The sequence below is a fragment of the Callospermophilus lateralis genome, chromosome 6, assembly GCF_048772815.1.
Source record: "Callospermophilus lateralis isolate mCalLat2 chromosome 6, mCalLat2.hap1, whole genome shotgun sequence".
NCBI lineage: Eukaryota > Metazoa > Chordata > Mammalia > Rodentia > Sciuridae > Callospermophilus > Callospermophilus lateralis.
Window position 1 is genome coordinate 70,105,028 of NC_135310.1, and position 288,358 is coordinate 70,393,385.

The following is a 288,358-nucleotide window of genomic DNA, read 5'->3' on the forward strand; positions in this document are numbered from 1 at the left end:
CATCCAACAAAACTTAAGCTCAGAATTTTCTTTCCCCGAGAATGAGCACTTCTTTGAGTGTTCATCATTCTCAGCCCACCCTAATTTTAGAGAACCACCCCAGTCTTCTGGAGGTTACAATATTGTTGAAACTCAAGTGGGATTGGATAAGGGTTCTCTATTCCTAGGGAGGTCCTTGTCTCCTAAACAAATTTGTCTACTTTCTTCAGAAAGAACAACTACATGTCAAGTCAAAAGGTGTTATGAGGCACCATCTTTGGCACTATATAACATTATTCCCCGGAGATGATGCAGTAGCTTTAAAATTTCGCAAGCAGGGGAGACCATTCATGCATTTATTTCTCCATAACATAAATACTTCTACATTAGTATGATATATAGAAACCCTTATTGTTTGGACTTGTGAAATGCTTTAAGATTATTCAGACGATTTTGACATAATTTAAGTTTTAGTATTAATTAGAGCAGAAGACTAGGATGAGAAGTGGTCTCTAAAATATTCCTCAAGATAGAGAGTTATGGGAAATTCAGAGAATGTGTAAAAACTCTGGATTCTCTGAATGGACCAGTCCCAGAGCTAGCTACATCCCTGTATGACCCTGTTTCCAGGGTAAAATACTTTGGGATAAGTAGGTAGAGAGGAAGATAATAGCTGAGATCTAGCTGGAAACTCAGAATTTTTCGTATATTTACTTGAGAAATTCAAAAGAACTTTTCTGAAATATATTTTACCTTCGTAGGTGCCTTTGAGCTCATTCGGATTTTGGCCTCTAGAATAAAGTAGTTATATCATAATTTTCATGCAGTTTTTAATAGGTGGGCATAAATACAGAGAGGATAAGAAACTCAAAAGTGCCAATGAGATTAAATATTATATATTCACAATATGTACATACATATACATGTATGCACAGATACACAATTCCATAATTAGCTCACCCTTATTTAGTATGCTCTTGATTGGCTGGGCCACCCAGAAGTCTGGTGCCCCCTGGTGGTCACTGAATCATCACAGATCTCTTGACACCTAAAATACCACTGGATTAAGAATTGAAAAATTGAAAGACTAGAAACATTGAAAGCATGTAGAAGTAATTTGCATAATTTAAGCCAGGTCTTCTTATAAACACTGACAATTTATGGAAAAATTAGTACAGGTACTGGAAACAAAGAACCTTCTCAGCCAAATCAAATTTGAAAAAAGAAATTATTAAGAATAGTAAATTTAAGTTAAGTGATTTTGAGTATTTTGTGCCACATTTCCCCTGTCACTTTCATGTCTTTTAATATCAATCCAATAATAAAATTCATTTGAGTCAACACTTGATATTTTAAGTGATCAGAAAATTTGAAAGGAAATTTGAAGAGAATTCGTACAATTTTTATCAAAATAATACTTTTAATTGTTTAAGCTGTCTTAAATCAACCCAAACAATTGCAGTTGAACAGTTATGATAATAATATTCTGATCTTTTCCCACATATCTGACCTCACAAAAGTAAGTGGAATTTCATAAGGACACAAAATACGGTCATGATTTTTTAAATTTGATTCCTGATTTCTGATTTCCTGTACTATTAGCTAAATCTGAAGCTGAGAAAAACAAGTGAAATTATTACTATATCTTTGAGTTTAGCTTTTATACAATTCTTACATTAGACTGCAAATAAATATTTTATATACAGTACATAAATCATGCTAATGTAAATATGTAAATGATTTTTCTGCACAGTGGAAAGATTGCTTACATATTGACTGAATTCACAAGTAGAGAACCCAATTTTATATAATATCTATTAACTGAGACATAATGTTTCTTTTCTGTTTATAATTAGTTTATTCTACATAGTAATTTTCGTAATTCAGTTTAAATTACCCCTTTTTCTGTGATGAACTTGCATTTTTACATTGTAAATACATTTATAAATGTATTTAGACATAAAATACCAAAGTAGTAGGTTGAGAAACAGCCCTTTGGTTTCATTGTTGTTGTTGTTAACTGTTCACTTTAAGAGCCTTGGATTTGTAACTTGCTGAAATCTCCAGTTGTTTCTTTACCCTGTAAAAGCACATTACTACACACACACACACACACACACACACACACACACACAGAGCCTATTCTTTTATTTGAAAATTCATAGAACTTACTCCCTGAAGTTATTATAATTTACTTCTAAGTAACTATTTCTGTGATAAAATCAGAGGATATTTCCTAGAGGTACTAATATGCTGAATATTAGTGTTATTATAATAAGTTAAAAGAAAATAGCAGCTGAACCCTCATTTGGGAGGGATATCTTGAATTTACGAATTTATTTTCACAAATGTAGATTTATGTGTAATTAGTAGTAATTGAATAACACAAAGGATATACAAATTGGAAGTATACTCCTTGCATCAGAAGACAGGTATTTTTTATCATTCCAATGCATTTTATGATAGATGTTACAAAGGAGGAGATATACATACAAATATTTTAGTTTTAGACTCTTTTTTCATTCATTTAAAATTTGCTAAGTGCATGTTGACTTTTTGAATTGCATTGTACAATGAATACATAAAGACTGAAACCTGTTTTTAGAATTTATGGTTTAGCTCACTTGTGTTGGTTATTTACATCCTTTGGTATCACTCAAGAAAACTGATTATTTTTTAATTCAACTTAAATCTATACATATTTTACTTTTCTCAAATTTGTTCTAGAAATATTATGTATAAAATAGATATCAAGCTAAATAAAGTGTTTTTTCCCAATTGATTTGAGAAATTCACCATTGTTACTTTAAAATATGAAACTTTTGCTATTTTTTTTACTTCATTGGCTTTATGTAGAAATATATTTATATGCTTTACTGCTATTCAAATACAGTATATGTTTGTACATTAAAACATATGTTGTATAATATTGTATAATACACAATCTCTTCTTGACTGTCATTTTTTAATCAAATGCTGTGACTTCCTTATCAATATGCTGTTACACTACAAAAGAAAGGAGTTTAGTAAATGTAAAACTGCATATTATTGTACAGTTCTGCAGGGAGAACAGTCAGCAGCCTGGCACATGTATAGTTAATGAGAAGCTTCTTATCTCTAAAAATAAAATTGGGTCTACACATGCCCCTGTGTCTGACAGAGAGGGGAAGCAATAAGGGGACTCCCTATACCACTCATAATCATCAGAGAAGAAAAAAATATTACTTGTTTTCTGATTTTAATGGAAGAGTATTTGTATTCACATCACTGAGTATTAGTCATTCAATAGATAAAAGGAATATTTTAAACTTTAAAGGCTACCTTAGTATCACTTTAAGAAGTGGGGAGGAGACCCCAGGGGAAGTGCTCAAGTCCTGGAGAATTTATTTTGACGATTAGAAGTGGTTTAATATTTGGGAGTGCGTGATTCTGTGCATTTTAAAATCTATGCATGGAAATCTACGTTTTTAACTCTAATGTTTTACCTTATAATTTTGACACTATTTGGGTATATTTGTGCTTCATCTTCTAACAAATGTGCTATACCTATATTGTTTTGTCTGTTTTCAAGATTAATCTATTAAGCGGTTTACATTTTCTATGCATCTTTCAAAAGGCACTTGAGATGCTTTTAGTATATTTTCTAAAGTATTTACTAGGTGTAATGGCTAGGAACATGTAACATTCAAAAAATAAAGTACAGACTCAAAGAGGTTAGAGAGGAAATTTCATTTCTCTCCTCTGTGTAATTTAGTAGGCAACTAACAACTACAGAGACAATTTACCATTAAAAAAAAATGTCAGGGTACTGTAATTTCTGAGAAATCTTAAGTATACATACCAAAAATAACCCAATTTAGTTTATGTTTGTAAATAAGTCAGATAGGAAGAGTTTGGAGTCTTAGACAGGATCAAACTTTGTGTCTTCAGAAATAAAGGTAAATAATGAATGAAATAATTTTTTTAAAGGAAGAAGTATAGAATAAGAAAAAAAAAGATGCTCAACTTAAACATATGATCAAATTACTCTATGACTTTTAAAACTGATGATTTGGCAATTAAAGTTTTAAAGTTCTTTCTCTTATTATATTACCCACCTCTTGAATGCAAAGTGTCCAAAACTGTATAATGGAAAACAGATTTCTCTAGGCAGTTATCCTTTCTGTTCGGGTTGGATGAATTCAACTGGAAATGGTTACATTTTTATTCTCAGTTTTCTTTTGAAACATACTCATAGAATAATTATAGCATAATTACGGAAAACAGTAAATATTTGAGAAAAATCAAGGTCTGGCTTTATGGATTTGATACATGGCAGCTTTCTTTAAAATTAAGAATAATTTATGCAGCGAAATGGAAAATGATCAAAGTGGAAGAATCCAAGAAAAACCTCAGAAAATGATAAAGATGTAAGAAAAATGATACAGAATTCTGTGAAGGTTCCTTCTTAATGTCCCACTTCAGTCAACCAACTACTGTGAAATGATAGGGCGGAGATGAAGGGAAGCTTAAAACAAAAGACTTCCTTTCTCTATGCCTGTTTCTTTTGCCAAGGGTTGTTGCAAACTCTTGAAAACACTATTTAAACATAATACATTTGGGTACTTTTAGTCTTCCAGGGATTGTGTGTATGTATGTGTGTGTGTGTGTGTGTGTGTGTGTTGGGGGGGGATCGTGCCCCAAGCTGACTGCCCTTGAAGTAACAGAAAAAGAGAAGTCTGAACTTTTCAAAAACGGCAAAAACCAAAGTTACCCGACTCGCGGAGGTTGGAACAAAAAAGTAAGACACTTTATTTAAAGGCACAGCTCTTTTCACTGTCCGGGCTCCACGCTTGGTAGCTGAGAGATGGCTGGCTTTTCGTCTGGTTTATAAAGAACCACGAGGAGCAGAGCTATGAACAGGATTGTAAATTGGGAGCGTTATTCTCGACTTATTCGGCTTCACAAAAAGCTGCTGTTGCTAAAAGCATAGCGCCCACAGCCGCACACCAGTCCGCTGCCATCCTCATCCTCCCTTTCCTAGCATCCAGCGCGAGCAGAGCCAGAACCTGGAGGGAATCCTGGACCCGCAACCTGATTCCGCTCTGCCCCGATTGGCTCGTATTTCGGACTCCGCCCCCGAGGTTGAGGCTGCCGTTACGCTGGGACCCGCCCCTCGGCCCTGGGAATCGCCTCCTGGCAGGCCGGCTGTGCCTGCCACTCAGTCAGAGTGGCGGAGGCTCTCGGATCGGAGCCCCGCCCCCTCCCCCCTAATTGATATTATTGGAGTGTGGAGCAAGCGGCCGGTCTGCAGTCGGAGACTTGCAGGCAGCAAACACGGTGCGAACGAACAGGAGGGGGGAAAATAAAAAAATCTAAACGTGGAGCAGCCGGCCTGGGACCGAGAAGGGGAATCGATGCAAGGAGCGCAGTAATAATAATAGAAACCCACTTCGGAGCAAACAGCATTTTAAAAAGCTGCGACTCAAGATAACTGAAACCTAAAATAAAACCTGCTCATGCACCATGGTTTTTCAAACTCGGTACCCTTCATGGATTATTTTATGCTACATCTGGCTGCTCCGCTTTGCACACACGGGGGAGGCGCAGGCTGCGAAGGAAGGTAAGGCGATGGGAAAGCAAAGTTTGTTCTGACTTATTTATTTAGCTGTCTACCTGCACGAGCCGGCTTGTCCGCGGCGCTGCCGGCCGCGCCTCCGGCGCCGGTCGACCCTCCCCCGCCGGCTCTCCGCCCCCTCACCGATCAGGCAGCTCCTGGAGGACTGGCAGGCAGCTAGCCAGGATTGCTCGAACCTCCTGCAGCCCGGTGCCCGGGGCCGTCTATCCGGTGGGAGCGAGATTTCCAGCACTGGCAGTCCGGAGGGCAGAAGCGGCTTTGGAGGGTGCAGGGGTGGGGTGAAAGGGACAGCCGGTGAGCTCATTCCCTAGGACCTCGGGCAGGTCACATCTCTCCTTTCACTCCTTTCCTCCTCTCCCTTCTCACTGTGTTCACCTCCTGTGGGAGCTGCGGCCAGAGTTGGGTTGCAGACTGAGGAGCGCAGCTCCTAGCGTTCCCACCAGCCCTCCAGCGAGCGGCGGGAGCTTGGAGCCTTCCCAGAGTGCCTGAGACTTTTGTGAGCTCCGAACATTCGGGTTACTAATGAAGTGCTCACTGCGTCGGTGGAGGCGGCGCGGGCCTGCGGTTGGCGCTCGGCCGCCGGCGCGGAACAATAACGCCTAGAAGGTGAAGCGGGGCGCGTGCGCCCAGCGCCCCGCGCCCGGCGCCCCGCGCCCCGAGCCCCGCGGGCGGGGATGTCTCCATTCAGGGCGCTAAGCGCGGGGGGCCCAGCGACCATAGGGCAGTGGCAGCCCAGCGGGCACGGTAGGGATGGGGAAGCAGGGGTTGGGCTGGAGCTGTGCAATTTGTAATGAGATGCCGCTGAGTGATTAGAAGTCTCCAATCATTTGACCCAGAGTCCTGCAGTACAAGTGGCCAAACCTTGAGGAAGATCTAGGGTTAGTTCTTGTGGGAAGATCAGGTTTCATTTGGCCAGCTAGACACGCCTGTGTATAGTTATTATTATTATTTTTCCTTCGTCTTTGAACCATTGACAAAAGGTAAAATACCTTTCGGTGCCTGTAGTTGGAGCTGAGGAAAAATAAATCCTGTCAATGGAAGTGTCTTGCTTCTGATCAGTGTCACAACCCCCAACCCCATCTTTAAGGCCATATCCATGTGTACATATGTATATGTGTGTGTGTGTGTGTGTGTGTGTGCGTATTTTAAGCAAAATACGAATAACAAGGCTAGCGAACTAGCCTTGTTTCTGAAGTGTGAAGTGCAAGAATATGTTGGATTTAGGTCATGGTGGTAATAAAGAAGGGGAGTAGTATCGGTCCTCGCTATTTCTATTCCTGAAAACTGAGTGATTTGGTGCTGCTTTTTTATTTGCTTCATGCACTCCTCTTAGTTCATTGAACACCCCCCAACCCAGTGCCATATTCTACTCTTTCAAATAGCCCGACCTTGTGACCCCAGTCTGCACATCTGCATTCTCTGTTGGCGCTGAACCCATTGAGAGAAAACCTTGCCTCTGAGCTAATGGTTATGTGTTTGCAAAGGGACCGACCTCTAATACAAATAATAATACGACCATACACACTAAAATCCACATTTGGATTCTTTTAACATCAGTGATCAGAAACATGAAGCCCTGTCTCCTTGTCGTGATTCCTTCTGAGTAGCGGGACCGGAGGAAAAGTTTACACCGCCGCGGCAAAGACCAGCGTGCAAGCACACGCAGACTCCAGCAGGAGTTTGAGCTATAAATAACTGCATCACTAGGGGGAGAGGTTCCTGCAGCCAGAATGTCTCGCTCGCTTGGCTCTTCTGGGTGCAAATTACGTGGAGTGGATTTTGATTCTAGGAGCCTGCATTTTCTAAATGCAGGAGTGAGATGTTTAAGACAAGTGGAGGGGATTGCTCTATGGTGGGTGGTCGGCAAGTGCGCCCGACTTCTCTGTCTAAGCTCCCCGTGCTCAGTGGTGATCAAGAGCTGGCGTTCTGGGAGCGAACTAGCTTCAAGGTGGCCCGCGGCGTCGTGGCACACAGGGGTAAGCGCCGTGAGCGCCTCGAGCAAATATTCAGACTCTAGGATGGTTCGAAGTGGCTGGAAGAATAAAAGGGACCCCCTGCCTCTACTCTCCCCACGCACTTTCTCTCCCGGAGATCAGTTTCCCTTCCCGCTATTGGAAGGGCGGGTATAAGTCAGTCTGACGCCTGGAAGCTAAGTGCAGCTGCTGCTTTTCTTTTCTGTAAATGTAGCTGCCACTGTTCCCTCAGAGGAGACGCTTCCCGAAAGCTTCTCTCCTGCTCCCCGCTCTTTCTGGAGCAAGGGCGCCACCGGCTCCCAGGAGTGCCCAGGTCTGGCGAAAGCCTAATGGATGCTTGGCGCGGCTGGCGCGACGGTCTCCAGCGCCGGTCTCGAGCCCCCGCCCCGCCCCGCCAACGGCCCCGCCCCGCCCCCGGCAAGCCACCGCTGCCCGCTCGCAGCCCTGGACTGGCTGGGTCCAGGCGCGCTTGCTTCTAGCTTCCGTGCACCCACCCACGCCGGCCCGCGGGGCAGATTGGGGAGCTAGTCAGCCCTGAACCTGTGTCCCGCGTCCGGATCGGCTGCGGGGATGCGCCTCGGTGGAGATAAGGGAGGATAGCTCTTGGTACTCCCAACAGAAAGGATAAAGCACGCACTTGGGGTTTATCCTGAAGTGGACTAGGGGAAGTGATATACCGATCACTTGAGAGTTGCTCTGTGGTCGTTTTTTTTTGTTTGTTTGTTTTGATATGTTGGTTGCTCTCTTGTTTGTCATCACCACCCTACTGTGGTCCTTTGCTCCCACCAGTGGGCTTATCTGAGGGGTGATGAAATGGCTATGGCAGTAAAGGATAATCGCAATGTTAATTTCATTTCCCCAAACCACCCGAGAAGGTCACCTGGATTTTGAATCCAGTTGTCTATTGTTAGTGCGGAAACAAACAGTTTCAAAAGAAGAGACCAGGAACCCACAGTTTCCTTGTGCTTCATTTCTCTTGCTGAGTGTACAAATAAACTTTAAAATTTGCTTTTCACTTAAATTCACTAGTCCAACGATTTGTTAATGGTGACAAATGAAAATACAGATTGATATGTTCTAAGTGTGTGAGTGTTTCCTAATTGAAAGGAAGTCAAATGTTTGTGGTTAAGGTTTTTTTTTTTTTTTTTTTTTTTTTTTTTTTTTTTTTTAAGACATAGACTCCCTGACAGTCTTAAGTGTAAAACACTGAAACAAAAACTGATGTCTCTATGTCTTATCTTCAGTTACTTACGGGAAATAACTTTGACGTGTGTGAAGCAGTTGAACACATAATCAAGGGCTCCTTTGTTTTCTCAACACGTTTTCATTACCTTTCAAGTAGTACACATTTTCCCTCTAGTGATTGAGAATTGTTCAGTATTTAAAAAGCTCATTCAACTACATATTTTTAAGTCAAAATTTTAACATTTTGCTAGGGTTACGTTAAGTATATTTACATAACCAAAAACATATGTTCATATGATTTCTTACCAAATTAATGAATTTGCCAAAATACAGTAGTCAGATAAATATTTTTAAATCCATTAACTTATGTAACTCTGAATCCAGTTTGATCCAAAGAGTTGTCTTTATAAGAGTAATTGACCAAAATGCAATAAAATTATCAAATTGGAAATTTGATGTGTATCAATGTATAATATTCTAATGCATTATACTATGAATTCTACTCACAATATTTATTATGGTTTTACAAATATTAAATTAATTGCACTATGCCTTTTGACAGGAAAAAGTGGAATACATATGGTTTTAGAAGTCAGTTCAGAGTTTAGATATACCATTTTGAGAATTTGCTAATTGAAATATTCAGAAATCTAAAAAAATACTCCAAGCTGATGTTTGATTAACTAAAAAATATGCCTTGTAGATATTAGTCAATTTTTTTTCTTGTAATATTGCTTAACAGTTTTGGTATGTATAAGTTATTTTGGGAAGAGAGAAAACACTGAAAAGTTTCTTTTTTTTAATAAACTCCAATTCTCAGGAGAGAGTAGGCAGTACAGTTTGCAGAATATTATAAATTAGTGACTGACTGAAGGGTAATATGGGAATTACACCTTGTTGTATTCATGCTGTTGTATTTGAGAAAGTCTTGAAGAGTTCAATGGTTTATAAAACTATAACATTCAGTTGCTGTACAGTAAGTGTATCACATTTCAATTTTTTTACTGTTAATTTTTATGTCTTAAAATTTATTTTAATATTTTTAATTAAAGAATACCAAATAATATACTAGTATTTACTATCCTTTTTCCTTCAGAAAGTAGAGTATACTTTTATAAAGTAGCTGTTCTTTCCATCATTCATTTATAGAAATAATTATCTGAATATCATAAATCATATAGTGGTAATTATATTAAAAATTTCATATTAAAATGCTTACAGATATGTTTAAATTTTTCATGTAACATTTGGAATTAAAACTTTCTTTTTCAGTACTACTGCTGGATTCTAAAGCACAACAAACAGAGTTGGAATGGATTTCCTCTCCACCCAATGGGGTACGTACTTTTACTCATAAAATACCATCATTTATTCTTTAAAGTAAGAAACAAAATCTCCCTCTGTTCCCCAGGGGAATTATTCACGTTCTTATATTTAAAGTGTTTTAAATCGAAACATGTTGTTCAGTGTTTTGTTGTGTTATGAGACTTGATTTCTCTCAATAGATAAAACATATTTAGAACTTGGGTATATGGGGAAAACTATCCCTATAACCATAGCTTTTGAGTTCTTATTGTGAGTGGAATCATACCTCAGGGTCTAGGCTATAAATACTAGCTAATTACAGGGGACATTCCCTTGACAAACTCACTTAAACCTTTCTTTTTTTGTTGTTGTTGTTGCTTTTTACTTCTATAATATAATCACCAGATAGGTTGTAATTCTTTAAAATAGTAAGTAATCTTTTATCCTTTTTAAACATTAGTTTCACCATCTTTCATAACATACTCTAAAATGTAACTAAAAATGTAATATGTTGAACATTGAGGCATAAGATTTGCTGTAAAAATTATACATATTTATATCATATGATATCTGCTGTTATTAATCTGTAGTGATGGCAGAATGACATATTACTGTAAAAAGTCTGCTACAGTAAATGTAACAATAAAAATCCATCAGAACAGGAATAAACCTTAAAAACGTTGACATTTTAAATATTTTTAATATATTTAGAAAAACATTTTTTACATTTTGTTTACTAGCCATGGTTTACTGTCTTAATTCTAATTGTGGGATAGGGCACATTCTTCATCCCTTATTAAGGCAAAGTGCTCTGAGAAAGGAGAACATACAGTGTTACTTAAGTTTGCTTCACCACATGAGGAAATCTGGAATCAAAAGAGCTTGAATTCTAAGGATATAAATACTGCAAATAGATACTGCAAATAGAAGAATGAAAGTCTGAAAGGGATTTTTTAGTAGAAGAACAATATCATAAAATCAATAAGTCTTGAACTGAAATTTAGTTTTAAGAATGCACAATGTGGACAATTTTAATCTGCCTAAAACATTCAGAGTTTTCATTACATTAATTTTTGAGAGATTGCTTTAGATCATATTTCAGTTATCTCTACTAGTCACAATAAATTATGAAAAAGTGACAAATATTTCATGATTAATATAAAAGTACACTGAGTTTGAGGTATGAATGTAATACTTTCCTGAAAGTGGTTTCCCTGAGTAAAATAATTTTCATAATAAAAAAGAAAGATATTAATGATTAAAAATGAAACACATTTCTTGCCAGTAACAGATTTAGTATACTTTCTACCATTCATCAATTAAAACAAATAAAGATAGAACATAGTTTTCTCCCTGAGGAGAAGTAAACTGTTATATGATTGTAGTATTTCACTCATGTAATGCACAAAATCATAATATGACTTTCAATGTTATCTTGGGCTCAAATGGGCATTTTATCAGTCCAGAGAATCTTGGGCTAATAGTTAAACATATATGGCAGTATCAACAAATATTATTAGAACATGAGATTGACAATATTTTCCATGTATGACACAGATTGATTCAAATGATTAAATAGAAAAATGGAAAAATATTGTTATTAACACATAAGTTTTGAAAAAATATTTTGCAAGTATGCTATAAAAATGCAGTGCCTAAAGTAAGACACCTTTCCCAATAGTGTCATTTGTGAAATGACTGCAGTTTTAGATTATAAAGCAAGAGTTGCTTTAAATGTATTTATGTAGTCTCTCTATTTGTTACTTACATCACAATTTTCTTGAAAATTTCTCCTCAGAAATAAAGGAATTTAAATACAAATTTTAATTCATTGAGCCTCATATGAAATAAAATTAATTTTTCATGCATAGATTAAAAATATTCTTGAGGTAGATATAGGAGTTTTTGAAATATATTGCTTCTTAAGTTAGCCTTAGTTTCTGCAAACTGTGGAATTGTCAAAAAGAGTAAATTTATCTTTGAGGATTTTGCTTTTTTTTGATATATTAACATTGCTAATCTTACTTCATTTTATAAATTTAATCTAATCAAGAGACCAAACTCTACTCATCCAAATCTATAAATTTTGTATATTTGGCTGAGTGCCGAACAGAGTATAGGCAACTAACTGAAACAAAGAAAACAATGTCAGTACTGTTAACTACTCAAACAAGATTTGTGCTAAAGAAGGTGCAGTATGAAAATTGGTTCTTTACTATATATGAAGACCTTTGGCGATACTAGCCTGCCACAATAAAATTGTAGCTAATATTATAGAACTATTACAAGAAATTTATAAATTGTAATGTATTGCTATTTTATCAGTTCTGTTAATTTCCTAAGAACAGTTTTAAAAGTAAATAATAATATTATATAGAGCAATTAAATTGATACACTAAACATGTTTAACAAATAAAACTCATTATGAAATACTTGTTATATTATTTTCCCATCTTTTCTTGAAACAATAGTTTAAATATTACATCCTAAGTGATTTTGGACTTGTGTAATATTATAATTTTATACTTGACATGTGTGATTGCAGAAATTAATACAAGTAGATGCATTTCAGTATTAAGGTATCATAAATGTAAAATAGAAAATTTCCCAATAAGAGTAATAAATAACAGAAACTATTCTTATTCTAGGCTTTTAAGACTATTAGATAAAATGAATTCTTTACTGTTGAGCACTAGGTAATACTATATATGGTTCAACAATCTTTGAAATTGTTACTAAACTGCCTGTTCTTTTTGTTCTTTGGTGAAAACATAATTTTGGTTGGTTTGTAGTATATATTGTATCAGAATATGAATAGACATCTTTAAACTTCTGATGTTTCCTGACAGAAAGCATATTACAAAATGAGGTACAACTTGCTGATTTGTCATGTCTATTGATTGTTTATTGAAAACAATTTTTATAAAGACAAATCACTTTTGGAACTATTTATTTTTGGTTATGTGGCTTTATGTACAATATTAAAACAGTACTTCAATATATAAACAACTCTGTAAAATGCTACTCCCTTATATGTCATTTTGAAAAGATTGTAATATATCTCACCTTGTAAATAACATGTCATTGAATACGTTTATATTTCACTTCTCTTGGCATTTTTCTCCCCCATGTTTTTAGGTAATTTGTAAGTTGTAATATAATATGGCTACTTAAAATGTCAACTGAGTTTTCAGAAATTCTGCCATGCATCCAGTGTATATACTTTAAATGGTAATTTAAATAATTGTGAGTCTTAGTCTATAAAAATTGTAATCTCAGTGGAGAATACAGACATAAGCAAACATGCAAAAAGAAATGCTAATATACTAGCAAACAGATATTAAACAAAATGAAATATTTATTGTATGTTCAAACAAAGCAAGCAACATAAGTGATGTTCCAAGCTGAAGTGGAAATCCTTCTTTTCTCTGGTTCGCAGTGTTTGTTGAGATAGGAATCAACATAACACTTTCAATGATCCACATTTGGGATATAGTTTTTCTATGCATTTTGAAAAGCAGCATGTTATCTTTTTGTTGTTGATGTTCTGAATAACTGATGACCTTTTCTTAAAATTTTTACAGTGGGAAGAAATTAGTGGTTTGGATGAGAATTATACTCCAATAAGAACATACCAGGTGTGCCAGGTCATGGAGCCCAACCAAAACAACTGGCTGCGGACTAACTGGATTTCGAAAGGCAATGCACAAAGGATTTTTGTAGAATTGAAATTCACTCTGAGGGATTGTAACAGTCTTCCTGGAGTACTGGGAACTTGCAAGGAAACCTTTAATTTGTACTATTATGAAACAGACTACGATACTGGCAGGATTATAAGAGAAAACCTCTATGTAAAAATAGACACCATTGCTGCAGATGAAAGTTTTACCCAAGGTGACCTTGGTGAAAGAAAGATGAAACTTAATACTGAGGTGAGAGAGATTGGACCTTTGTCCAAAAAGGGATTCTATCTTGCCTTTCAGGATGTAGGTGCTTGTATAGCTTTGGTTTCGGTCAAAGTATACTACAAGAAGTGCTGGTCCATTATTGAGAACTTAGCTATCTTTCCAGATACAGTGACTGGTTCAGAATTTTCCTCTTTAGTTGAGGTTCGAGGGACATGTGTCAGCAGTGCAGAGGAAGAGGCGGAAAACTCCCCCAGGATGCACTGCAGTGCAGAAGGAGAATGGTTAGTGCCCATTGGAAAATGTATCTGCAAAGCGGGCTACCAGCAAAAAGGGGACATGTGTGAACGTAAGTAATATGTGCTCCTATGATTCTTTGAATTTTTTACTACTTCAGATGTCAAACATTTTAAGTAATAATAATAATCGTTCAAATAAATAAATCTGCTCTATATAATCTGTTCAATTCAGTAGATCTGACACAAAGTCACTTAGCAAATGCTTGGTGTGGTATCTGCACTAATGATGTGTTGTAAATATTGGTGACCATGATATTTGTTAAAAAAATTAATTTGTCCTGATATGAAACTCAATAGTTTCACTTTGGGCTATGGGGCTTAAGATAGGAGATCAGTTAGGTGGACTAGAATTAGGAGGATTAATGTGACATTAATCAGGATTTAATGAAATGTGATTTCTCCTGTTTTTAAGGAGTGAAAAATTGAAGTTCAACTGGACTGCTAACAAGAGCTCCACAGATAGGCATGGAATAAAATAATATATTTTCAAACTTTAGAAATGTTTATTATAAATAATATAACTTTGATAAAAACTCACTATATTTCACTTTATAAGGCTGCATTTACTTCTATCAAAGATGTATTTCTTTACTGGACTAGAAGTTAAAATGAGTGCTCTTCTGAAAGTCATGTTACAATGGGCCACATTTTTGTGACAATGGACCAAAGTGAAGTTTTAGTTATCTCTGTTTATCAGCTGAATGTTCTTTATTTATTTTCAGACAATACTAGCATATAAATTACTAAATCTTTTTCTTTCCTTTGTAAAACATGCTTTTCTCTTATATAGAATTATGTGGTCAACTGGTCATTATTTTTCATTTTAAAGCAATGCCACATAAACCTTCCATATTGATATTATTCTACATGTAGGTCCTGAAAAAATCTTATTATAAAATTATATTACTTATATCACATATGACTTATAATATATAATACATCACCAAAATAACTTTTGTATATTCTTTATAATCCTATAACAGCAGCCTATGAGGTAGGTTAGAGGGGACTAGAGCTAATCATACCTATTATAACTGAATTTTCTTGATAACATTTTCAGACAGTGTATTCTGTGCTTTGCATATTAGCTTACTTAATGAGGTAGGTATGATTATCATGTCTATTGTAGAATGTAGAAAGTTGACTCTAAGAAGGGTTAACTAGCTTGCTTGGCATTATATTAGTAATATTTGCCTTTCCTTACATTCAAAGTTAAGGCATTCTGACTCTAGGGCCTGGGCTTTTAGCAGCAAAATCACTATTGTTTCTAAGAAAATTCCTAGTGAATATTCTTTTTCATTGCTGAAGTTAAATGTCTCACATGTAGCAATGTTGTGCCCCATATATCATATAAAAATCATGTTGTTTCCCTATAAATTTTTTATTTTACTGAAATAACTGAAGAAATAACAATTTTAAAATGTATTTAAATCTGTGATATCCCAAACAGTCACATATAGCTCTTGGCACTTTGGAAAGTAGCTCCTCTGAATTCTGATGTGTTATAAATATGAATTACAAACTGGATTTCAAAGGCATACTACAAAACAGGAATATAAGATATGTCATTAGTAATTTTTTAAAAATGTTTACTGCAAGCTTAAGTCATATTTTAGATACATTGAGTTAAATTTAACATAATATCAAAATTAATTTCAACTGTTTCTTTTTATTATTTTCTTAATTTAGCTACCTGAAATTCAGAAAGGACACACATTGCTCACATTATATTTCTCTAGGAAATATAAAACATTTTTAGATAGAGTAACTGCAAATATATTTTCCATACTGTTTGAAGCGTTAAATCCTTTATTAGGATGGTTGCTAAACATACAAAGTACCGTGGCTGAGAACTCAGTTATTTTTTGTACTTTATGTGACAATGTAAACTGAACTCTAAGCAAAGCAAATAGAGATGCTGTAGGTTCAGGTCTCATAGAACAGCTTAGCAGAATCTCTTTGTACGCCTTGAGGGAGTCAAATCTAACTCTCACTGTCTTATTTCTTGGCCCCTCACTGATAATATTTTTAATCTAGTAGAAAAATCCTTCAGGTCCTATAGCATATGTAGAAATCAGTACTAGGAGGTAGAATGCTATTGCACAGGGTATGGATAAAAGTATTTCCACTGAACAAATTCTTGCTAGTGTACTAATCATTCAGTGAAAGGTTTATTGATCCATTCGAAGTTACTTGGAAGTGAAGGTGGTTTCAATGGTAATAATTATTTCAAAATTTTAAGAACACTACTACATTTTTGTTGTAAAAGCAGACAGTTTTAATATTTTGCAGATCTTACTTGATATGGAAATAGAATTTAAAAGTTTTGCACATTTAAAAAATGGAAAAACAAGAAAAGAACAGATATAAACATAGAAGTACAAAATTAAATTTGCTTAAGAACAGAATAGGAAATAACATGAAAGGTCTTGCTGGTTTAAAATTTAAATGTGATAAAGAAAATCATAGTAATTTTTTGTTTCATTTTGTGCAATTTAATTCCAATGAGTTCTACATTTATTTTCCAAGAAAAAGCAATCAGGAAGTGTGTGAGTTCTCTATATATAAGTAGAAAATTTAATAAGAAAAAGACTTTAACCACAATAAACAGATATATTTACTATTAAAACAAAAATTCCCAATTTCTTCCAAATGAGCAAAACCATTTCTTTAAAAGTGGTAGTGTTAAAATTAATTGTTTTAGTTTTAAGAATTGAAAACACATTTGAATACCAAGATTATTGCAAGTTATATGATGTACCTAAACAAATAAACTAAAATTATTCCACTGCCATCTTCATGAACCCTGCCTTGGGATAGATGGAATTAGGTATTAATAGTAAGTGTCTATTTAAAAAATGATTAAAGAAGGCAAGATGCCTCCTTACGGTCTCTTATGTATACATTGCTGTAAGTCAGGTAAATTGTTTATGACATAACTTTCTTAATTTTTTAGACGTGGTGATGTTGACAAAGGAATTAAATACCTTAAACTTAACTATGAAACCATGTTCATTTGCAAAAGCACTTCTCTCCCTGGCATAATTCCAGTGCATTGCTGTAAGAGTGCTTGTCTCTGGATTCAATCCAGGCTTGCCTTTATAATATTCCTCCTGTTTCATTTCAATGATTCTGTTAAGAGTTTGAAAACAAATCCAGTACCATATTGAGGAAAACTAATGTTTTGAGAGAGGATGCTGGTGAGTCCCTAGCCAAACAAGGGTGGTTAGTCATTTAAAGGCAAGTTTATCTGGGCACTTCCTGATGTGGTAGCCCATTGTATGTTTGATAAGAGGATAATATGAAATATGAGTAACGATGAAAACTGATAACAATTTTGATCGGTTGATATGATTTTTATTTCATGAGCTTGAAAAAAGAACTCAGTTTTGAAAGCAAATTATTTCTCAGGTCTTGTAATTCTTAAATATAATGCTTTCATGAGAATACATATTCACAGTAATTTTTAAAATATATAATTCCAGTTAGTAGGCTTTTATTGTTACAATTTATTTTGAAAAATTTACTTTTAAGTTGCAATGTCTATTTAAACTAGCCAATATATTTTCCTAGATTAAAAATGTGATTCTTTAAAAATATAGAGCACATTATTATGTTTTACATATACAAAAAAGTCTTGAGAATACTAATAAAATTGTATAATGAAATATATTTTAAAATTTTATAATTTCTGTATTACTTTATTCAACTTAAAAATTAGAAAGGTGTTTTGAGATGTGTGGAGCTCAGGATTATGACTTGGATTTGTGTAAGAAATACAGTGTATGCTGAACAAACATGTTCATTTTCTCATTTAATCCTTATCACATCATTAAGAGATGGAAAGTTTTATGTTTTTCTCTTTCTTTCAATATATGAAGAAATCAAAGCCCAGAGACATTAATAAGTAATATAATTAGATGAAAATTCAGAATCCTGATTGTCAATTTGTCTTTTTTCCCTACTGTACTATACTGCTACCCTAAAATTTTCTCTGGAGTTTTCTAGTTATATCTTAGTTACTGAACAACTGATGAAACATTATTTTAAGTAGGGTAACTAAATGCCCAGTTTGCCTGGAATAATTATTTTACTTGTTATAATTGCTTTTTTCAATTTTAAATGTGCTTTTTCTGATGAAATGATAAAATATATCATTTAACTATAAAAAGTTAAGGATGTAATGTAGTTTCATGCACATATTCCAGAACATAGAAATGTGATTCACTTACTGTATTTATTGCTCAATTTTAAATTTTCTGAAAAGTAAAGTGCAGAAATTTCCTTTTTAGTGATTTTATGTATATAGATGAATAATTTTCAGTTGAAGGATTTTACTTGATAGTCACTAATTATTTTCCATTAATAAGTTAGCAGTTCTACAAATATTTTAATGTATAATTATGCACACATTGCATTTATAATTCTATAAATTAAAACCTGCATTCAACCTAATAGCCGTAACAATATTTAAAATCTGTTTCTTGATTAGATATTTGGAAAATCATTCTTATTTTTTATGGACAAGCAACATGTAAATTATAACACCAGTTTTTATGATAACAAACAAATCTTTAATTAAATAACATATACTGAAATGGAAGATAACCACAAGGTAAATGTGAGTTTTTTAAATAGAGTTTTAAAATTCGGTCTCCACAACTTACCAGGTACATAAAGTAGGACAAATTCTCTAAACTTTAATTTCTTTAAGTATAAAATGGGGCTAATAAAAATAGTACCTCCCTCACAGCATTCATGTCAGAATTTAATGAAATAATACATGTTAAAACTCTAAGAATAGTATCTGGGACATAGCAAATAATCAATGAATACTTGCTGTTATCTTATTATTAATAATGCAACAAGGAGTTTGCTAAGTAAAGAAATCTCATAGTAATGAGTGAATGAGTATGTATCTTATAGACCAGAAATAGTTAAATATCCTTTGAACCAATAATCTGTCTCAGTTATTTTACTTAGGAGGACATTTAAATAAAAGAACTTTTGACCTAGGCTTTTTTTCTCTCCAGCAATGTGCATATTTTCAAGTATTGGAAACAATTGAAATGTTAGAAATTAAGGTATATCACATTAATTTAGTTTAGTTCTTAAAATATCAATACTGCCTATCAATGATAGGAATTTTGAATTGTCTTATTTAATAATATCAACAAAAAAGAAAATAAACTTCTGCATTTATTGATGTTTAGAGTCATGCATAATATACCCAGAGGAAAAAAAATGGGTCATAAATATAACAATAAATATGTTAGAGAGGGTGGGATTGTGAGTGAACTTTTGTTCTTTCAAAGATTTTAAAATATGGAGAAAATTAATTCTTATCTTTTACAATTTAATTTTTAGTTATAAATAACCTGATAGTTCATACAAATACAAGATGAATTATACCTTCAAAGTATGGGTTTTCAAAATTATATTAGCTTCTGTATAAAACAGATAATGGAGCATAGTAAATGTCAAGCATAATTTAAACAATATAAAAGGCTAGCATTTCAAAGCATTTGATAGAATTTTATTCATTTGGTAGATTTTATTCATTTGATCATTAGTTATTAATAGATAGCAGGTCCTGTTTGAACTCCTCCACGTGTATTAATAAATTTAACTTGGAGGCAGGTGTCACTAAGTCATTTTGTAGGCATTATCATTATCCAAGTATAAAGCACTACTTTAATTGAAGTATTAATAAAATACCTCAATAGTATATAATAGGTTACATACATCACCTGTATGATGTATGTAAAATTTTATTTTTTTTGTACTGGGGATGAAATTCAGGGGCATTGGGCCACTGAGCCACATCCCCAGACCTATTATGTATTTTGTTTAGAGACAGGTTCTAACTGATTTGCTTAGCACTTTGCTTTTCTTAAGACTGGCTTTGAATTCTTGCTCCTCCTGTCTCGGGCTCCCAAGCCACTCTGATTATAGGCGTGCATCATCACATCCGGCTAATTTTTTTTTTTTTTTTTTTTTTTTTAATGAAAAGAAACCAAAGCATATAGAAGATGGGTTAAGTACTGACTCTCACAGAGTGGCAGCCTGCTATTAAATCAAGGTGTTCTGGCTTCATAATCCTTAACCTGTACCCTGTTTTTTTTGTAGAGGAGTGTTTTATCTATTGCAGATACATATAAAAATATAATTTCAGAATATCTAGAAAATAAGTGATACTAACCTGAACATTTTCTTTCATTATTATTTCAAGATTTTTGTCTCTGTCTTAACTAATATTCTAACTATTTTATCTGCTTTGTCATTTTCTTTCCTATTCCAGTTCTTTAAATGGCAGTCAAAATATACTTTGTAAATCACAATATAAGTGAGGTCCTTCTATTATTGAGAAAATGCCAGCCACTTAATTGCCCACTGAACTCACTATTTTTTAGGTTGGCTTTCAGATCCTTTCATGTTGACCCCAGCTGCATATTTTCCTTCAAGTCCTTGCTCCTCTACCTGTCAATGGCCTTGTTCTACCTTAAGCCCACTTGTAGATATTTCTGGGATGCCACATTAATTAATATTTGGCCTCTAAAAATCAGGAAAACAAATTAACTCCTATGCTTCTTATGATCACTTACTGTACTGAAATCCTGCTTCCTGGAAGAAGCTTTCCTGCCTTCTGCAGTTACTTCTTGTCTGTATTTTGGTGCTTATGGTTAGTACTGATCTTCTGGGTCTTAACATGCCTTTATCATTTTCTACACCCATACCTTATGTTGTGGTTTCCGGACAAAACCCACCAGGGTAGCTTAGGTTAAAAATTTAGACCTTTCAAATCCAGTGCTATTTATACCCGGTTTGATAATATTTCCTTTTGAATAGTTATTCTCCACCCTCTCCCCATGGCAATAATGACATGGTATTACATTTTATTCATATGTACTTCCCTGTTACACTATATAAGCTTTGTAACACCCCAAACTTAAGTGTTCTACTGACACAACACAGTAGTGCAGTCCCTTGAATGACCTTAATCTTCTACTAAGTGTTCATCAAATTTCTTAATGTTTAGTCATATACTACCCACTGAAAAGGCAAATATTTTCTTACTCCCGGTTCCTGTCATTAATTTACTTCTGTTCATGGCTGTTCTCTAGGAGTTGTCTTGAACTTTGGGAGCACAAGAACTCTCCATTGTGTTTCATTTTCATTGTCACATAAAGCAGGATGATGTGCTCAGAGTTACAAACATGGACAGCACACTGATCCAGATTTGAGAAACTATTTCTATGAAAATAACTGTTTTTCTTCATTGTTTTGTACCATTTCCTGTCTCTGCCTTTTTGTCTTTCTTTTCAATTTCTCCACCGCCTTTCTGGAATGAAATGAGAAGTATTTCACCCATTTTGTATGTCTTGAGAAACAAAGAACCAAGAGTTTGAGAACATTTTCTAAATTAAGGAAGTCTGGAGAGCTGTCTATATTTCTTACCTGGAAAAATAATTTTTTATCTAAAATTATATTCTTTTGGTTCTGCATTGTGTATCACAAATATTTGAATTGAAAAACAAACAAAAATAGAAACAAAATTTAGAAATCATTCCCTAAGCTAATACAATATTCTTTTCTGTAAATTGAAAACCATGTATGTTTCATTATACGTCAAAATGCATCTCTAGTTTGAATTATAACTCTATTACCTTTATAATTTTCCCCACTCTTCTTTAAATTATTCACATTCAGAAGCTCCTAGTTGTCTTAAGGCATTTTTGAATCTGTAATGGATCTGTAGCAATGTTACCTCCATAGTCCAGGCCCACAGACATCTATTCCAGAAGCAACTGCTCTTATCAGTTTCTTTTGTACTTTCCAGAGATAGCTGCTCATATATTTTTATAAATGTAGGGAAATATAATTGTGATATTTACAAGTAGAATCATTTGACAGTTTTCTTTTGGACATTGTATGAGTCTTAACATTATCCTATTTTTTTTTTACTTATCTTCAGTTATTTTTTTATGTACCCACAATACGTTAAATATGGTAATCAATCAGTAAATAAAGAAGAACAGAAAGAGGCATGAACCAATAAAAGACAGGAGAAAATAAGGAAGGAAATGTGAAATTATGTGTCTGATTTAGTTTTCTTTAATTTATGATTATTATATGACTTTGAGCATTTCTAATTGAGGTGTTTTTAGCAAGTATATGGTCATGTTTTATATTTCTAGTGGAAATTTAAATTATCTTTAATTCCTGCCAGGTGGTATCATAGTATAAATCAGATATTTTGGATTTAATTTGATTTATATATATAATTTACAGAAATTTCCTCTAAGACAATTATTACTAATCTATAAAACATTTTATTCACAATGATTTTGTCTATATAGAGCTATAAAATATAGTTATATTGTGTGAAAATAATATTTTCATGAAGAAATGTAATTTGGCTATATCTGTAATATTTTTCTCTATGTGTATAAAATATGATATATGAATCATAGAAGAAGATTTCAGAAAATCATTTTATTTCAGTTTCTCTCACATAAACTATTTTAAATTAATGCATCACCTGCAAAATAACTCACACATTTAATTTTATGAACTGGATTCATATCCTCATTAGTTGTTGATGTAAAGACAATATGTAAAAAGTAAAACGTTATATACACATATAATTTAAGGTTTTATTTAAAACATTTCAATTTGGAGTTTAGGTAAAATTAATGGTTTATAGACACTTTTATTTTCCTTTTGTACCAATGGTATAAAGTTTGTTAAAAGTTATTGAATCTGTATGTCACAATGCAATAGTAGTCCCAAATGACAGCCTTTCCTAGGAACCAAACTTTGGTACATTCACTTAAATTACTTACTTTTGGCTATGAATGTTATTTCTTGTCTCAAATGTATTAGCAAATCAGGTAGCTTTGAAAGGTCATATACTATGCTTGCTCTATATCTTGCAACATATGTCACCTAGTTAAGCCCCTCACCTCTGGTCATGTTAGCCTTTGACCTGCAATAAAGTCATTACCACTGAATTATAACTTTTTGTAGAAAACCCAAATCTGTGGAAGGAAGTACCATGGTGCTTTTCAGTAAAGTATAAGGTTGATTACATATAATTTTAACTGCATATCTTGCATTTATTATTATTAAAGTTGAATGATCAATGATCTTTTACATTGGTATAAGCTCCTTTACTTTTTAAGAACATTTACAAAAAAATACAGGGCATGAGAATTAGAATAGAAGTGGATAGAGTAGAGTGTATCTAAAAAATGTTCTTAAGTTAGCAGTTAATAGATGTAATAAAAGTTTATTTTGAGAAAATAAGTGAAAGATTAGTAAGTTCACTATATGACTTTATATGACCAGTGATTTATATGTACCGTGTCTATTTTAATAGTAGTTTACTACTGTTATCCAAACTACTTCCTATGTAGGTAATTATACCTAATGACATTAATTACATTAATTTAAAATAATAGGTTAAACTAATAAACCTAGTGGATTTTTAGAAATCTTTTTTATATCCAATTTTAACAAAGTGGAATAAATTATGTTGCATAGTGTTCCTAATTAAGTTGATATTTTCATGTAACATAGTTTTATACTTCAAAAGATGTAGGAGGTAGGATACGCTACTTACCCACTGAAATATCATGCATTCTTTATAACAAAGATGCTTTATGGACATACATGTGCTATTTAAGGATATATTTTCTTACAAGAAAATTAGAATTATAAATTCTTGGAATGTGAGTGTATATCATAAAAGATAAATTAGAGAGTTTTATTTTTTATGGTCTTTTGTTTTAAATCAATGGGACAACTAAAATCCTCAAATATAGTTCTAATAATTCATCCATGAGAGTTGCAAAATTAAAATCACAGATTTCTATTTCTGTTTTTTTGTACTTCACCATCTCAGTTATATACAATAAAAATATATATACACACATATGCACATAAGCACACATATAAATATAAACATGTATACATGCATACATAACATATAAACCTTCATATACACACAAATACACACATTCAGATATGCCCATCAAGAGGAAATCTTACCTGAAAATGATGGAACAAGAAAACAAAGTTTATTTTTCTCCTTGACCCATTTTTAAGTTTCTAAATTGCTAAGCACTAATCCCTTAATTTATAAATGCTTAAACAGTTAAGATTTTCTTCTCTGTGAATGTCATAATTCAACAATTATAAAGAGGCTAAAAATTCCTGTGTAATGTTCTTGAATTATTATACATTTAAAGAAAAAAGAAAATAAAGTCACCACTATAATGTCTTTAAATCAGGCTTCAAAAAGCCCAAAATTTACAAACACCTTTTTATTGTGGTAGCTGCTTACAGGATATCTTTACAATATGTAATACTTGAAGACTGTGTCTTAGAATAGAAGATAAAGTAAATTCACTCTTTTACTTATGCTATATTTTCTGTAATATTTTAGATATGAGGAAAATGGATTTTAGCAATAAATACATGATTTGAATACTGTGGAAATTGTGAGTAAATATATTTTAAAATGAGAACATTGGACACCTCTTACCTTTCAGTAACCTAGGATTTGAGCAGGAACAGTCTGCTGCTTAACCAGGCAAGTTTTGAATTGAATCCCTCTGAGAATCCTTCAGACTTTAGCCCCTTAGCCCTTAAAAGGGCAAATGGACAATTCTGCTAAATCTGTTTTACCAAACTGACCCTGAAAATTAGCACCTAGTAAGCTTAGACATTTATGTGGGAGCTGGAAAGCATGGGGCTCCAAGTTTATCTTGAGGTGGTTATTCTCATTTTCTGAAGGAAAACTGGCAGGAACTTTTAAAGTTTATGATAGGCCACGATTCATACTGTGCCTGAAGTCCCCCCCCCATGTTAATTATACAAATCAAATTAAGATTTATAATTGTATTCCAATAAAGTATAAAATTAAAAATTAAAAAAAATTATAAATAGAAGAACTGTGTTTTTCAGGGATGAGCATAATGATTTGGTAATTTTTCCACTTTGAAAACTTCTTCGGTATGATAGTTTTGCCACACTAAATTCAAACAGCTGTTTTGTGGACTTTCAAGATTATTTGTGGACTGCTTATGTACCTAGGCTTCTTTTTAATATAGCTTACCTGTCATTAAGGTAAAATGGAATTTATTTTCCATTCCTGCTCCCTCTAGTTCCTTCCTTCCTTTCTTCCTTCCTTCCTTCCTTCCTTCCTTCCTTCCTTCCTTCCTTCCTTCCTCCCTTCCTTCCTTCTTTCCCCTCCTTTTTTCCCCCCTTATTCTTTCTCTGCATATTCTCTAACAGTGTTTTAGACTTTGGCAATAGCTTTTTATTTACTCACACTATTCCTTGTTTAAAACTTTTTACGATATACCTTCCCATCTATTAAATGGATTGAAATAGTAAAAGTACATCTACCTTTTCCATTATTTATGTTTATTTATTGAAACATAAGTTTGTAGCTGGTAGCATTTTACCCTTTTGCTCACCCTTACATGACAGCCATCCTACATATTCAGTGTGATGCATATTAATAGTTAAGAGAAGTAATTGAACATTACTAATAACTCTTATTCTTTATCATTGCAAAGTTTTGATCTAATGATGACATATTTCACAGTTTGCTTTATGTTTTCTAATAATTTTTTTTTAGAAGTACAAGAGATTAAACCCAGGGGTGCTTTGTCACTGAGCTACATTCCTGAACTTCTTTTTATTTTTTATATTGAGACAAGGTCTTACTAAGTTGCGTAGAGTCTTGCTAAATTGCTGAGTCTGGCCTAGAACTTGCAGTCCTCCTGCCTCAGGCTCCCAAGTCACTGGGATTAGAGGAATATGCCACTGATCCCAGCTCCAATAGAATTCTTAATTAGGTATAATAAGAAGTGCAGTTTTTACCTCTTTAAATCAACGGCACTGTTCATGATTTATAAAACATTCTGAATTTAAAAATAAAAGAGTTTAACAAAGGAAAAATGAAATGATAAATTAAAAAAAAATCACAAATCAGAGTTGAATTCTGACCTGTTTTGTAGAGTTAGTAACTAAACCACACTTGATCAGTGGTGAAGTTTAAAATCCCTTTTGTAACATTACGACTGTGACTGTATAATTTCAGAATGACCATCCTTAGTTCCTTAAAGGAATGCAGTCAGTTGTACCTATGAGTGCTCAGAATTCTTAATCCTTATTTATTAAAAAACGTGTAGAAGTTACATTATGGAATGTTTAAGTTGGAGAAAGAAAAGCAGAAACTTATGATAAGAAAGAATGTAGTAATAATTTAAAGGTTTTTGCTGCTGGAAAGTCATATTAGGGGTGAATGTGTAAGGAACAAGGTTAGAATACTAACACAACTTGTTCTGATCTTTAGTTTTTAAGGATTTTCTGTCGTAGTGTACTCTGTTTCAAAGAAAGCAAACTACATGTTACATTTGTAACAGAGCATAAATATTCAGGAGCCTATAAGTAGAGCTTATATGTGATATAAACAGAAACTAAGTTTAGGCTGACTTTAAAATTTTTTTAGTTATAGGTAGACACAATATCTTTATTTTGTTTGTTTATTTTTTTGTGATGCTGAAGATTGAACCCAGTGACTCACATGGGCAAGGCAAGCGCTCTGCCACTGAGCCACAACCACAGCCCTAACTTTTTGAAAAATGAAACACTGATGTAAACCAGAATCCACGTTAAACAAAAATATTTTATTGTAGCCATTTTGTTTCCTCCTCCTCCTTCCCTCTTCTTTTTGCCATTTTCTAATTTATAAGATGAGAATAAAAAAGAAAAAAAAGAAGGAAACAAATAACATGTCAATTCTTACATGTGGATAATCTGTACCAACTATAATGTACATTTTATTCATATAATCCTAAAGGGCATGGCTATTTATTATTCATTAATGTCAGTGGATAACTGATTGTCACTTGTCAGAGTAGACTCTGATGGAATGTTGGCATTGATTGATGGATACATTCATGGAAATACTCATTGGCAGACTGCTTAGGTTAGTTGAACACATACCATCCTGAACTCAAATTTGGGGGATGAGGAATTTTATTGGTATTCTTAACTAAAAAATTGTATATAATGAATAACTCCACTGATTCTTAAGAAAGTTTAATTTTTAGTGCCATAGTTATCGCTTAGAGTTGGATTTTTAAAAAATAAAATTTCCTGGTGCCTGAGTACACATCTTAGAAGAAGACTTTTGATTGTGTTCAGATTTATAGAAAGAAAATTCTAAATAAAGATAAATTGTGTTGCAGATACAAACTTGAAATTACTAAAAGTTTTCTTGAGGAATAGCTATTACTTCAGACAATAAAAAATGCTTTGTTGATGTATAATCTAAAAGATGTTAAAAATGAAAGTAGCTATGCTCTTTTATTGCTCCTTGAATGATTGTCAGTATTGTATGTTTTCAATAACCTTACCCATCTCAGTAAATGTACTTGTTTTAGTTATAGTTGGTATATTTAGAACAAGGTGTTGGCTATAGAAATTTTAATTGATAGTTGTTTTCAATCATAATTTGTTAATTTCCTCAAGCTAAATAAAATATGTAGAACTATATAATCTTTTAATCGAGGCTTAGTCACTTTTATTCCATAGTAAAGGAAAGTGATCATATTAAACTCTGCCTGCATTTTAATAAAAGGTTTAACATAAGTTCAAATTAGAATATTCTTATCTTTGTTATAAAGTCTATTTTTACTTTTGCATTTCTCTTTTATAATGATGACTAGTTTATTTATATATGTGTTACTGGCTAACTCAGCAAATATTTTAGATCATACTTTGTATGGAATAAACAGTGTTGACAATTATGTATTGTAATGTTTTAGAACTTCTGAATTATAAATCTACATATAATTCAAAATAGTCATTTTCTCTAAAATGTATTACATGTAGAGCTACTTATAAGAACTTTTAATCATTTAAGCATATGTATTTTTAAACACTGTATCAGTAGCAAATATCCAACATATTAAATTAGCTCATGGCTAGCATTTGAAAGTAACGGGATTTTTCTAGCATCTTTATTCTAGAACTTTGTTAGATATTCAAGATTCTGTGTGCTTTTTATCAAATGTTCAGCAACTACACAATAGAAAAACATGGTTCTGGATATTAATAAACTATTTTTAGTTACATACATTTAAAATATGGTATCAAGAACTTAATTTAGATGAATGGGGAAGCATTTTTTTCCTACCTTCTGAAGAGTTCTGTATAATAGCTGTAAACATTAGTTAGTCATCAAAAAGAGCATGGGAGTTCGAATTTTCCATTTAGAAATATACTCTGAGATTATTTCAGGGTTAATTTCAACAGATAAATGACAAATCACTATTATTAAAATGACATTGGGAAACTGAGATGAATAATTCAGCATTTTCTGAGCTGACATGATGTTTGCTGTCTAACTGCATCCTTTCCAATAGGTAGCAGAGAAGCAATTACAAAAAAAAAAAAAAAAAGACATCTGTGCCAAGGTTTAGCCAGCCCAAAAGGGCAAGATCTTGTGTTTAAAAGGTAGAGAATCCAATCGATGAAAATGTCTGGATCTGTTAGCACCAATAAAGCTGAAGGCCACTGGGAAGCTCAGAGAGGGTCTTTTGTTGTAGAGATAGAAAGAGACCCAAACTATGACACTTTGTGGGGAGCAGGGTCAGCAAGGAAGATCATCCATCTTCTTCAGTGGCAGCTTTCTGTCAGATTCTAACTCCGTTTAGTGGAGGAACTAAGCCTCTACTGTTGACACCGACTGATTCTCAGCCAAGTGTAAATGAAGCTAATATTCACTGACCTTATGCATAGCAAATGAAGCCCTCCCTGTCATTTGAGAAATAATGTTATCTGACACTTCAAAAAGTGAGTGATGGACAGAGAGAGGAAAAGAGAAAGAGAGGGAGAATGGGTACCAGCGTGTTTCTCTGCGTGCTGGTCAAATAAGTGAGGATACGTCCTTCAGCTACTCTGTATTTTCACTTACTAATCACTGTAGCTACAGATTTACCATTTTGACATAAATTTAACTTTGTAGTGTTTTCATATACATGGAATGACATATTACATGACAAGCTTGGCCTTGCTGTAGAATAAGCTCTTGTTTAGCTTCCTCCAGTCTTTACATGCAGTGTCTGGTCACAGAAAGAAAAGGTTTAGTTTCTTTTAATAATAGCTATAACTTTACAGTTTCAAGTTCCTTGTTTACATTCAAAACATAATAAATCAGAATATAATAATTAAAAAAATGGATCAATCTCATTAGAGAACAAGACAAAGTCTGTATTTTGTTTTCTGATTTTTTTAAAGCATCGCCTAAAGGGTTCTTTTCTTTCTCTAGCTGTGTCTGATGCAATCTAACAGTTGTTCTTCATCTCTAAATCAAGATATTCATAGTTTGCTCATGGAGGATACTAATTTTATACTATATATTTTCTTCTTATGAAGGAATTTTCATTATTACTCTTTTAAAATGTTTCAAGAAAATGAGAACTAAATTCAGCAGAGTCCATAAATATCCATTACATTAATGATATAAAATAGTTGCAGTGTAGTATAGCATTACCATCGACAAAAAGGAAAAAGAGTTGTGGCAAATATGAAACAATGATTTCAAAGAATGTATGGAATGTAAGGATTTGTGGAAAAGATAAGTTAAAGCATAGCCTTAGGTTTTCAAAGAGTTTCATGGAAGGTGATTATCTGCCATGGTGGATTTCATGAGAATCGCCAGAACAGATCTGCATCTAATTGACATCAATCATGTTTGGACTGAAAATAAACAGTTGTAAATTTTTTGGAATCTGTCTATTGATTTTTTTCACCTCATCACTCTTGTTTATTTGTACTTATTAAAGGAGCTAACATGTTTCTTGTTCTATTGAACTTAAAAAGACAGCATCTGATCGGTAAGAGATTTTCTTCTCAGTTCTTTTTTACAAGTAACAAAAATCAGATGAGATCATGCACAAAGTTACCTCCTGGCAGTATTCCTAAATCTAATCATACAAAGACACTAAACATGTGTTTAGTCAATTATTCTTATTTTTTTCCACATTTTTCTGGACCTAAGCACCCTGCTGAGGAAAATGATGCTCAAAGACCAAAGAGAAATTATCAGTGACTTCAGTGAATTCTTTCATATCTTTCTCTCATCAGTTATTTATCCTTTGCAGAACTTAACCATTATCTATATAGCAAGCTTTAGCATTGTGCCTTTGTTTATAAATTACATGCACTATTTGTAGAAATAGATACTAAATTTTGTCAATGGAGCAATTATTTTTGAAGCAGTATTCTGACAAAGAATAACTTAAGTATTATCACTAGTAGAGATGTTCATGGCAATGGAATAAATACAGCTGCTTTTCAGATCTTTTGAATTATAATAGTCAGTTTCTATAAAAAGTCTTTGAGGTAAATCTAATGGACACAAATACAAATATGTATACTCCAGAAACCACAAGTATCTCCTATTCTGGAGATAAAACATGGACAAGTGACTTATACAGCTTAAGTCTCCTCATAAAAACTTTGTGTAAAAGCTGTCTGATGCAAAAATATATACTTTTTGTGAATTTTTATATTACTTTGTCTGCAGAAATTTAAGTGTTTCCATGATGCACAGAACAAAGGAAAAATTGGTTTAAAAGTCATGGATTTTGCTTCATGGAATCATGAGTTAATGGATTTAGCCAGGTGTTTGAATCTACATTGAAAGACCAATTCTACTTTCTGATCTGAAAAAGTCATATTAGATTAGTAACACTAAGGTTTAGAAACCAAAATATCATTTCACGCTGCTGTTAAGTAAATTTCAGCCTTTTTGCCCATAGAATTTACATAGTTCAGTCCAGTTCAGTCCTGCTAACCTAGTATGCTAACCCAGTAGGGTATTTTTATGAAAATTAATGTATTATAATGTCATAAAAGCTTCCTGAAACTTTCTAAAATTATTCCATGTGGAATCATTTCAAGCAATGGTGTTATCTCACAGGACATCTTGATTTATTCCTAGATGTATTGTTTTAAGGATCTTTAAATTTAATCAGACTATACAATCAAAGCAATTTATTCAGAGTTTATTGCAATTATTATCATAAATGATACATTGACGTATTTTGTTTTAACTAGCTTTAATTTCTTCTTTAATTTCTAGTGCCATATTAAGAGATTGCTATTATTTAGTAAATAAATGTATGTAAATATGAAATAATTATTCCCAACAAAGAATTTGATTCCATTTAGTTTTTAAGAAATTACTTAAGTAAATTTTTATTTTAACTTTTATGTTTTTGTATTTAAGCTGTCACCTGGAAGTTATATGATATCAAAATAGACATCATGTTTATTGTTTTTACAATAATAAATGGTGCTTTATTGTTTGATAGATATGGCATGATTTTATATTTAAATGTTAAAGTAATAATTTCACATTTAAGCCAAAATGAAAAGAAGCCAGTCTATTCCTTGGCAGGCAATTTCTATGTTTTATTTTTCCTGTTGAAAAAGTAAAGAAAAAATGTGAGACAGATTCTTTGTAGTATATTCAATTGGAGACTCATAGAGTGAATAGTGACATCCCTAACTGAGATCCATAGAAGTTGTTGTCTTTTTCTTTGTCAGTTTGGAGGGGAAATAAACTAGAGTTCCAGTATCTGTTCTGACTCCCCCATTTCTTCCTATTGAGGCAGTCATGAAAAAAGTACAGGCGACAACTGCAAAGGTAACCATTCCTTGGAGGGCAGGGTTGATTTTACTTCTGGTTCTTACTGTGCTATGGGGGTCAAAGATTTCTGGAGAAGATTAACCTATGTTTGCTATCAGGAAAAGTAGGAGATTTTCCCTTTCTATACCTGCAGATCTCTGAAGTCGTGTAGATTGGAGTTTACTCTGCATTGCTTTGTCAGCATAGCTGTGGCTTTCTTTGACAGATGTAAAAAAAAAAAAAAATACTGAGATGGAAGGAATTGAGCATAAAAAAAATTGCCTTCTGTAGAGAACTGGACTATGGCATATAATTTTAAAAGTTTGTGTTGTATCATATATACATGCACACCCCCCACACACACGTGTGTGTGTGTGTGTGTGTGTAAGGGCTGTGTGTGTGTGTCTGTGTGTGTGTAAGGGGTGTGTGCATGTATGTAAGATTATGCCATTTTTCTATTTAAGGAATTCAAGTCAAAATCTGTCTAAATATGTTCCAAAATAGCAATATTACGATTAGTTAAAAGTCAGCTGCAACTAAGTTTAGATATTATATTTTTAGTTTTAGGATTTCTGTTTCCAAAATCATAAAGAGTTGATTTTTTATTCTATCTTTAAGTAGCTGGAAGGTATATTAGGAAGTAATAGGTCAGAAAAGTAAATTATTTTATTCTGTTGCCCTTATCTTTTTTGCCAGTTAACTAAGGAACTAGCCAGCTTCCTGTTTTCTTATTTGTTTCCCTCATTGTCCTCCTTTCTTTCTCTCACTTATTTATATTCATAAATATAAATAAGCATTTCAGAAACCATAAAAGTATAGCCATAAATATGTAAAAAGTTTGTTCAGGTCAATAGGCTCTGCAGTGAAGACTTCTTATATGAAATTTTTTCCTTTGTGACTTGCAATTGTCCCTTGAATTTGCCTGTTCAGGCTGCTTCCCTTAGGCCCTCCTGTGTCCTCCCTATGGAGGCCTAATAATGATATGAAAAGAGATCAATAAGCTAATTTTTTTTGTTAGTAAAACCATGTAACTATTTTGCCATTTGAATATGGAAAAGCATTTTGCAGTTTTGTTTTCCTCTGTTGCTAGTTGCCTGCTATGTTTACTTCTTATAAATTGGTACCACACTAGAAGTTTTCCAAGTGAAGATGACAGTGAAGTTTCCATGCACACTTTTATACTTATAATGACCTTTTCAGCTCCCAAGTGAGATGCATGTTTAGGAATTTGTATGAATCTTTGGAGAGATGGACTGTGGTGGAGAATTCTGTAGGGATTGCTCTTATTAAAGTATACTCAATAAGACTATAAGAACCATTCAGCTAGATTTAAATATCTGTTGACAATTTAAATCATCACCAAAATTTAATGCATTTTACTGAGGAAAAATGATGAAAGTGACAGGAATATAATATATGGGAAATTAGGCATTCTTCAGTGGTGCATGGAGCGTAGAAGAACAAACACAACAAAAATATTAGCATTATCAGTACTAAAAAGACTGTTGAGGGAGAATGTTTAGAATATAAAACCAATTCAAAATGAAAATATTCAGCAAACATTTCTTAAGTGCTTACTGTTTATAGATACTCATAATATGTTTTGGGGGGCTTAGATAAACTTACATGAATTTACAGTTTGGCAAAAACTCTTAAAATTAATTTTGTTTACTATACAATTAGCAATATGTTTTTTTTAATTATTTTTATTTTTTTCATCTTTCATACATTTGATTCAAGTGAGTTATGCATTTCCATTTAGCAATATGTTTTTAACTCCATTTGAAAAATTAAATTCTTTTACAGTCTTCCCCTATGAAATGTCAAACCAACAGAAAACTAGAAAGATTACTATAGTGAACACCCTAACATCTTAAGACTCTGTAATTGTTAAAAGCTTGCCACATATATATAAATCACTCACCCCTCTGTGTGTGTGTGTATGTGTATTAGTGCATGCGTGCACATATGTGTCTAACCTTTTTTTCTTTTCTTTTTTTCCCATGGCTTAATCGGTGGATATATAACTTTCAGATATCCTGAGAGTTAACTTCTAATGATTCTAATATATTTCTCCAAAATAAAAGCATTTTCTAATATAAACACTTTCAAACTCAAGAAACTTACCGGTCATTTGAATTTTATCTTAAAACAGCCCTTATGCAAACTTCCCAGTTGTGTCAAACTCCTTTTATTGCTGTTTTTTTTTTACAATCTTTGATCCAGTTAAAGTCTCATATTTGTTTTGTTGCCACATTTATTTTCTTTCTTTTAATTTATAATTTTCCTTCACACTTTTTTTTTTTTTTTTTTTTTTTTTTAAGAATCCAGATCAGTTACCTCTTAGAATATGCCACATTCTAGATTTACCTGGTTACTTTTCTTCATTACCTCATTAGATTCAAGTTAAAACTTTTGGTGGACATAAACACAGTCGATGTGGTTTACTTCCTATGTCATCATAGCACTTTGACTCCATATTTTCAATATGAAGTTGAATGATTTGGTTAAAGGTTAGTATGCCACATTTCTCTATCATAAATTTAACATTGTTGCTGATATTTGGAGACACTATGATTGATTTTCCAGTTTCACAGCAATCTTTTACCCAGTTTTTATCATCCAGTGATATCAATTGGAATCACTTATTACATTGATAGGTACAAAATGTTCATTTTCTCTTTTCATATTTCTTTTACATGTAGTATTTTTTATTGTACAAAATAGTTTTTTTTCCTTTCTTTAGTCCCAATTGTTTGTTCTTGAATAGAACTATGGACTCATAGATACTGAATGAAAGTGTAACTTAAAAAAAAAAAAAAAAACTAATTTGCTTTCCACTTGATCAAGAATGAAATTAAATGTTAATTATATTCACTTTTAGGATTGAAATTCCAGTTTATTTATTCCAATTTTGGTTTTATTATCATTTTTTCCACTGATGGGAAGTTTAATGAAACTTATATTTATAATAATTGAATATTATATAATTTTTGAATCATTTTCTTGGACTGACACCATTATCTATCAAATTAAGTAAATAAAGACTCAGCCTATTTCTTCTAGACTGGAGATAGATTTGCCAGACTGGAACCCACCACCTGTTTGGCTGTGTGAATGGGCAATCTGCATAATATCTCAGGGCCTTTATCTCCTACTTTTAAGGAGGTAGATATTAGCAGTATCCTTCTCCAAAAGTTGTCTGTGGACCAAATGATCCAATATAGATACAGCTGTAGCTCATAGAAATTGGACAATGAATATGTATAAAAATGAGATGATGGTTGTAAAGCATTTAACACTGTTGAACAATGGTAAACAATCAATAAGTGTTAGCTACAATTGTTGCTACTCTAAAAATTGCTTTCTATGTTTGTACTTTAGTAAATGTGGCTGGCAATGATCCAGAAATCTTATTGATTTTCCCTCCACAAAAATCTCTCCAATCTATCCTATCTATTTCTCTTCATTCTGCTGCCAATATTTTAGTTTAAGTCTTTGTTCTATCTTAGAGAATATCAATAGTCCTTTAATTTATTGTTTTGCATTTTCTCTTCTTTCCCACCAGTATTTTATTTTCTTTGTAGTGCTGGGGATCGAACCCAGAGCCTTATGCCTCCAAAGCAAACACTCTACCAACTGAGCCATATCCCCAGCCCCCACAAGTATTTTTTAATCACTCATGATTCACTTGTTTTAAAAATGTAAATCCAAAGATTCCTTTTTTCTTTTTTTTTTTTTTGTGGTGCTGGGGATTGAACCCAGGACCTTGTGTATGCAAGGCAAGCTCTCTACCAACATCCCCAGCCCCGCTTTCTTTAAAATGGTGTGAAGATCTTCCTTAAGGTCTGATTGAAAATCCCTTGTCACCTAACTCTGCTTATACTTTCACCTACCATCCAATGACCATGAATAATTTGAGGTGTATTAAATGTCTTATTTGCATTTGTGATTTTTATACAGTATAACTTTCTGCCTCAATTGTCATCTCTTTCTGAAAAAAATTCTTAAGCACATCAATTACTCTCTCTGTTCCCTTTCCAATGAGTCCATAGTCATGCTTGTCAGATGGATTTCCAATATGCATCAACTTTACTGTAACATGTCCCATTAGACTGTAAGATACTAGAAGATAAAGAAAACTTATCCTCTGCATTTAGCACCTTCCTGACTAACCTACTAGAAGAGCAATTATTAAACATATAAATGACGTTATTTAGTTCATTTCTGTAAGGCAGGAAACAGAGATTACATTTTCTTATTCACAGTGAAATTGAGTACAAACAAATAAGTCTGATGATAATAGAGATTCTCCTCAAAGTAATAAAATGTCCTTATACTCTTGAAAAGAAAATTCCAATTTAAATCTTCATGAATAGGGAACTAAGACAATTAAGAATATCCACATGGAGAGATGTTCTCAATATTAGGCTAAGTAAAAATGTAACTATGTAACTATAAGGTTTTGTACTTATTTTAAGAAAATGATCAGAAAACTATACATGACATTGTTAATGTGGATCGTCTGTAGCTGCTGCATTTCTTAGATATGTTCCTCATGCTTTCTGCATTGATTATATAGTGCTACATATGTATATGAATGTATGAAGATACATATATCTACTTTTATCTATCTAATTTATTTTATATAATTTTAAAGTTTAAAAAAATCTGTAGGAGTAGAGCATGACAAAATTAACACACCCTTTCCTTGTTTTTCAGCCTTGCTAACATGAAGGGCACAAGTACTGTTTTTGGTTGCATTAAAATATGGAATATCCTTATAATTAATAAATACAGGGTTCCTTATTTTCAGGAACTTCTAATATAAGTTTAAAAATGCAATATGGACTAATTTAATAAATGTATTACCATAAATGTTGAGAGAAAATGAGGCTTTATGGGGTTTTAAAGTGTAAAGCATTTCATTTTTATGATTTCTTTCTAACTGCTTGATTACATAGAATTGGATTATTTGAAAGTATTTTAACATATAAACAAATCTCTGTGTATATATGCATATACATATATGTATTTTTCTATATTAATAATCTTTGGGCTGTAGCAGTACTAATAAGCTGTTATACCTTTTCAATCAATTGCTTTGCATTGTAGTACTAAATATAATTTATATAATAAGCTGCCACTGAGTAGCATAGCTTCTAATGGTTTTATATATGAATTCCTCAAAGGTAAATGTGTCTCTTTTTCTTAAGGAAGGCATTGTATATAATTAAATATTAATTCCAAAAAGGAAACCAGGTTAATTATATAGCTTACCTCTAAAAGGAAGTGACTACATTGTCCCAGTCTTCCTCAATGCAAACCGAATCTTGCTGTATCTTATATATTATATAGTATTTTTATTTGTAGCACACCTAATTTTTTTGCTTGTCATATATTGAATATGGGTTTCTTAGCTTCATCAAGAATACAGTTTTTAATTTTCATGTCATTCAGTAAGTTTACTTGAAGTAACTCATACTAGATGATAAGAAATATTTTAGGGGAAAATTATCATGAGTTCTATAATAGCATCTAATTTAAAACAAATTTTTTAAGGATATAAAAAAATGTGACCGTCAGCTGTGTTTAGTTCTCTGTGATTTTTGGTAGATCAGTTTTCTCTCCTCATATACTCAGTAGGTAACTATTGTTTCAGGTTCTCAACCTCAGAAGCTTTTGCAAAACAAGAAAACTTGTGATTGGCAGCTGAGATGGAAAAAAAACTGCCAACAGTCAGTGTTTCCCCATCACAGCAGCTGTTGGACAGCATAAAACTTCTACCACAAAAACCTCTCCCACTGATCATCTTTTCCCAGATTTATCTCCCAACCTATTATATAATTCAACAAAATTGTATTTTACATATTTTTTGTGCACTTCAAGTAGACTTTATATCTACATCAAGTATAGGTATTTTAAATAACTGTATAAAAAATAAGTCAGAAAAGGGTAAATTGTATGTGAATTTTAATTCAGAAAAAAATTTCAACCAGAGAAAAAATAAGGACTCCTAGCAGATAATACATACATTTGAGTTTTGATAAACAATTGTGGAAAGCCTACCAAGGCACACCGGCACCATGACACGACTAGCCATGATGGGCCACCAAGCTAGAGTTTATATGAGAATGAAGGAGAGATACGGCTGGGAAAATAAATAAAGTGGACTGAATTCTGCAGTGCTCTCTGTGTTGTGCTAAGAAATAGTACTGCCATTTGTAATTATGGAGGAATCATCAAGGATTTGTAATGAGGGCACATAATCCAAATTGAGCAGCAGTGGTAACTTTAAGGGGAGACTAGATTGGAAAGTTGAAGGCAACAAAACCTTTCAAAAAATCTCTAGGAAAGGACTTTGGTAAAAATGGTAGGGAAGTGGGATGTTAGGGGATTGTTTTTATTGAGATAGAACTATTGTCCATACAAACAAGATACAAAGGGTAACATATTGTGGGTTTTTTTTTTTTAACTTTTACTTATGTTGTTTTTTTTTTAAAGCCAACTTTTACTATTTTTTAAGCCAACTTCACTTCAGCTAAACATTTAATCAATAAGGTTACTATTTTTGATTGTGCATGTTTTTTACTCTTCTGACAAATCTCTCTCTTCCTATAGTATTCACATATTGTTTGTCCTTCATAAGTCCAAGTGTTACTTCTCCACGAAGTACTCTCTGATTTTCATGGTAAAAACCAGTATTTCCTGTCTTAGAAGCCCCAGAATGTTTTACTTGCATATTTTTTTTTAACAAATGAATATTACCCAAGATATTATGTTTAAGTGGTGAAACAGGAGCTGGGGAATCAAACTCTTACATTACCACATATACCAGTGATAATCTTAGTCAAGTTACATAACCTCACATAACTTCAATTCTTCATTTTCAATTGGGAACCATGATAAACTATATTTATTCTACATGATATATAATATTATTAATATTAAATTAAGTAATACACATATACTAATGGCTAACATTTCTGGTCAAAATCAATGCTTGGTAAATGTAAGTTTAATTATTAGGTGGTTTGTAAGATGATATTTAGATTACATAGAAGATTTAAGGCAGTGGGGAATGATATCTCCTATCAAATGATCACTCTTAATGAGGGACTCTTGAAATGGGATCAAAACATCATGATTGGTTACAGTGGACAAAATAAAAGAATAATTCAAAATACCCAATTTCTCTAAGATTTCTTTCTTGGCCAGGGCAGAAAATACAGCAGTCTGAGTTTCTGTTGTACTGAATGTGGCTATAGATGGTGACTATGATTTTAGTGATATTTAGGGGGTGTGCTGGGACATTTTCAGAGATATTTTTGAAAATATTAGTGATAGAAAAATCTGGGAAGACAAGTTAGCTTATATTCTGGTAGGACAGTTCTTTGAAGGAGAATCACATGAGGCACATAAGGTCTTAATTCGTCACATTAACAGTGGTGAGTGCAAAGACGAAACTGAAATGAACCAAGGAGGGGATGATAAAGTGGGAAGGTGGTTGAAATAATAGATGTTGTTATGAATAAAAGAGAAATGACTAAGTAACCCTAGTTAGCAGAGTAAACAAAAGTTTAATTATTTGTATGGCCCATATAATAAGGGTTCTATCCTATTTGGAGGAGTATCATAATGAAAGTTTTGAGAAGTCAGTATTAAAGAATTTTTCTATCCCAAGTTTCAGAAACTTATTTCATGAATAGAATGTAGATAAAATGTATACTTACATGAAATTCCTAGTAGAATTTAGAACAATGTAAACTCATTTGGGGAAATCATGCCACCATCATAGAGAAAAGAATAAAATATAAGGCTGAGATCAAAATGGGAGATTTCAAGGTTCATGCCTGAGAAATGAAAAATTCTGATTGCTGATGACAACATAAATATATTTTTGTTCATTGACAGATGGAAATGTTATCAATTTGTCTCTTTAAAGCAACAAAGAGGAATTGAGGTGAAGGGATCACAGGTATAAGGAAAAAAGTGGGGGCTGGAGACGTAGCTTAGTGGTGGAGTGCTTGCCCAGCATGCATGAAGCCCTGGATTTGATACCCAGCACTGCTCCCCACTGCCAAAAAAAAAAAAAAAAAAAAGTGCTCTGTCAAAGAATTTTAGAAGTTAATTGTCTTTCGTCTAATTTATTAATTCATTGCTTTCAACAATCAAAGATATAAAGTTTCTAAGCTTTTTAATTTGTGATTTAATTTGTGATTAATTTAATTTGCAATTAATTTGCTAATGTTTATTAATTATCTAGTTTTCAGAATTACTGAATACATGTGTTAATAATTACAGTGCCAAAGAAACAGCTTGTCTGCATTACAAAATAATTTAAAGGTACAAATTTTTAAAGATGTATTTTGAAATAGAAAGTTTCTAAAATCTTCAGTTTGTTTCAGAGAAGATTGTAAAATACAATATGAACCTTTGAAGGCATATGAAATTAGATCATACGTGTTCCTCAACATTTCCTTTTAGTTCTAGATTTTTGAAAATGCGACATGCATTGCTTGCACATCTGATATCTTAAAATAATAATTTTTATTGCTTAAGTTCCTTTCAAGTTAAAATATATCACGTTGGATTTTTCTGTTTGCAATTGTGTTGTGGAGAATAGATGTATATGGAGCCCTGAAAATAGATTTTTAAATAGCAAATGTGGTCGTTTCAAACGAATATACCTGTAATAACACTAAAATTTTTCTCAGAAAAATTGACTAGATACTGTTTCTAAGGATGACATCATTATTTTTAAAGAGGATCCTTTCTGAAAATTTTCAGGAGGCATTACTTAATGGCAACTGAAGCAAATGAAAAGCAAATGGAAACAAGGCAGTCACCTTCTGGGGAGCTTTGAATAGTTTCAGTGAAAAATTAAGGACCACCTGCCATGTTGAATTTTATGAGTGATGCAGAGGTCCTTGCCAATGCATTCATGAATAAGTGAAAAAAAAAAAAGAGGGGTTTTATATAGTAACACAAACCTTCAAATGGAGTTGAAAGACAAGGCTCTTCTTTACTGGGCGAAAGTTATCTGCTATATAGAAAGGCCTACTGAATGAAACATTTGTCCTCAAGGTCCTTTTAATCTGCTGTGAGGTTCTGCCTGTTACCTCACTTGGAATAATGTGCCAATTTTGTAAGGATAAAGAGAATTTTATCCTTTTCTCATTCCTTTAGCTTCTTGATGCAGCATTTCCTTGAATTTCACAGTACCTGCCTGTTTTTAGCAGCTCTAATTTCAGACTATCACTTTCCTGGACAAAAGTGTAAGAACTGATATTCTCATCGACTTGATGGAGAATATTCAAGAAATGCAATCCCAGTGAGAATGTCACTTACTAATGGATATTTCTTTCTGCAGGCATCTTGAAAAATTCTGTTACTGTTCCCCCTTTCTAATACCTCTTATTCAGTACAAAGACGGATTAAAATGTCTGTTATCCAGGGACATTTGCTAGTTTGGCAGCATGTTGCTTTTGTATTGTGAGTGCTTATTGTTCACATCTCATGCTTTTAATAGTGTGAGTTAAATTATTTTTTTCCCTAACAAAATATTTACTTTGTTCTGTGATAGTTTAGAACTGAAGAGCAGGAATTATGAGAGATTTAATTGAATTTGATCTGTTTTACTTTTACTATTTATTTCTCTAAGTTGAAAAAGGATATATGGAAATAATAATAGATTTTTTAATGTTATGAAAATTGAAATTTGTTTTATAACTGGGTCAAAGAATCCAGGTTCTTATCACTAGACAAAAGTGCTTCAGTTAGCATGCAGGACTTTTAAAATCAAGCAAACAAAAAATTTCTCAGTTTTTAATTGAACTTTAAGCAAATTGTTATTGTGAAATTTGTTGGTTATAACTAATTCTAAAAATACTGGTTAAGAAACTGGCTGGTAAAATTTTATATAAAATTTCCATATATCAGGGGCTAGGGTCTGGCTTGGTAGAGCACTTGCCTAGCACATGCAAGGCACTGGGTTCCATACTCAGCACCACTAAATAAACAAACAAACAAACAAACAAACAAATAAATAAATAAACAAATAAATAAATAACAGTTGAATAAAAAAATGCTTTAAAAAATTTTCCAAATATCAGAACTTTGGTTTTTTTCTGGGTTATATGTTTATTTTAGTTATATACTAAAGTGAGTTTTATTAAGAGACTTACTATTGTAATCTCAAGACTCTTCAAAAGACCTCCTGTGTTTCCTGTCATCTCATTGTAGTGATTAAGGTGACCCTTATTCTGTTGCTATTTTAATAGCTACTCCTTAACTCTTGAAAGATTCTGGTTTGGGTGTTTTGTGGTCATTTTCCATTTAAACCTTTTGGTGAGAGGCAAAGAAAAACTAACTTTTCTGTTATTGAAAGATTAAAGCAATGACAGTTTCATAGTTTTTCCTTCTAAAACTTGAAATAAGGGACAGTGATATAAAAATGGATAAAATTAATAAAAGTAGTCTGTCAACTTAAATCTACATAGCATATTCTTAGATTTTTTAAAAGCTTATTTTATTTGTTTGTTTCTTTGTTTACAGAATTATTTCAACATTGTTACTTTCCAAGCATATTATCTTGGGAACTTTGAAAAAAAACTAAATATTTGATGAACAGAACTAATGTTCATTTAAAAATATGTTTTCTTTGTGTTTAAATATTTTTTAAAATACTTTATTAGAACTGGGTTTCATTAACTAGGACATACCTGAAGCATAGAAGAACAAATGATACTGTTTGGTAGTGAAGTAGGTGTTCTCAACTGTACTATTGACATTTAGGGAGGATAAATCTTTGTTTTGAAAGATATGTATGATGTCTGCCTACTAAATGGATTATGATTATCAAAACCATTTTCAGACATTGACAGTTTTTGTGTGTGTGGGTGGGGAGAAAAAATGGATAATTAAAAATTAAAGCCCTAGGGGCATGGGTTGTGGCTTAGCGGTAGAGTGCTCCTCTAGCCTGTGTGAGGCCCTGGGTTCCATCCTTAGCACCACATAAAAATAAATAAAATAAAGGTATAAAAATAATATAAAGCCCTAGACACGTAGCTAGGAAAACTTTGTATTATATTAGAGCCTTGTGATTCCCATGTGAATTATCTCCATTTCTTTTATTTTCTTATGGTAGTTTTTAGCAAAATGTATAGCATCAGGATGATTTTTCTCCAGTCCTGCCAAAGTAGAAGTGGTAAGGTTCCTAAACTGCTTGTTTCAGGAAGCAGAGTCACCTAAGTAATAGAATAGGTAGTAAGCACTTAAGATAAATAATTACTGTGTGTACTGAGGATTTGCTTCAAAGATGATAGGAGAGAGAACATTAGTTTTCCAGATTGAAGAGTCCTGACATAACCACAAATGTGGAGCTTCAGTTATATGGTAGGCATTTATGCATACAGTATAATTAGGTGTTTTGTTGCAAACTACCAGTGTTAAATTAGTATGTGCAAATGAAACCATGAGGAGAATTTGTCTCCTTAATACTGGTGATGATGGTAAGGCATGTCTTCTTCAGCATGTCCTCTCTCTTTTTCTTTGTTTATATTCAGGCTCATTTTGTAATGATGAGGTAACTCACACCCAACTATTACTGTATAACTTCTCCCAGATCCATGTCAAAAAATTTTCATGATGAATCATCTGTGGACATACTGGCTAGGAGAAATAACAATGGAAGAAACTCTAAATTATTGTAGTTTTCTTCCCTTATAAGTTTATGAAGGAAAAAAATGGGAGCTTTCATTTTTCTTAGTTGTCCTTAGAAAAAAATAATCAGATCTTATAAATACATATGGAAAGTAAAGTAATATCATATTGTGTATGCATCACTGTTAAGGATAGCAAAGAAAAGCATGAACAACCTTGAAATATAAATTATATTTTCATAGAAATTGATTCTGTTTTCATTATTTTTTTCAACTGTTTGATCTATAATAGTTGCCTACAGAATACTGGAGTTTTCCTTGGGACTTCTAGAATGTTCTCTTGAGTTTTTATCAGTTTTCATTTTTTGGGGGGGGGGGAGGAGCATTATATGGAAGTTACAGGCATGTATTTGGCCTGTTTTCTTGCATTATAGAATTAAAAGTACAGTTACACTTCTACCAATATAACATCCTAAATGTTATGGTTTGTATTTTTAATATCCCCTCCAAAACTCATATGTTAAACAATGCAGGATGTTTAGAGGTGAAATGATGAGATTATGAGATGTAATCTCATCAGTGAATTCATCCATTTTAAGAATTGATAATTTGAATGGATTACTTGATGATGAATGTAATTAGGTACAGTGTGACTAGAGGACTTTGGTCTCTGGGGTCATGACCTAATCTATATGTATCCATGGCTACTTCCTTTCTCTGTTTCTTGGCTGCCATGAGCTGAAAAGCTTTCCTCCTCCACAGCATTCTGTCACGATATTCTGTCTCACCTCAGACCTAGAGCAATGGAATTTGCCAACCATGGACTGAACCTCTGAGATTTATTTTCCTCTGAGGTTTATTTATTCAAAATAAACCTCTTTCCTACTACATTGTTTATTTCAGGTATTTTGGCTACAGCAACAGAAAGCTGACTCAACAAAATAAGTTTAGCCAGACCAAAAAAATAGAAGGGAAAATAGGTTAACTTTCAAACAATTTTTTTTAAAAAGTAGTATTATCTTAAAGGATTCAATATACATTATTTCTTTAGTTGAAGATACTAAAGGTATTTTAAACTTGAAACTTATAGGCCTTTAGCTACATAGTTTATATAGTGAGCATTCTCACAAAATATTGGAGAATATTCCAGAAATTTTTGTATGGTTTGGAAGAAGCAGTGTTATTTTAATTTAAAAATATATTGTTCACCAAGTTACAATAATGATAATAGTATCTGACATAGATATAATACCTAACTATATGCTAGAAACACGTTTTAAATTTAGTTCTTATCTCAATCCTATTATGAAAGTATGTTAAACCCATTCTAAAGATGAGGAAACCCATGCAATTTCTTATTAGTGACCTAGTGATAGGACTAGTAATTGAAGTCATAATTTAAACTTAAGAGTATTTGGCTTCAGCTTCATAGCCTGCAGCATGTTGCAGTACCTTCTACTATGCTGTAAAGGTTTCACTATTCATCAATATGCTTTCACAGAGATTTCTTCTAGTTTGGTAAATAAAATTAAAATCCACATAACTGTACATAAAATACCAACGTACTAGGTGATATCAAAGATTTGCTAATAAAACATGACATTGCAGGAAGACTTCCAAGGCTTAAATTCCTATAAAATGCAAAGAAAATACATTTGACACTTTTACATTTAATTGGGGAAATATGGTAATTGTTTTGCATGATTGCAGTGAAGTTGTAATGTACTCTATATGATGGATAGATAGAATCATACCTATATTTTTATCTGTACTGTTAAATGGGAGAAATGAGAAGATAAAGTAGGGCTTAGTAGCATAAACTAGAGTGCAGATATGGCTTCATTAAGGAAGTGATGTGATGTGGAATTTAAACAAATGTACCTGTAATGACTTTCAGGAACTTCAATACCACATAGCTTACTCTTTAATATAATCTTCTTTAGATTTCAGGATGCTTTTTAAAAATATCTAGTTTGTATTTGTTGAAGTACTCCATGTCAGTTTGGTGAACTCTCTTTTGGCTAAGTATTTAATACTATACTCTTCTCTTATTAATTATGCTGATGTTTGTTAAGTTCTTCTTAATTTATTCTTTTGCTGTTTTTCTGTAAAAGTTTATAGGAGTGCTTATGAAATACTAATATGTACTGTGACAGAATTTATTCATTCATATACTAGTCTGATATATAAAATAAGTAATTTTTACCTTTTGCATAACACACAGTATATTAATTCATTAGTAAATAGAGTGTTTATAAATTAACCTTATGATTCTTCAGAAGAGAATGTCCCAAATATAAAAATGACAAGTACAACATAAAATTTGTTATTCTGCAGAAATAACTTTGGAGATATTGGTGAATCCTGAGACCTAAAAATACCATGAATTTTCATACTGCACTCTACACTCTAATTAAATTATCTCACATGGCACTATGTGATAATTTTATGTGGTAAACAGCTGGCAAATTAGTGAAATATCAATTTTCAGAAAACTAGTATGTTAAATGCCGAGAATGATAACCTATTTCCTGAAATCCCCACAAATTATATTAAGAATAAATATCATTTGATTATACCTTCCTAAATGCAAGGCTTCATGCTGTACCAAGGTATTGATAGAAGAAATTTAACTATGAGACTTACTATTTCTAAGAAGTCAAGTATTCTGTTTTATAAATGAGAAATGTTTGTTTTTCTATTGACCCTTTTTTTTTTTGGTAGTAAAAACAGTTGGAACAGTTGAATTTGAGGAAAAGATCATGGGAATTAGTGATCTGAGGACTTTCTATTATTTTATTTTTGCTTTTCATAGCAAAGCAATAATGTAGAAATTTCTATTAATAAAATAAGATATAATGAAGCCTATAGAGGAAATATAATTTCTGTTGGTTCATTTCTAAGTAATTTACATGTCAAAATATACTAATATAAATAAAAATATGAGTGAAAGGAATTCTACTAGAGTAGAGGACGGAGAATGGAGAGGTAAGGAAGAAGGGAAGGAAAAAGAGGAAAGGAAAAGGATCATGAACTGAATTGATTTTCATGCATGTTTGAGTTTGTTGGGATGAACTCAACTACTATGCATAACTATTTTGCTCTAATGAAACTATCTGAATAAATATAAAACACATATATGTTTTTAACTATATAATTTTATATCAATTACATGTTAAATAGAAATATATATCTCCTAATCTAATCAGCTATTTGGACAATTGTTCTAAGACATATGCCCGAAATGATAATTTTTTATATTATAATTTAGAAGAGGGCAGAATATTTTGAATTCTCAGCTTTCTTTGAAATACAACTTTACTTGAAAAGATAGTGGAAGAAGCAATTCAATAAAAAATTAATGAAATTGTCACATAGATATTACATCAAGGTCAGTATGTGAACTTGTTCAGCTATTTCATTTTTTATGTGCAAAGTAGGGTGTTTAACCAACTGCATTAAATACCACTTAGGCTATTAGTGATGCAAGCATCTTTCTTTACACTTAGGTACGCAAAACACGTAATGAATGAACAGAAAACCAACTAATATATTTGAAAGTCTAAGCAAACTATTTTATAGTTGAGGATATAATTGAGATGGAAAATGTATAAAGCAAAGCTGAAATGGAAGTAAAAAGAGCAATACATCATATCTTTATAAATTGTTTCCTCTGAATTCTAATTTTTGAAATATTTTATATCACTCAACACAATTTGTATGATAAGAGAAGAATTTCTGTCTGGGAAAATCAAAGAACTTTAAAGCCTTTATTGACACCATGTCTAGACATATTCCTCTAACATCTGTATCTTGAAAAGATTCACCTTCTAGCCTCTTACTTAAAGGACTACTAATTTAAACTACAAAATAATCATGTAGGGAAATGTCAAAAGAGATACTCATATCCTTACAAAGTTGGGACTCTTCTTGTCTAATTATTGGCATTCAGAAAAGAGTACCCTTAGCCTTATAATGCCTCAAGTATTATGTTCATTATGGTGACATGAAAGCACAATGGAAAGTTTAAGTGTCAGGTACCTCACTTTTCCACTAGTGTGGGTATACACACAAAGTGTCCATTTCACGAATTCTTTTACAATTCTTTTTTATCCCTATATTACACAGAACTAAAATGGTCACCCTTGTCCTTTCTGTATTCTGTTGTTTTAAAAACATTTACTAGTCCTCTTATTAGTGTTTTGTTGAACATTTACCCCCCAAAGTATTTCAACTTAAATGTTGCAAGAAGACTATTCTAAAAATATTGCTGGACCCATTCCACCTGGTGTCCACCTGTGACAGCATGTCTTCACAATCTGTCATCTGCTTTTCTTCTGTATGTTCTTAACCTCTTTGTTTGGGTACAATTTTTGAATAGCTATTTTTCCTTATTTAATGTGTTATACATAGTACAGATTGACATTTCCAAATCTTTAGTCAGTTTCTGGAATGATTTGATACTACATAATTAAGATGATTTAATGCACTATCAGTTCTCTGTACATAATATTATTTTATAGCACTATTAGTATAGAGATAAAGTCAGTCATTATATTCTAGTTTATCATTTTCTTTCTGAGAACTTTCAACATTTTTTATTTGGAAATGTGCACATTTACATTATTATTCTTTTCTGTGAAAAAACAATATTTAACTTCTAAATTCATGATTATTTTAGATTCACATATATTTATATAAATGTTGAGTCTAATATTATGCAGTGCTTGCCATTATTTTTCCTGAGTTTACTCTTAATGTTAAGGTACTATATGTATTATCCCATTTTTGTTCATTTCAAGTTTTAGCACAAAAAATGTGAAATAGTTTAGGTGCATGTAAATAGTCTTTGATTCATAGATTGTCATGCCCACAACATTGATCAGAGATCAAATAAATTAATTTATCTTGAAGTATATAAAATTAAAAGGGAAAACAGAAATGTACAGAAGGATGTATTGTCTGTATGTGTATTTGTGCTCGTAGTAAAACATGTAATGGCCCATTGTATTCAAATTAGTTTTTGTTTACAATAATTGCTATAAAATTTTAAAGAGAATCAGTAAGAAATAAATTGAAATGATCCTTATAACAAAAGGCATTAAATGATATTTCAATGTTTTCTAATATAAATGTTAATTATATAAATTTATTTTAATAGATTATCATCTAGTTACAAATTACTAACAATAAAAAGTATTGTGTACTTAATGTATGACAATTTAATTAACTTAAAACTGGGAAATATTTATGTATATATTTTAGTTTGGATAGGTCATATCTTTGAGGAAAAAACTGTATTTTTTAAAGATTCCAGAGCATAAGAGAACTATTATTGCTTAGTGCTTAAATCTACACTGATGTTTTTATTATAATTTAAAATTCACAGTTTAGTTGTTTCCCTCTCTTGGACCTTCTCTCTTTTATGTTCAATGGACGTGTTCCAATTATACTCTTCTAAAATGTTTTCCATGTCATTTATGCACTCATTAATGTTACTATATTGAGGACACTGATGTAATCATGTTAGAAATCACCTAAAGCACTAATCTAAAAGTGGCTGTGCAGTTGCCTGACTATACAGTGTAGCAAGCAACTCCTCTAAGAGTGAAAGCCCATGAAATGTGTCTTCTTACTGATGTAGCCCAGGCTACACTGACCACTGATAAGAATAGATCACACCAATGCAATTATTGATTATCATGAAAAATCTGGATTCAGTGAATTACTTTTTTTTAAAGTAGAATGATATTGCAAGATGCATAATGCTGTCAAATGAATATTTTTCATTCTTTCACTTTGTAAGTGTAGGTTAATATATGGGGTAGATATTGTGTTAGGCATAGGAGTTCTTAGATACATATAGTTCCAGCCCTTGAGAGGTTCATAGTGACCTAACAAGAAAAACAAATAATTATAGCAGTATTAATGTCATAATATTGGTATGTTTCACAGGGTAAAACTATTCTCCTAAATAACCTTAGAAGGTCAGAAAAATGGAGGATATAAAACCTTTAACTGATATTTGATGGAAGAAACACAACTATTTTTTTCTGAAAAATTTATAAAATGTATAATTAAGTGGTATTCAACAAGTACCTACATTATCTTTTTGCAAAATGCTATGGATACAAAGTTAATGTGATTTGTATAGAGCTGTGTCAGATTATATGTTTGGTGTAAAATTTAAAAAGTAACAATTATTTAAATAGTTACTATTAGTAAGGAGTAGAAAGTATGAGACTCCATTCATAGAATTCTTAGTGTTTCACTTCTAACAATTACATTTATCCCACGACTTGTGTAAGTGTGCCTGTGTGTGTGTGTGTGTGTATTTGTGTGTTGTCTCTTCTTTTTTTTCTCTTCATTCTTTTCTGTAGCCAGCTTCTTTTTTGAAAAAGAACGATTGAGCTCAACAACATCATTTTTTTTATAAGGATTTATTTTTCCTGTTATTTCTTTTCTAAGAATTAAGGATTGAGAATATCCTCATTGTCCTGATGCATCTTTTTTAAATGTCATGCTTCAGGGTAAACTGATTTCTTTATGATCTCTGGAAAATTTTCCACTGACATAACAGAAATGATTATTTATCTCCCTACATGTTCATACTGCCTTATACTGCTTCAGGGTTATTTGCTTCACAAGGCTTAGTATTGATTCACATTTTATAACTGACTAAATAAGGCAAATGTAGTCTTCACAAAATAGCTAGAAAGATTGCTTTAACTTATGATTTTGTTTTAAACATTTTTTGAGACTGTTGTAGAAAATTGATGATGAAAATCCATGTTGAATGACTTTGCAAAGAGCAACTCTTTATTTTATAAAATGAAGTTTTTTTTTTCTTTTGAGTTTAGGTTCTGCACATAATTTTTACATAAATATGAAAACCTAAATATATCATGGGATGAAAAATAATCATTGATGAAACACTCAGAAATTCAAATCATTTGTTCTGAATATAATGAAATATTTACTAAATATAATGAAATCTAAAACATTTGTGTATTTCTTGTATTTCTTGTTCAGATGAAGTTTACAACTTAGACTAACCTGCCCTTGCATTTTGCTGTTGCTGGATCCACCAGTAACCTCACTGGAAAACATTGCAATAACTGCCACAAATAACTTTCCAGTTTAAATAAAATTGGTCAATAATATGTTCCCACCCATATTTCCTGTATGTCTGACTGTGCTGTGTAGTTTTCTCACTTAACATTGATGAAATGCTACAGCTTTGGCAGGAAAGGTGACTTTAGAGTCTGTGTTCACCACTGAAATAGAAATAATTAGGCAGTTGTGAAACATAAAAATTAAGCACAGTGTTTATAATTTATAGAAGTGATTTCCTTTGAATAGCAAGAATTTAGCTTTAGCTCATTCAACTGGTTATCCATACCATTTAATATTTCTGATCAAAATGATACTGTAGTACTTAGACATCATCATATTTGCTTTTTAGTTGATACACATCTTTTTAGTCCATTGCCTAGCACTGATAGACAAGCAGTTGTTAGTTGTTTGGTCAGTGAATGCTTCATTTGGCTATATTTAGTTAACAATTAACTTGCTTTTCTACTACATATACATTTAGTTGTGGGAACATGACTTAATGGTTGTCAAGGATAGAAATACTAGGTTAGATAAAAGATATTGTATGGAAATTGACATTGCAAAATACTCATATGAGTTAACAATCGAGTGCTTATTCTGTACTGGGCACTGTGCTATGTTCTTCATTGAATTATATGCTCCAATTGACAATTTTAGGAGGTAGTCTTATTCATTTTTCCATTTTGGATATGGGGAAACTTGATTCAGAACTTAAGCAAATTTACATAGGTCACGCAGCTAGTAAATTCTAGAAGAGAGACCAAACTCCTCTTTTATAAAAAGAACAAGCTGTACTGCTTCATTTAAATGACACCTTAATGCTCTCACTCTTAATGAGTAATTAAAAAGGCATATCACTCAAAATATGATATTATGTTTCCAGAATTATTTAGTAAAATAATTGTGTAAAAACAATAGTACTGATTTTTTAAAATTTATTTTTATTCTAATTTGTTATATATGACAGCAGAATGCATTATAGTTCATATTACACATATAGAGCAAAATTTTTCATATCTCTGGTTGTATGTAAAGTACATTCATACCATTCATGTCTTTGTACATGTACTTAGGGTAATGATATCCATCTCATTCCATCATTTCTAACCCCATGTGTTCTCCCTTCCCCTCCCACCCCTTTGCCCTATCTAGAGTTTGTCTATTCCTCCCATGCTCCCCCTCCCCACCCTACGATAAATCGGCTTCCTTTTATTAGAGAAAAGATTTGGCTTTTGGTTTTTGGGGATTGTTTAACTTCACATAGCATTATATTCTCCAACTCTATCCATTTACCTACAAATTCCATGGTTTTATTCTCTTTTATTGCAGAGTAATATTCCATTGTGTATGTATACCACATTTTCTTTATTCATTAATCTACTGAGGGGCATCTAGATTGGCTCCAAAGTTTAGCTATTGTGAATTGTGCTGCTGTAAACATTGATGTGGCTGTGTCTCTGTAATATACTGTTTTTAAGACATTAGGGTATAGACTCAGGAGTGGGATAGCTGGAACTAATGGTGGTTCCATTCCCAGCTTTCCAAGGAATCTCCATACTGCTTTCCATATTGGCTGCACCAGTTTGCAGTCCCATCAGCAGTGTATCAGTGTGCCTTTTTTCCCACATCCTCACCATCACTCATTGTTGTTTGTGTTCTTAATAGCTGCCATTCTCACTGCAGTGAGATGAAATCTTAAGAGTAGTTTTGATTTGCATTTTTCTAATTGCTAAGATGTTGAACATTTTTTTTCATATATTTGTTGATAGATTGTATATTATCTTCTGAGAGGCATCTGTTCAGTTCCTTGACCCATTTATTGATTGGATTATCTCTTTTTTTGATGTGTAGTTTTTTGAGTTCTTTATATAACTTAGAGATTAGTGCTCTATCTGATGTGTGAGTGGTAAAAAATTGCTCCCAAGATGTAGGCTCTCGATTTCACCTCACTGATTATTTCTTTTGCTGAGAAGAAATTTTTAATTTGAATTCATCCCATTTATTCATTCTTGATTTTAATTCTTGTGCTATAGGAGTCTTATTAATAAGTTGGGGCCTAATCCAACATGATGGAGATTTGGGTCTACAGTTTCTTTTATTAGACACTGTGTCTCTGATTTAATTCCTAGGTCCTTAATCTACTTTGAGTTGAGTTTTGTGCATGGTGAATGATAGGAGTTTAATTTCATTTTGTTGCATATGGATTTGCAGTTTTCCCAGCATCATTTGTTAAAGAGGCTATCTTTTCTCCAATATAAATTTTTGGTGCCTTTGTCTAATATAAGATAATTGTATTTATGTGAGTTTGACTCTGTGTCATCTGTTCTGTACCATTGGTCTACCAGTCTATTTTGGTGCTAATACCATGCTGTTTTTGTTACTATAGCTCTGTATTATAGTTTAAGGTCTGTTATAGTGATGCCACCTGCTTCACTCTTCTTTCTTAGGATTGCTTTAGCTATTCTGGGTCTCATATTTTTCTAGATGAATTTCATGACTGTTTTTTTCTATTTCTGTGAAGAATGTCTTTGGGATTTTGATTGGAATTGCATTAAATCCGTATAGTGCTTTTGGTGGTATGGTCATTTTGAAAATAGTAATTTTGTCTGTTCAAGAACAAGGTAGATCTTTCCATCTTCTAAGGTCTTCTTTAATATCTTTCTTTAGTGTTCTGTAGTTTTTGTTGTAGAGGTCTTTCACCTCTTTTGTTAGGTTGATTCCCAGGTATATTATATTATTTTATTTTTTTGAGGCTATTGTAAATGGTGTAATTTTCCTAGTTTCCCTTTCAGAGGATTTGTTACTGATAAATAGGAATGCCTTTGATTTATGGGTGTTGATTTTGTATCCAGCTACTTTGCTGAATTCATTTACTAGTTCTAGAAGTTTGCTGATGGAATTTTTTGGGTCTTCTACATATAGAATCATATCAATGGCAAATAGTGCTAATTTGAGTTCTTCTTTTTCTATCTGTATTACTTTAATTTCTTTCGTCTAATTGCTCTGGCCAGTGTTTGCAGAACTATGTTAATAGAAGTGGTGAAAGAAGGCATTCTGGTCTTGTGATCATCTCAATTGGTGCAGAAAAAGTATTTGACAAAATAAAGCACCCATACCTGTTCAAAACACTAGAAAAAGTAGGAATAACAGGAACATATCCCAACATCATAAAAGCTATCCCTGGTAAGCCCCAGACCAACATCATTCTACATAGAGAAAAACTGATATTTTAAAAGAGTAATATTAACTTGTAAATGTTATCATATTTGTATGGAAAATCTATAATGTCCTTTCTCAATATTTTCTTATTGAATGAATAATAATATTAAATTTGCAAAACATATGGTATTGTAAAAAATATTAGAAATGTTTGAAAATAAGCTTGACAGTGGCATAAATATTACACTGTCTGAAATCTTTGTAATGTAATTGTAATTTAAGAAACTTCTTCATAGAAGACTCCTGTTCATAATTACATGTGCTCAAGAAAAACTTTTAGTACAATAAAATATTACTGTTACAAATATTCCACTATTTTTCAGTTGCTAAAAATATGTCATATAACATTTAAGTTTGTTAAACTTGCTCCCCCTAAAATGTTTTACTGTTTTGCTGTAGATTTAGAGTAGAAGTAATATTACTTTTCATCTTAAAACATATATGTAAAGTTCATTTTAAAAACATATGTGTGTTGGGACTAGGGATGTGGCTCATGCGGTAGCGCGCTCGCCTGGCATGCGTGTGGCCCCGGGTTCCATCCTCAGCACCACATATAAACAAAGATGTTGTGACCGCCGAAAACTAAAAAATAAATAGTAAAATTCTCTCTCTCTCTCTCTCTCTCTCTCTCTCTCTCTCTCTCTCTCTCTCTCCAAAAAAAAAAAAAAACATATGTGTGTTGGGGCTGGGGATGTGGCTCAAGCCGTAGCGGCTCACCTGGCATGTGTGCAGCCCAGGTTCGATCCTCAGCACCACATACAAACAAAGATGTTGTGTCTGCCGAAAGCTAAAAATACATATTAAAAAAAATTCTCTCTCTCTCTCTCTCTCTCTCTCTCTCTCTCTCTCTCGTCCTTCAGGCACTACTGAAGGACTAAGTGGGTGTATTGCACATTTGTCGATGGTTGTTTTATGGGATGGAGTAATAGGATATATACATGGTTTTAAAATAACATTTTTTCCTCTCTTTCTCTTTTTTTCTTTCCGTACTGAGGATTGAACCCAAGAATACTCTACCCAAAGATATATTCCCAGTCCTTTTTATTTTTTATTTTGAGATAATGTGTTGCTAAATTGCTGAGGCTGTCTCCTGCCTCAGCTTTCTGAGTGCATGGGATTACAGGCATGTGAGAGTTCATCCAACTTAAAGATAGCATTTAATTTAAAAACAATCATTGCATAGTTTAACAGCTAGATAAATGATTACTGTGTTATTATTAATACAATCTTTTCAGATAGAAGCATAACAAATCACTACTTTGTCCATGGTACTTGAGAGTAAATAACAAGAAAACAAGGAAATTGAAGCTCAGTGTGAACTATGTTCGATAAAGTGGTGGAATATATTCGAACACAGATCCTTTAAGTTAAAATCCACCTCTGTTTTTATATTTTACATTATTTCTTAATCTCAGTCTAATATTTATAAAACAAAATAAGTAAGATAAAAAAGATAGGTAGAACTTGACTTTCTCCTTTTAATAATCATTTTGACTGTGTGACATCAGAATTATGATGATGTTCTAGTAATATAAAGAGTGGTTTCACTCTGGACCTTAATAATATTCTTAGAATATTCTAACTTGATAATTTAATTAAAATGTGTCAGGCTGGTGATGTGGCTCAAGCGTAATATGCTTGCCTGGCATGCATGCAGCTCTGGGTTCGATCCTCAGCACCACATAAAAATAAAGATGTTGTGTCTACCAAAAGCTGAAAAATAAATATTAAAAAATTATCTCTCTCTCTGTCAAAAAAAATAATAATAATTAAAATGTGTCTATGTGAGACTTTGTTTTATATCATTTTGCATTATAAGTTTTAAAAATAAAACTTTTCAATGTTTCTTGTATACGTTTTATTTGCACCATATAATATCAATAAAATTAACTGCTTAATTAAATAATGCCTAACAAACACACATACACAATACACATTTTTAATGACCTGAAATGAATTTTTATTGTAGATTTTAAAATTCCCAAACTGTTTTCAGGAACTTGGTTACCTGATTTCACAACTTTTATGTTCTGCATATTTTCTAAGCTCTTGCAAGTTAGTTGCAAGGTAATACGGATGGTGTCTCACAAACTATAATACAGTCATTACATCATGTAGTTTCTATCCTCCCTGCCTGCTGTTCATTCTCAACGTAAAAAATCATAGCATATCAGCGACAGGAGGTCTGGATTTCAGACGGACTTTTGTAATTATTCCCACTGGGGCACTGTCAATAGGATTAAAATACAGATTCTGGATCTGTCTGTCCCAGATGAGGTCAGCACTTTGAGCAGTGGGAGTACTATTTCTACAAGCTGTGCTCTCCTGTTTGCCTTATAGAAGCACAGATATTAACATGACAAAAATATTTGAAAGCTCCTATGGAAACAGACTGGTTTTGCCTGAATTAAGTAAAATGTCCATCTGTAATAAATAAAATAACAGCATTCATTAGAATCCTCAAGTATGTATGTATGTAGATTCTACAATAACATTAAAGCCCAGAAAGTTTCAATTACAGAACAATCCACTTATAGTTCATAATTAATAAACTCTTTGCAGCTGTGGAACTGTGGCCGGAAACATCTGCAAAGCCTCATATTTTACACAGACATATATAATTCCTCCAGAAAAAGTTCAATTGTGCTTAAACTCACAGGTTTGGAAATGGAGTAAGACCTAAGGAAGCTGAGTTTAGTTGTATTCAGTTAGCTGGCAGGGGAGGCAGAGTGGGAGTAGGTGGGTGAAGGAAACCAGCTCTGTCTGACAAAGTACTGTGTGTAAAAAGTAAGAATGTTTAAGAGCTAGTCAGATATTCAATTACAACCATTTTTATATAATGAATAAAAAAATCTCTCCCAAATATACACATAGTATTGATGAAAAGCTGTTTCTTTTACATTATAAAAATTACTATTCATTCCTCAGATAACGTATAAACTATTATTTACACAACTCTAAAAGTACACACCAAATTAATAAAAGAGTAACAACATTGCACTGACATTGTTTCCAAGTTTTTAAATTACTCTCAGGTAATTTTTTTTGAACCTAAATACAACTTTATAAAAATAGCTCAATAGTATACATCTTAGAAAGATACAGTAATTTAGATAAGATTTGCTATTTTATTAATGTTTTTAAATATTCAGATTCAAAGTAACATTATTAACTGGGTTTGTTATGAAAGCTCAGTTGAAATGTAATTCGCATACCATAGAGTTCCCCTATGGAAGTGTACAATTTAATGGTTTTTAGTAGTCATAGAATTGTTGGATCATCACTATAAATCAATTTTAGAACATTGACATCACCCTGAAAATTAACCCTGTACTCTAACAGTTCCTTGCCATTTTTCCTTATATATTCATCTCTAGACAACCAATAATCTATATTCTATATGTATAAATTTTCCTATTCTGAATATTCCATGTAATTGGAATCATACAGGATAGACTCTTTTATGATGAAATTCTTTTGTGCAGTCAGTTCTCAAGGTTCATCTGCTTTCCTATCTGTCAGTGTGTTTCTACTTTTCATTGGCAAATAATAGTCATCCATGTTTCTACTTTCTATCTGCTATGAATATTCCCATGTGAGGTTTTGTATAAATATATATTGTGATTAGTCTTATATATACCAAAGATTGGAATTGTTGATTCTTACATTAACAAGTTTTGGCCTTTTGAGGAAAACTACCAATCATTTTAAATTTGGGTATACTATTTTACATTCCCACCAGCAGTGTAGGAACTTTCTAATTCCTCTTTATTCTCTCTAGTATTTGCCATTTGCTTTTTTATTATAGTCATCTTACTAAATGTGGTTTTGGTTTGCACTTTCTTAATGGCTAATAATGTTGAGTGTCATTCTATGTGCTTATTGGCCATTTGTATGTCTTCATGGAGAAACATCTATTCAGATTTTTTCACCTACTTTTTGATTGGCCTATGTATTCATTTTAATTTTGGTGGTGTTATTTTTCTTGCCATTTTAATTCATTAACATTCTTGATGTTATCTCATTTTACCTTAAAGTTTCATGTTGGTGACATTTTATTATCATTTACCTTTAGAGGCTGATAGTTTTATGAAGAGATCTGGAACTTCCAGGATGTTGGTTCTGAACACCTGGAAACCTTTTGAAATATAGAAATGTTCAGATTCAGTAATGATTTAATGATTAATATTGAGTCAAAATTATATATATATATATACACACACACACACACACACACACACACACAAACAAACACACACACACACAAACACACACACACACACATACTGGAGATTAAAATCAGGGGCAGTTAACCTCTAGGCCACATACCCAACCCTTTGTTATTTTTATTTTTCATTTTTAGACAGTGTCTTGCTAAGTTGCTGAAGCTGGCTTTGAACTTGCGATCTTCCTGCTTTAGCCTCCTGAGGGGCTGGGACTAGAGGCATATACCACAGCACCCAGCCAATAATGTCTTTTCAAAGATTCACTGATGTGGAAGCTATGGGGAACAGCCAACTAAGATATAGATAATCAGAGTACTCTTGTTCAGAATAATGGCAAGGATGTTGGTAATAAACGTTGAAGCTTAAGATTTTTAAAAATTGAGAGCCTGTTGAGCACCAGCAAGTAATTTTTGTTTTAACTGTGTAAGAAATCTACAGTTACATAGAATTTTTAGAACAAGACTGTGGGAAGGGAATCATTAGAAATAATAATCACATAGGATGTCACCCAAGCTTACCCATATGAACCAGGGCACCTCTGATTATTTGCATCTGCATTTAGAAGGGATGATTAATTTTACCTAATTATGTACCCTAGATGATTGGAAATTACTATGCAGCTTTTCAGATGGTCTTTAGATTGTTCAGTTAGAACAGAGTAGTTGTGACAGTACCATGATTGTCCAATTGACTGCCTGAAGCCTTTACAGACTCTGAGGCCAGATAGCTGTCATTTTAATACTTGTTATGCATTGAAGGCAATAACCTTTAATAACATTGAAGGTGGAATATAGAATTGTTAGAAGAATTTAATAGAGAATTATCATACAAACTTTTAGTGTCAGTTTTCTTACATACTAAATATTTTGCATTCAGAATTTTGGTGCAGTATTATTATTCTTAGGTCATTAAGGGAAACTCTCTTGCCTTTTGTTTTCTTCTATAAGGAATTTAAATAACAAATATTACTTGAATCAATTCAGTTATATAAGTACAAGGTATTATTTAGAAATAGTTTAATATAATCATAATAAGCTATACTTTTCACAGTAAATCTTGCAGATCTTTTAGTGTGCTACAATGAAATATATTAGATATATTATATTGGATGACATTGTTACTGTCTATTATACAGAAGTTTCACATGTTTCCTAGATTCTCTCTCTACCCCTTTTTTATGGTTTTTCATTTAAAGAACAAAATAAGCAGTAACTTGCTTACCATGTGAAATCTGACAAGATTACAGTTCGTGGCTCTAGAATAACAAATTTATTTTATGTATTTAGGCCCCAAAGACTAAAGAACAACCAAATATGTAAATGTCAGGCCTTTGTGTTCACACAGAAAGATAGTATTATTATATAACAGGGGGGGAGATATTTTTTTTTACAAAAGTAATTAAATATTTGAAAGAAATTCCATACATATTCCCAATTTTCATCAATATAGCACAATGTTAATACTAAAACAATATGTAGATTAAAAAAATCAAAAAGCATCCAAAGGCAGGAAATTGAAATGTTACATTTCTTATTTTGCTTTACTGTCGTGAGTGTGCTACATCAATTAAAAGTTGCTTCAAGTCCAAGTGCTTTGAGCAATTTGAGAAATACAGCAAAGGATGAAAAATTTGTAAGGCTGCTGTTGAACAATTCCTAGAAAGTTTTTCTTATATACTTAATAATTATGTGTAAAGGGAATTTATCTTTGAGGTTTTGGAAGGCATTTACCTCTAAAGACTTTTTCCTAATAATTTCTAGAAAACCTGCTGCATTTATACAGGGGAGAAATTGCCTGGATTTCCATGAAGATTTTTTGGGTTCAGTTGGAGAGCTGATCTAATGCTCCCTTATGTGTATGGCTCTCAGATACGCTGTTTCACCCGGTTTCTCTCATTGAGTATTGGCCTCTAGCTCTTTTGTGTGGATATCTTATCACAATTTCTAATTTTAAGAACATCTGTTACTTGCTTCCCAAGACTCCTACCACCCAATTGCTCAGTATTATCCTAAGAGACTCAGCTTTTGTCTTCACATCTTCTTGGCTTCACTTTTAATACTCCTGCTCCAAAGTTTTGTACTTATTTTTAACAACTCTGAATTGGTAGTTTCTTTAGAGGTTAAAATGAAAACTGGCTCATTACAACTTATAATTTTCTATATTAACTCAACAGAAACAGAATATTACTTTAAAGGAAAAAAGTTCAAGACTTTTCTGGTATTGCTATTGTCTATTTAATGATAGCTGCACATGTACTCCATAATTTTGCAGGTAGTAATCAGTGCCAAAATTCATGGTAGAATTGAGAATGCCTATTTAATAGCACTTCTTAAGGTGTGCCAGGATATTATTTTATAGTTTTCTAAGTTAAAATAATAGCTTTTAAATTAGTGGAAATGCATGGTAAAAGATAATAAAGATTCATTGAAAATTATTTTAGAGTTACAAAGCCCTTGATATCCATTAAATAAATGCCCAGATTTGGCTGATTCTATAGTGAATAGCTTATAGTTGTCAGTAGTCCTGTGTCTTAAATCTAATTTTAACATAGTCATGTGGAATTATTTGAAGAACTCAGGTTACTTTTTATTCAAATTTGTATTCCCATCTGTTAAAAGGAGAAGAAAATTTAATGTAATTGGAAAATTGAGTGATAAGAGTTTCATATTTCTCAACAGTAGTTATCACATATATGGAATATATATGCATATATGTGTGCATAGATATTTTTGAAATAATTTAAGTTAAACATTAAATGAACTCCCTAATTCATTGGGAAAATGGATACTTGCTGTTGCCTTTATTAAGAGGCTTTTATTGGTGATTCCATTGGAAAGCAGTAGTTTTCTTCATACTAATTGTGGAAACCTACCTAATAAATGTCAAATCATATTGTCATTGTGGTTCCCTGGTTCTCTGTTCCCTAACCTCCCTAAAAAATAAATAAATACACATATAGTCTAATAAAATACACACACGGTGAATCTTTTCTTTTTTTCTCATTGTTTCTGTTCTGTGTCTCCTTTACTTTTCAAACCCTAAAATTTCAAACTTTAGGTTGTAAGTAAAGCATTACTTCCTCTGATTTTTGGCATAGGATCTTTGATCTTTGGCACAGGATCTTTAATCTTTGAGTATAGATAATACATAAAATAAGATATGATGGATATTTAAAGAATAATGATTTTTCATCTTGAGAAATCTAGCCAAATTCTTTGTCCCTCCCCTTAACAAGTCTCTAATGTGGCAAGATTCCATCTGTAGGTGTTATAGTTTTGTTATGGTATTTTTATAATTTATCTAATTATTTTCTCTTAGATTTATAGTAATTTCTACTGAGAATATGTGAAGAGGCATGATGCTTCTTCATCTAATTTGTTTGTAATTGTTATCCATTTGTATGAATTTTGAGAAGCCAACAAAAGGTAGTTAACAAAATGGCTTCTGATCACAGCACTGGATTATGCATTTACAATGAAGTGGTGGTAGTTCTGCATATCTAAGTGTCTATGTATCTAAGAGCTATATATCTATGTTATGTATCACACTATAACTCATTTTAATTAAATTTCTCTAAGTTATATAACTTTGATCATGTAAAATAGTCTTCTTAGAGCATAAATAATGATTTTGAGCTCTCAGATATATTAGAATTATGTATTAATTATTCAACATGTAAGCAAAAGTAAAGAATGACTAACATTTTTTTTCTGGAGATTATGCCATCTTATCTCATCTCAAAAAATTGATAAAATTTTTCCCACTTCCCACCCTATAAGAGTGAAAATGTAATTAATTTTCTGACTAATGCCCAAGTAAAGGACATTAAATAAACTTGCCAATAATAAGTTAAAATTTAAAACTGAGTTGTTAAAATTAATATTCACTACCTCTTCTTTGTGGATATGATATATTGTTTTATTAAAATTGATGATCACAAATACTTAAATAGATATTCATTTAATAAATATTAAGGGTATACCAAATTTATTTAATATATTCAACGTAGAATATCATCAATTAATAAAATAAAAAAATAATGAAAAAATTCAACATGCTTATTTTTTAATTGAAGATAAACACAAATACATAATATGCAAGGATATGAAATCATACATGGATAGCTAATTTAATATCAGAATCTAAGTAAATATGAGCAGCTTCATTAGGAGGTGGCAGACATCAGTATCTCAGTTCAATGCTAAGAGCAGTTGCTGGATCAATGTGACTGAACCCTTAACCTCTCTTAGCACAGGAGAGAAAAGGTTATTATATCTCTAGCGTGGATGACTTTCCCTATTTCTGATGGTTTAGCCATCTGCTATACATAGGATTTTGTTATCTTTTGTAACAAAAGCCACTCACATGTGGAAAGCATCCTCCTTGATAACTTGCATGGTTGAAATTATATCTCAAAGTTCTTGAGAAGTTGGGTACAGATAGATCTTTCATATTTAGGTGAAAGATTTTACTTCTTATTATCAATTTGTTAATTAATATTATACTAGTATTTTTTAACGCAAGCCAAGTTAACACCTTAATAAGTTAATTTACAGCTACAGGAGACTAAGGAAACATAACTTTGAATGTGCTAGTGTAGACTGACAGAATCAATTATTGCTGAAATCAAAGTTAAATTTGACTTAAATATCTGCAGTAAATATTCTAAGATTTTTTCTAAATAAATTATGCTAGTGTTCTGTTTTGCACGTTAGACTTTGGACTATTGCCAAGTAAAGGTGCAAGTTTGGCTGTATCATTTTGTTTCCATTATTTTGTTTTAAGATGTATTATAACATTGAGTTATTGACATATACTAAAACATATCTTGAAAATTGTTTTTATAAAACAAATTTGATACTTTATTCTTGGCTAAATGTTTCTATTTTATTTAAACACTCTATTTACTCTTATGTTCCTATTTTCACTTTCTCTTGCTCATCCAGCCTGTGGCCGTGGGTTCTACAAATCTTCCTCACAAGATCTTCAGTGCTCTCGTTGCCCGACCCACAGTTCCTCTGATCGAGAAGGATCCTCCAGGTGTGAATGTGAAGATGGGTATTATAGGGCTCCATCTGATCCACCGTATGTTGCATGCACAAGTAAGTTCATGATGTGAAATTAATAAAGGGCTTTTAGAGCCCTTCCATTTAGTTGCGAAATGACTGAAAAATCTATTGAATTTGTAAAAAAAAATTGTTAACTGTTCTTAAATATTCTGGAAACTTTTCATGAACTAAGTTAAGTAATATAAAATAGGTATATCATATCATTTTCCATGTAGTATTCATTTCTCCGAAATTAGGATATATTTTTATAACATTTTCACATGTACTTAATAGAAATCATAAAATTAAAAGTTCTTAGAGCCTTGAAGGGATATGAAATGTGATTAAGATTAATGTTTTCTGAATTAAAATCACATTGCTAAATAGAGCAAATCACACATTGGTGTTTCTATTAAGAGTGTTTTAGAGGCCCAAATCCAAAGCCAGTCCTGCACATTACTATAAATTATTCCTGAGCACATTATGAATGAATAAATGTTTTTTATGTTATACGGTTAAAAGGAAAACTATTTTTGAACAACTGCACAACTGTTTTTCTAGGTGCCTTAACTGTTCTTTTTTTAATTGCTTGGAAGAAAAATAGCTAAAGACTGTGGCAAAAGTACAAAGACAGTTGTTATCCTGTTTTCATTTTGACATATTAAATGGAAAATAAATAAAGCCTCTTGCCAAGTTAATTCAAGGAGGCTTTTATATAGTTTCTCTAGTAAAGGTAGTGAAATGTTTATTGTGAAAGAAAGCATTTCAGCTAGTTTCCTCTTTGGTAATTGGGCCACTAGCTTAATAGTCCCACATAGATTTTGTTGTTCATTTTGTTTTCTCTATTTTTGTTTATTTGTAATTTACTTTTGGTTTCTAAAGGGCCTCCATCTGCACCACAGAACCTCATTTTCAACATCAACCAAACCACAGTAAGTTTGGAATGGAGTCCTCCTGCAGACAATGGGGGAAGGAATGATGTCACCTACAGGATACTGTGTAAGCGATGCAGTTGGGAGCAGGGCGAATGTGTGCCCTGTGGGAGTAACATTGGGTACATGCCCCAGCAGACTGGATTAGAGGATAACTACGTCACTGTCATGGACCTGCTAGCCCATGCCAATTACACCTTTGAAGTGGAAGCTGTGAACGGAGTTTCTGACTTGAGCCGATCCCAGAGGCTGTTTGCTGCTGTTAGCATCACCACGGGTCAAGCAGGTATGTTTTGTGTTTGTCTTTATGGAATGAGCAATGTGTATGACTGTATAAATACGGTGGTTTCTAGCTTGTATATTTACTTAACACTGCTTGATTTCTCAGCTGGTTGATTATTTACACCTTTAAAGTTTTTCTCCTGTTGCCTATTAAGCCATTACTGTACTCATTAACATCTCCATAGATCTTGCCTGAGAAATAAAAGGGGATAAGTTGTAAACCAGTTGAGACTGCTATTAAATCAAACAACTTTTTTTGAAAGCTCTAGAGAAAAGTGAAAATATTGGTCAAAATGAGGTAAAGGGATGTTTCTCACATTTTTACCTTTCGTGAATGATACATGCTTGTAATCATAATCTACATATAATTAGGAATAATGAAAAGAGTTGGCTTACTGTCTTACATAATGTTAATAAGCCCAATTTTACTGCATAGAATATAATATTTATAATATATGACAAGTCTTCATTTAAATATTCATGAGGGGATTTTAAGTTCATCAGTAGATTTGTGATCATATGAATGTCCACAATATTGGAATAAGTACTTGGCAGATATATGGGTTTCAAAGAAATGGTAATGATAATTGTGAAATTGTAGCTTAGTATAAAGTAGTTTTTATTTTTTTACTGGAATTTGAGGTGTTCTCCCTAGTCATTCTTTGTTGTGGTTAAGCATTTTCAGGGAAATACACACTCGGAGGGAAGTTTCAGAATCAGGAGACTTCCTAATCTTCAGAAAATAATTATTACTTCAGCAAGTTTCAGAAATCAGCCTTTCTCAATCTTTGGAAAAATTCTTGTGGCTTGAAGGATGAGGCTCTGTAGTAGATGTAGCCAAGTGTTGTCTTACTGTCTTGAGTGAAGTTGGACCTAGACTAGAGTAGGAGTTGTGTGGGCATCCTGGTTTGGCTTATCATGAGGTCTTCTTGGTCTTTGGCTGTCAATCTTAAACCGAGCAGTATTATCCCAAATTCCTGGACAAGTACTAATCTAGTCTTCATTTATATGCCAATTTTAACAAAATGTTGCCTCTTTAAATTACATCTGCAAAAAGAAGACTGTATTTTCTCATGGACAGATGAGTGGGTTCTTATTCTAAAGGTTTCATTCTGACATTTATTTTAAAAGACTGTTTCACATCAGATCTCCCATGTAAGAGCAGAGATCAAACATAGAAACTTAAGATTTTAGTAACTCAACAAAAGAAATAGCTGAGGCTGAGTTAACTGATGTCTGAACTTATTCATTTTGAGAATGGTATTTACATGGTTTTCTATTAAGATGCTTTTGTTAGTAGATATTTTCACCCGTGTTGCATTATATTGAAACTTGTCATCATAAATTTATAGTGGTGAGTGGGTTGAAGCATTCTAGGTTTGTGACATTGACTTTAGGGCTATCTTTTGGAAGAATTAATAGAAACTCTTGGGTCTATTTAACTAGAATAACTTTGTTTTATTCCTATTAATACCAAGAAGTAATTATTTTATTTTTAAACATGACCTGAAGATATTAAACTGATACCACAAATAGAGTTTGTAAAATATTTTCCTTTGTTTTGGGTCTCTCTCCTTGCTCCTTAAGTGTCTGTTGCTTAATTTTTCAAGTTAATACATCATGGGCTCAATAGGTCATAGATTTTCCCTAACTTCTCCTATCAAACATTTTACAACAGTAAGGTAAAATATCTTTGAGTGTTGATGCTTTGCAGAGTAGGAACAAACTTGGGTACAACTACATCACAGTGAATCCCATTATGCTGTATGATTAATATACACTTAGAAAAGAAAAGAAAAAAATAGATTTGGTAGTTTTGGTCTTTTTTCCCCCTTTTGCTTTGCTACTTTGGGAGGGTTAATTTAAACATGAAAAAAATTATATTATGAAATAACAGTACTATAATTATAAAAAAATTGAATAATGCACTTAAAAATGAGTGAATTTTGTGCTTCGTGAGTTATAACTCAAAAAAAGAATAGGTACATATGATAAACATAACAACTTTATAGAAAGGAAAAAATATAAAAAAGGGTTAAAAACTTAGGTATGTACTTTTATTATGAAATATTAATTCATGATTGCCTAGACTCTACTATCTCTCAAATGCTAAAACCCATGAATTTACACTAACTTGTTTGACTTTCAAAAAAGAAGCACATAAACAAGACAGTCTATGTGATAATTTTATTATAATTTGATTAGTATATTATGATTTTACCTGATATTTTAAAAAGATTATGGAAAAAATTGGAATACATTGTTGAATGTCATTCTATTCCATTTATATATTTCCTCCTAACACCAATATTTTTTTTTCTTTTTAAAAGGAGGGATGATTTGGAATTTTGTCCAAGTTTATGACTATCCAGAAAACCTATATCATTTTTGAGATCCTCATTCTCCATGAAGCAAACAGCATCACTTAAACCTAGTTTATGCTGCCATTGTTTTGATTATGAATTTAGAACTGGATATTTGGTGATTCACTTCATCAGCAATCCACTGATGCCTAGTATAAAAAGGCTTATTAAGTGTATCTCCATGGGTCTGGAAAAAATCAAGAGTAAGGATAGAAAATAATTGGCCAGTGCTTGAGAGATACTGTGTATACTTTTTCCTTTGGAACTACATTGAAGGAGGGAGAAATTGATTTTTGATTGGCCTATAAACAATAAGACTATTATCTGTCACCAATTATCTTAATCAATAATTTTAAGTTTAAGATGAGACTCATACAGAAGCATACTATGTGAATATTCTGGTACATATGACTTACCGAATTTGCTGAAACATATATTTTTTGATGTTGTTTTATTAGAAATTATATTCTAATAATTAGAAACTATATTAATTATTAAGTTGGGTGTCACAGACATCAAGCTTATGTACATTGGAGTTACTTTTTACCTATGTAAATGAAGAGGAAATCATATGCATTTGATTTATGGCATTATGATCTTCACTCTTTCTTACATTTGAAGGCTCTCTTAAGCAAATCCATAGGAATAGTAATGACTATTTAAATTGTTAAGGACTATTGACTGCTACTTTTTATTTGTTTAGCCTTCCTTTTTTTGAGATAGACTGGTGCCTGCTCTGGTTTTGAACTCCTAGATTTAAGTTGTCCTCCTCTTAAGAGAGTATCTGTGTCTCCTCTTGAGTAGCTGAGACTGTAGGTGCTTGCCACTGCACCTGGCTGAATGCTATTTTTACAGACGAATTCAGACAACCATACTAACTATTGAGTGTGTGAAACACCATTAGGGAATGCTGAGGACATGAAAGCAAAGAACAGTCCTTCGTTGTGAGTCCATACTGCAGCAGACATGCGCTTACATACAAAAGTAATAATAGTACACTTGACTATATGTGATACATATTGAGTGAAATACAGAAGTGTTGAAGATAGGTTTCTTTCTATGGTTAAAGAGGAGTTACAGAAAAAGATGCCAGTTGATCTGGAGTTTCAGGATAGATATAGTTTTGCCATATGAAGGACAGTAAGTCATACATACTCCTAATTCTGCGTTAGGAGAAACATGCTGTTCACCCAATTATGAGATTGTAAATTTGATTAAAAACCTTCCAAAGACCAAGTGCTGTAGTGCACAAAAGGTTTGCAAAAGTATGAAGTTATTAAAAAAAAGATCACCTGAAAATTATTACCTCTTCCTGTTATATTTTTGTTCACTCTAAAATTATTTAAGCAGTTCAACTTTTTTTTTTTTTAACATTGTTAGTAAAGACGATGCAAAATTATACAATGTGATCTCTCCCAAAAGGAACTTAGGGGATTTTCAGTTATCTTCCACATCAGAAACCATGTCATGTTTATATGTGTTACCACCATCTAGCTTAATTCTTTCCACATGCAAACTGTAAAAAGAATGTTGTGTAATTAAAACCAAAGGGAAACCTACTCAGACACAAGAAAAATTAAATGAATATACAAGTGTGAAAGCATTGAGACAGTGTTCAAAAGGACATAGTTTGATGTTAACTAACATAATCACATGATTTTAGACAAGTTACTTCTTTTGAACTTCAATTTTCTCCTGATATAAATGGCATAATAGTTTTTGACTCTACATATTATAAAAGCTGTTTGTGACTCAGTAAACATTATAGTTATTAAAACAAAAATGGTGTATGTGTGTGTGTATATATATATATGTATATATATATACACACACATATATATAGTATTATAAAAATCATAATAGCAATAACAATTACTGTTTACTGCACACATACTATGTGCCTGATACTTTTTTAAGTGTATACTTGAAAAGAGTGTCAAAATTGAGTCACCTAACTTCTAAGGCCTCATGTAGTCTCCTAGACAATCATGAGGCATAAAATAATATATAATACCTTGTCTTTCAGCCATAGCAAATGGACAAATAATAATACAATATTAATTGTATCATTATTCAATACAGAAGTCACTGCAAATTATTAAATAGCTGTGTAGGGTGTGTGCATATTCTATACTTTTTAATGGGATTAATAACTGCTAACATGCTCTGAAAGCTTTGGGAAGGAATTAGAATGAAAACTTAACACTCCCTGAAAGAGGATATGGATGGTTTCTCAAATATGAGTTTCCCAAAACCAAATACGTAGGTGAAGTTCATTAAGGTGAACACTTGGGATCAACATCATCAGAACAAAAAGAAAGGAAACAAGACTAAGCAGAGGGCAAATCTAGCTGTGGTGTTGTCTCTTTGGAATCTGCAGCTCTCTCTATGGGGAACTCTCTACCTGTAATGAACTTTTAGGTTATCCTGACTTGAAATAACCTCTGTGTTGTCCAGACCTAGGTTGAAGGATTTAATAGGAAGCACAAGGTGTTATTTTTATGATTAAAACCATTTTAAAGGGGCAAGGAATAGAGGTCTGCTTTCTGGCAGCTATCTCAGCACCGGGGCAAAGAATTTCTTCTTTCCTCCAACAGGAAGAATGTGGCCACTATATCCTAATATCCATTATAGATAGTTAAATCACAAAAAAATAAGAGGAGCAAGTTTCAGGAAAGAGAGGCAATGACATAAGCGGGGTGAAATGAAAAGATTTAGTGGGGGAGTTTATTTTTAGGAAACCAAACCATTCTGAGAGATACTAGGGGAAAGCTGGATGCTTTGGAATAGGCAAATATATAAATTGATCTGTTTCAATTTTGACTTTTGCATATCTTCCAAAGTACCTTTTATGTAGTGTTTATAGTAGTTTGTTTTAAAAATGATCTATGTAGATTTAATTTCTGGACATATTCTGGAAATATGAGATAGCATCAGAAAATCTTCCACTATGGTATAGACATTTTAATTCTCTTCAGAGATCTATTGTCTCTCTAGGAGGGGAAAAAAAACCAACTTTTTTCATTCCCTTTTTATCGATTTTGTTGTGTATGAATGAATGGCTTATATGGCACTCACTCATTATATTAAATTTTGGAGTAAATTTGTGAAGTTAAGACAAATTCTGATACCATTTTACAGATAAAGAGTTGAGGTCAGGGTTGGGGTTGTAGCTCAGAGGCAGAGCACTTGCCTACCATGTATGAGGCACTAGGTTCGATCCTCAGCATCACATAAAAATAAACAAAATAAAGGCAAAAAAGAAAAAAAGTGTTGAGGTGAGAGTGTGTGACTTTATAAGGGACACATAGTAAATCGTATAGTGGTAATCCGGATTGTTGCAATTAAGTCCACTGCTTAATTTGGATGTATTAAAAGTATTTATGTACATATATCATAGCCTGCTATCTTAAATAATTTAGCTCTATAATCTATCACATAGAAATTTGCAAATTGACTCAGTCATCAGGAATAAGAACTACTAAGTGAAAAGGGAGCCTCCTATGAAATATTATATTCTCAGGATATTAATAACAAATATAATTTCTGGGGGATAGGATTGGTAAACACAGTATTTTACATTTGCTTACAATTTTATTGCACTTCTAGAAACTTTAAAAATAGTCCTGCACATTTCAATTTAAATAATTTCCTTTATGCTTTTCAGTGCCCAGATCTGATTTCTCAGTTAAAATAAAGATTTATTTCAGTGTTTCTTTTTTTTTTTGATTTGTGATGTTCATAAAATGTTCCAAATGAAATATAACCATACAGTCATATGATATAACCTTATACAAAAGCAAAATTATACCCCAAAATACAGTAATAAAAGTTATTTCCTTTATTTGTCAGAAATAGCTTCATTCACATGAATTAATGAGTCAACTGTGACTATTTTTCTCATAAATTAACCCAGATCATCTCTTTTCAATGATTTAAAGGGGACACACACAAAGTTATGTGTCATTTAAATGAAATGAATTGATTCCATTTTAGTTTGTATATTTTAATATTTCTTGAGTATTTATAAACTTGATTTATTTTTATGGAAATATTATATTAAGAAAATATATTTTCTTATTTGAGGGCATTTACAGATTATATAAAGTAATATATAGCATGAGAATTTTGCTTAATGGCAGAATACTTGCCCAGCATCCATGAGGTCTTGATTTGAAACCCAGCACCAAAAAACAAAACAACAAAACAGACTAAATAAATAAATAAATTTTAATATTAAATTCAGCCCTATTCACGGGGTGAAGCAGATATAATTACTTTAGGTTAAAAATGATACACACACACTCACATACACACCTTATAGAAACCGTATATCTGTTACCCAAGATACATATAAGCATACCTGTGCCATCTGCAGCAGAAAAATCAGATGAGCTGATGATGTGGCAAAAGCCTACAGTCCACCCTTGGCAAACTGAGGAAGGAGACAACACTTGAGCCCAAAGTTTGAAACCAGGCTGAGAAACATAGTAAGAAACATCTTTAAAGAAAGGAAAGAAAAAGTAAAAGAAATTGAATATGATTCCTGTATCAGTAAACTGTTCAAAACGTCCACTTCTGTGTTTATAGTCATGTTTTAAGCCTAAGGTCTCTGAGAGATCAGGATTTAGTCTTTTTGATTTATACCACTGGTCACAATATTTTAGTAATTCTAAAATTTTGATTAACAAAGTAGAGTCTTAGACTTATGGAATTTAATTCTTAAGTATAGAAATATTATTGTGACACTACTAATTTAAAAATATACATATTGATGCATTTATATTTTTTCTTTAGTGACTATTAGTAATTAAAACATATATATGTAAAGAAAGATCTTTTATATAATACTTCAATAGAATTTAAGTAACAGAAGTAGAACCATGTTGACATAAATATAAATAACTATTACCTAGTAAATGCTTGGTTCATGCTCACTACATATGTAAAATTCCATCTGCATAGACATCCTAAACTTATAATGCAAGTTTGGAAGAAAATTATTTTTTGTGCTATATGTTCCTAGAGTAACTATCATGTATATTTATATCATTAATTATATATTGGTAATAAATTTTCTTCCTCCCTGTTAAACATTACTTCCTAAGAATATAGCAGTATCTTTTGTCTTATTCTCTATCTTAGATCTATAACATATTGAGTCCAGGGTAGGTACTTTGTTCAAAGAATATATAAATTCTTTGTATAATTAAATTTGTGTAATTAAATTATAAAGTGTTATTTAAACTATGCAATGACTATATAAGATAATACTTTCAAATATAGAAATTTTGTGAATTGATTCTTGAAACTACAAATATACATATATGTATATTTAAAATATTAAACTGATGTTTTACTCATGTCTAGGCACTTAAGAAAAAATTTAGAAAGAAAGAATAAAGTGATCTTATTAGAGACTATTAAAGTCAAATAAACTTTGTGAAAATTTTATGATTATCCATATTTTCAAAATTTGCTGCAGATATAACCAGTTTCAGTCTTAAACATGAACAAAGGCCAATATTGGAGAGTCTTTTGATAATGCGCAGGACATATGGTGCCAGCTTTTTATACATTATTTTAATATTTTGGTGGTTTTTGTAATTTGGCATAGTTGTAATTTTAATAAATTTCTAGTTTTTGTAGTTGTGCGGCAGGTTGAGTCTATGGCGCATATTTGTGCTGTGAGCCTTCTCAATGAAAATACATATAAGGAAATGTCTCTAAGCAAACCGTGTTTTCTCCCTTACATCTTCATCTTCCCATCCCAACTCCACATTCCTGAGTCTCTGTATCTTTCTGAGATCTCAAATATACCCTTTTCTGTTAATGTAAATATTTGTATTATACTATTTATGGCTATATTGGGGCTAGAGTAACAAGTGAATCTATGTATTGTACAATGTCCTTTTGGACATTTGAAAGAAACCTATTGAATGTTTTAAGTAGCCTCTCACATTCTCAATTAATACCTCTATAACTTTTCTTAAAATTATTTGCTCTCAGAATTGCTACTTTGTGAATAATAATGTTTAAGTATCTGGGAAACAAGGACTAATTTGAAGTAACCCAGGTATATTGCTATGGATATAATTGTGTGTGACAAAAATCCAAATGTTGAAGATTTAACCCCCAATGTGACCATAGTTGGACATTGGATCTATAAGTCAGTAATTAAACTTAAATGAGAACATTGCATGAGGCTCTGATCTGATAGTGTTAGTGACCTGATATGATGATACACCAGAGTGCTGTGCTCTCATCATTTATCTCAGCTCTCCCACATACCTGGAGGAAAGGCCATATGAGCACACAGCCAGAAAACAGCTATCTATTAGCCAGTAAGAGAGGCCTCACCAAAAACTGAACACTGTTGGACCTAGTTTGGGGGCTTCTAGCCTCCAGAATTGTAAGAAAATAAAAATTTTAAGGCAACCTGTGATATTTGTTATAGAAACTTACCAAAGTAATACAACTATTTATCCTTGAAAAAAATTGAATTCCATTCTTTTATGTTGAAGGTAAGAATTTTCAATATGCCTGAGATTAACTAAGGCATCTAATATATATAGGACAAGGAGGGAGAGCTGTATAAATTTTATGTGTATCTGTGCTTTTTCTTCCTAAAAAACTACTGAAGTTGCTTAGTACAGTGCACAGGAATAACCAATATCAACGTTCTGCTTTCAATATCCAAGATAGGTTTTTGTTTAATAGAATTTATTTATTATGTAGTAAATTATAGGAGATGCTACATGGATAGTAGCAGAATATGCAATACAAAATTAATTATGCATTTTTGTCTCAGAATTTTCAAGCTTGAACAAGTTTGTCATATTCTTGGCAATTTTAATCTAGTAATGTGTACATATTTCTTAATAAGTCCTGTTTTTAAGATTTTCCTGTGTAAAAGTTTCTAGCTATGTATTTTTAAGACTTAGATTTATAACTTGCTAAGTTTAAGCTTCCTCTTTTAAGAAAATTCCAGGATCATTACACTGGAATAGTTCATAATGATGGAATTATGTAAAATAATTCCTCTAACATGTGTTGCCTTTAATAGAAGATCCTTCCTTTTGATACTGTGAATTTATTGGACAGAGTTTATAATAAAGTGAAAAGCATTCACTAAAGTAATATTTATAGAGAAATAATCAATTTAATTTTAAAACAAAGTTTAAGTGAGATACAAAAATACTGTATTAACTAAAATGCAGCTGCCTAAACCACCCACTCTTTACTTTTGTGGGAGAAAATTAAAAAAAAAAATCAAGTTTATAGCAGAGACTTAAATAAAATATGTGAATCTTTTCAGGTTACAGTTTTTGTTCTATATGTATTGAGTCCATTCTCCTTTTCTGAAGATACTAAGCTATTTTGAATAATAAAAATAACAAGTAGCTTATATAATATGATTGCTCTATAAAATCTACAATTAACATTTGTAAAAAGTTTCCAGTATGAGTTTAATCAAGTTGTAGTTTTTGCTTAGTCTTTCTTTGACTAAAACCAGTTACTTAAGTTATTAGTCCTGGTGTATAACTAGGTTTTGATCCATTAGAAGTGAATTAGTTATTATATAGCAAGCCATCACTCCCCAAAGCAGTACTATTGTGGAGACAAAAATACAGTTTCAGAAAAATTACATTTAAGACCAAGAAATCAAAAAGCTGCATTTCAGAGAATGAAAAGTCAGTGGATATTAATTTCATACATAATTTATGTATAGACAAATATACATAATGTGAATTGGTAATGATGATGATAATAATAAAAACTTGGGCACATAAATTTGAAGTACATGAGTTTTCCTGCAGTCCCAGTTCCTAGGCACTGCTAACCTGAACTATACACACCATTTTAAACCCTGAATCAGCTGAGGAACATTGCCTTGAGAAAAGAAGGAGATAATCTTTAAATTGATAAGCATTTAGTTGTTCTGTCTTCAGTACCAGTGTACTGAATGAGAGAGTGTTGATTATTTATTCCTTGCTTTGTTGGTGATGAATTGAAGCAAATTTGATTCAGACAAGCAATCCTGTGGAATGATGCAGAACCATCCAAAGAAAACATCTGTACTAATCTACCAATGCAGCAAATTAGAGCTACAAGGAAAAGACATTGATCCACGAGGATCGTTAACAGTTTTAACCAACTGATCCAAGTAATAGGGTAAAGGAGAGAACACTATCAAGATCCTGCTTTTCATATCTGTCGATTACAACTGCAAAAGCCTGATTGTGACTTGTTTCAATTTCAAATCATTTTTATGACTTTGGTTCCCTTTGCACTATTTGAAGGAAAGAACAAGGATCAATTAAGAGGTAAAGAGTGAGAGAAAAATTATCCAAATTATCTGCACTTAATTTACAAAGAGGTCAATCACAAAGGGAGAGATAATTGCTGTAACCCAACAAAATTAATCGGGAACAAGTCAGAGTGGATGATATATGTCCTGTGACAAAGTACATGGCAGAGATGTACATACAGACCTGGAGCTGTTTGCCTTAAGACACAGTGGCTACAGAGGAGATTTGTGAAGAACAATTAGCATAGCTTTAAAGTATGCCGTTCTTAATTATCCATAGCATGTTGTCATCAGATAATTAGTGTCCCAATTTTTAATAATATTTAGTCATTAACTTTAGCTTATAGAAAGAGGCAAATCATAGAGCATAGCATTCATATTGGCAATTGTATATGATAATAAAAATAAACATACTGGGTGAGCCATGTCTCTATTGTATTAATCCAATATTGCTGATACACTTAAATTCAATGCCCATAATTCTAATAATGTCAGTTCATACCGTAAGTGACCTATTTGATCTATTTTATTTAGTGTATAGACATGTAGGTAGACAGTGATAAATATTTATATTTGACAGAAAGGTTTTGAGAAAACCATCTGTTTGGAGAAAGAAGAATACCAACAGTACATGATGAGACCAAAATGGAATGGAGAGAACACATGTTGGATAGGAGGGCTGTCACATTCACCAAAGAAGGAAAGTTTTCTAAGTCAGTTAATCAGAAAATCAATTATTACAGGCCATTGCTAGAATGAGCATAGGAAAAGAATATGCTGGATTTAAATTTCAGAGCCATGAGAAAGAGGTTAGCTAGAGAACCTGAGACAGAAAATATCATAATAAAAATTGCATACTTGGAGACAAAGCCTGCTGTGGCATATGTGGTTTTAGTACTCAAAGTTGGCTGAAGTGAACTATAGTGGATTACTCTTTATGCTGATTTCATACAACATTTATCAAACTGGTAAAGACTCTAAGGCTGAGAGTGAGTCTAAATTTTGTTTGGAAAAATTACTGCCTTTGTTCTTTTCTAATACATTATCATAACCTTGTTTTCTCCTTGTTTCGACATCTCATCCTATTTTCTCACATGCCTGACATCACCAAGAACCCAAATTTAGCCTCACATAAATTTCACTGTTGAAATCCTGATAATCTCAGAATAGAGGTCATAACAAAAGGACAGATGTTAATTGTATAATGCTAAACTATGCATTTATAACATTTCTCCTATATTAATTATCATTTAACATTAAATACTGTAAAATCAACATATCTCATAGACTAAGTTTGTTATAACATTGTATATATAGATATAAGCTATATTTATATAGTTTCTATTATATTTTTTATTTTATGTTCATGTCTTTTCCTGGTTTCTCTTTTTCTTTCTCCCAAATATTTTAAATTATGCTGCATGCTATATGCTTACCTAATTTTTTTCAAAGTAGACGTGCTTCCTTTGCATGTGTGAGGACCTGAGCCCGATCCCTAGCACCAAACACACACACACACACACACACACACACACACACACACACACACACACGTGGGAGAATCACCTAAATGTTTGGAAACTATATTCTTGTTGTTTTCAGTATTTGTTAATACCAATATATTCTCTTGTATCTTTAAGAGTTACATAAACAACAGAAATCAATGTTGCTATTTCAGCAAACCCTGGATATTAATATAATTTGTAAATCACTTCTGGTGCACCTGCTGCATTAAATGCTGGTATTAGGTTTGGAAGGACACTAACTGACCTCCTTTAAACTGCTGTCTGACTACTTTGATGTTTCATTATTTCTTCAATCCAGGGTTGAAATGGATGAATGAATTGTAATTATAGTATCCTGGTGACTCTCTTTCAGACCATTTTTCTGGACAAGCATCAGCTAATCTGACAAATCATGAGCAGTTTACTTTATAGTTTGGTTGGGATTAAGTTACTAACTAGAACCTGCAGGAACATAAGAGTGGTGTTCCCAATAAAATGCATGGGACGTCTGCTATGCCTGTTTTCACTTTTGATCTGTAACCTCTTAGGAATGGATAACTATAAGCAGATACTTCTTTGTCATGTGTGTTTTTATACACTTACCTATAGCATTTCAAACACAAACTCAGTATATCAAATTTACATATTTAAAAACTGTAGTGTATGTCTACCCATGATTTTTTTTGACTTCTGAAATTACCAGCATGTGAAAAGAACTATATAAAATGTATTTTTATTTAAGTTTTAGATATTTTCTTATTAGAATTATGTTAAAGCATTTGTAATTTGGTTTTCAACTGCTGATAGGCAATTGTGCATAACAGGTTTTCCTACTATGATTATTTTTTGAAATTTGAAATATTTTGTTATATGGGGATAGATGGATTGTTGACAATACTTAAATTTGAATGTTGTTCTTTTTCAACTTTAAATAAGAATTATACATTTGTAGGAAAGTTACTGAATGATTTGAGTTTTTATAATGAATCAATCTTCAAGTTTGCCAAATAGCAAAAATTTTTCAGCCTTTATGTTCAAGTTATTATGATCTTTTCTAACAGCAGTTGTCTTTTTTATGAAAACCTTATGCCATCTACCAGATCAAATGGGTCTCCTGCTCAACATTAAATTTGTTCTTGTACACAAGAAAACTGTTATGAGTATTCTTTATAGAAGTCAGTAAAAGTCAGATGTGTTCCTTAGTTAGAGCGGGAAAGTGAGTGAGCATGTAAAGCCATATTTTCCAATAACTATCATTTAATTGGACATTTTGTTTTATCTATCTGCTCTTAGGTGTATAATAAACATATCCAAGAAAACTCAATGTAGAAATTAGATTTAGCATCCCTCTGGGTAGCTGAAATTACCCTGCCATTGTTATAAAACATGTTTTTTTATTGTTCTTAGACTGTAAATAAATGTATTGACAGTAAAGAATTAACAACACATTCAGGAAGACTTTATTTAATAATGATGATGTAAAATACTTCTTGTGCCATTCGATTTATCTAATTTATAACTCCGTTTGATTGCCACAGCATGCCTTTCATCTGTAAGAATTGTCCCCTGGGGACCAGTCAACTTATTAATTCATCACTTGCCTTCTTTTATGGTTGCAATCCCCATTATACTATGAGCAGAATGATTCTCTGTTCTGAAAGCTGCTAGTCAACTGGTTCCAGTCCCATTGACCTTTTGTGTGTAACCATGATCCTAATGGGTTTTCTATTGGCTTCTTTTTCTAATAGGTTACATTACAGTCTACCTTTTTGTTTTAAGGTATCTTGATGAGGATAGGCCAGTAAGAGTGAATTCCACACCCCAATTACAGAGCTTTAAAAAGAGAAAAGACTGCTTCAAGTTAACCTGTAGGCTTTTTTAAAATGCCTTTTGATTTATCTGTCACTTGATCCATCAGCAATGAATAATTTTCATGGAAGGTGCACTTTAATTACATTCCCATTTGACTTGCATTATCAACCCCTATCTAGGTAATTAATCTCACCAAGTATCCAATTTCGGCCTTTATTGCTGGCAGGCAAACCTCCTGAATTATGTGTGCTTGAATGGGTCTTGGGTCTTTTACATCAAGCAGACCCTGAAAGAGATCTGGGGCCTCCCAATCCTTGAACTGTGCCTTAGATTTTTTTCTTATATATTATGAGTAAATTTTATGTAGGATCACAAGTGTACTTCATAACCAAAGAAACTTTTAATTTTTGTAATCATGAAAGTGATAAAACTGCATCACCCTTCACTTCTTGTTGTAGCGAATCTGTATGTCATTTAGTATGTGAGGGATGTATGTTGACTTACAAAGTGCAAGTCTGTTGTTTTAGGATTTTCATAATTACCCTTTAAACATTCCCATTTTTTTAGTTCAGGTTTTAAGATTTATATGAATTGATTTGAATATTTGGGTTGAAGTTGGTTAGATCAAAATTAGAAGCACTTAAAATTATTTTCTCCTTTATATTTAGTCATATACTCTGTCTTCTACAACTTCCTTCATTCTGAGTTAACACCTTTTTTTCTATCTTGGGATTTTGATCATTTCATTTCTTTATTTCCTGCACAGATTAATGTATAAGATCAGTAATCTTAATGTGGTTTGGTTATACACATACAATAAGTCTGAAGTATATAATTTACCTTTCTGTTATGGTTTCGTTTTGTAGTCTGTACAAAACATGCATAAGTGATTTACATTTTCAGATTTGGAAATTAAAATTATAATATAAATAGTGTTCAACTTCTCTATTCTGAGGACATTTCAAAAACATGAAGAATTTCTTGAAATCAAATTAAAATATAAACAGGTTGCCTGTCTATATGAAAGTGATCTAAACATACAATATTATTTTAAAGCTTGATCATCTGATTTGTAGAAAAGACAGGCCAGTTATTATTAGGTTAACTAGGTTATAATGCCTATTACTGAGTACAGTAAAATATTTTTGGAAAAATTTATATGATGATATGAAAAGCATAAGCACTTTTCTATTACCCCTTATCTTCAAATACTCTGTCTCTTCCTATAGTTCTTTCGTATCTCATGAGCTCCTGCTTGTATCTTCAGATTATGATTGCATTTATAAGTATTTCACCATCAAACCAGACTCTACACAGCAAAATCTAACTTTATTTTTTTAATTTCTTAATGTTTAACTTTAAATTGACCTTTAGTTTTTTTACGAAAATAACTGGACACATTTTATAGTTACATGTAAATGTAGATTCCTAAAATATTTAACACCAATAAAAAAAATCACATAGTATTTTTTTATTTTGAAAATTAATAAATGTTCATTTTTTTTAACATAGGTTTAATTGCAAAACTATATAGGAACATTTTACTACCCATAATGTTTCTAGAATCAAGATGTGATAATATAATATTACTTGTATTAAATAAGTTCATATTAATTGTTTACAAACTACATATTTTAAATTAGAATTGAAATGGGCCAGCAAGATTCATTATTGAATAGTGGACTATTGTTAATTCATCAGTAAAGCATATATGCAAAAAAATAGATACACATGCAAACAGATACAAATTCAGATATTATTTATCATATTGTAAAATATGAATTCTTATTATACTTTTAACAAATTTTTTTCTCTATAAATATATTATTAACATATACTTCCTCCAGTACTAATTAGGCATATGTGCCAAATGGAAAGCTCAGGTTTTTAAATTTCTGTGTCTGTTAATCTCTTTAGAACTGCTAAATTATGAAAGTTTATGTTTTTTCAGTACTTGTTATTGTTCCATTTAACATCATTTTAAATTAGAATTTTAAAATATAGTTAATTTAATGTTTAGAAATGAAGGAATTGAAGCTAAAATAAGAGAGACATCATCACACAGTGAATCAATCCAGTCTAGCTTAAATTTAGGGAATGCTTGATATACAGAAACATTGTGCTTGAATTATTCTGCTTTTCTTCTATATATTCTTTGGACACCATTATTTTTTTTTAATATATCAACATGGAAAAAACATGCTGCTTGGCCTATTTAATGTAGTCAATATGTATGCTGAACTGAGCAGATTATTTTCCTACAGCAAAATAAAGTCAGTTTTTTGGAATAGTGTATCTAGAGAACAAGAGACCTAAAATATATACAGACTCTTTATGCACTGAATGTTGTCTTTTATCTCTCTAGAATTTGAAAAATAAATCATGTGATAAAAATTGGTTCCTTATGGTACTATATATGAAGATATATGTATATTAAATTTAACATTTGTCATAAAATTTCTCTCAATATATAATGTGTATTATATATGTATGCATATATATATATGCATACATATATATGCATTTATATTTTTTTATCAGAGAACAGGATCTATTCTACCATTGCAGTCAATTTATATTATATTATGAGGGTGAAATTATGTAAGACTGGAAAATAATGGTTTTATAGGAATAATATTAGAAAATTCTGAAGATCACTAATCTGTAGTTGTTGAAGTTTTTCAGAGACATTCTGTGTCTATCACCAGTAAACAATAAGAAAATGTAAAATGATCTATTTAGGGTTTTGATTACTCTTTAATATCAGACATGGTTGACAAGTTTGAGGAAATTTTAAATATTATGGGGTATATTATACATATATATATATATATATATATGTATGTATATATATACACACACACACGCACACATATATATATTTATATATTTGAATAGAAATATGTATGTATTTAAATCTGCTTACAGCCAAAATGGTATAAGAGAAATATGATTTATTAGAATATCAATTTGGAGAGAAAGTTGAATTTTGATGGTTCAGATATGGCAAAGATTACAGGCAGAATATTTTACTTTCTTTTTTTCAAAATCATTTTCATATATATTGACTGGGAACCCAGAAATGGTTCTCTCACTTAATATATTTGACTGGTTTCTATTTTTCCTTTCTAGCTCTTTCTCTGTTGGCGAGAAAGGAGTCTTCAAATAACACCCCCCAGAAACACATTTTTTAATTGCTTGAAATTAGTAAATGAAAAAAAAAATCAAGAATTAGGAAGCTAATGTATGTAAAACACAAGAAAAAAGAGGAAGGAGAAGAGCATGATTTCAAATTTGCATAGTACCACAGATAACAGCAGGTTCTCACCATCCTTTATCTCAGAAAGCTACTTTCTCCTCTATTGCATTTCTGCTCTAAGGGCTGTTGGTTGGTATAATTTGAAACATTCTTGACTTTTATGCTGTTTAACTAGTTACTCCTTTCTTTTCTCTCTCAATAAGTCAATCCCCCCCAAACCCCTCTTTTTTTCCTTTTTTTTTTTTTCTCATCTTTCTTTCCTCCTCTCCCTCTCACCCTTTCTGGTGGCAAGCAATTAGGTGCAGAGGAATAAAACAGGCTACAACATGAAACCATTATGCTAACATCACAACAATAATATGAATAGTGACCAGAGGGGCAAGTTCTTCCCTGAGAATTTGTTTCTTTGCCCCTGGGGTGCTGTTGCTTTTTCTTCCCATGATACTTACTTCTCTTTGAGATGCATCCAACTTGAGAGCGACATTCTTTGAGACCAGTGATGAGGATAACAATTGGTTTTTCTATGATGCTGTACTCTTTGATATGAAAAAAATACAGAGTATTTTTTTTCCCTGCCAGTTCCCTATGAGAGATAGCTTTCAATTGTTTACTGGATACGTTTATACAAATCTGAATAAGTTTATATATTTTAAAAGGAGCTTTTTGAAAACAGATCTCACTCATAGCCCAGATACTTGGGAAAAAAAATCTCTCAACTAAAACGCAACACAGTACTCAAACTGGTTTTATATTTGTAAAATTAGATTTTTCTTGGGGAATTGGTCAATGAACTCCTCACAGAAAAAAAAAAAAAACAAAAAAAAAAAGAAGGTCTCATTTCTAATCCATACTCAAAAGGTGGGTGGGGGGCAGTCTTTTCTTACAGCCTTGTTCAATCAGTGTGTAAATACATTCACTTAGTAAATAATCTTGTGATTCTGACCTTTTGGAAGTGGTGTGCACTCACTGGAACCTTGCTTTTGATCACTGGTAATCTTTGACATTATTGAGCAACCTTATCCTCCAGGATCTTTCTCTAGTGTTCGGGGTCAGTCTCCCGTGGGAGAAAAGTGTGGGTTTGAATTGTGGATTTGAAAACAAAGCAGTATCACAATCTCCTGTTGTTAGAATGCTTTCTGTGAAGAATCTCATTTAGTGACTGTGCCTTCAACCGAATAGGCACAACATCATCAGTCCTCTGTTAATTCCTCAATTATACTTCACTTGTATATCTGTTTTGTAACCACTTCCAGTGCCAATGCCTAATGGTGGCAAAAGATAAATAAGCAGGTTGGTCAATATAAGGCTCTTTGTTTTCCCGTTCTTTTTATAGTGTTTTTTAAAAGGTATCCAATTTATATTGCTCTAAATGTCCTCCAGATTTGTAGTAAATTTTTTAAGTTGAAAGAACGATGCCATTCAAGGCAAGAAGTTACTCTTAACTACTTGGGCAGAATCTGGGACCTGGTGTTGGGGTGAAATTGTTCACTCTTATTTTTATAAGGAGGAAAAGTCTTTGAACAGCTGTATATTTAACTGCCCTCAAGGCTTTCAAAATGATGTGCACACTACCTCCTAACAGCTTGTAACATATGGCATATGAATAGAATCTGAAACTTTCATGGATGCTTTGCATACATGATGTTAAACTCAACCAAAGAGTGTGTAAGGCATAATGCTCTGGGCAGCTTTAAAATCTAGTGCATTATTGTACATAAAGTTATGTGATAGTTGTATATTATTTTTCTTTCATGTTTATTTAGGTCTTTTAGTACTTGAAAGACAAGTTTTGGTATTCAATGCATAACATGAACTATTTTTTCCTATTATAATCCTACATTAAATAAATTTCTAAAATATTTGCATGATGCCAAACACTGTGGTTCAAGCCTGTAATCCCAGTTAACTCAGGAGGTTGAGGAAGGTGAATCACAAGTTTGAGGGTTACCTCAGCCACTCTGTGAGACCCTGTATAAAAATTAAAAAAAAAAAAAAAAACAACAAAATAGACTGAGAATGTAGCTCAGTAATAAAGTTCAATCCTCAGTAACAACAACAACAACAAAAATTAAATTACGAGTAAACATCTGTTTTTATTGAGTAGCAAGGACCACTTCTGTGTTCCTTTTTGATGTTACAGCAGCAAAGATATACAATGTATCTTGTATGCTATATTCATGCATCCATCCAACAATTTCTATAGACTGTTAAGCAGTGAATAATGGAGAATCCACTGTGGTTGTTTAAATTTTAATAATAATTTCATTGCTAAATAAAAAGTTTTTATCTCTTCTAATATTTTCTAAATGCAATGGAAAATAATATAACTTTAGTTATTCATGTTTTGGTGAGAAGATGTTGTTATAAGAATTTAGAAGCATTAATAGTTTTTCAGTCTCCATTTTAATTGCTATAGATACAAAGGCATGGGATTTTAAAAAATCTTTATAAAATTATTGCAAAGTCACCAATTATTGCTGTTTAATTTACAGGTCCAATAGTTTTTTCCATGTTGTTCCTTTCTTTTTTTCTTTTTCTTTTTCTTTCTTTCTTTTTTTCTTTTACTACTCTGTGTCTTTTCTGCTTGTCTTTTACAAAGTACAGATGCTTTTAAAAATATGATTATTTCACTGCTTATTAAAATTGTAATTCCCTATGTTCTTACTGACACCCAGATCTTTAACAAATACTTTGGAATTATTCTGTAAATACCAATGAAACTGTAAAATTTTAAATAGAATTCATGGCTCAGGTTTGGTTAGGGTAAGAAGCTTATATTACAACTCTAGACAGATAATATATCCCATATGTTAATGATTATGATTTTCGTTCTAATACTAAAAGCAGAAGTAGGGAGAATTTTTACAATATTTCTTGAGTCTCCCTATACATATTAGAGGCAGAGAAATTTAGACTGGAGTCACATAAATGATCAAACTATTCAGTCCTGCCTTTTAACACTTTATTGACTCCTTAGGAATCAAACTTGCTACAGTTTAGTATGAAAACTGTTATTTTCAGAATGCAGAGAGAAGATAAACAATTTGTGCTAAGTGATAAGTTTGTATAGTTGGATCAGACTCCTTATGAGGACAGAAAGGCCCTGTGGCCGAGGTTATTTATCTTTTCCTATCCTTCATTTTTATACTTGTGTTGCCGTGTATCTGAGAAAAATCAATCAACTGTAATAAACACATAGTGATACTCATGTTTTAAAAGTTTTAAATATGTGCTACATATCCAATCCTTGCTAGTTTTGGATTAAGTGTTAAAGTGAAATATGCAAATATATTCATGATTATCAGTAAATGAAATGGATTTACATTATACTTCTAACCTTAGTATTTTTAATTTGATCCAGAATATTTTCATTATAATAACTAAAACCACAAAATATTCAGATTTCTATGAAGAGTAGTAGAAATTTTAACATCTTAATATGTGTCTTTGGACATTTTTCCAACATTGCACATTAAGTTTTATTCTCTAGCAAACTTTTCTGGTATTGTATATGGAGGCTAGATAATTATCTCTAGAAATGTAAAATTAATATAAACATAAATGTAAAATTAATTTCTATTATTTTGATATATTTGAACAGCATTTTTGTGAGTTTTTCCCATTTAATAGTTTAATTAGGATTCATAACACTAAAGGAAAAGGCAATATCTAAGGAAGTAAAAAAAATAAATACTTTAACTAAAACACATTTCTTTTTTCTTAATATAAAAATAAGTAAGATAATTTTGGAACTTCACAGATCTAAAAGGTCAAAATAATAGCATTTTCATGTTTAAGTTAATTCAGGCACAATTTGATTGCATTTAATCTTTGCCATATCACATTGATAGCCATATCAGTTTGCTAGAATATTTGAAGTTAAAAATATTCTATATAGTCTTATTTACTTGTGTTGAAAATTTGAGCCACTTTCTGAAGTATTCCTTGCTTTTGTCTTCATATTGAAGATAGATTAATAAGACGTTTATAAAACGAATAATAAAGTTTATACATTTACTCCTCATCTCTCAGCAGTCCACTGAGCTCCACTCCAGTATACTTGTCAAAACTACAAGAAACAATTGTAAATATATTTTGAATCTAATTATTTGAGAATTTTTAAAAACAATTATTTTTTTGCCTTTTTTTAATTGGTTGTTCAAAACATTACAAAGCTCTTGACATATCATATTTCATACATTAGATTCAAGTGGGTTATGAACTCCCATTTTTACCCCAAATACAGATTGCCAATGTGATTCTGAAAACAATTATTTTATTAATAGTCTTTTAAAAAGTCAAGCACCTGGGGCTGGGGATGTGGCTCAAGCGGTAGCGCGCTCGCCTGCCATGCGTGCGGCCCGGGTTCGATCCTCAGCACCACATACAAACAGAGATGTTGTGTCCGCCGAATACTAAAAAAAAAAATAAATATTAAAATTCTCTCTCTCTCTCTCTCTCTCTTTCTCCCCCTCTCTTTAAAAAAAAAAAAAAAGTCAAGCACCTAACAATGTTAGGTGTAGAATACCTGCATAATATATATTTCTTCAAAAAAATAGATTAATGTGTTACTTCTATTGAATTGAAAAATTGAGGCAATGTGACTTGGTGTTCTCCATGTTTGTCATAAGGCAGAGTTGTATAATGAAAGGTGTGTTCCTTCACTATTGGCTTGTGGTGCCACAGAACAGATAAAATGACCATGTTTTACCATGTCCACTGAAATACAGAAAATACCACATTTGAATGAATCATTAAATTGATGTAATTCAACAGATTGAATGGCTGTTTGATCTATATATATGGATTACATTGAGGAAGTTATTGGGTGAGAAGTAAAATTGCTTCAATTGTTTGTGTATTTCAAGTGAAGTAATTCTTTGTCCTCGGTTATTCTGATTATTTCTTTAATTCTATGATAGTGTTTTGAAAAATGTTTATCTGTGCACATGAACTACACATGAATTAAATTTAGTGTTCATTTTAGAAGGGATCTCTGTTTCTTAGTAAGTTGCACATGAAAAAAAGGTCTACATTTTTTTTAAAGGAGTCCAGAAAATGTTATTTATGTTGGTTTTCTGTTGAAGTTGTGATCTTCATAGTTCAGGAAGGTGTGTGGTCAGGAGTTTCCAAATTTGGAAAGGGTTTAAAGATGAAAAGAACTGAGAAAAAAAACCCTCTGGATTTAGCTAGAAGGCTATCAATGAAGACCTTAGAAAATATGGTTCACTGGAGTGGTGTGACTACATGTGTAGTAAGACCATCTAAGTTTATTGCTTTTCCTAAAATACAGTGACTTTCTAAATTTATTTATAGTATTGTGAATTATACATTATTTGCAGAAGTTATGCCTAAACACTTAAGAGTCTCCTGCATTCTCATGCTGCTTATTGAACTCTTCATCACCTGCAGGACTTTTCTCCAAGTAGTCCATTGCTTCATATAAATATAAAAACTCCTAAATATAAATATTCCTGTAATATAAAATCCCTAAGGAAACAGAAGTTAAAGTTACCAGTAATGCCTATACACTTGATGGTGAACCTGAACATATCTTAATGAAAGGCCACTTAATGCTTAGTGTTGTGATTAGATGTCTTTCTCCATGCATCAAAGTTCTAAAATCAAGGTCCGCAGTGAGGAATCACTGTCTGACACCTTTTAAGATGTCTTCTTAGCTTGATACTAATGTTCACATGGAAGAGGGAAGAATAACTATCTTGCTCTGTGAAGGTGCTATTAATTACCTTAATTAAGAGCTACCTTCCTTCTGTGATCACCCTTTTAGGTATTGTTTTAAAAATTTTAATTGCTATATTTAACAGAGTATATTAACTGTGACATTTTTTTTCTATCTCTTCCAAAACTAGCATAAAAGGATAGATCAACTAACAGTTCAAATAATAATTTACATTGTTTATTATTTAATTTATTAATATGATTGCTCAGTATCTTCTGCTTCAAGCATGTGGTTTTTTATTGTTGTTTTGTTTTGTTTTGTTTCCACCAAGGATTGAATCCAGGGGAGCTCAACCACTGAGAACATCCCCAGCCCTTTTTGTTTTTTATTTTGAGACAAGATCTCCCTACATTACTTAGAGCCTTGCTGAGTTTCTGAGGCTTTGAACTTGTATTCCTTCTGCCTCAGCCTCCCAGGTCACTGGGATAATAGGCCTACAACACCATGCCCAGCAAGTCTTTGATTTTTCTAAATGACACTTCAGTTGTTGAGTGTAAAGGAAAGAAGATGGACCCTGGAGAAATAAATTTGGTTTATCTTTCTAGTTGGACCACATTTTCACTGTATGAAATAAACCATGCATAGAAAAAAATTATTGTATCCCATATTATCATCAAAAAATGTTTGAGATGACAAGATTTTGAGAGAATTTCTACACAGTCACTAAGTTCATTTAAACTCACCTGTACCTTTTGTAGATGGAATGTATAATTTAGGAGATGTCTCCTTAGTTTAAAAATAAATCTACAAAGAATTGCTATTTTGGAAATGTATTTGAAAAATCAAATACATGAGGACTGATAGTTCTTGGTACAGCACTCACATTCTTTATTAGGCTCGAGTAAATTCTTGGAAGGGTTCTCGGACCATATGCTGTTACTGTGTTAGCACATCTAAAAATGACAAGTGTATTTCCATATTTTCATTAATATTGCTTATAGTCTGGCTTAGAAGTTAATTGGCACAACCTTTCTAACTTTCATGTTTGAGGTAAAAAGTGCTAATGATTGGCAATTAGCATATTCAGGACTTCTGCTTAAAAGAAGTATGATAAATGTTTACTAGCCACTGTCTCAATTAGAACTCTGGGACATACTTTACCATTATTTGTTAGGTGTGTATTAGTCACGTCTTCACAACAGATGTGAAGAAAAGAAAATATTCACTTAATATAAATATAAAAACTCCTAAATATAAATATTCCTGAAATATAGAATTCTTAAGAAAACAGAAGTTAAAGTTACCAGTAATTTTAAGAAATTTTAAGTAAATTTACTTCATTCCCTTGGGATCCTTGAAGTATTTGTTTCTTGTATGTGTGTGGTAGTGAGATTGCATCTTTACGATGTTGTTCAAGTCATTTTGATGATGAAAGATGAACGTGATTTTTGTAATGATGTTTTGGTTAATTTATTATACAACATATGACCTTGGCTTGATCTTTCTTCTATTCCTTTATCAACATTTTTATCTTTAAATTAGAAAACTCAGAACTTTGCCTGTTTTTTGATTTTATCATATAGTCAAATTATTATTTGTCCTGTATAGTATTCCTAAAGACACCTGCCATCTCTCATCCCCCTTTCCTCCAGTGAATCTTTCTCTTTAAGTTGTGTGTCTAAAGGGGACATATTGATTACATAGGAGTTTCATGAGTTTCTGTAATGAAAATATACTTCTCCCCAGATTGAACAGTTTTCCTTTTAAATATCAAAATTGCTACAACTTGGGAATCAATGTCCTAGGGGATTCTATCACACCAAACTCTTCCCAGTCAGCTGACACTTGAAAATTCACCAGTGACACAATTTCCCTTAAAACTCTTATTCATTCTTGTATCATTCAAAAATATTTATTCATAATTCATAAGTTTCATACATTATTCTAGGTGCCAGGGAAATGCAGTAGAGTAAAAAAAAAATCTATGAAAATCTATGTCCTTAAGAAGTTTCTAGCAAGGGTGAGATGGGGGTGGAACAGACAAAAATATGTTAAATGTGTAAAGTATAAAGATTAGATGCTGTTGTTTAACAGGTTATCTAAGAATGGCAGGAACAGAGGGTCAAGAGGGGTTACAGATTTAATTTATAGAGCTGTTAGGAAAGGCTTTCTGTGGGAAATGATATTTGAATAAAGGCCTGCATGATATATGAAAGGCAAGTGAAGGAAGGGTGTTCCAGACAGAGAGAACGTCTTACAAGGTCCTAAGCAAAGAGTCCATTTGACATGTCCCCTGGAGATGGGCATAGGTGGCCTAGCAGTGAAAGGAAGAAAGCAGAAGAGAGAAAATCGATGTGGGGTTATTGGGGGTGGCAAAACATTGTTTTATGCCTTCCACACTTTAGATGGGGATGGAAAGCCATTGGGATTTTTTAACAGAGGAGGAACATGACTCTACTTCCATTTTAGCCATGTCACATGGCCACCGTGTTACAAATAGATATGAAGCTCAGGAGTAGAAGCAGGGGATTTTTCAGAGAGTATATTTTAGTAACCTAGAAGAGACTGAGGTGGTTTCCAGTAGGGTTGTTGCAACGGATTGTCAAAGTGGTCGGTTTGGGATGCATTTTGAATAGGCAGACAACAAAGTTAGCTGGCTGTTTGTGGAGTATGACAGAAAGAGAAAGACCAGGTGTAGTTTTGAGTATTTTAGTCTTCGAAGCTGAAAAGATGAAATCATTAGTATTTCAGAGTTAGAAGTTTGTGGGAGGGATAGGTTTGAAGAAATTTAAGAGCTCCATTTTGGGCATGCTAAGTTTAGGATGCCTGTATCTGGTTACACCTGTCTATAGTTCATGCGCAACTTCTGGGTTAGTGATTCGAATCTGGTGTTCTCAGGATAGACATGGAATTTAAGTTATAAAACTAAGTGAGATTTGTAAAAAAGTGAGTGCAAGTAGAATCAAAAGCAAATTGTGATCTGAGTGCTACCAGGTGTTGAATAACACACACAAAAATGTGACAACACACAGCTGGTAAGACAGGAAGAAAATGTAGAGGTTGATGCTCTGAAAGCAAAGGAAGTATTTAAAGGAGGAGGCAGTGATCTGTGTCCAGTGTTGCTAACAGCCCTGCAAGGAGAGGAGTGAGAATGGAATTTTGGTTATAATCGCCTCAGTATGGGTATAGTGGCCATCAGACCAACTCATGTGTTTCGGCTGCAGTAGTCTGTAGACTAAGGGTGGCTGATGGTCAGCTCTGCTCCACACATGTCACCTCCAACTGGGAGTATTGTGCCCAATTCTAGAAACCATGAGTGAAAAGCAATACAGACATATGTTTTAAGGTGGTGAGAAATGTGAAGAAACACATGTATGGAATTTGAATGGAGTTGGAAGAGTAGATTTGGCTAATTTAGAGAAAACTAAAGAAGTATAATTGTAATCATCCAAAAATTCTGCAATTTTATACCTTAAGAAGTTGTTTCTTATATTAAATTACAATATGTCTCTCTGTTATTTCTCTCCATTCATTCATTTATTTAATCAATATTGATTGTCTATAAGAGGCAAACTCTGTGCTAGCTGGTGGAGATGAACCAGTAAGTAAGGAAGATATGATATTATGTAACTCAGTAGATTTTTGGATTTTGGTCCAAAAATGTGATGTGCCATGTTGAAATTCCCATGTACTCTGGGCATTTCATAATAGCTGGCAACTGTCTCATGGAAGCTGATGAAGAGAAAAGAGATAACATAATCTTACCTAAAAAGTCAAAGAACAAACCATGTGTTAGTTTCAAAATTGCTCTCTGTACTTGTTTCTACTTAAAATGTTCAATGAATGACACACAAGTCAGTCTTCTAAGTAAGTTCTAGTCATACTATTTGTTAGATATTGAGCTTTCATAAGAAGTTGTCTCCCTATATTTTATATCATGAGAGCATTCATTTAAAAATCATTCTTTCACATGTTAAAGAGAACAATCTGTCATGCAGTGCCATATTGAGTTGCGGGTTTTGTTTTCACTCTTCTGTTAAATAAATATCGATTGAATGTCTGAAGTATGTCAGATAATTTGCTTGGGGATAGGGATTAAGTGGTGAAATGGACATAGCCTTTCATGGTACCCAGACTGCAGAGAGACACAGATAACGTTTTCTTTCCTTTTTACATCCACTAATAGTGTACCATTATTCTTGAGTGTTCTTCTGAGATTTTTATTATCTGATTCTAACCTATGAATAGAATTATCTGTTACATAGCTAATGTTTGGTGAAGACATCAGGCAGTTTGTAGATCTAGAATTGTTATTCTTGAATTTTTGATAGATCTCATTGATGGCAAAGAGAGGATGTTGTGTCATTTCTTGCAGTAAGCACGGGCAGCAGCTCTACATCTATCTTGAGCCAGAAGAGAAAATAAATAATTGTTAAATCTCGTGTGTTTGATGATAACCAGTTTTCTTGGAAAATTCTTGAATTAAGCAAGTTCACTTCATTGATGTTCACATGACTCTAAATCCTTTTTTCCCCCTGACAATTAGATATATTTGGATTCTTCAGACATGTACAAAAATAATAAAAATGTTATTTCTGGGCAAATTTAAAATACCAAGTACACCAAGAGATTCAAAATATTTTTTACCATAATCAAAATTGATTAATGTATATGTACTTATAATCTTAAGGAAAGTGATAGTCCATTTTACTGGGCTATTTTTAAAATTCTCTTCATTTGGTTTGTCCTTTATTTTTACCTGGGTACTCTATGTGGATGTATTTTGACAATAAAGAGTAGGTGAGGAGGATTGGAAGCAAGAGAGTATAGTTCCAAAATGCATACTTTTACCATTTTAAACAGAGTTTCCAATTACAGAAAGTTTTAAATAATTAATCCTAGTAGTCGTTATTTGAATCAGTTAACCAGTATTTGTTTTTGTTTTGTTTTTGTTATCATGCAGCTTCATATGCCTGACATTTGTTTTAATAAAAAGATATACTATCTTATTAGAAGGTCAAGGTGATTAATTTTTCAATTGAGTTTTTATTGTTCAAAGACAATAGAATAAGTGAGATAAAGTTGAAATATCTATGATATACAAATCATTTAGGACTCATTCTTTCTAAATTCCATCAGTCCTCTGCTTTGAATTTAAGATTAACATTGAATCATATTTCATAACAACCATTTCTCTATGTGTATATATCATTCCTGAAAATTCTAAATTTTTTCAGCTGGCAGGACATTAAAGCATATTTTGGCGTACACCATCAGTGGTCTTATTTTTCATTTTTACATTATGGTTTGGAATATTTGTTTATTTATTTTTGCTTCTCCCTGGGGGAGGGCAGAGAAGGAGGCATTTCCTGGTAAGATAATTGTCTAAAGTAAACCTTTCTCTCTGTTCTCGCTTTGTCCTTCTTCTCCCATTTACCCTTGTTTTTAATACCACATACCTTGTTCTGAAAGGATGCCTTTTCCCAGAATTATTATGAATTAGTAAAGAATAGAGCAGTAAGTAGGAAGTCTCTGAATAAAGGCTTGCACATAGGATTTCTCCCTCCTAAAATATGAGATTCTTTTACGTCTGCTTTCTGTGAATGAGCACATAGAAATATTTTCCTCTGCTTCCTGACTAAGGTCTTAATTTATAAGAAATTTCAAAGTTTTGGGTGCATAAGTGATATAAAATGATGAATTGTTTCTGTGAATATACCTTTTAGTCATTTTGGGTTTCGTCGTTTCTTGATCATGTTTCTCAAATCGGAAAGAATGGACCTACCTCCACTCACCCCAACATACTCGCATAGGATATTTATTAAAATGGAATGGCCAGCGTTATTTAGAGGTAGTGTACACCGTTCTGACAGGTGAAGTTTTCTGAAACTTTCCTTGTTGTTCACTAATGTGTCATGTGAGTTCTGTGGTCCTGTATTTGCCTCAAGAATAATCCTGCTATATTCTCCTATTTCGTATCTGTAATCTTCTCTCAGTTTTTCCAGAACCTAAAGATGATTTGTGGAAGATTCTTTCCCAATCTAGAATATTAAACACCACTGAGGTTTATGGAATATTCCTTAGCATCACCTTAGATGTCTAATTTTCAGGTTGAAATTAAAAACAAATACTTGAGATTTTCCTGGTCAGTCTGCACACTTGGAGACCTAATTCAAAATAGTCAGATGAATATTATCAGAATTTAATCACAAGCATATTTTATGAGAATTAATATACATATGTAGGAAAAGCAAATTATCCTGGGATCAATATTCCAAATTTAAAAAAAAAATTATCCCATTAATTTTGTTTCTTAAGCAAACACATCAATATTCCTGCTTTAGGTAAATAATCACAGAAATGTTTCTTGTGCTCAATAATTCATCTTACCTTTCATGGATGGCTTAAGATAATTTGTCAATTTAAAGTGGACCGCTGATAATACTTGGAGGTAGTTCTGTATTTGTGATTAAATACATGTGAAATATGTAAGTGGAAGGACTCCTGGAGTTAAGATTTTAATATTTCAGTTGTAGATAACTCTCTTTGAAAACATAGCTTTTTATACAGATTTGGTGTGAAAATGTTTAGTTGAGCAGATGGAGATCCAGCTGGTAGAATATATGTTTGTCAGGGTATCTGGCATTTAGCTACATCCAAAAATGATATCAAACTGAAAGATGCTAAAGAGCAGCACTGTATGAAAGCCAGTGTGATCGGCTAGGGGTAGAGTGCTTTCATTTTTGATTTCGTAACCCTGAAGGAATACATTTTAATCCAGATGGAATTTTCAGTTTTAAAAATAAAATCCGAGAAAATGTAAATAAAATTGTCAAACAGCTGCCTTTCCAAAATCTTGATTATAGTATGTCAGTAAAAACATGCTACTTTGTATGTTGAAATTAAGTACCTAATGAATAGTACATACCTGTAATGTACAATAAACATGTAAATTTCCCAAAACATTATATTCTATATACTTAAGCTCATTATTTTGGTTTCTTGAGCTAAACTATAAGAAGTAGTGGATGATGATGACTAGAGTGAGAGAAAGGAGGACTCCGTGTGTGGAAGAACAGCAAGAGCTCTAAATACATTTGAGAATATTTTGCCCTGTGAGGCACCAGTATTTTAACCTCCACTGAAGAGAAGAGAAGGTTAGGGATGAAAAATAATGTCTTTACTATTGAATTCTGGAACATATCATACCAATCATCAAATCATACCAATTTGATTAACTCCTGTTGTGTAGGAGCTCTACATAGCTTTAAACTATTAATTCACAGCCCGGTAAAACATACTTGTGCAGTGGGGAATGACATGAAATGTCCCCTGAATCCTTTGAGCTACTTACTGTTGTGAGTAAAAGTATCTATAAGTGACTTTTGGAAGGTTTGCCTTAGGGATTTATTTCAACCACTAAATTCAAAAGAGAGGTTTGATCTTGATTTGATTCAACGACCTTTTCATAAAAACGGGTTCTAAATTAAAGGTATAATCAAAATAAGATAGTTGCTAATATGCCCCTATGATTCTACCATCCATATAGCCAGAGCTAAATGCAGTGCTTTAAAATATCCCCTTACCAAAAACTTGAGCTGTAAAAAGCATTTTCCTTAATGAACATAATTTAACAAATTATGCTTCAGAATCAATTAATGAAATATTTATCAGAAAAGCATGCCTTCAAAATAGTAAATCTTTTGTCCTTCCAAGAAATGTTCATATCTTCTAGAACAAGAAAAAAAAGATTATAGACTAGCAATAGACTATAAATGATACTTGCTTTTGATTTTGTTATAAGGCGTTATTGAACTATTTCTTCCTAAATTTTAAAAAGAACAGCAATATGGTATTCCCTCTTTCCAAATATCCATCTTAAAATTTGCTTGCTTTATAATCCTTTCTTATGTATACATTATATAAGCAGGTATTACAGATATATAATACATAAATTACATGCAGTATAAATTATAAATATATTTATGTATGTATTTCTTTATGTATTTGTGAGTGTGTGTGTGTATATATATATATGTGTGTATATATATATATATATATATACACACACACACATCTGTGTGGTGTGAAAACCTGTGTGCTTAATTTGCATCATAAGGTCTCTATAATAGGTTCTTTGCATTCCTTATATAAACAAAACCTCACAATGCCCTGCAATGTTCTTATTGTAAATTCACCCATTATAGAGATAAAGAAATCTAGAGAATTTGAGGAGTCCATTTGTACAGAAGCAGGAATCAAACCTCAAATCATGCTTTTAATTATAATTCCTCATGTCCTTTGCTATTTTCTAGTGTTTTCAAAGTTTAATCTTACAGGGTATGGTTATACATTTACCTGAGTAACTGACCAATTTCTCTAACAGATTATCGAACAGCTAAATGATTGGTGTTGAGGCCAATGTGGAGTTGTGTGGACCATGGGGACCTGAAAAGGGAATGACCTCTCTGAAGCAAGCAGTCACCTCACCTTTCCCAATGAAAACACAAACTTTTCCAGGGGGGCCAGATAGGTAAATCCCAAAAGCAAATAAAATCACTGATTTCAGTGAAATCTTCAGATTTTACAATATTTATCTAATAATTAAGTTCAAAAATTAGGAGCATCTTCACTATGTCAAACCAAACCAATATATAGGATTTTTTGGGGGGAGAAGGGAATGCATTAATTTGTGAGCTCAGCCATTGCCAGACATTTGCAAGTTGAGTTCCAAGCATAAACAGACTTTGAGACAGAGATATGTATGTAGGCAGGAATTTTATTGGTGACTGCTCTTGATATCAATACCTTAAACACTGTGATTAACATAGGCATCACCAAAAAACAATGTGTAACTCTTGCCCATTATCTGATTATCACATTATCTGAGTTTTATTTCCAAACTTCCTTTTAATGTAGGTTCTAGGCTCACACTCAGGAAATCTAAATATTGTAGGTAAACAAGTGGATCCAGTTATTCATATTTTTATATGAAAACAGGTAGATACTAATGATTTTAATATGCATGCCAGATATAGCAGTTTGAGATATACTGACTTAAAAAGAGATACATAGAAATACAATTTCTCCTCTTTTCTGCATGGCATCGGTCATATATCACACAGCTTTTTTTTCTTTTTTTAACTCTTCAAATAACACTTGTGATAAGTAAAACTTTATTGCCACAATTTCACTTATTTATTGTTGCAGCAGAACAAAACACACAAATTACTTTGCAAACCATGGAGCATTTTTAAGTGAAACTATGTTTTAGCTAATCAAAATAATTTTTTAAAACTTCTGACTTGATAAATCCTACCATCCTGTATTTCACCATTTTCATGCTGCCTTAGGACTTAGCTAATTGCATTAGGCTATCTTCTCTCTTCCAATGCTGTGTAAGCTTTAAGTATATTTTTTCCAAATAATATTTTGTAAATAAGGCTTATGAAATTTCATGTATTAAAAACATAATAAATATTTATTATAAAGTATATCTATCTCCTTCACCTTTAATTGCACATCTGACCTGTGTCTAACAGCATTTTTTAATACTATGAAAGAGAATGGTTACTTCTGTAAAAGCTGTTTATTCTGGGTTCCTTCTTAAATGTATTTACTGATTGTAGAAAGGAATTGTTTTTTTCCCAAATGAAGTAAAATTGCATTTCTAATCATTTTGAGCTAATGATAGTGTTCTTTTAGAATAGCATGCATGTTTGGTCTCTAATCATTTTGCCTATCATTGTAATATAATGTTGATTATAACGAATTCTCTTTTGGAATGAAAAAAACTAATATGCTGAATCTTTATTCAAATTTTTCTTGTATATTAAAATTCTTTGCTAAGCCTTTGTTAATTCTTAAGAATATTCCAACATGCTAAAGCTTCTTAGTATTAAAATATGACATCTATTAAAACACTTTTGTGTAAAATAAACAGTAATGAGAATATAACATTAGACAGTTTCTGTAGTTTTAAAAGAAAGTTAATCAGTGAAATGGAACAGTGATTTCCTTAAATAATCAATCCATTAATATATATGCTAGAAATTTGCCATTGGGTCACATCTTTAATGACCTTCCATACATTCTTATTGCAACAGTTCACCCAGTTTAATACTAAATATGTACAAGTACAAAGAAGCCTTAGCATAGAAAATTTATTTTACATCTTAAAGGGACCATGGGGTCGGAGAGGGGAGAGGGAAGGGAAATGCTCAGAAGTGATATTGACCAAATTATATTGTTATTTTGTGTGCATATATAAACATGTAACACCAAGTTCCATCATATGTTTAGTTATAATACAACAATAGAAAAATGCAGAAAGAAAAATATTACATCTTATCACAGAAATTGAAAAAAGTATAAAATGAACTCTTTGCTTTATAGGTATTATTTTTCATTTGTTTTTATAATTTTCAGTTATTGGTTATTAAGTAGGATATAATATTTTATTGTTAACATATACAGTCTCTCAGGAAATCCTGCTGAATCTCACCTCAGCATATTTATAATAGATGTGACCTGACAACTTTCTTTATTGCACAGTTTATCAACTCCAGTATTTCTTACCTGTATTACTGCAAAAATTCCTAAGAGATCTCTGATCTCCTACCTTTGGCCACATAATGTTTATTCTGTATCCTTTACTAAAGCTTGGACTGTTTCTGGCCTCTGCTCAAAAAGCCACTCACTGAGATTCTGCATCTTACTCAGAGAAAGTGTGAAAATTGGCCTGGTGATCCATTTAGGTGATCCACTTTGTGCCCCACCTCCATAAACTTTATGATCCCTTTTCTTGCCTTTCTACCCTCAGTCACATATTCTAACCATGTCATTCTTTTTACTGGTCCTTAAGACACACACCAGAAATGCACCCACCTTCAGGTCTTTGTTCTAGCTACTCCCACTATCTCACAATTATCTTCACCTGGCATTATGATTTGGATAGAAAGTGTCCCCCAAAGACTCATGTGTTGATAGCTTGATCCCCACTGCAACAACATTCAGAGGTGGGGCTTTGGGGAAATGTTTGAATCATGACCTCATGAGTGATTAATCCATTGATAGCTGTATGGACTGCCAGGAAGTGGTAAAAACTAAGCAGGTAGGGCATGGTTGGAGGAAGTAGGTCACTGGGGACTTGCCCATGGAGAATGTATTTTGTCCCTTACCTCTTCTCCTTCACTGTGTACTTCCTGGCTGTTATGTGCTAAGCAGGTTTTCTCAGCCCACCCATGTTGTTGTACCTCTTCTCTGTCCCACAGCAGTGGAGCCTACCAACCATGGACTGAAACCACTGAAACTATAAGTGAATATAACCTCCTCCACTAATATTTTTATATCAGTTATTTTGGTTAAAGCAACAAAAAGCTAATTAACACAACCTGGTTATCTTTTTGGTTTACTAGTCACCTGCAAAGAAATGTTCAACCCACATTGTCAATGAACTCTGTCTTGACAGCCTAACTAATATGACAACATGTAACTTAATATTCCAGACCCCCGTACCCTACTCCCTGTTTCTTCTTTCTCACCATTTTCAATATGCAGTTTTCTTAGTATTGCTTTACTGCATGTTTTTCTTCATGATCTTGTGAGCCTCCTTAGGACAGAATGTTTCTTTTCCTTACATTTATGATATATGAGGCACTTAATAAATATTTGTTATTGAACTGTAATAGAATTCTCACTTGTGACATTATTAGGAAGACAAATTATTAAATGCATATCATTATACTTAATGATGTAATTTTGCATTAAACGACAGCACAGGTAGTGAAATTGAATCATCAAAAAAGTTTCTGAATTTATCACAAAAGATCACAATTTTTTTTCTAAGTCACAGTAGGTTTTCTGGTTTTATAATTTTATGTAGCTTTAGAATTAAGAAGAAAAATATTTTTTTTAAAAAAAGAGCTAACAATTTACTATGGCCTTTTAAATTTTTTTTCTTCTTTATGAAAACTGCATGAAGGTTTAATAACTAATTTCATTATGGCATCATTGCTATAAGGGTCATGCCATATATACAACAAAGCAAAAAGTAACAAAACAAAACAAAAAGACAGTATACTTTTATCTTCGTTATTTCTTAAAATCACTTGCATTTAAAACTGTATAAGCAGAAAATGCAATTACAAAATTAAGGACATCTATTTAAATTAAATATACTTACCTTTATAAAAACGTATTAATTTGTTGCCTTGTCTGCCTTACTTTTGTTTCTGGTGAAAATTACAAAAAAAAAAAAAAAAAAAGATTGTGTTTGTCTGCAAATCTGAACTTAGATACCATGAATTAGTGAACTCTTTGGCTTCAAAATGTCTGGTTCCAAGTAGCATTTTCTGTGCATATCTTTCACTTTCTCACCAAGCAGATGGCAGCATAGTGGCAAGCAATGGAGACATGCAGGCCAATTTATTCTGCCATACACTGAAAACTGTGCTAGAATTTGTGGGCAAAATAAAAGCAAGAGAAGGAAACTGACACTCTTTAAGAGCCATAGTATATACCAAGCACTGTGTTAATGTTTTCATATACACTATTTCATTCAAGAAATCCTTGAATTAGCAAGAAAGATATGTTAACGCTTAGGAGTACAGTATGCCTTATAAGTACAGTTTTCTTTTGATAAGAGTAGTGCTTTTAGTGCATTATTTGTTTGAACTTGGACAGTGTATGGAAGAAGCATAGAGCATTCCAGATATAGAAAATGATTATGAAGGTGTGGAGGTGTAAATGAGAACTATGATTATTGGATGGCTGTCTTTAAGGATGGTGAGGAGTTCCAACTCATATGTAACCTTATTAGATGTGCCACTTCATCTTTTTCTGTAGCTAATTATTCTCCAAGGATTTCTAAGCCAGCTGTGATGGCAGCAGGAACCATTTCCATATACTGCAGGTGCTAGACATGGTCAAGGATTTCAGCTTTTGTAGCAGCTGAAGGTGTGTGTGTGGGGGGCGGGGGTGCTTGTTTAAGACAACCTGGAAGAATACAACTTAGTTGTTTTAATTTTTATAAAATTGGATCTGCACAAACAATTAATATTTTAACTTGTGATTATGTATAATTCTGTGACCAATTTTAAATGTAACTTAAGACTAAGTATTGAAAGGAATCCTTAAAAGAAGGTTCATAGTTGAATTAATCACTGTATGAATGTTAAAAGAAAGTGACCTGAGAAATGTGCCTGAGTGTCCAAGATGGCTTATACGTCAAACATAAAATATTACAAGGCCATCACAAATCTAGATCCTGTAAATTGCACAATTGCATTCTCCACATTAGTAACTTTACTACTTGAACAGCTCTGCCTGCCCTCCAGGCTACTTACCCTTATTACTTATGCCATGTATTCCTAGGACATGCTTCTACATATCAGAGGGAAATACAAATTCGTTTCTACATTAGTTTATTTAAAACATAATTAAAATAGTAAGACTTCTATAAAATACTTGCAAAATATTCAAAATCACTAAATTGTGGGGCTTCTGGAAGATTATTTTGTATTAACACAGGAAAACATATAGTTTATAACTCAGAGAATAAAATCCTCAAAAGTATTTGCCCATAAGCTTGCTCTCAGACTAGCAAAATGAAAAAAAATTGGAGAGAAGAGAGAAAATTCAAAATGCCAGAAGATTATTATATGTTTAGAAGAGAGAAATGACCATGGAGAAATAACCCTAGTAAACACAGCAGGGTAGTTTTACTAAATGTGAAGTATGAAATAACTGCATTCCATTTTAGGACAGTGGTCCAGTTATCCTTTTTTCAAGGCTAATTATTACCTTCCATCTGGCTTTTAAATGTTTTTTATATTTGTATATACTTAAATAAAATACATAGAGACTCTGAAAAAACACCATCAATTTATATAATGTAGAAATTCAATATCAACCAGACATTCTTGAAAATATAAAATTCTTCTAAAATATGATCAGATGTAGTAAGAATTTATGCCTTAGGTTTTCTCATTTATTTTTGCATGTTAATATAGAAATTATGCAATTGATATTTTATGTGTAAATGATTCATTTTATGTCAAATAAGCAAATTGTTCCTGATGTGTAGACACTTAAAAGAGTATAGAAATTCTGTTAATGTAGTATGTAATTAAGTACCGGCATATTAGAACAATAGCTTCCAAGGTCTCTGAAAATATCTGCAGCTGCACAGAAAAAAACCTAAATATTTTCAGGTTAATTCTGTAAGAGTAAATTCTAATATTATAATATTGACATATTCAGGTGGCCAAAATGAAAAACTTATAAAGATTTAATTTTCAACAATAAGTTGTTAGAATATGAGAAATTGGACATTATGCTATTCTTCTTAAATATAGATAAGCTGCTGTATATACATTATTAAATGCAAAAGATTTTTTTTTAAATCAACTCCTGCCTGCCTTACCAATTAGGTTCTAAGAGTGAAGCTCTGGTGGCGTCAGTTTATTACTATCAATAACTATGGCAATGTAGTACCTTCCTGTGTTAGCATAACTAAACCATTTGCTTTCTTTAAAGTTGTGCATTTTCATTATATCATGTGATCACTTTCAGAAACTGGCTTATCTTAAATTCTTATTTGAATAAGAGGAACTTTAATTTTTACAGCAGGACAAATGAAATTGATTTTTCCTAAAGAATTCAATGTGTATTTTAGGTTACACATTCCAGAGGTCTAGTTGTAAAGAAAGGTTCTTATAATAAAACATAAACTATGATTTCCTAAAGAAATTATCAAAAACTGAGAGTACATGATTAGAGTTTTTATTGCAAGTAAAGAACACATTGTGAAAAGCATGCAGAGATTCATAACCATGAGATTGAAAACAAAACATAGCACTCCATGGATAAAAAGTTGGGCAGGGAAAAGTCATCAGACAGTGAAATGTTGATTTTAGAGTTTAGGATGGTACTTTGAAAAGTCTCCAAAAGTCAGATAACTTATCCACAAGCAGAAAACTAGATTTCTCAAGGAAGGAAGGAAGGAAGGAAAGAAAGAAGGAAGGAAGGAGGGAAGGAAGGAAGGGGTTAATCAGAGATATTAGTCAAAACCAGAGTAAACCATTATTTAAAATGGAAGTTTGTAGCCAGTTATTGTGATGTATGCCTATAATCTTAGCAAATGGGTAGGCTGATGGAGGAAAATGGTAGGTTCAAAGCCAACTTAGCTAGATCCTGGCTCAACATAAAAAATAAATAGGATGAAGGATGTTACTCAGCAGTTAGTGCCGCTGTTCAATCTCCAGCACCAAAAACAAATAAATAAATAAGTAAAAGGGAAATTTGTAAATTTGTTATTATTTAGGAATTTTAAACATCAAGTATTTCCTCTTTAAATTTGCCTTGAATTTGCACGATTTGGATCCTTGGAAGACGGAGGTAAACCACAAAACTGTTGAATATTCCTATGATGATATTCTTTATTCTGTAAATTGGTATACATCTTTGAGATATTTGATGAACAGTTTAGAACAAATTAATCTGATTGGTTTTGAATTTTTAGTGCCTTAAGAAGTTCACAATATAAGCAGATACTTCACTCCATTGAAGGATTTAATATTACAGTTTATCAGATTTTGAAAATATGTATACCATTAATAAGCACTTACTACATTTCATTTAAGAAAATTATTGTCTATCAGTTTTATTGTAAACACTCATTTTTTTAATATCATAGTGACTAAATATCAGAGTGACTTTAATATTTTCAGGAAAAAAACACAAACACCATTAAAATATGCATTTGAAACTAAAATAACACCATAAGAAGGTATATTATGAAGCTAAAATATTTAATTAAATCCATACATCAATTTGAGGTATTAGTAGTTAAAATGTATCTAAATGTGAATTCAATTTACATAAGTGAATATTTCATCCTTTTTTAATCTTCCCCCACAAAATGTTTGTATTTTTAAGAATGAAGCCTACTAATAGGAGTTTTCAAGTTTCACTCTAAGTTTTGGTCATGGTCATGGTTGTGAATACCTTAGATATGTGGAAAAACCTAAGTTGAATTTGTTCCTATGTTGACTGAACTTAAAGCTCTGCAAATGTTCAGTCAATGAATAATTAAAGCTCATATGGTAAGTTAGGAGAGATGTGTGTCCATGCATGCCTGGGAAATATTTACCCCTTTTCAGTCAGCCAACTTATACTGCTTTGTTAAATATTCACCCAAGCCTGGGTTTCTTCATCTCTAAAGTAGGAATCACAATAGTAATTAGGATTATTATTATGCCAAGTAGATAATAGATAAACAAATAAATAATAGGTAAATTACTTACTACATAATATATCATAGGATATAATAGTGGAAATTGGTGTATTATATATGATTTTTTCTGTATAATACTTTTTAAAAGAGAAAAAAATATCCAAACTTAACCAAGCAAATTCTCAATATTTATTTTCTGATATAACTAATTTTGGTATGTTGTATCAAAGTCTCAAGATTGTTTTATGTAATTTTCTTAACGAAAAACAATATTTCTTTGTGAAACTCTGGCTTAACCACAGGAAAATATGTGAACACAATATGATTGCTTCAATATGACTGCTTTGTAAAACAACAGAAATAGCCCACACTCCTGAATGTGGAGGTGGCTCTTCTGGCTATTGCTAAATGGAATTAACATCTTATGAGAACAAGAGGATGGAAGCAAATCAATGAAGAGAAGGATAAAAATGTTGATAAATTGGAAAATAATGGAGAAAAAAATCATAGATTATAAGAATAAGAAAAGAGAGAGGAAAGAGGTGTAGTATAAAATACAGCTCAGAAATAAAGAAAAGGGAAAAAAAGTAAAGAAAAGAAAGATTATCCCTAAACTTCTCATTATCTCTCATGTATTTGCTGCCATCTTATATCTAGCTACTAGTTAGTATTAAACCTGGTACCACTGCCCCCAAATTCCCCTCTTTCCTAGACAAAGACCACCTTCTGTAGCATGGTCCTCTTTCTTAATGATAACTTCATTAAGGATAAAGAAACTTCTGATTGAGCTATTACACTGCTTGTGCTATCTCTTTAAGGAATACTTAACCTTGATAATTAACAACTTAAAAACAAAACTGTGTTTCCTTGAAATGAGAATTCAGAGTTGAGGATGTAGTTAACTGGTAGGGCATTAGTTTAGTATGCACAAGGCCCTATATTCAATCCCTAGCAACATAGCAAAATAAATAAATAAATAGATAAAACAAAAGCAATCAAATCATATAAAAATGTCATGCATCTAATTTAGCAATCTTAAAACATCAAATTTGTAATTATAAAGTGAATTTTTTTTTCTGTCTAGTAAGTCCTATTGAGTTTTGTTTGTATCTTGATTATACCAACTAAGAACATTTTTACTATTTAAGTTTCTCTTATAATTACATTTATTATTTCTGATTAAGGAAATAATATGTATTTGCTACAGAAAAGAGGAAATCTACACATGTAAAATGTAATGAAAAGAATATTCACCATTAAAAGCTTTCCTAATTTTCATCCCTATAATATCTTTGATTTACTATACTACTTTTCTTCAATGCCACATTATACAGTTTTTCTTGTGAAACAAAGTATTTATTGAAAAACATTACCATCAGGGATTTTATAACATAGTATGATACTTACATTGTTTTCAACGTTTCACCACTGCCTGTAATCTCTTCCTTTTTATTAAAGTCATACTTTTTACAAACTGGCATCTATTTAGGATACATTTACAGATGTTCAGTTACACAGAGACTTAGTACTTGTTAAGTTACTTTACAATGAAATTATTTCATTATACATTGTAGCTAGCGTATGGTGGAGACTACCTATAGGGTTTTTTGTTTGTGTTTGTAAACTTTATGAGACTACCAAGTGAAACCTTGGATTTAAAAAAAAAAATGATGTCATCTCTTTGGGGAATTTTTCCATTGCTTATTTTCACTGAAATGAACATACAAGATGAAACTGAAAATTTACTTTTGAATAGAATGAGTACAACTTTCTGCATTGAGGCCATAACCAAAATTTATATGAGCTTGACTTACAACATAGACCAAATAATTTATTACAAAATGTACTAGCACATTGGAAATTCAATTCATTTAAATAATTCATCTTTACTGAAAATTATTTTTAAAATATAGCCCATTTTAGTCTTGGTCTTTTTAAATGCACTTATTAGATGTATGACAAAGCAATAACATAAAGAATTATTAAGGAATATGAACCAAATGTAAAATGATGAAAGTAATTAAAACCCACTTCCTAGACAGTAAATTTCAATGCCCCTGATCTCACTTCCTTTGATTGCTTTTAAAGAAGCAAAAATTGTCAATGGGCACCTGGGCTGGTTCCATATTTTGCTATTGTGTATTGTTAGGTGCCTGTTTGCAGATGAATGGATAAAGAAAATGTGGTATATATACATAATAAGTTTTACTCAGCCATAAAGAAGAAAGAAATCGTGGCATTTGCTGTTAAATGGATGGAACTGGTGAACATCTTGCTAAGTGAAATAAGCGAGACTCAGAAAGTGAAGAGTAGAATATTCTCTCTTATATGCACAAGACACACCAAAATAATGAAAAAAAAAAAAAAAAAAAAAGCTTGTAGGAGGACCCTGAAAAATAAGGGAGATCAGTGAATGGGCTAGACAGGGAGGGCAGAGGGGCAGGAAAAGGGAGGAATGCTGGAATGAAATTCACCAAATAATGCTATGTATATAAATGGATATACCACAGTGAATTCTGTCTTTATATATATCCATGAAATACCAATTAAAAAAAAAAAACAACTATAAATTAATAGAAGGAAGACCAGAAGAGTAGAAGAAGTTGAACAAGGGGAAGGAGGAGGAAGAGTAAAGGGAAGTACTAGGTACTGAAGTGGTGCAAATTAATTTCCATGCATATATGCTTATGTCAATTTGAACCTCAATGTTATGTATAACTATAATGCACTAATAATAACATAAATAGAAACCTTCAAGAAACCAAAAAATCTGAAAAAAATGTTAATTTCTTACCTTAAAGAAATTAACAGAACATTACTACATTGTTGATTTAATTTTTCAATTATTCATGGTCTTCAACACAAAAAGTTATGTTAATGATTTTAATTACCAATTTCTATAAGAACATTATTTTTATTTATCACCTACATTAATGTCAAGAGTAAAATTTCTTATCCTATAACATTCTTTAAAAGTATTATAATACATACATATGAAATTTCTCATATATTTAATTATACAAACTACATAGTACCCTACTTTATGAAGTTTAAAAAATAGATCTCTTTTAAATTGCATATTTAATAAATACATTTTAATTGGTGTTATTTTATATCAGGTTATGTTTTTAATACTTAAATAATAGTGATAACTTTCTTCTAAGTCATTATTTTATAACTAGATTAGTTTTTCATTAAAACATCATTGTGATGAATGCAAACAATGTCATCCAGAATAGTCCTATAGATTTGATAACTACAGCAATTTCATATTATCAGCATTTTAAATGTAATACATTACATTTAATAATTATATTTGTATACATACAGAATTTATTTTCATAGTAGCCCTCATGGCAAGACAAATACAGAAATCTTTCAAGGAAAAGAAAACTCTGAAATTTATTTAAGAAAACATACTTGAATTATTTATAAATAATTGTGAAACTCATAGGGTCTTTCTTGTCTAATATGTGTTCAAATTGCTGTAAACTTTATTAGATTTAATGGTGAGTTGATTCTTGTTGTAGAGCAGAAATGAGTTTTTTTCTTTTCATTATTGAAATCTCCTTCATAACAGTCAGAGATAGTGTTGAAGGGCCTCTGTGCTCTGATCATCAAGCCTTAGAGAAAAGGTTCTAGTGTCCTGCAAGAAAGGAAGGTGATGGTTAGAATCCCAGAGAGAATTCAACTTACTATGTAGCATGTCACTCAATAGATCTTAAGCCTCAAAAGATTAAAAATGGTCAGCATTTCATTAGGTACAAAGAATATGCTCTCTGTTTGGACAGCGTCAGGTTTCTGGACTCTGATACTGTTGATACTGTTGGCTCATTCTCTTCACTGGCTGCTCTCCCAGCACACACCCTTTAGCAAGAACTCTGGAAAATGAGAGGATTCGGGATCACGTTCTCTCTTTGTTCTGATGGTGATGACATCTGAACAAAAATGCATAAATTCATATTCATTGGGGGAAAGTATTGATATTTGAGAACTAAGTAGAAGTTGTTTACTATTGTTGTATTTCACTATTTTTAAGCAATAGAATGTACTTTTGTTATTAGTAAATTCACTTGGTTTCATCCAGGCTCAAATCACATATGACTAGTGTTTTTCTGAGAATGAAGAGGACAAAAATGTTCACACAATGGTCAGGGCATGACGAACACACTGATTACAGTTGGACTATGTTAATAGGTAGCGTAAGTGCATATATAGATACTGTAATTGTTTTTTTTTTTTTTTTTTTTTACTGCTTCACTGTTTGATTTTAGTGACATAGAATTTAATTTGTATTAATCAACCGAAGTGGAGTACAAATAAGCTTAACACAGAATTATATATTTTACATTGTCACATTTAGGAAGTATTTTTTAAATTTTTATCAAGTAAATTGATCATCTTAAAACTTTCTCTTTTCAAAAGAAAAAAATTGGGGAGTGAGGTTAAATGATCTGCTATTTCCCATAATACTCATTCCTAAAGAATAGTAGAAATACTTAATTTGGTTCAGAGTAAGCTGGAAATTATTTTATAAAGTTTATTCAAATAATGGTTATGGAAACCAGAAAAACTAAATTCATATTTATAACCTAAATAGATTTTAAAGTTTATTGTTTTTCAATTATTTATCTAAAATGGTGTGGGCAGCATTTTTTTAAACCAGAATTATGTGTTCATATTTATTATAATCAAAAAGGTAAATTTTGTATTTTGGTAGCAGATATTGTCATACTGGTTGATTTTCTAACAAAATATAATGAATGTGATATGTGATCAATACAATGATGTTATTCTTACTTAAGTTTTTTATTCAGAATGAAATGCAGATTTTATATACTTGATACTTGACAGACCAATTCAATTTGTATTTTTAAGTTTAAGTCTTTTGTTCAACTATAACATTATTTGTAATCATAGTTTTATACATAGTAATCTTTTATTAAGGTTAAGTGAGGATATAAGCAATGCATCTACTATGATATAGTCTGTTATAATAAGTTATAAGGGCTACTGAAATTTATTTGGTCTAATTTCATAGAATTTGTTTTTCTTATCATTAGTATTCAAGAGAGCATTGATTTATTTTGTCTGATGAATCAAAACCTGTAATTCCCACAGTTCTATGGGAACCTACTGTATAATCCCATAGAATTAAACTCATATTTTAGTCTGGTGGGAATGAAACTGAGGGCTGATGGTCACCTACTTTTGAAAATTTTGGGTATTTATATATATATGTAATTTACTTACATAATAACTTGATTTGAACTATACTTGAAACTTAGTTTAGAAGTCAGGTAAAGAGCCTCACATGGTGGTGCATGCCTGTAATCCCAGCGGCTCAGGAGGCTGAGGCAGAGGAGGATTGCAAATTCAAAGCTAGCCTCAGCAACTTAGTGAGGTCCTGAGCAACTTAGACATACCCTGTCTCAACACAAACAAATTTTCAAAAATGGGCTTGAGATGTGACTCAGTGTTTAAGTTACCCTGGATTTAATCCCTGGTACAAAAAGAAAATAAAAAGTGTATATTCAATTCAGCATAACACAGGTTATGCAAAATGCCATGCAGCCATGGTACTATACTATGCACATATTTAAGGGCTGACTATTTCAGCACAAATTATTTTTTTAAACTAAATCCACTTGGATATTTGATAAATAATTCCTAAAATTTTTACTATTTTATAAATCTAAATTAAAATATAGAGAATACTCTTAGAAAATCCCCTTAGAGTATTCTCTATATTTTCACTTCCATGAAACTAACATTGTAACATTCCCTTATCCCACTAAATGAGATAAAATATGAGCTTCTCAATAGAATCCCAAGAATATCAGTAAAAGAAAGTCTCATTCATATGAGATTCCCAGGAAAATTTATTAAAGTAGAGAAAAATTGTAGGCTGCTTCCAAAATTCTAGTTAAATCTTAATTTAAAAAATATTGTTTTAGAGGTAGAGACTTATTTAGACCAATTTAGTTCAAATAAATATAATTCTTGTATAATCCTTTCCACATAAGTTTTTTTTTAACATGAAAATATTAGGAGCTATTTCTAGTTTTTTAGATGAAATAGATTGTATTCTGATACCAGTTATAGTGGTTGATTATTATAAAACACAAGGGTTCTGTATAATAATTGAATATCTATTAATGATAATAATAGTGACTGTATTAAATACTGTTACATCCATGTGAACATTCAGGATATATGAAGGCAAATTTTTCCTTGAATCTTCTATTTCCTTCTGTAATTTAAGTTCACAAAGATGGATTAATGGAGATATCAACAACAGCAAACAAACCAAGATCTACTCCCATGCATAATGAAATAAATTAATTATCTAAGGTTTTCATTTGCTTGGGAGTTTAGTTTGTATTATTTTTCACAGTAACCTAAATATGTCTAGTAAATCTAAAATAGCATTAAATTTTACTGAAGAAAGAGAAGCTTCTCTCAGAATCTCTAGATATTGGTCACATAATTGCATTTGTTGTGGTTTTTATGATTACCAGAGAAGATTTTTCTCTCTCACATGAACACTTTGGTTAAAATTACCTGTGTGAATTTTAATGTTTATAGAAAAAGAATGATTCCTTTTAAAAAGTGGTTTGTAACTATTTATTATCAGGCATCATAAAAAGCTATGAAATTCTCTGTAGCAGAACAGTTTCAGTCTCTTCTTTTATTTCTTGGACTTTTACTTGTACAATCTCTATTTTCACTTATCATTACCTTTTGATTTTTTCTTTGCCTTTTGCTGTTTTCCCTGGCCAACCAAATCTTACCCTCTCCTTTAAAGTCTAGTTCATCCTTTTCTTCTACCTAGTCTTTCATTTGTACATTGGTTCTAAATCTGTATATTTTACACTAGGAAATAAATGAAATTGTGAAACACACACACACACACACACATACACACACATACACATACACACACTCACACAAGAAAATTTCAGCTTTCTGTAGCTGAATTTCTAGTGAGATTGGGGAAAAAACTAAATAAATTAATAAACAATATAACATTTTAAAAGGTGATAAAGAAGCATGTGGGTAGCCATGGAGTGGTAGGCAATGGTTGATTGACATTTTGTGGGGGAGGTGCTGGAGATTGAACTCAGGGGCACTTAACCACTGAGCCACATCCCCAGTCCTTCTTTATATTTTATTTAGAGACAGGATCTCACTGAGTGGCTTAGCACCTCGCTAAATTTCTAAGGATGGCTTGAACTCAAGATCCTCTTGCCATAGCCTCCCAAGCCACTTGAATTACGGGCATGCATTGCCTTGACCAGCTTTGATTGACAATTTTATTCAACAGTGTGAGGGTTATATTTAATAACATAGGGGAGGAGAGAAGCAAATTGTGCATATCTAAAGGAAGGATGTCACAAGACAAATTTAGCACTGCATGGGAAACCATGAGGCTGGAGCATGGTGATGATCTCTGATAACGGCAAGGTGCCCATGGCTGAAAATACAAAGGAGTGAGAAGGAGGCAGTGAAGTCAAGTGTCTGCTTTTGGAATTTGGGCTTTTCTACTGAGGTAGTTGGGAAGCTATCAGAGGGTTTCAGCAGAGCAGTGACACAATCAGACTCTACAGCTATGACATTCATAAAACCTATCATTTTTATCTTATTTTCTCTGACTCTCCTAACATGATTATATGCTACTTTTAGTCAGTGCCATGAGATATAATCAGTCATTTTATATCCCCCAGAGCATCTAGAATAATGTAGGTAGATAAAGTGGCATTTGGTAAAGAATCATTGATTTGGTTTTGGGAGAATGGATAAAATCAGCATTGCAAACAGCATTGACACATCTTGAAATTTTTCTGCATGGATCTGTTAATTTACCTTGTAAATACAAACAGTCTAAGAAAATTCCCTTCTGTCTTCAACCTAGAACCAAGAATAAATCACAGACCCTCAGGCACCTCTTTTATCTTTCATAATCCATAATTTGAGCAAGTATCCAAAATTTGGGACTTTGGCATAATGGCCCCTCCCTCCTAAAATGTCTACTAGTCCTTTATTCTCTTCCACGTGCTGAGTCTATGTTTAATCAGAGCATTTTCCAATTCTGCTTCATTTGAGTGCAGGGAAGCCTGTCTTAAACAACAGATGCAAAACCATCTTTCTCCTATTCATTTCTCAGACATTATGTCTTGCAGCATGTGAGAAGCATATTAAGTGGTATTCAGGTAATAGAAGAAAGGTTTCTACAGATAATGCTTGACAATTCAATCAAAGAAATCAGGGGAACAATTTATGGGAAAATGTGGCTCATAGAAGATAGGTGGAGTTTCTGTGGACATTTTTAGAATAAAAAGTATGACCCTTTGTCTTGATTTTTGTATTACAAAAATAAAATTTCACCCTGCATTTTCATAGAATCATAAAATCACCCAATATAATGATAAAATTATACCACTTACTAGAGGTTTTGATTTAATTTAATTTAAAAAATGCAGTATAGGTATACATGATCATGTCTATTTCTTTTTCATTTTGATATGGAAGAGTATATGTTAATTTTTTTCTTATACCTTAAGGTAATCTCTCTGCTAGATCTAAATTGAAGCCATTAGCAACATTCCCCCTACCTAGCTTTATTTTTTTTTTCTTTTTAGTGCTTCTTCTTCTCATTATTAACGTAGTATGGATTTTACTGGTTCATCTTTTTTCCTGTCTCTCCCACCCTCATTAGGATGTAAAATACTTGGAAGATCACCTTTACTATATTCAAATGAAGGTGGGAGCAGGGAGGCATGTGAGAAGCAATGGGAGCATGTATTGCCATCTCTTAAGGTGGGGGAAGAGACTTGATACTACCTGTGTTTTGAAGATTGAATCAAAAGGGTTTGGTGATAATTTACTGGGTTGTAATAAGCTCAGAAATGTTCAGTGTACCTCCACATTTTCTGATCCAATTGACTGTGAAGATGAAGTTTCTATTGAGACAGTACTAACTCTAAGCAAAGCAGATTTGAATGTAGGCAACTGCAGTTACAGTTTTACATGTGACGAATGTGAGACAATTATTTGATACCTAAGTAAATCATGGTCTTGTGCTTTCTGATCCATTCTCTGATCCATTGGAGGGCAGGTGAAGGCATAAAGGTCAGGCCACTTCTCCTCTTCTTTCTCTGCTTTATGTGTGGTCTCCATCAGCAGCTACATCTCTTCCATGATTCCAAAGTGCTTCCATGATTCCAAAGCCAGTTGCTTCTCATTAATCCTTTCCCAGAAACCCTGCCTTCTCTCTTTTTCCTTCCAGTCTAAGGATGGTAAAACATCTACTGTTGCCTAAGACTTGTCTCTCTTCTAGCATCTACAAAAAAATTACATTAATTAACTCACCTGTCTTTCAAATACATGATCTTGGCATTAGATCTAGACTTAAACAGTTTACAAGTAGAGCTATCAGGTAAAACAGTCCGTGCCAGAGCACTTGAAGAATTATGACAATCAGGATACTTGAGGGGGAGTAAGATGAAATGATGGGAAGTCAGAAGGAAAGAGCTGGGAATTGTTACTGTCAAAAGAGTAACGGTGAAGTCAAAGCTATGACATCCGTGGGAGAGTGGGAGGTTGAGATATTTGGAGACAAGGACACCAGAGAACCAGAGGTCAAGGAACCCAGTGGTCATAATTTAGTAAAATTATCTGCCTGGACATTGATATCTATAAATATTATGACAAGGATATTATGAGTGAAGATGTCAGTAAGCCAGGGGCTAAATCTTCCAGGAATGGGAGGGACTAACCTAGAGTCTGTGGATGACACAGCTCAGAGGGATAGAAGTCTTTGTAAGATAGTTTTTAAGGTAGAAAATATATTTTAGATTCTAAAAGTTTCTAATTATATATCTAAATTCTGTGGATCACTTCATCAGCCCAGGGGTATATTATTCTCATTTCTTAAAAGAAATTAATGAATTTTTCAAAACAAATTTAAATATTTTCCTTATGTTTTCTGACTGAAGTGTCTAGATAAATCTGAAATATTTTAAAATATATTATTTAGATAAAAAGTATATTTGAAGAGTTTTCATATTTTATTTTCTTTATAGTTAATAAGTTTCAAATTATTGAAGAATTTTCAGTGAAATATTACTAAACATGGAGGACTCTTAATTATTTGCATTTATTTATAATGATTCTTTATTATAAAAAGACAGGTGTTCCTAAATTCATAAAAAATGAGAAAATTGTAGGAAAATAAAAATTGACCTAAATCCTGCTACATATATCCTCATATTTCTATGTTTGTGTCCTGAATCTATGCTATGCCTCAATTTTTGTTTTTATTTATTTTTGACAAAATTGAGACCATACCTATGTGTCCTATTTTCATTTAATAGTACCTTCTATGTGTTGCCAGGATGTTTCTAACTATTCTCCAAGTACATGATCTCAACAGCCATTCAGTTCTACTCTGCAATTGTACATTATTTATTTAAATATATTAGTGTTGTGTTGTAGATTGTCTATTGACCTGGAGTAAAGATTGAACTGCCAGGAGCCCTCACCAATTCTGAGCACTGACTTTTGTTTTCTAGTATAAACCAATGTGATAGGAAAATAACATCTCATTTTAAAACCAGTATTTCTTAATGCTTCTAATAGTCTAGTATTAAGGCCTAATTTTTTTATGTGGTCACTGGCCATGCAAGTGGTAGAGCACTTGCCTAGAATGTGTTAGATCTTTAGCACTGAATCAAATATGTATAAATTCTTTGAATATTTTTATTATTGTTTTATGTACATATATATGTTTATATATTATATATACATATATGTTTACACTTGTCTTTCAGTTTTCATTTTATATATGCTAGTCTTTGATAAAGGAAAATTTAAATGTGTATGAATTTTTGCTTAATATTTTATAGCTTAATGGTTATCAATATGCTTTGAAAATCCTTCTCCCTAACAATGTTAGGAAAGTACTTATTCGTATATACTTCTTTTATTATTGACTTAAATTATTTTTGTTAAAATTTTAATTAATCAAGAATATATTTTGTGTATTGCCAAATGCTTCCGCTCCAACTAATCTTTTCAGTCTCTTTGATGCTGTTTACTGTGAAATGCATCCTTCCCACAGTCTTTTGAAATGCTAATATTTTTTTTCCAAGGCTATGTAGTGACTGAAGCCTATTTTGGGGCTTTCTTATCTTATTAATTCTTCATTCCTTATTTTGTCTAATAATAAAACATTGTCTTAGGTATCATAGATTTAGGTGTTTTTATTTTATAATTTGTGTCAAATAATTACAATTATCTTTCTTAATTTTATTCAAACTCTACTAAACCATTTATTTGATAGCTATATTTTCATTTCTCCATTTTAAGATTTAAAAACAAAAACAAAAACAAATCTTCTGGGCTAGGCACAGTGGCAGACACCTATAATCCCAACAACTCAGGAAGCTGAGGCAGGAGTATTGCAAGTTCAAGGCCAACCTCAGCAATGTAGGGAGGGCATAAGCAGCTCAGTGAGACCCTATCTCATAATAAAAGGGCTGAGGATTGGCTCAGTGGTACAGTGCCATTGGGTTCAAACTCCAGTGTAAAAAAAAAAAAAAAAATCATCTTGGAGTTTACATTTAGTTGTCATTTTATTAAAATTCATATTACTTGGGTATAATTGATATCTGCCCAATACTCAGTTTTCCCATCAAAGAACATATTATATTCCTCTATTTAATTATATATATCTCTCTGCAGGACTATTATTTTCTTCATGTAAGTCCTATTGATTTTTTAGTTTTATTCCTAGGTGATTATTCTCAACAAATTTGTATGTTTTAAGGAAAATAAAAGTGCTGATGACTTTCACATTTGTAAGAATAAGTCTGCAAAATGAAACCTAATTTTTAATTCATAGAATTTACAAATATGTGCTGTGTTTTAAAGATCATAAAATAGTTCACCCTAAATAATTGATAACACACTCTTTCTTGGCCAGTTTATTCAACTAAGGGTTTTTTGTTGTTGTTGTTGTTGTTGTTGTTGTTGTTTTTAATATCACAGTGGTTTTTAAACCTTGCAACCAAAAGTCACCTAAATGTTTGGATGTTCTCAGTTTCTTTTCTCAAAAAAACTGTTCTTAGTGTTTTATGGTTTCTGATCCATGAATCAAAATGGTGTTGTCATTTGACTGCTTAGTTAGAAGTGATTTGACATACTGGAAAACACATTGTCCATAACCAAGAAAAACTGAATTCTGTTCATTCTCCTGCTAAGTTACCATTCACCTGTGACATGCCACCTGACTTCTTGGAGTCTCCATGTCCTCGGGTATTAAACTCAGACTGTTGAGAAGATATTTTAACTCATTGAATCTGTTCCCATTGTATTCCTGCTACTGCTCCTTGTTGGATATACGGCAGTCAAAAGACAAGGTCCCTCTTTTCACCTATCTGGATTCTTGTGTGCTGAGGGCAACTCTGAGTCTAAAATCCTCTGACTGTTTTACAAGCTTTGAAGAAGTCTGGGGGAGCACCACCAAATCATTTAGTTATAAACAAGGAATTTATTGTAGTCACTTGAATTCAAGCATAACAATTCTCTGATGAAAATTTTTTAACAATTTACTAGGCATTTTAAACTGTACTTTCACAGTTTTATATCCTGCTTCTGCACAAGTCCATGTGCAAGTCTAGCTACCTTTCTTGTCCTCAAAATGCTCTTGGGTATAAAGGTTAAAATAATAGCTATCTCACTGCATTATTTTAAGGACTGAATGAAATAATAGTGTGAAAAAAAAACTAATATGGAGCCTCAATAAATGATAGTTTTTATCCCCATTCAGAATGCCCTATTTTTACTATCATTAGAGTTTTTTTCATTATAAATTTTATCAGTGTCAATTCAATATCAAAATCACTATAGGTTGTGCTGAGGTTATGGATCAGTGTTAGCTTGTTTGTCTAGCATGTTTGAGGCCCTGGTTTAATTCCCAATACTGCAAATAAAAAAAAAAAAAAAAAAAGAAGAACCAAAGTAGGTTGAAAACAAAGGAGACATGAACAACAGAAGCAATATCTATATAATTGGATACTGACCCATCAAACACCTATTTAAAAAGATTCTCCAATGTAACATGTGTCTATAGCTTATGCTTGTTTAGTTGAGGACTAATTTTGTTCTTATCCAAACTAAAGATACTTTCACCTTTAATCAATGGAGAATTACATGCAAAATATTATAATGGAAACAAGTTCTAACTTGGGTATTTTTGGCAGAGACGTCTGCTGAAGTAGAAACTTTAGTGGCTTAAAAAGCAATTAGCTCAAGCCCTTATAGTACAGCTTGGTCCAGACTTGGAGATACAATATATATGGGCCTCAATTACTGAGTTCCTGTTTTTAGTAAATAGCTGCCCTGTAGGTCACTAAGTGCTATTGCTGACAAGGTTGTATATGAGAAAGCTTTTATTTTAATAACCAGTGGCAACTTGCACTTATAAAGAACCATCCATTTCTCGAAATTCTTCTTTGGTTCAGAACTACTGCACAGAATTGCAGTCAGCTTGGGGAAAGTAGGCCTAAACCAGTTATTAACAGAGAACTAAATTGAACATCAGAAAAGTTTTTGAATAGAGACAGAGAACCAAAACTTATAAAATGTGGCTGGAAGTCTATACAGCTGCATTAAACAAAGAGAGCTTTGGTTTAAAAACATGCTTTAGTTAAACTGAACACACATTATCCTGAAAAAAAATAATCTTACTTTTCAGAAAGAAAAATAAAGTCTGCCTAGTCCTTGTGGAATCTACATGGTAGGGGCCACATTTTAGAGTCTTAGATTCAGTGACCTGGGGAGTTATTTAAATTCTTGTAACCTATTTCCAACTGGTAAAATAGTGCAAATGCCTTCTTTAAAGATTGTTTTGAGGTTAAATTAGGAAATTATTTTGGAAAACTTCTTAAAACTGTGTAGCACATGGAATTTGGGAAATGAAATGTAATCAATGATTAAAGCATAACTTTATTCTTATTTTTTAAAAGATTTTATTTTGTATGTCAAAGGAATACAACTTGAAATTTGGAATTAATATACATGGTAAATGTTGGGGCAAATTAACATATTCATCAACTCACACTTCCTCTACTCCTTTTGGTGGCAAGAGCAGGTGAAATATACTCATATAGCAGGAACTCTAAATACAGTACAATTTTATTAATTATAATCCACATATTCATCCTACATATATGCTATGTTGTGTCTTCTGACCTGCATTTCTCCATTTCCTATCTCACCCCTGTCCCTGGTATCCACTGTTCTATTCTTTATGCATATTTTTATATTATTTTTTTAGATTTCACATGTAAGTAAATCATGCAATATTTTTTTCTTTCTGTGACTGACTTATTTCATTTAGGATAATGTATTTCAGGTTTATCTATAATGTGAAAATGGCAAAATAATATTCTGTATTGTATTCTTGTAAATGCACACAAATACACACACACATACATACACAAACACATATGTAGATAGATGAAAGAGTTATGTGCCACATAGACATTTCAGTCAATCATGATCACTTAAGATGTTGATCCTGTAAGATTATACTGGAGATAAAAAAATACCTTTCTTCTAGCATTGCTACTATATGTTTTCTACATTTAGGTATTTTTAGTTACACAATATGTGCTATTATGTCTCAGTTGTCCACAATATATAGTACCGTAACAAGCAGTACAGATTTGTAACCTAGGGGCAAAACATGGGCTATGCCATGAAGCCTAGTGGGTGTCAGTTTATAACATCTAGATTTGTGTAAGTACACTCATCATTTTCACACAATAGAATTGCCTAAGTATGAATTTCTCAGGACATATTCCTTTTGTGTAAGTGGCACATTTCTTTGTGAGTGTGTGTGTGTGTGTGTGTGTGTAGTGTTCTGTAAGACTGTGCATGCACATCTTCATCAGTTAAACAATCTTTTGAATTAAATAGCGAAAGGAGATGATTAGGAATAGCTAAAACAATTTTGTAGAAAATGGTGTGATATAATGCTATGGAATTAAGAAAATATCAGCATAATAGGTAAGTAGCATAGTAGAATAGAAATCTCAAACATGTAAGCATGACATATGATGGAGGTAATATGATTAAATACTACTATGACATTTATTATAGTACATGAAAGAATAAAAATAAATTCAGTGAAGACAATATTAAAATCTATTGTGTGACTTTTGGTTAGAGAAGGAATTCTCAGAAACCCACTTCTTTGTTTTTTTTTAGAGAGAGAATTTTTTAATATTTATTTTTTTAGTTTTCAGTGGACACAACATCTTTTATTTTTTTTATTTTTATGTGGTGCTGAGGATCAAATCCAGCGCTGCACGCATGCCAGGTGAGCATGCTACCACTTGAGCCACAACCCCAGCCCCAGGAAACCCACTTCTTAAAGGAATATTTGATGAAATTGAATATAAAAATGAAAATGTAAAACTCATAGTAGGAGAAAATGTCATATATTTTTTAAAAAAGTAGTATCTAGTATACATCATTTTAACAGAAGAAATAGAAAATGAAAGAGAAAGAAAAATAACCTAATCAAATGGGTGAAACTAAACAAATAAGAATGGTTAATTAATCAATTAGGTGTAGAATACAAAATGGAAAATTTCATATATTTCTTACAAAACTATAAATTGTTAAAACTGGTTAGACTAGCAACTCCTATCAAAACAAAATTTATCTTATAAGTGAAATTCAAATACATGATTTCAAGATGATTCACTGTATCATTTTTCTATAATCAATAAATTACAATTGAAATCTCAAATTTACATAAATGTCTGGTAGAAAACAATGTGATGGCATATTTTTCTTTCCATTTTCATAATTTAAAAAAATCTTCATGAAATTTTTTATAAAATTTTTGCTGTGTCTCTTTTTCTCTTGCTCCTGTTTCCCTACTTTACCCTCTTGCTCTCATTTCCTCCTTTCTTTTTTCCTCAGTTTAAAAAAGTAATCACAATCACACTATAAAATTTGGAAGTCCCACCCCACAAAAAGTAAATGCAAGCCCTTTAAATTATAAACTTTTAAAGAGATGACCATTAAACAATCCAATCTTATTTTTAAATGGAAATGTCATGTTTTAGATAAATTTAATAAGATGCATACAAGTAGAGCAAATTTATTGATTGCATTCTATTTTCTGTGGCCCTCTGAAATATTGATTTACTATTAATACCATACATGAATTCTTATCTATTAATATACTCATTGAAAAAAAATTGAATTTTAACTAAGCATATAAAATAATAGGTGTGTTCATTTTGAGAGCTGATAAACTTAGATTAACATTGTCATTGTTTCCTATGATGATACACACTTTATTTATACATTTCTTGAGGCAAAACAGCTTCTAACTACAAAATTATAACATTTTCATCCTGTTTCTTTTAAATTGACATAGGTTAGAAAACACCCCCCCCTTAATAAGGATCAGACTAATATTGCATGAAAATGATATATCTAGCAAATATTCTTTAATTCCAGGATATCAGTAGTTCCATATGCATCAGCTGTTGACATATCAGAATGGATATTCTTTACCACAATCATTGTTTCTCTTACATTTAGACTCTCTTGACATATTGTCCCTGATAAACTGTCCATTTATGGGGCAAGGAGGATCCTTACTACAAGAAAAAAAAATTACTATAGTGTATCCCATTGGGAATCAATAGTTAAAACCCTACCTATATTGTCATCTCCACATTCAAAATCATAGTGTATTAAGACTTTTTCCACAGCTAACATCCTTGAGGTTGACATCTTCTTGTGACTGAGTAGATAGCAGCAAGAAATTCAATTATAGCCAGTCGGCTCTGTCATTGCACCTGTCTGCTTGCACGGGAAATGATTTGTAAATTGGGCTTTATCTTTCCCATCCCATAAATCTCCTGTCCGTAATTGACACTTGTCAGCATAGATGAATAGTGGGAGAAAGAAAACAGAAAGTAAATGAGTAGCCCACCTGGGAAAATGATGTCTTGTTGCCTTTGGGAGTCATTTACAAACAGCAGTACCTACAGGCCTGAGTTTCTATCCACAAGCAGGTGGCAAACACTTTGCTATTGGAAAATATGATACCAGAGCTGAATCCTAACAAAGAAAAGACAAAGGAATGATAATTAATATGTAACTTTTCTCAGAGAATACAGACATGCCTTCCTAGGAAATTGAATCTTCTCTCCACTGTTTGTGATGCTTGCATATAGCTGCTGCACATTTGTAAGTATCAGGTTGGTGTCTGACCTGTCAAAATGCATTCATGAGGCAAGCATTTTGGCTGTCTTGGGAGTTGATATTGTCACTTGTTACACAATTCAACATCAGTTCAAAGTTGTTTGATACCAGTGTCGACAGATTTGTTTTTAAAAGACATAAAAATGATGATATTTTCTTTCAGATGTCAAAGAAAGAAACAGGGGATTTCATAAAGATGATCTTGGGAGCAAGCACTAACCATAAAAATATGACAGATGAACCTTCAAATCTAATTTTTCCAAAACAGCTTATTTAACTTTACATCTCTTTCTGAAGTTTATCTCAAATAGTGAGACTCATGTTTTAAAACAAATGAAAAGATTTCAGAGTTTAATAATATTCTCTTCACATACATAAGGATTCTGGAAAATCAGTCTTACACTAAATGTTGACTGTTTGAAAAAAAATAACTGAATAAAGTTTAAAGATAGTTGAATGAGTGTTTTATAAACTGTGAAATTAAGGGAAAAACACTATATACATAAGAATAATTATAGTCTTTTCTACACCTAATTTTTAAAATAATTTAATTCTTTATTATGCATAATTTAATACTTTTTAGATCATACACTTTATGTTGTGAAAAATTATTTGTCATTTCTTTGGAATTTTACAGGGTCCATAGTATTTTTTATTCTATATGACTTACAAATATCTTCTAAGTTAAAAGAATAACATTTTCCTCTCACATTCCTCTTTGCTTCTACAAATCAGAATGAATATTAAAGATTATATCTCCTCCAACAGGAGAGCAGAAGATCAAAAATGGGACATTGCAGGAAGATGCATTTATCTTGGATACCTCCAATCACTATCTTCTGCATCTGTCTACCATGGTTCAGTGGGCTGTTTGTCCATCTATTTATTGTTCACAGAAGTTGTAAACATTATGTTATATTTATGCTACAAAATGAAAGTTTGTCCAGCAAAGTTAAGTTTCTTATCCGTAGGTTATTTTTAGTGTAAAATAACTTATTTGTGCCTACTTTCTTATGTTGCACTCATAAACACAGCAGGGAATTTCTTGGATATTGATCTAAACAAAAGGTATTAATTGCATAATATTGAGGCACTCCATGACCTTTTATCTGAGTCAGCTTGGCTATGTGGCAGCATAACTAAAGAATAATAACAAAACCCTTCCCATTACAAGGAGTGCTTCAGTTTTGCCTACCCATTCCTAAATTAGCAATTTTACAATAAGAAGTATATTTGCTATTGTTCTTCTAACATATAAACATTCTGGATATAGATGTTTAAAATACTGAAGTAAAACCAAAAACTATGTAGTGGTAGAACTGAAAACAGAATTGAATGCTTTTGTATTCACATGGGAAAACTTTTAAAGCTCCTTGCCTGTCCAAATGTCATGAATCTTTCTGCTTCTTCCACAAACATGTATAAAGTGCCTGCTCTTTGTTCACTACTGGGCAGAATCCAGAAATGTAACCATAAATACAGTCTTTGCCCCAGTATGGAGCTCATATTCTGGTAAGGGAAGAAGACACTTAAACAGACAATTTCCCCAATTGGGGAGACCCTACCAAGTATATAGATGCTGAGATTTCAGTTCTCTTGAAGTTGTGAGCAGAGGTTTGCCAACATGCTAGAGTATAAAGATTTCCATGTTAGAATACAGTAGCCAACTAGAACTATGGATTCATAAAATGTCATGAACAAATGTATATAAAAAATAGATACTTCCCTGTTAAAGAAACTTCAAGGCATTTAAAAATTCTGAAATATAGATATGGAAAGGAAATAACAGGTAATTGAGGCTGGAGAGTAAACAGTGGTCCACAGGAAGTTCAGGAAGGACTGTAGATACTGTGCTCTGGTTGTGAATGCTGTTATTTATTGAATGCTCACCATGCTAAACACATCTCTTGTTTTCTTTGTTTAATGCTTTCAACAACCTGCTAGAGCTTGGTATTCTTATTTTCATTTAAGAGACAAGAAAAGTGGTAAAAGAAATAATGGGTGCAAATCACCAAACTTAAGGTATCCAACACAACAATTTTTCATTAGGAGTTACTTTTTTTCATTAGGAGCACTTTAAGGCATCAGAATAATGTAATGCTGTGGTTTATTTTAGAATAGTTATCATGGATGCTATAAAGATGTATTAAGTTATGCTTTCAAATCACTTAAAAATGTATCAGCAAAAAAAAAGTTTAGGAAACGTTCCATTTTATAATTAATAACCATCATTTACTGGAAAATACTTTATATAGTAAGTATGCTTCTTATATGAGAGTTTGTAAGAATAGTTTTAGATTTTATGAAGCACTTGGTCAGGTTGTTTATTATCTCACAAAATAAAACCAAATTATGTAGGCGATCATAATTATAAAAGTGTACTCTCTACCTTACCAGATGCCCAAGTGTAGTATACATCTGTGGACTTGAAATGCTCAAGTCTTCAAATATATGGCATTTATAATATTTATGTTGTTTTACAATTTCAGTTTGCTTTGGAATGAAATAATGTAAATGGACTGACTATAAATGCTTCTTGATTTTTTTAAAGTCAATTTTGCACATTTATTCGTCTTTAAATTTCTTTTAAATAATGCATTTACTGAAAGATTGCCAATTGCTAAATATTATAAGTTCCTTATGTTTTCAAATTCTTTCAACACCCTTATAATTCCCATTTTACAAGTAAAAATTATGGGACACAGCAGGTTAGCAACTTGGGCAAGAAGATAGAACTAAGAACAGGACTTAACATTTTCTGCATGATTTTAAGGCTTATGAAGGGACAAAGGATCATCTGTAGCAATGCATATTCTTTCCTTTTATTTACTATCAACAAATATATATAAATGAAAAAGTACCCCATCATATATTTTGTTTCCATTGTTTTATTTCATGTATGAAAGTAAAACTTAATCCAGACATATTTGAAATTTTTCTGCTGCCTCTGGTGTCTAATGGAATTACAGTCTATGTTCATTACAAACATGGCATATGTGAACATGCATGCAAATTTGTGTGTTTTCTTGACTAAGTGTTCTTCATCATCTTATCTGAGGAAAATATATTGTTTGGCTTTCTATGTGGGTCAAGGAGAAGCAGCTAACATAGTTCTGGTACTTTTTTTTATAATCATCACTTGACACATAAAAATTGTATATATTTAGGGGGCACTATGTGAAGTACATACTATAATGTTCAAATCATGATAAAACTTCTACCTATTCAAATATATATCATTTGTGATGAAAATATTCAAAAATATTTATTCTAGAACTTTTGAAGTATATGGTACATTATTGTTACCTATAATCACCTTAGTTCTTATTTCTTGAACATATAACCTGATAATAGTTTTCTGATAATTTGGCACCAGAAAACTATTCCATATAAATGGTGGAATATTAATATATTTATCAATGTTTGTCAAATATTTTATTTGATTATATGATTATATAAGTGATGGAATATTAATATATTTATCAACATTTGTCAGATATTTTATTTGATTATATGATTATATGCTTAATGATAATTTTGATTTGTCCTTAACTACAAAGTAAACAAAAATATATAAAACACTAGAATGCTATTAAATTCAGAAGTCTTTATGTTAAAATACAACATGAGGAAATTTCCATTCAAAATAAATTCTTAGTAAATACTAACCATGCACAATATACTTTTCATTTTTCATTTATATGCAATACTTTCTAAACAAAATGTTACAGATTTGCTTTTGTTTGCATCCAAGACAGTTTAAAATAGAAATGAGTATAATGGAATTTCTCAGAGAATGGTACCATTGGAAAAAAAATTATTACTGAACAAAATATAAAATGTCCTCATTTTAAAGAGTTTAAAGAGTCAGTGAGTTACAAATATTAAATTAACATCTGCAGAATAATATTTGTAATATCAACTCTTGGGACTCATTTCGGTATTACATTCATTGTATACAGGTGTGTGTTTTATGTTTTTGTTTTTCTGATGATGATAAAATGAAGATTAGATATGAATTAGGTACAATTACCTTTTTTTGTATTTAAAAAATTACTTTTACTTCTTCAGACCACAACATCACAACTCAAAAAAAATTACACTAAAACAATACCTTTTAATGAACCATTCATGTGACTTTCTGCCAGGCTACTCATCTTCAAATGCCAGGGCGGTGACATCCTGAAGAGCCTTGCTGTGTTGTTTAGTGAAGTGATATTGATGTGTGAAATGTAGTAGAAAGTACCTATAGCCTGCATTGATTCATAGCTCAGGAAGCAGATACTGTTCCCAAGTTTTGGTGTTGAAGAGGAAACTCATAACTTAGGTATTGTAAATGAAGAACTATGAGCATTTTATGACATGGAAGTTATTTAGAGTAAGTATTAAGATACACAACACATATAAATAAGAAAGTATTGATTTAGGTAAAAATGGTTTGTTCTTTCATAATTTGTGAATATTTTGTTTTCTGCCCCAAGTAGTTTTAAGGTCAAGGGAATATGTATAAATAAAAACCCTTTAAAGGACAATTTATATGAAAATTCAGAGGTATTGAAAATAGCATTTTTGATTGGCTGTGATTTATTAACAAGTATCCTATTTCTAACCAAAAATTTCATATGCTCTAAATTTCTGTTCAGGCATATAGCCAAATGTGATGAGAGAACTTGATTGGATTTGGAGTATTTGTTTAAAATGACATAAAAGAAAGCCTCAGAATACTGATAGCAAATCATTTTAAGTGCATTTTTAAAAAACTATCAGTTTAAAATTTGTGTGAATTACTAGTTTGAATTCACTGTATAAAAAATCTATCTATGTGATGTATTAAAAATTAGATTGCTGGTAATCAAGTTTTATCATCCTAACCAACAATATAAAACCAATTTCTTTCCTTTTAAAATTTTGTGATGTTTGTCCCTTAGAGAATTGCAATACCATGGTAAGCACTAGTTAAAAATAAAAAGTCTGAGTTTTGGTTTTGTTTTGTAATAATGGGGGTTGAACTAGGGCCTTATGCTTGTGAGGTCAGTGATTTACCCTTGAGCTACATCCCCAGTCCATAAGGTCTAGTTGTAAGAAATATGTACAACTTTATAGTTATACAAAATAGCTTTATTTTTTCCCTTTGAGAGAATAACCTAGAACTTTAGTTGCTTTTCTATTCCAAAGGAAAATACTGGATAAATGAGGTTCATAATTCATTCATAAAACCAGAATTTAATACGTATTTATAAGTGGGTTATATGCTACACAGTGGTGATATTTTGGTCACCAAAACCAAACATGGCTACCTCCCACGTTTATGGAATGAACAGTCTAGTGAGTGAAATAGACTTCCATCAAATAATCATACAAACAAATGTCAATTTGCATGTTTAAAGTGCTGTAAAGGGAGGTTTCTGGATTCTACAAGACTTCATAATAGGTGAATTTTACCTAGTTAGACAAGTTAGGAAATTTAGTTTAAAAACACAAGAACAAAAACAGAATGGCATTTTAACTTGGTCTCCAAAGGAGCTTGGCAGAGTTAATGAACAGAAAAGTGTGTGGGATGCACAGAACAAGGGGTGTTACACATGATGAGGCTGGAAGGACAGTGGGGGTCTGACAAAAAATCATGCTGAGAATTTTAGTTCTTATTGTAAAATTTATGGTGAATGGAATATTTTTAAAAAGCTTACATTGAAATATGTACATTTTGAACATATAATTCAATTATTTTTAACAAATGTACTTAATTGTACCACCATCACCACCTTCCAGTATTAGAACATTTCTATTCTCCCAATAAGATCCTTCATGAACATTTGTAATCACTCCTTGTTCCCACCTCTAGGGTTAGGAAACCACTAGCCAGCTTCATGTATCTATAGAATTGCCTATTCTGGACATTTCTTATAAATAGACACATTCAATGTGTGTCTTGTATATCTGGCTTCTTCTACTTCCTATAATACTTTTTGAAGCACATCATTCTTACTGTATGGCATGTACACTCATTTGTATTGATCGTGTTGCCTTGTATATATTCCATTCTGTCTGTTCACCAGTTAATGAACTTTCAATAGTTTCCATTTTTGGACTATATGTATAACAATGTCCTGGGCATTAATCTTCAAGTCATTAAGTGGCCGCAGGTTTTTAATTGTGGATACACAACTAAGAGTGGAATTGATGTGTCATATAGCCATTTTACATTTAAAAAATTTAGAAAACTTCTTTTCCAAACTGGCTTAACCATTTTACATTTCTAGCCACATTATATAAGAAGTACAGTTTCCACATCCCTACCAACATTTGTTATTGTGTCTTTTTTATTAGAGTTTTCTAGTGGGTGTCAAGTGGTTTTATAATGTGGTTTTAATTTGATTTCCCTAATGACTAATGAAGATGTATGTCTTTTCAAGTGGCCTTAAGGGGGACTTTGACTGTTGGTTGAGGAGAAGTGGCTTGCAAAGGAGACAAAAATATTATCCAGAAGACAGCAGAAAATCTAGAAGAGAGTATATCATGGAACCAAGGAAAAGAGGAAATAATGATTATTGATAATAATGTTATTGAAAATTCAAGAAGGGGAGGGGTTGATTAAAATCCTTTGATATAGTAAGAGGGGTCATTGTCATTTGTCATCTTGACCATAACTCACTTAATGGAATGAGGTAGACTGAAGGCAGACTGGTGAAGAGTGAAGCATAAATGGATTTTAGAAATGGAGAAAAGGAATCCAGACAAGTTTAGGTTTTTCTCATATTTGGGTATAAAGGAAAGAAGAGAGATTCCCCAGAAGGAAATAAAAGTTTATGAAACAATTTTATTTTCATGGAACAGGTTGAATTTATGTAAGATCTTTTAGGTAAAATCCAATGGAAAGGAAGAAACCAATCATTTAAAAGAGTGCATTGAATTTATACATTTGTTTAATACACATTAAGTCCCTAAAACATGCATAATGAGTTTCTTTCTAGTATTGTAAACCAATTTTACTTTTTTCACATATTTTTTCAATTGTAATGTGATTAATCAATGTTATTGGAAGTTGTTCTTTGTAAGTACTTTATTCATATTAGTCAATACATTATTCATGCCATCTAGTAAATGACTTATCTTATTGGAAATCTGTCTAAACCACCTAATGTGACTGGTTCAGGTCTGACCTCTAACGTATTCAAGTTTTCCACAATTATATTCTCCTACAGGGAACAGATAACCTGAAATAACTCCCAGATGTGGCCAAACCAAAAAAAATATATATTTTTCTTACCTGGCTTTTTAAGCCTTGACAGATGAAGGCTAAGTGGTACCATAAATATCTATCCAAGTCCTAGTTTAGAGAACATTTCTTTTCAACCATGATCTGGTGCCATCACTTAGGGAATGAGGATCAATTCCCCTGTTACTTCCTATTCTAAATATAGAAAAGAAATTAAATTAATGAGGGAGGAGGGTCAGGGTAAGTTCATAATCGCCCTCTTCCCTCCAATTGGGGAGGTAAGAGTGGCAGATACTCCTAGTTTCCTTCCTAACATCCAGTCTTTTCTTCTTATTTATTGTCAGTTTTCTTTGTTTGGGGGATGCAGTGCACTCAATTTTAAAAATTCATTTCTCAGCTCAGGATGAGATGAATGAGCTGTAAACAGAAGGCTGCCAGAGTTGGCTGGAAACACAGGCTTTCCTACTTTAGGTCCTGAGTCTCATCTGTATTACGTCTTCCGTCATAATGCCTATAGCCTGGATGGGGTGGCCTTAGTGGCAGTGGCAACTGCTTTTTGCAACCACAAGGGAAATGCTGTGAGAATCTACTTGATAACCTTCAACTACTAAACACACACACACACACACACACACACACACACACATACACATACACATACACACACACATGCACACACATACACATACACATACACACACACACACATGCACCAACTACCTCTCTTTGGATTACAATTTTTTGCATGAGAAAAACAAAAACATCCTATATTGCTTTTTTTATTTAGGTTTTCTGACCTCTAGCCAGACTAACTCAGAGAAAGGCAAACTTCATGAAAAGGTCCAGGAAATAGGTATTTCACACTCAGAAGATCATGTTGTCCATTACAGTTCCTCAGCTCTCATGCTTTAGCACAATAGCCAGATAGACAACATGTAAAAGGGTTCAGTTGTGTTCCAATTAAACTTTGTATACAAAATCAGGAGGCTAGGAAGATTAGGCCCATGGGCCATCAACTCCTGCTTTATCTGAGGAAAAGTGAAACTGGGGATGTTATCTTCCTTGCATTTATGTCCTAATTAGTTACCCAGGTGAGTATTTATTTGTGTCTGGGGAATATTTAATAGGAATACAGTGAAAACTACATTATGTGGCAAGATAGACGAAGGAGGCAAAATTGATTTATTTCTGTCTCTGGCTAAGAGACACCAGAAAGTTGAGAGGATTCAAGCAGATCTGAATTCTTGTATTGAAGCACCCGAGTTAAAGAGAAATAACAAACACATTTTATTTGTTGTATTTTTTTTTCTGTTTTGCATAGCTAGTAGTTGTTTTAGACAGCTTTTTTGCTGCTGTGACTAAAAAACCTAATCAGAATAACTAGAAAAGAAAAATATTTAGAGGCTTACAGTTTCAGAGGTCCCAATCCATAGAAAGCAGGCTCCATTTCTCATGGCTTAAGATGAGGCTGAATATCATGGCAGATGTGGCCAAGGGAAGCAGCTTACATGGTGATCAGAAAGGAGAGAGAGAGAAAGGGGGGAAGAGGGAGGGAGGGAGGGAGGGAGAGGGAGAGGGAGAGGGAGAGGGAGGGAGGGAGGGAGGGAGGGAGGGAGAGAGAGAGAGAGAGAGAGAGAGAGAGAGAGAGTCCATTTTCCGAGTACAAAATATATACCCCAAAGCCATGCCTCTAATGAACCACTTCCTCCAGCCACATTCCACCTGTCTCCAGTTACCACTCAGTTAATCACTGATGGGATTAAATCACAGCCTAATCACCTCTACTCTTAACCCTCTCACATTCTCTTGCATGTGAGCTTTAGGGGGATACCTCACATACAAACCATAACAGTAGTCTTAAAACAGAATAGCTCAACACCTTTTCTGTAGAATATTAGAACAACATTCTGGGTCAAATTCACGTTTGGGTCTAGTCTGGCAGTCTCATTTATCATATTGTTTCTTTGGTAAATGAAGTTCAAATTAGAAACAATTATGGATTAACTTTTGGAATAAAACTTACTCATGAATAGTAATTCTGCCTACATGTAACTTTCACGATAAGCCAGATTTTCCTAGTGCCTAAAAGTAACTCCTGAGTATCAACTGGGAACTTTAGGAAACTGTATCTATTTTCTTTTAGCAGTAAGAAATTTAATGTAGTATTCACTTATGCCTAACCTTTTCTTGGCAGTAGCTTATATATTTGAAGCAATAACTTTAAAACACAAAGTGCACAGCTGAGGGAGATGTACTTAGCGGACTGTATGAAATGCTTAGATTCCAATAGACTTTTGTAATAAAATAGTAAATCTTGACTGGTATAGAGAACTTATTATTTAGCATATGAATTCATTAAGTTTATATACTTTTGAGAAGAAATGCATTTAGAATACCTGGAGCAATTGAGAGGATAACAGTTTTTAATTGCAAATTTTAATTGAGGTCTTATTAATGAGTCCCATCTTCCTTAGGTGCTCTTTCTTATTTTCTCCTCCTCTTCCTGCCCTTCCTTGTTCTGTTAGCCTTCTTTCTTTCCTCCTCCTTCTGTTCTTATTTAATAATTTATCTTATAATAAGATGGAAAATTAAAATCAAATTAATTCTGACAAGCAACAGACTGATGATTTGAATTAAAATAAGATAAAATAAAATGAACAAAACCACTATTGAGGATTAATCTCTGCCCCAAAATTTTTTTGTTAGATATTTCTAAAAGTAGGAATGTAAACAGGTTTGGATACGTATCTGTTTTAGTCCTAGAGAAAATATACTAAAACAGATTCATAACAGAGAAAAGAAAAAAAGAATATAAATAGAATACAAAGAGTAGTGTAGAAAACATAAGATTTCTGGTGGCCAAAATATAATGAAATTTTGACCATTTTCTTCAACAATTACCAAGAACTTTGGGATAATATAGGATGTAACTATCAAATATTTTTTAGTAATTTTTGTATTATATAAAATTAAACAAATGTAATGTCATTCTGTAAACAGATGTAGCCTCAAATATAAAACATGAAATAAAGTGAATTTCAAAATAATTTAAATGTAATTACTGATAGTAATTTGTAAATGCACATTATATACCTTCAGTATATCCATATGACCACAATCACATATGTGAAAAAAAATTTAATGAAACTATAATGATTACTACATGTGATGGATTTGATTTTATTATATTTAATTCATTTTTAAAAAAAATTTGGTTGCATTTCATTACCTTGCAGTCACAATAATGAAAAATGGTGTAATGAAGAATATTCGAGAAGTTATAAATGGCAGTATAGTCATATAGTAACTCACAGTTGATATTTAGGAATATATATGTTTTATTCAGACAAAAAATATGACTTATTCTAAATGTATATTATTAACACACTCCCAAAAGGCAAACCTCACACCTCTTTCATTAATATTTTTCCCTTTTATTCTGTTGTTAATAATCAACCTATATGTTTTTTAAATATACACTTTACTGTTCCTAAAAAGTAAACCAAATCCACAGCATTATAATGTGCAAGGCAATATTTAAACTTAATGTAGATAACTAGGAAGAGGAACTAATGAGCTTACTTAATCACATAATGATATATGTAAATTAATGTAAATATTACTGCATATTTATTATATAAAATTATTTATATTCTATGATATATATATAATAGAATATAAATTAACCATATCTAAATGAAGATTACATTAATGCACATGCTGTAAGAAGTTATAGTTATACTTCATCAAATATAAAATAATTTAGAAACATAACATAGAAATTCACATTGTATGGAACTTAAATAGCTCTAGAAATTATAAATAAATGTAAACATACATAAGCATTTGGGCTAAATTAGCATCTCAAAAGTTTTCTACCAGCATTACAATATTTTTGTGGTTGTAGTACAATATAATTCTCTCTTTATAAATAAAAATATGCTCCCAAGGTCAAAGAAAATGTACACAACTGAAAATGTTATTCTTATGACCTATAAGAGAGATCATTAACATATAAGCATGCGTGTGAGCATGAGCATATATCTTATTTTATACAATGATTTGTTTCCAACATTAAAGGAAGGAATAGCAATGGGCCCTAGGTGCCCCATACTTTCTGATGTTCTTTCTATAAATATTTCATCATTAAAGTAAGACCATAGTCATGTAGTTGATGATATTAATAAGATAACTTTTGGAACATTACAGATGGAGTCAAATTACCTGGTAGCCCAAGTTTGAAAGTAGTTTAAATAAATCACTCAAAATCTTAGTTTCCTCAACAATGAAAAGAGAAGTTGTTTCATCTGTGTTTTTCTCTACTCCATATATTTTATAACATTTTGAAAAGGGTGTGTCTTATTGATCAGGTTTATATTTCATTAATTTTATTTTTTATAATGATATATCCCGTCTAAATAATTTAACATTAACACTTTACCTTTCTATCTGGTATGTATAAAACAGTATATACTTTGTACAAATTGACCATTTACCAAAATAACTATTGAATAAAAACTGTCAATGTAATGTTTAAGCATCTAACATTTCGAGCATTTACTATGAAGGGTGTTTGAATCCTGCCCTGAAATGATAGCATATGTTCTTTCCAAGCTTCAGAGGAATTGTTCTGAAAGTCGGCTATATATCAGATTTATCTGTACTGTATTTGCAGAAAAGAATACTAGTGCCCAAATCTGATCTTAATCAGAGAACTCTGGAATGGGTCACAGGAATCAGTAATATTAATATGGACAAAATGAATATAAGATAATAATATATCAGTTTTAGAGAAAGCATCACCATGTGCCAAGAGTAGTTTTAAGTATTTAGTATGCATTTATAAATTTAATTTCCATAGCAATTTAAGTATGCACTCAGATTATTCCTATTTTAAATCTATAGAAAACTGAGTATAAGGACATTTATTTTCTTGCTCAAGGTCAAACAACAAGTAAGTGATGGATATCCTTGGGCCCATACTCTTCATTGGACATTCTACCCCTGCCTTTAAATAACATCAGAATAACGAGGTCTAGACAAGCATACTAACATAATTTAATGCCATGCTGTATCATACCATCACCAAAAAAGAATTCTGTGTTAACCTAAACAGAGGAAAAATTATTCAAGGAGTTGTTACTTACTGTTGGAGGTCATTTGAGAGTAAATTATCAGCTCAATCTTGGACTTGAGTCTGTTATTATCTGATGGAAATAAGGTTATCTCTTAGAGATCATAGATAAGATGTCAACATTCCTAATAAGTAATTTAAATGTATGGTTATACTAGTCAAACATTGAATTACATTTTTTTTTGCAAATAGGTTATTTTTTTGTGTATTTGTCATTTTACTGTCTCCCACGAATTTGATGGCACATGGTTTATATTTTTTCTATGCTACAGTGTTAGTTTTACATTGTATATTTGTGTTTTAACTTGTTTTCTGAATTAAAATCTCCCAGAAGGTAGGAACTGAGACCTCATCATCTTTGCAATCTATACAATTCTTTATTTTTACTATAATCGGTCATGAAAAAGTTGTATCTTAAGGTTATTAATGCATGAAGCTCTCATCAGAAATCTATAAGAAGATTGTTATAGTCATATTGCTTTCTGGGCATTTAAGTGTAACAGCAAAGGGTATTTAACAGTAATAGTAGAGTACTTTTAAATAACACTGCTACTAAATGCCAGCACATATAACAGATGAGCAGCTTCTTTCATAATGAAAATTATGAAAGAAGCTGCAATTAAAAATAAAAATAAATATAAATTCTTCTTTCATCAGGAAATCTCACTAAGCAAAAAAGAACTATCAGCTGAGTAACACAAAAACATGCTTATTGAAGAATGGAAGGTAACTTTGTAATTTGGGATTGGCAAAGAACCTCATTTTTTCTCTTTTGTAATTTTTGAGTATTGTAGTATACATGTCAATTTGCCATTTTAAAAGTGTTTTTTTTTTTTTTTTTATTTTACTCTCTCCTCAGCTTAACCTCTTCTGGTGTCATCAGGATGTAGGAGTGTCTCTATTCAGTAGATTCCTAAGCCTCTTTTCATCATTATAACCCAAAATACAACATTTTGGCACATCACAGATTCTCAGTAAATATTAAACAGATGATTAACTGCCTCTTTCTAGTATCTAATCTCAAGTAGTGCCAGCACCTAGATCATTGGAATGTAGTAAAAAAATTAAATAAATGATGAAAAATAAATATTTAAAAAGTTGGAAATTAGGGTTTAAAACATGGATTGAAATTAACATTAACCCCTTTATGAAATAATGCTACTAAATTTCTTTAAAGCTCAGCTTCTTTACCAGGAAAATAAAACAATAATATCTACTTCTTGTACCATTGTAGTATGGAAGGAAGAACTAAGGAGACTACACAAACACACTTAAACGTGTGTGTGTGTGTGTGTGTGTGTGTATGTGTAAATGTGTATATATATGGGATACTATATATGAAATGTATATGAAAATTTTATATACATGTGAAGAATATTTCATACTCTTGATGATCTATAATTCTCAGTGCCCTGCATATACTAACTGCCAAACAATTATTTGTGAAATATAATTAAACTGATTAAAAAAAAGCATTATCTGTTGGTTGAAACAATAAGGGCTCCTTATCCCTTCTGAATTGCCATTTTAGATGATAATTTACCTATTCTTCCTTGAACAGGGTAATGTGAATTGGAAGGCTAGTTCTAGGAAGCTATCTAATTTACATCTACTCTGTTCAAATTTTTATTTCTTTATTTTAATGACTTTCAAGTTACAATTTAATTCTCTACTGATAGTTGTTTTCTCCACAAATCTCACTTCTTTGACTCTTAAGGCATTTATGTAGAGATTTTGCTGGGAAATGCTACTCTTCTAGTACTTAATTTAAGATCCAGATAATTGGTTAACAATTAATGATCTAATGATAAAAGAGAAGAAAAATTTATTCACAGAAAGATGTCTTGTCAGATGGTTTTTACAATCATTGCTTTAAAGAACTGGACTTTCTTACTGGATCCAATCATGAAACAGGTCCTTTTGTTGTTTCTGTAACTTGTTTTATTGCCCTACTGAACACATATTGATTTAACTTGCATTTATCCTTGTCTAGGGCCACTATATAGGACACCTTTATTTTCCTCCTTTGTCAGTTCAAAGTCATATTCATTTTCATATAACATTCAGATCTTATTTTAGCTTTATTTTGCACTTCAGTAACTTCTTTGAATTTATTCAGAAATTCTATTATATACTCATTCATTGTGTTATATATTTTACATTTTAATAAAACATTATTATCTTAATTGGTAGGATAAGTAGGTAGCAGTGTAAATAATATAATTAAATTTGAAAAAAGGATGAATTTTTTCCCACTGTTTTTTTTGTACTAGCTATTACAGAATGAAATTTTCTATTTGTTATAGCTACAAATCATGCTTCTCACTAAACAGATAAATTGACAGACATCTACTACAAATGGATCTCTTCTTCATTGCTATAGACTCAATTGCTCTTAGTTCTTATACTTTTTTTAGCTTAATTTTATACTTATCATTTACAATATATTATTTACCATCTTTTTCGTTAGCCTAGAAATTAAAGTTTAGTAAAACCATGTTAACATTTAATATGTATATATATTTTTCTGCATATTGCTAGAAATGGAATCCTTATATTATATGGTACTATACTTGACCATATATACTTAAGACCTACATTTTTGCTATTGAAATAATTGTGTGTGTGTGTGTGTGTGCGCACACGTTTGTTAATCTGTAGTGCAAAATAAATCACTGTTGGGAAAAAGTAAAAAAGCTAAAAGACATGTATTATGGAATACTAAATTCCTAATAATGAACACATTTATTATTTAAAAGGATTGCTAAAAATAAATGCCATACCTAAAATGTCTAGCATAGAAATTGTTCAGTAAAGAACTATTATTCTATTATTATGAGACTTTGATTTGATTGTACTCAAACTATGTCTTCATTTCCACTTTTTATTCTTATCTAATGGAAACCTAACAAATTTCAAAAGATCCAATAATTTGACATACTTTATAAAAGGTCATTTTATGTTCATTGGCTCATCCTACCTCATTGTATTGTTAAAATACTGATATAATTTTCCTCTTCTTTTTAATTGAAATTCAGTTAGAACATGCAGGTGTAAGGAAAATGACAACTAGTATAAATAAATTACTTTTTAAAATCTCGAATCATTAAAGTTATATCACACCAAAAGTAAAATGTTTCTTTCTTATGAATATACATTGTTTGGGGGCTTAATCCATATTAAAATTATTTCCATGTTAGTTCAACATAAAGCTTAACAGATCATGTCATTATAACATGCCATCATTAACCTTTTTTCATAGAATTCATAAAAATTTCAGTGGGTCTACTTTTTTTCTTTCTTTGTAGTATGTGTTCAGTGTCTATTGTTACTGTTAGAAATTACCTCAAAACTTAACAACTTCAAACAGGACTCATTTTATTATCTCAGGGTTCTGTGGGTCAGAAGTTTGGGCACAGTGAGGTTCAGCTGGATCCTATGCTCATAGCCTCAGGAGGCGGAAATCCAGTCCTTAGCTGGTCTGAACTTTTTAAATTTATTTTTATTTTATTATTATTTTTGTATGTATTCATTATTTGGGCAGGGGACTCTCAGAAAGATCCACTTCCGTGCTCATTATGTTGTTGGCAACATTCAGTTTTTTTGCACTTCTCGGACTAAGGTCTCTATTTCCTGCCTGTCAGGGCCAATTTTTGATCCTAAAGGCAGCCTACTTATTTCCTGGTGTTCCCCATGTGTCCTCTTCAGCAGTGATGGATTGAAGCCTTTTAGGATTTGAATTCCTCTGACTTCTATAGCATCTCTCTGACCCTGGCTAGAGAAATTTCTCTGCTCTTAAAGATTTTTGTGGTTAGATTGAGCCCATTGCGAGAAACCCACATCATCTCATTATTTTAAGGCCTATAACTTTTTTTGCATCTGCAGACTGCCTTTTGCCATGTAATTTACATATTCATATTCACATGTTTCCAAGGTTAGGGTAGGAGTGTCTTTGGGTTAGTCAGCCTCTTCCACTGTTTTAAAATGATCTTTTTCTCACTTCATGCTAGAAAAATCTCCCCTCCATACAGGTAAGTTTAACATTTTAGGAAGGGAAAATGGAGCTCTTATGACCATATTCCATAATGTAATTTAAATATAGCATTGTAATTGGATTTTAGTTGGAAATGATTAAGATCAATGACTGTGTATGAGCTCTTTAAAGTTCAAAATGTGTCAAGAGCCTTATTGGTTCTGGTCTATACATAAACTCATCTTCCTATTATCAATTTTGTTTTAATTCAAAACTTCATAGTAAGGAAAGAGTCTATAAATTTAGTTTTCTGCCTTTCATTAGACTTTTGGTTTCCTGTTTCATCAACTTTATCAAATTTGTTATTATGATATTGATATTTGCCACATTGAACAACAGAATCCATTTCTGAATCATCTAAAATCCTATTTTATTATTATTTGCAGATTCCAAATATGATTAAGCTTGTATATCATGGCCAGGTGTGGCAGTGAACACCTGCTATGCCAGTGACTCAGGAGGATGAGGCAAGGGGATTGCAAGTTCAAGGCCAGTCTCATCAACTTATTGAGACCCTGGGAAACCTAGTGAGACCCTCTTTCAAAGTAAAAAAATTAAAAGGGTTGGGGATGTGGCTCAATGGTAAAGCACCCCTGAGTTAAATCCCCAGTACCTAAATAAATAAATAAATGTGTCATGGTTTGGTCTCGTTTATATTCTATTTATTCGTTAAGTTTTATATTCATAATATAAGTTTTATATTAAAGAGCTTTGAAACCAAGATAGCTCCATCTGTTTTACCAGTTACATATTAAAATATTTCTAATAATTTATGTGAAATTAACTATCATATTTTAATGCTTCTAGTAACTCATTTTTTAGAAACCCACCTAAAAATATTAAACAACTTCTTGGTGTATAGTAATTGTTTTTCTACATTTTCTAATTCAAGGACTTTATTATTTTTTGTTACTGTTTATTAACTTCACATCAATTCCAATTGAAATAGACTTACTTTCATTTTGATAATTATAAATGTTATAATTTAATGTCATACCACCTAATTGGTTCTTAAATATGCATATAATTTAGCTGTATAGAGTTCTTTTTCAGAAATAAACTTGAGGTTGTTAGTAAAATGTTTTTGTATAAGAATTAGTGAAATGTTAGTGAAATAGTTACAGTGATCAATTTAGTAGATCAAATAACATATTAGCCCTAAAAGTCATTGTGTTTTTACGTTAGGATTCCTTATGCCATATAGATTTTACTTTAACATTTTACTTTATCTGTACATGATGGCCTTGTCAGAATCTGATGCGGTTAGAAATATTCTATTTACAAACTGTATTTCGAGTTGTACATCCTTTATGTTAAAGATTCTGAGAATCAAGGGGAAATGTAATCCATTTTTCTGTATCAGAATCTTGTATTTCAAGGACATAAGACAAAGATTTCTTTCATCCTGCAGTTCATTATTCTCAAGGGCCATGTGTACTTTTGTCTCTGACCCTCTAAAAATGTGTGACTGGATATAGTATAAGCAAGGGTTTAAAAGTAAAATAAACAAACAACAACCAAAAAAAAAAAAAAAAAAGAAAAGAAAAAAAATCAGGAGTATGTTCCCAGATATGGCTCCCTGTGAAAAAGAGAAAATGTGTTGCAGCACAGTGCACCGAGTGCTATGCTATGAATTTCAAACTATTATACACTTCAAATATATTTTTAGGCACCCTTCTTTCCCCCAAATCCTCAATTACCATAATTTTGTTGGTAAAAGTTCTTTTCCAGGATGAAATAATGAATGTAATTTTAGTGTGTAACGTGCACAAATCAAGTCTTATTTTATACTCGGCTCTTTCTTCAATGCACTAGAAACTAAAAAAAGTAGGTTCAGATTCCAGTCTCCTTCGTATCTCAAAGAATTCAGCATCCCTGCTTCTTTTGCTATACCATCTTGCAGTAGAAACCAAGCAAACACCTTACAGTTTACTCATACCAAAAATCATTTTAAGAAAGGTGCATTATTCAAAAATGAACCAGAGACTTAGACTTAACTTCTCCCTCACCTGTTTCTCTCTGACCTACTTAATGATGGCACATTTAAGTTGTGAACCCTGATGGGAGAGCAGCAGATCTACTGGGTAGTGTGCTGTCCATGCAGAATTTTCTCCTGTGTAATATTCTGTATTTTTTAACTACGGATTTTTCTGAATGGCTTTGTTAAGTGAATTAGAGATTATTTGTTAAGTGTAACCTCACCTCACAATTGGTTGGGTTTGTGTTTCCCAAGGCACTGTCCCAAGGAAGCATGCTTTTAAAGCATCCCACTCTGTGAAATAGATTAAACTCATTCTGGGCAGAGAGCAATCATATTAGCGACCAATTCTTCACTGTACACACTCAGGGTTCAAAAGTTGTGGCAAAAATAAGACCTCTTATTAGAAATTTGCTTCATTGAAGACATAGTCAAAATGCATTTAGTCTGTAAACACAGTCAATTGTGTAGCGGCATCCCCTACAAGGGAAAGTTGTCCCACTTAATCTGCCTCGTTACTCTTTTTTTAGTAATCTGTGAGGAAATGGGAGTCATGAATCTTCCCTGTCCTTCCTTCAAAATTGCCTGGCCAGGAAGAAGTGAAAAATGTGTTTTCTAGACATTCATACAAGAAAATATTAAGAAGTAGAAGAAACAAAATAAAGCTACAGGGATAAACATCAGAAGCTTGCTTAAATGGCTTCGGCCTCATATAATTGCTTTTCTGTCAGCAGGATTATTAACAATTTTGGACATCTGAAAATTAAATTAACAGCCTTAAAATATTTTACAGAATGAGATAGAGCATGATACATGAAACATAATGACCCCACTGAAATTCAGCCAAGCCAGCGCAGCTACTCGTGTAGACAGAGAAGACAACTAGTTAATCATCACTGAGCAAATTAGACAGAGCAAATGAGCTTGCCACATTCCACAGCCTTAGCTACCAAGAAGACGATATGCCACTAATTAGAATGAAAGAACTCTAAGCATATTATTATCTGTATAGAAAGAGAAACCAAGAGTGTAGCTTTGCATTGCTTCTACCAAAGCCGGAATCCTAGGTTACATAGTATATGGTACAAAGTACACGTGTGGAAGTTCATATGTGTGTGTATGGTGTTCATGCATATATTTAATTTAGGGCACACTTTTTGCATCTTGACATCATGACCCTTACAAATTTTTCCCAATATTAATTTATACTCTTTGAAGAAAACAAACAGTTGGAATGCAAAAGCATTTTGTAAAAGTGTGATCATCTCTTTAAAGAATAAAATAGCTGGTTTGTTTTTTTATGTCTTTTCTTACATAGTATTGTTATTTTTTCTCTTTTGCAAAGTATATTTCTGTTGCATATGAAATAAATATTTGGACTTAGTTTATCACTGGAGATTAATCTGAAATCATATTTTCTAGCCTTAATTAGCATTCATTTGCTTAATTGTCATTCTCAGCCCCATCATTTCCATTTTTCACTAACTTGAACAATGCTATCTTCTGCTGTTTGCACTTTAATTTAAATTTCTATTAAGGTTTATGAACAGTAATAAGGTCCTGTTTGAATATTCATTAGCTTCTGAATTGTGAGCTATGAAAAGGTGCTTTCTTTTACCTTAATGAAACTGGCACAGCATGGGACTGATCAGTTGTGACATTTGATTTGAGGCATCCAGTGAATTTTCTCATTGTTTATTGACACATCTTGTCCAAACAGCTCCCTCGCAAGTGAGCGGAGTAATGAAGGAGAGAGTGCTGCAGCGGAGTGTCGAGCTTTCCTGGCAGGAACCAGAGCATCCCAATGGAGTCATCACCGAGTATGAAATCAAGTATTACGAGAAAGTAAGTGCTAAGAGCAGCTGAAATGTACGACAGTGTGTGCTGTGTCTCATGTCATCCTACTGTTTTGTACACCAAAGTTGGCCATTATGCCAACAACTTGGAACTACTTCAGAATTTGTAGTCAATTTTAGCCATTTTTAATAAGCGTCTCCCTGAGTCTCTGCTTCATTGTTAAAATCATGATTTTTGTGTATAAAATTTCTCTTACAAAACTGATTATTCCATTTGTAGTAAACGTATTTACTCAATTTTTGATACATAGTAATTAGAGGTATGATGTGTTAGTACAACAGAAACTACAAAGCCCAATACATTTTGCTTTTTGCTTGTTTTATTTTTGTTGTGTGCTTTTTGTTTTTAGCCCAATATATATTTGTGTGTGTGAGTGTGTGTTTGTGTGTGGTGCTGGGGATTGAACCCAGGGCCTTGTGCATGGAAGGCAAACACTTTACCAACTGAGCTATATCCCCAGCCAGCCCAATACATTTTAAGAAGTGTTTCTCTTGATATATCTGTTTGGACTCCTAATGATTTATTGAATTTATGTGATTCCATAATTATATCATCAAATACTTTAGAAGTGTGATAAAATAAGAATATTATGCATGAGACTTATGTAGTATTGTCCAGATTTAAGAATCAGATAATGTTATCTTACTCCTTTAAATTCTTCCTGAAATGTATTTCATATGTTATGCAATCATGTCTAGCACCTTCTTCCATGAAGAATAATGGGCTAGAACTCAAGTGCTGCCCCTATAATCTTCTTATAGCAGGTGAACTCAGCAAATAGTTGTGTATCTCAGTATATGAGTACATTTACTCCTGTGGAACGAGAACAAAACAAAATATAAAAAAGACCTGTTACAGATATCCCTGGTGCACCTCAGAGAAAGACCTGGATCAAGGTTTTAAACATGGCAACTATTACTCTTGTTTCACTAATCATAATAATAAATGTTGCCAGTATTGACTCAACTAGTTATCTGAAATGCTATACTACACAAACTATTTTAACCATGTAGACAGGATTACTAAATGGAAACTTAAAGCTTTGGAAAACTTTAGGATTTAGTAGACTTGGTTAAATAAATTGAAATATGCAAAATACTCTGGTAATAAGTATACTTTTTTCCTTTTGAAGAAAAAAAATTTAAAGGTTACACTTAATTTTCATATATTGTTTAAAATAGTTTTCTAATTATCTACATTATGAAATCAGGTGTTTATGCTTGAAGTTTCGATTCCTATGCCTCATTTTGGTACCAGAAAATATATTTTTGGTTCCAACAAGTGTGTTCAAAGGGAATCACTGTTTTTAATATTGTTTGTGTTGTACGTTTTCTGATTACCTCAAGTTATAGTTTTTCTTGAAACTACCAGATTTCAAAGATAATAAAACACAGGTTTCAAGTAAAGTTTCTCATAATGCAAATTTGAACTATTTTGCATATTCTGTGAAATAAATGTGTTTAAATAGTTAATTTTTATTTTGTATGACAGAAATGATGTCTCTATATTCAGTGAATTTGCAAATTAAGCAATTATTGGAAAACAGTACAGGTATTGCATTGTGCTGTAATGTATGCAGGCATATAATCTATTTATCATCATGTTCATCTTAAGACTCATTCTTTTATTTAAGATAAATATATAGACAATACCAACTATCATTTTAACAAATGATAATAATGAAGACAATTACAGGTCACTTTCATGAAATTGAGTTTAAGTATAGATTTATTTACAGTTTTGTAAGTATCATTGTGAAGGTAAATCAAACCATAAGACTGACATTTTCAAATTTCAATGAGCAATTTTATTTCTAAGTAAAATTGAATAGGAGCATTTATATAGAATAAATAAAAACTCTCTAAAGTTATATAAAGTATTAACTTTTAAACTACTCATAAATAACTTAGTTACATCAAGGAAATTTTAAATTTTTTATTCATCTAAGTATCATTTTGATGAGGTTTTCTATATGCTCAAATTTTTATATTTATTTCATTCTTAGGCTTATCATGTATGAGCATACAATGTGTTTGATGCCTATGAGATAAAGAAGATAGAAAATGAAACTTTAAAGTAAACTTCTCAAGCCTCAGTTTTCACAGGAAATAGAATTAAATTTAAAATTTTGTCAAATCATAAATTAAATGATAATTTACTTTCATATTGAGTTTTTAATTAAAAACATTCCATTAAGTACTGCTAAGAAATATTTTGTAGAAGTAGCTTTGTTCTGTGAGAAATGAGTTTTTATTGAAAATAATTGATGTATCATTATAGTGTTGGTTTGAAGAGAATTTCTTGATTCAATAACTTTCTTAAGTTTTGGCGTATGGCTTTTTGCTTATTGTATAACATTTGAGAAAAATTAACGGAACTCCAATATGATCCAAAGAGCTCTCATAAACCATAGTTTTTATAGGTGTACTCACATTTTGATCAGTAGGGCAGTTTGTTATATTATGGTTCTTGCCATTATGCACTTTCCCAACAAAGCAAAAAAACAAACATTATAATTATTTCATTCATAAAGTATTTCTCTTTGAAAGTTATAGAACAAAGGCAAGCATTTTACATTTAGATTTTATATTATCTTAAAAGCAACTCACTGTTATAATATTCCGCAAGGCACAATGTAGCCTCTATAAAAACAATACAGCAAATTGAAATAAATTGCAGAATTGGCTGTCAAATTATCAGGTTACATTCACAATTAAATATTCTCTATAAATATTGTTTCTAGGATCAAAGGGAAAGGACCTACTCGACTGTAAAAACCAAGTCCACCTCAGCCTCCATAAATAATCTGAAACCAGGAACAGTGTATGTTTTCCAGATTCGGGCTTTTACTGCTGCAGGTTATGGAAATTACAGTCCCAGACTTGATGTTGCTACGCTAGAGGAAGCTACAGGTAAAATGTTTGAAGGTAATTACAACCTTTGGTTTGAATTCTTACCCTTGATAACTCTCAGACTTATTTTTTTTCCAGTATTGAGGATGATGATTTGCATCAAGATAATTTTTACATATAAAAATAAATACATATGCACATACATGCATACTTTATAAAGGTCATTCAGGATAATAATTTTTCTATTTCTGGGTTGTTGTTTTTTCCCCCTGCAATGTTCAAACCTTATAATTTACACTACTTACTTTAACATACACTGGATTTATTTATTTTATAAAGGTGAAGTTAGAATTAGAAACAGGATTTATACATTTTTTATGTTGACACAAGATTTTTTCATAGACTTCAAAGTAATCATGCTTTGGGTCCATCAAATTATTCCTTCTGAAAATTTCCCCAAATGAGGCTGGGATGTACATGGGGTGGACAAGAGAACCGTAGCCAAGAGCTGTGTTAATTTAAGCTACTTGTCACTTAGCAGTAATTTCAAACACTGGAGTTCAGAAAGAAGATCTTAGAACTTATATTTCTTTTGTTTTCATCAATTCTTTCTTCGTTTTTGTTATGGAATATTTTAAGGATACTAAAGAAATACAGTATATAAGAATATAAAGGAGATAAGTAAATGAATATCCCTGTGTGCACCACTCAGCTGAAATATACAATAGAAACAATAACTTTAAACTCCTTTATCATGATTGATATTCTGTAGTGCAACATAAAATTATAACAAATCATGTATATCTTTGTAGTATGTAACAAATGAGCAGATGTGTCTTGAGATGTGTGTCCCCGCTAACTGTTAGAATACAAGTTCAGAATAAGGGACTCACTACTGGCTGTGCTTCAGGTGGGTTGAGGCCTGTGTTTCTATACTAGGGAATTCTTCATTCCTCACGTTATTGCTCAGGCACAAGGTTCACCTCATCTCCATGCCAATCTAGTGTTCCTATAAAATTCTAAACAAGAGAGAGTAGAAAAATGTCATATGATTTTTTTCCCTCACCTTTTAAAAGAATTTTTAAAAACAAATTAAATTCATACGATTTGATCAAAGAATTGCTTTGACCTCAAAGATTTTACATTTTATGAAATATCCTTTGCTTTTATTTATTGTTTGAAAGCCTAAAAATGGTAGTATTTTTTTTTCCAAAATATTTTTGTTGTTCTTTTTTTTGGGGGGGAGGGGTACCAGGAATTGAAATCAGGGGCACTTAATTACTGAGTCACATTCTCAAAAACCTTTCATTTATTTATTAATTTTTAAATTAAGCCAGGGTTTCACTAAGTTGCTTAGAACCTCACTAAGTTGCTGAGGCTGGCCTTAAAATTATGATCCTCCTGATTTATCCTCCCAAGCCATTGGGATTATAGGTATGTGCCCTCATGCCCAGTTTTGTTACTTTTTGGTGAATCAATAGTACTTATGGCCACAAAAATAAAATTTATGTTGAAATCATTGTGAAATATAAATTGTTTTATAAAATTGTAGCTGTACATAAGCATTATAGAAAAATTTGTCACATAATTAGCTATGAGGAGCTTAATGCTATTCTGATTTATTATTATCTTTTTAAAATAGATTATATAAGACCCAAAGTGAAAGTATCTTAGTGGCCCCAAAATATTATTAAAGCATTTTAGGCAATAATTTCAACATTTAAACATTTGAGTGGTTTATTGTTAAAATATGCTACAGCAATTTTCAACTAAGGCCAATCTCTTGCAGGCATGTGGCTGGGTTCACATCTCACCTCTACTATATCCATTTATAGAATTTGGGGTGAATGAGCTATTTCTGTGTACAGTGCTGAGATAGCAATACCCAACTCAGAGGGTATTATGACAATTAAATAAATTAATATACACAAAGTGCCACATGTAGTTCCCAGCATGAAAGTTCTCACATGCCAGCTTTTATTATTTAGCATAGCCTCTTTCAAAGTTTCTGATCTCAGAAAGATTTTTACAGTTAAAAATATTGAGGACTTCCAAAACAATCGTGTCCATATGGCTTTTAGCTATCACTATTTGTCAAGTTGAAAATTAAAATTAAAATTTTAAGAACACAAGAAAATGCAAATATTATCTTCCTATTATAGTAAAACAATTTTGACCTTGTAGATCCCACCGGAAAGTTCTTGAGGATCCTTAGGGATTCCTAGACAACCTTTGGGGAACCACTTAGCATGAGGTACTGTGTAATGAATTGTGTATATAGAGAGGTGCAAGACACAGTTGGTGCTCTCTGTTTAAAGCTTAGTGAAAGAGGGAGTTTACAAATTCTGACTACACAATTAAGCTCTGGAAGAGTGTGTGGCCCCATATGGTGAGCATGTCCAAGAGCAGTGGGACTCACTGTACTAGGACTTAGGGCAGGAGGGAAGATGCTTCCTAAGAGAAGTCACTTGAGCACTGTTTGAAAGAGAAGTTAAACTCAATTGTACATATACACTAAAATTCCCTTGTATGAAGAGCCAACCTACTGCCTTTAGTTTTTAGGCCATGATGTTCTGATTATAGCTTTTACAAATTACTTGTAAAATTTATTACCCATGAAATACATGAAAACATTAGCCATAAATGTCAAGTACGAAAACTTAAAATTTGACTCTTTAACTGTATAAATACATATAAATAAATATTCACAAATTCTGATTCATCAGTCACCTGAGTTCATTTTTCTCATGGAGCTCTGACTCTGAAGCTAAGGGAAAAACTGAGCCTAAGACAAGCAGAGAATTAGACCAATGGGACATATTGATTGAATGGAAAGAATTTCTACACATATGTACATAATTTTTTCCTTCCTTCCTACTCTATTTTCCCTATCTATCTATCTATCTATCTGCAGATTAAAAACAAAAGTGAACCAAACCATCAAACAAAAATATTTGAAATCATTTTGTCTTTGTTGTGTGTTAATGGGCTAAAAATTAAAACTTGAAACCTTGAAAGTTTTTTTTTTTTTTTTTCCTTCCCAAACTTTGCTTAGTTCCCTTGGGACGCAAATCACATGATGGTAAATTAGGAAATATGTATATAGCTCCTTTGTTCAGACACTATCAGACCAGCTATTTTTGTTGTTTTTCAATATAGAAAATACCTCTTACTAGCATGGACATACAGATTTAAGAAATAAATTGTCAAAAGGAGACACTCATGAATAAATATAGAAAGGCCAATCAAAAAAAAAAAAAAAAAAAAAAGAAAGAAAGAACAAAAACAAAGCTAGTGCTGCCTATTATGGTAAGATAGACTCTACCTACTCTAGAGACCCTGTCCCTTGCCACCAACTGGAGTAGTATTTTCCATTCTGCTTAAAGATTAAAGCTGTTAATTGTTTCAGAAGTAAGCAAACCATGTTAATTTTACTTCATTTATTATATATTTGTAACTGGATCATTTATTGGCATATATGTTTTCATTGTTCTATATGCCTGGTGATTTTATCAAGTCTATAACACTATTGAAAATATAATACTCTTGGGAAAATGTGGTAATGGTGAATTGCAATATAAGGAAACCATGGCTAGTTTGGAAAAATGGAAATGATAATATGTGTTACTTTGAAGTATTTTAATCAGAGACTGTTTTAAAGGACATGGAAACATGAACTCATTCCCATGGAGAGTTTTAGAAAACTCCAGCTGAGTTTGCATTAATAAGCATGTAAGAACCATTTAGTATTGTACAGGAAGTATCTACAAATAATGACAAAATATTTTTTAAAGTACTTGGCAGAAAATTTGCCGCTTCATAAGTAGGCTAGGTCCTCTCTAATCTTACAACTTATATAAAATGCAAAAGTAAGTGTATTTCAAATTTACATTGGTAGTGTACAATGAATTCATTTAAAATTAAAAGTGAAATAAATAAAACAGATATTTCTTACTCTGTTTAACCTCTTATATTCTTGCATGACATTGAATATTTCTGAGCCTCTTTCTTCTGTTTACAGCCACAGCTGTCTCCAGTGAACAGAATCCTGTTATTATCATTGCTGTGGTGGCTGTGGCAGGGACCATCATTTTGGTGTTCATGGTGTTTGGCTTCATCATTGGAAGAAGGTATAACATGGAATTGTTCTAATATTTAACATAAAATTATTGACTTTTGAGTATTAAATAGACCTATTACTTAATGATTTTAATATATTAAAATCTTATACAGTAAATGAAAACTTTCTTTGTCTGATATAAAATCTCAAGTCAATAAATTGTTATTATTCCAAGATCAAAACAAAGTGAGAGTTTTAATATTGCCTTCAGTTTAAGGGGAATGAGCATTGTAATTTCTATTGGACAAATTTTTATTGATTATTTTCATAGTTATATTTTCATAAAAAATGTAGAAAATACCTAACAAATGCTTTACTCTATAGATATTGAAATAAATGCCTGTGGAAACCATTTAAAAACTGGGAGTTTTTCCCAAAGAAATAGTAATCAAATATGCATTTATTTATAAATCTAAATCCATAAATAAAGTTCCTTTTGCATTGTTTTACACTAAGACTCCATTTTCTGTGAGTTTTAAAAACCATGTGAATTGTCATATTCTCACTAAATGGATTTGTATCTATTAGGAAATACTTTTTAAGTTATAGTTCTCACTAGTATGTTGTTAAGTAATAAGGTACCTCATACTGAATGCTAAATATATAAAGTAAAATCATTGATTGATATTGTCACAAATTTGGCTTTTTCCAGGCACTGTGGTTATAGCAAAGCTGACCAAGAAGGGGATGAAGAACTTTACTTTCATTGTAAGTGTTTGGCTTTTCTTTATTATTCTGTACCCCAATTAATAAAATGCAAATATCGTTGTTAATATTGGCATGAACAAATTCCTGATGCATCATGCTTGACATTATATGAGATCAAACTTTTGCTTTAAAGCATTTAAGATATTTAAAATGAAAATCATGTGATGTGAATTCAGAAAAGTAAAGTGTTTTGAGAAATGTAATATAACTGAACTATATTCAGCTGCTTTTACATCACAATTTTTCCTTTTGCAAACTTTTGCACAAGTATTTCTTAACATTCTAATAACAGTTCATGAAATGTTCCATGTCCCCATTTGCTGTCTAAAGAATATAACTTCAGATTAGGAGGATAAACCCTTTTCTCTTGCCCAATGAGTGATGCTACTATGAAATATTAAACTAATGAGCCTCTTTCTCGTATGAATTGTTTATCACTCATAGATATTTCATGGTGCACAAAGAGTACAACAGTATTTCCAATTCACTGTATTTTCCTATTGATTTTGAGTTACCTCTCTCTTAAAAGTTAATATCAGAAATCACATTCTAAAGAGAACTTCAGACCCAAAGACAGTGCCCATCTGTGCTGATCTTATTCCCATTGCAATGTGAATGGCAAATTAAAATAGGAGCTGAGAGTAAAATAAGCCGAACAATCAAATTATTCCAGTTCTGAAAATTAATAATTACTATTCAAACCCATTATTTCTATTTTTAATCCTTGAAAATATTTAAAACCAATTTTATGTATTTTTTTCTTCATAGATATGATTCTTACTAAAATTTCTCATCATAAATTTCCTATATATATATCATAAGAATATCACTTATCATGCAATTGATCATATTCTTATGTCAATATTGTAGAACATTTTGTCATATGCCCTCCTAAAGTCATAAGTACACATAAGCATCAATCAAGAATTCCTAATCATTTTAGAATATCCTTGTGATTGTTTTATTTAAAATTCAAATGAGGTTTAAATACACAAATTGTGACTACTCGTTTTATCATTCCTAAATTTTTCAATGTGTTTTTGTTAAGCCACCTTACCCTGATTTTAGATTTTGAAAGAGAGGTGGATTTATGTAATACAGATCCAAATTGAATAGGTATAGAATTCCAGTCAGTAAAGGCAGGAAGGGCATGTGGGATGTGACAGATTACTAAAATAAAGGAGAGGTAGATTTTTTTAATCATGATATTTGAACTTCAGGGCTCCTAATTTCATGGACTCCCTCCCCATTCCTGACCCTGGGAGGCCCTAAGCACTTTCACATATGTAATTGCATCTTCTTTTCTCAAAGAGGGTATCCCAGATCATAGGAGGTTCCAAACTTAAAAAATTTGAACCTACTCCTGATTATAAGGGAGTTCATGTGCCTCTGCTACCCTCCTGGGATTATCCGATATATTCCCACTGTGCTAACTTCCTTTTGCTAATTCATCAGGGATTTCCCTGTGACAAGCCTCAGTGAAGAGAGCACTATAGTCAGCATATAACTAGAATTTTCAAAGGAAAAGTGAAGGTCCCAGTTTTTCCAATTTCATGATAGTACAAAATATTTTTTAACAGTCCCCCAGACAGGAAGAGGAGAATCAAAACTTGAATCCCTATATTTTTATTTCTAGTCTAAAATGTATACAGAGGGTTAATATTGAGACCTTATTTCCTGGCTTGATCCTCCCCACATGTAAATAATGTAATGGCACAGTTCTTTAAGATTGTCATTATCAGTATGTCACTTTGTTTCATGTATTGACTATATCTGAGATATCACAAAATTATCAAAGATACAAATTTTAGTTAATTTGATTTTAATTCATAGGTTAATGTAGACATTAAATTGAAACACGGCTTATCCAAAACTAGTTGTACAGCCTAGTGTTTCATTGTCATCATTCAGTTTCAATATTTTGATGCCGTTCACATTTTCATGTTTCACATCCAGTTTGTAATTAAGAAAAATATGTAAGTGAATGTCTTAAGCTAACTTAGAAAAGATGAACTTGCTATATATCAACAGTTTTCATCTCTGTGGCAAAATATCTATGGTGGTTTAAAGGTATTTAACATTCATGAAAAATGTAAATGAGGTATTAAAGCATAAAAAAATCACACTTTTACACTGAGATAAGAACAGACCAGAATATTCAGAAACTGTGTCAATATTTTCTTTATTTTAAAACATTCATATGAAAAATAAGAGCACTTAACCTGTCCTAACCTGGTAATCTTTGATATTTTACAAGGATATCTTTTCTTGTCATTTGATAAGAACCAGATATTTCATTTTATTTTATTATTATATCTAACATACCTCAAGTACAACACTGTGGGAACCAGCTGTTTACAAGTTGGGGTTCTTTTATTGTACATGGACAATTTTCCTAGGTGCTAAGACATTGGATTGAATTTTTACAGAAACTTGAAAGCAACCATTTAACTGGCTTTTAGAGCACTGAATTTAATAGAATATCCAGTCATTTGTATCAGGTGCACTCAACTCTCGGTGGCCCCAAGTGCTACATTTAAAAATATAAATACAATGGAGGAGTTTAGTGAAGCAATTCCAATTTACATTTTGTTTCCTCCTACCATTTCTTCTAACAATGTCTTGGAATCCAAGCTGGGCAGCATTTCATGTTTTTATGCCAAAATAGCTTTGGCCTGTCAAAATGTTTTATGACAGTTTGAATAAAGAACCATCAAAGAGCCATTTGAAATGCACAAGGCTAACTCCAATCTAGCTCTCTTATCAAAAAATAAAAACAAACAAACAACAACAACCCCCCCACCCCCATCCCACCCCCACCCCCTCAAAAAAAAATGAAAGAAAGAGAAAGCAAAAAAGGGAGAAGATGGCTCTTTCTCCATCTGCCTGCCAATCTAGGAGGTTAACCTATTGTTTTCTTCCCTTCTCTCTTTTTCTCTTTCCCCCTCTTCCTGTACTCCTTCTTCTCTCTTTTCTCTTTCTGTCCCCTCTCTCTTTTCTTCTTGTGTTGTTTTTTTTTTATTTTTTTCATGTTCAGCTTTAGTAACAAATGAACATCTGTCAGTTTTATAAACTGCAACAATAATTGTTTAAGACAATCAATTTTGGATAACCAATCAACTACAGCAGAATAAACCAAGATTTTTAAATTCCATTTTCCTTTATACATTCTGCTTCCTTTTGTTTGTTATATGTTTATTTTTAAAATATACTTTTAATTTAATGTGATGACATAAGCACAGTTAGGCTGCAGTGTAATATATGAAGAAATATATTGTTCTCCAAATAGTAAGATTTCATGGAAAGATTGTTTGGTGGCTTTGTTAACAATAAAGACTTTTTGAGGATATAGTGTAATTTTTTTCATTGCATTAATATATGCCTATCTATCTTATCTTTGTCTTTAACCAAATGATTAGATTTGGAATACATGATTGTTAACTGGATTTGATATAAAGTTAACATAGCATTATCTGTTACCTGCATGCTTCTGGGTACATTTTAAGAAGATTTTAACTTTTAAGATGAATCTATGTTGTTTGAATTTTGACTACCTTTTGTGAGGCATATTGGCTACCTCTTCATAGCAGTTAAGATCTTCCAAAGCCTTATAATTAAAAGGTCTTATAAACAATTCCTCTTTTGAATTGCTGTCATACTTGGTTAACAGATCCCAGGAATAATGTACATTTTCTAACTTTCTTCTGCACTTTGTACATCTGGCCTCTATTGCCTTTCAAGGTGAAGATGAAACTATGTCTTTAGAAGATTTCTCTTTGATTCTGTGATAGCATTCCTTCATATCTTGTATTAATTTTATGTGTATGTCAACAGTGGTTGGTCTTTAAAAAAAATAAACCAAAAGAATAAGTAAGATGTCTAAATGTTTTTAATATTGCTGTCAGTGTAGTAGTCTACCTGTAAATGAAATGTCTTCTTTTCCCCGTGTATTAATTTGATTGATTGACTGACTGATAGATTTACAAATGTGTTTCCAAGTCCATTACAAACCTCAATATGGCTTGAACTATGCCATGATAGCAGTGAATTTAATTATACCTCAAGTCTGATAGGCATGTCAGAAATTTTGGTGGATGTCTTTTGTTGATTTACTGGAAAAGCTATTCAGTTAGGAACCTATGAGCTGGATCCTATGTTACCTATAGAAGCTTGCAGATAATACCTATACGCCAACAGACTGAAGTAGTCTGTTAAAACTGCTGTGAATCAGGTGATGTGGAAGCAAGTTCACTGTTCCAAGGAGCACTCTGCATAATGAAATTCCTGGGCTGACTGCACAATAAGTGCTTTGCTTCATCACAGTCATGCTTTCTTACATCATTACAGTTAAATTTCCAGGCACCAAAACCTACATTGACCCTGAAACCTATGAGGACCCAAATAGAGCTGTCCATCAATTCGCCAAGGAGCTAGATGCCTCCTGTATTAAAATTGAGCGTGTGATTGGTGCAGGTAAGGCTGTTGTAGCTTCCTTGTTCAGCTGTTCCATTTAGCCAAAATTGAAAGTCATACATCATAATGACAGGCAAATAATTATACTTCAAGTATAGAACTTTTGCATTTACCTAAGCTGTTGGAAGCAATGACGCTGTACTTATTTATAAAATCTTAAGGGAAAAAAAGTGGAAAAGAAGCATGTGGTGCAGAGAATCTGTATACATGTAGTTTTCTGTTGGGTTTTTAAGATAATGTTCTATCATAAGCTATTTCATAATAGTTTTGACCTATTGTTAAGAAACAACTTAGTAAAAAGTAAAAGTCAGAATTTTCCTGAATTTTGGTGGAATATACATTTCCACTTACAATCTTCTTGCAAAACTTTTATTTTCGTCTTTTTTCTTGTGTTTGTAATTATTAGCTATTATACTATTCAAATTCCTTTAGAAAATTAATCTATGAATTGCTTAAAGAGCATATTCTATTCTATATATGTTCAAGATAATTATACATTTTTTTTTGTATCCCAGTCACTTAAATCTATCAAAAACAGTATACATAAAGTCCACACTTTTAAATCATTAATAAATATTTGCTTCTCATAGTTTTTAAGCATTAGGAATGTTGAGAATCTGCTAATGTGCCCTCATGATATAGTAGGCTTTGTAGATTATATAGCATACTTCCGATCTAAATGTTTACTCAGAAAAAGGTTGATAATTGAATTGAAAAGCAGTAGCCTTTGTAACAGATTGTTTAGAAAAGCTTAACTTCTATGAATGAGCTGAAATGTATCTTTAATTTCATTTTGACACTCTTTTCATAAACTATTTCATTTTGTATGAGAAGTAGAATCACCAGTCCATAGTAATGCATTTCTTTTAACTTGCAATTTTTTCTTAATTAGAAAGTATCTTTAAAGAATATAATTCATTTACTTTGAGAAAGGAAATTTCTCAGAATGCAAATACAACTGGGTATTCTGTTTTTTCAGGAGAATTTGGAGAAGTCTGCAGTGGTCGTCTGAAACTTCCAGGGAAAAGAGATGTAGCAGTAGCCATAAAAACCCTGAAAGTTGGTTACACAGAAAAACAAAGGAGAGACTTTTTATGTGAAGCAAGCATCATGGGGCAGTTTGACCACCCAAATGTTGTCCATTTGGAAGGAGTTGTTACAAGAGGTAGATATTGGTTGTATTTTTCAGTAATTGAATGGACTGAGTGTCAGAAATTACTATTGTGTTCACAATTAAAAAAATCATATCAAGAACATTTTATATATTCTAAGTGAGCATTTTTCCCTTGGTGTGTTACTAATTAAAGCAATTATTCTTTTATGCTACTACCTCAGAAACAATTGGGTAAAATGAATATAGGGTTTAAGTTGGAGAATAAATCTTATAAATACATGGAACAAGTGAGAAATATTTTTATTCAGTTTCAAAAGCATAAAAGTGAGAGTTTAGTCTTTACATTTTGTACGAAGTATCATTTTCTTTGCATTTCATTCACAAGATAGAAGTCTAAAGTACATGTTGACTTTTATTCGTATGGTTTAATTTTGTGAATCACAACCACTTTCTAAGCAGACACTGAATGACATTTTTAAGCTTAGTAGAAGCACTGAAAACACTAAAAACACTCACAGTACCCATTCAGTCTCTTAACAGAGCATCATGTGTTTTATTGGCGATGAAAGGGAGAATAATGCAAAAATTTACGTAATGGCTTTGAAATAGCATTTTTTTCCTTTTATGTATTTTTTGATATTAGGAAAACCAGTCATGATTGTAATAGAGTTCATGGAAAATGGAGCCCTAGATGCATTTCTCAGGGTAAGTACCCAAATTATTTTCCCATTCAAAATATATTATGCATGCTGCCAATAAAACTTTATGAACTTTTATCTATAATGTAAAGTGTGAACAATATTATAAGAGATCAGAAATTGTCTTTGAAAATCATGTTAATAATCAGAATTTTATACTGGATTAAAATAGAATCTTTTGAACATTTACATAGTACAATGTTATTTTAAAAAGTGGCTTCCAATAATATTATTACTTAAAGTATGGAGAATACCTTTCAATTTTGTAATTTAAACATATGTTATGGAATAGTATATGCAACTCTAAATGAAATACAGAGGAAATATAGAGAAAACTGAAAAGTGAGATAATCAGTTGATTTTGGCTCTGTGATCCCAACTCTGTTCTGTAAAAATATTTCCATTGTATTGTCATCTGAAAACTGATCATAAAATGTACAATTATTTATATGGTTTTTAATTAATGGTCTTTGATTTTTGTGATAAACCTTAAATTAATAGATGTGCATATTTTTACTCTCAGAGGTTTACTAAGAATATAAGCACATTGACATTTTTCCAAAATGGCAAAAAGAAAACAATCTGACAAATAAGAGGTCAAGTTTATTTTACATGATCTAGAGTGACACATTCAACCCAGATTTATAAACACTCAGAGGATCTAGAGAAATTTCAATCATTGCATCCTTATGATGGGCTCTTCAGAGCATCTCCTAGGCAGCTTGTCAACTCAAAGCAGCATCCTGCATGCAGCCTGCTTCTATTCAGTTGTAGAAATCAGTTGTTACAAATATCTTAGGAACTAATTGCAAATGTTTCTCAAACTCATGTGCTGGGATGTTGTTGCAGGCATGTAATGTTTCTACTAGCAGCAAAACAATGAATGAAATAAAAACAAAATCAGTCTTTAAAATTTTTTTCTACTTCATAGTGTTTTTTTCATTTTCAATCAAATATTTTTTCCTTTCTTTTTGTTACTATTTGGAAAGAAATTTATAGTTTATGTGTGTTTATCTTTTAAAATATTTTTAGATTATATAATTTTTAGCATGGGGGAAAACACATCTGTCAGAAGTAATAATTTTTTATATTCCATTTTTGAAATTTGACTTAAAAATTAGGGTATTCATTTGGATTTGTATAATCTCAAGATATTGTTAAAAATAACAAATTAATATAAAAACTAAATAATTACCACCCCTCTATCTTATTTTATTTGGATATTAATTAAATCAGCATGTGTTATATTTTTTCACAAGTGTATATAAGAAAATTATTGATCCCTCTCATTATACAACTGTAAACAAGAATTTAGATATCTTTCATGTTGACTTTTTTTCCTATTTTAAAGTACATTTCACTGGACCTTTTATTTTGTCTTTCTCCAGAAACATGATGGTCAATTTACCGTCATTCAGTTAGTAGGAATGCTGAGAGGAATTGCTGCTGGAATGAGATATTTGGCTGATATGGGATATGTTCACAGGGACCTTGCAGCTCGCAATATTCTTGTCAACAGCAATCTTGTTTGTAAAGTGTCAGATTTTGGCCTGTCCCGGGTTATAGAGGACGATCCAGAAGCTGTCTATACAACTACTGTAAGGAAAAATCTATTCCTGTTCTTTTTCACATTTGTGACATTTTCCTAATATGAAAGCAGTGTTTGCTGCAAAACTAACCATAAGAAAGAGACAGACTGACATCTCAGCTTTATGTGGTATTTAATTTTTTCTTTTGGAAAATTTATTGTTGTTATTATAATCTATGTTATAAGCTAAGAAGGAAAGTAGTGAGAGATAACACAACTTATCTTCTATTTGGATGTTCCTATAAATGGAGTATAATTGCTATGTGTAGTGGCACATGCCTATAATCCCAGCATCTTGGGAGGCTGAGGCGGGGCTGGGGGGAGGTGTTTCAAGGCCAGCCTTAACAATGAAACCAGATCCTGTCTCAAACTTAAAAAGCAAAATAATAAGGTCTAGGGATATAACTCTGTGGTAAAGCACCCTGGGTTTAATTCCTGTGTGTGTGTGTGTGTGTGTGTGTGTGTATTCATACAACAATTTCTAGTTACTATCTCATAGCTGAAGCAAAAATTTAAAAATACATTCATTTTGAATAAAGATTTCAAAAGAATATTAACTATGCTAACTGATATATTTTGTGATATTAGTAAAATAGCTGGCATGGTAGCTCATGTCTGTAATCCTAGCAGCTCAGGAGGCTAAGGCAGGAGGATTACAAGTTCAAAGCCAGCTTCAGCAAATTTGCCAGGCCCTAAGCAACACAGTGAGACCCTGTATCTAACATAAAATACAGTAAAAAAGGGCTGGGGATGTGGCTCAGTGGTTCAGTGCCCCTGGGTTTAGTTCCCAGTACCAAAAAAAAAAAAAAAAAAAAAAAAAGAGAGAGAGAGAGAGAGAGAAAAGAGAAAGTATGTGAGGATTTATATAAATACCACATATTTCACTTCATTTTATTAGTGATACAACTAATTTGTAATTGTCTTTTCATTGAACTCTTTTCCCAGAGACTACACAAACCATTAAGTACAGTTGCCTTAAAAATTAAAACTTGGAATGAATGTCTAACATAAAGATTAGTGACTTTAAATACAAATAGATTCAAAATAATTAAAACTAATGCTGCTAAACTTTTAACCAATATACAAATATTTAACAGTAGCTTTGGGCATGACCATAAATGATTTATAAATTATTATACATATTTAAAATGTTAACTTCTTTTTATAACAGGGTGGAAAAATTCCAGTAAGGTGGACAGCACCTGAAGCCATCCAGTATCGAAAATTCACATCAGCCAGTGATGTCTGGAGCTATGGAATAGTCATGTGGGAAGTTATGTCTTATGGAGAAAGACCCTACTGGGACATGTCAAATCAAGATGTAGGTGCTATACTATATAAACAAACAAGATGATTCAGTTCATTAGTAACATTATTGTTAGAACACGTGGGTAATGGTTGATTAAGAACTTCTTACAGAATCATAAAAATATAGTTATTTTGTTTTCCACAAATATTATCACAATAATTTCATAAATTAGCAGTTCTATGAATTTTGGTTTTTGGGGGAAAGAATTCCATTGTTTCTTTTATTTCAATTCTATGGGCTCAATAGAAACCTATAAAGGGTACTTCTTTGTTAACAAAGATAGTAATGCTGTGCTTGGGGAGCTGCAGTGGAGCAGTCACATAAGAAAAGATCATTTAAGGAGAGGAGGGGAAAGAAGGCTGTGTTTCATTTTGTATTTGACGCTTATCATTGGGTTTCTTTTAATGTTCTGAAAAAAAAATCTTTTAAAGTTATCACACAGTGGTTCAATTAATAGTTTCATGATACAATGTAGATTTTTATGATCAATAATGGTGTTGACATTTTAGAATGTTATCACAATGGCAATATCCTTGGAAATTTCCTTTTAAAAATGGTGACTTATTCAGTGTGGATACCCTGTTACCAAGAGGGCATGCTAACACATATGTGTTTATCCTTTGAGAAAAGAAGTTGATAACCTCCCTTGGGGCTTACATATCACACCAAGATATCATTTATAATTTATAAAATGATGTAGCATATGTACAAATAAATATTTTGTTTTATTAGGTTAGAGTTTATAAAATTGTCATTTTTGTAGGCCAAGAACATTCAAATATTAGTAGATTCAAAGGAATTCAAAATATTGAAAATGTGAGCAAATTTAGAGAAATGTGGAACAAATATAAAAGTAGGAATGTTCCCCGGAATGAGCTAAAAATCTTGTGTCGACCTTGTTCATGGGAAATATGAGAATTGTCTGTCTGAAGGAACACATTGAGAAGTCTAGAATCAAAGGTTTAAGGAGGTACAGGGAGACCAATGAAATTTACTCATTTTCCTATTCCAAAGATGCAGTTCCCTGGTGGAAATTAGAAAGAACATGATGTCTGAGTAGATTGTTGAAAGGTTTCCTTGAAGGAGTTTAGGAATGATACAGGGCAAGTTCTTGGAGACTAGTAAAAAATAAGAAGCACTTAAGGGAAATGGCATTGCCATTTAGAAAATGGACAATTAGCAAATTGGTGGTAACTCTTTAGGATCATAAATATGGATAGCTATCAAGCTGAGTACAGCTAAAATCATTTTTTAAAAAACAGGTCATTAAAATATGATATTAAATTGATACATTGTTATAGTTTTAGAATTGCTCCTATTAATTTATTATGGCTCTTAAAACTTATTTTTAGACAATAAAGTAAGGCTGTCCCTGTGTTGTCAGATAGGTGATTTTTGCTGGGGTGTTCTCCAATATCTGCATTAGATTTTAATTATTTAAATCTTTTGATATTTTGAATTGATTAATTATATGAAAGTTTGTCTTCTTTTGTTTTGTTTTGGTTTTTGTTATTGTGTTTCAAAGATGAAAGTCTAAATAATGAGTCCACTTGGCAGAAGCAAAGTTGTTAATATTTGACAGGTCTCAGTGTCAAAGATATCATGGACTGTCAAAATGTGGGCATACAAATCCTTGGGGCAGAGAAAGAGAAATATTTAAATTCCCCAGACACTCCATAGAGTTTCATTTCTTTTGACACCTTCCTTCTATACTAGACTCAAACATAAAAGGACTGACAGGAATATGAGATGTCTTAAATCCAAAGTTCACTTAACTTCTAAAAATAAATAATGGAAACAGTTAAGAGGTAGTATGTAAATATCTCTAATTTGAATTATTTTAATTCCCTGGGTATTATTTTGTTGTTTTCCTTGAAAGCAAACACCATAAATATAGAATTTTTATACCAAGATTTAATAAATATTTTATTGGTCAAATGAAATTGTAGTGAAGTTTAATTCTATCCTGATTACTTAGCACCATCCTTTCTTCTTTTCTTTTTTTTATTTTGAAGATCTGAATTCAATTTATACACAGTTTTGTTTAGTAGCAAGAGATTATCTACATAGTTCAGTTTATATAGTGAAATTGATATTAATTTTATCATTGAATAATATTCATTACATCATAATTACATTGTTAAAGTACTTTTTGAACAGCTGTAAGTTAATTTTCAATATGCAAATGGATAAAAAGTGGACAATTTGAAATAATTCTTGGATAAAATTTTCTAAAGAAGTATTTTTTTACTTGGAGTCTCTTGTAAGAATTCATGGAGAGCATGAAGATATCTGTGAACTCCATGGTATGTGCGTAGAAGCACCCTTGTGTATGAATGTATTGTATTTTTATGGAAGGAGGTGAAGTTCGCCTGAATCAGATTTTCAGATATGTTCTGAGGGGGGTAAATATTTATATATATATACATATTAGCACAATATATTTACATACACACACAGATACACATACACACATATACACATTAGCCTAGATGGATTTATTGAATGAACCAATTTACTTTGCACTGTTAAAATTTAGTTCCTAGGTATTGTCAAGGATTCTAAAGAACTATCAAATTTTAAACGCTTTGCATTTTAAAAGATTTTTCTTAAGCCACTGTGAATTCCAGATGCAAACAGATTGTTGTATTCCCAAATCTACAAGCTTAATGCTGAGTAAGATGAGGTTTCTAAATTCACAGTGAATAAATAGGAAAAGAGTGGTATAGAAGTGAGTCAGAGAGTTATCATAGGTAACCCTGGACAGCCCAGTGAATGTATGACCAGTCCCACTTCCAAGCAGATTATCACTTGATTAACACCTGAATGAACCCTCATTTTTATTTTCACATGCCTATAACTTTCTTGAGTTTTAACTGAGGTGGAAACAGTTGAATTTAGATACTTGCCAATAAATTCAAGAGGTTAAACTTTCCAAATAAATTTCTAAATTTCATCCTTTAGAAAAATCTGCAGATAGTTAGTTTTTTCCATTAATGCCCTTTCAAAGAGAATGTTTTATATATGTAAATATGTTCAAGCAAAATAAATATTGGAAAATTGAAAATACCCCTTTGGCTTCGACAGCAGCTTTTAACTGAATTAATATCTTGATTAATCCAAATAAAATATTTACTTTGAATTTAAGAAATTTTGAGATTATATATATTTTCATTTTGTTTACAGTATATACAGTATTTTATTTTTCTTACCTTAAGATACAATGATCAATTGTTAATTTGATTGATAGGTATTCATTAGAATAAAAAAATTAAGCTCCCATAAATACATGCCACATAAAGATTATTACTTGAAGACATCCATTCAAATTCACTTAAGACCTTTGAAAATATAATGATACTTGTAACTAAATTTAGTCTTAACTGAACTGTGAGCCCTGAATTTTTCCTTTTAAAAATAATCATGGAGGTATGGTAGTGCATACCTGTAATACCAACAACCAAGTTGGGAAATCTGAAGTTCCATGCCAGTCTCAGCAACTTAGCAAGGCCCTACACAGAGTAGGGAGACCTTGTCTTAAAATAAAAAATAAAAAAGGCTGGTGATTTAGCTCAGTGGGAAAGCACCTTTGGGTTCAATCCCCAATCCTCCCTCTCTCTCTCTCTCTCTCTCTCTCTCTCTCTTCACACACACACACACACACACACACACACACACACACACACAAACACACACACACACACACACACACACACACAAAACGTAGCTGATTTACGACTTTGTACTTTTCCCATATTATAATAGAAACAAAAATGTGATTTTTTTTTGGTAAAACTTTGACATAATACCATAAGTGGAGTCCAACATATTTAATTGAATTAAATATGTGTTGTGTATTATTGTTAGGTTAATGAAATGAAAGTGAGCATTAAACAAAGGACAGAAGCCAATCACAAAATCCCCATTTTCAGTTATTATAGGCCTAATGTCATGGGGTCTCTCTTTGCTCTTTTTTTTTTTTTCTTAATTACAGTGGTCCTACTGTGATAATATGGAAACACTTCTCAGCAAGTAACTTTTGATTTATTTCTAAGTATTTGTTGACAGTATATGCCAAAGGAATGATTCCTGTTGTGTCCCAGAGGTATTTTTAGAAAATGCCACTTGCACTTACCACTTCCCATTCCTCTCGGAAATATCTAGATATAGAATTGCTCATGAATGTTTTTCTTTCGCTTTTATTAGAACAGTAAAGGCAAATCTGCACACATATCCAAGGGATTTCTTGGTAATTTCACAAAAATATATTTTAAATGAATTCAGTGAATAATCATATAATCCTCCAAGTGGAGATTTTGCCATTTTACCTGCATGCTTTGTTTCCCAGAATATTGCAGAAAGTTAAATTTTCTTTTCCTAATTGGAAATAAAGAGCAGTTCATAACCACATGGGCTCTATTCAGCCAACATACATCTAATTCTGTCTTCTTTGCTAGCAGCTATGTGATATTGGCCCTTTCTTTTATTTTCATGTGCCACAGATTCTTATGTTCTAGAATTATTATAATAATCAAACTTATCTAACAAGGCTTCTGTAAAGATAAAATGAGATAATTCCAGTTTAAAACCACACCAAGCTTCTAATAAGCATTTCATAAATATGTACTCGGATTGTTTGTTGTGTCTTTAACAGATAAGCTGTTCTTCTGGTAGACTAACCTAAACACTGCCTGACATCCAGGTCCAGTTTGTTACCCTATTGGCCAGTTTGTCCAAAGGGTATGCCTTAGATTATGCCAGACTATTTTAAAAGCCAGTGTAGAATCCCAGCAAGTATCTCTAATGCTCTTCTGATTGAGGGACATTATTATCAATGGGAGCATTAGGGTCCCAAATTCCAGGACATCTCTTTAAGTTTATACTCTTCTAGTATCCTTTAAAAAAAATTGTATAGCATTATGTCCTTGAACGTAGATAGAAATATTGTTTTCTGTTAAGATCATTGCTGTTTCTTTACTATATCAATGGGTTGTCTCAAATTTCTATAAAGATATTGGATACCTGCAGAGGTTAATTAACTCTTTCATTCCTGTAAGAGTCATTTGATGGTACTATACTTTTTGTTCCTTGTTGCAAAGACTTGGGAATGAATTGTGTGCAAAGCCCTCAAGAATTCTAAATGTTGTCACAAAAAATTGACACCATATAGAAGAATATGTAGGAGAATCATGAATATTTGGTTTTACATTTTAAAGGTTTTTTAGAGGGAAAGATCATTTCACTTGTATTATTTCTTTAAGGACACCGGAAGAAGCTACAAGCAGGGAAACAGATTGGGAGGTGGTGGAAAATAATGACTGAACTAATGTTCTGAGTATTAGAATGAAGTTCTGCAAATCAGAAAGAGACTGCATATGCTCAAATACAAGCAAACTCAAATAAAAGCAAAGTCACTCTTCCTAATGAAAAAAAAATTACCTCCCTAATTGATTATTATTTGTTCATTTTGAATGTAAAGTTTTACAAGTTATTATTTTATTTCTAAATGACTTGAACCACTATTTAAATCATTTAACCCAGCTTTCTAGGTATATATTTACTTTTATCTAAATGGTTTTATATATAGCACTTTTGAATCCAGGTGCACTATTGTTAGAGGAATGTTATTCAAAACCACATGAAGTTTTTTTGCATTAGATCAGACTCTTAAAACATAGTTCCTCCTATATTATATATTTGTGATCATGTAGAGTTATCATTTATGTGTATTTGCTTTACATAGGATATTTTAAAGGAATATTTACAGTGATAGGCAAAGTTTATAATTTGGGGATCATAACTAGGAGAAATTTTTAAATTCTGTTGTATGAAATTTATCAGCACTCAGTATCATTATTAGTTCAGTTCACTTAAAGCTAAGGTAAATTCTCCACAATTGTTGTTCAAAATAAAATCCCTTATGCCCCATAATTTGAAATTTTGTGAAGATGTAACTGTAGGACATTGATTATAACACTCTTCAGGCAATGAAAAATATTTTCCTTACATCTAGTATATATTTTATTTAGGAAGTAGAATCATCAGAAGGTGTTAACTAGTTGGCTAACATATAAGGGAAAACAAGATAGCCCTCAGCATTTTTACTGGAATAACTTGAGAGTGTTGATTATTGAAATAGGAAAAGATTGAAGGGAAGATGATAAATTTAATTTTAAACTTAAGAGTGACAAGGACCTGTGAAAAATCCAGATGAAGTTGTCTTACATAACAGGGGAAAGATAACCTAGTCACCAGGAGAGAGTTTGGGCTAAGATGTGGGATTACTTTTTAAAGATTATGATAATTAGGGGTATCTACTTATCTTTTATACTTTATCAATTTGAACAGAGAGATTTCATAAGTTCAAATAGAAGCTTACTTTTTTCACATACATAAAAGATTTTCTCCAAAAATGATTAAAGTCGGCTATGTCATTCATTAAATCCTACAATTATTTACATTTTAATATGCTATTGAATGTAAACATACATTTCATGGATATGTTTCCCTAAATTTATTAAGGTCATTAACATTTTTTAAAACCAGCTTTTTATGTCTACATTTTGGCCTTAATTTCTTCTCAAATATACATTTTTTTCAGAAAGTAATTTTTTCCTACATTTCTACTGCCATTATAGAATTGTCAAAGGATTTTTTATTTCCCCTGGAATAATATTTTAGTATTTTATAAGCCCTTTCTATTTGTGTTATTTTCTTATTTTGTTCTTTCCCAGTTTCGATTAAACTCTTTCTCCACCCACTCTCCTCTGCCACTGACCTTGGAGTTGGGAAGGGATGCAATCACCAGTGCAGACTGGCTCCAGCACTTCACTAAGCTTCATATTTTTAAAAAGAATAGCATGCTTAATAATATTTTCTGCCATAGTAATTTACATATTTTGGTATCTTTTTTGAAAGTATCATTTATACCCATCAAAAATGAATCTTTTGGATTCACACTGAGTAACTCAGAATTTCCTTTTCCAGCTTGCAGAATTTTTTAATTTGTAGGAAAATGTGTACATTCAAAATGTTATACAAGTAAAATAGTTCCATAACATGTTCCCTTTTGAAAACCTCTGGGATGACATTAAAAATATTTCCATCTCTTGCACCCTGGGTGAACTTAATTGCTGTTCCCTATTGCTGAATTAACTAGGAAATGTCATCATACCCTGCCCTTCACAAACTCCTTAATAACAGGATTAATATTCGTGCATGTTTTGGAAAAAAGTAAATCAGTCTTTTTCAAAGCAGTGTGCCTCACTCTTATCAGGATAAACCATTTTGCCTACCAAGCAACTTATTTGATTATAATTGAACCTCAGTCAGTAATATATTTAATGTCCTTTTTTCTATTAGGTTATAAAAGCAATAGAAGAAGGTTATCGCCTACCAGCACCCATGGACTGCCCAGCTGGTCTTCACCAGCTAATGCTGGATTGTTGGCAAAAGGAGCGTGCTGAAAGGCCAAAGTTTGAGCAGATAGTCGGAATTCTAGACAAAATGATTCGAAACCCAAACAGTCTGAAAACACCACTGGGAACTTGTAGTAGGTAAGAAATACCTAGGGAAATGAATCTGTATGAAATTCAAATATTCAAATAAACCATTTGCCTCCTCAATCCTACACCAATAGCAGATTGATTTTTTTATTGACATATAAATACATATTAAATATATTACCGAGTACTTTTTTTCTTTTCAAATGGTTTTCCTTCGCTACTATTAAAGAGAATCTATTGTTTCTGTCTTAAAAGTTATGATATCACTAGCTGTCTCTCTTAGAAAACTCTTTGTGAAAAAGCTGCATTTTATATTTTCAGACCAATATTATAATTACACGTTTTTATTTCTTTTGCAGTAATTTTTAGTTATACGAATGTTGCTTATTTAATTATCTTGCTTTCAGTTATTTAATAAAATGGTTCTGTGAAGTTAAAATTTATGAAAGTAATTTGACACATGATTTAAGAGGTATACCAATTAAAAGGAGTCAGTTAATTGTTGGCTTGATGCATTGTAATACTTATTAGCAGTTACTCAGCTTCAGCTGCCAGGTAAACCTGATGTTTTGGTCTGCATTGTAGGAAGTTGGGCACCTGTGGAGGCATTGTAGCTCCCAAGGTGCTCACAAGTGTGCACCCGTGCAGTAGATGTATCCTAGTCGTGATGGCACCCTTGTGGATGCAGCAAGTTCCAACAGGCAAATCTGCTTCTTTACTTCTGGCTACTTTTGAAGAAACAAATGAACAATTATTTACTAATTCCAAATACTGCAAGCTATACTTAGTGTTTTATGTTTTTGATACTGAGGAATGAACCCAGAGGCGTTTTACCATTGAGCCACATCCCCAGCCCTTTTTATTTTTTTCTTTTGTGACAGGGTATCACTAAGTTACTTAGGGCCTTGCTGAGTTGCTGATGGTCTTCCTGCCTCAGCCTCCCAAGTTGCTGGGATTACAGTTGTGCACCAACACGCCCAGCTGTAAGCTATATTTTTAAGAACACAAGAAAGACACATCATCTAAGTAAAATTTAAATTGAGAAATTTGTACTTGCTGGATAACCTGTATGTTTAGGTTTTATTATCATATCTGATTGTTATTATATACATCAATTAAAATATCTAACTTTATTCCTTCTTGTTCTTGCACAGGTTAAGGCATTCTTTGGTAATTTATGAGAATATTTGTTTTTCTGTTTTGTTTTCTTGTTTTTTCTTCTTCTTTTTCTTATCTAGGCCAATAAGCCCTCTTCTAGATCAAAACACTCCTGACTTCACTACCTTCTGTTCAGTTGGAGAATGGCTACAGGCTATTAAGATGGAAAGATACAAAGATAACTTCACAGCAGCCGGTTACAATTCCCTTGAATCAGTGGCCAGGATGACTATTGAGTAAGTTCAAAATCCTTTTTAAAACTGTATTTAAGAATTGATTAGGTACAATCCACACTTTCTACATGAGGTTATTTTCTTTATATGAAATCAGATGTGAATCACAAAATCAGGGGAGGAAAAAAACACCTTTCTTTAAAAATGCTTACTATATAATAGGTATTTATCTTTTTAACTCTTGCTGTAACCATCTTATTAAGTTGGTAGTTACATATTCATGTTACAAATGATGAAGGCACAGCTCAGAAATTTAATATATCTTCTGAGTTGCTTCAACAAATAAATGACAACTATTATGGCTCCATAGCCAATGTTCCTGTACACAAACTACTGAGGCTTCCTTTCTCATTAACCATGGAATCATTTAAATTTCCACTTAGATTTCTTGTACCATGTTGTATCAGACACTAAAAACTTCAAAATTTCATGCCCAATTCCAATATGTTAGAATGTACAGGTGATTATTTTCTGAAAAGGTTAAAGGAAACTTAATTCAATTAACTATAGCTGAGATTTTAACTTTTTGGAAAACGTGAGATTGATTCAATTTTTTTTAACTGCAAAATGACCTAAAAAACAACTTTTGAAATTGCTATCAACTTGAAGCTAATTGAACTAAGTTTTCAGTTCTGGCTACATCACATGTGGTCTTATATTTACCATTTCTGAACCTCAGTTTCCCTCAGTTTTACAGGTGATGCAGTTCCTCTCAGTCAATGTGTTTGAAAATGAGATACAGTGGTCAAAATTCTATTCATGGGATCCTGTTTCTGTACTGCCATGAGAAGGGTTGCAGATTCTCAGATTAGAAAATGACCAGCAATCAAATATTCTTTCTGGTATATTTCATAAAATGGCATGTACATGGATTTAAGAATGTGTACATGATCATGCTCCATTTTCTTCTAACCACCCTATGGCTAGACTTGATATAAGCACATTTGCGTACATAAAGAAATCAATCGATGCCCCTGAAAAACTATGCATCTCAAAGCCACTGCTATGAATATTTAAGTATTATATTATTGCAATATTTTAACTGTCTATAGATATGTAAGCTTAACCTTTCTAACTATTGAGAAAGACAAATGTATATAAACAGCTAACTTATTTCAAATTTGAGCTATTATACAGTGGTAGCATTAAGTGATATTATTATACTATGTTTTTAAATATTTTCTAACACATAATCAATTAACTGAAGTAAACATACAACCAATAAGTATGCTCAGAATTAACCACAATGATAATTATTAAATGCCTTATAAAATTTTGTGTGACCATTGATGCTTCCTCATATTTAAACTAGGTCCCAGAAGTGTATCCATTCATATTATTTTATTTTTTCCAACTAAAAATTTCAAACCCAATTAGGTTAAAAAGTACAATATTTCAAATAACATTTCTTAACCATATACATTTCTTAATCCTATACATTAATAATTTTTTAAATTTTAATAATTTCTCATATAAATTTTCATATCTGTTCAAAAATAGCTACCATAACAAATTGAGACCCTGAATAGCTAGGTTTTTACTAAGGAGAATGTTGATGCACATTACCAATGTGATTCCCTGCAGGAATATAATCATAATACCCCACAGCAGCAAGTTAAAATGTTGGCCTAAGACGAATAAATTATCTAAACAGTTGATCACAGTTTAGAACCTTATAAACTCTTTGCAAGGTACATAATAAAAAATGCATTTGTCTCTTTCAGGGATGTGATGAGTTTAGGGATTACACTGGTTGGCCATCAAAAGAAAATCATGAGCAGCATTCAGACTATGAGAGCACAAATGCTACATTTACATGGAACTGGCATTCAAGTGTGATAAGAAGTTCTCCCTGTGTGGGAGTTTACAGACTGCAAGAGAACAGTACTGGCCTTCAGTATATACATAGAATGCTGCTAGAAGATGATTGATGGACTGGGTCCTTCCTACAGTGAAGAGAAGATTTAAGAAGCACCTATAGACTTGAACTCCTAAGTGCCACCAGAATATATAAAAAGGGAATTTAGGATCCACCACTGGTGGCCAGGAAAACAGCAGTGACAATAAACAAAGTACTACCTGAAAAACATCCAAACACCTTGAGCTCTCTAACCTCCTTTTTATCTTATAGACTTTTTAAAATGTACATAAAGAATTTAAGAAAGAATATATTTGTCAAATAAAATCATGATCTTATTGTTAAAATCAATGAAATATTTTCCTTAAATATGTGATTTCAGACTTATTCCTTTTTAAAATCATTTGTGTTTATTCTTCACAAGGACTTTGTTTTAGAAAGTTGTTTATAGTTTTGGATCTTTTTAGTGTGAAATCTATGACACATTACTACACTGGGTACCTTTGAAAGAATATCAGATTAAAAGAAAAAACATAGCATGATTGAAGTTATATCTTTGTCACAATATTGGTATCCTTTATGTGCCATTTTATTCTGTTTAATCAGTACTGTTTGATATTATTTGCTGATTGGCAGGTAGTCCAGAAAAAATGCAAGTTGCCAAGAGCTCTGATATTTTTTAAAAGAAGTTTTTTTGTAAAAATCAGACAACACACTAACTTTTCAATGAAATAAAAAAGCAATAATGATCCATAAATACTATAAGGCACTTTTAACAGATTGTTTATAGAGTGATTTTACTAGACAGAATTTAATAAAAGTAACTCAAATTTTAGGTTTATGTCTATATAAAACAAAAGATGAGGCACTTCATCTAAAGAAGGTTGGTGAAGCCAAGTCTCTGAAAGCAAGAACTATCCAGTGTTATCTAAAATTTAATCTGAGCACATCAAGATTTTTTCAATCTTGTGACATTAGGAAATGTAGGAGAAGTAGTCGACGTCTATTTTATATTCTTTTCTGTTGAATGCAGTCCAAACATGAAAGGAAAGAATTAAGTTTTATATTAGAACTCTGAAGCATGATAAAGGGGGCAGTTCACAATTTTCACTGTTCAAAAACAAATTTGCTGCATATAATATCACCACTGCAAGTTAAAAACAAAACAAAAAGTCTTTTATTTGTGAACACTGATGCAAGAAACGTGTTAAATGAAAGAATTCTTTTTACCCAAGAAGGAAGAGGTGAAGGATCTGGCTAAAAAGAAAAAAAAAAAAAAAACTTTATTTATTAAACCATATTATTTGATTACTGTGTTAGAATTTCATAAGCAATAATTAAATGTGTCTTTATAGATATTTCAGGAATGTATACATATTGTGAGTAATGCTTTCAAAAGTTATGAAAATCATGAACTACCCCAGAATTGAACTGTTGTACTTCCAAAGAAAATTGGGCTGTTTATAATGATTTTAATAGAGAAAGATCCCAGGGATCGGTCATAATTGGTCTTGTTTGATAATGTGGACATCCACAAACAAACAAACAACAGAAACAAAATCTGTAAATGTTCCTTTGTAAAACTTGTAAATTTTATTTATACTGTCTTGTTTTGTACACACATTTCTCTGTAGTGGGCTCTGAATACATTGAAAATGCACTATATTTTTCTATTTTACTTGCAGAGCATCACAAAAGAACAGGTATTTTCAGTGCTACATAATGTGTTTTCCCACATTTAGGACCAAAGATGGCTATAGAAAAACTCAAATGGATTGCTTCCCAAACCCCTCCCCACCCTTTTTTTTTTTTCTTTTAGGTCACTGTACAGTGTTATTTGATATTTTAATTTATTTTTTGGATTGACTAGAAAAATCATTTTAATTTCACTAAAATGTTTTTTGTCCCTAAGGAAAAGTAATCTGTAAAAATAATTTTAATTAGCATAATACAGTCACCTAGATACTTCCATTTGTAATCTTTGTAATAGACTGTAAATATATTTTTGGAACTATAACACAATGTGCTTGAGGGTTATTTTTCAGTGTCTGCAGTGTATACAAGTGTTTATACTAAGTACAGCACTTTACAATTCTAATCAGTAGCATTGGCCTTTGTGAGAATGAGTGAGAGTTTGAGTGAGTGTTCTTAATTCCGTTTGGATTCTAGACTCACTAATAATGAAGTTCTTTTCTTGTTCATAGCTTAAGGTGCTTATTTTTTCTATTAAAATTAAATTAACAAAAAGCCATTCTAGAAATAGAAGACATAGTATGGTACACGCAAACGGTGTCTTTCCTGCTTTTTTCTAGCACTAGATTTATAGTTGAGTAGTCTTTCTTGAGTAGAAGGGCAGAATAAAAGTTTTTTTGAGTTGTTTTTCAAAAATAACTTTTTTCTTCAGCAATATACCTCATCTGCCTTAAATTTTTTACAGCTCTTTACAGGGAAAGGGGAGAAGGGATGGGAAAGACACACAGCACAATAGGAAGTGTATGATTACATCACTCTCTCTCGTTTGTAGGTTTCTTTTCTCAATTGACATTATGATTTTGAAGTACATGTATGTGAAACAAATATTAGGAGAAAAAGAATTAACATTGTAATGCTGATTGTAATACTCTCTTCCAGAAAGAGATGAAATGGTATAATGATAAGAATGTACAACTTGCACCTTGAAGTCTTTTTTGATAAATTAGTGCTCAGGGGAGGAAAAGTAAAGAAAGCAAACGTCAAAAATAGAATTCCAAAATTAAAAATGCAAAAGGAAATGGCCTCCTTGCTTTAATAGAGCCACCTTTTATAGAACGCTGTTTTCACACTTGGTCTGTGTTTTGCATTCAGTACTGAAATAAAAGTAACTTTTATTACATCTGAATCTAACATTTTCTCAGCAATTGATCTGGGCCTTGTTTACTAGAACTGGTGGTTTATGCTTGTCAGAGCACTATTAGTTGAATCATATTGTATACTTATGTAATCTACATTAGCTAGTACTATTTAGGACTATATTTTAATTGCTCCTCTTATCCGTGTTTTAAAGACAATTAAAATGGTGTAATTCACCTCTCTTTTTTTATTTAGGTAATACTGATATTCTCCCTTTTGTTTCCTGAGTAGCCTAGAACTGTGCTACTCACTAATGTGCATGTTCAAATAAATTACTAATGTGTATTTTTTTGCTATATGTGGAGAAATCATGGGGAACTCGGGGCGAGATGTGCTTTTTGTTGGTTGAATTTGTCCCTCCTTGCCTAAGAATTACTACAGGGGTCATCCTTTTATAAGGACAAACTGCTTTTGAACAGTGTCTTCAATGTATCAAGCACAAATAACTCTTTCTTCAACACGAATCATAAGTCTCTTTTTACCAGCTTAAAATAATAAACGAGTCTATTAGACGATGTAAAGAAAATCCTGTCTCCAATCATTGGTGGATTCCTTTATGTCCCTTATACATTCTTTATTACCTTACACAATTTCATGAGAAGAGTTTTATGAAAATATCTGCAGTTGCCCAATCAGAATATGAATACAAATTAATATTCCTTGCTTCCTCTCATTCCCTTGCACAATGACTTCATTGCAGTTAATTATTATAGAGTAAGAAGATCATGTCTTTAAGAATCAGACTGTTGAACATTTTTAGTGAAAACCATTTTTGTTGTTTATTCTTGAAACTACTTCTAATGAGAATTGTCCATGAGAAAGAAAATATTTTGTCATTACACCCTGAGAGCTTTTTCCAACATTTGATATAATACAGCAACCTGGAGCATTTTTTGCATTGAGGACATTGGATGATGCAAGCATGAAAAAAGTGATAAATCTGGTTGTCTAATCCAGTTGTTGAACATTGACACTCAGCTATCATTTCTACTTGCACTTGAAGAAAACTAAGCACTCTCTACAGTATCTCCATCTTAAGCTCTACAAACTCTTAAACAAAATCAAACATGTTTCAAAAACTGGTAATAATAGTCACGTGTCAGATGAGGTGCTATGACATTTATGATGCAATATTCAGGTTAAGCTGTACAAAGGGTCAGATTATCTCTCCCTGAACCCTAGAAATTGGAGATCAAAGTAGAAAAACACTCTACAACAGAGTTGCATTCCCAACCCTGGAAGATTTGAAATAGAGGCCTACTCCTACCCATTCCTGATATAAATGCTAATGAATAACTTGGTGATCAAAGATGTAAGATATGGATGAAGAAGAGAAAATAAGCAACATGTAACACATTTGTTAATTTCACCCAGTGAAAATTTATAACTATAGATCAGTGAGGGCTGTGCTTGAAATTATCAACTAATCACTTAAAATACTAGTTTTACAAGTGGTACAAAAATACACTATCCTAACTCTTTTCCTCCAAAATTATAAAGCCATTCTTTAAAAATATATCAGTTCTATTGCTACATAAAAAATATGTTTTAATATTTTTGGTAATCCTCTAACAATTTTTTGTTAAAGCACTTATCTCTTCTTTTTACACTTTATCATTAGCTACAATGAAAACTGAATATCAATTTTGAAGAAAGTTATTGGAAGGAAAACACATGGATCAAATTGGGGATCAAATTCCCACAAGCAAAAATTACATCTACCAATATTAACAAATAATAAAAGACAATGCTTGCTACCTAGCAAATTTCCAAGCTGCCCTAAAGGGAACCTGTTGGCCTTGTGTCGATGTTCCCAAAGTGTCCACTGCCTAGCTGCCCTCACTAGTCTAATGCGTTTCAGCCCAGCTTGAAGAATCTGGGCAGGAGAATAAAATATTTTAATAAGACTACTTCTGTGGATCTCATTAGAGTTAAGTGCTGCAAGGTTTTTTTTTTTTCCTCCCAAGTTCAGTGATTAGATGTAATTAAATCTGTAATTAAACAATAAAAGATCTCTTCTGATTGACCTTGAGGTTCAAATAAATATAATTAATTGATCCAATTTAATTATTTAATTGGGAGTATTGCAAAGTTTAATAAGTAGCAATAAGTAAAGCTAGTCAAGTATTTTTGTAAGTGGGTAACAATAAAAGGGAGTCCTTAGGTACAGAAAAGTAGTAGGGATTCTTGAATTTGACAATTTGGCAAAATAAAAAGTGTTGTCTATTGTAAGTCTTCATGATTAGCAAATAAAACTCCATTAGACATGACCTGCACTTGTATTTTGTTACTTAAAATGTCCCCCTTTTCTACTACTAAAGATTATTTTTGTTTCCCTTTTAAAATTCAGTCTGAAATTAGATATATTTATAGATTTTGCATATAACTAAAGTAACTACGGTATGTTTTCTGACATGTGGTTAATCATAGCTCTTTCTTGAAGATGATAAGAGGAAGAAATAGGCACATTTGTTTTCAGTAATGTCGGTTCTTGTTTAGCAAAGGGCAAACACACCATTCAAGTCTCTCCATTTCTTTACACAATCAAAACTAAATAAAATGAATGCTTAGGCCAAATACTCTAGAGAAAAAAAGTGGAGAAATTTAAGCTACATATGCAGAATTAGTATTTTTTATAAATCCTATGCTTTTAAATGTATTTCAGAATTACAGAATTGAGGCAAACAACTCAAGAACACATCTAAAATGTGCAATGAATTTGAAGACACTTATTACGATACCATAGACTCCAGAGCAAATTGCAACAGAATGTTTTAAGTTTAACCTGATATTCCTCTGTCAATATGCTAGAGATATACACTGTTTACATTAAATATCAGACTGAGTATGAGGCCAGAATGTACTCTTCACAGATGAAAGAAACACCTTCCTTCCGTTCTGACATTTGCAGGAGTGTTTTCAGGATCTGCTGGGCTGGCCAGGCCTTATTGTAATTCCATGTTTTCACTTAGATCCTTACTGGTTGCACACTGAGCTCCACATGCATTCACCAGAACTCAGCTTAACAGAAACAATGGGAGTCTGATGCTACAAACAGACGTGCTTAGCTTTACCTGAGAAATGAACATGAGTTCATGCATGAGTTACGGCTGCTATTTCAGTAACTTCCCCTATAATAAAGGAATAACTGTTAAGTTAGGTTTGGTGTGGAGCCAGCAGAACAAGTTGCAATGAAATCTCTTCTGATCTCTGACAAAATCAAACCAATAAACACCAAACAATATCATCCTTCAAATTTTTGTACAGGAGCAAATAATACTGTACATAAAAGACACATGAACTTTAGGAATTCTTGAAAAGTCATGTAGAAGAAAAAGCATGATAGGAGAGGCGCTGAAAAGCTATGTGTAATTTTGACCAGAAAAAACGTTTGTGGTGGAAATGAAAGAATCAAGGTCTGGCAATAGTGTCTGGATATAAATTGAGTGCTCTTTATTTCTGAATCGGAGCAATAGAATATACTTCTACACTGCAAACTTTTACTGTCCTATTTCACATTCCCTTACACTCTTCCAAATAGAGGCAATCCTCCTCTTCAATACATGATAATTATTTCCTTCAAGCCTTCACTAAGGTAAGGAGCCAGAGTTAATTCTCTTCTCTGTGCTTTGCTTACACTGCTGGTGTTGTGATTATCCTTCCATGTTCTCTTAGATTATTTGTGTGTTTCTGTCTTCCACCAGATCAAATGCTCTTAGAGGGCAGAAGCCAAATGCAATTCTTTGTTTTATGTCATTAGGGACTGAGCAGTTTCTGGCACTCAGTAGACACTCTATAAATATTTTAAAATCCTTGAAGTGTAAATTAATTCAAATTGTTTTTTTTAAAGGTAGTGACAATCAGGTGCTCTGAAGGATGAATGGGGTGCAGAGAAGGTGGTAGTGAAGTGGGTGTTGAGGGAGAAAACTAATTTCAGAGCAATAGACGGGATCCTTCTATGATAGGCAGGGGCAACAGTGATGCCCCAAGGGACTCAGCAAGGAGATGTGGAAGGTGGAAGAAGCTGATTAGTAAACAAGACCAGGATGTAGCAAAGAGCAGTATCTTTCATTTGTTGAAAAGGAATGGGAGGTTTCACTGGTTGTAAATATCTGTGTAAGATTAAAGAATTTGAAAGCAAGAGGAGGAAATTGGACTTGGTAAGAGAAGCATTGCAAGGTTATTTACTGATGTCTCATTTGATGAGGCAAAGACATGGGGAGAATGATTTTCAATGAACAGAAATAGGCAGCAGTATGTGAAATGTGATTTTGACTATTTAAAAATGAGATCTAGACAAGAAAAGTAATTTTTTTCTTCTTCTTTCCTGATGAAAAAAATGTTCTCAGTTCTTAAATTCAAGACATATTAGAAATTCAATAGTTAAGTAAAAATATGATACAGTAGAATTTTGTAGGCCAGCCTCTAAGTCTACTTACCATTTATATCATGACAAAGCAACATCAACTGCTGAGTGATTGCAGAAGGTTTGAATGAATGAACACCAGACTCATGTAGGATTCATTCCTATTGCTACCTAAGCACACAGTGAAATGGTATCTGAAAAGAGGTAAAAATGGTACCCATCTTAAGGGTCGTTAAATTGTAAATTAATATTCAGGATATATTTATCACAATATTAAGTGCTCAGAAAGATGTTAGATTTCATTATTTTTTAAGAAATATTTTCATATGTATTTCTTCCTATTGATTTTATGAATAGTTGTAAACATACATAAGAATTCTGAACAAATAATTCACCCACATGTGAAGTTTAAAATATAAATTGTATGTTTTGGGATTTGAGGGACTAGGGATTTGGCTGAGTAAGAGTTTCTAGAATGCTTCCTTGGATATGTTAAGTCCTGGGTTAGATGCCAGCATCACCACATACATTCACACATACATACAAAAAAGTTTTTGTCCCAAGCCTCAGTCTTATCTTTTGCTCAATTTTTTGTTTACTTATCATTATCTCTCTGATATCAAAAGAACCAAATAATCAAACTTTATTCATCTAGCCATAAGCAACTACAAAGTGCCTTCCTCAGTTTTTAGTTCTTCCTTATCTCTGAAATCATCCACCATCCTGGAAGCCACTGCCCTAGTTAAGTTTTCAACATCTCTCATCTAGACTGATACAACATCCTCCAATCCTGTTTCTCTACCTCTAACTGTTTTTATGTATGACTTTTTGAGTTATTTCTTCAACACACATACAGTCAAATCATTCCCAGCTTAAAAGACTACAATGGCTCCTCACTGACCAGAAAATCTCCCCAATTATGTAACAGAGCATCTACAATTGAGACCCTGCCTACATGTGATATTCACCCATTCTTCCCTTTTTTCCATTCTCTTGCTAGACTGAACTACATTCATATCCTCCAGTATACAAAGTCCTTCCATACTCTCTTGCATTATAAATTCTCTTAGGAGAATAAAGAAATTTATCATATTCCATGCCCCCTACTATCTATGAAGTCCAACTCAATGAAAAAAAGCTATGGATGGCTATTTTTATATTTCAAAAAAGGACCATGTGATTGTATTTAAAATGATTCTTATATTCATAATATTTTACTGAACAGAAAAGCTTAATTTGAGAGAAAATACAAATTTCTCTTCAATCTATAATTGATTCTGCAATATAATTTACTTCTCTTTCTATAAACCTCCATTAATGATTTGAAGAGACTCCTGGAAGCCATAAGACAAAAATATTGTTTTGTTAGCATTGTATGAAATTGTATGAATTGGTTAATAAGCTTATTTATATTTTCTTTCATTTAAATATATGTTTTAAATTTTATCTTTCACTACTATTTGTTAAAGCAGTATTTAAGAAATTTCTGCACATTATTCTGCCATCTTGTCAAGAAGTTAGGAAATTGTCTAACTTTCTGTTTTATCACATGCAAGTTTATACTGTTTTATCTGTCAATTATTTGCCTGCATAGATTGGACAACACAGAGATTTTTCCAACTCATATTTGTGTTCTAAGGCCTGGTTTATAGCAACTTATACCTAATGGGAGCGTGTTGAGTAATTGAAAGTCACAGGATAATCTAAGCAGTGACTCTCGTACTCAGGCAGTAGACATTAATTTAGTATTTAAGGACTATTCTCCAGAATTGAGCCTTTTAATCACCCATCCTGCTGAAGTATATTTATCTTTTCTATTGCCACAGAAGACGCCCATATGCTGCAGTATGCCATTCTACAATTATACCTGATCTTCAAAGACCTGAGAGAAGCTCATTTGAAGCTCCAGACCACAATATATCAATGATCAACACATAATCTAAATGACCTCAGAAATCAATGTTCACAAGATAATTTTTGATTGGGTAAAAGTATTGTAATCATATTCAATTAAACTTTTTGATTATGAAAAGATATATCACTTCATCATTATAAAACATCATTCTTACTATTAAAAATATGATTATTTCCATAACATTTTTATATTTCTTTCTATTTTTTTCAAATAATCACACTAAATATGTACTCTTAACATCATAGCTATTTCTCCCTTTTAGCAAGATACTTAACAACAAGACATCATCACACCCAATATTTAGTCTGTTTCCTTGAGTTTAACATTCTTAAAATACACACCTATATGCTTTTTTCTTTTCTTTCTTTTACTTATTTACTTATGCACATTATGTTAACTAGGCTAAATATATGCTGCTATAATTCTCGGCCTATCTCTGTTCTCGGATCCCAAACCAGCAGCATACCCTGCTATCTGCCACAGTAGTGTTTGGGGGAAGAAAACCAGGTTTACAATTACTGGATTTACCCAGTCAGTATGCTAATGTAAACAAAATCTGCTTCTAGAGACATTCATTTAATGATGATTTTGCCATCATCCAGGAATAAATATATCACACATTTCTCATTTTTTATGTAAATATTGAACTTCCTCTTAAAGTAACTTCCTCTTAAAGATTCTCTTTACATGAGTTACCAGAGAATTTTTTTAAAAAATTTCATTTCCATATACTCATCCAGAATTGTGTATAGTCTAAATCAACAGGGTTGCAGATAGTACACATAAAATCAAGAATTTTTACTGTTAGTAATTATGTAACTGTCTTTGATGCCACATAATATATTTTAAGTATAACAAATGCAATATAATCTTTCACTTGGTAGTATCTCAATTTTGACCATGAAGCTTTAACTATGATCATGATTATGTATGAATTCACATAACTTTGCTATCAAAAAACAATCTTCACATAGAGAGGATAAGAACCACCCAGAAAAAGGAAGACGTTAAAAAGTCTCAGAAGTACACCTTATCTCTCCTGATTCCAACAGTTAATGATTCCTTGACATTTGCAGACCAATTTAACTCCAGGCAACTCAACTTCCTTGTCCATCAGATTAGAGCTACCTGTCCTTGCTTTTTTTTTTCCCTCCCTACAGTAACTTTATAAAGAATATGTAAAATTAAACAGATGAGCTTTAAATAATATGAATCAAATTTAAAATATCATGATGATTTTATCTCTTTGAAAAGATGTTATCTTTTCTTGACAACTGACTTCTACGTTTCAGTTCATCCTCATCCATTCCAATCCAAGTATACAGTAAAAAATACTGATGCTTCCTTATTTATTATTTTGCTATATTTATTGATGTTTGGGTTGACATTTCCTAACTTTGTTATGGCTTTTTAAGCTTCTTGGTGTGGGTACTACATGGTTCAAGAATTGCTCTGTACACTCTGCTTTGCTTTCACTTCAGTGGCTTCTAGTCAAACATAGGATCAAGTTCAAGATTTTTGTTTTTAGCTACTAAAGCTTCCAGTGATCTTGCAGCATGTAACTCTCAAGGTCTCTTAATCCCATAAACTCTAAATCATGTCCTCTACTTTCCAAACTACATACCATTTATCTGCTAGTACAACCCACCTGGAGTTTCTTGGCCATCATGAATTCTGTGTGTTGGCCCCTAGGTTACAGGAGGTGGGTGTTATTTAGCACTTGTGGAAGCTGCCTGAATTTAACAACTGTAACTTCTGCATGAATAAATTATGTTTGCTTGTTCAGAAGTGCTCCAGGGTATAGTAAATTTTGATTTCTCTATTTTAATCTTGTTTATACGCATATCTAATTATACTTGTTTGTTTAGCACCGTGTGGAGAGTGTTAGGTAAGGTTATTATTGATGGTTTGCTCATCTTGAAATGTCAGCCTTAGGACTAGAGCAGAACATTTAAAGTTGAAACAACATGACTGAGGTTGGGTCAATATTGCTTTTAGGCTCTGTATAATTTTAGAGACTTATAACTTCGCTGTAAATATTCACATCTGACTCAAGGATAGCAGTCTTTTTCTGACCCTTCTCACCAGGTTGTAGATTATTTAAAAATCATATAGAATGGCATTTTCGAGACTTTTGTTTTATGTGTTTATTCTTTCGGTTTTCAAGTGGCTCACTCCATTTTTTAAAAAATAGAGCTCACCACCAGTTTTTTAGTCTTAATATAATGCAGGAAGTTGGAAATGTGTATACATATATATAAATAATAATGCTATAAAACTGCTTAAAAATTGCTGTGCCAGAAAAAAACTTATAAATGCTATTGAAATTAATGAACCATATTTGAAAACATTATTGAAATAAACTCTGACTTACCTGGTAGTTTTTCCATCTTTGATTTAAATTATAACGGCTACCATGTGTAGATCCAGAAAATTCTTACAATACATGGTATACTTTGTTGTGTCTTGATTTTCATTTTGCTATTTTGTACAATTTCAAGCTATGTGCCAGAAATTCTGATTTCCAAATGTCACTTTTGGTTAACAAGTTAGCAGCCTTTCTTTTCAATTTTATTTCACAAATTCTGGTGGAGAAAGGTGAGGGTAGTCCTTGTGTTCATTTGAAAAGTAGGTGTGTGTATGAAATTGCTACCTTCATGGAACTCAAGATATGACAATTAAGTACTTACAAATATTTGAGCTTGGCTGGAAGAAAAAGTTAATAATGGTTGTGAAGAGGGAAGAAAACATTTCTGTCTCTGAATTAAAACTGTATTTCTACCAATTTACCAGTAGTGGGACCTTGGACTGCTTACATAATGGCATTGTGTCTCTTTTACCTTCTTTATAAAATGGGAATAACAAATCCTACCTGTTTCATAAGGTTACTGTTAGAATTAAATACCATATTTCATGCCATTTTTTTCAAAATAGTAGTGTGTCACCATTATGTTAAGCTTTAAAAACAAGTTGAGACAGTATTACATAAAAATCATTTATTACTAAACTATCCTTGGTGTAAAATTAAGATCCATGGAATATACGTAAATATATGTTAAAATTGAATAGTCCAAATTCCCTTACACGATTTCTTTGTGACCGTTTTGCAAACATTTTTCTAGTCTGAAAAAAAGTTAACACATTTGTAGTTAATTGATTTGTGCATTAAAATAAAAATATTTCTCTTAAGAAAATTTGTTACAGTGTTGTAAAGTATAAACTTAGAAAAGTTAATATTCTGTTCCTGAAGATTCTGCATTGCTATCTGACACACCTTCCTGAAGTGACTCTTAAAAGATAAATTTACTGTTGGTAAGTTGATACTGCATTGCTGTCAACCAACCCTGTCAGGTGTCTTTCGGAAATGTCCTCACGATGGGCATGAGCTGATAATTCAGGTTCTGGGCTCACAGTGCTGGAGAACACAAACGCACGTCCATATGCCCCTGGAGAGTATGTTGGAGCAAAGTAAGGAATAGTCTTATATCATGTGAAGATCACGCGATGGAAGGTTATAAACCAGTTTTCGGTCTGAAAAAATAAGATGCGACGATCATTCGGTGGCAATGATTATGTGACAGAATAACATAAATTAACAAAAACAAAACTTTTCTTAGAAGAGTACCACTGGTACTGCTACGTTTTAATCATTAAGCTTTGTAACTAAAGACTCCTCAATATTTTTAAGTTAAAGGGGAGGAATCTGAGGATGATATGGCTCGTTTTCAGCATTCAAAAAGAGTCACTAATACCAATTTAAAAAGGAAGCATTTTCCTAGGCCTCGGAGCACTATGAGTATGGAAGAACAAATGATAGCAAATGTAGAGAACACAGAAACCAGCTTTTAGAGAACTAATAAAAGAAGACAATTATTTAATTGTCCAAATTCAGCAGATTTACAGAGCTCAGCACAGGTTCCAGAGAGAGGAGAGGAAAACCTGCTTAGTCAGTGCCTTAGGGCAGAGATGTAAACTGGCTTTCTTAATAATTTCCTTCTAATCAGATGCAGATAAGATAGCTGCATAGATAATGCAGTAATATACACTTTGTTTATGGTGAAGAAGTGGTCACTCACTAAAAACAACCTTGAGGAAACCACTCTTAAGTTTTTAAACCTATTTTGTCACCTGTCAAGTGGGGTTGAAAGCAATGCTTCAAAGGAGTTTCAGGAAAGAGAGAGACCCTGGCATACTTCTGATAATATAACAAAATATTTACTTTTCTCTTACTGACTGAAATAAATACTTGATAGGCGGACATGTAAGGTATGCTTTTTTCTTTTTTTACCAGGGTTTGTCCCCAGTGATAGAAATACTGGCAGCCAAGGCAGGCACAGTAATGACCACATCTCTACAGTATACAAGAAACCCCAGTTGGTCTATTTATTCCAAGGACACTGAAAGTAAATTATTTTTCAGTCTATGTACTTTCCCAGAGTCACCTTGCCAGTAAGGCACAGGATATAATTAGGATGCCAAATTTTCAAAGATGTAACAAAAATTGTAGGATCACTCAGCTGACATCACAAATGTACAGAATTGAAGTAATTTTTTTAAAAAAAAGTCAAAGCAAAAGAGATAAAAACCACTTAGTCGCTGAAGCAAAGATGAAATTAATAGAAGAATCAAAATGAGCTAAGAGTTGATGAGATGAGCACACTCAGGAGAATTGAGCTAACTGATTGGAGTTTTCCTGAACATAGATGATAGCTGGTATTTGAAATCATAAGGCTACAAGTAGTATGGACGATACAGTAATATAACTGTTTCTCAAAACTCAGTGAAATTTAATACAGGAGAAATATATCTAACAAAAATACCTAATTATTATTTTTATAACTTAATTTTCACTTTTGCCCAAATGCCCCTTCTTTTCACTACTTGGACCTATTGAAAGTTAATTTTCAAGAAAGTACACCTATACTCTGTCTTTCTAAAACAGCATCAGTTTACAAAACCTATTTCTTTCCTATTTTCTAAATAGCTCTAGGCAGAATCATGAAAATTATAGAAAAACACAATCCTGTTCTGCTGTATGTAGATGTGCATTTCATATTGTATTACCTATTGGAAAGCTCATATCTTGCCTTCTTAAAAAGTCAATCATAAAATCAACTTGGATAACTAGGAAGAGAGCTTCGGCGAAGCAATAAAAAGCAAGTCAAGCGGGTAGCTACACCTGCTTCTTGTGAGAGTGTTTTAAAATGGGAGCATGAATATCTCGTTTGACTGTGGGCAGTCATTGAGCTTACAATTCTAGTCAGGCTAATGCCATGCTGGGCTAAATCCACATTTGAAATATTGTGAATAGCTTGAAAGTTGTCTTTTAAATCCCAGCACTGGGACTCCTCTGCTTTTACTAAGGAATTTGAAATCAAATATCGTCATGATTTCCATGTTGTAGAATTCCGGTGGTGCACTCCTACTTTATTTGGCAGTTTTGCCTGATTTGTGAAACTTTTGGTAGTGAATGCTTTTTAATTTAAGAGGATAGTAGTTGAGACCTACTTAAAATAATTAATTTTTTTAAATTTTAGTGGCTGGAGGTGTAGATCAGAAATAGAGTGCCTGCCTACCACATGCAAGGCCCTGGTTTTGATCCCTAGTACCACAAATATTAAGCAAAATCAACATCATTTAGTGTCTTCACTATTTCTCTGGGAAAATCCATGCTGATTCACTTGTAGGGATAATAAGGATGAACATATAAAGTTCAGTTTATTTTGTTTTTCAATTAAATAAAAACTATACAAGTAAATAACATAGTGTTAAGTAACAAGATTATCTTGAGAGAAGTACATTTTCCATTTTTGCCTCACATGGCTTTCTTGGCACAATGTAAAAGTGTTTTTGGTGTTTGCTTTCCAGTCCTGGGGATCAAGTCCAAAGCCTTGCCCATGCTAGGAAAATGCTCTACCACTGACCTATACCCACAGAAGAAGCATTTCTAAATTGCTTTTCATACTTTAAACATAAATATAAGTACAATCAGTCAAAACTCCTATGAAAACTACCACTTTCTCACACAACCATCAGATTGAAAAATGTGTCAAAAAACTTGAGAAACTCTGGAATGTAACACAAGAAATAATTTCTTTCAAGGAAGTCTAAATAGGAGAATAGCTTTCTTGTTTATATTTCAAAGCAAAGTTCCCATGGTTTATTAAGTTTCATTAAATGTTTTACATGAGTATCAGTAAGGTCTAATTTTCTTGGGAGTGAACTTAACCCACTCACTGTAATTCTCTTTCTAATACCGTAATTACTAGAACCCATACTCTCTTGATTAACCCTGTTCATGCTGCACACAAAGTTTAAAATCTTGCTGAACAGTGGCGTCTTATTTTTATTTTTGCTACTTTCTATTGTACTTGAGCATTATTCTTCAAAAGCCAAACTTCATGGAAAGAAGTCAACACTAAAGTGTTTCACCTAAATATTCACATTAGTGTAAAAATCCTAAGTTAGTAAATTGATATCTAGGTCCAGGACTGATGTTACCAAGCTAATACATGTAGCAATGATTCCCAAATTTGGCACACATTGTAATCAACTGGGAGGGAGGTCTTTTAAAAATACTAATGTCTTGCTCCCTCCACAAGCATTTTGATATCATTGGTCTGGGATACAACCTGCACATTGGGATTTTTTTTTTTTTTTTTATCCAGATAACTGTATTATGTAGCAAAGTTTGGAAATTGCTAACTATGATTACAGATTTACAGGCTATGGGAAGGCCTAAACAACATTCTTCTGATTCTACCCTCACAAAAAGGAAATTTTATAAATGACAATCAATTGCACATCTCCTTACTACCCCCACCCCTCATAATCTCTGGAAAAATGAAACAGTTGCCTGTGTACCTCATGATTTTTCATAACATTTGAGACATATCTACATGGAGGATTGTTCCGGAAAAGGATATTCATCTTAATTATGTTAATCCTCCTTAGCCAAGAAATGGGAAGTTGAGATCATCCTTCTGGATCAACAGAGATATGTTTATCTTTGCCATAAAATTATTTTTTGGGAATCTGAATACATCCTTTGGGTTTGTAAAAATACACGAAATAACAATATATTTCCCTGTGGGTTACTCTATACCATGTAAAAGACTAGAGGCAAAGACTCTCTATTTTTCCAAATGTTATTATTTCAGAATTCTAAGTGATTCTGTGAAAGTGCACCAATTCAACTCTAGGACAGACATCATGTGTCAGCCTCCTCATGGAAAATATTGTAGGCTGTATCTCTTCAGCAAGATTTTCAAATAAATGGTCATTTTCAGACATATAATAATAGGACTTGTAACACTTTTATAAGACAGAACACAGAAAACACTTAAGAAGTGTGATTTATTTATACTGGATACTTTTGAGGTAAATGTGTTTAAGTACATTTTACATGGGCTAGAAATGAGACAAAACATTTAGCTATTTCCAGAGATTTCATAGTACTGAAATTGATTTCTAATATCTAAGACTTTAAGTATTCTTCTTTAGAATATATATTTAATAATGCAAATTTAAATTACTGATTATATCAAGAGTTCTAAATTATATGTTTTCCTTCTTTCTTCAATGAGAATTAATTAAGATATGCTTTAAAATATATTTGAATATGTAATAACAAAATAGTAATAATGTTGTGTGGTTAATAATACAGTTAGTGATAAACACACATTTATAGCGTATTTGCAGGAATGTTAAATATGGCAAGCAAATTATTTCAATTATATCTTGTAAAAGTCAGTTAGTTAGTTGAAGATTTTTGTTATTCCAGTTTCTAGATTTGGAAATGGGTTTGGAGTGGTTAGAACATTTGCCCAGCTTAGTGAAAAAACTGCAAAAAAACCAGAATTCAAATCAGAGCAAATGATTTCCACAATCTGTGCTTGATATAATATAATGAAATTAACACTAGACCTCAGCCAAGTGTGTGACATCTAAACATTCTGAAGAAAACATGAATGCATAATTGTACTTTATTGTTAATTGGTGTCACTCACATGTAGTCTTTGTTTTGATATAATTTGAATTGACAATTAACAAAGTCCAGAAATTTTTTCAGAACAAATCCACACATATTCCAAAGATGAAAGACTGTATCTGAACTAACCATTTGTGCATAATTTATTGAGGTTTTCTGTTCTTAAAAATATATGCACTTTACCTATGTTTACAGCAGCACAATTCAAAATCGCCAAATTATGGAAACAACCTAGGTGTCTATCATCAGATGAATGGGTAAAGAAAATGTGGTATATGTACACAGTGGTGTTTTACTCAGCCATAAAGAAGAACAAAATTATTGTATTTGAAGTAAAATGGATACAGCTGGAGAATGTTGTGTGAAATCATATTAGACAGACTCAGAAAAACAAGGGTCATAATTTTTCTCTCATATGCAGAAGTTGGAAAATAGGAATGAAAAAGGACCTAATGAAAGCAGAAGTGAGACCAGTATAGAACAAGGAGTAGAGAAGGGCAGAGAGAGGGACAGGGGAATGAAACAAACTAATTTATGCTATGTGCATGTGCGAATATATCACAGTGAATTGCAATATTATGTTTTAGAATGGGTGGATGAACAATTTTAAATATATGAATTTATACATGTTAGAAAGTGGAATTTTTTTAGATTGTTGAGTACCATTTTCATGCCTCCTTTTTCCTTCTGTTGTCTGACAATCACAGTAGTTTCAAGGGCCAAGCTCTTTAGTCCAGGAAACTCAAATGGCATAACCCATAACTGTTTCTTTTAAAGGATTATCAAAACATACCGGAAACAACATTAAGATTTTTCTGTTACCATCACATAGTGATACATGGTATCATGTTCTAAGCCAATGCCTAAAACTGAACAGTTCCTCTTCTAAATTTTGCCATTTCATCATTGTGAACAGAAGTTGGCATGTTTTTTAGATGAATTGTCCAACTAGCAAATTGTCTATAAATCCTAAGAAGTGTTAATCCTTAAAAATTGAATGCTCCTTGTTTTCAGTAGATTAAAACATAATGTAAGTGTAAATAAAACACACATAGAATTATAAAAATAAGAACTGTCCCAATTCAAAGAAGTTACTGGGATAGTGGTTTCTTCCTGGGATAAATGAATACTAAAACGCAATGACTCTGAAGTTCCTCTTTCCATTCCCACAAACCTGACCAAAAGAACAATGAGAGTCTGCACCAAAATATATAGGTAAATATTATCTTGAAGTTCACTGGCTTTCTCTCCTGTATGTTGGGAATTAGGGCAAGTTTGCCCTGGAGAGAGCTCCTTCTTGCATGCACACCAGATTCCTTGGGATGAAGTCATACAATGGGACAAAGCAAACTAAGCTAAGGATCTCACCGAGTCTGAAACTTAGTGACATAACCTATAAAATGCCCCTCCCTTTGTTAATTTCCGTGGAACAGAGCACTGGGGAGAAGTAAGTACTTCTCTAGCTAGACACCACTGCACAAAGACCCCTGGGAAATGGAGGTGGTATTTTTTTGGTGAAGCAGCAGAGGCATCCTGGGAAACAGAGGTGTACCTGTTCAACCCATCGCCCCTGGACTTTTTGGTGAGGTACTTGTCTAGTCTGCCATCACTGGATCTCCACTGTTAGCAATTTTCAGTAAATCTTACATTTCATCCCACACATGTTAGGAATATACAGGACATAGTATGTAGTTTATTGATAAGAAAATAAAAAAGCATATAAATTATATAGCTAAACTTTGATGGATACTGCTAATACCATTGCATCATAGCCATTTGTAGGGAAGGCTAATCATTAGGCTCAATATGTGGCTTATTATTTATCATGACAATTCTTTGTTAAAGATATTATCAGTCTCATTCCACAGATGGGACATTCACATTCGAAAGAAGTTAAGAAACATATTCAAGCTCCTACAGTCTTGAAGGCTATGGCTGAGTCTGAAACATCACAATCTCTCCTGCATATTACATTAATCAAAATTATTTGATTATTTCTGCCTTACTTGTTCTAAATCATCAATCACATGAACAGGAAGTAAATATAGATATCTATCTATCTATATCTATCTATAGATATAGATAGATATACACATTTACATAAATATATTCATTGAATTCATATAATTATATATTTTTTTCTTTGAATTATATCATAAATGCTTTTCAGAATCATAATATGTGACTGCCTTTTGTTCTCCACAAAAATAAAAGTAAATGAAAAAGTAATTTAATCCAGGAGTCTCAGTTTACAGCTACAACCCCAGTGCCTGAGACAGGATTCAAGGCCAAGCCTGGGCATTTTAGCAAGACCCTGTCTCAAAATAAAAGTAAATAAATAAAAGCAGGCTGTGAGTGTAATTCAGTGATAGAGTGTTTCTTGGTTTTTGTTGCTATAACCAAAATACTTGACAAGAACAACTTAGAGGAGGAAGAGTTTATTGTGGCTCATGGTTTCAATTTCAGAAATTCAGTTCATGGTCTGCAGTTCCATCACTCTGAGAGTGAGATGAGGCAGAACATAGTGGACAAAGGAATCAGTAGAGGAAAACTCGGCTCTTGGTGGCTGGAAAGCAGAAAGAAAGATGGGAAAGAGCCACTGTGAAGACAAGGCATTCCTTTCAAGGAATGCCCCCTGTGACCCACCTCTTTCACTCCCATCCCACCTGTGGGCAGTTACCACCCACTTAGTCCATTCAAACTGGGATGGACTAATCAGGTTATAGATCTTATAAGCAAATCATTTCACCTCTGAATATTCTTGCATTAACAAGTAGCTGTTGGGGAACACCTCATATCCAAACCATAATACCAGCACCATAAAAATAAAATAATTTAATTCAAAGTGATCTTTATTTCAGGGTCATTTAGTGATAAATTTTTCTTTTTAAATAACTATTAAATAATAATGAGGCACTTTATCAGTATCTTGCAATTCCTATGTGTATGATTTCAAAATTTTTGAAAGATATACTTAAATAAAATTCAATAAGCAATATGAAAATATTTCAAAATGTAAATAATCAATAAAAACAGCTCTCTATTTTAGTATGCATTAGAAAAATCTCCTAACCCTAGTTTTCCAGAGCTGGCAGCCATGACAATACTTTTTTTTTTTTAAAGCGCATAAATGGCATAAAATATGAAAAACAATTGCAAACAGCATAAAATGAACCTTGGGGCATAGAAAAACTATAGAAATTTTACAGTCATGAGTTACAAATACCTAAAATTAATTTTGTTAGTGCTCTAAATTTGTAACAGGATGCGTGATTCTTTACGGTTTTGTGATTATGATGCAAAAATGAAATTCTCAAGAATCAACAATCCTGAAGCTATGTGACTCTCACTGTACTTCCATCCTGCAGATTGATCTCACCTCTCAATTCTCACTGCTAATTAATATATATGGCCTAATTAACTGCTTAAGAATTTAAGGAAGGACATAGGTACAAAAATAGTACCAGCTAAGACCTGGCGTGGTGGTGCATACCTGTAATCCCAGTGGCTTAGGAGCCTGAGGCAGGAGGATTGCAAGTTCGAAGCTAGCCTCAGCAAAATTGAAGCACTAAGCTTCTCACTGAGACCCTGTCTCTAAATAAAATACAAAATAGGGTTGGGGATGTGGCTCAGTGGTTGAGTGGCCCTGAGTTCAATCTTCAGTACCCACTCCCCCACAAAAAAATTACTAGTTAAGAGATACAACTCTAATCTTACCTTGGGTCCTGTTGATTCTGGAAGCCTCTGTGAGCTTTAGTTTCTTCATGTCTCAAAAGAAGACTTGAATAAGGCAATTGGTTTTCAAATTATAGTATCACAACCAATAGAAGTGCTTGTTAAAGCTAGATTCCACCTTTTTTCCACTAACAAGTACAGTTATCAAGTTACCAAACGTTGTTGCTTGTGGATCTAATTACGAAAGTTTGAGAACCATGGAGTAAGATCATCATTATTGTATCTACATTCTGATTTTTCTGTTAAAATTTAAGACAATTCCCCAAATTTTCCTTCATAATAGACCTAATAATGATTTTTATATCATTTAAAGTATAAACATGTTATATCCATAAATTGTACGAACAGTCATAAAGAGGTTTTGGTCTTTCATAAGAACTTTTTAGGAAAATGTAGCTAATATGTGACCTATTGTCTTTAGTCTATTGCTTTTGTGACTAACACTAAGATAAATGGGGACCCCAAAATTAAAGCTCACTAATGAAAAAGCACCTATCTCAGGCACTGGGGTTATAGCTGTAAACTGAGACTCCTGGATTAAAATTAAGCTCACTAATGAAAAAGACCCAAGTTTTGCTTAAGTTATTTTCTCATAGGTCACTAAATTACTCTTCATTTCAATCTTGCTTTAGAGATGTGCCTGATATTATATCTTCTACTGTGGAAATATATTGAAATTATTTTGGTAGCTCTCTGTGCTCTAGACATGAATAGATTCAAATCTGAGTCATCGCAACAATCTCAAGGTGCAATTTTTCTGGGTAATAGTGTGAACACAATGATACCAACAGCCAGAATAATTATTATCACAGCCCAACATAGTAGTTTGAATGTGTATCTGATGTGTCAGCTTTGATATGAGTTCTGGGTATACATATCAGTTCCATAATGCTTTTTTTTTTTCCTTTCAAAGAGACAAGTTCAACAAGAGCTCTTTAGCAGTCATGAGGCTGGGACAAGGTTATACAGTTGCCTGATATCTCAGGCACTCTCCTGTCACCCAGCTCTTACTGCAATACTTAGCAAATAATTGTCAGAAAAGAGGCAGAAGAGAAATCCAAGGGCAGACTTATATATGAGAGGGTTACTCTCTCAAAACAGCTATAGGTCTCAGGATGCTATGGTCACTTTCCTAATGCCTGATCCAAATTAACCTTTCCAAATGTGTAGATGGGTATGAAAATATATACCCTTTTATCAATAAACATAAATAATTGGCATCTGAATTTAGGCCATATGTTTTCTCACATAGGGAATACAGGAATAATTTAAGACACAGTTCATCAAGGAAAGAGTCTTTTTTATTTTCTAGGGTCCTGAGGCAGGTGTGAGACCTTCACTGGCCTGGTCTTATATCTTGGGCTGGCCTAGCCAGCAGGGCAGAATCATAAGCTCTGCTATTTTGTAAGGAAGTCAGCAAAATAAGGGAGGCTTGTTCATATAACAATGGTTTTATGTTATCCTTGGTTTGACATTTCAGTACTCTATTCTGGATCCCAGGCACTGTCCTAGATTTTATTCTAACAATTTGATAATTCTTTTGTTTCATCTCATTTTTGACATAAAATTATCCTCTCTTAGGAAATTGGTGAGTTCTCTAATTATCATTAATATCATAATAAATAATAAAAAATTAAATTAAGAATTGTTTACTGCTGGTGACACTAGGAACAGAACTTGGAAGGTGGCTACTCGAGTCTTTAAATGACTGTTAATTACAAATTGATTCTGACCTCATTCATTTCAAAATATGTTCCCATTAGATTATCATCACATTAGCTAAAATATAGTAATGCTTTTGTGTAAATGTTACCACAGAGCACATTTATACTAAACAAAAATTGGGAAATGAGTCTTCAAATGTAAAATCTTTTGCTTTCCATTACTGTCTATACTATATTAGTTGGGGAATTGTTATACATTTTGATCAATCACATGTATGTTAAAAGTTAATTAACAGAGGGTAGCTCTATGGTAGAGCACTCACCTAGCATGTGCAAGGCCCTGTTTTGATCCCCAGCACCAAAATTTTAAAGCAAGGTAATCTAGCTATGTGTGTACATTCAAGTGCCTTTTATTGTTTTTACTGTATTAGGAAAGTAATCTAAAATATAATAATAACCTGAAAATATCTGAAAAAGTGTCTCTGTAATAATTTTGTGACAATTCCTACATTTAATTTAAGAAGATGTAGAAATTTAGTTTTTAAATTCAAATGAATCGTATGATTCAAAGTCCTTTGGGGAAGGTAAGACTTTGAATTAATAGAAAAAAAATATTTATGTGACTGCTTATGGAGAATTTTTTTACTAAGCAGCATTCATGAAGAGATACAGAGTGCAAGCTTAGGGAGAGAGCATACCTCAGCTTGGGCCCATGGAGGAAAAGTGCATAGCAAAAGAAGAACAATTTAGCAGACTCCCAAGTTTTTCTTTAAACAGTCCAATTTCCCCGGAGGAATCCTCGGTTAATGTCAATTACTTCCACCATTCATCCTTCTGGCTAAACTCTCATTTACAGACACTTCTGCAACTTGGGCTTCAATGTTGTAAGAGTGAAGTCTTGTGTACTTAAACTTTCAAATTCTATTTTATGATTTGAACCTCATATACTCAGGCTTGGTTTAGTCATTTTTTTTTTTTTTTTTTTTGTAGTTGTAGATGGACAGAATGCCTTGATTTTTTTTGTTTATTTATTTATTATTTTTTTTGTGTGTGTGTGTATGTGGTGCTAAGGATGGAACCCAGTGTCTCACACTTGTTAAGCAAGCGCTCTGCCACTGAGCCCCAGCCCCCACCTTGCTTTGGTTTTTGATGCACTTGTTTTATTGTTCCAAGCATGGCCTACTTTCTTTTATATTTAGTTAGTTAGTAAAACAATTTAATACTCTACTAAGACTGAGGAACTCAACATTTCAAATCCTAGCTATGAATCTGATTATACATTGGTCATTATTACTTATATGGGCTTTTTCAAAGGTCAAATAAATAAGGCATTTAATAATAAATAAGCAAATTCTGATGACATGATAAAACATTATCATGGACAAATAGATTATATTTTCTTCTTTAAGGATCTAATCTCTGCCCACCTTGTATGATTCTGATGATCTACCAATCAAAAGTCTTCATGTAACTAGTGACAGGTCTGTGAATGTGGTCTGTGTGTAACCAATCATGACAATTTGCATAATTGGCTACTGGGAGAGGAGAAAGGGGCCATCTTCCCAAAGTGGGACAATCAGGATACATACACTAATGCTGAGAGAGAGTAGCTTACCTTCAGCAATTCCTAAATTCAGGTTGTTATACTCCTTAAGTTGTTGCCAATATCTCCTCACCTGTTCCTGCCTAGTAAAGAAACTTAGTTACCCGAATAAAAAAGGCAACATGCCTAGAAAAGCAAAAATTATATAGGAGAAAGGAAAATTTGAATCCCTGGGTCACTAAGGCCATTTCTATCCTAGTTAAATGTGTCAATCAATTTCCTTTGGTTTGTAAATTAATTTGACTTGGATTTCTGTCAATTTCTGCTACAAAATGAAATTGTTTATGTAAAACATAAGTTTAATCTTCTATTGTGAAAAGGTAATATATTCCAATATTTTTAAAGTTTTACCTTAAAACTAAATCATTTGAATTCATATCTCATATATGTGACTTACTAGTTCTAAGAATTTTCATACTCAGTTTACCTGTCTCTTGGTTTGAGATACATAAAATAGCATAATGGTACCTGTTTCCATGGAATTTTTAAGGCTAACAGAAGTTAATTTATGTAAATAACTTTGAATGTGTTTGGAACATATTTAATTATCAGTGAGTAACTACTAATGCTTCCCTTAAAGCCATGTTTATAAAGAGTTTCCAGCGTATCTCTTGCTTTTATGTTATAGAATTCAGTAAAATAGTTCAGGTGTGGTAGCATGTGCTGATAATCCCTTGGCTAGGTAGGCTGAGGCAGAAGGATCCCAAGTTCAAAGGCAGACTCAACAACTTAGCAAGGACCTAAGCAACTTAGCAAGACCATGTCTCAAAAGTGCCCGTGGGTTCAAGCTCTTGTACCAAAAAAAAAAAAAAAAAAAAAAAAAAAAAAGAACTTAAGAAAGAAAGAAAGAAAATGATTCAACATAGTAACAGTTACAGTAACATTTTCAAAAGGCAGTACTGTATGCATTTATGTAATAACTATTTATTGAAAGCCTACTATATTTACAAAGGCACTGTTCTTAGCTGAGCTATAAAAAGGAAAGAGCATTCACATAAACATTATACATTATATTTCAGTCACTTGATGCAATATATTAGTTAGCTTTGTGTCACTGTGACCAAAAGACCTGACAAGAACAACTTAGAAGAGGAAAAGTTTATTTTGGCTCATGGTTTCAGAGGTTTAGTCAATGGTCACTGATTCCATTTCTGTGGGCCTATGGTGGAAATATACCTGGCGGAGAGGAGATATGCAGTTCATGGCAGCCAGGAAGCAGAGAAAGCTCCTTTATCCTGGAACAAAATATAAACCCCCCAAGGCACATCACATGACCTACTTCCTCCAGACACACCCAACCTGTTTAAATTACGAACCAGTGAATCCATTCAGGTGGATTAATCCATTGATTAGGTTGCAATTCCCATAATCTGATCATTTCACCTCTGAACGCTTGCAATGTCTCACACGTGAACTTTTGGAGGATATCATATAGGGAAACCATAACATGTAGAGAACAACTAAAATTATTAAGTAATTTATATTTGTTATATGTAAATAAATGCTTGGAGAAAAATACAGTAGAAAAGGAGCAGAGATGTATAGGCTTCTTTAAGAGACCTGGCTATATGCATCAATATTAAACGGGGTAGTTGTGGAAAACCTTATTGTGAAGGTATTATTTAAACAACCTCTTACTGGAAGTAAAGGAGCAGGATATTCCAAGCAGAGGAATTCCAGGCAAAACAAGAATGGAGATCTGCAGTGGGAGCAAACTTGACGAGTTTGAGGAACAATATGAAGTAGGTGACAGGAAACCTGAAAGATATTAGGGGAATGCAGATTAAGCAGAACCTTCTGGACCATTGTAATACTTTGGTCTTCTTTTTGAGTGGAATGATATGAGGAACTGGAATGTTTGATCAGAGAAGTGTTGTGATCTCATGCACAAGTGAAGCATCCACACACAGCCTGACCCCTCACTTGTGCTCCATTTAGGACATAGTGGCCAGCTTAAAATTACACTGTATGCAAATAATTTACAACACCATCAATATGTCCCTGTTCTGTCTGTATTGCATACATGCAAAATTGCTTTGGATCTGCCTAGCTGTGTGTATCAGTATCTTCCATCTACCCAAAGTTTTTTTTTTTTTTTTTTTTTTTTTTTTTGTATTTCACATCCTACAGAGCAAGGAGTAGAGACTTTTTTATTTCTGCAACACAAAGTGGAACGCACATGGCCCCAAAGCCTGTCTTAATTGTGGGATAAATCTACCATGGGGAACAATGCATTGCAAGGGCCTGGCTGTTGGGTACTCTGTCTCTCCATCTGCTGTAAGTAAATGTTGTACCTTTTGAGCCTGAGGTGTATGTCCCAACTCATCCTCTAATGTGAGTATCACTTATCTACCTTTTGACCTTGGTTGCACTCATTTCATGTTCCATAATGCAACACTGTCTGATCACCCAGTGAAATATATATTATCCTGGAGGGAGATGAAGGATATTGGTCAGGTCATAGTGGTGGAGTTGGTAAGTAGATCATGGATTTATTTTGAAGGTGGGAACAACATAATTGATACTGTTTTGAAGTAGGACATAGAGTTAAAAAGAAAAAAGTAAAAAAAAAAAAAAAAAAAAAAAAGAGCAGTAAAGAGTGACACCAAGGAATGAGCCACTGGAAAAGAGAATGGCCCTAATGACAGATGGGGGAGATGGAAACAGGAACCAATTTGGAACTAGGTAGAAATTGGTTTGCCTTTGCAGATGTTAACCTTGTGAGATCTTTAGATAACCAGATAGAGGGACCATCAATAGTTCAAGCATTCCTGGAGTTCAAATCAAAGACTTAAACTATATAATGAAGAACCTAGTGTGTATCTGGCAAGTGAAACCATGAAGCTGAATGAGATAACAAAGAAGAAGTATGGCTACATAATTGGGCCAAGGACACATTGGAGACACTCCAGAGTACAGATATGGAGAAGGCCCCAAAGAAGAACAAGGCTGAGCAGTAACTGAGGTAGAAAAGAAGAAAGAAAAGAGTTTTCCTAGAATACATGGACAAAGGGACTTGGTATAGGAAGGAGTGATTAACTCTTTCAAATGTGCCTGATGGATCAAATCAGAGCAGGACTGAGAATCAATCAGTGGGCCTTGAGAGCACTAGTTTTTGCATAGTGGTGAGATGAAGTATTTATTGCAGAGGCACAAGGGAGAATGGAAAGAAAGAAATCGGAGACAGCGAGTATTGAGGTTGGGCTTCTTCCTTGAAATTTCCATCTTAATCTTTTGGAAAGATTTACTTGCTATTAGACATTTTACTAAATGTAAAACTTAACATGGCAATTAATTTAATAAATTCCATCTTAACATCTAATGAAACATCTGTGCCTTTTTGTCTACTGCAATGATTGAGATGTATGGCATGCAATAAAATTATTAATAATGTTATCCTTTTGAATGTGAATCTACTCTTTGATTCACACCATTAAATAACCTTCTAATCTGTGAGCCAAAATGCCAACTGATACCTTGGACTGGGTCCTAAGGATATTAGTGTGTAAAGAAGAACATTCCTTAGCTGGTTTATTTTTCTTCAGTATTAGTGCTGGCTTGGCTCATCTCAATGTCTGTAGTAAATTGCTTTCCACCCAGGAATTTGCAAATAATTTAGTTGGAGTATTTCTAACCATATGTATATATTTTTTTGTATTAAATTCTGGCCAGAATCCATCAGTTCTGGAGCTGTATTGTTTTACAGATTTCGTGACTGGTTTGTCACAGAAAGTAGGGCAAAATCCAATTCTTTTCGTTTGTATCTGAATATTGGTTTCATTTGGAAATGCTGGTATTTCAATAGCATACAAGACATCTGATGTTGGGTCATGGCTGAGACTGAGCCATTGTTGAGCATTTTTTATAACACATATTCATAATCCTGTGTCCACTGTATCACCAGACAGTCTATTCTGGGCAATGTGTTCCTAGCAACCTACTTGGTTTTAACTTCAGTACAAGCAGATGGATTTCAAAAAAGATACACAAAACAAACCCTACAACTTGGAAATGAATATTTACTTTTGTTCCCTAAACTGTTCTATTTAAGTATTGAATTTTTTCACTTACGGTACTTAGTAAGACTAGACAAATTTTATGATTACATAGGTTATAAGAATTTGAACATAGGTATGTTAAAATATAAATATTTGATAATCTCAAATTATATGACAATTTTATTATTTATTTTTGTGATTTCTAGAAGCAGTCATAGAATACTTAAATACATATATAATTATTGTGGTACAATGGTTTAAACTATCAGATTTACATATGATAGCTTTAATAGATATGTTCAAGAAAATTATTGAATATTATGGGGAGAATCAATAATCATTTGTGTAGATTTGATAATGAAATATACTAGTTTTCTAATTGTTATGGCTTCATACTATAACCTCTTTCTCAAGACATAATATAAACTTGGAAAGAAGTCCATTATTTCAATAATGAATATAATTTTATGTTATCTATCAGGTTAACTGCATGTACTACAGTGTGTTAGAGATGTCTGGTAGAGTAAAAATTTTTAACATTTCATTAAATGATTTTTAAAGAATCTTTTGAAAAAAATAAGAATAAGTTGGGAAGAACTATAAAAATGTAGCATACAAAATATTTTATTTTATTATTTTGAAGTGCCGGAGGGTTGAAACCAGTGGGCACTTTATTATCGAGCTACAACCCCAGCTTATTTTTTATTTTTTGACAGGGTCTCGCTAAGTTGCTAAAGCTGATCTTGAACTTGGGATCTTCCTGCCTCAGTTAGTGGAATTACAGACATGTTCCACCATGCTTAGCTCAAAATATTTCAATAATAAATTTATCAAGATTCTTTCTGAACAATGATGTGAAAAAAAGTCTAATGAGTAAAAGCAGTGAGAGATATGCATTAAAATAATAAGTAGAATATTGATGACCAAAGGCTCAAGGAAAGAAAAAAGTAGACAAAGAAGAACAAGAAAAGGAAAGCCACAGTGTAATTCAGTTTTTGTAGAGATCAACTTCCAGGTCCCAAATTTTAGTGCTTAAACATTTTTAGAGACACTGTCTTTTGAGCTCTCTAGGAAGCAAATGCTGAGGTGGAGATAGTTGTTCAAGAGTTTGATTAGGGGAAGTGGCTGTGAAAAAGAAAAGAAAGAATGAAGCAAAACAGGAAAGAAAGCCTTCAGACTTCAGTATAAACAGTGCTGACTCTGCAAAAGCAGAGGTGGTGGCTGGAGGTGGGTAGAATCCAGATTGTACAGGAAGTACCTCAGATTGAATTGCAGATCTGAAAATGTTTCCAACTACCAACAAGGAGCTTCAGAGCAAAGATTGCCCTTAGAGGTGGCCTATGTTGGGGAGAGACAGCCAGGCCATTGTACTCCCACCTATTTTGCGGCACTTATACCCAGAGGCTATCAGTTAACTGTATTCCTTGAAGCTTGACAGCAAGAAGATCCTCATGAGGATATCAGTAAGGTGTATGTCTTTTCCTGTAGCACTCACAGAAATGGAAATAGCTGCTCTGTTAAATTTGCTGGCCTTTCAGAGAACTCACATTGTAGGTTTCCTCCCTGCTAGCCTTGTTCTTTAGTGCTGGGGTTATTAGTTTTATCGTTGGACTTGTTTCCAAGAATATTTTAAGACCCCTGACTAATTTATGAATTCAGACTTTATTAAAAAGTAGAATGTACAGTACAAAAATCAACATCATTGAGCATAGATAAACTACAAATACTGCAAATTGCTAAAACAAATGCAACAATGAGCTACCTATCCACTTCTCAAATTTCTCATTGAGACTCCCTGATATGTAGTTATCCCATACCAGCAGACTAAGGGTGTTAGTTCAAGTCTATTAATGCAGCAGAATCTAATTTCTTTGTCTTTGTCTTATCTATGAAGCCATACTGCACATAGTTGAGAATTCTAACATTTTCCTAGTGTTCATTTGAAGAGTGGTAATCATCTGTGACAAGCAACGAGGAGATACTAAGAACATAAATGGGCCTGCAGATCTTTTGAAGCCACGATTCAGAGAAGGAATTTGTTTGCCACATCTGCCAATTGCTACTGGAGTATACACAATTCTGGTAGTACTGCTGCAGTTCTAACTCAGATGGCTCTTGATATAGCAAGTTCACTATCATTTACTGAAGCCTCAAAACATGCCAGTCTTTTCTATGTCACTCTTACTTTTAGCCTGAAAAATCATGGGGACTGTTTTTTTTTTTTTTTTTCTGTTTTGTAGAGGGTAAAATTGAGACATACAAAATAATTAAATATCTGGCATGTGGCAGGGCTGAGATTCAAATCCAGGTCTGATTCCAAGTTTCAAATTCCAACCAATAATTATTTTTCAAGTTGAGAACTCACATTGCTTGCTAAAATATTGTTACAAAAATAGAAAAGTGAATATTACTTTTTCGTCCAAATGTAGAATATAAGGATATTTGTATTTATTTTTCTTTGTTTTGTGATTTTTTCTACCTTATTAATTTACATCTTAGTTGTTCTGTCCAGCTACACTACCCATGCCCTGTGTATATTTCAAATACTCTTTCTTTATTGTGGCATCCAGAACAAGTTTCTCATTAGTATTCTGGTGACAATGAGAGGAAGCTACCAAACAATTGCTATGAAGGAAGTAAGGCTATCATTATAAACTGAGCTTATGAGAACTTCCAGTCGATGCTGGCTACTCATAGACTTTTCTTTCTTTTCTCTTTCTTTAAAACACACACACACACACACACACACACACACACACACACATACACGGGAAACATTTATTAGAAGCAGCCTCTGTCTGCATGGTAACACCCTGAGAATAATGGTAGAGTCTTGGTGCATTGAAACCACAGTGGAGAGCTCAATGGAAATTTGGGGAGCATACCATGTCCCAGGAATGAAGTTCTTCTTCAAGTAGGGAAGCAGTTCACTTTTTTCAGAGAGAGCAAATTCTGCTCTCACTTTCTTTTTGTTTGAAAAATTGCTCAGTAATGCTATGTTCATGTTCTAGTTCCATGTTCAAAAACTCCTAAAGGATATTCTGATTTGAAACCCTAATAAGAGCCACCATCTGTAGCCAGTTCAGCTATGTGTCAGTGGGTGTTCCTATCAGTGATACAGATCTTCTTGGGCTGAGATACACACAATTTCCCAACTCTGTGCAATGAAAGCTTTCATGGAACAAGGATCTTCAGCTTCCACTGACTCTTCAAGTATACACTTACTTCAAAGAATAAGAAGTTCCCATCCCATCCATTTGGAAATCTACTAGACAGTCATTTTTAGCCAGAAAGAAAAGAAAAAAAAAAGGTAAATGGAATTGGCATGAATAGAGGTTGAATAAATCATTTCCCCAGGGGGAAAAAAAAAAAAAAACACCTCTCTTTTGTCATACAAAGGGCTATATAATTCCTTGTGTGTCCAGTGAAATGTACTTTAACTCATTACTTCTTCCCTTAAAACATGAAAGAAATAATGGAGTAGCTCTAGATAGGTCTATAGTCTCGGTGCTGAGTTCATCAGAGGTACTTGATAAATATGTATTTATGTGAATAGATGGGCTGTAGGAAAAGTTTTTGTGTTGATTGGTTGATTGACATTACTCACATGATACACTACCCTGAGACCTCAAAAAAAAAAAAAAAATTCCTGCAGATCCACATGAAGTACCTCACCACTAACTTGATTTTCGTTTGAGCTTTGTTTTATTGTTACTGTTATTGTTTTTATTTTAATTTCTATCATTTAAAAAATTAGAAATGTTTAGTATTGTGGATACACAATAGTGTCATGATACATGTATAAAGTAGGCAAACTGACTTTGAATAACTCGTCTTTCTAGATTCCTGCTAGTTCTTTCTCGTCTACCTATGAATGCTTCTCTCTGTCATTATTTACATCTTCTCTGGCTCTGCCTGATCCTCAGGCTCTTGCTTCTTGATTTCTCGAACCACTCATTCCTGCCTGTTTCTTAACACTCTGACCTCTGCTTCTAGGATCTTCATTTCTCAGGGCCTCCCAGTCCTTTTTATTAAAAGTTGTACCTTTTAAGCTCAGTGACCAAACCAGTCCTTCCCTGAATCAACCACTTTCCTGTCACTTCTCCTTCCCTAACCTTCATTTGTGCTCTTGAGGTGGAACTATGTCATGAATGCTGGGGATTTTCTTTGAAAGTAATGATGCTTGCTAATGTGAAATGCTTCTCTGGGAAGAGAGACTGACAGGTAGAGCACAACTAAAGAACTCTTGCCCAAGGTAGAAATGAAATGCAGTGTGGCTTTCCATTCTCTGTGCTTTGAAGATATGCTGTCATTCAGCAGTCATATGGGTAGCTATCCTAAGTGCATCAATAGGCCAAGTTCTGTGAGGAATAGAGGAGCACATTTCTCACCCTTCAGTGGACTATAGGAAGAGAATGCCTCTTTGTGTTTACAATTACAGATTAAGAGAACATGTAAAGGTATATTTGAGCACTGCCAATATAGCAGGAGTGTTTGTTAAGACTCCCAAAGATCTAAAATAAATTAATTCTGAAGAGCTGTGATCATCTTAGGAGTTTTCATATGTTGGAAAAAGCCAGTGGGTCAGATTCTAAAACCTTTCAAACATTGTATTTCAGGAAGAGATAAAGAAGAGTGTGTCTTTTAAAATGCATACATTAAGTTATATGCCCTTCTTTTTGCAGAGCATAGTGGCACATACTTATAACCCCATATCTTCGGGGCAATTTGTTCCCTTGATTTTTCATGTTGTTTGTGTGTCTACCCATCTAGCAATGTGGATCTGAGTCAGTAGAGTTTCAACCCTGAGGACTTATAATATCTCTGAAGGTTTCCAGTACCTTACCATCTTGCTCAGAAGCTGCCTGTCTGCTTTCTTGGTTTCACACCACAGAGCAGCTGGGAATGTGACCTTCTCTATTCTGCCATCTGTAAAACCAATCCCAGCTACTTGGGAGGCTGAAACAGGAGGATTGCAAGTTGGAGGCTAGCCTGGGCAATTCAGAGAGAACTTGCCTTAAAATAAAAGTAAAGAAAGTGGGGCTGGGTATGTGGCTCAGTACTTTCCTGGCATGAGTGAAGCAGAACTACAAAAATTACATTAAATTTTTTTAAAAAAATAAATGAGGATGTAGGTCACTGGCAGAGCCCTTGCCTAACACTTGCCTAGCATATGTGAGACCCTGAGTTAAATAACTAGCACTGGGGACAATGCACACACACACGTGTGTATGTGTGTGTGTCTATATCTATATATCTATATATCTATATATATATACCTTTCTGACAACTTATAGTGCAGATATTTCCCCATATATCTCACTTTAACATAAAAATCAAGGATGGCAAGGAAGATAAACTTAAAATATATTACCATTTTTATTTTTAGCAGTATTTAATATGCAAATGTTGGTTAAACACAGACCATGAGTTGTGTGAATAATTCATAACTTTTCACTTTTTTTTCCAAATTAGAGTGTTATCTTCCAGACTTCAAAGAATGTAGCTCTTTAGTCAATGATGTTATCCAAGGGAGTAGAGAATTTGGAGTAATCTTCAGGGTCTGTTATAATTTGAGATGTGGACATGGTTCAGCTTCCGAGTCTCTGAAGTAATAAATATTCTTTCTTTTTTTAATTTGTTTTAATTAGTTACATATGACAGTACAATGATCTTGACATATCGTACATTTGAATCAGATGGGATATAATTTCTCATTTTTCTGAGTGTACAGTTTGCAGAATTACATTGGTCATGCAGTCACATATATACCCACAGCAATAATAATGTCTGTTTTCTTTCTGACAAAAGTTTCTCTCTTGTTGTGTAACAAGCAAACTTCAATGACTTAAAACTCACTCTTTACTTCCATGGTTCCTGGTTGACTGAGCAATTCTCACTCAGGGTTTCATGTTGCAGGCAAAGGGTGGCTGAGGTCCGAGTATCTGAAGACTTAGCTGGGCTGAACATCCCAGAGAAATATCTCCTTACATATCTGGAAATTTAGGCTGACTATTGGCAGAGAGGTCATTTAGCACTGTTGAATGAAGGGCACAGATGTAGACTTTGCATGTGGCCTTGAGCGTTAGATAGCATGGAGCCTGGGTTTCAAAAAGGATAGTCCCAACAACAAAGAGTCTAAAATCCTCCAATAGAACTGAAGATTTCTTGTGATCTAGACTCCAAAGGCTCAACATGTCATTTTTGTTATATTATGGTAGTCAAGCAAATAACTAGTATAGTCTCTATTCAAAGACAAGTGCATTGGATTCCACATCTTGACAGGAGACTCTCCATGTATGCAGGGAACAAGACTAACTACCAGTCACATATTCACATTCCAGTACGTCATTAGCACAAGTTGAATAATTCATCATCTAAATCAGACTCAGGAGTGGTAGAGGTGTCTCAAATTTAATTCCCCTCAATCTGAGATACCAAACCAAGGTGATAAGTTAATTTCCCTAGGAGATAAGAAAAAGAAGCTCCCTCACACCTATATGCAACACTGATGCAAGAAAAGGATAAATACATTAAATGATTCAGTGTAAAAGGTGGGTCTATGTGGAACAGAATCTAAGTACCAATCCCAAATCTATAGCATTTCTGAAGTTCAATCAGGCATATTTGACCTTTTCTTTGACTCTGGCCTGATTCTGTTTCCTAGGAGTGATTCTGAATTCTAGGCTTTGTTTTCTGGGCTTTTAATTTATTTTTTTAGTGCTCATAGTTTGCTTTCTGTCCTACAAGATTTTTTTTCTTTGATTTCATTTTTTTTGATCCATGCCCCCACCTCCACCCAATCCAAACTAGCATGTAAAATTCCCTTAGTAATTTTAAGAGTTTCTTATAAATTGTGTTGAGATTCATTCTATTAAAGGAGAGTCAGATGTGTTGATCTCTTAGGTTCAGCTTCCTCATTACCCTGAGAGTCAAGGTGCTATGGGACACACTCTTGTGATACTTAATAGTCCTATTGTTTAGCAGAGTATTTAAAAATCCTATCTCAACAGTTCTTAGAAGCCTCACTGTTTATTCAGTAGAGGGTCTTTAATTCTTAAATCTTTCTATGTTTTTAAGAAAGGATCTTAGAGCTTTACATACTCTTGGCTTTATCTTTACCCTAAAACTTTTTTTTTTTTTTTTTTTTTTTTTTTTTTTTACTTTGAGAATATTCAGTCTGGAAAGACTGGCTTGGCTTGGACCTTCTATAATTCCACTTTAAACTCCTCTGTCTTCCTTCTTATCATTTACCACTTAAATTGATCTAATGATCAAAGTTGTCACTTTCATCATTCTGCCTAGAAATGATGAAATGGTGCATTCTTAGCAAAACACAGCCAGTGAGTGTATTCCATTTTCCTTGCCATTATAGGTGACAGTGTTGCCAAGCTTTCTTTTATTATGTAAGCAAGTATCTCCTCCCCAGCTCTGATAACAAAGTCTTTCCTTCTTTACTAGTAATCTTCTCAAGTCTCATCTATCTTCTATTTGCCTTATAATCCCAAGGAAATATTGTTTCATATTTTTGCAAATAGTAGGAAATCGTTTAAAGACAAAACTTCTGTTAGTTATTTAATACTGGAAAAAAAATACTTTATAGCTTAGTAACTCCTTTGCTGGGAATGGTGGTAATTACTTGTAATCCCACTGACTGGAGGCTGAGGCAGGAGAAGCACAAGTTTGAGGCCAGCCTTGGCAATTTAGCAAGAACCCCATTTCAAAATAGAAAGTGCTGGAGATATATCTATATCTATACATACACATATCTATATATATAGATATATATGGATACATACATATAGATATATCTGTATCTCAATGACAGAGTGTCCCTGGGTTCAATCCCTAGTATCACATAACAACAACAAGGTAAGATCTTGTTTGAGAGTTTGCTATTTATCGTGTGTTATTATCTGATGAAACTAAGGTCAAAAATACACTTTCTTAATAGCCTCTTTACTGCCTATCTGATTTCTCAATGCTTCTTGAATTTTTTTCTCTTTTTCCACATGGTGTTTTATCTCCCAGAGCTTCTTATAATGTGATACTCTCAGGTAGCACCACTTATCACATGACATATGGCTTCTAAGAGAAAGGAATTTGAATTCCTCAGGTGAACTTAAGGGCAAGATCTGGGACTAGTATGGTTATGATATGCAAGTCATACTGTCACTGATTCCACCATGGTCAATGAAGTAGAGAATCAGACTGTCTTTCTTTATGTTACCGTGGATTGAACCCAGGGATGCTTTACCACCGATCTACATCCTCAGTCTTTTTTATTTTTTATTTTGACACAGAGTCTCACTAAATGCTTAGGTTCTCAGTAGGTTGCAAAGGTTGCCCTTGATCTTGTCATCCTTTTTTCTCAGTCTCGGGAGTCACTGGAATTATAGGGGTGCACCACCATACTTGGCCTTACCTTTATACAGACCTTATTTTTATAAAGGGAATTGCAGCAGATGTGTTGGGAGATAGAGTTATGAGCTTTTTGGGCGGGGTGGGGGATATAGTCTGTCATTCTTTCTCTTGTGTTCCTGCCAAAATTTTCACTTCATAGAGCCTCACGGCTATATCTCAACATTCATCCACCCATTCAATGGTGTACTCAAAAGTTGGTATCTTATTCCAATTGACAAAAAAATAGAATATTAATGTCAAAATGGCACTTAATCATAATCTCATTTTGATGTATAAAATTTAGCTGCAAAAACAGGCTCTGGTTTCCTTCAAAACTTGATAATCTTTAATTTCTCTCAAATGTGATGGAACATTACGAAAGCACAAGAATTATCAGGTTAGATGTGATAAGTTCACTTCTTTCTTTCAACTAAGTTGTATAAAATGTTACCCTCAGAGGCAAAAACAAATAAAACAAACAAACAAACAAACAAAAAACCATAATTAGAAGCTTCTATTTGAAATATCTACAAGTTTTTAAAATTTTTTTACAAAACGTTTACATGTTAGTGGAGTACATTTTGATAATTCAACATATGTGTACAGTGTGTAATAATACATCAGGGTAATAAGCATTTCCTTGTCTTTAACCATGAATCATTTTCCATGTGTTGGGAATTTTATACTTTTCTAGTCATCTTGAAATATATCTTTCAGTGTTTCATCCTGTTGTCACCCTACTGTACTAATGAAGAATGAGAAGTGACTTCTCCAGTCTGGTTTTGGTGCCCCTTATTTAACCTCTTTCTTTTCCCCTCCTCCCTGCTTTTTTAGACACTAATGACCACTACTTCCTTCCTTTTTTTTTTTTTTTTTTTGCAAGATTGACTCTTTGGTCTCCAAAAATGAGAAAGAACATGTGGTATTAGTCTTTCTGTGACTGCCTTATTTCACTTAATATAATGACCTCCAGTCCTGCTCCTTCTGACCAGCAGACTATCACGGGAGGGCAGGCCCATGTTGATGCAAATGAAAGAATTTCTTTTCATGGCATTCCATTGTGTAAATAGACCATATTTTCTTTTTTTTAATATCCCTTTTTTCTTTATTGAATCATCCCCTGAGGGGCATCCAGGCTGATTTCATATTTTGGCTATTGTGAATAGTGCTGCAGTAAATATGGGAGTGCAGCTATTCTTCTGGTGCAATTACTTTATTTTCTTTGGAGATATATATCCAGTGGTAGAATTGCTGGACCTGGTATTTTTTATATATAATTTATCCACTCACATTTATTTCTGAAGAAACTTTATCAGAAGATTGCCAAGTAATTTGTGAAATGCACACTATTCAGCATGTTGCTACATATATTATTGTAAGATCACATTATGCTTTTTAATTTTTCTCAACTTTGTAAGAGTCATTTATTTGAATATTGGCATAAACTTGTCATAGAAGCAAAACACAATTTGGGATTTAAAGAGGATGTGACAATGAAGTAGACATAAATAAGACAAAATTTCTCTCTGTTAATCTATAATATTGATAATAATTTATAGTAATCAAAGAATAAAAGGAAATTTTAAACTTCTGTCTTTTAATCTCATTAATCAATATTCATTCACAGTTGCTCCAAAGTCTAAATAGCATTTAGTGTTTTCCTTATTTTATACTCATTATTTCTTTATCCTAATATTATTTTGGGCATCGTTCAAAAACTATATTTTTGATGTTATCTAAAGAAAATCAGATGCACCTATTTTAAGGGTATTGGCATTTTCTTCTTTAGCATTGCCTACATTATAAAGAATAATTGCTACTCATATATGATTGTGCTAGACCATGTAGAAAGAAACTTATTACTATTATTCTCAAGTCAGTAAAATACCAGGCTGTATAGCAATTATGGGGAGAAAACCCTTATACAAGATTCAAGATTATATTCAATTTTATACAAGATTGGTAGTAGCCTATGGTACCTACTACCAATATAGGAGTAAGGGATCTGATAGTTCAATAGATAGTACAAGTAGAAGACATCTGGGATAGAAAGCATGATGCCAGTAATCCTATAAGTTATCTTGTTGAATTAGGAGCCTTAGATTTCCCTTTTACCTCCTCTCCTTCTTTCTTCTTTTAACTTTTCTGGAAGTTTAATTTTTTTCTAATATCTTTGAAAACAACTATTAAGAGAGATATGTTCACATATAATAAATTGCATCTATTTAAAAAAAAGTATGAGTTTGGCATTGGACACATGACATATATACATGAAATCATCACCACAATAAAAATAATGGAAGTTGAGATCCTCCCACATTGGCCTGCATGGGACCCAGGCTCACAGTAGGCTTGGGTCCATTCCGTCACCAGCAGACATCCACCAGAGAATAGCCTCTGGTGCAGGACTGCTCCTTCTGACCAGCAGACTATCACGGGAGGGCAGGCCCAGACAGATATGCCCTCACCAACTTGCATGGGACCCAGGTCCAGGGTAGGTGTGACTTTGTATCCCCTCACCTGGGAGCCCCAAGCCTAACTCACTTCTATCTTTCAGTCACTCACCCACAAAGCCTTCCCCATGCAGTAGCCCCTATGTTTTTGACAACAGACAAGGCCTAGAAGCAGCTACAACTCAGAGTAGACACCCCAAAGAGAGTGTAAGGCCCACCCTTTTAGCCCCAGCTGTGTAAGACATTGCATCCATCTGGAGGCACCTCCACTATTATCTCAAGTTTCTGCAGCCATTGCCACCACCACTTTTAGTTGCAGTAGTGTATATTGAAGGATACCAGCAGGGTCTGGAAGCCTAATATCAAGGTGAGGTACAGACAACCTGCATGGGTACTACAAGAGCATAGGGTAGAAACTGTAATGTCTCAGATCCACACTGCAAGCAAGGAAAACACATAGACAACATGAAAAAACAAAGGAGGAAAGTGCCTCAAATAAACCAGGATTCTACAATAACAACCCATGGACAGCAATGTTGATGAAATGTTAGAGAAATCGTTCAGAAGGTTCATAATTAAAATAATCTGTGAATTAAAGAATGACCTAAATGAGCAAAAACAGGCAAAAATTGAGCACTCCTACAAAAAAGATAAAAGAACAAATACAAGTAGCAAAAGATTACTTCAAGAAAGAGAGACTATGAGAGGAAAACAAAAACAGTCAGAAATTCTTGAAATGAAGGACATAGTGAACCATGTAAAATACTCAATAGAAAGCATAACCAATAGACTAGATCACTTGGGAGAAAAAAATGTCAGATAATTAAGACAAAGTATACAATCTAAAAAATAAAGTTGATCACACAGAGAAGATAGTAAGAAACTATGAACAGAACATCAAAGAATGATGGGACACCAACAAAAGAACAAATCTAAGAGTTATTGGGAAAGAGGAAGGCACAGAGTTTCAAACCAAAGGAATTCACAATCTCTTCAATGATATAATAGCAGAAATTTTCCCTCAAGAATGAAAAATTAATTGGAAAACCAAATACAAGAAGCTTACAGGGCAACAAATGTACAAAATTGCAATAGATCTACACCAAGGCACATTATAATGAAAATGCTTGGCATACAGAATAAAGATATAATCTTAAAAGCTGCAAAGAGAGGAATCAGATCACATATGGGAGAGAACAATTTGTATCTCAGCAGATTTTTCAACCCAGGCCCTCAAAACCAGGAAATCATGAAACAACATATCAAGCTCTGAAAGAAAATGGATGTCAACCAACAATCTTATATCCAGCAAAACTAAGCTTTAGATTTTATGATGAAATAAAAACCTTCCATGATAGACAAAAGGTAAAGAATTTACAACTAGAAAGCCTGCAGTACAGTACATCCTCAGCAAAATATTATAAGAAGAGAAAATGAAAAATAATGATGAAAATCAGCAGAGGAAGGGATAAAACTAAAGGAAAATCCAATCAAAGGAGAAACCAAGTCACATTAAATATAAAAAATAAACAAAAGTGGTTGGGAATACAAATCATGTCTCAATACCCTGAATGTTAATGGCCTAAACTCATCAATCAAAAAATATAGACTAACTGATTAAAAAAAAAAAGACCCAAAATATGCTGAATCCAAGAGACTCATAGAAAAAGATATCCACAGACTGAAGGTGAAGGGTTGGGAGAAACCATACCACTCACATGGACTGTAGAAGCAAGCAGGAGTTTCCATCCTCATATCAAATAAAATAGACTTCAAGCAAAAGTTAATCAAAAGGTATAAAGAAAGACACTACATAATGCTCAAGGGAGCCATATATCAACAAGACTTAACAATTATAAATATATATGCCCCAAATAATGGAGTATCTACATTTATCAAACAAACTCTTCTCAAGTTGAAGAGTCAAATAGACCACAACACAATAATTATGGGTGACTTTAACACACCTCTTTCCCACTGTATAGATCTTTCAAACAAAAAACTGAACAAAGAAACTTTAGAACACAATAATAAAATCAATATGTTAAAATTAACTGACATATATGGACTACTTCATCCTTTAACAAGAGAATACACTTTCTTCTCAGCAGCACAAGGATCCTTCTCTGAAATAGACCATATATGATGCCACAAAGCAACTATTAGCAAATATAAAAAAGTAGATATACTACCATGCATTCTATCAGATCATAATGGAATGATATTAGAAATCAATTATAAAATAAGAAATAAAAGCTATTCCAACACCTGTAGACTAAATAATATGCTACTGAATGAACAAGGAGTTGCAGAAGACATCAATGAGGAGATTAAAAAAAATTACAGGTGAATGAGAACATAGATACAACTTATCAAGATATCTTTGGGACACTAAAAAGGCAGTTCTATAAGAAAAGTTTATTGCATGGAGTTCATTCCTTAAAAGAAGAAAAAGACAACAAATAAGTGACTTAACATTACATCTCAAAGCCCTAGAAAAAGAACAAATCTATACCAAAAGCAATGGAAGATAGGAAATAATTAAAATCTTTGCTGAAATCAATGAAAATGTAACAAGAGAAACAATTGAAAATTTGACATAACAAAAAAAATTGGTTCTTGGAAAAAATAAATAAATAAATAAAATTAGCCATGCTAATGAAGAGAAGACAAGAGAAAACTCAAATTACTAACAAATGGGATGAAAAAGGAAATATCACAACAGACATTACAGAAATACAGAAGATAATTAGAAATTATTTTGAAAACTTGTACTCCAAAAAAATAGAAAATATCGAAGGCATCAACAAATTTCTAGAGTCATATGGATTTGCCTAAATTGAATCAGGATGATATACACAATTTAAACAGATTGATTTCAAGCAAGGAAATAGAAGATGCCATCAGAAGTCTACCAACCAAGTAAAGCCAAAGACTGGATGGATACACAGCCAAGTTCTATAAGACTTTTAAAGAAGAACTATTACCAATACTCTTTAATTTATTTCAGGAAATAGAAAAAGAGGGAGTACTTCCAACCGCATTCTATGAGGCCAGTATCACCCTGATTCCAAAACCATGCAAAGACACATCAAAAAAAGAAAATGGCAGACCAATATTTCTAATGAACATAGATGCAAAAATTCTCAATAAAATTATGGCAAATCAAATAAAAAAATATCAAAAAGATCATGCACCATGATTAAGTGGGATTCATAGCAGGGATCAAGATTGATTCAACATAAGGAAATGAATAAATGTAATTCATCACATCAAAACACATAAAGATAAGAATCATATGATCATCTAAATATATGCAGAAAAGCATTTGACAAAATATAGCACCCCTTCATGTTCAAAACACTAGAAAAATTAGGGATAACAGCAAGATATCTTAATATCATAAAGGCTGTCTATGCTAAGTCCCAGGCCAACATTATTCTAATTGAAGAAAAGTTGAAGGTATTCCTTCTAAAAACTGGAACAAGACAGGGATGCCCTCTTTCACCACTCCTTTTTAATTCTTGAAACACTGCCCAGAACAATTAGACAGATGAAAGGGATACACATAGGAAAAGAAGAACTCAAATTAGCAGTATTTGCTCATGATAGGATTCTATATCTAGAAGACCCAAAAAGTTCCACCAGAAACCTTCTAGAATTAGTAAATGAGTTCACTAATGTAGCAGGATATAAAATCAACACCCATAAATCAAATGCATTTCTGTATATCAGTGACAAATTCTCAGAAAGGAAAACTACCCCATTTATAATAGCCTCAAAAAAAAAAAATACTCGGGAATCAACTTAACAAGAGGTGAAAGATCTATATTATGAAAAACTACAGAACCCTTAAAAAAGAAATCAAAGAAGACCTTAGAAGATAGAAAGATCTACCTTGCTCTTGGATAGGCAGAATTAATACTATCAAAATGACCATACTACCAAAAGCAGTATACCGTTTTAATGCAATTCCAATCAAAAGCCCAATGAAAGTCCTCATAGAAATTGAAAAAGCAGTCATGAAATTCATCTGGAAAAATAAGAGATGCAGAATAGCTAAAGAAATCATTAGCAGGAGGAGTGAAGCAGATGGCATCACTATACCAGACCTTAAACTATACTACAGAGCAATAGTAACAAAAAGAGCATGGTATTGGCACCAAGACTGGTAGACCAATGGTACAGAATAGAGAACACAGAGACTAACCCACAAAGTTAAATTACCTTATTTTAGACAAAGGCACCAAAAACATGCATTGGAGAAAGATAGTATCTTCAACAAATGGTGCTAAGAAAACAGGAAATCCATATGCAACAAAATGAAATTAAACACCCATCTCTCACCATACACAAAACTCAACTCAAAATGGATCAAGGACCTAGGAATAAAACCAGAGATCCTCGGGACTGGGGCTAGGGCTCAGTGGCAGAGCACTTGCCTAGCATGTGTAAGACCCTGGGTTCGATTCTCAGCACCACATATAAATAAATAAAATAAAGGTCCATTGACAACTAAGAAAATATTAAAAAAAAAAACATAGACCTTGCATCTAATAGAAGAAAAAGTAGGCCCTAATTTTCATCATGTGGGAGTAAGCCCCAATTTCTTTAATAAGTCTACTATAGTGCAAGAATTAAAATCAAGAATCAATAAATGGCATGGATTCAAACTAAAAAGTTTCTTTTCAGCAAAAGTAACAATCTGTGAGGTGAATAGAGTGCCTAAATCTTGGGAGCAAATCTTTAACCCTCACACATCAGAGAGAGCACTAATCTCTAGGGTATATAAAGAACTCAAATAGCTAAGCACACACACACACACACACACAAAAAAAAAAAAAAAAAAAAACAACCAACCAAAAAAACACACAAATAACCCAATCAATAAATGGGCCAAGGACCTGAACAGACACTTCTCAGAAGATAATATACAATCAATCAACAAATTTATGAAAAAAATGTTCTTCATTGCTAGCAATTAGAGAAATGCAAAGCAAAGCAAAACTACTCTAAATTTTCATCTCACTGCAATCAGAATGGCAGCTATTATGAATACAAACAACAATAAGTGTTGGTGAGGATTTGGGGAAAAAAGGTGCACTCATACAGTGCTGGTGGGACTGCAAATTGGTGCAACCAATTTGGAAAGCAGTATGGAGATTCTTGGAAAATTGGAAATGGACCCAGCTATCCTTCTCCTAGGTCTATACTCAAAGCATACTACAATCAATGCCACATCAATGTTTATAGTAGCATAATTCACAATAGCTAAACTGTGGAACCAACCTAAGATGCCCTTCAATAGATGAATGAATAAAAAAATGTAGCAAATATACATAATGGAATATTACTCAGCAATAAAAGAGAATAAAATCATGGCATTTGCAGGTAAATGAATGGAATTAGAGAAGATAATGCTAAGTTAGGCAATCCCCAAAAATCAAATGTCGAATGTTTTCTCTGGTATAAGGAGGATGATTTATAGTGGGGTAGGGATGGGGAGCAAGGGAGGAATAGAGGAACTCTATATAGGGAAGAGGGGTGGGAAGGAAAGGGAGGGAGCATTGGGTTAGAAATGATGGTGGAATGTGATGGACATCATTATCCAAAGTACATGCATGAAGACAAAAATTAGTATCATACACTTTGTATACAACCAGAGATATGAATAATTTGTGCTCTATATGTGTAATATGAATTGTAATGCATTCTGCTGCCATATATAAATAAAAAAAAATAAAAAACAACAAAAAAAATAAATAAAAGAGAAGAGAAGAAAATAATGGAAGTTGCCTCACCTCTAGTAGTTTTCTCATGTACATTTGAAATCACTCCAAAAGTCCACCTATCTTCCACCCCTGGCAAGTGCTTATCTGCTGTTTTTACTGAAGATTAATTTACACTTTCTAGCATGTGATAAAAATGGAAACATATAGGATATATTCCTAAGTAGTATTTAAATACAGATAGGCAACAATTCATTTATCTTTTCCAAATTTTAATAATGTTAAGAGTTGTCCAGATTTAGGCAATTGCAAATAAAGCTTTAATATCCTGGAGTAGGCTAACTAGATAATATGGCTGCAGTTTGCTTAGCGTTTTAAGGAAGGTTCAGGCTGTTTTCTAAAATGTTTGTCACATTTAACATTCCCAATATCAATATATTATAATTCTAGGAGCTTCACATCATTACCACTACTTACTGTGATCATACTGCTGAACTTTACACACACTAATATTTGTATATTAATAGTAATAGCTCATTTTAGTTTTACCTAGTACATAATAAAGTTGAAAATCTTTTCCTTTTTTTGTATTTATTTGCCATTTATATCTTTTGTTGATGAAGTTATCTATTCAAATCTTTGGTCTAATTTATTTATTGGGAACTATTCTCATGGGTTAGTTTTGAAAGTTCTTTATATTGTAGATTAAAGTCATTTTTCACCTACGCAAATTATAAATGTTTTCTCCCCGTCTGTGACTTATCATTTTCTAAGCAGTATCTTTCAAAAAGCAAATGTTTTTAATTTTTATAAAGCACACTTTATCATTTTTTCCTTTATGAATTAGGCTTTTTGGTGCCATATATAAGTAATCATTGCTTAGATATCCTAGCACGTTTTTCGTTAGAATTTTTATACTTTAGGCTTTACTCAAGGTTGGTTACAAGTTTTGAGTTAATTTTTTTAGATAGTACAAATTATGTCTCAGCTGTGTTTGTATGTGACTATCCAATTATTTCAGCATCATTTTTTGAAAAAACAATCCTTTCCCTACTTACTTCTTTTGAACCCTTCTCAATAAAAGGTTGTCCATATATGTAGGTCAAAACCAAATTCTTTATTTAGTTTCATGTATCTCTTTTTCTATTGCTATGCCAAGACAATGCATTTTCTTGATGACTATAGATTTATAGTTGTCTTAAAATCAGATAATGTTCATATTCCAGACTCATTCTTCCCTTCTATTCCCTTCTAAGATTGTTTTAGGTGCTTAAGCTCTGTTTTTTGTAAGCTTTTTCACTGGCAACACTTAAAACAAAAGAAAAAAACTGAGAAGAGCAATCCGAGGAGGAAACATGTATCTTGAGACACAAGGTTTCAGAGGTCTCAGTCCATAGATAGCCAACTCTCTTGCTCTGGGTCTGAGGTGAGGCAGAACATCATGGTGAAGGAAGCAGAGAAAGAAACTATGGAAATCACACAGGCAAAATATACCCTGAAGACACATTCCCAATGACCTACCTCCTGCAGCCATATCCTACCTACCTTCAATGACCACCCAGTTAATCCCTAGCAGGGGATTAATGCACTGACTAGTTTAAGACTCATAACTCAGTCCCTTTATATCTAAACTTTCCTGCAATGTCACACACTTGAACTTTAGGGGACACCTCATGGGTAAACCGTAACAAAGTCTTTTGCATTTCACTATGATGTTTAGAATCAGCTTGTCCATTTCATCACATCTGTTGTCATTTTACTTTAACATTTCCAGGACAGTAGGTCTGCTGGTGATGAATTCTTCTACTCTTTGTAAAATGGAACATGTCGGCATTTTCTCTTCATTTTGAAAATTATTTCTGTTGAACTTCGAGTTGTAAGATGACAGGCTTTTTATTTCATTTCTTTAAACATAGCACTCCTTTTTCCTCTCACTTCCATTATTTAAATCATCTTTGTTACTTCATGGAATGCTATTTCTTTTCTAGATGCTTCTAAGATTTTCTTTTTATCACAGTTTTTAAGCAATTTAATTATGATTGCCATGGAATTGTGTGTGTGTGTGTGTGTGTGTGTGTGTGTGTGTGTGTGTGTTTTGTCTAATCTGCTGTTAATCTTGTCCAAAGTATTTTTAATTTCAGATATTGCAGATTTCATATGTAGAATTTTGAAGATCTTTTTTAAAAATTATGTATGTCTCTACTAAATTCTTTTTTAAAGTTTTAACATAAACAGTAGATTTGTAATAGATATTTTAGTTGTAACTAACTAAAATACCGAGGACCACTGTTGTAACAGAATTTAATTTTTTTTATATTTGTCAGTGGACCTTTATTTTATTGATTTATATGCAGTGCTGAGAATCAAACCCAGTGCCTCATGCATGCTAGGCAAGTGCTCTACCATTGAGCCACAACCCCAGCCCCTGTAGTAGAATTTTTAATGTATCTTTTGGTTTATTCTAACATCAGTTTTAGTTCTTTACTTTCAATTGATTAATTACTTTCAATTGATTAATTTTTTTTTCTCATTACTTATCCTGTAGTCCTCTACATTGGCATTTCTGATAGTTTCTGATTGAATGCCACACATTGTGGAATTCACTTTGTACAATTTGGGATATTTTTTTTATTCCTTAAAATATATTTGAATTTTATTTTGGAACACACTTTACTTACATGGAACTTTCTAATTCTTTCAGATCTTGGTTTCAAGTTTTATGAGGAGAAACCAGATCTGTGTTTAGTCTAGGTCTAACTTCTCTTCATTAGTGAAACAAAATTGTTCTTAGTGCTATACCCAATGCCCCATGAATCATGAGGTTTTCCAGTTTGATTGATAGAAGCAAGCCCTGTTTCTAATAATAAATGAGAACTGCTGACTGTACTCTCTGACACTTTTGTGTGACTTTTTTCCTGATCTTGGGTATTTTCATTATTTAGATGTGATAATCAGTGTGCACAATTAAGATCTGTCTTTTCTAGGTATGCATTATTCTCTGTCAATGTAACACTCTCTTGTCAAGTAATGTATCCTGTAAGCTCTACTACCATGGTTTTCCATGACCCTCAACTTTATTTCTTCAATTTAGAAAGTTTCAGATTCTTTCTTGGTACCCTTTTCTGAACTACAACCTGGAAGCTCTCAGGAAGATAGCTGAACCTCGTTTGTTGCCCATTCTCAAGAAATCCCTTTTCTTATTGTTTGAAGTTGAGTGTCTTTAGGTCTATGTTTTTTTCATTTTTGTTTGTTTCAGTAGAAATATACATTTGCTCCCATTGTCATTTCATCTGAGCTAGAAATAGAATTTCAGGATTTTTCTTTACTAAATTAGAAAATTACACCCATTTCGAGCTAGGCTAGATGAAGTACAACTTTAGATTGAGGTAACAAAAAATATAGCAAGCAAAATAAATAAATAAATACACCTAATACTTTTCCATTGATTTTTTTCCCCATTATCTTTATTTTTAAAAAACATTTCTATTAGTGCCTTATACACAATACAGGGTTTCATTTTGACACATGGAATACAATTTGTTCCATTTCCCTTTCAAGGACTCTCTTCCTTCTTATCTCTTCCTGTTCCTCTTCCTCTCTTCTGCTAGTCTTCCTTCTGTCTTTTTAATTTATTTTAAACTGGTGCTTTATAGATACACATAAAGTGGAATTCACTGTAGCATATCCATATATCTACATAGCATAATTTTGTCCATTTAATTTTGCAGTCCCTCCTTTTCCCCATTTCTTTTCCTTTGCCCTCATTTTCCCTTTTGTATTCCACTAATATACTTTTTATTTTCATAGGATCCCCATTTTCCCTTATTTCCTCTTAGCTTCTGCATATGAGAGAAAACATTTGACCTTTGACTTTCTGAGCCTAGCATATTTCACGCGGCATGATTTTCTCCAGCTTCATTCAGTTACCAGCAAATGCCGTATTTTCAATCTTTTTTATGACTATGTAAGACTCTATTGTGTATGCAAGTATGTATTATTTTTTTCTTTATGTATTTGTCTGTTGAAAGATACCTGAGTTGCTTCCATAACTTGATTATTGTGAAATATGCCACTATAAACACTGACGTGACAGTATTATTATAGTATGCTGATTTTAGTTCTTTTTGATAAGAACCCAAAAGTGAGATAGCTGAGTCCTGTCGTGGTTCCATTTCTAGTCTCTGGAGGGATCTCCCTACTGTTTTCCAAAGTGGTCTTATTAATGTGCAGTTCCACTAACAGTGTATGAGTGTACATTTTTGCCCAAATCTTCACCAGCTCATATTTTCATTTGTATTCATGCTGATTTGTATTCATTTGAACTGGAGTGGGGTAAAATCTCAATATCGTTTTGATTTTCATTTCCCTGATTACTAGGAATATTGATCTTTTTCATATGTTGGCCATTTGTATTTCTTCTTTTGAGAAATGTCTGTTTAATTATTTTACCTATTTATAGATTGGATTTTTTTTTTTTTACTTCTTTACGTATTCTGAATATTAGTCCCCTGTTGATGGAATAGCTGGCAAAGATTTTCTACTACTCTGCAGACTCAGTATTCACATTCTTAATTTTTTTCCTATGCTGATGCTGTGCAGAACCTTTTAATTCATGCCATCCCACTTGTTGATTCTTGGTTTTATTTCTGGAGTTTTCGGTAACCTGCTAAGGAAGTCAGTGCTTGCATTGATATGTTGGTCTGCTGAACCAGTTGTTTTCTTCTAGGAGTTGCAAAGTTTCTGGTCTAATTCTTAGGTCTTTGATCCAATTTGACTTGTCTTCTGTGCAAGATGAAAGATAGGAATCTAGTTTCAATTTTCTACATATAAATATCCAGTTTTCCCAGCATCATTTGTTAAAAAGGCTCTTTTCTCTAATACATGTTTTAGTACCTTTGTCAAGTATCAGATGCCTGTATTTATGTGAGTTTGTTTCTGTGTCTTCCTTTTTATTACATTGATCTTCATATCTGTTTTGATGCCAATACTATGCTGTTTTGTTACTGTAGCTCTGAAGAATAATTTAAGATCAAGTATTGCAATGCCTCTAGCATCATTCTTTCTTAGTATTACTTTGGCTATTCCATGTCATTAATTTTTCCAAATGGATATTAGGACTTTTTTGTTGTTATTTATTTATTTAGTGCTCTGGGCAATGTCATTGGTATTTTGATTGGGATTGCAATGAATGTGTATAACACTTTTGGTAGTGTGGCCATCTTGATAATATTAATTCTGCCTATATAAGAATGTGGGCTTTTTGTTCATTTTCTTAGATTTTCTTCAATTTTTTTTCTTCAGTATTTTATAGTTTTCAGTAAAGGTCTTTTGCCTCCTCTGTTAGATTTATTCCCAGGTACTTTTTTTCCTCTAAGGTTATTGTGAATAGGGTAATTTTACTAGTTTCTTTCTCAGCAGATTTATTAATTAAAAATAGGAAAGCTATTGATTTATGTATATTGATCTTGTGTACCGCTACTTTGCTGCTGAATTTGTTTATCAGCTCTAGAAGTCTTGTAGAGTTTTGTTGTTTTTTTTTTTTTTCCTGGTGGTGGCGGGGGGGGGTGGTGTCTTCTAGATTAAAAGCAAGCAGAAATTATCTCAGCAAGCAGAGATAATTTGACTTCTTTTCCTATTTTTATTCCTTTAATTTTCTTTTCTTGCCCAATTACTCTAGCTAGTGTTGAGTAGGGGTGTTGAAACTGAACATCCTTATCTTATTTCTGATTTTAGAGGAACTGCAGTTTAGAGGAAATTCAGTTTTTTCCATTCAGTCTGATGTTTTCCTTGGGTTTGTCACATATAGCATTTAGTTGAGTAAATTCCCTCTATCCCTTTTTTCTTTAGCATTTTTAACTTGAGTGGGTGCTAGATCTTGTCAAAAGCTTTTTCTGCATCTATTGAGACCATTATGTGATTACTGTTGAACCAACCTTGTGTCCCTGGGTTGTAACCTACTTGATAGCAGTGTCTTATCTTCTCAATGTGATTTTAAATGTGTTTTGCCAATATTTTATTAATGATTTTTATATCCAGATTCACCATTTTGAACATTTAAGTTAGTCATGGAATATGCCAGAGAGAAATGCCATCCATAATCCACTTAGCTCTCAAAAGTCTTCTTTCTTCTTAGGGGGACTCCAGTTATTCCACCATAGAACTATCCACAGCTCCAGTCTATGTGGCATCATCTTTTTCTCTTCTTGCCTGTTCATCACTCTCGTCTCCTACCTGTCTGGTCTGACATATTTACTTTCTAATATAAATCAATGCATATTTCCCACCATTCCTTAAAATTTCTTCTCTACCTACTGCAGAGATACAGAATATAGAAGCCTGCTTTCAAAATAAATAAATAAAGGAAATATCCTGATAGAGTAATATATTTATCCATATACACATATTGTGTATATATTTATGCATTCATGTGAGGGAGAAGATTGTAAACATACATACATATACTACCTTTTATTTTATAATTAGCACATCTTCAATTTGAAAAAAGCAATAGCCTTAATTAATTACTTGTATAATTGGACTAATATCACACCTATCTTGTTCTGGTTTCCTTATTATTAAGATATCTTCTAGCATTCACATCTGTAAAGCATTAGATAACTTCGACTCCTGCTATGTGATTTGAAGGTCACTTTTAGAGGACAGGAAATCTGGAGTGGCAGGAAGTATCTTTGTGTAGTAATACAAGAATGGAGGAAGGTCCCTGAAGAATCACCACATGTTTTCTCCTAGGAACTTTATCTTTGAAAGGGACACTTGTATTCAGGGACACAAGAGTCATTGGTTCAAAGTTTAAGCAAGAATCAGCCGGAAAGAGTTCAATTTTGTACCCTCATAACAGTCTGAAATAAATGGCCCTGGCCTAGTCTTTGATACTAAACTGAACAGGGATATAGTCCCACTTAGAATAACCTGTCACATGTACAGATGAGGCTGAGAAGTCTTTGGTGAGAAGAGCAACTGAGAAGGCAAACATTCTGTATACATGCTCCCTCACAGAACTTCATTTTGTTATAATATCTGTGTTGCATCTTTTCTACAAAAGAGAATCTTTAAACTAGAAATTGTAAAATGGTGTTAAGAATGAGTTAACACCAGACAAGGGAGGACAAATTATTACGTGGGATGATTAGATAGCTCTTAAATATTTTAAATTCATGTCTTTGGGCAGAAACAAATTAAATATTGATATATATATATATATATATATATATATATATATATATATATATATACTTTCTAATGTAAATCAATGCATTGATATTTTCTCTCTACCCACTTCAGAGATACAGCATATATAGGCCCACTTTCAAAAAAATAAAAATAAATGAAATATCCTGATAATCCTGATAAAGGAATATGTGCATCCATATACTCATATTGGATGGTGGAATTTGTTTTTTCATATTTGTACATATACACAATGTAACAATATAATTTGGCCAATATTATTTCCCAAAGTTTCCCTTTTCCACCTTCTGTCTCTCTGCCTGGTCTCTTTCCTATGCTCTACTGATCTCCTAACAGTGTTCATTAGATTCCCCATATCTTTTTTTTTTTTTTTTTTACTTTCTGTTTAGCTTCCACATATAAAAATAAACATATGACCCCTGACTTTCTGAATTTGGCTTATTTTATAGCTTAACATAATGTTCTCAAGTTCTGTCCATTTTCCTGCAAACAACATAATTTTGTTCTTATTTATAGCTGAATAAAGCTTTATTGTGACTATATGTCCATTTTGAAACATAGATAACTCATTGACATGTTTAATAAGAAATACTGATGTCTATTAATGAAAGTTTAAAATACATACACAACTCATTAAACTCTTGTATTGCTCATATATTATGATGTTCTCATCATAATCTACATTTGTGGTTTATCTTTATTGGAGGCTTTAAGAATTGAATGATGTTCTTATAAAAATGTGAGTATATGGATACCTTTTCCAGCAGTGTTTGAAACTAGAAAAATAAAAACAAAATTGTAAGTTTAGAGGAGAGGTTATGTGAATTACAGTAAATCTCAGCACCAAAATTAGATTGCCTGACATAAACCATCAGGACATGAACACAATGCATGTTCATGTCCTGAACACAATACAGAATGACACAATGCAATCTCAAGACAAACATGGAAAACATCACTTAGAACAACACAGTGTACATCCAGGAGTCTAAAAAAGCAAGAGTATCTATGTACTTATGTGTGCATGTGTGTCTAACCACTAACATACTAGGAATATGGGCGAGAAGAGAGTGGTCAGTCTATTGAGAGTGATCACCTCTGATGACTGAGAGGATATCAGTGAGGGAGAAGTGAGTGGGCTATTTCTACTTTGTTCTGACTACTCCTGTAGTGATCAAGTCTTTTCCACAAAAATGCTGCCATGCATTTTTAGCATAAAATAATGAATAAAAACTGTAGGGATTTAAAGTAAAAGACTGCCAACACATAAAATGATTGGTCAAGAAGATTCTTCTAAAGCAAGTGTCATAGTGCACCTGGCTACCAGAAGATACATCAAAGACTTAAATCCAAACTGTGGAGCATTTGTTTAAAGAGAATTATGAAATAATATTCTAATTATTAAATTTTTTCTCTAAAAATCTAATTTGCCTATACAAAGAAACAATTTTACCACTTTGCAATTAGTCTTCTTTAAACAATAAGAGCAAATACAATTACCACAAATTCTTTTCTGCAGTTTCAGAAGAAAAGATCTAAACCTACACAATAAAAGAGGAAGAATCATTAATTTTATTTTAAATTATCATTGATTATTATGTCTGTATTGATTCTTAAAACAGGGTGAGAACTCATCTTCTACTTTTGATATCTATGAAATGGATTCAGGTGATTGTGAGCCTTGTGGTGTTGTTCTCCTCTACTTCCTAGGACACATTTTTTTTTCCTTTTCTCCTCCTCTTTCACTTTCTCTTCCTCAACTACTTCCTGCTTTTTTTCTTCAAGTGGCAATTATTTCATTCATTGAATCAACCAATTAGGGTATATTAGATTTGATTTTCCTTTGACTCATACTTACATAATCAGCATCATTGAAAAAAATGTAAACATTCTCTCCAGAAAAATCTTTGGAGAGGCCATCATCAAGCTCAGTATTCCCCGAAATACCTAAAGCACTATTTTAACTTTACCTTTTACCATTTTTGACCCATAAAATATCAGACACTGGTGGGTGTAAAAAGAAACTTCTGATGCCAATCAATTGTTCTACTTGAATGTAAACATGTTCCAGAGAGCCAATTGATTTTTTTTTTTTTTTTTTAGAGAGAGAGAGGGAGAGAGAGAATTTTTTAATATTTATTTTTTAGTTTTCGGTGGACACAACATCTTTTATTTTTATGTGGTGCTGAGGATCGAACCCAGGGCCCCGCGCATGCCAGGCGAGCGCTCTACCGCTTTAACCACATCCCCAGCCCCCTAATTGATCTTTTTAAAGGCAATGACTTTGTGTTGTTAGTGTCAAAAGTGTCATTCTTTCTTGCTAAAGAAAACAGTATCCTTCTGATCAGGTCGTTTTTTTTTTTTCTTTTTTTATCTTGGCAAGTTATATCTTCTTTTCAAGAGCCTGTCTGGTCATAGCACTTATTTTGTAAATTGAGAATGTTCTATTCTTTGAAAGGTGTAATAGTATTATGTTCTTTTTTCCTTTGTAAATTTTGTAATGGAAATAAAAAGAAAAGCTTATCAATAAATTACAAATCAGATTCTTGTACTTTGAGTTGTTACTACATCTTTCAACCTTTCAAGAAACCATAAGCTATCACATAGGTTTCCTTATTTTACCTGTTAAAAAGAAATAAACAAATATTGTGTTTAAAATGATATGTGACTGTGTGTGATGAGCAAATTCCTATAGCTATCCCCACTGTTAAACATGGAGAGGACTCTGTTCCCATTCACTGGGTATGGAAGTCTTCTTTTTACAGTTTTCCATACTGACCATTTTAGTCTGTTTGCAACCATCTTTCCAGGAACTCAAAATGACAGAGGAGAGAGGGCCCATCTGATTTGAGTTAGTAAGTATTTTGTTTTAATAGAGTTTTCTTGTAGCTATGTGCTTTTCTAAAAATTTTACTTATATTCCAGGAACAAATAAAAGACAGAACTAGGCATTGGCTTTGCATCGATCCCAAACCTTTGACACAAATCCAGAAGCAGAGAAGCACTAAGCATAATAAAATTTAAATTTTCTAACAGCTTGTTTAAAATGAGAATTTAAATGAAATTATAATAAACTGATGCTTTATTCACTTTTAGTAGACAAATATGATTGCCTTACCCTGTTGTAGGTACTATTCTAGGTGCCAGAAATAGAGTTGAAGGAGAAGCAGGTAAAAGTGTTTGGCCTCATAGTACATACATTTGAATGTGCTGAGAAACCTACCTGCTGTGTGTTAGAACTGCATGGTGTTTTCTAGTGATCCTCTTTGACTGAATATCTCTGCTAATGTCCAGTTATTGACCTTGAGACTGTTCAAAGACGATGGAAAGTTACCAGAATAATTATGGATTTTGGAAATATGACTGTAATAAATATGCATATAAATATAGATTAACAAAAATTAACAAATTGCTTTAAAACTAATTGGACATATATGGCATGGTAAGTACATGGCATAATAGAGACTTGTTAAAATTTTTCTAGATTAAATGTTCTACTATTCTTGAACCATAATAAGAAAAGAGGTTGGTATGTGGATAATATCATTATTATTATTATTAATTTGGAATCTTATATAGGCATATTACCAGAGTTCTGATAAACATGATTATCTCAATTGTCCTGGACACACCTGTGAGGCTTTCTCCTGAACTAAAATTTTGACATACGCTAATACTATAATGGAAGTAATGATCTTTTGGAAATATATGTACAATTTGGCAATAGAGACTGTTTTCTGAAAGTGAAACTCCTTTTATGAAGAAAACATATCTGAAAGTCAGAAAGAATTGCAGGAGTGCTGTAGCTGAGGCAAATATTTAAACTTTCCCCAGGCAGTCTTAGTAAGTTGGCTCATAAAAAATTAGAAATTTGGAAATTGATTTGAATACTTTTTCAACTTAGAAGGATTTATAGGCATATGAGAAAAATATTTTTTCAGAAAGGAAAAAAAATCCTAAATGCTTATAGAAACTGGTTAAAGAAATAAAAATATAATAAACTGCCTACATTTTTATTGAGGCTAGAAATTTTAGTTCATAGGAAATAGACCATTATCATATAATATGATTGGTTGATTTCTAACATTCTTGATAGGGTCTCAACAGATTCTGATTCTGTGCTTTTTTTTTCCTGACTGAATACAAAGATCCCTTCCCCTTAAAAATTTAACCACTGAATGTATTAAAGAAGAGAGAGGAAATGGAGTTTGCTTATTCTATATGCTATGAATCCAAGCTAAAGCTATTTGTTAAGTAGCAATTTGGGTCCTGCATACATAGACCAAATAAATATAATAAAATAATGTTATTATTTATATTACTTATATGCATTTATAGCAAAATTTCTGCTTGAAAATTCAAAGGGTTTTTGAGAAACCAGATAAAAGTATATTTGTACTGAATCAGAACAAAATATCATCCATTCTTTTATAATTGTGTCAAACTAAATCCTATTGTCATATGTAATTATAAAGAACCAATAAAAAAACTATAACTCTAAATTCACTATATAAGTTTCCCAAGAATAAGCTACCAACTAAAATAATTCATTATTCTAAAAATGGTCATGATCCTTAATATGTCATCTATATGTTGGCCAATGGCCATGATAGAATAACACTGTTGCAGATCATTAGTCCAGAACCGAGAATCATCAACCACACACAAAAAAGGTCAATATCATGAAAATGGCATTAAAAATTCCATGGAATGGTCCATGAGCTAGGTTTTATATGCTAAGCACCTCATAAAACACACTTAATTGACCAAATATTCAATAAAATGGAGAAGCAATCTCATGTAAAAGAGGTTTATAAAGTCATAAAAAAATCATGTATTCCTATATGTCAATAGAATTGAAAATGAATGGATTTTGGAGAAATAATAAAATACCAATATTGATGCCAAAAGAAATAACAATTTTGAATAGATTGATAGTCAGTAAACAAATTATAATGCAATTGAAAATTATTCTCTTCAAATAGTTCCAGGCTAAAAATTATTTCAGGTGAATACTACCAAAATGTCAAGAAACAAATTCTATTTGTCTTTCCCAACATGTTTTTATAAATCAAATTGATATATTAAACTGATCAAAGTGTCCAGTCATTTAATTATATGAATATTGCTTTAATCCTTAAACTACCAAAGAAACAAATCTATATGCAAATTTCAAAATAATATAAGAATAAGAACTTCATATTAGCTGATCAAAAATACAGGGTAACAAAATAATTCATTTCAATTAAGTAAATTTACCTTGAAATGCAAGGATAATTAAATCATAGAGTATCTCTCAGTGTTTATCAAAACATTGGTTGAAAAAAATATCACATACTTTCTTTTACATTCTCACTAGTCATTTTAAAAGTTTCAGCACTTATTTATGATAAAGGCTAATAGAAAGCAGGGATAGATAGAAAACTTCTTAACTTAATCAAAGTTTTCTCTCAAAAAACTCAAAGCAAATATATGATGAATTTTAGAAATATTATCTTTAAAGCTTGGGAGAAGGCATAGATTCTTGGTTGCCTATATTGAAAGACAATATGGAAAGGCCTGATAAATATAATGTGATATGCTGTGTGGCATACAGCAGATAACATTGTCATTATCTCAAGATAATTTGGTAATTAAAAAAAAGGAAATAAACAGAAAAGCCTTTCAAACCAATAAAAGAATTCAGCAAGTTTATTGGATTGGAAAAAGAAAGCAAAAGTTATTACTATCTCCTTATATCAGCAACAACCAAAAATTATATAAAAGAAAGAATACATCAAATTTTCTGCAGTTAATCTAACAAATTTCTGTTAAATGACATTATATACAACTTGTATAAATAGAGAATTCTATTTTGTTCATATGTCTATGAACAGATGAAATTATTTTTTGGAATTAATAATATTTAAAACAATTAAGGATATTTAAAACAAACCATGAGACCACAGAAATACAAAATATGGATTTATTTTTTTTTAACTTATATACAAGAACATAAGTTAAACATATTAATGGAGGTATCATGTGAAGTTCGATACTTGTATACATTGCACAATGTTTAAATCGGGTTAAACATATTTATTTCCTCAAATATTTATTATCTTTGTGGTGAAAACTTTCAGAATCTTTTCTTCTAATTTTTTAAAATGTGCGATAAATAATTATTATGTTTAGTTCCCATGTTGTGCAATAATACTTCAGAACTTCTTGTTCTCAACTGTAATGCAGCACCCATTGATCAACATTTTCTCATTCCCTAGCCCCACTGTTGTCAGCCTCTCACCACTATCATTTCACTCAGTTTCTATGAGATCTACTTTTTGAGATTCCACATGACTGAGTTCATGTGTTCCTTGTCTTTCTGTGCCTGGTTTATTTCATTTAACATAATAATCTCTAATTCCATCCATGTTTTTGCAAACAAAATAATTTCATACTCTTTATCTGGCTGAATAGTATGCCATTGTGTGCATGTACCACATTTTCTTTATCTGTCTATCATTTGATAGAAACTTAGGTTGTGTCCATTTCTTGGCTATTGTGAAAAGTGTTAAAGTGAATGCAGGAGTGCAGATGTCTCTTTGATAATGGTTTAATTTGCTTTGGATATATACTCAGTAGAGGAATCACTGTATCAAATGGTAGTTATATTTTTAATTTTGGGGGGAAACTCACAGTGTGTTCCACAAGGGTTGTACATTCTGTCTTAGGCATAAGGGGTGTAAAGCAGAAAGGGGCACATGAGATCAGGAACCACAAAATAAGAATGAGTCACCAAAAGGTTTATTGGGAGGCGCTCCCAGCCCAGTCCACGAAAGGGTGAGGGCTGGGGAAGTCACATGCTGGAAGGCAGAGGAGAACAATGCTAATAAGGGAAACTGGAGTAGGAGGGTCCAGGCCATCTAAATTGCAGCTACTTGAACAGCAGGTTGGCCCAGCAGAGCTTTAGGGGATCTGGTTTGTCCTGAGTTGGTCAGGGCTAATTGAGTTGACAGGGCCTTTGTGTAAGCCGGTTGGAACCCAGGGGAGGTGGGGTCCTGTGACATGTCAGCTTCTGATTGGCCATTTCAGGGCGCCTCAGCAGGTGGCAGGTGGAAAGTCTCCGCCTACAGCTGTCATGAAAGAGGAGGGGAAGGGAAGTGCCTGCTGACCTAACAAGGGGTTCTCATTTCTTCACATCCACACCAGAACTTAACCTTTGTTACTAGGGTGAGGTCATATCTTATTGTAGTTTTGATTTGCATTTCTTACATGGTTAGTAATGTTGAGAATTTTCACAAGTTCCTGTTGATGTTTTGTACATCTTCTTTTGAGAAATGAATATTTAGATTTATTGTCCATTTTTAAGATTTTTTTTTTTCTGTCTTCTTTTTTTTTTTCTATTCTGTTTTGGAAGTTCCTCAAAGATAGCAGATATCAACTCCTTATCAGATGTACTATAGCAAATTTTTTTCTCCCATTATGTAGGTTGTCTTTGCACTCTATTGAGCATTTCCTTTGCTGTGCAGAAACTCTTTAGTTTTATGTAATCCCATGTTTATTTTTGCTTTTGTTTCCTGTGCTTTGGGGTATTTAAAAAAAAAAAAAAAAAAATCCTTGCCTAATCAAATGTCCTGAAGCATTTCCCCTAAATTTTCTTCTAAAAGTTTTGTAGTTTACAGTATCACATTTAAGTCTTTAAACCATTTTGAGTTGATTTTTGTAACTGGTGAGAGACAGAGAGTTCTAGCTTTTTTCTTCTGCATGTGAATATCCAATTTTCCCAGGACCATTTATTGAAAAGACTGTCTGTTTTCCAATGTGTGTTCTTTTCTTAGCACCTCTATTGAAAATCTGTTGGCTACAGATTTGTGAGTTTACTTTCAAGCTTTCTATTCTGTTCTTTTGGTCTAAATGTTTGTTTTTATGCCAATAACATGCTGTTTTGATTACTACAGCTTTATAGTATATTGTGAAAATAGGTAGCTTAATGCCTCCTTCTTTGTTTCTTTTGCTCAAAATAGCCCTCTCCCTCCCTCCCCCTCCCTCTCCCTCTCCCTCCCTCCCTCACTTCCTCTCTCTCTCTCTCTCTCCATACAATTTTTTTTTTGTGTGTGTGTGTGTGTGTGTGTGGCTCCATACAAATTCTACAGTTGTTTTCTTGAACTCTGTGAAAAATTGCATTAGTATTGTGATGGGAATTGCATTTAATCTGTAGATTGTTTGGGGGCAATATGAGCATTTAAAAAGTATTAATCCCTCCAATCAGTGTACATATAATATATTACTATCTTTTTTGTCCTCTGCCATTACTTTCATCATTTTTTTCCTTATTGTTGACAATTTTCACCTCTTTGGCTAAATTTATTTCTAAGTATTTTGGGTAGCTATTGTAAATAGGAATGCTTTCTTGATTTCCTTTTCAGATAATTTTATTTGCATATAAAACACTAATTATTTTTGTATGTTGTTCTTGTATCCTCCACTTTGATGAATTTTTTAATAGTTCTAATAAATTGTGGTGGGGATATATATATTGAAAATTTCATTTCTTCTCTTCTAATTTGGATGCCCTTTATTTCTCTTGCCAGTTCTGGTTAGGGCTTCTAGGACTATGCTGAATCAAAGTGATGACAATGGGCATTCCTGTATTTGTGTACTCCTTTAAAAGCTTTAAGATTTTCCTCATTCAATATAATGTTAACTAGTGATGTTAACTAGTGAGAATCGGGGATGTAACTCAGTGGTACACTGCTTGCCTAGCATTTCTGAGGCCCTGGTTTCAGTACTTAGCCAAAAATTTAAAGATAATAAAAGGATGAATGGATGACTAAATAAATAAATAAAATGTTAGCTATTGGCTTATTATAAATGGCTGTTAATATGCTGAGATACTTTCCTTGCAAACCTAATTTGTACAGTGTTTTTTATCATAAAGAGATTTTGAATTCAGTTTTCTGCATCAATTGAAATGAACAATGGTTTTCTTCCTTTATTCTGCTGATGTGGAGTATCATGTTTATTGATTTACAAATCAATTTTTGATTTGTAAATGCTTGCATCCCTGATCACGGTGAGCAATTGTTAACATACTGTTGGATTCAGTCTACTAATATCTTGTTGAGAATTTTTGTATTTATGTTCACCATTCTGTTTTTCATGTATGCTTATTCAGTTTGATAAAAGGGTACACTGGCTTTGTATAACAAATTTGAAGAATTCTTTTCTCTTTTATTTTCATGAATAATATATAAAAAACTAGTATTTGGGCTTTTTTTTAAATATATAGAAGGAATAAGCAGTGGAGTCATTCAGTTTCAGACTTTTCTTTGATAGAAGACTTTTTATTACAGTTTGAACTACTCGTTATTGGTTTGTTTAGATTTTATATTTATTCATGATTGAGCCTTGGTAAAGTGTATATGTCTAGAAATTTGTCTCTGTCTTCTAAATTATCAAATTTATTGGCATATAGTTATTTCTAATAATCTCTGTTGGTGTTTTTCATTTCTGTGGTGGCACTTTGAATGTTTCTCTTTCCACCTCTGATTTTATTTATATCACTCATCTCTCTCCTTATCTTAGTTTAACTAAAAGTTTGTTTATTTTATCTTTTCAAAGAATCCTGTTTTGTCTTATTGTTCCTTTGTAATCATTTTAATTTCCATTTCATTTATTTTCTGCTTTTGAAAACATTTTTATTTTTCTAATTAGTTATTCTTATCTGCTTTTATTGTTTCTTTCCTTCTACTGATTTGGGGTTTAGTTTGTTCTTGTTTTTCTAGATCTTGAGATGCAGTGATAAGTTGAAACTTTTCTACTTTTTTTCTGTTGGTCTTGATTGCTATAAACTTCTCTTTTAGTACTGGTTTGCTATATCCCATAGAATTTGGTTTGTTGTTTCTCCCTTTTCATTTGTTTCAATACATTTTTATATTTCCTTTTTGATTTCTCCCTTCATCTAATGGTTGATAAAATGCAAATTGTTTATTTTTATGTGTTTGTACAGTTTCCAAAAATTTTCTTTTTATCAATTTCTAGATTTATTGCATTTTGTTGATATAAAACTTTTAAAATCCATTGTGACCTGCTTTGTGGAATATTATTTTAACTCTCCTGGAGTATATTCTACGTGCTGATAAGAAAAATGCACATTCAGTAGCCACTGGACAGAATATTCTGTAGATATGTATTAGGTGCAATTGGGACAATGCACAATTTAATTGGTGTTTCCTGTTAGCTTTCTATCTGGATTGTCTGTCCGTTGCTGAAAGTGGGAAGTTAAAATCATCAACTGTTATTATGTTTGAGACTATCTTTCTCTTTAAGCATATTAATTCTCACTTTGTGTATTAGGGTGCCCTGATATTTGGTGCATTATGAATTGAAAACTGTTATTTCCTCTTGCTGAATTGACTACTTTATCATTATATAATGACCTTCCTTTTGTTTTTTAACTGCTTTTGTTTTAAAGTCCATTTTATCTGATATTAGTATGCCCATTTCTGTTATCTCTTCACTTTTAGTTCTATATGTCCTTAGAGTTGAAGTGAATTTCTTGTAAGCAACATATGATTGAGTCCTTTATATGTATATATATATATATATATATATATAGCTACTGTGTATCTTTTAATTATAGAAAAAATTAATCAATTTACATTTAAGGTAATTACTGATGAGCTATGTCTTACTATAGCCATTCTGTAATGTATTGTTTAGGATTTTGTACTTCCTTTCTTTTTTTCTTCCCCTCTTATACTCTTCCTTGTTGCTTAGGTGAATTACCCCTAGTATTGTGTTTTGATTCCATGCTTATTAATTTTGTTCATTTGTTAGAAATTTTTGCTTTGCAGTTTTTAAAAAGTTTACAAATAGAACCTTTATATTATATCAAGCTATTTTGACATGATGGCCACCGAACGTGATCTAAAGGATAAGTACAGAAACAAACAAAAGAAGATAAAACATTCTAATAAGGAAACCCTGAAGTTTCACTTAATTCCTCCCCATCTTTTCAGTTTTTGATATCCCATTTTATATATTTCTGTATTGCCTATTGTTTAACATATTAATGTATCTATTACTTTTGTTTTTTTAATTCTTCAGGCTAAGTATATAAATGCTTTATGCACCATTCTTATAATATTAGATCATTCTGAAGTTGCTGATACAATTACTCTTCCAGTATGTTTTATAGCTTCCTATGTTTTCTTCTTACTCAATCTACATTTTTTTTTCCCAGTTTGAGGAATGTGTTTATCAGTTCTTATAAAACAGATTTGAGAGAGACCAGCTTTTGTTTGGGAAAAATCTTTATCCTTTCTTAATTTTTAAAATTTATTTTTTCTAGGTACAGTATTATCAGTTGACAGATTTTTTTTTCCTCTTCAGTCCTTGGAAAAATCATGCTACTTTCTTCTGCTTGTAAACTTTCTGCTGGGAAGTTCATTTTTAGGCATTAGGGGCCCACTCCATGTATTACATGTTTCTTTGCTCTTGTAGTCTTAAGAACTTTCTCTTTTTCTTGGCTGTCAGAACTTGGGATGGCTTGGTTGAGTTAAATTTGACAGTGATTTTTGAATTTCTGGTACTCGAATCTTGTATCTGTCTCTAGGTTTGAGGAGTTTTCTGTTATTATTTCTTTGTAAAAGAGGTTGGGGAATGGATGGTGGAGATTATTCTTTGGCCTGCACAACTGGTGCTAAACTGAGACAAAACTGAGACTCGAACACAGGAACCAGAATAGTCTCAGGAGGAAGGCAGTGATACCCAGGCCCACTCCAAAGCTGGAACTGATGTAGTTTAAATTCCAGTCATTCCTGCAGATGCACAGATCTCTGCCTAATGTGGGATCTGGTCTAGATGATCTGTGAGCTCTGGCCTGCACATGAGTCTTTCAGTTGCTGCTGGGTACTTGGTCTCTCTGTGATAGGCCTGGCACTAGGTTCTGAGATAAAGCCCAATTCCAGCTTTTATGCCCTGCTCCTCAGATTAACAAAAGTTATATAATCTAACATTATGGTGTATTGTGTGTTGATACACATTTCTGCACATTGGAATCATGTAGAAAGTTTTAAAAATACTAATGGATGGTTCCCATCCCACTGTTCTGATTTAATTGGTACAGATTTTGATATCATATGGGATGTGCTATGGAATTTCAAATATTCAAAAGAATATCAGATAGAAGATTAGTTAGTGAATCTAGTTGGAAGACCAATACTAATATCTTGGAACTAAAAAAAAAAAATGGAAAGGACTTAGCAATAGTACAAAAGGGAAAGAAAGACGAAAAGGATTCAACTTTATTTGACTGAAAGCTACATGTCACTGGAAGTGTTTAAACACAAATTTGGTAGTTCCTTGGTAAGGTTTACAGAAAAAAATTCAGGTTTATTATATTATTGGATGGAATAAATGACCTTAAAATAAATGACTCTTAGAAATATGATACTTTGAAAGCTAGTTATAATACAAATTGAATCTTTTCAGCTCTCCCCACCCATTAATTTTGCTTCTAAGAGTTCTTGACTCAAAACAAAAAAAAAACAAAAACAACAACAACAACAACAAAAAAAAACCAAGAAACAAACAAACAACAAAAAAAAACCTCAGAAGTTTTTGTTCCTATAGAATTTTATTCGGCTCTAATTAAAGAATAAGACAGAAAAAAATTCACACTGATCAGCTTATATGTAAGAAAATCTTTCCCATCTTGGAGTAGGGTAAAGACCTTCCTCCACTTCTGTGGCAACTGTCAGTCCACTTGATTGGTATAATAATACTCTAGACTGGGTAGCTCATAAACAACAGAAATGTACCTCACAGCTCTTTTGGGAGGAAAGCCCAAGATCAAGGCCCCAGTACATTTGCTGTCTGGTGAAGGTACTTTTCTTCATAGACAGTACCTTCTATGTATCCTCATATATCTTAAGAGGCAAGCAAGCTCTGTTGGTCATCTTTTATGAGGACATTAACCCCATTAATGAAGGAGGGCCCCTCCTGAACTAATCATCTCCTAGAGACCCTGCTGCTAAATACTATTGCTCTGGAGGTTAGGTTTTAACATGAGTTCTGGAGGGACACAGACTGTTCATCTATGGAAATCTGGCTCCTATATCCAAGGTCATTCTTTTGGCGATTTTTGGTTCTTCAGAACTTTGGAATTTTGGTCTCATGTAAATCTTAAATTTGCCAATATGTAACCTCAAAACTCTACATATATGGTGCTTCATTTATTTACAAAGAACAATGGTGACTAAATCCTTGATGTTGTATACTTATACCAATTTAAGGGGTAGCAAGAATAATGTTGCCATGAAAAATAATCCTACTCCATCACTTGAACTACTGTGGGACAGTCAACAGTTAGGGCTAAGCACAGCATATTATATAAACAATTATATAAATAATGACTTTCATACTAACTAGAAGCACAATTTCTTCTAATATTGAGTTAACAAAAAGGAGGTTATATTTTGATTCACATGTATGTATGTACATTAACATAAATTGTATATCATACAAATCAGTGTTTATTTGCATAATTTATTCTATTAGTTTACATATGCAGTTATTGGCAAGAGAAATAAGAGATCACAACCATTAAAAGAAAATTCTTTAAGCTCTTTAGGTAATTAATCAGTAGATGAGATAGTGAAGTTGATTTGTTACTTGTGAATATTGTCTTGACTTTCTTGTATTTTATCAGTCTTAACATCTAGTTTTCCTAAATTCCTGTTATCCTAATTTTTAAAGAAATAAAGAGTAAACATTTATTATCAATTGTGTGATATGCATTGTGCAAAATATCAATGTGAATTAACACCTCCATCAGATGGAGGAAGATTGAAACTTTAAGAGACTAAATAAACTTCCCAAGGTCAGATGGTATATGACAGAATTGTGATTTGAACCTACAACATCTGACTTTTCCCATGGATATATGTGGTCTAGATAAACTTATTTAATGTTAGTGGGAGAGAAATGTTTGAAATTTTGTGTCACATATGAATATAACTAGGACCAGATATATAAAAATCAAACACTAAATGACAATTACAAGACAGATTTCAAATTTGAACTTGTAATTAATTATACCTAGTGTAGATAAAATTTACATGTACACATTTTTTAAGAAAAGGGCATTATATAAAAAAACATATAATATGAAAAATATTTAAATTGGTAATGGTGGCATGATCCTGTAGTCCCAGCACTCAGGAGGGCTGAGGCAGGAGAATTACTTAAGCCCAGATGCTCAAGAACAGCCTAGGAAACAGAGTGGTACCTTGTCTAAAAAAAGTAATAGTTCAGGTATTTATAAAAATTAAATGATAATCTCTCAATTCAAGATTAATGAGGTTTATTATATATATTCTAATCAATGCCTATGATTTCTGTTACTTTTGGAGAGATGTTGGCATTTATTAACATGTTTGACAGTTCATTTTCTTTTTAATAGGCATTTTTCTTAATTGAAAGTAATGTCACAATATTTCTTCATTTCAATGTTATGTTCAATTTTGTCCAAACACCTGAGATCAAAGCTACTACTTTTTTTAAAGTATAGGTCATACACAAATTTTCAAATATGAAACATGTTCTTCCTACCATTTGGGGGATTCTGTCTTAAAGATAAGTAATAACTTACTGCAGCACTTGAACAGAAGTACTAATGCCATTTCCAATGGTATTAGTACTTCTGTTCAACCCCTGACACCAAAAGCAATAGTTAGGGCTGAAGCACAGCATAGGTGCTTGTTCTTAGCCTGATCAAACAAGCTTAATTACGACCTCCAGATAAAGGTACTGCCATTAAGCCATTGAATTATCATAGATAAGGCCAGTCTCCCTTACTGTCTGATGATAGATCACAGCTAACAACAGCAAAGGAGTCAGTGCTCTCACTGCTAATCCTTGGGAGGTTTTGAATGGGCTGGTTCTCCTACTGTTTTGCATCTATTTATATTGCACTCAGAACCCCCAGATGGCCTCTGCTTATCTCCAGCTTTAGATAATTTATGCTTTTTGGTGTGTCACCTCGCTGCTGAAGCTGTTATCAGGAATGAGGAGGTTTAGGAAATCGGATCCACTGAAATGCTAATCCTCCTGCCAATTACTACACAAAAACAAGTTTTCTTCACTGATTTGCTTTTGTTTATTTGATACTGCAAATGTGGATTTTATGATTACAGTTTAGGACAATTGTTTAGCTCCAAAACAAAATAAGCATTTAATTTGACTAGCTTTCTCTTTTCACAAGAGTGGTTGAGCAATTTACACTGATTCAAATGGCCAGATGGTTTCTTCTCTGTTTGTCACTGACAAAATAGATGTGTAAATATTTTTATTTTCATAGAAGGGCTTGTCTTGAGAATTTGTTGAAGTCCCCCTCTATGGTGGGCTTCAAGATGCACTCATACTAATTTAGATTCCTCAATATGATATAACTTCTATGTGAAACTATTTCACATAGAAATATGATACCTGTCTTGTAATTTCATTAAGATGATTTTTTTAGCCCTTATTGCTGTCCAAGCTTTATGAAATCTTATCTCTGAGAATTTTATGAGGTTGTTTGACTAGTAGTTAAATGTATTACTTTTCAGTGACACGAAACATTCCTAAATGAGTAACTACCAAATGCATAAAATTCTCATGTGCTTATTAGCATATAATAAAAATTTTAAATGCAAGGTTAGACTGTACTTTTGAACAGGCGAATCAAACTCAGGCCTAGCTATGTTTTGCTATTTAGTCTTTCTCAAAAGGATCTCTAAGGTTTTAAGATTTGGAAAGGATGAGGTCATTCAGTTGTCATGATTGATCACCAATTATTCAAGTCTTCTGTGTTGACTATGGATGCCAGTTATGGAGATTGTAATCTTCGGAGTGATAAGAGAAGCTACAAAATTAATTCAACCTTGAGATTCTATTACACTTAATGTCACCTAATAGAACATTTGATATTTTTAATCCTAGTTAAGGGCTTTCTCCCTAAGCTACTGCTGATGGCAGAAATGATGGAAAAGAAAAATATCTGACTTTATAACTTCTGCAATTTTTTTCTCCTGTGGGTATATTTCAGCAAAGCACTTATGTAGGTGTCTTCTCACATGGCTCCTTGATTCCTCTATAGAAATGTGAGGAAGATGTCTGTATTTTAACTTGAAAATGAAATGCTAAAATGACTGATTCTCTCTTGTGTTAAAGTTTCTTCTCTAAAAGGACTTGTTTCATTAAGAGATTTATTTCTATATTATATGTAAATGTAAAAAACTTTCTTAACTTTTTCTTCTACAGTATGAAAATTTAAAAAAAAAAAATAAATGAAGGGGTAGTAAACCATGCTATTCCACAACTACCTGAAGTTGCATTTTAAATGAGATCCAGTCACTAGCCAAGTGACACTTATTGTTTGTTATTTATTAATATGCACATTACTTTGAGAGAGCAGGTTTTATCTGTTTTATTTCTCTTCCATGGCATCATGTTTTTGGTTATTAATTTCAAATTTCCCAGAGGCCAACAGACTCTCACTACAAAAATACACTGGAGTTTTTAATATCAAGATCTATGGTAATATAATTCATTGCTCATAATGTAAATGCACAGGAATGATTAAGCAGAACTGCCTATCTGATTCTCTATACCTGAGATGGAGATTTTAAAGAGAAAAACAAAAACATCCTTCAGTTTATGATACAACTAAATCATGGTATGAACAGAAAGTCAGAATTACTTTTAGAAACACTATTTGCCACAATATTTGTCTTTGATGAGCAAGGAAAAATTGGAAATCATGTGACATTAAGGCTTTAAGAAGTGTGTTTCTGTTGTGTGTCTTCATTCATCTCAATCTATTTGATATTTTTAACATTACAAAACACTTAGTAACATCACGAAACACTTAGTTATGCATTACAGATCTTAGCATAGCACTCCATACCAGAATCCTGGTGGATATCATTCCCTTCACTGAACATAAAAACAAAACAAAAATTGCAAAAAAAAATTACAAAATAAACAAATGAAACAGAATAATTTGCTTTCTTGTGGGTGATAATGATTATTATTTTTTCCAGGAATTGAGAACAAAGATGATAAAGTTAATTAAACATAGAGGAACTACAGAATCCCATTTTATGCAACACAGAAGACTGTTCTTAGTTCATATTTGTTTGCTTGTTGTTTGTAAAGAATCATTTTCCTGCAAAGCCTCTGAATCCCCACCATCTTCATCCTTCTTTCTCATCTTAGATTGTTTTTCCTCTCTTGATACCTTTTCTGTTTTCTATTCCCAGACATCTGGCTTTTCACAAGGCCCATCCTGGTTAACTTTTCACACATGGAACACATGGTAGTTGATGACTCAAAATGTTTTTACTATGAAATTAATCCTTTAAATAATAGTGAAGCCATTAGTAAATTAAATAAAAATTGACCTTGTTATGAGAGAAGCTAAGCATTTAAGATTTTAAAATTATTTTTCTGAGAGAATTTTCTTCCCTCAGGACCCAACAAAGCAAAGGTTACTGAACTTGCCTTAGATAATGGAGAGAGAGAGAGAGAGAGAGAGAGAGAGAGAGAGAGAGAGAGAGAGGAGGGAGGAAGGAGAGAGAGAGGAAGGGAGAGACAGAGCAAAAGAGATGGAGAGGAACTTATAAAGAGAAGACAGGTTTGGCTGTAAGGAAAAACATGACATTTTCATATTTCAGGTCATTTGACTATTAAATAATACACACAGCTACCTCCTTTGCAATTTCTCTGTGCCTCAACTTTGAATCCCTTTGTATAGTGAAAGTACTATTAAGGCTCTTTATTGATCTCTCACTTTTTTCAAATTCTTAGCACATTATTATTTGAATTTGAATTACAAGGTTGAGGACTGGTTATTATTTTGCCTTATCACTCTTCTGTTATTTCATATATAGGAATTTTGTTTTCCAAAAAAATTCTGATATCTTTCAGCAGGAAAGCATTTTATCATTCTTTTAGATATTCATTACACTAAGACTACTGCTTGGCTCTTAGATGTAGGTGATCAATACATATTTGAGGATTGATTGAGATAGGGAGAGGTCATAACTGAAGATCAACACAGAGCTGCTCAAATGTGGTGTCCATTAGACACTCTGAAGTCTTAGGTTCAACCATGGTATGTGTTTATTTAAGGAGAGTCTGACAGAGATGGCAATAAACAGCATCAAATTTGATTTTTTCTGAATAGTCAAGTAATTCCACAGCAAGGCAGTTTGGCAAGCCACTGTGGAAATGTTTAGAAATCATAATTCCTTCAGTAACCTGCACAATCTAAAATAATCATAAGTACTTGAAATGATATAAATAATTCTGCTTGAATAGTATTTCTCCATAGGGACTTTTGGCAATTGACAATAGTGCTATTTTTTATTCAAACATATGTAACTATTAGAGTAGAAACTTATAAAACTATAGTTAGACCAAGGGAAATGGGGGAAATATTTTTGACAATGGCCACAGAGAAAGGATTTTTGTCATAAGCATTTGCCTGGTACTTTAGAATTTCAATAATCATAAAGTCAAACAAAACCAAATGACCACATGTTGTGGTTTGAGTTAAGCAAACAACTAAGGAAAACATGGAAATCACTAGATATCTATGTAAACTTACAGTTGGTTCCCTGGTTTATGCATGTGTATTCATGTGAGGTGTTGACCCTGTTTTATGAAAGCTTGCTGAGAAAAAAATATTGGCTTTAGGATTTTATTAGATTTTTTTTTTTCAGGGGGAAGAAGTCCAAACCTCTTATAAATCTTGCCAATCTCACTAAATCTGTGAAAAATATTAGAATACTCTAGAGCAAAGGTGAAAGCACTTGTATTTATTTTTTCTCCTGTTTTTCAGTAGGGAAATGTCAAAGGCAAAGATTTTTTGTTTGTTTGTTTGTTTCTCACATTAATATTTGGTACATTGGTACAGAATCAGATCTGTTTCTCAGTAGATTCTGTTTGTCTTTCCCAATCCCTCCCACATGTACTTGCAGGATACGCAATTAAAGAGCAATCTGGAATGGAAAAAGGACAAAAGAAGACACTGAAATTCAAGAGGTGACCTGAGAGAAATGGAGACAGGAAGATGTTGTTACTATGAATTCTAGAGCTGAAGTGAACTTTAGAAATTTGATATCCTCATTCTACAATTAGAGATATGGATGTCCTGAGCTTTTCAATAACTGAAATGTACAACAGTAATTAATTCATGGTTAATATGTAACTCCATCTCCCTTTTCTAGCTTCTGGGGCTAAACATTTTCCCATAAATCGAATTGTCTTTACTGTAAGTGGAAAAGTCACACTGCTTAGAACACCTTCTAGGCTTCTAAATGGCCCCAATAAACCCAAGCCTTGTCTCTTCTTGTCATTTCTGAGGGCAGTTTTCTTGTCCAATATTCAAGACCTACTTTTCCCTAAAACTTAAAGAAGATCTGGAATACAAGCTGTAAAGATAAATAAGAAATATTTATATCTGACTGAGCAACTACAGACTGAATGGGAAAGTAAAACTAATGTTTGTTCATCCCTAATGAAATTGGAAATAGACTGTTGTATGCTTTGCAAATAGCCATGTAGAGGGTCTATGTGTTGTTCATACATTTGGCAAGCAGGATTTTAGACCTGTTCTGGAGGCAGCCAAGGGAAAACATTATTTGGGAAAGAGTGATGTTGGCAGTGAAGGACTGAGATCCAGGGCACAGTGAGTCACGTTCTATATGCTCTTTTGTTCTAAAAGCACGTGGCAGTGAACTGGAAAAATGAAATTCTCTTATATAAAGAGCAAGGAAAACATGTATAAAATTGCATTGACAAGCTTATGTGATAACTTGGAAAGAAGCATATAGTAAGATCTTTGCACAGCATGCCTAGTCAATTTGGGAGGAGATGGGATATTACAGTGGGCATTTGTCTCCTTCTAAACTGAAGAACAGCTGACAGCAATATTTGAAACTTTCCATGCCTTAGATGTATGTTCTCAAGGGCAACAGAAAGTCAAAATCTTATACTTACTCCTCTTTTGTTCATTAATGTATCGTACTCCTTCATGTTTCTTTTCTATCTTTATAGCAGACCAAGAAGGATATGCAAAACAGTGCTGGGTCTCCCTGCACAGTGTTGTTAGCTGTACCTGCAGGTGTTTGTTAGAGTACAAACAAGTAAAGCTCTGGAGAGGAGAAAGAAACACCAGTGTTCTTAATGAGTATTTTTACTTTGGTAAGTTCACAAAAAAACCCTAAGTGTCAATATGGAGGAAGCCTAACCGAATCTCAAAGGAAGAACATCATGAAAAATAAAGTGTTCTTTTACCTCAAAGGAAGAACATCATGAAAAATAAAGTGTTCTTTTACCTCCTGCCTACCCAGTTTTTTAGACTGGTAGAAATTAAAATAGAAGTTATATGAGACAACAGGAAAGCAATCACTTGCTCACTCATTCATTTACTCATCTCTTTACCATCTGTTTGATGAGCTACACCTGAGATCTTATTCTAAAGTAGATCTGATAGGAGTGTAACATGAGTATTTAAAAGACTGATGAAACAGTTCATAGTTTTACATCATTTGCAGAAAAGACATGCAAAATAATGTGGATACATTCTATATTTTCCTATTAAGAGCACATTTTCCTCTACCACTCTAAAAGGAATCTAATGGTTCTTTCATGATGCAGCACTAAAAATGACAAATGGGTTGAAGAGACATTCAATTAGAACCTGTAATGTTGTCTAACTCCTCCTCTTGGCCACTGACAGTTTTAAGGCCCCACCTGCCTCTTCCTTTCTTGCCCGAATTCTAGAAGAATTGATTACAAGGCTCTCCTGTTCCTTGGTTTGTGCCAGTGGGAAGTTCAAATCACTAGGTCCTGCCTGTGCTCAGGAACTCTCATCTTGAACCCACCCACTACACACAATTAATCTCTCACTACCTTGCACTCCTTTGCATGCTCAAGGAGTTTCCACACTGGCTTAGAAACCACTCTGTCCTTCCAGAATTCCAGAATTCTTCATTGTGTGAGTAAGCTTTTTCATACCCTTTGTGCATGTGTGTGGTGTCATTTATTTCATTATCTGAACCAACTTGTTGGTGATAGCTGGATCCTTCCTCTTCTTTGGGCCACCATATTTCCAAATATATGCAGTATCCACAGGGATAAAGCATAACATCATCAAATGTGATATTCACTACAACTTATGAAGTAGTAAAACCAGTGATAAAGAATCGAACTTCATGTGACTAAGTAAATTGTGGAGTTTCTATTCATATTTGGGTGTGACAATGAACTCCACACTCTTTTTGTGATATGTACGAGATTGCTTTTAGCTTCAAGTATCAGAAAGCCAACAGTGTTTAAATAATAAGGAATTGGGTAGTTCACATAAGAAATGGAACTGACATTTTATATGACACAAAGATTCCAATTCATAGGAAGGGAATTTTAAAACATATATCTATCTTTATCAGTAAGAAAATGTTTGTCAGAAATCACCAAACAGACTTCCTAATCCTGGACTGGGATCACATTTATAAGCTCCACCGGATATTAGCAGGAGAATTGATAACAATTTGACTAATCTACATTGGCAATGATTTACCTTGAGAAAAGGAGGAGTCCTCCACACTGAACATGAGAGTGTGATCCTTTGGAAAAAGAGGAGAGAGGGATGCCTCAGGTGTAGGCAGCAAACTACACTCACCATTCCATCTTTTGCTGCCTTATGCTCTGTGTCCTGCTCACATAAACTCTAATAGGCTAGCATACTGTATATTTAACACATTTTGTTATCTTCATGTGGTATTCTTTACTAACCCCTGTGTTCCCAAATTAAATAACAACAGCAGCAGAGTTAAGCAACCTAAAGATGGCCCAACCCTCTGCTCTGCTATTGGTTACTGTTGAGCTTGGTAACTTCTGAGAATTTTGGTCACTAAGGGTAGAAGAAATCCTCGATTCCATTTAGGATCCTCTGATATAAATTACTCAGTTAATTAAAGAATGACAAGCTGAGCTTCGTTGCGCGCATATGTAATCTCAGAGCCTTGGAAGACTGAAGCAGGAGGACTGCAAGTTCAAAGCAAGTCTCAGCAATTTATTGAGACCCTAAGCAACGTGGTGGGCCCTGTCTCAAAATAAAAAAAGTGAAAATAAGAAGGTGCTGGGAATGTGTGGCTCAGTGGTTTAGTCCCCCTTGGTTAAATTCCTGGTACCCAAAACAAAAGAAACTAAGACAAGTTGAAAGGGGAAAGTAAGTGGTAGATTCCAGGAAGAATTTGTATTCAGGAATGTGTGGGCTCTTTTACAAAAGAAAGTACATGATCACAGTGCTTTACCCCAGTCAGTTTGACCAGGCTAGAACTGGAGTCTTGGCTGAGGCTGTGAGCATGCAGGGGAAACAAGAAAAAAAGAGACTTCTTCGGGTATCTCAGGAAGAGACTTATAGCCATGAATAAATACACAGGACAGAGATAACTTTTTTTGCCTCCCATCTGCAAAAAAATCCTACCCTAAATAAATTCCAGCCAGACTTGTGTTCCTATGTACGGCTTAAGAAATATAACTTCACATTTAAAAGGCCAGAGCAACCAGAGAGAGAACAATCAAGTTAAAATTCATGATTCATGCTGGGTGACATGCAAGAAAATGAACATTAGAAGTTAAAAAACTAGGAAATAAAGAAGGACCCATTGGAAGATGTTCAAATGCAACAGGTAAACATAAACATGCACTCACCAAATTCCTATTTTGGAGCTAACAAATCAAATATATCTTTTAAAGGGAAGAATATTTCCTGTTGAGACTAGAATTCATCATTGGATGGTTTAAGAACAAGAAATATGTCAAAGCATGGAAAAGAAAGATAAAGAAAAATCATAAAGAAAAATACGTAAGAAGAGCTCTTAAAGGGGATTAAAAATGAGGAAAAACTAGGAGAGGAGAGAAAGATATTTGATAAACAACTTCTGGAAATAAAGTTTCCTGGACTCAGAAAATATTTGAGTATGAAAACACAAAAAGCTGACCAAGATTCAGGTTGATTTAATAAGAAAATATACATAGCCAAGTACATCCTTATAAAATGTGCAGACTACAAGGATAAAGAAAATAATATATTTCTAGCTCTAAAGAATAAGTTACCAACTTCGGAAAATTAATCACATTGGCATATGTTTTGTTTTTTGACATGAGAAACTAATAGATAATTGGAGATCATTTGATACTCTTGAGAAAAATGACAATGTGCAAAGCATTTTATACTCAGCCATTATGTAGTTGATATAAAAGGTTTTAAGTTGATCCCTTAAAAAGAGAAAAGAAAAATATATAGATAGAGACATACACAGTCTTAGACAATATGCCATGAATATATACTATCTAAGTAAAACACTTAAGGAAAGACCATAAACAGAAAAAAAAAATTAGCCATAGGAGAGATCAAAAGACACAGGATGAGGAAATAGTGGTGAGCAATGGAATTTAATGTATATGAGTTCAATGAAAAAGAATAGGAAGACTTGAATCCTAAATAACTTAATGGAAAATCAAGTATAATCATCACTGACTTATCAGCAAAATGGGGGACTTTGCACAATTATGAGGGAGAAAGAGTTTGAGATGCTCTAATGATCCCATTGGTCTTAAGTCAAAAAAGAGAAGAGAAAGAGAAGTAAATGTGTTCTAAGGGTTTGTCCCACTGAGAGTTAGAGAGGATACAAGGAATAAAACTGAAGGATTGTGAGGGAAAGGAAAGATGTGGCTCAGTGGTTTAGTCCCCCTAAAGTCTTTGAATGACCAACAGTAGAGTTATATGGTGTGATTTGTGATAAACTAAATTAATATTCTCCTTTCTCTTTATTTTCTCTATCTCCAAAATATGAAAAAAAAAATATGTAAGTTTGCAAGGGCTGCTATAACAAAGTACCACAGACCAGGCATAACTTCAACAACAGAAATTTATTTCTTCACAATTCTGTACACCAGAAGTCAAAGACCAAGGCATCATCAGGATGGCTTTTTGTTTTCTGAGGTCCCTTTCCTTGTGGATGGCCATTATATTCTTGGTGTTATCCTGTGGCCTTTTGTCTGTCAAGTCTACATCCTTAACTCTTTTTTTTTTAAATTTAATTTTTTTTTTTTAGTTGTAGATTGACACAATACCTTTATTTATTTTTATGTGGTACTGAGGATCGAACTCAGAGACTCAAGCTTGCAAGGCTCATGCTCTACCACTGAGCCAAAACCCCAACCCCTCTCATCTCCTTTTTATTTTAGGAAAAAAAAGTCGCATTGGATTTAGATCACTCTTATGACCTAATTTTATGATAATTACCCCCTTTAAAAGCCCTATCTCCAAAAAGACAGTCACGTTCTGAGTTACTAGGGAATAGGACTTCAACATCTGTATTGAGGGACAAAATTTAGCTGAGAGGAATAAATAAATTAAATAAAACTCTTGATGTACTTTTGTGGCTTCTGAATGTCTTGGGTATGTGTTGCTTAGTTCATTATGAAAACCTCTGATTCCTCTGTAAGGTCTTACAGCCTTTGAAATATTGGGAGAACTAGAAGTTCCACAGAAAGGAGAATTTTTAAAAAATCTTTTGAGTATGTAGGGTTATCCAATTTGCATTTTGTTCTGGTATCTACTTGGAGATCTATATGTTCCTTTATCTATTTAAATCTGAAATCTTAAGAGGTTTTCTGATGCAGTCCTTTTTCCTAGCTCTCCCACTATCTGTATATGATATATTCTCCTTTTTCAATTTGGGCACCATGGATGATCTTCTATAGGTACTATTCCCATGGGATAGCAGGCAGAAACCAGGAAAAATAATTCACTGGATGCCATAATGGATTTTATAAAATGTTTTTTGAAACATAATGCAGACACATAAGTGGATTTCCCTTTATGTGTGACAAAACAAGGCAGCTAAAAGCAATACTTTCTCTCTTTCTTTCTATTCTAATAATCAGGTGGTTAAAAGTATAGGTTTTGTTTTCCTTTTTGATTTTTGTTTCATCTAAAACCCTAGTGTAATAGATAAAACTCTAAATTCTGGGGGATTGGGAATTTGAAGTTTAAACTATAAATCATATATTACAGAAGACTTATGTGTAATGATATCAGAGATTAGGTTTCTAACCAAGAGGTGATAAAATTTCAACCAGCAAAGAGGTGAGCAATGTGAGTCATGTAACAGTCCTTGATGAGTGGCTGTGGAGAGATTTTGTATCCTGCTTTCTCCCAGGGTTTGAAATTCCATTAATGTCTGCTGAAATTTTATATAAACCTCATTGAAATCTGGGTGGCCTCAGGGCAAAAAGAACTGCCTGACCTGCATGCATAAAGCAAGTCCCAAGGAAAAGTCCTATATGGTGACTAAGTGACAGAGCATCAGGGACTGAGGGGGGTGTCCCAGCAAATGGGCAATGGGATAACCATGGAGAGTCCTCAGGAGAGGCTGAGAGAAGTAAGATGCAGTGCACAGTCATGTTTGTGCTGCAACAAAGGCTATGACAAGGACACAAGATGACTTCTAAAATCTGGAAAGATTTTTGTGCCAGAAATATACATTGTTCACTGACATTTGGTTCTTTGGCCTTTGGGCCACTGGGAAAGATTGCACTGTTCCTTTGAAATTAGGTGTGGCAATTAGTTCAGTTTAGAAAATGAAAGGTGACAACGGCTAATATGTGTCACTTGTGGTGAAGTATTTATTGCTGGTGTAGGAATCCTTATCTTTTTCTTTCCCTGCTATGGCAATTGTATAAATATGTTTAATGTCACTATCATAAATAATGAAGGTTTCATCAGCTGAAGGACAAGACCAGCAGCAAGACACCTGGCAACAAGTCATCTATTAACCCTTCTCTGGTATTTTAAGTACTGTGAGTTTGGTCTAGCAGTGCCACCTAATCTGATTGATTTAACCAGCCATCTCTGTGCAGAAAAAAAAAAAAAAAAATGTAGCTTTCAGAAAAGAATGTTCACTCCTGAGGCCAGAACAAAATAGTCCAGGCAAATTAGATCACCTCAATGGACAAGAGAAGAAGAAAGGGAAAGAATGTGAGAGAAAGCATATTTAAAATGACTAGAGACAGAACGCTAAGCCAGACAGAACTCTGCTCATGAATTAGCAGTTTAAATTTCTCAAAATCAGCAGAAATGAAAACTGAAGAACAAAGCTCATTAGGTTACAGGGAAAAAGGTCATCTTCATACATTCTATTTTAAGAATTAATGTGACCATAAAAGTTGCAAGTATGTACAGAACATTTTATTGTTTAATGGTAAAATCAAATTAGTTTTTAATTATGTGTTGACAAATATGTCCTGTGAACTATTAAGATCAAAAGTATATACACAGTGATAACATTATGTTGACAGTACAATGTTGCTATCTGTCTTTAGGTGATTTTTAAAAACAAAGTGACAATCTTTCAACTGAGCTTCTTTATTCATACTCAGTGTAATATATTCGGAAATTGTTTAAAGCAAAAGTATATAAGGAGAAGTATAACAAAAAGTTGACAAATATGAACATATATATACTTTTTAAGGAAAATGAATGAATACAGAAGTCTAAATTTTGTATATGACAGTATTGTCTCAGTGTGTTGGAAAATGGTGAATAGTTAACCAGCAGTGTTACAATGAAGGACTGTATCTACAGAAGCTGGGATAAAACTATAGTAGTAACTATTCTCCTGTTGTCATCATTTGTCAAACAAGGATAAATAACTGGTCCACAATTTCCATATAGCTGGCTTCAAGGTATATACAGAATTTGGTTGGTTATTCATATTATAAATGCTTATAATTTTAATATAAATATTGTAACAATACATACATTCTAAGACAACATAATTAATATTTGTCATTGATTAAATATGTAATTACATATTATTGTTTTAATTAATAAATTGTAATTACTATTTTATGTATTGATAAGTTTAAGTCATTTCTGTTGACACTGATTTTTTGATTCATACATTCAAAATTTGAAAGAGTTTAGAGAGTTTAGAAAAAAAGAATGAATATTTAAAAGTTGAATACTCAAAGCTGTGGTTGGTTAAGAAACAAAGGTAGTGAGAATCTGCCTTTAACTGAGTGAAAATATCATTTTTCATAGTCATGCAATACTTATTACTGTGCAATTTACTTGTTGCTTTCAAGTGCAAGTGTCCTGAAGCATCCATCTCTCTTAATTTACTAAACATTATACTTATATTATGGGTGTCATATTTACGTTCAGAGAACTAGAAAAAATTACTTTTAATAGTTAACTTTGGTATAAAATATTCGATATTTGAAGAATAGCAAGTATGTATCATTGTTATTTTTATATTTTCACACATTTGAATTAAAGCTGAACAATGTATGTATGCATATTAGCTGTCAAATGTAAAAGGAATTCAACTTGTTTTCTGAGATATGCTATCTTCATTGTCTATTTCAGGTTAACTTGAATTATAATCTATTAACTCTTTCTTTCTAATATTTGAATAAATCATTCTAAAAAATCAGGGTGAGATTTTAGAAAGTTTCACAGTAATCTGATATTCATACTCAAGATTAGTGAACTCATCTCATTAAACAGGGTATAGACCTGGTTCTGCTTTAATTTCTCTGTGAATAATTTGCAGCTTGAGCTGCTTACTTACATCCATCTAAGAAAGACTGAAAAAAAATTAAAACTGATTCTTCATTACACATAATTTGAGAAGAATTTGTCTACATTTTTAAAGATAGAAGGTAACCTTACATCAAGACAGTGTACATTTAAAATTTTTATTTTTTGTTATTAAATATTTGTTTAAATGATTCTTTAAACTGTGACTGATTATCAGAGTAAGTAACTATACAAAGTGATATCTATTTTCCTTGTAAGTAATCTTCATATACTTGAATATGTTATCAGTGGACATATATAGTTACACATGGAGGGTTTAATAATTAATAATCAATATAATAAATATGACCTGCAAATATACCACACTTATGATAAGCAAAGATAAATACTTTAAAATCACTATGTTATTTAATCCAAAAACCCCAGAAATTAAGTACCATATGATCCTCTCCATCTATAGGAAGTTGAAGTACAGAAGGCTTGTTACCCAAGGTCAACTCTCCATGAGGTGGTATTTCAGAGACTAGAGACTGGCTCAATCATATATGGGTTCTTTATCACCTATCAGTGCTTCTTTAACTTTAACATGCTTGGTATTTACATGAAGAGTTTGCTAATTGATTTCTGGTCCAGTAAATCTGAAAACATCTTCAGAATTAATATTTCTAGCAAGTGCCTAGTGACATGGCTCCCCAGCCACCAACTCACACAACAATCCCACTAATCTCCACTGAGAAGTGGTCAAGTGCTAGAGTGGCTTAGCAGGCTGGATGGAGAGCAGGCCTTGGCTGCAGGAAGCCCGCAATGCTAGTGTGGGCCTGAGGCAAGGTGAGTCAGCGCCAAAGCAAACCAGGGCATGCCAACCTGTCACCTCTTAGTGCTTCAGCCGGGTCCAGTGCAGATGTATACTCCATATAGTACCAGAACCCAGGATTTACAATCTGCTGACCTCAATCTCCAACTTCCCTGCTAGCAAAAGGAAAACAGAATTGGGGCCGACCTGAATGGACTTGCAGAGCTAACACACAGTATGTTTTCAACTGACTAGCATAAATTTGGATTAATAGCATTGACCCAAGAGCTCACAAACCTCTAGAATAGCACACTCAGGGGTAACCTTTCACCATGGCATTGTTACTGTCTCTTCACACGTGAGTAAATCCTACTTCTACACTCACTCATCCTCTGCTATGAATTTCATTCTTCAAATTCATGAGACAAGAACCTAGAAAGAAGAAATCAAAGATAACTCGCTAGGGTCTGCTGAAACCCTGGAGAGCATAGCCCATCATTAAAAATTGCAACACATTTCTTGCCTGCAGAGGCCTACAGCTTATACAGACCTCACTTGCCAAAATGAGCAGAGAAACTCCTGTTTCACCAGGATTTGCTTGGTGTAGTGCACTATGCAGTGTGGGAAGACTTCTAATATTCATTAGAGAGAATTACAGAGTCCTATTGAAGGAAAACACTAAGCTGAAAGTCTACATTTCTCTTCTTACTCTATGTTATCCACATCAAAGGATAGTGAAACCATCTCAGGATACTTGGAATAAAAAGCACAAAGCTGAACTTCCTGTGAGAGATCTATTCTGTCCAAGCACACTCTCTCCGAGAAGAACAGAAAAGAATGCCTTATAGGCTTGAGAAAAGCATGGGGTTCTGAGATTGATAAATATTCAGAAGTACTAGCGTGTTGATACTTCTGTAGAAGCTTAGTTAATGGCGACGTGTTACCCTGGCTATAGAAAATAGTTGTCTTCTAAATTTATGGGAGTATTTTATTCTCAACACAAAACCTGATATACAAATATATTTCTGCCAAATTCAATTATGATCTTCATCTCATTGTCCCCAATTTGTGCAAATGTAGTTAGTAAATGAGTCTAAGGGAGTAATAGGAAAATTGTAACATTGTGTCTATTTAAAAGTCTAATCTATTTGTTCCTCATGTACTTTTAGTAGATATTTAATGAATATTTGTTGAAACTAAAATGTAGAGTTTTTTAAACAAAGTAGTATTCTGAGAATTCAATAGCAGAAGTGAAAAAAAGGATCCATGGACATCCCTAGTTGGGGTTCTGAGATTGATAAATATGGGAAATGAAGGTTCTTCTAAAAATTATTATTCATATGTAGTGAGTAAATCCTGAAAGAATAATTTTTTCATTAATTACCAACATAATTATCAATGTGCTTTTTTCAAAATCATGTATCCAGGTGTATGCATATGTGTGTATTTATTTATATGCACACACATGTATGCGTATGTGTTTAAAATTTATATATGTACATGCAAGTGTAGGTAGATACATAGATAGATAGGCCAATTTACCTTTATTTTTCAGGATATGCTATTGTTAATCTTGAAATTAGATACTGAGAATTATGATTCAATATGTTCATTATTGAATAATTAAATACTGCTTGAATTATTAAAAATATCACACAAATTTTGTGTACCATGAATAAATGACTGGTACCACAGATCTATTCTAGTATTTCTTACAGGTTTAACCATGCAAAACCTCATGAAAAGCCCATTGCTTACTTTTAGAAATACAAGACCAATGTTTAAAGGTGACAAATAAGTTAACTCACAAATTATGTAACCACATGTTTTTGCCCTAGAACTAATCATCTTTTCTGCTAAGTGTAATTTTGCAATTATTTTCTTGTTTAGTTCTCTGTAACTAATTAAATGTTTTAATGCTTCTTCCCCGGGGATTAATGTGGAACAGATATCCAGTGAAAAATATTACCCTAAGTCAAACAGTGATAGATTCATGGATATTTGGTTAATACTACAATTTTACCCATTGTGAGCAGGTAAAAAGCAAAACTATAATGCACAGAACCATCAATAAGTGTCTACAGGAAACAGGCTCTACTATTTGTTTAAATTATGCCACTTCACCAAAGAATTAACAAGAATAAAACATTGAAATTTACTGTAAAAATCATGTTTGTTTGTTTCTTTGTTTTTCTTGTTTGTTTTCTAGAACTTAAGGTCTATTTGGGCTATACTATAGCAAAATGTTTGTCTGCTTAGAACAGTCTAAAACAGCACCAAGCATGTGGAAACTGCTCATGTCTTAACTGAGTCAGTTAATTTACTTTGGATGCATCTTCTATGAGAATCCATGCCATTGATCCAATGCATACAAGATCTGATCTACTATGGAGAAATTAGCATGAAATTGTTTAGTCCAGTGCTTCTGCAACTTTAATAAAGATTTGTAAATCACTTGGTGACTTTATTTCAATGAAGATTCTGACTCATTAGGCCTATAGACAAGTTCAGAGATCCATTTCTAATAAGCTCAGGTGATGTTAACATTAGTGAAATCTGAGTTGTAATTTTGATGATGATGATTTGGTCACTTCTACTTGAAATTGGCCTTCATACATTTTGATAAAGTAATATGGAAACTAATTACTTTATTGTAAAGATGACCAATAAATTCCATTTGGGGGATATTACAGTAAGATTCAATGCAATAATTTTTCATAACTCTTTTATAAGTTGGTGAATGTAGTTTTGCATGCTTATAAAGCAATAGAAATTGTGTGTTTTCCTTCTCACAAAGAGATCTAACTCTGAACTGGAAAATAGAATGTTAGTTCTCTTAATTACCTGTCCCTCCTGAAACATGTGAATCACTTCAGGCGAGTTGAGTGAAAGAATCTCTCTGTTTTAAATAAATATGTTTGGTTTACACTTTAGGCCCTCCCGCAGTCTTCTTTCTCCCAAACTAAAAAGTTTGTTTTGTGCGTCTTCTTTTTCTTTTCTTCCTTATCTCTTGTAATAAGACTTCCCTGTTCAGTAAGTTTTCAGAGAGTATAGAAGTTGACAGAGTCAGCCAAAATTTCTTTCCGGTAAGTGTAGAGAAAGTAAAATGTTTTGTTTTGGCAGAGCCACAGCCCATTTCAAACTTATGGGACAGACAAGAACTATAAAATATACTTGTCTGGAATAAAGTAATAATTCTTGGGATATAATCCTCCAAAGAAACAAGTCTCCGAGCTGGCTCTGGGAAGTGTTTGATCATCCTAAAAACAGGATGCAAAAACACTGTAACATCCTGCTTCTTTTAAAGTCTGGGTGACTTAACAATACAGAGTTTATTGAACAATATGTGAGATAATCCTCTCGCTGCCTATTGCTCAAGGTTAAGTTCATACTGGTGATTACAATGATATTTGTTGAAGTTACTTGAATGACAGTTATAAATTCTGTCACTTCACCAAACTGGTTGATCTGGTGACTTTGTGAATCTTGATCCTCACTTTTGCTTTGAAAGAATCACTTGTGTGGAAAGACAAACACATTACTTCCTTAGCCCAATTGACCTGGAAGCTAACATGGTTACTTTGAGACACACCTATCAGGCATTCTCACAGAATTGGGTAAGTTCCATTCACCTTTAGGCAAACCATTTTCTGATTCTCATAGCCCAAGTCTTAGGAATAGAACTGTAATTGGCACTCTTAATTGCAGTCATATTATCCAAAATATAAATCAATGAGAACTTAATCAAGATACAGTGATTTTTATTTTTAAATTTGGTGTTTTCTTCTTGTGTGTAGGCCTCTATTTTATAACACTTTCTCATTCTTCCCTGGTGCTTCTGGATGCTTTTATGTACTGGACAATCTGGGAACAGAGCTGACTCTGGCATAAAGAGAAACATAGTTTTTGAATACTTCTACTTTTCCAACATAAAACACATGCTAGGATGAATGACATTTAAAGGGTGACCTCACAGGGGAAAGACAAATATTTCAAACAAACTTGAATTATAATGTGTTACAATGTTATTTAAAAATATAATTCATTATAGCAACTACTAAATAGACTTTGGTTATCCGTATTATCACAGGTCATCATATGATTGAATGAATTTTACAGGGTAGTTATAAATATGCATCTATTATCAGAGTAAATATTTGACCCTAATGTCATTTGTTCATTACACGCTTTGTTAATAATAAATGTATTCAATTCTCCTAAGGAAAAGCAAAAGATACTGCTGTTGATGAAAACAAGTTAAGGATTCATATTTATACTATCATCTGACTTTTAAAGATTAAAAAAAAAGAAAATATTTTGTTTACTCTTGTTTGTCTATCTTAATATGTATGCATTCTGCATACTGTATTCATTGAGATGGGATAGGTTGATCTGTTGTGATAAAATATCTTCCTGTCTGATTTAAGTAGCAGGAATGTGTGTGGGTATGGAAGATTCCAGTGGGCAGCTCTCCTCCTAGTGAATCAGTGTTCCTGATGGCTTCCATTGTTTTCTCTGCTACTTAAACAGAAGTTTAATTGGTTGCTCCCTGCAAGAGAAAAGGAACTACTGAAGAATTATGCTGAGCTTTGTGATGTCATTGGTTGGAAGAGACACATCTCTTCCATTCAGATTTTATGGAAATTAGAAGTTATATGTAATTTCTTAACTGCAAAAAGGCTGAGAAGTAAAGGAGAGGTCATGGAGTATTTGATAACTCTATGTTTTCATGGTAAAAAAGGATTAAATGAAACATACCTTATTGTTAACACTAGATCATTTTGATGAGTGGAAAAAAATTGTAAGGGCTACCACTTTTGTTCTACTCTAAATTATTTGATTTTTCAATAATATTACATTTTATTTATAATTGAACTATATTTTAAATCTTTCAGATCCTTATAATCACCCTGAGGAGCTGGCTCAACTTTTTTTAAATATGTTTTTAGACATTGATGAACCTTTATTTTATTCCTTTATTTATATATTATGATGAGAATCGAACCCAGTGCCTCATACATGCTCTACCAGTGAGCCACAATCTAGACTCTCTCTGTTTTAACTTTTAGAGAAAAGCTATGACTATGTTAGCATCTTGTATGATATTTAGACTAGTTTTCATTCAGAAGTGTTCCTTAATACTCTGTCCTAGTTAAGATTTTTTTGATTGTTATCAATTCTCTTTGTATACATGAAAGCTTTTGAACTTTATTTTTGTAGTTAATGATTTTTAAATCAATATCTTATTTACTCATAAGTCCTTAATAAAGTTATCAGAAGGTGGGCTTGTCTAGTAAGTCCTCCAGGAGTCCCAATGGGATTACATCAAAGAGAGATTAAAACTCCCAGGGAGAATTCTTCCAATGCTACGAATTTCAGAAACATTTTATATGTAATGTGATTGAAAACATCAGAATCTAAAATTATGTATGGTAGATAAAATCCTAAAAAATAACATGTACTCAGTACTCACAGAAGGAAAGAGAAAGCAGTTTAGTGAGTTTCCTTTGGATAGTAACTTTGAGAAATTCCAATTATTTTCTTTGATTAGCTGACTTAGAAGTATCTGATTTTATCTGGGATTTTATGTTTACCTGGCTTACTTTGAAGGTGTACAATTTGCTATTATTTTAGACTAATATTATGAATTCTTTAAATATGAATAGTATCATATGAATATAATTCTTAACAAATGCTACGTAACTGTAGATTTTTTAGGTATGATATTATATAAAACGAATGCCACTCCCAAGCTTTAAAAAGTACATATAAAGTCAGGCAAGATAGGCTAAAGGTAAAGATTTATGGAGGAAATCTGAGAACTCAGTATTCTTCAAAGATTATTAATATGAACAATGAAGTATTAAGCTGAAGTAACCATAGGAAGAAATGTAGGATTTGTTCAAAAGAAAGTCTAGGCTTAAATTGCACGCAAAGCTTCAGCTGAAGTCAGCATTTAAAATAATAGTGTGCGTTAAAGTCTGATTTTTTCCCCCATGAACACAAAGGATAATACTATTAGAGACAAATACCCTTGTGAGGACTATATTAGTTATAGAAAACAGTCTCCATTGTGACTAAAATTTAAAAGGGGACTTTATTAAAAGGTATTTTACAATTTCTAGATTCTTTAAAAGAGTCCAAGAATAAGGAATGCATACTACACAGCCAAAAACGAGAGAGCTTAAACACAAGGGGAAAATAACCCACAAACTATGGATTATTCTATAGTGGTGTTACTTAAGGTGTGGACTGTGGTCCAGGTACTGATCTGCATGCTGTCCCTGGTTTGGGATAAGGAAAAATGCTTTCACCAAACTGCAAAACAAATCTGTCATTAGGCACAACATTTAGTTTAGAAGAATTTATTTTTATAGACTTTTTAATATACAAGTGTGTTAATGTACATTGATTGCAAGCTTTTGTTCTTGTCTCATCTGGACATGTTAAGAAGCACTTTTTCAAGGATATGCTACTGCTTTTGCCGCCTACCACATGATGGCTATAATTCTGCAAAGTACGAAAAAAAAATATTGCACCACAGAAGACGTAAATGACTCCATCAACTTATTTCCCTGAGATTTAATCCCCTTTTGAGCTACAGAGGCTCCCCCATGTTCGTGGTCTTCTATGAAGGTTCCTTCTCTTTGGAGAAATGGATATGCTCTCAGCCCCCTATCTTCAAGGAACACTGGGGAGTTTAGTTTTTAAATTCATCATACATAATAACATAAAAACTAGTCAGAATAATATTAGAAATGGGTGTGGCCCTAATGCATACCACCTATCACAGCAGCCAATTCAACACAGAGAAATATTTGAAAAAGAAAAGAGATATCAATCAACAGTGTTTTTGCTCACTTCTCAGATGAGGAAAAGAACAGATGTGGAAAGGACTATCCAAGGATAGATGATGGCCAAATAAATGTGCATATGGACTTATTTTATGGAAAGAGCAGAAGGTATTATTTTTCTTAGATTCTGTTAGGAACATATTTGTTGTATATTTTATATTTTTTGTTTTCTTGATTTAAATATAAATTATCCATAGGAATATCCTATGGAATTTAAATTTTGTTTAAAGTGACTTTTGAGTCCAGCTAATTGGACCACCTAATTATAATATTTTAAAGTAGATTATGATATTGTTCATTTACTTATATATTAAAACAAATAATGAAGCATTATTATGTAAACTTCTGAGATATGTCTTGATTAACAGTATGATGCATAATTAAGATATTTCCTTTTTTGTAAATAGGTGATTATTAAAAATTAATCAGCTTATTTCAATGGACTAGCCATGTATTTCAAAAGTCATTAGATGCTCAGTAGGGCATCTTACATGTATGACTGAATATCATTTTAAAACTTTGGATCATGGCTGGTGTTGTGGCTCAGTGGTAAGAGCGCTCGCCTAGCATGCATGGGGCACTGGGTTTGATCCTCAGCACCACATAAATGTAAAATAAAGATATTGTGTCCACCTAAAACTAAAAAATAAAATAAAATTAAAATAAATTTAAAAACTTGGGATCAAATTAAGCAGTTTTATTGCACTTACGAAATTCAAAATTAAGTTTTTACTCATGTATATTATACATTAGTATTGGACCCTACTTTTGTATACAACTTGATAGTTTAAAAAAAGTAGTAAAAATAAAGTGTGGTTTTTAAATTAAATATCTGTAAATAATGGAAAAATAATCATCTAAACATTGCTTAATAACCTTTTATAACTCATGAATTGTTTTGTGGCTATGATGAAAGCATGGGTGCTATTCCTAGAAACTTGCACATGCATGTAATTGTACAAGTACTCCAAAGGTCATGGAAACTTCAAAGGCTATTTTGAGAACATAAATTAAAAACTTGTGATCCAGAGTAGAACAGAAATTGCCAATTTTTCCACAATGTTGGATTTAACACAAAATTAAATATTTCTCATGAGACTTCAAATTAGTGCTGAAATTGGAGATTGATTCATGACTTTTACTAGCAATATGATCTGAATCAAGATCCTCACTTATAATTTGGAGATGACAATAATTACCTCACATGATCACTGTAAATATTTCTTCACACAATGCTTGTCACAAAAATGTTTAATAAGAATTCATTTACTCATCTATATATGTATTAATCTTTTGATATCAATAAAATTTCTCATAATTTCTTGATCACCTCGTGAATATGCAATTATGTCCAACAAATATTCATTGTTTCCTTTACATAAGGATTTATGTGAAGTGAATGTATAGATGACTAAGACAGGATCTAGCCTCAGGATAATTCATAGTTCAGCAACATATAAAGAGAAGAATTCAACATTTTGTAGTAAGTTATGTCAAAAATGGGAAAAAGAACATATGGAACCCCAGAAAAGGAGCTGTGTAATTGATATTGAGGTTTCATGGGAATATCCATGATGGAGATAATACTTAATGTGCTAATAATATTATTAATACTAAACATTCTGACTGCTTATATGCTAATAATTCTGATATGTGTTAGCTAATTGAACCCTTAAAAATCTCTATGAAGTATATACCTAGTTATCTATTTTTAAAATAACCATTTTACAGACATAGTCAGTAGTCTAAAAAAGATGAACAGAATTTCCAATGATATATAATAAATCAGTGGCAGTTAGAATATGCTTAAATCTCAGGCCCATGTTGTTTAAAAAGCAGTTAAAGAAAATTTTGAATAGAATTTCAGGAAGGAGAAGTGACTACAAAATATGTTTGTATATATGTAATGTTGTATAAGGAAACTGTAGAGAATGAAATAACAATGATAGTAATAATTATAAATTTAAATAATTATATTTTTCAAAACACATTTAAGATAGAATGGAGTATAACATAAGGATCAGTTGTAAGAAAAAAGAGGATCATCACAATTAAATTGCAAGTGTCTAGTTTGTAGATTCTAGACCAATGGGCACAGAAACTGGCTTAGATGTGGGAAAATAAGATACATCCAGTATTGGATAAGATCAGCTATTCAAGAATCAGTTGGAAATATCTCCATCATTATCTCAAAAACATATTCAAAATTAGAGACAAACTATGGTTAATATTAAAGATAGCAATAAAGTCTTAGAGTATATATAAATATTAGAGTATTGCAAAAGAAAAATAAGGTTGAAGTATATTTAGCTTTATTTCTTATGTTTCAGTAATGGGTTATATTTATGCATAATAGTGGGGTTCATTTTGACATATCCATATATCCATGGAATATAAATGACATATTCATACATGCACAGAATATAATCTGCTCCTTTACAATTCCCAATACTTTCACTTTTCCTTTAATTCTCCCTCCTCTTGCTCCCTTTCCTCTCTCTACTGGTCTTTCTTTTGTCTATTTATTTATTTTTTAGTTTGTGCCTTATGATATATATAATGGTGGAATTCACTGTTATATTTACATATGTACATAGTATAATTGGGTCTATTTCATTCTGCAGTCCCTCCTATTTCTTCTCATTCCCTCTCAATTCCATTTCTCTATTCCACTGCTCTCCTTTGTATTTTCATGGGATTCCTCTCTGCTTTTCTTTATTTTCTTGCTTCTTTCTAGCTTTAGCATATGAGGGAAAGCATTTGACCCTTGATATAATGTTCTTTAGCTCCACCAATTTACAAGAAAATTCCATTATTTTATTCTTCTTTATGACTGTGTAAAACTCCATTTCTTTACATACCATATTTTCTCTATGTACTGGAGAAAATATGGTATGTGAAAATTGCATTTGTATGTTGACAGGAACCTGGGCTGTGTTCATAACTTGCTTATTGTGATTTGCATTGCTATACACATTGATGTGCCTGTATCACGATAGTATGCTGATTTCATGAACTATATTAATTTTGATTAAAATATGTCAACATTCCAAAACTTACAAATATAGTTTTTTATCCATTGCTGTTTTTTTAAAGAGAGAGGGGAGAGAGAGAGAGAGAGAGAGAGAGAGAGAGAGAGAGAACTTTTTAATATTTATTTTTTAGTTATAGGAGGACACAACATCTTTGTTGTATGTGGTGCTGAGGATCGAACCTGGGCCACACGCATGCCAGGCGAGCGTGATATCACTTGAGCCATACCCCCAGCCCCTCATTGTTGATTAATTAATAATTCTTAAATATTTCTTATCAAAAATTTGTGTTAAAATAGTATTCAATGCTAAAGAATATTAAATAAATATTTGGTTAAAAGTTAAATTGTTTGCACAATGAGATAATAATAGTTAATGGAAGAACTTTCAATAAATTAGTTTGTTAATTATTATATTAGCATAAGCACCAATTAAACAAAACAAATTTAAAAATCTTCTAACTTTGTGGGGGGAAGTTAAAATAGATCTGAGAAGGAATGATTGATCTACTTTTATTTTGATCTGCTATTCCCAAATTTCTCCAAATGACCCCACTCATACTCTTTTTAAAAATAAATTCTTTACATCATTTTATAATTTTTAACTTATTTTTATGAATATATGGAAAAATATCTGGAGACTCAAGAAAATTTGATCTGTTTTCTAAAAATGTAGTCCTGAGAAAAATGCTCAATTTATAAGTCAGTTTATTTAATATGACTGTATCTTTCATATTGATGATTTAAAGTTAAAAGAGACAATATGAATACTCATTTTGATTTCCCCATTGCATTAACTTTCAAATACTTTCAAAATTATGGTGCTCAACATGATTAAAACATATGCAAGTCATAAAAAGTGACTTGATTTCTGTAATTACATTTTATGCAGACTTATCATTTCAGATACATAAGTAGGTCCCTTGATTTAAAAAAAGTAAAAAAAAAACTTGCTTTACTGTTATGTGTACAGATGTAGTTATTAATCTTGAATGGGATTCATATGTAATTTTAACAGATATAGAGAAGGCAATGAGGACATGGCATGACCTCCTGTGTTCAAGACTTCAGAAAGTCAAGGCAAGAAAAAATTTATGTCGAAAGCATCAAAAGTATCAAGGAAGAAGGACTGGGGATGTGGTTAAGTGCTTAAACCCCTCTGGATCCAATCCTGGGTACCAAAAAAGACAAAAAGAAAAGAAAAACCATCAAGAGAGAAAATCTGTGTCATCAAAGTTCTCTTTTCTTTTTGATTTTTAATTGTAAAGCAAAATTTTCACCTAAATAAGTAGTTTAAACATACATATTCTTAAATGCATAATTTACATGTTTCAATTGTGTGAATCTTTTTATCACACTCAAAATATTTATTTTCTAACTTTAAGGTTTTTTTTTTCCTATAGTTTTCATTGTTTGAAAACAGGGAATGGAAAAAAGAATGATTATTCCATTAGTACATAAGAGAAGCAAATCTAAAACCAGGTTAGAGAAATATTAAGCAAAGGCCAAGTGCAGCTATTCATGAGGTTATTAAGAAGAATAAATAAAAAATGAATATCTCAACAGCAGGAATAAGCCACTATTATGAGAGATTAATATTTCAAATATGAGGTTGGCTGCAGAGGTACCGTGGTAAGTACAATGCTATGTGCCCAGAAAACCCCAATTGCTAACTTATTGAAAACATGTTGAGTATACATTTAAAATAGAAATAAAATCAGCAGTGTGGTCACAGGCATTATTAAATATTCTAACTTGGAAGCACTTTTAACAATGACATAAATTATTTTCTTGAGTCTTAATATAGCCAAAAGCTGCTTATATGTTTTAATTATAAGCAAATAATATATGGAAGTAACTTATCTGCAGCTTTAATTTTTGACAATTCAACATTTTTACCACATTACAGCAAGTTGTGGTAGGTCAAATAAATGGCAAATATTGGGGGATAATTTGACTTTTGAAACAAAAAATGATGGATTAGGCTCAGAGCCATTTCTTCTTTAACCATTTTTTTTCTTTAAAAAAGTCTTTCTGCTAACAATGTCTGCACTGAGGGTCATGATCAGTGGAATAGAATTATAAGAGGAAGGGTTGGCAAATCAACTTGTGTGAAATCTTCTCACTGAGGATGTTGGGGAAAAAATTTCAGACTCAAAGGTGAGTTGTTTATTCCCAATGTAGGATTTTCTATTTAATTATTTTACTACTTAATAGAGTAGTGATTTATATAAAAAGGAAGAGTCAGAATATGTGTTATGGGTGACTGAAAAGATAGCTATAGTGTAATGTAATTTAATAAAGCTTTGCCATCTAGTGAGAAAGCAAATATTTTGATAGTTATTATATTCTACTTGTCTTGACTATCTGCTTGGAAAATAAGGTTTGAAAATCTTTAGTCTCTTAATCATAGATAAAAAATAATACCTATTATTAGTAAACTTCAGTTTTTGTATTTAATATAGATCCTATAAATATACAAGTAACAAATAATGATTTTAATACAAATATTGATAATTTCTTATTGTATATGTGTCTATTGGTATTCAGATAAAATTAGCATTATAGAAACACTTCTATTCCCTTCCCTAAAAGGAAAGGAATAGAAAAAGGGTAATCACATACAATTATGGATTTGTGTAAACATGCAGAGACAAATTTAGTGAGTCAGGCTAACAAAGGATAAAGTTATATTGCAGGAAGGTTAGTAAGCCATTTGGTAGTTAGTACAGACTTATGTGTTTTATCGTTTCCTTGAGCAATCAAAATATTTTGTTTCATCTCCTAACCATATTCCTATGCAATAAATATGATATCTTTTGGGTAGAAGTCTTTTGTTCTTTGTAATTGCACATAAATCACTCTGGTGAAATTCACTGATTTATAACTAGAACATTGTTCTTTGGAAATTGAACTTTGGTAATTATATCTAGAGATGAACAGATTTCCAATAATCAATGTGACATGCAACCCACAAAATAAATATGGAAGGACATTCTTCAGCATCCATTATAGTGCCATTGCTAGGATGCATTGTTAGATTTCACTAAAACCATATATTTTTTAAAAGTAGTAAAAAGAACTTAGGTTTAACCGAATCTAGCAAATGTTACAAATATATTGGGGGATAATATTTCTCTTTATATTGTCAGCTACCTCAATACTCTTTTAATTTCAAAATTTTAGGCTGTTTTTTCTAGATATATTTTCCTCTCCTAATTTGTCCATTGCAAAATAGTAGGGGAGTCATTGCAGTGGAAATGAAATATCTGCCTCTTTGTCTTCAAGGGTAGTTAATTAGCAGAAGAGAAAATGAGTTGAAATGAAGTTTATGGGGTTTATCTGGGTTTGAGTCCTACTACTGGCTAACCCAGGGATAAAGTAGTCTGACATCATTATAATTTTCAAAGCAGAACATAGCAATTGATTTCCATTATCTGGTATAGCATCTACTTTAGTGCATGCTTCTTAGATTTTAGAGGACAAAGACTTTTATGAGAAAACCCTAACTAAAAAGAAAAAAAAATCACAAACACTAATTAAAAGATATAGAACCTGAATGACTTCAAGTCTCAAAGAGAAATATAAGTATTATTTAACAATTGAATCTTTGATCAGAGATCTGTTCTAACATAATATCGTGATTTAAATTCTAGCATTTTATATGCAAATATAGAGTGCTATTACCCACTAACCTAAATTAGAATATTTAAAGCCTATTAATATGCTCCTCACCTACTTTGTTCTTTTCTTTTTCGTGAGATTAATTTTGTTTGCCTATTCTTCAAACATATCATGATTGTAAGATGAAAGAACTATATTTAGTCCTTCAGTTCAAAAAAGTAATTACTGATTAAACTACTATTTATTGAATGACTCCTAAGACTGTGTTCACTGTGTAGGAACAAGAAAGTAATATAGGATGTAGCCATTAGTGTTGAGGAAATTATGAAAAGGATGAATTTTACAAAATCACTCCCTGATATTGACTATTCATTTTCTTTTCTTTTCACATTTTTAATTGGTGTGTTATATAGTTGTGGATATTGATGGCATTTGTTGTTACATATTTGTACATATGTATAATATAACAATATATTTGGACGATATCATTCCTCAATGCTTCCCCCCTCCCTCCCTGCCTCCTTCCAGTGGTCCCTTTCTTTTACTGATCTCCCTTTGATTTTTAGGAAATCCACTCCCAACTTTCTTTTCCTTTTTTCTCTCTAGCTCTGCATATGAGAGAAAACATATGACCATTAATCTTCTGACTTATTTTGCTTAACATGATGGCCTCTAGTCCCATCCATTTTCCTGCAGATGTCATAATTTCATTGTTTTTTATTGCAAATAAAACTCAATTCTGTTATATACTGCATTTTCTGTATCTATACAGTTATTCATTCATGGATACCAAGGCTGGTTACATAATTTGGCTATTGTGGATTGTGCTGCTATAAACATTGGTATGCATGCATCACTGTAGTAAGATGACTTTAATTTTTTCAGAATAAATACTGAAAAGTGGTATAATTAGGTCATATGGTGGTTCCATGCCTAGTCTTTTGAGGAACCTCCATAATGATTTCTAGAGTGGTTGTAGTAATTTGCAGTCCCACCCACAGTGTAAAATTGTCCCTTTTTCTCCACATCCTCTCCAGCATTTATTATTTGAATTCTTGACGACTGCCATTTTGACTAGTGTGAAAGAAATCTCTGTGCAGTTTTGATTTGCATTTCCTTAATTGCTAATGATGTTGAACATTTTGTTGGCCATTTGCATCTCTTATTTTGAGAAGTGTCTGGCTTTTTGTTTGTTTGGTTTGTTTGTTTTTGGTATCAGGCATTGTGAACTCATGGGTGCTTAACACTGAGCCACATCCCCAGCCCTTTTTTAAAAATATGTTATTATGAAGCAGAATCTCATAATCTGCTCAGGATCTTGCCTAGATGCTGAGGCTAGCTTTAAACCTGTGATCCTCCTACTTGAGCCTCCCAAGCTCCTGGGATTATAGATCTGCCTCACTGCATCTTGCAAGAAGTGTCTGTTTAATTTATTTGCCTATTTATTAATTGGGTTGATTGATTTTGGGGGGAGGGTGTACCAGGGATTGAACTCAGGGACAATTAGCCACTGAGCCACATTCTCATCCCTATTTTGTATTTTACTTAGAGACAGGATCTCACTGAGTTGCTTAGCACCTCACTTTTACTGAGGCTGACTTTGAACTCATGATCCTCCTACCTCAGCCTCCCAAACCACTGGGATTACAGGCAAGTGCCACGGAGCCCAGATGGGTTAATTTATATTTGATATAAACTTTTTTGAGCTACTTCTACATTCTATATTAATCCTCTATCAGAAGATTAGCTAGCAAAGATTTTTTTCCAACTCTGTAGATTCTCTCTTCACATTCCTAATTGCTTTCTTTGCTGTGTAGAAGCATTGTAATTTGGTGCTGTCCAATTTATGAAATTGTGGCATTATTTTCTGAGCTTTAGGCATCCTGTTAAGAAAGTTGTTGCTTGTGCCTAAAATTGTGAGTGTTGATGCTAATTTTCTTTTAGAAGTTGCATAGTTTGTGGTCTAACTCTGAGGTGTTTATTTATTTTAGTTGATTTTTGTGCAGGGTGAGAGATAAGGGTCTGATATATGGATAACCAGTTTTCCCAGCACCATTTGTTAAGAAGACAATTTCTTCTCTAATGTATGTTTTTGGTACATTTGTCCAGAATCAGATGACAGTATCTGTGTATGTTTATCTCTGTCTTCTATTCTGTACCATTGATCTACGTGTCTATTTTTATGCCAGAATCATGTAGTTTTTGTTACTGTAGCTCTGTGATATAATTTGAAGTCAGGTATTGTGATACCCCCAGCTTTGATGTTTTTGGCTTAAAATTGCTTTGGTTACTCTGGGTCTTTTATTCTTCCAAATTAATTTTAGGATTTTTTTTTTTTTAGTTCTGTGAAGAATGTCATTGCTATTTTGGTATTTTGGTGGGTATTGCATTGACTCTCTATATTACTTTTGGTATTAAGGTCATTTTAACAGTATTAATTCTGCCTATCCATAAACATGGGCAGTCTTTCCATCTTCTGAAATCTTCTTCAATTTCATTCTCAATGTTCAATAGTTTGCATTATAGAGGTCTTTCACCTCCTGTGTTAGATTTATTCCTAGGTTTTTTTTTTTTTTTTTTTTTTTTGCTACTGTGAATAAAATTGTTTTCTTTATTTATTTCTCAGCAGATTTATTGTTAGTATTAGGAAAGCTATTGACCTTTGCATGTTGATTTTTAATTTTTTTTTTGCCACATTTATTAGCTTTAGAAGTCTTAGGTTGAATTTTTTGAATCTTCTAAGTATAGGATCATATCATCTGCAAATAGTGATAATTTGACTTCTTTCTTTCCTATTTTTATTTCCTTTATTTTTTCTCTTCCCTAATAATTCAGCTAGAATTTCTAGCATTGTATTAAAGAGGAGTGATGAAAGTGGGCATCCTTGTTTTATCCCAGATTTTAAACGAAATGCTTTCTGATTTTCCCCATTTACTATGAGGTTGACTTTGAATTTTTCATATATAGCACTTATGATGGTGAGGTAGGTTCCTTTAATCCCTAGTTTCTTGGTGCTTTTATTATGAATGTGAGCTTAATTTGTTGAAGGCCTTCTCTGCATCTATTTAGCTTACTAAGTGATTTTTGTCATTAATTCTGTTAATATAATTACATTTATTGATTTGTATATATTAAACCATCCTTGCATCTCTGGAATAAAACCAATTTGCTTGTAGTGTACAATCATCTTAATATGTTACTGAACACAGTTTGTTAATATTTATTAAGAATTTTTACATCTAAGATCATGAAGGAATTTGGTATAAGTGAGATAGTTCCTTAATAGAATGAATTTGATAGATTTTATCTCTTTTTATTTCATGGAATAAAATGAGGAATATAAATATTAGTTAATCTTTAAAAGTTTGGTAGAATTCAGCTAAGAATCCATCTGGTCCTTGGCATTTCTTTGTTGGAAGTCTTTTTATTACTGCTTGTATACAACTACAAATTATTGATCTGTTTAGGTTTTCTGTGTCCTCATGATTCAATTATGGCAGATTGTATTTGGTTAGCAATGTATCTATTTCTTCTAGATTTTCCAATTTTTTTGAGTATAAGTTGTCAAAATAGTTCCTAATCATCTGTTGGATTTCTGAAATATCTTTAGTGATTTCTTATCTCTAGTTTTATTAATTTGATTTTTGTTCCCTATCCCCCTTTTTTGGTTAGTTTGGCTAATAGCTTATCAATATTTCAAATAACCAATTCTTTGTCTCTTTGATCTTTTTTTTTTATTCTCAAGTTCATTGATTTTTTGGCTTCAATCTTAAATATTTTCTTCCTTCTTTTTTGGATTGGTTTATTTTTCTTTTCCAAGGTCCTTGAGATGTATCATTAGCCTATTTACTTGGGATCTTTCTGATTTTCTTATATGGGAACTCCTTGCTATAAACTTTCCTCTGAGAATTGCCTTAATAATGTCTCAGAGATTCTGATATGTTGTATCATTATGTTCATTTGAGTCTAAGAATTTTTAAATTTTTCACTGATATCTTCTATCACCCATTCATCATTCAAAAGAGTATTTTTCAATCTCTATGTGTTTACATAGTCTCTGTAGGCTTTTGTCATGCTGGTTTCTAATTTCATTCCATCATGATCTGATAAAATGCAAGGAATTATATAATTTTTCATGCCAAGCATTACTTCATGGTCTCAAATATTACCTATTTTGTAAGAGGTTTCATGAACTGCTGAGAAGAAAATGTATTCAGTTATTGTTAGATAAAATATTTTATTGATGTCTGTTAGGTTCATTTATTTGATTTAAAGTCTTTACTGAGTTTATGTCTGGATGACCTATCTAATGACAAGAGAGATATGTTAAAAATCACCAAATGTTATTGTATCTCTGGGGTTTCAATTTGAGTAATGTGTCTTTAATATAATTAGTTGTACCCCATTTGGGCCTAAATATTTATTATTATTATATCTTGTAGGATTGTACCTTTTTCCAATATGAAGTGACTGTCTTTAACTCTGCTGATTAATTTTGGTTTGAAATCTGCTTTGTCAGATAAGAGAGTAGCTACTTCTTCTTTTTTTGTGGGCTACATTTGCATGATATATCAATTTTAATCCTCCTTTCACTTTCAGCCTTTAGCTGTCTTTGCCTATAAGGTGCATCTCTTACAAACAACATATAGTTTGGTTGTTTTTTTTTAATCATTCGGCAAGCCTGTGTCATTTAATTGGAGAGTAGAGACCATCTACATTCAATGTTATTATAGAGAGATGTTTATTAGTTGCTGCCATCTTGATTTATTTAAGATGTTTAATTTGGTCCTGCTTCTCATTTGCTTAGATCATTTTCTTCTAATGAGATTTGTTCTTTTGTGAGCTCTGAGGTTTTTGTGTATCTCCTTAAGTAAGTTCTGTGCTGCCAACTTAGTAGTCATGATTTTTTTTTTCCTGTTCATCCTGGAAGGTGCTTAGTTTTTCTTCAATTTTGAACAGTAGCTTTGCTGGACATGGCAGTTTTGATTGCCAGATTTTTTTTTCCTTTCAGGACTTGTTGCACATCATTTCAAACACTCCTGGCTTGTAGAGTTTGCACTGAGAAATCAGAAGTGATTCTAATTGGCTTGCCTCTAAATGTAAACTGATGTGTTTTCTGTTGAGGCTTTTAAAATCCCATTCTTATTCTATATGTTAGACATTTTAAAGTGTTGTGGAGAGAGTTTTTTCTTTCTTTCTTTATTTTTTAATCTTCTATATCTGTTTATTTGGAGTTCTGAATGCCTCTTATATCTAGATGTTCATCTCATTCTGAGTGTTTAGAAATTTTTCTGTTATTATTTCCCTGATGATTTTATCCCTCCTATTAGCCTTCAGCTCACATCCCTCCTCAATTGCAATGATTCTTATATTTCATCTTTTCATGTTGTCCTAGAGTTCTTCTATATTTTGACCATGGGTCCTTTTATTTTTCTTTAATATTCTCTGAATGTTCAAGGCTGATCACTTTGCCTTTTGGCCCTGAGATTCGGTTCTCATCATGGTCTACTCTGTTAGAGAGTCTTTCAACTGAACATTTTATTTTATTTGTCTTTTATTTGCAAGATTTCTTTTTACTTTTTTAAAAAATATTTTTATCTCCTTATTGAATTTCTCATTCATAATCTTTACTGACTTCCTTAATTCATTCAGCTGCTTTTCTGTGTCTTATTGAAATTCATTGATCATTTTTTTATAATGATTATTTTGAATTACTCATCTGATATTTCATATTTTGGGGGTCACTTTAGGAAACTTTAGGAAGTGTTATGTTATTTTGCTTTCTTATATTACTTATATGTTGGATTTTATGCATCTGTTGTAAGAAATTTCTACTCTTATGTGTGGGCTTTTTTAGTACACAGACTTTACTTGAAAAATTGTCCTAGAAAATTGTAAATTAAGACCCCCTTATATGTGTGATATTCATAGCCTTTTTGTTATTTCTTTCTGTTTTTGCTATAGCAATAGATTTCATAGGCCGGACTCAGGGGCCCACACCTAGTTACTTCTACTTGGGGCTTTTTCATTATTTTGGGCTTTTATTTCTTCTATTCTTTGTATTGAAGCATAACTGAAGATTAATTGTCATTAATTTGTGTGTGTGCAGCAAGGTGTGCTGTCTTTTGGCTGAATTTAGTTCAGCAGCAGAGTTTCTACCCTATAAACTTGTAGTGTCCCTGTATGTTCTCAGTACCTCAAATAATAGGGGAAAACGAACAATAGCAACAACCAATGCAAATACTATACAGCATTAAACCAAATACTTGGTTACTACTATAACATTTACAATGTTAATTACCACACACACAAAAAAAACAAAAACAGTAGTGTCAGCAATTGTCAACAACAAAAACAATAAGAAACCATGAACTATATCTGGCCCTATAGCAAGCAACAGGTGTCAACTATGTCAACCAAAGCAGTAATAATTGCAACAGCATTAATCATGGGGGGGGCAGGAGTAATATAAACCAATCAGTGCTAAAAATGGTAATAATATATTTACTTAAGAGAAAAGAAAATATTAAAGGAATTAAGAAAATTGTTTACAATCTCAAAAAGTGAACACAGAGAATGGAGAAGAGATATAGCACGTAATGGTTATAAAGAAGGAAGAGGAAAAAAATAGAAGTAACAGAGAGAGTGAATGAGAGAACAATGGAATTTGGTTGTTAGCAGAAGAAAGTAGAGAAAGAGAAACAGACAAATAAAAAACAATACAAAACAAAACCAAAACATACTAATCAAAACCCTTAATTCTCGAAAGACAAAGCAAGAGGAAATAGCTACATTTTATAAAAATGAGAACAAAAGAAACAAGTATGTATATGTATATATTTCCATGAACAGATTGGCACAGCAAACACACACACAAACAAAAACAACAACAGCTAAAAAGGATTATTAGTGAAAAATTAAAGAATCCTTTCCACTAAGGTGGTCAAAATAGCAGGTGAGAACAGATGGTCACTATCTATGCCTGACTGTCTTTATTTCCATTTCTTTCTGAGCTATGTAGTGAGCATGAGAGAAAGGGCTGAGGGTTGTTAAACCCTTCCTGTTTTTGTGCCAGTTGGAGTGGCCTAAGACTGAAGGTTGTTTAAATAATTCTCAGCTTCTTTTATCCTCAGTATGAGGTAGAATCGGATGGGATGTACTGTCAGTTTGAGTTTTGTCTGCATAGACCAGATTGATGCATTCCCAGAGTGAGGCCACTGCACAGTTAGTTTTATGAGTGGAGTTCTAGAAGGTGGGGGTTAGCTCTAATCAGGCTTCAGGGGCTTTGCTGAGTGGTGTCTGCTCTGGAGAGATTAGATCAACTCACCTCTAGGATCTGGCAGTTGCTGATCTCTGCTGAGAGTCTGAACCTCAGGAGCCTTCCAAGGATTTTACTTAGGGGGCAAGGAAGTCAATTTTTCACTCCCCTCCGCTGTCCACAAACTCAGCCTTTCCAAGCTTCCCAGGCCTAGTTTCTTTCACCCACTTTGCAGAGAAGCAATACTCATGCTGCTTGATCCCAAGCAACTGAGCAATTAGGAAGGCAGCTTTTTTACAGCCTTCCATCTTGAATCTTCTTGAACATTAATTTTTAAATACATATCTTCAATTTCCTTGAACAAGGAACTGGGGCAGTAAAGTGGAATTTGGAAAAATCTTTTGGAATTACACAGCAAACACTTGGTGCTTAGTACAATATCCTGTGTGTATGACAGCTCTAATTTAAATTTAAAAAAACTATCTTAAATGATTTAAAGAGTACATAATGCAAACTTGAGTTTAATGTTAATGATACCATTCTGATGAAGTAGGTGGATTATGAATATGAATGTTTCCAGGGCACATTGCATATGCATACAGTAAACATGAAGGCAGGAATGAAGTTGAGAAATTTCCCACCAGATATATTCTGGTTAAATTATTTTTGTTTAATTACCTAGAAACCCATTTCATTCTGTCATCACTTCTGTGAGGTTCATGCCAACTGACTGACATGCAACCCCTTGGAAAGAAAGTAGAGATAATTAAAATAGAGAAATATTTAAAAATTTTATTTAAAAGACATTAAAACATATACATTTTCTAGATGCATTATTACCTTGTAAACATTATCTTTCATTAAAAATGGATGCTCAATTTTATGTATTTATGGTACCCAATGAATAATAAAAAGCCACAACTCACTTGGGAGACAAATCTAGATTAGACAATTTCAAATGAAAAATCTGACAGCATCACATGTAGAATATATTAGTCATGATGGAGGCAGAAAGATTCAAATGCTCCAGTTATGGTAATTTAGTCATTAAAAAGATACCAAAGGATCATCTGGGTGTTTGCATGGAAGAGTGTACTGACCTGGACTAACTGTCACTCCTGGAGCATCTTAACTACAGTGTACCTTGTTCACTTCATCCAGCAAAAGGCTCATAGGGCCAAAGAGGCAGTTTCACCAGGATTGCTGTATGATGACTGTTCTGTGATGAAAACCAATAAAAGAAACAAAAATGAGGGAGAAAGTGGCTATGGTTATTTTTCCTCCTATAGTATTATTTGAGTTAATTTTGTGGCACAGTTTAATATATAAGGTTCTGATGTGGATGTTTGTCTCTTTGGGTCTGAAATTAACTGAGAAGGAATTTATTTCTATGTCTAATGTCATCATTAGTCTTGTATTAGTTTTAGAGACAATATTTTAATTGATGCTTGTACAAATGGGTCAACAATGTTCCCTAGTCCTTTTTTTTTTTGGTGTGTGTGGGGGATCGGGGATGAACTAAGGGTCACTCAGCTACTGAGCCACATCCTCAACCCTATTTTTGTATTTTATGTAGTGTTTGAGTTGCTGTTGGTGAGGCTGGCTTTGGAACTCACAATACTCCTGCCTCAGCCTCCTGAGTTGCTGAGATTACAAACGTGTGCCACTGTGCCCAGCCCACTCTGTAGCTCTTAAAATATTTTTTGATCCTTCATGAAACAGGAAAATGTTTTAAAGAAATAATTACAAATGATTTTATATCAAAAGTATAAATTTTTAATTAAATAAACTTCTTAGAGTATCTGGTTCATAATTTATAGACTGAAGTGGTCAGTTAGGTTTCTACTTTCCTTTGTAGATTCCATTACATCTACCTCTATTTTTTAGTTCAAAGTTACTCAAACCCTTCAAAGAATTTCCAAACTACTATTTAGTGGATTGTTTAATAGTATGTGACTTATTATACATACTTATTGTATTTAATTTATTGAAATCAAATTGACTTTTTATAAATCTATTTTCTACTCTCTTTCCCTATTCTTCTTTGTCTTTTTTCCTACAGCAGGTGATTTATAATTTTATTATCTCATCAGGCTTGACTTTTGGTTGAAAAAGTGAAGGTTAATGACCTTTTCTTTCTGTCCTTATTGTTTTTGTTGTCATCAACTTTCATCAATTCATAGATGACATATTGATTTTTTGACTAATGAAACATAAAATATAGAATTGCTGGTTTTTAAATAATAACACATGTTGTCTTGTTGATGAAAAAACTCACAGAACATATTAACAGTACTTTTGAATGCTTGTGGAAAAGAACTACCCAAGGACATGGGAGAATATTTATAAATGAAAAAATATTAGAAGTCTTGTTGGCTAGGAGAGGAAAAAGAAGATACCTTGAAAAACCAATTTGGATTCAGTAAAAAGAGCCCCTGTTGTTCAGGCTGTGTGTAAAGAAATCTTTGTAGTAGTCAAAAACAAAAATCTGGCTAAAGGAATCAGGACAAATGCAGTGGGAATGGGAAGATGAGATGACTAAATGGTTACTCCTTTTTATTTATTTATTTTTTAGTACTGGAAATTAAACCTTGAGATGCTGTACCACAGAACCAGTGAGCCACATTCCCAGTCCTGTTTTAAGGCAGGGTCTTCCTAAGTGTTTGAGGGTCTCACTAATTGCTGAGGCTGGCCTCAAACTTGTGACCCTCCTGCCTCAGCCCCCCAAGTAGCTGGGATTACAGAATTGTGCCACTTAGATGGCTAAATGTTAATGGCTGATTCGTGTAAGCCCTGCTGGTGTCTGGCAAGACAGGAATTACTCTTCTTGCCTTACTTTTCCTGCATGTCTAAACTTTCACTTTCATTCAAGGGAACTGAGTCATTTCAAATCTCATGATGACCAACCACATCCTCTTAATTCTCTGCACTTAATCTTATTTCTTCAACTAATCATTAAGCATTAATGAATACAAATTTAGACATGGTACTAAAAAGTGCTTTAGAGAAAAATCACTTCACATTTTAGGGATAAGAAAGTCAGAATACAGAGGATTAAATGATTTGCCCAAAGCCACTCAGTTACAATATGAAAATTTAATACTTGTGGTTTTGTGTTTTAGGACTCATTTCTAACTACATTTTCTTATGGGATACAGATCTATTTCTATGAAATATTATCTATTCTTTATGAACAAACACTTTTTGAGAAGTCCGTGGCTGAGCTTAAGGTCTCAGTGCTGGATCATGGCAGAGCAGGATCTAGAATAGCCCCAGGAAATTTTGATACATCACATTTTCTGGCACACTCAAAGCTTGAAAAGTTGTGAAAAAATACTATGAGGGCCAGATTTTCTACTGCTATAAGTATAAGGTTGGAGTAAATAAAATATTTTTGACAGAGTAGTCATCCAGCATTATTATGCAGGCTGCTGAAAGGAAATATAAAGGATTTAACCATTTTAACAAAAAGGGTTTCAGCAGAGGTATGAAGAGTGGAATATGACTTAAATGAAGAGTATTTATCCAGTTACATTATTCAAATACTTATGGAGCCCTGGTTGTTCCCCTTTCTCCCAAATTCCAGAAGTTCTAGAAAATATATAAGGTAAAATAAAAACAATCTGCTCTTGATTACACAGAGGGGAGTAGGCATACCTAACAGAAAGTGAAATAAAAAAGGGCTTAGATGGGGAGTGTGTCAGCGGGTGAGGACTGGGCTATAAGGTCTGTCAGCTTCTTCTCCTTTTGGATCAGCTTCTTTCAAACTTATCAGGAGTTGAAGGGAGGATCACATGAGAATTCCCTTGATTTTTAAAAAGTTTTTTTTTTTATTTTCAGTGATAAGTTATAATTTTATGTATTCATTCATGAATACAAGGTAATGTTTTGATACATATACAAATTGTGAATGATCAAATCAGGTTAATTTGCATATTCATTATATGAAGCATTTATCATTTCAATCCTAAAAACATTTCAAATCCTCTCTTTTAGCTACTTTGAAAAATGCATTAGGCTTAGAAGTTATCAGACCAATTACAATATAAAATCTAGACAATATGTTTGAGGATACTCTGACCCTGATCGTCTATAGGTTCAGCTAAAAATTTTCAAGTAAATTCCCTGATTTATTGGCTGGACCTCACCCTAGCTCTAAGAGTTAACTCTGAGTATTATTCAACAGTGTATGTATAAGTAAATTTTAGATTTTTCCCCTGTGTTCTTAATTCTTTCTTATGCTTTCTAAATAAATTGCTCCCAGTTGAAACTTCATATTTTATTTTTTATAGTATGAATCATGACTTAAAAGATTCTTATGATTAAAAACAAACTAAGCAAAGAGAACAATAACATAATTTTCAGTCTTCTTAGGATTGCTCACCAAGCTTTGTCTCAAAATTTGTTTAAAAGTGTGGATAAGCTCATCCAAAAGTACCCAAGAAGGATGTATATCTGTCCTTTTAGGGGAGCAAATAACTGGAAAATGATATGACATCATAGTGAAATGAGTTGACAGCATGCTGAGTCTTGTTCTGAGTATATGATTATATTTAAGTTGTGTGCTTGTACAGTACTTAACAGGTAGAATGAGGAACAGAAAAGAAAAGAAGGGAATATGTAAAGAAAGGTAGGAAGGGAGAGAGGAGGGCAGAAAGGAAAGAAGAAAAGATCAGAGCTTTAGGTCTCAGTGAAACTGCAATATTTCTTTCAATATGCTGATCAATTATGTACTGTTTGAAACCATGTATATTATATTATAGAAGCATTAACATGTTGGAAACACTGGCAAGAAATTAAAGACCTATTTTGTGTTGGTAGTGTCTTGCATGTTTGTTAAATATTCTGAGAAAATAAACTATCTAATTTTATCAGACCCTTTTTCTCCCCACCTACTCTGACAATAGAGGGATTCACATAAATGTGACTATTTGCTCTATGAACTTGTTAAAGCAGATATTTAGAGTCTAAAAAAAATCTTTCAGTTATTGTATAAAAGGTCTGGGAGCATTTTCTTAAAAGGGAATAATGATTGAATACACTTCTCATCAAACTGACGTATTAATTTCGGTGAATAAAGGTCTTCTACAAACTTTCACACAATGTGCTGTGAAAATTCATTTCCTACTCCGTTGTGCTCTTTCTGATGCTTGGCTTCTTGCCCTTTATACAGCTGATACACTTAGTTATGTCAATTGAGGAAAGCACAATATGTCATTTCATATGTGAACTAAGACTTTTGGAAAAGTTTGTGCTCCTTTGTAGTCCCATTACATAAATAGTCTATGGTCATTTGGTTTTTGCAAAAGATATACATTATCATGCATGATTTGTATTTACTATTTGATTAGTAGAAATAAATTGGTGAACTAAAAATCTTAAGTATCATTGAAATACTTAATGTATAGGATAACTCAAGTTGCTATTTTAAGAACCTTTTTATGGTCTCTTTGATTCATTGGCTTCAGACACATTTTCTAAAATAAAAAACAGCTGAAACTTCAACACAATGAACGAGAGGGACTTTTAGCTGAGTAAAAAGTTGTTTCTAACTTTAGCTAGTCTCACATCTATGTATTTAAATATATGAACGTATTCAAGAGGTTGTACATAAAATTCCTACATAGAGAAAATAATTCACCTTTCTCCATGTGAAATTAAAAGCTTTCTTGCAGTGAGACACAACTTGTCTTTCTGGTTAAAATGTACCAATTTAAAGAAGATGATCTTTTTAAAGAGTACTTTGGTGTTTCCAAAGATTCTATTATTTAATCTGCCAAGAAATGCTGTTCCTACATCAGTAAAAATTTTAAAACTCCAATAGGACCATACTATTTCCTCAATAATAGCACGGGAATTAACTTTAATGCACTAAATGCACAAGAAACCCCTATGATTAAAAAGATGCTTCTCAGTCCTATTATTTAATTGATCTTTTTGGAACAGTTCATTTGTACTCCAGAAAAAAAATAAAAAAGTAGACTATTAAGTTCTTTCAAATGTATGAAAACAATGGTGACTAATACCCAGAAATCTTTTTATGAAAGGCTTTTGTGTTTGGACCTTCTAAATTCTAATCTCTAATAGGTGGTTCTGGGCTTACTATTATTATTATTTTAAGCCTAAAACTTCCTTGGTAGAATTGAAATAAATTTGATTTAAATTCCTTTTATTCATTTAAGATTGCACGAAATGGATTTTACTTGCACAATGTAAAATATGTTAAAATTCAAAGCTTTATACTTTACCCTTCATTTCCTGTCTAGTCATTTAGAGAAAAAACACACTCTCTGGTGGGGGAGGAAAGAAGGAGAGTGGAGAAACACCACCAATCAAGTAGTCAGGAGACTTGGGTTCTAGCTATTTGACCTTGAATTAAACTTGAATTACATTCTTTGTGCCTCAGGGTCCATATCGGTTACGTGAAGGAGTTGTGAGAAGTTGCAAATAGGCAGTAGTACCCTAAATTCAGCCAACAGATATGTTTTACTTGACCCATCTTTTTTTTTTTTTTAATGAATTAAAAATGGTTGAATCAATATTCCCACCAACTTCGAATGTGAATCACAGTTGTTCTATAACTTTAGCAACACAGGATACTGTCATCCTTTTTTCATTCTAGATATTTTGTTATGTTTGTAGTCATATTTCATTATGGATTTTATTTGCATTTCTTTGATGATTAATAAAGGTAAGTACCATTTTTTATGTTTCTCTGCCATTTGGCCAACCCATAGTGGGAGGTGACTGATTTTTGTGGAGCAGCTATTTTAAATTGAATGGTCTGCTTTTTTTTTTTTTTTTTCTAATTGATGTGGTAATGAGTTCTTAGGATTGCTTAACAAGGGGTAATTTGTAGGATTAATAAGTTCAAAACATTGTTGCACTATGGCTAGCCTTTTCTTTCATATTGATGACTTAAAATAGATGGAAATTCTCAGTTTTTCAAACTTTATTTTCGTAGTATTTATAAAAATTTTTAAGTAATATTTACCTCCCTGAAGGTTAACTATATTTCTTTGTTATCTTCTAGAAGTATTATCTGTGAATTCTCTGAATTAATGTAGTAGATATTTGTTGGCACATATGCTATGACTCATTAATTCAATTGCAAGGTATGTGTGCACTACAAGTGCAGGCATTTGTACACCAAATGAAAAAGAATGTTTGTAGATGTAGAGAAAAAGAAACCCCTGTGTACTGTGGCAATTTGAATTAGTACAGACATTATTGAAAATAGTATAAAGGTTCCTCAAAAAATTGAAAATAGAACTGTCATGTGATCCTGCAATTTCTCTTCTGGGTATATTTCCAAAAGAAATAACACAAACATGTTGAAGAGACACCTGCACTCCCATGTTTATTGCAGCACTATTCACAATAGCTCAGAAATGGAAACCACTTGAGTGTTCATCAGCTGACAATAAAGTAAATGGGATACACACATACCATAGAACACGATTCAGCCATAAAAAAGAATAAAATCCTGTCAACGACGTGAATAGAACTGGAGATTATTATGTTAAGTGAAGTAAGCCAGACACAGAAAGACAAGTACTGCATGATCTCATTCATATGTTGAATCCAAAAATGTTGATCCCATAGAAACTGAGAATAGAATGATGGTTATTAGAAGCTGAAGGTGGTAGGAGAGAAAGAGGAAGGAGTAGAGGTTGATTCTGAGTGTTTTTACCATAGATAAATGATAATTTTTTGAGGGGATAGATATGCTTAATTTGATTTAAACATTACACAGTGTATACATGAATTGCAACATTGTATGGTACCTCATAAATATGCACAATATTAATGTTTTTGTATCTTTCCAACATGTTTAAATTTAAAAAAAAATAGGCTATAAAAAGTGTTTCATAATGGCAAAAAAGTTGGAAACAAATATTGACTCTAAAAGGGACTATGGTATAATTGTACAACAGAATAATACATGGTAGAGACAGAGAGTGGTCCACTGTTTTAAGCATTAATATGGGCAAAACTCACAGGTATAATATAAAGGGAAAAAGAAGCCAAGAAAAGAAGAGTAGATACTATGGATTTTACTTATCCAAAATTAAAAATGATGAAAAACAATCATGATGACTCATAACTGAATAGCAATTTCTGTTTGAAGAAGGGAAGGTTAGTGCTTGAGAGGAAGCATCAGCATAGGGAAGATATGAGGGTGATAGATAAAATGTTCATTATCTCTGAGTAGTGTGTGTACAGGTATGTACACTTGGTAAAAATTGAAGTTGTGCATGTAAAATTTGCCTTCTTTAGCATCATTAAATTTTAAGAAACTTAAACACTTGCTGGAGTTAATATTTTAAATTTAGGTAAAGATTAGAATATCATTGATACCATAAGGATTCAAATTTAAATACTCAGAGTAAATTAGGCCCTCTTAATCTCTGTAGTTTTCCATGAGGTCCCTAATCAGTCTCACTTATAGTATTCCTACACTATAAAAGCAAATTAACCTTAAGAAAATTTTTATCATTTTTATCATTTTTGATCATGAAGTTTGCTTATTAATAAGCCACTAATAATTTCTCTCTGTCTATAAACAGAAAATCTTGTTTTTTGGTGGGTGGGAGGTACAGGGGATTGAACTCAGGAATATTCGGTCACTGAGCCACATTCCCAGCCCTATTTTGTATTTTATTTAGAGACAGGGTGTTACTGAGTTGCTTTGTGCCTTGCTTTTGCTGAAGCTGGCTTTGAACTCGAAATCTTCCTGTCTCATCCTCCTAGCTGCTGGGTTACAAGTGTGCACCACTACACCTAGCAAAGAGAAAACCTTAAGCGTCTAAAGTTCTATAACATGATCCTCAGTTTGTGGAGGAGTTAACCTGCATAAAGTGGGGACCAGTCACATATCAGATTCATTAGATTGTTTATTTCAGTGAATTTAACTTTCATATCAAACTTATGAGTCAAATAGCATATGCCATATTTTATACTGAAAACATAGATTTTCTACATAGTCTGAATTTGCTAAGTTAATAAGGAGTAGCAAAAGTATTAAACATGTGGGTCTTTATGATTGCAAAGCAAATTCTAGTTTTAGTTCACTATTTTGCTACATTAGCATATGTATTCCCATTCTACTTTATTCCCAGTGCTTCAACTTTCTCCATTCTAAACAGAGTGAAAAATCCTTCTTCCTCAACCACTTTCCTTAGGCTCATCTTACTGTTATGTTAAACAATAGTAGAGGAAAGAGTGAAATTAGGTGGGAGATGATAGTGGATTTAAATAATCCAGGTTAGAGATTAACTGTAGTAGCAGAGATTGGGTGGAGGGAAGTGGCTCAATGGGTTGGACATGTCGAGTACTGTCTAATGTCTTCATTTTTATTTCCCATACCATTTCAAATGCAACATGTCCAATAAATCCTTCTTGATTTCCTCTCTCAATATGTTCTATCTTAATCTTTCCCTTATAAGAAAATAGCATGAACATTCCCTTAGTTGATCAAGGAAGAAACTTTGACTTTTGCTCTTCCTTAATCTCACACATCTATTTAGCAGGTCCTACCATTTATACCCAGAATAGAGATGTCAAATCTATCCACTCCTAGCCATCTTTCTTGTCAATTCACATATTCATGCCACAAGTTTCTCGTAGAATGCAATAGCCTCCTAATAATTCCCTCCACTTTCACTGTGTCTAGCAGCTCAAGTGTGTGTTTTTTTTTTTTTTTTTGGTTCCAGAGATTGTACCCAGTGACATTTAACCACTGAGAAACATCTCTATCCCTTTTAGTATTATTATTTTTTAAATTTTGAGACAGGACATCACTAAGTTGAGGCTGGCCTTGAACTTGTGATCCTCCTGTCTCAGCCTCCCAAGCTGCTGGAACTGCAGGCATGCACCACCACGCCTGGCTGAAGTATACGCATTTTAAGGTGCACATGAGATTATATGTCTTCTAAATTACAAACCATTCTAAATTACAAACTATTTCCCCACTGTATTTTAAATATAGTAAAGTTGCTTGCTGTACTCTACGTGCTGTATGATCTGGTCTTCTCCAAAATCTACTGTTCTATCTCATGCCCTTCTATATTAGTTCACCAACCACTATGCACAGTATATAACTAGCAACTATGCACACTGATGACTTTTCCAAAAATATTAACTATCAAAATAGAAGTAATTTTTAGTAGGCAAAAAATAAGACATTTCACAATTATTTGGTAACATATTAATAATTTGACACACTTAATGGTTGGAAGACAACGGCTCTTGCCTACTATTGCATCACCAGTTGGATTAAAGTGAGTAGCACATTGTGGGTACACTACACATGTACAGCTATTGAACAAATATATGAAAAGCAACTGCTTTTCCACACTATGGAGAAGAAATAGTGTTCAAGGTACATCAGTGTCTGCTGCCTTGTATTCTTTTTCCCTATAAGTCTACTAGGATAGTTTAAATATTTCTTCCTACAATGTTTCAATTGAAATACTAACAAGTCAGAACATACACTAACCAGGATACTTTACTGCTGCAAAGTCTATAATAATAAGATTATACATTTCAATGCCTAAATATGACACCTTTAAAAGGAATTTTGATCCGCTTTTACTAAAGAATCTCATTAGGAAAAAAAATCAGATGTGAATCCCTTCTCCTTTTAATATATATATATATATATATATATGGATAGCATGCTGCATTTTCATTGAAAATTATTCTTTTATGTTCAGTGAGTACAGATATTCTGAATCTCACTTTTGCATAAAAAGAATACAACATGTTTGCTTTATCATTACTATTAACACAACTTTGATTTATTTGAATGATTGGCAATGGGTTATTCAACGTAAGTCTTTTTCCAGACAGGTTTTGTTCTTTATTGGTTGTTGAAATTTCTCTGGCGTTAACACCTAAAAAAGACTGTCTACTTTCCTTTTCCTCTTCTAATTATCAGATATATTCCTAGGCTGCATCCAAGAAACCAATTTAATGTTTCATATTTATTTTTTTATTGTTCAAAACATTACATAGCTCTTGACATATCATATTTCATACATTTTATTTAAATGGGTTATGAACTCCCATTTTTACCCCATATACAGATTGCAGAATCACATCTGTTACACATTCACGTTTTTACATACTGCCATACTAGTGTATGTTGTATTCTGCTGCCTTTCCTATCCTCTACTATCCCCACCTCCCCTCCCATCTTCTCTCTCTACCCCATCTACTGTAATTCATTTCTCTCCCTTGTTTTTTTCCCTTTCCCCTCACTTCCTCTTATGTGTAATTTTGTATAACAATGAGGGTCTCCTTCCATTTCCATGCAATTTCCCTTCTCTCTCCCTTTCCCTCCCACCTCTCATCCCTGTTTAATGGTAATCTTTTTCTCATGCTCCTCCTCCCTGCTCTGTTCTTAGTTGCTCTCCTTATATCAAAGAAGACATTTGGCATTTGTTTTTTAGGGATTGGCTAGCTTCACTTAGCATAATCTGCTCTAATGCCATGCATTTCCCTGCAAATGCCATGATTTTGTCATTTTTAGTGCTGAGTAATATTCCATTGTGCATAAATGTCACTTTTTTTTTATCCATTCATCTATTGAAGGGCATCTTGGTTAGTTCCACAGTCTAGCTATTGTGAATTGTGCTGCTATGAACATCCATGTAGCAGTATCCCTATAGTACGCTCTTTTAAGGTCTTTAGGGAATAGTCTGAGAAGAGGAATAGCTGGGTCAAATGGTGCTTCCATTCCCAGCTTTCCATGGAATCTCCATACTGCTTTCCAGATTGGCTGCACCAATTTGCAGTCCCACCAGCAATGCACAAGTGTACCCTTTTCCCCACACCCTCGCCAACACTTGTTGTTGTTTGACTTCATAATGGCTGCCAATCTTACTGGAGTGAGATGGTATCTTAGGGTGGTTTTGATTTGAATTTCTCTGACTGCTAGAGATGGTGAGCATTTTTTCATGTACTTGTTGATTGATTGTATGTCCTCCTCTGAGAAGTGTCTGTTCAGGTCCTTGGCCCATTTATTGATTAGGTTATTTGTTTTCTTATTGTTTAATTTTTTGACTTCTTTGTATACTCTGGATATTAGGGCTCTATCTGAAGTGTGAGGAGTAAAATTTGTTTCCAGGATGTAGGCTCCCTATTTACCTCTCTTATTGTTTATTTTGCTGAGAAAAAACTTTTTAGTTTGAGTAAGTCCCATTTGTTGTTTCTTGTTTTTAACTCTTGTGCTATGGGTGTCCTATTAAGGAATTTGAAGCCTGACCCCACAGTATGTAGATTGGAGCCAACTTTTTCTTCTATCAGATGCAGAGTCTCTGTTTTCATATCAAGCTCCTTGATCCATTTTGAGTTAACTTTTGTGCATGGTGAGAGAAAGGGATTCAGATTCATTTTGTTGCTTATGGATTTCCAGTTTTCCCAGCACCATTTGTTGAAGATGCTATCCTTGCTCCATTGCATGTTTTTAGCCCCTTTGTCAAATATAAGATAGTTGTAATTTTGTGGATTGTTCTCTGTGTCCTCTATTCTGTACCATTGGTCCACCCAGCTGTTTTGGTACCAGTACCATGCTGTTTTTGTTACTATTGCTCTGTAGTATAGTTTGAAATCTGGAATCACTATACCACCAGATTCACTCTTCCTGCTTAGAATTGCTTTTGCTATTCTGGGTCTTTTATTTTTCCATATGAATTTCATGATTGCTCTATCTATTTCTACAAGAAATGCCGTTGGGATTTTGATTGGCATTGCATTAAGCCTATAGAGAACTTTGGGTAATATCGCCATTTTGATGATGTTAGTTCTGCCTATCCATGAACAGGGTATATTTTTCCATCTTCTAAGATCTTCTTCTATTTCTCTCTTTAGGGTTCTGTAGTTTTCATTATATAAATCTTTCACCTCTTTTGTTAGGTTGATTCCCAAGTATTTTATTTTATTTTATTTTATTTGAGGATATTGTGAATGGGGTGGTTGTCCTCATTTCCATTTCAGAAGATTTGTCGCTGATATACAGGAATGCCTTTGACTTATGCATGTTGATTTTATATCCTGCCACTTTGCTGAATTCATTTATTAGCTCTAGTAGTTTCTTTGTAGACCCTTTTGGGTCTACTAGGTATAGAATCATGTCATCTGTTAACAGTGATAATTTAAGTTCTTCTTTTCCTATCTTTATGCCTTTAATTTCTTCATCTGTCTAATTGCTCTGGCCAGTGTTTCGAGAACTATATTGAATAGAAGTGGTGAGAGAGGGCATCCCTGTCTTGTTCCAGATTTTAGAGGGAATGTCTTCAATTTTTCTCCATTTAGAATGATACTAGCCTGAGGCTTAGCATAGATAGCTTTTACAATGTTGAGGTATGTTCCTGTTATCCCTAGTTTTTCTAGTGTTTTGAACATAAAGGGATGCTGTACTTTGTCGAATGCTTTTTCTGCATCTATCGAGATGATCATATGGTTCTTATCTTTAAGTCTATTGATGTGGTGAATAACATTTATTGATTTCTGTATCAAATTTATTGTTTTAATTGAGTAAGAATATGGTCATTTAAGCAACTCCTGACTTTTCTTAAAAAAAGAATTTCAAAAAGACTATTGAGAAGTTAACCTAAAACTTCTAGGATTTTAAAACAATAATACTTGCTAGGAAATAGCTTCCTGGTGTCCTAATGACATTTTTTTTCCTTCCTTTTATATTTAATTCCATTGTGCTAAAGATATACTGGAATCCTGATACAAAATATCTTAAAAATCAATTATGTTTGATGTGAAAATATCAATGATGGCCATTGTGGCAAAAACACATGCTGGTTAAGAAGATGGATAAAAAATTTTCTGGTTTTTTTTCCAGCTAGTCCTATTTACCAAAATAAGATTTTAATCAGCTTCAAAATTGAAGTGTCATTTATTATTGAGGTCTTCCATGCAACATATATTTGTGCAAACACCTTACAAATGTCTGTACATCACATCTGGTAGGTGTGGATGAAATTCATTAGACTAAGTCTTCTAAGTTTAGATGCTTGCCTAAGCTTTGATTTGACAAACACTTATTCCTGATGGCTGCCATTTATTCTTTGCTAGTTCACAAGTTTTTCCTTCTAGCAGTGGATTTCATTTCCACTGGTATTTAAGACAATGGCTACCACATCACTATAAATTAGGATATAAGTGTGAAGAGACTACTATCAATCCAAAATAGTCAAATGGCAGTTTCAGTTTGCAGAAAGTTGTTGAACTAAATGTCAACGGACGACTCCTAGCTTTAGGAAGAGTACACTAACAAGGGAAGGAAGTACATGCACATTTCTGAAAGATCACTTCAAGAGTATTTGATTACAGACAAAAATAGGGTTACTTAAAAGGTTTTCTATAAGGGGAAAGATAGGAGTCAAACCAGACTGATAATAGAAAAGTGTGTTTTCTACTTTGGGATCTCCCAACAGGCAACTGGAAAGTGTTTTGCATTTTTCTTTGAGAGGACATGTAAGCAAATGACTATCATGGAAACTATTTGTAGATGTGACTTAGGTGCTAGGAAGAAGGAGTTGACAAGGAAATGATTTGCTTTAAACTGATCCAGAACAATGGATACAGGATGCTCATTCTTAAGTTGTCTTTCTTTCTTAGTGTATGTTTTTATTTACTTTAATTTTTACTGGTGTATTATAATTATACTTAATAGTGGAATTCAATGTATGATTTCAAGACATGAAACTTCTATGATTAAAGCAACAGATGCTAATAGACTTCTTTATTTGTAAGAATAATGTAAGGAAATCTGTCACAGGTGGGAACAAAGAAATTGCTAAATTATAAAACATATATTTCCATTATTAGCAAAAGGATAAAAATAGTTAAACTTTAAAATGCAAACCATCAATGACCAAGTTTGACCCAGTCATTTATTACTTTTAATGGTAATTTGAAAATATTATATAAAGTCAATTTCTCTTTATTCTTGTAAAGATGCCATCATTTATTTAAGGTCTTCAAATTATTTATGAAAAAAAGTTCTTTTGGTCTTTTTTGGGTTTATTTAGTTGCTTAGAAAAGTCATCACAGAAGCATTTATAATATCAATATATAAATAGTGTAGTGTGCTTTATTTGGATCCAATGTTAATAGTTACTATGCAGTTTAGGAATAAGAACATTTCATGTTTGGTATAATATTGAATTTTAAGGACTTGAAATACTCTGTACTGTTGTCAGTAGATATGATATAGCTAGTTCAATAAGATTTGACTTGACACATAAAATACAATGTATCATAAATTATCTTGGATTCACTAGGGAGGTTTTATTCATATTCAATGACAAAATAACCAGTCATGTAAATAAAACAACTGTCAATTTAGTGAAAATGCCAGTCAACTTTGATATTTGCCTAAATTATCTAGCAGATTAAATAAAAACACAATCAAATAGAATTCAATTACGTATTGATGATGTACAGATTGAAACTCTCACAAATTAATACAAGCATACAAATGAGTTGCTACATTGAAAATCAGAAAAGTTCTAAAAATGTGTTTTTAAAAGTAAGTCCTTAAAATAATAAGTTGTTGAACTTCCACACTAATTGGGTCAACTCTGCCTAGAAATAGCTGTACTGTGTACGCATACCTTAAGAATTAGCAGATATTTAGAGAGGCATTCCCAAGTCTTTAAGAACTGAAGATGATGTGTTTATATCATTAATTACAAGGTCAAAGAACAACATAAACAAGTCAATAAATTTTGAGTTAACTCAGAAGTATTTCAAACTTGTAGCTCAGTTTCAAGTGAATCTCATATCCTGGAATATATTTCACAACAAAAAGTATTAAATTCCCTGAGATCAAGAGTCCTAATACTAGATAGTAGAGTATCTCACAAATAATAATAAATTTTCCCAGAAAAATTCAATTCAGATATGGTAAAACTAGAAGTTCATTCACCAGTGTTTGGTGATGACATTTTCTAAATCAGCGCGATTTCAAATGTGAAGTGTTCCTCAAAAGAAAAGGTAGCTTACCGCCCTTACATACAGTTTTCAATACTTAAATTTATTGATTAAAATAGTTTTCAACTTCTGTCTTCATGTACCCTAATTCTCTAAGCTACAAAATTAAAATTCATTGTCAGGAAGCCAGGATCTGAAATACCTCTGAGTAAGGAAGATCTCCTTCTAACCCTCTCTAACCTGACTGCACATTGCCGGAGGCTACTCTTGCCCCTTAGAGTTACTCGCCTTGGGGCTGTAGCTACCCAGGCTCTGCTGAGTATGTAGAATACAGTTAACATACTATTTTGTAATATGTTATGCCCCAGCCCTTTTCAGCAGATAAATTTGCCTTCAATTCTTACAAGAAAATTATGTAAATGTAATTTGAACTCTATCAATTTATTACCTTCAGGGCTATCATTCTTCATCTATTTCCACCCCTTACTTCTCTTTTGGTCTCAGATAACAAAATCTCTGGTTTTCCCTTCCAGACTAGTCTCTCCACCTGCATTTTGACTTAGTCTCCCTATAGTTTCTTCCCATTTTAAAGTTATTCCCTACCTTTCCAGTTTTCAACATCTCCCTTTGTATTTCCACTTTCCCCAATATTACAAATGATCTCATACTTTTTTTTCCTTAAATGACAACAGTAAGCAAAGTAAGAATCACAACCATTACCAACAAAAAGAACAACAAAAAACAAATAAAAATTTTGTCCCCTAGCTTCACTCTTATTCTGATGTATTCAAGATCTAATCTCCTTATTTCAATTTTCTATTGCCTGGTAAAACTTGAACCTATTAAAACTGCATTCTACTTCTTTAACTTTACAGAGACTCCTTCACTGCATATAGCACAGAGAACCCATCTATTTTGCCCTCTATTTACGAGGGAGCTCATCCAGTTCCATGATTTCAACTATCCCCTCATTAGCTAATTCCAAAATCTTTTCATAATCAAATATATATATATCTATTTGTGGATATTTTTAACTCTATGCTCTAAGAGTGTCTGTAAATAGTATTTTTTACTTATCATCTTTTTCTGCAAATCTGCTTCTCTTCCTGGATTTTCTATGTTGGTCAAGAGCCTTGCTTTTTACCTAGCAAACAATTCAGAAAATTGAGCCTTAGTTTAGATAATTTCTTTTCTCTTACTTCCTACATTGAATTGAACAAGTCTTGAAGATATCACATCTTTAGCTTGTTCAGTGGTACATCTTTTCCATCAAGCTTCTATACTGATGTCAAAGTGGTCTTTCCAAATACTTGGTGTCTTTTCAGATTACCCTTTAATGCTATTCAACAACTGTACCACCTACCAGGAAGTGCACATGGATCATGATGACTATGATGTATCCTCTGATCACCTGCATTTCTCTTAGCAGTTATTCTGTCCTAGGTTTCCTCTCAGTAAACACATACATTTAATAAGAAAAGAATACAATAGACACTAGTATGGCAATATGTAAATCAGTGGATGTGTAACCGATGTGAATCTGCAATCTGTATACGGGGTAAAAATGGGAGTTCATAACCCACTTGAATCAAAGTGTGAAATATGATATATCAAGAACTATGTAATGTTTTGAACAACCAAAAATAAAAATTAAAAAAAATAATAAGAAAACAAACAAACAAACAACAACAACAAAAAAACAGTGAATACAGCTAATTTTATTATCCCTATACCCACCAATATTATGTGGTACAATAAAAAGGAATTGAATGCAAATTACCTAAGCTTTAAACATTGTTCTGAATCTTCATAGCTGCTGAGTTTAATCAAATTTTCTTAAAGTTCACAAATCCGACTTTTCACTTGCAAAATAAGTATATTAACACTTCCACAACAGAGCTGCTGTGAGGAGTAAATGGGATAATATGTGTGAAACACCCATCAAGGTACCTGCTACCATTTAACAAATGTGAATTCTGTCTGAACTTCATTTCCTAGAGGTAAACTCACTCTAAAGGTGACCCTGGGACTCTAGACACTAGTCCAACTGTCAATTCTTTTTACATGATTTCAGCAAAGGTACTCAAATTTTCTGCATCTCCATTTCCTAACATGTAAAGAAGAATAAACAAGACTACTTCAGAGGAGTGTTTTTAGGATTAAATGATTTAATAAAAGTAAAGCCTGTGCTTAACTTACCGACGATATATAAGAAAAGATTTTATTCCTATAAGAGTATGGCACTTATTCTGTTTCTTTTTCAATTATACTTACTTATACAAATATATCTTCTCATCATTACTATCCTGTATTGCTACTTCCTCATTTAAACTAATGCAGAATAAATCAATGTGCTGGAGTAAATCTGATGCATTCTTGAAGGATAAGAAGTATTGATTAGCCATCATTTTTAATTCTTCTCTTTGTTTTCTTTCTATTTTTTTTTTCTTAATGACAAAGTCTAAGAAATA

General features: G+C 32.6%; 1 protein-coding gene across 5 annotated transcripts; it reads left to right on the plus strand.

Annotated features, from left to right (window-relative positions):
- Nucleotides 1-5,305: 5,305 nt before the first annotated feature.
- Nucleotides 5,306-169,091, plus strand: Epha7 (EPH receptor A7). Of its 5 annotated transcripts, none has more exons than XM_076858415.2 (17): nucleotides 5,306-5,581; nucleotides 10,027-10,091; nucleotides 13,644-14,313; nucleotides 63,153-63,308; nucleotides 64,137-64,472; nucleotides 141,015-141,139; nucleotides 143,895-144,078; nucleotides 148,025-148,133; nucleotides 148,776-148,831; nucleotides 153,179-153,304; nucleotides 154,284-154,469; nucleotides 155,062-155,123; nucleotides 156,505-156,714; nucleotides 157,876-158,025; nucleotides 165,376-165,569; nucleotides 166,757-166,912; nucleotides 168,634-169,091. In XM_076858415.2, the coding sequence occupies exons 1-17, from the start codon at nucleotides 5,485-5,487 to the stop codon at nucleotides 168,746-168,748; spliced, it is 2,997 nt and encodes a 998-aa protein (XP_076714530.1). In that variant the 5' UTR covers nucleotides 5,306-5,484; the 3' UTR covers nucleotides 168,749-169,091. The 5 variants fall into 5 exon arrangements, with proteins under 5 accessions (XP_076714530.1, XP_076714531.1, XP_076714532.1 ...); XM_076858416.2 differs by having other exon boundaries at nucleotides 153,191-153,304; XM_076858417.2 differs by lacking the exon at nucleotides 168,634-169,091 and adding an exon at nucleotides 167,599-167,669.
- The last annotated feature ends 119,267 nt before the right edge of the window (nucleotides 169,092-288,358 follow it).

Coding starts and splice junctions, on each gene's coding strand:
- Epha7 (XM_076858415.2), top strand. CDS start 5,485: ATGGTTTTTCAAACTCGGTACCCTTCATGGATTATTTTATGCTACATC. Junction 64,473..141,014: donor CATCACCACGGGTCAAGCAG/GTATGTTTTGTG, acceptor TTGTCCAAACAG/CTCCCTCGCAAGTGAGCGGA. Junction 166,913..168,633: donor GTGGCCAGGATGACTATTGA/GTAAGTTCAAAA, acceptor TGTCTCTTTCAG/GGATGTGATGAGTTTAGGGA.